We start from the raw sequence: 288358 nt of genomic DNA on the forward strand, positions 1-288358 counted from the left end.
ATTCCCTTAAATATATTTTTGTAAATTTTTAAATTTCTACAAGGAGTATATATTACATTTTTTAGAAAACAGATCCTTTTTAAGTTTTCCATAACTACCCTTTCTTCCTCATTTCCACTGTTTTGATCTGGCCTGAGCCCTCGTCTCTAAGGTGTTATTGTAGATGCCTGACTCCCCAGACTCAAGATTCTTTTTATCTAGCCCGATCTGCTTCTCTGGATGTTTCTTCCTTTTTTAAAAAGCAGAATTCTGTTTTTGTGTCATGCATGCAGTATGTTTCCTCCGTTTTTAGATTAAGGTTTATTCTGCTCCTGCACCGTCCGGTTTCCTCCAAGAATCTTCCTCCCTGTCTTGGAAATTTCCCGAACTCTAAGCAATCCTTGGCTGTCTAGTCACATGTAAGAGCAAGATCATTAAAAGCCTACCCTTTGTTGAATACACTTTATTCAGAGTTTTGTCACCACCTCTACACTGAAAACTGCTCTTGTCAAAGTCACCTATGACCTCCATGCTGCTAAATCTAATGGCCCATCCTCAGTTCTCACCTTACTTGACCTAGCGGCAGTTTTGACCAACTGATCATGCCCTAACCCTAACCCTGACCCTCCTCCAAGCCATTCTTTCTTCACTTGGCCACAGGCTGCCATTGTGTCTGGGTCCCTCCCTCTTTCTCCCCTCAACCCCCGTCCCTGCTCTCCCCATCACCTGTCCATCTCTTCTGCGGATTCCTTGTCATCTTCCTGATCTCTCAGGTCGAGTGACCACAGGGCTCAGTCATGTCCACCCTTCATGTCTCACCTGGTCTCATGCCTCTAACTACCATCTGTGTGATGTGATGATAATTCCCAAATCTACAGCTCTAGCTCTGCCCCGAATCCCAGACTGCATTTCCACTGCGCACCTGATATTGTCACTTAGATACCAACAGGCAAGAAAAACTCCCAAATCAAACATGTTTAAAATTCCTGATTCCTTCCCCCACCAATCCTGATCCTCCCCAATCTCTGCCTCTTAGTAAATGTTCTGTCTTTCTTCAATAGGCTCAGGACCTGACCGTGTTAAGGCACTTGGTGTTCTTTCAATATGCCAAGTGTGTTCCACTTCAGGGTTCTTTAACTGTGTCGCCCTATTCCGGGAACCCTTTGCCCAAATGTGCTCTTGATTCGCTCTATCGCTACCTTCAGTTCTCTGCTCAAAGTACACTTTATCCATAAACACTCAGCACAACACACCAGCCCCCACACGCCCTGTGCCTCTCACCCTGTTCATGTTTGTTCTTAGCACGTATCACCCTCTGACATACTGTGTACTGGATTTACTCATCCACCTGCTTGGTTTTGTGTCTGCCCTCTGGAACGTAAGCCTCATGGGAGCAGAGACTTCTTTTGTTCACTTATGTTCTACCCCTAGTGCCTGGACCATTACAGGTGCTCAGTAATTGTAAAACGAATGAATAAATGAGGGATTCGATGGGCAGGGCTTGGAGGGAGGCCTGCACAGGAAGCGATCAGGAAGGTATCTACTTATTTTGAGGGAGAAACCCCAAAAGTCAGTGGCCTTAAGCCTTTCTCTGAATGAGTTCCCACCCCTCATCCCTTGAATCCTCCAGTCTCCTGCCTAGGGAACCTAGCGGCCAGCATTTTAGAAGATCAGCCCACAAAGGCAGCCCAAAGTTTTCAGTGTTTAGTATGCAAATTTAATTTCTCTGTGTTTAGTAAGGTTCATTCATTCATTCATTCATTCGATAAATATTTACCAAGTGAGTATTAAATTCCAGGCACTGTTCTAGGTACTTGAGATACATCAATGATCACAATAACCTAAAAATCTCTCACTTTTGGAGGTTATATTCAGCATTTTCAGATGTTCTTGAACCCAGATATTCTCTGTCCAGAAAATAAACCTTCTGTTTTCCACTAGGTGTGGGGAGGGGCAGTTTCTTAGCTGAGCTGGTTGGGGAGGACCTTGGAGTTATAACTGTTCCTTATGTGCACTTTCAGCAGGGTTGCTAAGTCTGGCAACTCTTTCAACCAATTCTTACGTTGTCAGCCCCCTTCCTCTAACCCCACTGTACTCCCTCACTCTTCTCCGGAGGTACCTGGTGCTGGTGCCTTCAATTCTGGGTGCAGAAACGAAAACTTCCTTCTTTTCTCACTCGGTTCTGAGGTCAGTTAAGATTGATGTATTCCTATTTCACTTCTAAATGTGATTTTCTCCTTTCTCTTTGTCCTGGGAAGTGTATGTGTTCTTATACTCCTTTATTATGATTTTAGAAAGCAGCTATAGCTACCTACATTTAATCTGCCATGCTTAACCGGCCAATCTGAATATCATCTCCAGCATAATCTTCCTTCAACACCGCATCAGATTTTGAAGAATATATTCACTGAGCACGCACTCTGTGCAGGGCATGTCCTGAGCATCGAGACAGGGTTTGCATTTCCATACCTGGGGTACCTGGGGGGGAAATCAGTCCCTTGGCATCACCACCCTTCCTCATTGGGTTGCCATGAGAATCAAATGAGCTCAGGTGTGAAAAGGGCTTAGCATAAGCCCTGGGACATGGTCATTCTTGAAGTATAAATAAAAGTTCAGCTTTCCTGGCTCTTGAAATGGGTCCATGCAGTTCTCATCTCAAGCTTGAATCAGACCAGATGCTATTCTATTCTAACGAACTGATATCTTTGTGGTGTCTCCTAGAGGGGCTCAAAGCTCCTCCCATACAAGATTTGCTCCCTGCAACCCAGTTCAGATCTCCCAGAATGCCACATAGCAGAGTCACGTCATTTATGACACCTGGGGTCAGGAGGCTATTTCAACATGTCAAGTGAGAGCTCAGAGGACCCTAACCCCAGGCCAGCCCTGAGCGGCAGGTGTAATGAGTGCTGACTAAGTAATCCGTGTGCGCCCCACTAATCCCCAGCCACGTCTGAAGTCGGGCTGGGTCTGTATGGCTAGTGTGGGTGGATGGGGTAGGAGCAGAAATGACTGTGTCTTCCAACTGAGGCGGCGAAAACCCAGAGTGCCTCCCTTTCCCTCTCCCTTCAGGGTGACATCAAAGGTTATATGTTCCAAATGGTGAACCACAAGATGGCAAGTGGAGAAAAAATAAATCCTGGAGCCTTGAGTGACTGTCTGGAACAAGCCTCTGGTCCACCCAGTAACCCAAGAGAGAAATAAACACTGGTTTGGGGTTTTACTTACCACATTATCTCTAAAGAAACAAATCCGTTCAAGAGAACGTGTGAAGATAAAACTAAGGGACTTCAGTATTCACTAATGGCAGACTAGGTAATTCAGACCAACCCTCACCCTAAAATATATATATATCTATATTTTTTAAATGACTGCTTCAAAGCACTGGAGGGCCAGCATGGCAGTGAAAATTTACCTGGCCACCATCTGGCCGTCTGGGAGAAGATAAAAACCCAGAGCAGTGAGCTTGATCTTTGAGGCCACTTTTCTCCTGGGAGCATTTGTTAATGATAACTACGCCAGTGCTTGGTAGCTGAGCAGCGGATGGCCTGCTAGGGAGACAAAAGGTGGATGCTGGTAGAAACCCGCAGGGTAAGTTGGGAAAGCAAAGAGCTGTACTCTAGGAATGAGGGGAACTGAGCCTTCACACAGCCTCAAGTCATCTGGGTGGCCCAGGCTGTATCGGGCCTTGCAACTGGATGAGAGATCCGACTGCTAAGGCCGCCGGGCTCCTGGAAGAAGCAAACAAAACTGCTCCCTGGAGAGAAAAACAGAACATTATTTTAAGCCTACATTCATTTCAACAACAAAAATTTTAAATACAAATTCAGATATTAAAAAAAAAAGAAAAAAACCGGCATAGACTGAAATAAAACAATATGAACAAGAATCAACAAAACAAACAGAAAATAGAAACAGAATCACTTGGTCTCCAGATAGTGGCATTAATCAGACTTTAAAACAATTACTTTACTATGTTCCAGGAAAAAAATAAGATTAAAAATGTCAACAAACGGCCTGGTCAGTGTGGCTCAGTGGCCGAGCGTCAACCCATGCACTAAGAGGTCACCAGTTTGATCCCCAGTAGAGGTACATGCCCAGGTTGTGGACCCAATACCCAGTGAGGTGCATGCAGGAGGCGGCCAATCTATGTTCTCTCTCATCGATGTTTCTCTCTCTCTCTCCCTCTCCCTTTCTCTCTCTCTAAAATCAATAAAGAAAAAACATTTTTTTAAATAAATAAGAAAGTTGAAGACGACTTTAAGAATTCTAGCTCCAGCAAAAGGGTGATGCAACTTACTGAGATTTAAAACAACAACAACAAACAGAAAAAGAACAGGTTGGTTGGGATTGGGGTTAAATGGAAATAGCAGGTTTCAAGTTTTACCTGTTGAATTTAACATCCAGGCAGGAATAACAAACGTGCCATTATGTCCTGAGTAATTGTTCTTTTTCTTGTCATGTTCAGGAGTCTCCAAAGCTTTCTTTCTTTAAAAAGAAGCTGATAAACCTTTCTTGTCTCAAGAATCCAGCACCCTCAGAGGCCTCTCTCTCTCCTGCTGGAATCCATGGTTTGCCTCCCAGGGTCGATGTACAAATGGATATTTGCAGCAAAATGTACAGTGACTTGCAAACTGCATCTGCCTGGTATTCAATCATAATGATCTGGTCAAGGCAACCTTCACAATACCCATCACAACAAAATAATGTGTTTTCTAGTTTTTAATACCATCATCCAGGGCTCCATTATTTTTAATACTATAAGGGCAAGTTACAGGTACCCTAAATGCTTTGTTTGTTTGTTTGTTTTGTTTTTTTTATCCTCACCTGAGGACATTTTTTGATATTTTGTTCAGATAGAGTGGGAGGGAGAGAGAGAGAGAGAAACATCGACGTGAGAGTGACACATCGAGTGGTTGCCACCCACACGACCCAACCAGGGCTGGGGACAAACTGCAACCAAGGTACGTGCCCTTAGAGGGAACTGAACCCGGGTCTCTCTGGACCACAGGCCAACGCTCTAACCGCTGAGCCAAACCGGCCAGGGCCAGGGCTCCATTATTTTTAATACTATAAGGGCAAGTTACAGGTACCCTAAATGCTTTGACTTATCAAAGTATGAAATTTCTGCATATGACAACTGACTTTAAATGACGGAGCAAAGACAACTTGGTGTCAATCTACAATATTATCTTAAGGATTCTCATGAGTTTTTAAAATAGTTATTTGACTTTATTAACAGAAGAAAAAATAAAACACTGGCCACCATAAATTTCTCTTTCTCTTTTACTTAGCAAACAGCATGACTTTCACAATAAATTCTGTGGCTAATGGATGAAAATGACACAGCATGCTTTCTTTTCGATGAAAGTTCCCAAAAGATTAAAGATGATGACGACAGCTAATGTTTATTGAGCACTTTCTACATGCCGGAAACTGTTTTAGGGACTGACATGAATTCACTCATTAAAGAGATGTAAAGATAGATGATATAAATTATATACCAATGATATAAAGAATATTATTTAATGGAGAATCAGGCAATTCTTTTTTTTAACTCAAAAGTATTCTTTTATAGAATACACCACAACTCTGCTGATACAAGAGGGGATCTAATATATATATATATATATGGGAGAAATAGGGGAAAGGGGAAAAAACACTTTACAATAATAGACTACATGTAAATGTATAATTTTTTCCACAATATATTTTTGTTGTGAAATTAGAAATAAAATTTTCAAAATCAATGAACAGGAAAATAATTTTATTTTCAAACAACCCTTTACATGCCAACATTAAACTTTAAAATATCATTAACTTTTAAAATATAAAGAGCATCCATGTTATTGCCTTATGCAATCAAATATGAATTTTTCAACACTAGGTATAGTTGTTCCAGATGTTTCATTCTAGTTTTCCCTATATAACTACTACCATATTATTGTTTTTCCTGAATATCATCCCAAATACAGTCATTAAGAATACTTCATTCATGCCCTGACGGGTTTGGCTCAGCAATTAGAGCGTCGGCCCACAGACCAAAGAGTCTTGCATTCAGTTCGGGTCAAGGGCATGAACCTTGGTTGCAGTTCAATCCCCATCTCTGGTCGGGGTCCTGGGGTTGTGTGGGAGGCAACCAATCAATCTGTCTCTCTCACATCAATGTTTCTCTCTCTCTCCCTCTCTCCTCTCCTACTCTATCTGAAAATCAATAGAAAAATATCCTCGTCTGAGGATTAAAAAAAAAAAAATACTTCAATAATGTTGTATAACTTGATCAAACTTCCTAATATCACCAGCAGAAATGGCCCAAGACATATATATATATTTTTACAACAAAAGACCTTTTCAAGAGAATTTTACCTAATATAATGTTTTAGTTATTAAATATCTTAATGATTTATAAGTAATTTGAGACATTATTTAACAACATTCTTGATATTATGAAGGGTTGAAATTTAATTGCCAAGCCTGTTTACTTCTTTGGCCATTCTGACCAGAGATTCCTGGAAATGTATTATCTTGCATAGCTTTATCTTTTCCTTTCTTTTTTAAAACCTATGTGTAGCTCGCCTATAGACTGTGAACCTTATTATTTAAAAAGAACTATGAATTCACAGAATCATTTGACTTTTTAGATCCTATAGGAACCCAAGGGTCTTTGAATCCAGCCCCTCACACGACATTTGAATACTCTGCACATGAACCCAAATGTTTCCCATCCCCTGCACCAGCCAAAATACGGAGTGATGCCCAAAACAACCCACTGCATCTTCGTTTTCATTATTAGAACTGTCTTCCTCATGGTGAAACTTTCTTCCCCAGAACTGCTACCAAGGGCGGACCCACCAATCTCAGCCCTGGCCCCGGCAGAATGCCTTTGGGCCAGTCGATCTCACGCCGCTCTCGTTTCCTAGGCTGTAAACTGGGGATAAGAAGTGCACGTCATGATGGGTGTGAAGAGTAAATGAGCATGTTCATAAAGCACCTGGCACAGCACAGGGCCCCCTCTTCGGAACAGGGAACCCTCCCCTGCATGGCTGCTATCAGCAAAGTAGTGGCAGCTAAGGTTTTCTCTCCTCCAAGCCAAATATCCCCATTTCCTCAAAAAACAAACAAACATGGAATTGATATATATATATACCCATTTTGTCAACTTAGAGCACACTCCACACCCATAAGTGTCACTGCAATATCACATTTCTCCTTTCTCTATTGCTGATGGAATCTTCTCTCCCCTTCCCCCCACCACCAGTGTCCCCACATTTAACCCTCTGGCTAGCTGGGCTACAGGGGAAGGCAATAGGTATGGATGCTTTCTGGGTCTAAGGTGAGGGGACGCCAGAAGGGCCTCGCAGACATTAAGACGCATCTGAGAAGCTTCCCTCTTCATTCTGGTAAGATGTCGGCTCCTCCTCATCCAGGGTCACTCCTCTCTGTCCTCGCCATTCCTGCCTCTGGATTTCACAATTCTGGATGGTGGCTCCATAGGACATCTTCTTTTTGGGACTTGCAAAACTCTCATGGTTGAGTTCTGTCTCCTCGGCTAGTTCGTCTTGGTCGATGATCCCGCACTTCTCCTCGGAGAGGTTCTCGGGGTCGGCCCACTCCTGCTTCTCCCCGGAAGCGAAGACCCCGTAGAAGACCACACCGCTGTAGTGCACCAGGGCAGCTATGAGGAACACGTTCTGCCATTCCTCACGGGTCTAAACACGGAAACAGCACCAAGTAGCATTTTATCAACAAAAAAGACGTGAACAGTATTTTCTGGACAAAAGCAACCAACCACCCCGAAGGCAATGTGGTGCTTCTTGGGAAGACACGTCAGAAGCAGGCCTAAGATCCCAACAGAGTTTGAGTGCTCAAAAAATGAAAGTTAAGCCCTGGCCGTTGTGGCTCAGTGGTTAGAAATCTGGCCCAGCACTGGAGGGTCACCGGTTCCATTCCCTGTCAAGGGCATGTATCTGGGTTGCAGGTTTGATCCTGGGCCCTGGTCAGGGCACATGCAGAAGGCAACCAATTGATATGTCTCTCTCACACCAATCTCTCTCTCTCTCTCTCTCTCTCTCTCTGTGTCTCCCGACTCTCTCTAAAAATCAATGGAAAAAAAAATGTCCTTGAGGATTAACCAAAAAAGAAAAAGAAAAAGGAAAAGAAAGTTAATACTACAATGAATATGCCTTTTTTAATTTAGAAAAATACTTTATAAAATAAACATCACATAAAATACATGCAGTGCCATTTCCCAGCTCTTTAAATATACAAATGAGGTTCTGACTCACCTAGCATGCCTAGTGAAACTTGCTTTAGGAACCCACCATTTCATTTGATTTCTGTTATTTATTTATTTATTTGTTTGTTAATCCTCACCCAAGGATATTTTTTCATTGACTTTTTTCTTTTTAGATAGAGTGGAAAGGAGGGAGGGAGGGAGAGAGAGAGAAACACAGATGTGAGAAAGGCACATCAATTGGTTGCCTCCCGCACAACCCCAACTGGGGCTGGGATCTAACCCACGACTCTTTGGTCTGCGGGTCAATGCTCAACCGCTGAGCCAAACCAACCAGGGCAGAAACCACCATTTTAAATATCAGAGGTCTCCTTCTTGCTTACTGTTGGAGATGTAACAATTTGAGCCATGAAAATATTCAGTCTTCACTGTCAATAGCTTATGCATAATCATATTGTCTGTGTAAAATACAGTATCAAAAATAATGAATATTTGAGTTTAAAGTTACAAGAAGATAGTATCTGAGATTTAATAGCCATGTTATCAATATTATCATCTCATGAACAGAGAGGGAAAATGTGGATCCTCTCCCTATAAAATTCCCCAAATTCCACCTCTCTTTTCTATTCAAAAATAAGATAAATTGCCCCCACACTTTCTTCTCCAAGAAGTTAGGAGAATTTCTGAAGTCATATTTGTAATAGGCAATCTAACTTAAAAAGTAGTTGGATAAAAACCTCATAGTCTATTGTGATATGACAAAAGACTTAACTAATCTTGCTCTGTCTTCCACTATCCACACTGTATATAAGGGTCAATGTGACGCTGCTGGAGACAAGAATAAATGGAACTAGAATAGTGCATTGTATTTAGTCTGTATTGATCATGGATGCTCTCCTTAATAGCCATATGCAATAAAATAAAATACATTATTTATGAAATGAAAAAAAAAAAAAACTCATAGTATCAAAAAATTCTTATTTGTAGCCCTGGCCGGTTTGGCTCAGCGGTTAGAGCGTCGGCCTGCGGTCCGGAGAGACCCAGGTTCGGTTCCCGCTAAGGGCACGTACTTCGGTTGCAGTTTGTCCCCGGCCCTGGTTGGTCGTGTGGGTGGCAGCCACTCGATGTGTCCCTTCACGTCGATGTTTCTCTCTCTCTCTCTCTTCCTCTCTCTCCCTCCCACTCTATCTGTACAAAAAATGGAAAAATATCCTCGGGTGAGGATAAAAAAGAAAAAAAAAAATTCTTATTTGTTGAAAGCAGCATCCTGAAAACTTTTCAGTGACAAAGATTAAGAAACCATGTGACCTGTGGTTGAACTCTGGATGAATCTGGGGTCTTCCTCCACCACCCACCCTGGTCTAAACACAGAAAAGCTCAGTAATAACCCAGCGCCATACCCTTGTAGGTCCTTAGGATGGGTCATTAATGTCTTGTTCATTTTCTTCATAATAAGGAAGCATAACAGCACTATTTTTGTGCTGGAACATGTTAAGCAATAGATGGAAATGGCCTATAAAGTTTTATTACTTGGAATTATAAAACAATCTTGAGTAATTTATTCATCCTGAATTTATTGCCTCAGTTTCTTCCTGTCTCTAAACAGTCTTCATGGTGTTCATCCCCATCACACACACACACACCTTTTATTTTTCGGTTGAGGAAAGGAAACATAGAACCAAAATTAATCAGTCGTGTTGCCATCAGTAAACAATAGATTAAAGGAGAAGGAGGAGAAAGGAAGGACGAAGGGCGGGAGAAAGGGAGGGAGGAAGGAAGGAAGGGTAAGAGAGAAAGAAAAAAAGCAAATGCAAAAGAGGTTCAAATGACTCAGCCAAGGTCAAGGACATACACATTTACAGGCTGGGGTAGGGCTCTGAAATCTCCAGTTTGTGCAGTGTTTCAGTCCTAATACTCACAGACCAAAGGAGAGCATTACCTTGTGCTTGGTCATCGCACCAACAATGAGGGGACAGACCATTCCAGAGAGGGTCCCCACTCCATTTGAGATGCCCATGAGAATGCTGGCATAACGGGGGGCAATGTCCAGGTGGTTGACATTAAAACCTGTAGTGAAAAGCTCAAAATCAGAGTCAAGACGAGAACTCCAAATACACTTTAGAAAATACTTAGCTTCCCCCCAACTCTCATCAATCTGTGTGTTTTCTTCCAGCATGTGAATGGGGGGTACCTCTACAGAGAGGGCTGGTTTGCGGCTTGTCAGGCTGTGTCTGCACATAGCAGAGGAATGTGCTGTGGTTGATTAGCAATGTCTACCATGGACTCTGCATGGGGAAAAGTATGGCACCTGTGCCTTGTAGGTTCGGAACTCCAAAATGACAGCAATACTGAACAGCAGAAAGCCTGGACCACATTTATTCAGAGCAAACAATCACACAATCACATTCAGTGTGATTAGAGTTGAAGCCTGCCTCATAACATCATCCCTCCCAGACCTCCACTCACCCTCAAAAGGCCACCCTTAGCCAAATGGCATCATAGAAAGGGTACTTTTTAAATAATACAATTTGCCCTGGCCAGTGTGTTAAGTGGTTAGAGCATAGGCCTGTGTACCAAAGGGTCAAGGATTTGATTCTCAGTCAAGGACACATACCTGGGTTGCAGGTTTAATCCCTGGCCCCGGTCGAGGTCATGTGGAAAGCAACCAATCCATGTGTCTCTCTCATATAGATGTTTCTCTCTCTCTCCCTCCCTTCCACTCTATCTAAAAAAAAATCAATGGAAAAATATCCTTGGATGAGGATTAGCAAACTAACTAACTAACTAACTAACTAACTAAATAAATAAATAAATAAATAAAACAATTGCAGAGACATTGGCAAAATCCTCTGTAATTTACAAAACATTTACATGTATATACTTGATTTGGAGTCCGTAAATCTGGATTTTAATCGTATTTCTACCACTTGTCATTTTTAGGCCTTTGTTTCTTCATCTCTAATATGGGGTAATATTACTACTGAAGTCATATAGATGCTGTAATATGAGACCCAGGGGAAGTATGTGTGAGAGAGCCCATGGCAAATAGCTAAGCTCTACTAACTACCACAACCGCCACTACCACTACTACGACTAACTACCACTAACTACCACTGCCACTGCTCTGCCATTAACTACCACTGCCACTAACTGCTACTAACTATCTCTTCCACTGACTGCCACGACTACCACTAACTACCATTGCCAGTACTACTCCCACTGTGACACTGCTAAGCATGCCCCTCTCTTGGAGGTTTGCCATCGGAAGAGAACGGTGCAGGGAGTGTAAACGGGTACGTGGCCAGCATCTCACCATTCACTGCTTATCAGAAGAGGGTGGGTGGAGGGGAGGAGCGAGGCAGGGCAAGGGCCAGGCTGTGAAGGGGAGGCTTCAGGCGCTGAGAACACTTGTCCAGTACTGCCCAAGGGTGAATCTTAGTCAGAAAGCTGCCTCTGGACAAAGGATTTAAACTTTCTGAACCTCTACTTCTTCATCTATAAACTGGCATAACCATCCTTGTAAAATTGTTGTAAGAATTAAGTTAAGTATGCCCAGCCAGTGTGACTCAGTGGATTGAACGCCGTCCCATGGACTGAGAGGTCCTGGTTCAATTCCCAGTCGGGGCACATGCCCGGGTTGCGGGCTCCATCCCGGTGTGGGGGATGGGGTGTGCAGGAGGCAGCCGAGCTATGTTTCTCTCTCACATCGATGTTTCTATCTCTCTCTCTCTAAAAAATTAATGAAAACATATTTTTAAAAAAAGAATTAAGTAACATATATTCATTACATGGCACATAGAGGTGAAAACCAGCTCTATGTTTTTCTTGGTTGGTTATCCATCTGTCTTGTTTCCACTACCTCCCTGAACTGGCAAAGTGTCTGGCACACCGTAGACACTCAATAAATTATTGTTTAATTAATTACAAATTTAAGCTATAAAATTGCAGCAGGAGGTTGTCATTTCTATTTGTTCATATTTTTGTTGTGCTTTGTTTTACTTTTTAATTCTCTATTCTGTGCAAAAAACCTGAAAATAGAATTTTAAAAAATGTTTTCTAATCTGGCACATTGGCTGGTGGTATTTTCCTACCTCCATCCAGGAAAACTTTTGAGAAAATCTTTTCTTGTAATAAACATGCCATCTCTTTCAGATCAGAGTGGCAGACGATCCGAATATAAAACAGCTGCAAAATTAATTAATCTTGCTGTTGATTTCATTGTGATAAACATTTTATTACAAAAGAACCCCGAGATAAGAAGCAATTAATCGGATTGTCGAGCATTTTATTCCGATGCAAAGCTCAGGCATGTGTGTTCAGCTCAAGATAACGTGAGAAAAGTCATTTAGGTTTCTAGCTGCACAATCCTGCTGTAGGGAAATCTCTGAGAAACTGAGATATTGATAGATTTTTTGCAGCAGCAGCTGCAGATACCAAAAAAATTTTTTGTATACAAGCTGGGAGAGTCTGTCTTCTCCACCTAGGACATGTCTCAAAATAGGCACCACCCATCCCTTGTATCCTTCAATGTCATTAGTCTCGACTCTCTTGTCTATAATCAGTCCCTCGATTGTCCCAGTCTTCCTTGGCATCCCTACAAACTCCTTGTAAGTTGGCAGGTGGCCAGTCCTGAGGAACTACCGCCCCCATGGCCATAGTCCCTCCTATCATATCACTGTCGGTCAGACAAACCTGAATTCCAGTCCTGGCCACTTAACTTACCTGGGAAAGTTAAGTCACCTTTCCAAGACTCAGGGTCCTTGCTGGTTAAAGGGGCAGAGCAATACCCTTCTTGCAGGGTTGCTACAGGGATTAAATGAGACCAGGTCCAAACAACGGCTAGCTTGGAGTAAGTGCTAAAATCATGATGGCAGCGCTGCGCTTTGGGATGTTGGATTTTGCTCCTTCTGACGGTGGCCCAGTTGGCAATCTGGGAGCAATAGGAACTGAAACATTTCAGTATCTCTGGGCAGGACATGAATCTCCTTGGCATCACAGAGCTGTGGGGAAGGGATTCTTCAACATCCTCCGGGAAACAAGTCGGGATTGTTCTGTTCTTGCTACTCAAAGTGTGGACGGCTGAGCAGCAGCAGCAGCCTGGCTGAGGAGCTTCTTATAAATGCAGAATCTGAGGCCCACCCTGGACATGCTGCATCAGAGCCTGCGTTTGGCAAGATCCTGGGGTGATCTGTACCTTGAAGAGGGAGAAGGTCTGGGCCATAGTGAATAAGTATTAATAATAGTGACTACTTAATTTGGCTATGCCTCTCGCGCTGGGCTAAGGGCTTCCAATGCTTTGTTTCCACTAGAATGGAAACTTTATGAGGACACTCTTTGACTTTTTCCCAAGGCGACATCCCCTGTGCCAAGCACAGTGCCTGGCGCGCGGCGTGTGAGTGAATGCACGGATGAGTCCATTGACATCTCCCAAGAGCCCCGTGAGGTCACCATTGCATCTTCCCGATCGCTACTAGAAGAAATGGAGGCTTGAGAAGTCAATCACTTGGCAATTTTTTTTCTTTTATAAATAGTAAGTGGCAAAGAGAGGACTCAAAGTCTACATAGCTCCAAACCCAAGTTCTCAGCTGCAAGCTACTTTTAAAGCAGACTTTTTTCCTAATTTTACTCTTTGCCAGACCTATTTTGGGGTAGTTTACACCCGAGCTTCCATATCTGTCCATTCTGGGATGTTACCACTCCGACCTCTTAGGCAGATGAAAGGGAGATCGCAGGCCTGGAGCCAGGCAGGACTGCCCCTTGGCTCTTCCTTGGCCACCAATTGTCCCCTGTGTGGCCACGGGAAGGCACCCAGTCTTTCCGAATTTTAGGTACCTCGTGAGTAAAATAGTGATATGACTATTTGCTTCCCGATGTCATCAGGTAGAACCAATTTATGTGACGTGTTCTGTAAGTGGTGGTTTTCAGTAGTATGGCATGTTTTAAAGGTAGAAGAACAGGTGAATTTTACTTTTTCACCCAGTTTTGCACAGGAGCTTCTGAAGTCTGTGAGATGCAACACCGCGGTACTGGGACCTCTGCCGTGGTGGGCTGTGTTCTGCTCCTGTAGAACGGGGTGCCGACAGCCCCGGCAGCTGGGAGGACTCGGGGGCTGGCGCGCACGGGGCACGCACAGAGCGACCACCGTTAGATCGCACCGTCACCGGCACTGTTATCTCTGCCTGTCCCAGCCTGTTCCGAAAGTCGCTTCCCCTCTCTGCAAGGAAGGCCATGGAGTAGACAACACGTGGAGAAGCCTTCCCGTCTAAGCAACTCGGATTGCACGACGAAATGTCCACTGAACTCGTATCAGCAGGTCACTAGGAGGAGGCGAGGGGTGGACCGGTCGCAAAGCCTCAGGTAGGCAGCATGACCTGGTGCTAACGCAGGGAAGTGCCACTTCACCCGGCCACACGCGTGGCCTCTGCCAGGCCTCCGGGGCATTGCCAGCACTTTGTGTCTTTTTCCAAGACGGAGAAACGAGGGACAAGCCCATGGCCGGCCTGCTCCGGGAAGGTCAGCCAGCATATGTTCCCTGCTTTCTCCTAAGACTTGCTGGATCTATAGGAAAGATCTGGAAACCCGAAGGACACTTTACCTGAAATAGCAAAGCCACTAAATCCCACGGCAAGCACCAGAAAGGAGATAGCCACCCCTTTGGTGTGGGAAAAGCCGACCACCAGGAGTAAGGTTGCCTCCATGCCGAAACCTGCGAATGGGGACCGCAAGGGGAAAATGTCATTGGCAAGTCAGTCAGCCCAAGCTCATGAATTTATTTACTAAGACTCTACTAATATTTCCGTGGACTAGTTTTTAGTACACACCTTTTGGCACGGTGCTTACAATATTCCCCAGGTGTTTCTTGACTGCATGACTATGTTACTATTACCCAGCTGCTCCGTGAGCCTTCTGACTTTATCCTGGTGCACCTTGAACCCCAAATGGCCCAGCAGACTCCAAAGAAGCCCCTGGGGGAGGGATGTTGCTTCGTGGGTAGCTGCCCCTGCCATTTCTGAATACCAAACTCTCCTTTATACTGTGAGTGAGTTCCCTTCGTTTATATGTTATGGCCTCTCACAGAAAAATAAAACGACAACACTCTTAGTATTTATTGCCAAAGGTGAAGATCTATGGTGAACATCTGAAGCAAAAGGCATAAAGCAAAATTCTTCCCTTTCAGAAGCTCTCAGGCTTCCTTATTAAAGCCATGAGATGTTTGCACAGAAACACAGCCGAATAAAAGTACTTCCTGTGCCTGTCAGAATGAGTGACTCCAGCACAACCAAAAGGATGAGGAAATCCTAAAGATGCTCCTCTCACACAACACACACACACACGTTCAGCCAACAGCAGACAGGATGGTGATGTAAGTACCATTTCCAGGTATAAATGTGCCCTAAAAAATGGAAGACAGGATGCTTCATTCTGAAGACTGTCTGCTGATTTCAGATGTCTCCACATGACTGTCCTACAGGTGCCTCAAAGACAACATGCCCAGCCGGGCCAGTGTTGCTCAGTGGTTAGAGTACCAGCCTGTGCTCCGAAGGGTCGTTTCAATTCTCGGTCAAGGGCACATACCTGGGTTGCAGGTTTGATCCCCAGCCCCAGTCGGGATGCATGCAGGAGGCAACCAATCAACGTCTCTCTCACATTGATGTCTCTCTCTCTCTCTCTCTTTCTCTCTCTCCCCCACCCCCCACTCTCCCTCCCTTCCACTCTCTCTAAATTATCAATGGAAAAATATCCTAGAGTGAGGATTAACAACAACGAAATTCTAGCAGCAAATATCCCTTGCCCATGGAAAAAGAAGAAAGTGACAGTCTCCAAGAACTGTGTGATCTTTCTCAGCTGAGAAATGCCCTCTATATTTCTTTAGAAAATGTGAAACCAACTAAAATTCTCTAGTGCTTCATCATGTCCAAATCAACATGGCTTATTCAGGGAAGGCACAAAACTCTGTCTTCATGTTTTTATCTCTAGTCTAGCGTCTCTGTATTTAAGCAAAGAGGGACAGCCATGGTTTTTCCCTTAATTTTCTATGTGGAGCTCACTGTTTCTGATATATCAAAATGTAAAATGACACAAAAAGACATGTAGAGAGGTTTTTTGATTGTTGTTGTTTTTTTAGGATGGGATTGAGGCTGGTGAGTATCTGCATATGCATTCTAGTTTCTACAAAATAAAAGGAGAAGGGAGAAGAAGACTTACTCTCAAAAAACACAGGCACTTGGTAGCACTTACCTCTGAGTTCTCACCCACCAACAAACACCAATCTCCAACCATGGAGAAACCACGGCCAAGGTGATTGGAACAAAATTAAACAGGAACACGATATTCCTATAAACACAGTCTCCAAAGCACCTGTCTTTAGAAGAGGTTGTGCAAATCTAGTTTAATCCAGGATTTTCTCTCAAGTTCCAGGTTTAGAGGGTGCATATTTTGGCCATGGGAAATAGGACTGAATAGCAGATAGTTACGGAATGTCACCTTTGGAAAACTTCTGTATTGTCAGTGTCTTGAACACAGGAGAAGAAGAAGGCACTAACCTATGTTGGACCCACGCTAGGTGCATGTATATGGCATCTCGTTTAACCTTCATAACAATCATCTGAGGTAAATACTATTATTCCGATTTTAAATAAGAAGAAAGTCAGTCTTAGAGAACTTAGAAGTCCATCCACCTCTCTCCACCTTCAAGCCACCACCTTCTCTTGACAGAAAAACTGAAATAGTTTCTTAGCTGGTCTCCCTTCTTTGGTTCCTGTGTTCTATGTTCAACTATTCAGATTTGAAAACATGTATCTGATCGTGTCCCTTTTCCTGCTTCAAACCCTCCAAGAGCTTCCCAATTGCACTTCAACTAAAACCCAAGCCCGTGTGTATGTCTACAAGGGCTCCCAAGATCCGGCCCCAGCTGCGCATTCTGCTCCCACCTCCTGTCAGTCTCCACCTCACTCACTAAGCTCCAACCATTCTGACTTTCCTTCCTTCCTTCCGTTCTCCAGCATGCCACATCCATGCCTGCCTCGGGGCCATCGCACATGCTGTTCCCTCTGCCTAAAACACTCCTGCCCGAGCGGTGACAAGGTAGTAAGCACATGATGAGTTGCCAACCGAGTGTGTGGATAGGAAGGAGAGATCACTGGAGGCTGACGCAGCCTTCACAAGTCACAAGAGGAAGACGAGCCCATGTGGAAGGGTGTGTGGAGGGGCCTGGGGTGAGCGGTGAAGGTGAGCAGGACGCACAGTAAAGGGAAAGGCCATGAGCAAAGTCAGAGACAGGAAGGTGTTTCCAGGGCCTGGTGTGGAGGGCTAGTCAGCTGGAGCAGAGTTTGATCCTTACGGCAGTGGGTCTTCGGCTACTGTCCTAGTGTCCTGTGGCTACCGTAACGAACGGCCACAAAGGCGGTGGCTTCAGACAACACACATTTCATATTGCACAGGTCTGGAGGTCAGAAGTGCAAAACGGGTCCCACAGAGCTCAAACCAGCGTGTCCACGGAGCGAAGTTCCCTCTGAAGGCTCCAGGGGAAATTTCTTCTTGCCTTTTCCAGGATCTTAGGCACAGTCTGCCACATGAGCAAGTCACCTTACTACACCCCAGCGTCCTCACTGCAGTTGGGTTTAATGACAGCACTTGCTCCACAGGGTGGTTATGGGGAATAAATAAGGCAATGTGTGTAAAGAACTCAGCTTCATGTCTGACACAGACCGCACTCAATGAATACATGCTCATTTTAAAAACAAAACAAAAGAGATACTAAGGAAATGCAGAGTTTTGAAAGGTGAGCAGTCATAAACATTGCAGGGGTCCATGATTCCCTTTACTTATCTCTTTTGAAAAGTCACCCAGCTCTCACTTTGCAAAATCAAAACAAAACGCAGGAACTAAAGAAAGTGGGAAAGAAGATGACGTGTGTGTGTGTGTGTGTGTGTGTGTGTGTGTGTGTACACTCCATGCACAAGCATATGTTGAGAGGAAAGAAGACCACTCAGAGAAACTGCTTTTCTTATGTTTCTCCCTAAAACATGTGTATATGTAGAAAGGGAAGATGGAGATAAGGGAATAAACATCAGCAAAGGATTCTGCATGTGGAGGAGTGTATGGGAGAGATAAACAACAGACAGATGGGTAACAGGAAATCACGTTGCACCGGCTGAAGAGCAGGAGAAAAGAAGCATTTCTGCAGTTACAGGTGTGCACCGATTTATCAGCTAAGTTATCACCTCACAAGTCGCACAGGTACGGGCTGGGTGACCACTTGGCAGGGGGTGATGGACACTCAAGTATCTGCTGGGGGTGGACTTAGGGGCTTTTTTTCCCCAAAAAAATCCTCACTGGAGGATATTTTTCCATTCATCTTCAGATAGAGTAGGAGGGAGGGAGAGAGAAAACATCGATGTGAGAGAAACACATCAACTGGTTGTCTCCTGCATGACCCCAACCAGGGCTGGGGGCAAACTGTAACCGAGGTACGTGCCCTTGACCGGAATCAAATCCAAGACTCTTTGATCTGCAGGCCGACGCTCTAACCACTAAGCAACCGGCCAGAGCTTAGGGGTTTTTAATATCCTTTCCAGTGAGTAGGCATAACCTCCAAGATTTCATCTCTTTCTATAAAAGCTGCTTAAACCACCTATGAAATCCACGGTACCTCCACAGTTCATGATTTTTCTGACAGCAGTTGTGGTCAAAATATGTCTGCTTCTTAAATAATCAGCCAGTTGTCCTCCAACAGGCACAATGATGGTCATCACCATGTGTGGGAGTGCAGACAAGAGGCCCACCTGGGTGAAAAGAAACACCGAGCTGTTTTTAGCTGCTTCCTGGAGAGTACGAATCCCTGCTCCCACCAGCTACACTGCCCACTACCATCACCACCAAATGCAATCAGCTAATTAATTATATGGGACTCAGGTAGGCCTGAATTTTGTAATAAATAGACAATGAATGAATGAATGATTTCAAGGGTAGACCTAATTGTCTCCTCCACCAGATTGGAAGCTCCTTGAGGGCAGAGATGACTGTTATTCATCACAGAGGCCCCAGCACCCAGCATAGGCCTGGTGCACGGTAAGTGAACACTTGACACAGTGAATGTTCATTGATGGCACCTGCTATTCCCTGGCTATGTGAGCTCTGCCCTGGTCACTTTGGACAGTCCCTGCAGCGATGTGGACATCTACCCCTACTAGGCTGCTGTTCTTCCCTCATAGAAAGGAGGCTTAATTCTTTTATGATGATAGTTTAAGTCTCACCATTCACACCCTTCCTCCCCGAAACACAGGCAACCCAATGACAATGGCTGGGGAAGATTTCAAAAGGCTCTTCTACAGGACAATGGTCATCCTTGTCATAGCACAGGGATGGTCTGCAAAACAAGCCTTAAGGTTCTTACTGCTATTCACTGAGTGTTTATAGAAAAAGAAAACCTCTCACTGTTAATCTTTTTATTCTTGTCTAATATGCCATCCTTGAGTTAGAGTCATAAACACTTTGAGGTCATGTCGAACATGAATCTTGAAAAGCAGCTTACTGCAGCTCTGATCCTTGCTAAGAAGAAATTAAATAACCATGTATACTACGCACAGAATGTACGACTTGTCTGACCACCAGGGTATCAGGGGTCATATGACTGTTATAAATTATAATGAGCAATTTTATTATTCTATCATGCAAAAATTTTGTAAGTAGAAGCAAGAGATTTAAAGTGCGAGAACATTTGAAGCATCTAGGTGTTTACCTTACTTATTGCAAATCCAAAGACCTCTTCAAAATACGCAGGCTGACTTATTAACAGCAAATAAAAGGTCCAGCTTCTGCAGAAATTTGCCACAATGATCGCATAAACCGGCAATGACGTGAAAAATCTTTTCCATGGTGTATTAAATTTCTAGAGAGTAAAAATACCATGAGATTTTTTGGGAAATATATTTGACATGTCATTTTCCTTCTATTATTTGTCAATTATAGTTGATATTCAATATTATTTTACATTCATTCCAGGTGTACAGCACAGTAGTGAGACATTTATATAATTTACAAAGTGATTCCCCTGATTAAGTCTAGTACCCACCTGGCACCACATATAGTTATTACAATGTTATTGGCTATATTCTCTACAAGGGAATATACATCCCTGTACTTTACATCCCTGTGACTATTTTGTAACTTTCAACTTATACTTCTTAATACCTTCACCTTCTCCACCCAGCCCATTAACCCCTGTCCCATCTGGTAGCCATCAATTCACATGTTATTTTTCTTAAGAGGACAACACAGCCACTAAGAGAAATAACTCACGGAGAAGAGAGAGGCAAATCCTTCTATCCACCGATACTTACGCTTAGACTGACCACGTTGGCTCCTTCCCCTATACTTGTCTCTATGTAGGTCCTCTCCTCCTGGGATATTGTTGGGTGAGCTGCTGGGCACTCATAGGCCTGCAACAGCCAAAAGATGTACCAAATAATGCCAAACATACCTGCAGGTAAAAAACAAAAGGTTTTACTATATGGTCTCATTTCCTTCCATCTCTAAGTTTTTCAATTTTCAAAATATTCCCAAACAGTACTATGTTCAGCTAGTGGAAAGGGTTTTGTTGTTGTTAACTGGTATTTGAGCCCTGGCCGGTTTTGCTCAGTGGTTAGAGCTTTGGCCCACGGACCAGGGAGTCCTGCTAAGGGGTTCCCGCTAAGGGTATGTACCTGGGTTGCAGTTTGTCCCCGGCCCCAGTTGGGGTTGTGTGGGTGGCAACCAATCGATGTGTCTCTCTCACATCGATGTTTCTCTCTCCCTCTTCCTCACTTTCTCCTTCCCACTCTTTCTGTAGATAAGTGCAAAAATATCTTCAGGTGAGGATGGAAAAAAAATTTTAACTGGTATTTGAAGATAGAAACTCAGCTGTTAAATGAGTCATAGGTAGACAAGTATTCCTTGATATCGTAATCTCTTAGCCTATCCCATTAGACAATAAAATACCATCTCTATGAGTCACCCGTGGGAGCTCATGAAGGCAAATCACTCACCATAAATATAAAAGACGGAGGCCCAGCCAATGTACTGTACCAACACGCCCGCCAGGGGCATGGCAATCACTGCCCCCGCATAGGAGCCTAGAACAGAGAGAGTGCGGGACATTTACCAGTCATCCTGCGAACTTTCATCCCGTTCACAGATCACGGGGCTGGGGGGGGACGCATCAATGGAGCAGGAGTGAAAACACCTCCACGCAGAACAGGCAAACCTGCCTTAAGACAGGGCGTCCAGGACAGAAAGGTCACCAGGCTACCCTTGAACTTCATCCAGTACCATGGAGGGGTTAGCCAAGATTGTTCAGGCACAGCAATGTGAAATCAATAGCAAGGTGGAATAAGAAAATGAGAAAAATCCGAGAGAAATTTGAGAAAATTCAACCAGGCGCGTTATTGGGTGCTGAGGGCAGCACGTGGCGAAACCCGAATCTGCCCTTCAGAGCCCACAGGTCAGAGGGTTATCACCAGGTCTTCAAATAGGGGACTTCAAACGATTAAAGGATCATGTTCTTTTAGAGTCTTGATTTTTTAACATCAGAAAACAGTTAAATGCCTTTCAAAGAGTTCAGTGGAAGGATGCCAGCATGGCTGCTGTCCCCATCCACCTCCCGAATGGGTACCTTTTCACGTGTACCTCTTACTTCACCTGGCACGCACTTGCCTGTGCGTGGATGTTGGTCTTGTCTAGACAAGATAAGGAGGGCAGAGGCGGTGCCCTGGCCTCCACTGTCTCCTGCAGCTGCATAATATCTACGGGGAAACACGAGCCCTGCAAACTCCCAATAAATAGGAACTGAATTTATAAAATAAAATAAAATAGCTATCACCCTGGCCAGTTTAGCTCAGCGGTTAGAGTGTCGGCTTGCAGACCAAAGGGTAGCAGGTTCAATTCCCAGTCAAGGGCATGTACCTCGGTTTGGGGTTCGATTCCCAGCCCTGGTCAGGGTCGTGCAGGAGGCAACCAATCGAGTGTCTCTCTCACATCGATGTTTCTCTCTCTCTCTCCCTCCCTCCCACCCACTCTATCTAAAAAAAAAGAAAAGAAAAAGAAAAAATATCCTCAGGTGAGGATTAAATAAAAAATAGCTACCTGAAATTCCTTCTGGGCTGTGAATGAAAAAAAAAAACACCTTGCTTTAGTAACAGTAAACAGCACAGGGCAATTCTGTGTCCCAGAAAGCAATACTAAGGAAGACCTCCGGAAACGCGAATTTGGGGGTCCCAGAGAGGACAAAACCCTATCTTTCCAAGCAGGGCTGGCTGGCCCCGAACGGCCCACCGTGGAATCCCCAATCTGGACACCACGACAGGAGGCTCCCCGTCTCTAACCGCTGTCCTCAGAGGACGGGCTGAGACCTCTGCATCGTCTGCTGACTTGAGGAGCAAACACACCAAGTGTGTGAAGCTGTGCGGGGCTGTAGTTAGAGCCGCAGGCACCGGCTGTGACGGCTGGTGTCCTGTGCAGAACGACGGTGCACGTTTTCCTTGTTCACCTCAGACTTCCTCAGAGCAGGGAGGCTAGCGTTCCAGAGCATTCCGGAGAGAGCTGCACCCAACTCCGCTGTGTGTGGAGAAGGTGGTCTTCTTCCCAGGCCCCACACCCTGGGCTGGGGGTGGGAGGCTCCTCTTTAGGTGATGAGAAGAATGCCCAGGACAGGGAGGGTCGGGGGATCACCAGGCACTAAGACGCCCTGGGTGCCGTCCGTGCCCAGCACTGTGCTGAGTGTTCAGGACCCATGATGTCACCGAACCCTCTTTTCAACCTGATGACCTTGGTACCAAGGTCGCCCCCATTTTACAAGAAGGAAACCAAGGCTGGAGGGGGAGGGAAGGTGCCTGAGGTCGCACAGGTGTGAGTGACCGGGGCCCAGCCTGCTGGAATCCAAAGCCTTTCCCCTGAACTACATCGTAATTCAGGCCAGGCTCCCCCGCTCAGAAACGCTGTCATTCCTGAGTGAGGAGCATTTTTTCCACCGAGGAAATGTCATAACTTGAAACTGTCCTTCCCTGTCCATTGAACAAACTCGCCCCTTCCCTGTCCGTTGAGCACGGCGGCACGAATCTCCCATGACGTGGCCCACTCCACCCGCGCCGCCCGACGGCCTCCATCCCCTGAGCTCAGCACAGACGGCAGAGGAAGCCCTGGTGCTTGCTGAGTGGCGGGCAGAGTGGGCCATGGCAGCTCTGGGGGTGGGAGCGTCCCCGGTTCTGTCCTCACTAGTTCTGAGAAGTGACATTTGTTCCTCCCTCACCTTCATTTCTTCTCTAAAGCAGTGGCTGTAATGAGATGTCCTCTAAAGTCCCTCCCAACCCCAATGCTCTTTAAGTATAAAAACCAACTAGCACCCTGGCTGGTGTGGCTCAGCTGGTTGGAGCGTCATTCCGTACACCGAAAGGTCTCGGGTTCGATTCCCGGCCAGGGTATATACCTAGGTTGCAGGTTCTGCGCCCGGTTGTGGCATGTGCAGGAGGCAACAGATCGGTGTTTCTCTCTCTCTCTCTCCTTTCCTCTCTCTAAAATCAATAAACATATTCTCTGGCAAGAATTGAAAAAATAAATAGAAAAGAACCAATTAGCCCCAAGCCTATGTTTCCTTCTAATGGCATTTCCCTTGGCTGGTCTTTGAAACCGAGGCCACACCTCAGCTGGGAACTGTAATAAAGCCCGTGACTTGGATCAGGTATGTTCCCTTGAGAGTCAAACCGTTTCTTACATCAGCCCCCTTAGGGCTAGAAGGACACCGAGAATGGGAGCAGCACGAGTCACGCTTGCTTTGCTGGCGAATCGAAAGCAAAGGCCTTACAAGTGAACCACCCGAGGAGAAGCAGCTCAGGGTCTGACAGTTCACAAGACCAGCTGGGGCAGAATCTCATATTCTCCCAGAGTTGGTGTGAGGCCAGTATGGGGGTGGAGATGATCTTGAACAGCAAACAGGAGGACAGAAGTGGCTTCTGAAGACAAGAGAAGCTAAAGACGTGAGACATCTCAGCTGTGCACGCAGTTCCGGACTCGGCAGGAGCAGGCACGTTGCTGAGCACACCACACCCCATGTCAGGGATGAGGAGGGCGGGTTACGGAGATAAAGAGAAAGGAAAAGAATGAAGGGCCTGGCCTGTGTGGTTCAGTGGTTGAGCATCGACCATGCACCAAGAGGTCACCGGTTCAATTCCCAGTCAAGACACATGCCCAGGCTGTGGGCCTGATCCCCAGTGGGGAGCATGCAGGAGGCGGCCAATCGATGTTCTCGCTCATCGAAGTTTCTATCTCTCTCTCCCTCTCCCTTCCTCTCTCTCTAAAATTAATTTTAAAAAAAGAGAGAGAGAGAGAAAGAATGAGGGAGAAATAAAAACATTCATAGAAATAAAGAGGAAGCTTTACTTCCCCTTTAGCTAACAAGCACAGGTTAGCTTATCTTAGGAAAGGAACATTAGCTTGAAAATTAGACAGACTTAAAATCTGATGCTCATTCTGCCTGGGCCCCACTGCGACTTTTGCGACCGAAGGCACTTTTGTCTTCCTGGGCCCCTCACCCTCTAAAATAAATTGAAAATATATGTTGCACCTGTGTTGATGGGGGGCGCATGTGCTGTTCGTGTTCAGCTGTTGATTGGTACCTAGGGAGACCTTTCAGAACACCGACTACTCCCAAAGGCATGGCTCAGAGGGGGAGCAACCTTAGCAAGTGACGTTTGGAGACCCAGGACTTAAAGTCACATCACTACTGAAAAGCCACTCATTTAGTTTTGGGTAAGGGGGATGGTCTCCACTTCGTTTTAATCTGGAATGTAATCATGAAAACCAGTTAAAGGGCCCCTGTGACAATGTATACGTAGTAGTGAGCAGTGAGGAACATTCTGAATCCAGGATCAGATGCTCCAGCTCCATGACTTGGTAACTACGTGAACTTGGGCAAGTGATTGAACTTTAGTTTCAGTTCAATGGAACTAAACTTTAAACTTTAGTCTCAGTTTCTCCCTCTATGAAAATAGGAGTGGGGGGCTGAATGATTTTATCTCTTCAGCTTTTGACTTTGGCAAGTATTGTTGATGGCTAATCCAACAACCATTTCCAACTCCTTCCTTTTGACCTTCCTCTCCTAAAGATGCTGGGAAAGCTAGGCTCCGGCTTCCCTAGCCTACTCTGCAGTTAGTAAAGGACAGGACACAATGAGGACCAAGGAAATAGAAGTGGAAGCCTGCTAGGGGGGTTTTGGGAAAGTCTTTGCTTTTCCAATGAGTGGAACATAGGTGTCTAGGATGCCCGTTCCCCCTTCTTCCTGCCCTCAATGTGGACTCGATGCCTGGAGCTGTGGCAGCTATCTTGTGAACATGAGGAACAAGTCTGAGAGTAAAAAGCTATCACTCTGAGGACCATGGAGTAGAAAGTCAGCATGTGTAGGCCCTGGATGGATGAATCATTGAGCAGCAGAACCAACACCAGCAACCACTCACCTTTGGACTTCCATTATGTGAAAAAAATAGATTCTATTTAGTAGGGTCTTCTTTTGAAACCAAAAGCATCCCCAAATGAAACGCGTTACGGCTGTAGTACACTTACCACAGAAAGAGGTCGTGGCCAGGCGGCTTCTCTCCAAAGGCGGCGCCCACTTGCTCCACATCCCGTGGCAGGCTGGGTAGGTCACACCCTGGCCAAATGGTGGAAAATAGATTATTGGATTGGACTCTAGTTTCTGTTTATGTTTAAAATGTGGATCCTGATTCTTTAACACAGGCTACAATATAAAAGCCTAATTTCATAGATACTAAATAGCATGTGTCAGCCACTTTGACTGACAGCACAGATGCTCCCATTTGAATACCAGTTCAAAGGTAAGCATGGTGGGGAGTGGGGGAGAAGGTCTTTATAGTTCTATGTTATATAGAATATCACTATAGAAAGGGACTTCCAAGCCCTGGCCGGTAGCTCAGTTGGTTAGAGCGTCATCTAATACACCAAAGTTGCAGGTTCGATCTCTGGTCAGGGCACATACAAGAAGCAACCAAAGAATGCATAAATAAGAGGAACAACAATCAATGTTTCTCTCTCTCTTTCTCTCTCTCCCCTCTTTTCTCTAAAATCAATTTTTAAAACAGGCTTCTCAAAAAAAAAAAAAAGAAAGAAAGAATTACCTTTCTACGGCTTTACGTATTGTGTTTGATTGCTCTCAAAACTTTAAATAAATAAAAAAAAAAGAAAAAAAGAAAGGGACTTCCCCAATTCTCTCATTTCAAGATACAGAACCTGAGGCTCAGAGCCATTAAGTCACTAGACTCAAGTCTTCATGGCTGCAATATCATCTTCTTTCCACCATATCAGTATTTTCAAAAATGTGGTATATATCCCTCTAGTTGGACTAGAGTTGGATGTGAGGTGCTACAGCAACCTGGATTTTTTAAATATAATTACGATATATATATTCTAATATGCTTCAGGAAATATATAACCAGCACATCAAACCCATGATTTCAAAGACATTGCTGCTTGTGATGAGGTTCTTTGTGTTCATGGGTTTTCGGAACACAGCCACGCCCATTTGTTAACCAGTGGCCTCCAGCTACTTTTGCACCGACAATGGCTGGGCTGAGTATTTGGCCAAGTCCTCTGGCTATATTATGCTTCCTTCTTCATCAAGTAGAACTTTACAGATTTATTAATAAAGCCACTTACATTGTTTCAATGGGAAGAGCCCTTGTGATGTGAACTGTACGTTTGGAGCTTTGGTTTCATCATTTATTAAATGAAAAGGGTTAGATCAGGTTATCTCCAAGGTCAGTCCTTACTCATCTAAAATTCTGTACTCTATGAAACGGTCCTTTATTGTGTTTAAATTTGGAATCACACAAGGTTTGTATTCTGTTCATTTTTTTAAATATGTTTTTATTGATTTCAAAGAGAGAAGGGAGAGGGAGAAGAAACAGCCATCAGTTGCTTCTCAAACACACCCTAACCAGGAACAAAATTCCCAACCTGGGCATGTGCCCTGATGGGGAATCGAACCGGCCACCACCAAGTGAGCCACACTGGCCAGGCACACCACAAGTATTAAATGAAAGTATTCATAATGGTAACCATAACCAGAGAGTTGAGATAGCAAAACAAGGTAGAAGACAGGAAAACCCAGTAAAAGGAGTTTTCTTCAGGGGCTGAATTTTCTAAGGAACCATGTTGTCACCAGCGACATTGAAAACTGTTAAGGAAAGAACCTCCTACCTCCACCAGACCTTGCAAAATCCGGACACACATGACGCAGCCGTAATGCACTCTGGCTGCAGATGGGATGAACATGTTCAAGGTCGATGTTAAGAAGATGGCGGCTCCAAAGACCCTGAGGGACCAAGCACAGTGTTACTGGGCAGGCCTGCTCACGGATGTCACACGTAAGCTAAATACCAGAAACAAACCTAACAGTTCGTGGGAGATCACTATGGACATTAACAGAAAGAAAAATAGATGTGTTACAGTCTAGTGTGTCCCAAACTAGACTGTTGGGCTGCTTTGATTCCCAGGCTCCGGGCCCTGGACCAATCAATCATGGGCACGTTTTTGGCAATACAGGCATGTCCTGCCTGGATTGAGGTCCTGGCGGTGGAGGTGAGCTTGCTGGAGACCCCCTTCTGCTTGGTTCGGCCCAACGGACCCATCCTGACTATTACCTCCTGACCTGTGCACATTCGGGCTGTGTCTCCTGCTTCACATTCTGCTCTCACATTACCAGCGGGGACGCAGACTGTCTGGGAAGCACACTGTGTACTGGAACCAGCCAAGCACAAGACAGGCCGTGTACCTGTCTCAGCCCCCACTCTGCCCCTGCCTTCTCCTCCCCGCCTTCCCCAGCGAGCCCTGGGAATGAGCAGCTGCACGCTCAGCCTTTCTCACGTGTGTTAAAGGTGCTTCGGCCTGTTTTACATGCTGGGACATTATGTATGATTTCTTTTTAGGGTAGAAGTGTAAGCAGTAACCCCAGAGGCCACAGGAGACCGTATTTTCATCACATTTTAAAAGAATATTATCGATAAGTGAAAATAAAAAAGGACATAAATTAGATAAAAACAAAATACAGTCATGCTTATATATATATATTGAGATTCTATGGTAGTAACCGTCACATGTTTTTTACCTGGACTGATAAAACAAAATCTATTTTATATTGCAACCCAATACATACTCCTACACACAAACGTAACATGTTTCAACAACCAAAACTTAAATGTGCAGCGAGCTGAGGTATTTTTTATTCTTTTATTCTATTTACTTATCTTCTCTGCTATTTATTTTTCTTTTTTTTTTTTTAGAAAATGCTCATTGGTAAATTATTATATTGATTTTATTACCATCTAAAGAGTTGGTTTAGAATTCGAAAAGCACTGCTTTATAAAATGCATACTTTACAAAATCCGTACATGTGAAGTCACACAGGACACACAATTGGAAGGGACCTGGGGATATTTAGCACACTCCTTTTCTGGTGCATATCCACCCTCCGTCCCCTCCAAGTGGTCATCCTCTTCTGCTTGAATACCTCTAGTAACAGAACTCACTGCTTCCTGGGGCACCTCATTCTGTCTTGGCTACTTTGAATTGCTCAAACACCTACTATAGGATCTCAAGGGCATTAAAGACATCCTGCAATCTAGAGGCCAGTCCCTACCACTCACATGACGAAACCTGTATGGTACTGGAGGATATTTACATAGGATCACAGAATGTCATGGGTCAAAGGGAACTCAAACACAGCCTAAGCCATGCTCCATTTCACAGGTGTGGAAACTGATGCCCGGAAGGTGATTCAGTAGAGGTCACCAAGTGAGTTACTTAGGGTCCAGAAGCTGTTTCTCCTGACTCAGACTCAGCTGTTCTTTTTACTACATAATCACTTAAAGAACTGCAAGAGAAGTTAGATTAAATAAAAAGAGACTCTGAGAACAGGATCGTGTGGATTGATACCTATGAATCACATCTATCGGAATGGCTCCTATCTTCCATTCTGTATCCCAGACTGAGAGCCAGCTCCGCAGACTTGGTAGGAGTACAAAGCCATGTTATGATCTATGTAGCACTCGTGTTATATTGATGTATCTTACCTGTTAGCAGCGAACTTGTTTGAAATGAAACCACCTGGAATTTGGGTCACAATATAACCCCAGAAAAAAGATCCGTGGATAAAGCCCACCGTCTCTGGGTCCCAGTTAAACTGTGCTTTCTGAAAATGAGAAATCAGACCCAGTTGTTTGTAAGAAAACACTTGACCGCCATTTTTCATTCATGAGCCTACATAATAAACCCACAAGTTCTTTCTTTCCTTTGTTTATTCAATAATTATTTATGGAGGGCCTCTGGTGTGCTGGGGATGTAGCAGTGAACACAACAAACTACCTGCTCTCCTGGAGCTCACCTTGTAGTGAGAGATCGTGTACACATTTATACATATGTATATATGGTATACACACATACACACACACACACATATATAGCAAATGCATATATGCCATCATATATTATGGTACATATGGGTATGTATATATACCAAATATATTTATACCATATACCAAATTAAATATATATATATATATACACACACACACATACAATTAACCCTTGGTTTTCTAATGTCTCCCATCTCGAACAACTTGCTTCTCAACCCAACATGTTGGTACCTGTGTGATTAGTCACACGTCTCTCAGGCAACAAACAAAGGAGGGGATGATCGAGTATAAGCCAGTTTACTGCTATTCACACCTCAGGAAATTATGCTGCGAATATTTTCATGTGTTTTTGCTTTTGTTGCTGCTTACTGTTATTATTAAATTTTCACTTATTACTGTATATATCATTCCTTTTTGTTAAATTTTCACTTATATTTCCTGTGCCTTTTGTTTTTAAAGTGTTTATTTATAGCTCAGCCAGTGTGGCTCAATGGCTGAGCATTAGCCCATGCACCAAGAGGTCGCCGGTTCGATTCCCAGTCAGGGCACATGCCCAGGTTGTGGGCCTGATCCCCAGTGGTGGCATGCAGGAGGCAGCCAATTGATGTTCTCTCTCATCAATGTTTCTATCTCTCTCTCTAAAAAAATCATTACAGCAAAAAAAATTTTTAAAAAAGAAAAAAACAAAGTGTTTATTTATAGATTAAACAGTACATTCTATATGTCCTGTGTATAAGAAAAGTTAAAACGGAAAATCACTTTGGAAGGCTGGAATGGATTAATTTAATTTACACTATTTGTAATGGGCAGAAATGCTTGAGCTTTTAAATCCACTGTATATATACCAAATAATGGCCAGCGCCAAGAAGAAAATAAAACAGCTTGTGAAGAAAACAAAAAGTAAGTCCTAGGTTTGCTGAGTTATTTACTAGGTTATTCAGATGCCAATTTAGTGAGGACACAAAGGGAATGAGAGTCTTAAGTCTCTCATTTTTAAAAAGGATAATAAACCTATTTCACCCACCCAGCAGATGTATGGAGAGAAACAGCACAGATATTTCTAGTAGGTTATTCATCTGCTTAGAGATTTTGCATTTAACACATTTAACATTGGGACATCGTGTAGACTCGGTAAATGTCAGCAGTAATTGTGATGATGACGAGAGCATGACAACACCCTGCACAAGTCACACCAGTGAAAATGTGATTTCCAAGGCTGGAATCTATTTCCTCACATTCTTCCTCAAGCAAAGTAGCTCATTCTTTTCAGACTCCCTGCAAATGTCTTTTTTTTTGAGGAGGCTCGCCAATGCCCCTGAATGATATGGCCACTTCTTCCTGTGCTAGCTCCACAGACCTTGGTTCTTACTGCCCAGGTACCTACGCTAGCCATGCACACGTGTGTCCATTGCCCACATTGGGTGGCAAGCAACTCTAAGGTAGCACCCGTGTCCTTTGATTTTATAGCCTCAGAACCTAAAACAAATACCAGGAACATAGAAGATGCAAGTAAATAGTTACCAAATGAATAAATGAATGGCTTTGTAAACACTGGTATCAAAATGCATGGTGTTCCCCAATCAGAAAGAATATATGCACCCCTATGTTCAGAGCAACACTATTTACAATAGCTAAGATCTGGAAACAGCCTAAGTGTCCAATCAGTGATGAGGGGATGAAAAAGCTGTGGTACATGTACACAATGGAATACTATGCAGCCGTAAGAAAGAGAGATCGCTTATTCTTTGAGACAACCTGGAGAGCATTAAGCTAAGTGAAATAAGCCAATCAGAAAAAAAAAACAAATACCACATGAGCTCACTTATTTGTGGAATATAATGAACAAAATAGACCCAGAGACATAGAAAGGAGAATGGTTCAGAATGACAGACCTCAGAGGAGGGGGTGGAAAGGATGGATGAGATAAACCAAAGATCTTATACGCATGTATGCGTAACCAATGAACATAGACAAACAATGCTGGGGTGGGGTGGGATAGGGAGGAGGGTATCTGTGAGGAAAAAAGGAGAAACACCTATAACAAAAACAAATTAATAAAACTAAAAAAAAAAAAACACATGGTATTCCTTTTCTGCCTAGGGTGGCACAGTGGTTAAGGGCTTTGACCCTCACACCAAAGGGTCACAGGTTTGATGCCCATTGCAGGAGGCAACCAATTGATGTGTGTCTCTCACAACAATCTCCCTCTCCTTCCCTCCCTTACACTGTCCCCAAAAATATCAATGGGATGAAATATCCTTGGGTGAGGATTAACATCAACAACAAGAATACAAGGTGTTCCTATGATGGAGTAAAGGTTTTTAGTTATCAATATACTATGTCTTATAAACTTAAATCACAGTTTATTTTCCTGTCACAAATTGTTAAGTATATGTTTGCTCACTTATTCAACATTCACCTAGTGCCTCCTGGGCGCTGGGTCAGGTGCCAGACAATGTAAATACAAACTCAAGTAAGACTTGCCTTTGCCTCTAGGAGATCACAGTACACGTGACAATGGCCTGTACTCTACACTGTAGTTCTCATTTTGCAGATTGGGAAGTTAAAGCTCAAGAGTAACAATCATTCATTCAAATCAGCTCACCAATTTTTTTTATCTTTATTGTTGAATGTAATACAGATATTTCTCATTTTTCTCCCATTGACCCTCTCCTCCACACTCCCGCTCCCCTCCTGCCTTTTCCCACACTGTTGTCTGTGTCCATTGGTTATGCATATAAGTTCCTTGGTTTATTTCTTCCCACCTCCCAACCCCTTTCACTTTGAGGTTTGTCAGTCTAGCAACCAATTTGTACTTCTTAATCCCTTCACCTTTTTCATCCATTCCCCCAACCCTTTTCCCATCTGGCAACTAACAAAATGTTCTCTATATCTATGAGAATGTTTCTGTTCTGCCTGTTCATTTTGTTTGTAGATTCAATTGTCGATAGATATGTATTTGTTGCCATTTTGTTTGTTCATATATTTTATCTTTTTCTTCAAAAAGACCCTTCAACATTTCATATAATAATGGTTTGGTGGTGATGAACTCCTTTAGCTTTTCCTTGTCTGGGAAACTCTTTATATGGCCATCAATTCTAAATGACAGCTTTGCAGGATAGAGTAATCTTGGTTGTAGGTTCTTGCTTTTCATCACTCTGAATATTTGTTGCCACTCCCTTCTGGCCTGCAAAGTTTCTTTTGAGAAATCAGCTGACAGCCTTATGGGAACTCCCTTGTAGGTAACCAACTGCTTTTCTCTTGCTGCTTTTAAGATTCTCTCTTTGTCTTGAACCTTTTGCATTTTGATGATGATGTGTCTTGGTGTGGGCCTCTTGGGATTGATCTCGTTTGGGACTCTCTGTGCTTCCTGGACTTGTATGTCTGTTTCCTTCACCAAGTTAGGGAAGTTTTCTGCCATTATTGTTTCAAATAGGTTTTTGATTCCTTGTTCTCCCTCTTCTCCTTCTGGTACCCCCAAGATGTGAATGTTGGCATGCTTAAAATTGTCCCAGAGGCTCCTTACACTATCCTCATTGTTTTGGATTCTTTTTTCTTTTTGCTGTTCTGATTGGGTGTTTTTTGCTTCCTTATATTCCAAATTGATAGTTTGTTTCTTGGCTTTACCTACTCTACCATTGAATCTGTGTAAATTATTCTTTATTTCAGTTAGTGTCCCCTTCATTTATGACTGGTCCAATTTTATGCTCTTGAGGCCCTCACTAAGTTCGCTGAGATTCTCACTAAGTCCATTGAGCATCCTTATAAGCAGTGTTTTGAACTCAGCATCTGTTAGGTTGCTTATCTCCATTTTGCTTATTTCTTTCCTGGGGTTTTGTTCTGTTCTTTCATTTGGGACCTGTTTCTTTTGTCTCCTCATTTTGTCTGCCTCCCTGTGTTTGTTTCAGTGTATTACTTAACGAGAGGTATGTGGCTACCTGAGACCAGATGCTGCTTGTTTGAAAGAATTTAGGAAAAACCTGAAGCAGGATCCAAGACAGGCCAATCCTATGGTTAAGCAAGTGGCAACATCTTGGGTGAGCCTAAAAGTTGGGTGGGGCAGGGCCTCAGGGAGTCACCAGGGCAGGGCTACCAGTGTGAGCCAGGTTGCTGGAGTCCCAGATATGGCGACTGTCTGCCGCCCCAGGGAAGGGCTCACCAAAGGAACAAAGGCCTCTGACAGCACGTCTGTCCAGGAGAAAGCCCCCTCTCCAGCCCTCGCTCCAGTGCCAAACAGCTCAGTTCTTCCCTGTATGTCTCTGGTGCCCCTCGAGCTGCCTCCCCTCCAAACTTAGAGGGAGAGAGTCCGCTAAGTCCGTGCACGGGCCCTTTAGGGAGCTGCCTGGGGCCCCAGCCGCCTCAGCCTCCCTGAGCCTCAGTTCCTGCTGTTGTTTTGTTGTTGTTTTTTATCCTCACCCGAGGGCATTTTCCCATTTTTTGTTCAGACAGAGTTGGGGGAAAGAGAGAGGAAGAGAGAGAGAGAGAGAGAGAGAGAAACATCGATGTGAAAGGGACACATTGAGTGGCTGCCACCCACACGACCCAACCAGGGGGCCGGGGACAAACTGCAACCGAGGTACATGCCCTTAGTGGGAACCGAACCCAGGTCTCTCTGGACCGCAGGCTGATGCTCTAACTGCTGAACCAAACTGGCCAGGGCAGTTCCCACTGTTTTTTCCAGCCAGAAATTATGGGGACTTCTCTTCCTGGCACTGGAACCCTGAGCTGGGCACCTGGTGTGGGACGGGGACCCCTTAGTCCTCAGGTAGGACCTTCCCAGCTGAGGTTTCCTCCTGATTTTTATCCTCCACACGTGGGTGTGGGACCAGCCCACCTGCCTCCGCCCCTCCTACCAGTCTGGATGTAGCTGCTTTTTTTTTTTTTTTTAATTCCGTAGTTGTAGGACTTCCATTCAGCTCGATTTCAGGCGGTATGAATGATGGTTGTTCTGAAGTTTAGTTGTAACTTTGATGTGGTTGTGGGAGGATGTGATACCGCGTTTACCTACCCGCCATCTTGACCGGAAGTCTTCACCAATTTTTTATTTCATGCTACCATGTGCTACATGTTGTTACCGGGACTGGGGACATGTCAGTGAACATTGATGTCAATTGCTATCTTCATAGAGATGCCAGTAGAGATGGCAGATAGTAAACAAGTACTGTCATAGATGGTGATCAGTGATGAGAAGAAACAATAAAGTGGAGAAGGGGGAGAAAAGATTCGGTAGGAGTGAGGTTAGGTGCGATTTTGGATAGAGTGGCCAGGAAAGGCTTCACTGAGGAGGTGATGTTTGAGTAAAGCACTTAAAAGAAGGAAGGGAACAAGTCGCACATTCATTATCTGAGAGGAGAGCTTTTCAGACACAGAAACAGCAAGTGCAAAGGCCCTGAGGTAGAGATGTATCGTCTGTATTAGAGAATGGCAGGATGTCAGAAAGCTGGAAGGTAAAGAGTCAAGGAGAGGAGAGTAGGAGAGGTGCCAATAATGAAGGGCCCTTTAAGTTATTATAAGGACCTTGACTTTTGCTCAAAGAGAGATAGCAACCATTGGAAGCTTTGAGCAGAAAAGACACATGATTTTGTTAAGGAAGTTTCCATATATTTCCTTCTTTAATCCTTGTAACACCTAAAGGTAATTATTAGCTCCTTTTCGTGGTAGATGAGGAAATTGAGGCTTAGAGAGAGTAACTTACTTGCCCAGAGTTACACTAGTTGCAAGTTACTAGTTACAACAACTAGTTACAAGGAGAGTTGAGATTGAGACCTCTAACCTCCCTGACCCCAAACACTATTTCTTTCCACTGCTTGTGAAGACTTGACTATCTTGCTAAGAAGTCGAGACTAGGCTTCTTTGCCTTGAGTCACAGAATAACCGAAACAACCAAGGCTCCAAGGCAGAGGAATCCGCTGATCCAGTGGCTGTCAGCCACAGGGTCCCTTGCTCGTGCCTTTCTCTCTAAGAGGGCGGTGCTTCCGTCCAGACTCTGAAGGAAATGCCACATGAAGAAGAGCACCTGGGCCCAGCCAGTGTGGCTCAGTGGACTGAACATCATCCCATCGTCCCTGGTTCGATTCCAGTCAGGACACATGCCTGGGTTGCGGGCTCCATCCCCAGTTGGGCCATGCAGGAGGCAGCCTATCAATGTTTCTCTCACACTGATGTTTCTATCTCTCGCTCCCTTCCTCTCTCTCTAAAAAAAAATTATATAAACTTTTTTTTTTAAAGAAGAGCACTTGGGCCTGCTGAGGACTGACTTTCATCACTTGAGCTCTGTTAGAATCATTGTGGCTCCGCGTATGAGCCAATAGCGTGAGCCAGGCAGTGCCAGGCACCCTCTGGCTGTAAAAACAGCCCCCAGAGAGAGAACAGAATCCCTGGAACCTGTGAATGCTGCCTTAGTGCGGATGTGACAAAGCCGAGGTTCTTGAGATGGGTTATCTTGGATTACCCAGCTGGGCCCTAAATCCTGACAAGCATCCTTGTAAGAGAAAGGCATGGGGAGATTCGAGACCGGCAGGAAAGGCCACGTGAGGACAGAGGCACAGACTGGAGTGATGCAGCCACAAGCCAAGGATGCCTGCAGCCGCCAGGAGCTGGAAGAGGCCAAGAACGACCCTCCCCTGGGGCCTGCGGAGGGAGCCCGGCCCCGCGGACACCTTGATTTGGGACTTCTGGTCTCCACAACTGTAAGAGAATCCACTGCTCTTGTTTTAAGCCACCTTCTTTGTGGTAATTTGTTATGGCAATGTTATAAAACTAAAACCGGTACTTAATATACTAGTACCAAATTACCTCATTTGATCTACAAACCCGGTCTGTCATCCCTATTTCACAATAAGGGTCATGAAAGTTAGCCAAGACTTGCTAGAAATGCCGATTCCTCTCTCCTTGCTCACACTTCTTTTTTTTTTTCTTTTTTTTTTAACTTAAAAATTGTTTTAAATTATTTTTAATTACAGTTTGCATTCAATATTATTTTGTATTAGTTTCAGGGGTACAGTATAGTGGTTAGACAATCATATACTTTGCAAAGTGCCCCCCCCATATTTCCAGTACCCACCTAGTCCCATTCAGTTATAACAATATTATTGAATATATTCTCTACAACTACCAATTCCTTCTCAGAGGACCCCCCCCCAGAACCATGGGGGCCTCTTCCCTGCTGCCGAAGAGTCAGTGTCTCTCTCTCTCTCTCTCCCCCTCCTTCCCCCACTTTCCCTCCCCTCCTCCCTCTCCCCCTCCAGTCTGAACCCAGAGATTCTAGGTAAACGGTACTGAACTGAAAGAAGTCCCACTAGAGCCAGAGACAATTAAGTCACCTCCCTGGCAAGGCAGAGGCTCCCGGAACTTCAGCTCTGGCGAGCAGTAGAGCCGTGGAGAAGGACAGAAAGCAGTCCTGGAGAGCCCCGAGGTGGGGCGGACTCAGAGAGAAGCAGAGGAGAGACCGTGAGGAGTGAGCACGCTGGAGACCTTGGCCAAGGATTTCCTAGTCCCCATGGAGACGATGACATGAAGACTCCTTGTCCTCCTCACGGTGAACAGCCTGGATTCCAGTCCCACCTCAGGCTTGACCCCTGTCCAGGCACAGACCGTACACACCTACCAGCACATCAGCTCTCTGCCCTTCCCTTTCCTGAGATCCTCTAAGCCCTGCCGTAATTCCCTTTTTAACCTGAACTGATTTCACTGAGTTCCTAGTCTGTTGTAACCAGCAATCCCTTCCCAGGACACAAGGGCAACCTGCTCAAGGCCTCAGAGCCAATAAACAAGAGTCAAGTTTGAAACCAGGTCTGGCTGGTTCCAAAGTCCATGCTCTTAATGTACAGGTCTCACGATTCATGGAAAGGAGTGTAGATGTGTCCTGCAGGGAGTGAGAAATAATAGCAGTTTCTCTAACTTCAGTCATTTATCGCTAAGCTAGATTCACATGTTTTAAACTCACAACTATGAAACTACAAACGAGGAGTCACACATTGGCTGAAACTACCTTTACAGCAGTAGGAGAATACAGACCACACACTGTCCATCCATACTGCTTAATTCCTTCTCTCCTTCGAAAAGAGGATTAAAAATGATCTCCGTGCAAAATGTCTAGATTTCCCTTCATAAAATGAAAAAAATCAAACAAACAAAATTATCAGCCATTCGTAGTCTTTCTTAATACTATTAGTGAAATATCTTTGTCATCTGTTTGAACACTCAGCTGATGTCTAAGCTTTGTTCTGTTTGGCTAAAGGAGAAACAGCCTGCTATAAATTAGTTGTGTTAGAGCTTCTGAAATGTTCCTCAACATCTACTTCGAAAGCCAGTGAAAAGGACAAGAAGTATATTTTAGATCTTAATCAGTTTCACTAAGATGACAGAAGGCAAAACCACAGACACCAGCATTGTTCCTAAGGTTTATCAAAATGTCTTATCCACAAGCTTCAAAGCAGACTCAGCTGACTAGGCCTGTCATTTCAGGCCACAAGCCGATGCAAACCAGCATCTCACTGTGATGGGGCCTCAGCAGACAAGTTCTAACGAGTTGGCCTTGCTCACAGAAGGCTGGGGGAACGTACGCGATACACATCTGAGAGCTCGCTGATACACGTCCCTCTTTATGTAAAGAATGTATGACCCTAACCCTCACCCTAAACCCCTCTCCCCACTACCCCAGTGAAAATAAACAACCAGGATAGCCTTTAGAACAGAGTCATCTGTGGCGTCAAGATGAGACCCCTTAGAAGGATCTCCACGGAGCTCTTTCCTTCCAGCAGAATAATCTCTTAATGTAAAAATAAAATAAAATACAAAGCCTTTTGCGACAGCGTAGATGGACCTGGAGAGTATTATGTTCAGTGAAATAAGCCAGTCAGAGAAAGACAAATACCACACAATCTCACTTCTATGTGGAATCTAACAAAACAAACCAACGAACAAAATAGAAACAGACTGACAGCTGTTAGCAGGGGGTGGGGGTGGGGGTTCTGGGTGAAAAAGCTGAAGGCATTAAGCAAAATAACAATAATAATAAAAACTCAGAGACACAGACAACAGGACAGTGATTCCCAGATGGCAAGGGGGTGGTAGGAGAGGGTAAATGAGGGATAAACGGTGAGCATGGAAGGAGACTTCACAATACAGTATACCAATGGCATCCCAATAAAGTTTATTAAAATTCAAAAAAAGCCTGCGGGCCAACTAAAGACTTCTTTGCCGTGGACTGAAATAAAATTGTCCCAAATCAGCGCTCGGCAAGCACTGGTCCAGGTAACGCTACAGGTGCAGCGTGAAGGACAGCGTTCAGCAACCAAGTCCCAGAAACACGGGGTTGCCCAGCCCCTGGAGCTTCTCACAGGACGCAGCACCGGGACCCGCCCACTTCACTTGATACCTCTTCACAGCACAGCCTACAGGACAGTGACTGGCCTGACACTAGTTTGGGGAGATCTGGTCTAAATGTTTTTCCAACTGCGGGTGGGGACCAGGCCAGACAACTATTAGATGCCTCCCCACAAATGGATGGATCTCCACGAGTCATTCCAGTGCGTGTGTTCAATACAATAAAATGCGTATTTATTGGGTATCTCCTGGGCATATATTTTCATCTTGTTCAGTGATTCGCTAGGCCTACTATTTAAGAAACAAACCACGCCCTGGCCGGTTTGGCACAGCGGTTAGAGCATTGGCCTGTGGTCCAGAGAGACCCTGGTTCGGTTCCCACTAAGGGCGCGTACCTTGGTTGCAGTTTGTCCCTGGCCCTGGTTGGTCATGTGGGTGGCAGCCACTTGATGTGTCCCTTTCATGTCGATGTTTCTCTCTCTCTCTCTCCCTTCCACTCTATCTGAACAAAAAATGAAAAAATGTCCTCGGGTGAGGATTAAAAAAAAAAAGAAACAAACCAGAATTCTTATCTTTCCAGTGATGCGTAAAAACAATAGTATTTAAGTCAGATCAGAGTGTGCTCACTTAGGACTACAACAGCCCTTGAACCCTTGAACTGGGCCTCATGTTTCCACCCACATCTAACCCAACCCACTGGGAGATCACTGGCTAACTAGTGATCTCTCTGGAGCCCAGATCTGACAGTATCGCCCGCTCCTTAAAGCTCATCCGTGACTCCTTACACAGTTCACAGTCTTGACGTGACCTGACCCCCTTTACCTTGCTGCCTCCATCTCTTAATGCCCATCCCCACACTCTACTCTCCCACGGGGTTCTCAACCTGGAGCCTGGAAATGGAATCCTGCAGATCTGCTAACTCGGATGGAAAAAAATCAGCATCTTTATTTCTACTAACTGCTAACTGAAATTTAGCATTTTCTGCGATTAGGAATGTAGGCAACAAACCACAGTCGTATGATCAGTATCTGTGACTCTATTACTAGTGGAAATTATGAATATGTTCATATCTACATGGCAGTTGTAGCCACTATCTCAAACTGTTGTTTATAGTTCAAAACAACTGGGTTTTAGACCCTTTGCTAGACGTTGTCATCTGATGTGTTCATAAAGAAGCTCGTATGTCTCTATATCACAAATTTTATTTTCAAATATATTGATTTCTGCATTTTAATGTTGTTTCCTTTATAGTCCCATATATTTAATTTTAAGAATTTAAAACATTATTTTGACAAAGGGTTCATAAGTTCCGTAAGTCTTCACCCGGTTGCCAAACATGACACAGAAAATATGAACTCCTGCCTCAGTTCGCTCGCTCGCTCGCTCTTTCTCTCTCTCCCCTACAGTCCTGGACACATGCGGCTCCTTCTCCTTCAAAGACACTTCTTTCCACTCCACCAAAACCCTCTTTGTCAAATCCCTCCTCATGCTCCAGGTTTAGCCGTCACTTTCTCTGGGAATTCTGTCACAATATCAAATCCTGTATTAGGCCCCCTCCCCTGTATGACCCGGAGCATTGTGAACACTCCCTCGGAGCACCTAGAACCCCGAATTGCAATCACTTGCTTGCATGTCTCCGGGAGGACAGACCCAGCCTGCACCATCCAGCACCTACACCATCACCTTGCACAGTGCCCGGCACGTGGCTGCCATCTACCTTCTGTCACGTCAATGAATGAGATGCAGTGCTACTTTCCCATTGCACAGTATTTGCACAGCTGTGGCCAAAAGAGCTCCCACCGTAGACTGACACCCACCTGAATTTCCGGTTTTCCATCCACATAGATAGTGCTGTTGTTGACCATTTCCACAATGGCAACCCCAAGGTTGCACCGAATCCCAAAGGAAATGCAGAATCCCAGCCCGCTCATGATGGCAATGATGTAACGCTTGGGGACACCACAGCAGTGGCAGTCGCAGAGTGGGGGGCTCTGCCCCGGCGTCTGCACTGGCCTTCCTTCTTCATTCAGCTCGATGTTATTCTCTTCCTCCTGGGTCCCATCAATTTTTCTACAGTGGAAAATGAACAGGCAGAGAAGAATGGTCAGGACTAGAGAAAAACAAAATTCACTCTTCAAAAAGAAAAAGTGTACCAAGAAAGGAAAAGGGAAAACTAAGTAGGATGCAGCCTGCGTTTTTAAATGTTATTATTATTACTGAAGTAAATTATAAAGACTAAAATTATTGATATGCTGGATATTGTGTTGCCCTTTGATTGGCATTAAATCATTACAATCTCATAACAATCCCACAAGGTAGATAGTGTTACCTTGCCATTTTACAGATGAGAAAACTAAGTCATCTGAAGTGGGATGCCGGCCCAAGACCAGAGGCTGTGACTCCAACAATGGGCTTCACTGAATTTCCTCCTGAAGGGTATCAATAGACTTCATCCACATTGCATGACACAGCTAATTCTTAGGTTTGACCTTAATATTAATGTCATCAAATCTTGCTAAAAAGATGTATAAGGGAATATTAATATATTTGCAGATTCTTTTTTTCCCCTCTTTTTCTAAGTCTTAATACAATGCTAGGTAGAGGTAGGTAGGTTTTCTATGATAGCACACACCCAGTTGGTTGTGTTTCCTTTCTTCCTCAGGTGGTTCTTCTAAAGAGGTGACACTCTGGCATCTTTTAACGAGATGATGGGATTTTTCATTGACTTCTATAGATTCAGAGTATGGTATGTCCATTATAGTGAATTTACTCTTTCCTTAAAAATAAGTAATGGGGCAAACTGAACACTATCTGTCCATTAAAAAAGGACCCATTGGCATCCTCTCACATATTGTAACCCTTCTGGCTTATTTTAAAAAATATGAAAGTCTGGAACTGTCAGGCCCACATTCTTTCACAGCTACAATTAGCTCTCTTGTTTAGTCAAGTCCCCACCAGTCCCCACTGTCACTCCAGCACTGCACAATTACACTTGCACTGTTGTTTTTCTTTAGTTAAAATGAAGAGGAAAGGAAAATATTTTTCATACACATATCTCTATCAGAAGTAAATAAACAAAGACTAGACTAGGAGCAAACACACGCACTCAACCACCATGCATGGATGCCTAATATCTTCACTGCCCCTTGAAATTTGAGTTACCAGCAGAGAAAATTACTTTTGCTAGGCTCTCTTGCAGCTATGGTGTTGATGTGATGTGTATAAATCAGTAGCACGTGAGTGAGATTTAGATGGTGCAGGAAGCAAGAAGAGAATGCAGGGGAAGTGGCGATGCCAATGGTGGCAGGTGGAGGAGGCAACCGGTCCCTCTGTGACTGCTGTGGCAGAACTGCTGGCCAGATCATAATTAGTCCTTTGAGGAAAGCAATGGTGGTGTGATTTGACAACAGGTTCTCTCCTGCCTTCTTCCTGGAGGTGGAGCATCCAGACCCAAGAGTTTCCTAACATACTTTACTCATTTGTATTCCATGTGAGCTAGAGTGGGTTTGGTTGGTTCCAACTAAGAACTTTGAATGACAGCGCGTGTTTCTTCATGGAAGTGGAGACTGCCTCTGTGTTAACATGTAAAGTGTGACTTTGTTAAAAAATACCATAGGTCCTGTTGCACTCTGTAGGCATTGAGTCTATGGTCCTTGCACTAAGGTTTAAGAAGCACATAGATGGTTTAGTTAGTGTAAAGATATGTAGGGCCCTGGCCAGTGTGGCTCAGTTGGGTGGGTGTCAACCTATGCAACGAAAGGTGACCGGTTCGATTCCCAGTCAGGTCACATGCCCAGGTTGGTGGCTCGACCCCCAACAGGGGGTGTGCAGGAGGAAGTCGATTAATGTTTTGCTCTCATGTTGATGTTTCTCTTTCTCTCTCTCTCTCTTCCTTCCTCTCACTAAAAATCAATTTTAAAAATCTTTAAAAATATATATATATATATTTAGGGAACTTTGAAAAAACAGAGAAAATAAACCCTAGATAAGAAAATATACTGCTAGAGAAGATAGAGATGGTTAGAAGAAAGAAGGCTGAGTCTAAAAGCCAAGGGGCCCTGTGCCTTGCATTTCAGGCAGAACCCCTGAGGTGGGGAGCCCTTAAGAGATGGTTGTAGGAAGGGCCTCTAAGGATGAGATCTTGGAGTTTGACTTCTCACTAGCTGGCTGGCAACGAGGACCCCACCACTGGTAGTAGGTGGGGTGTTGACAGTCCCTGACATGGGGTACCAGTGCAAATGCTAAGACTTGCACCTGTGGGGAACTGGGATGGAATTCAGGTGGAGGGGAGTCACTGGTCCTTGCAACATCTCTGGTGATGGGGGAGGTGTGGGGAAAACAGCGATTTCTCCATGGAGTTCAGCGGCTAGTGTTCAGTGCCACTGATGCTTGGAAAAGAGAAAACAACAGGATTCAGACGGTCACTAATTTAAAGGAAAGTGCAAGAATCAGTTGCTCCCTTGTCACCATTTAAAGAGACCCTTCTCTCCTGCAATTGGAGGGCAAACAGAACTGGAAGTTCAGGCACAAGAACTTGTAAAAGTGGCAAATCGTCTCTGCGTGTGGGCTGGACGTAAGAGACTTGTTTCCACAGAATGGAGTATGGGAAGCAGAGAGGCCCGACAACCACTGCTGAACCAAGCAATCAAAGTTGGCGTCACTAGTAATAAGTCATGTCAATAGCATGTGCCCTTCGATAGGATGTGATGAGAAAGGCCTTTCGCCTCTGCAGCATTCTTCCTAAAAAATCACCACCATAGTCTAATCATAAGAAAAAGATCAGACAAGCCCAAACTGAGGGACTTTCTTCAAAACACCCAATCAGCACTCCTCAGCACTGTCCAAGTCATGAAAAACAAGAAAAGGCTGAGAGACGGTCACAGATGACAGGAGATTAAGGGGACACGACGCTTAAGTGCAATGTGTTATCTGGATTGGATCCTGAAACAGGAAAAATTACATCAGTGGAAAAAGTAATGAAATTTTAATAAAGTGTGGAGCTTAATTAGTAATTCATTAATGTTGGTGTCTTAGTTTTGACAAATGTACCGTAGTCACATAAGAGGTGAACATTAGTGGAAACCAAGGACTAGATAGGAAATCTCTGCACTATCTCTGAACTTTTCTGTTAGTCAAAAATTATTCCAAAACAAAAGCTTAGTTTTAAAAAAAACAGCAGAGCTCCAGAGAAGGAGGAATTCGAAGCTTAACTAGGTCTCTTACACCAAAGCTGAGATCCTGGTAAGAAATGGGATCCTGAGAACCTGGGATGAGAAGATCCTGAGACTTGGGTTAAGGGACAGCTGCACTTGAACATCTAACACCTTAAATTCCTCAGAACCCTCTGGACCTGCAGAAGTGTCCACTTCTCCTGGTTGTAAGGTGCATGTCCCTCCTCTTGCTTAAAAATTAGGCAAAGTCTTAAATGGGGCAGGCGACTTACAAGACAATACTAATGCTCTTAGAAATCTTCCCAGCCACTAGACCAATAATTAAAACTAGAGTCCGCATGGGCATGTACTGGGCCTGCCAGTGGAAGACGGGGTTATACACCAAAGCAGCAGGATCTGACTGGTACCAGCAGGAAGTGGGAACGTGGGCCTGGACTGGGTCCTGAATGTACTGGAGGGAGACGGAGGAGGCATAAAGTTGGGTAAGAGAAAGCTTGTCAACATGAGGGGTTGGTTGAGTTTTCCCCCCCCCAAAGGATATGTTCAAGTCCTCCCCTCTGATAACTGTGTACATGACCTTCTTTGGAAACAGGGCCTTTGCAGATGTAATCAAGTTAAAATGAGGTCATATTGGATTAGAGTAAACCCTACTCCAATGACTGGTGTCCCTATAAAAAGAGGGGAATTTGAACACATAGGCCAAGTGCCAACAGAGACAGGGACTGAAGCAGTGTGCCAACAGGCAGGCCAAGGGGTACCAGCAACCCCCAGAAGTGAGGAAGGGGCAAAGCGAACCCTCCTCCGAGCCTTCAGAGAGCAGAGCCTGGCCGACACTTCGATTTCAGACTTCTGGCCTCCGGGACGGGAAGAAAATCAGTCCATTTAAGCCACCCAGTGTGTGGCCCTTGGTTCCAGCAGCCCTAGGAAACTAACACAGGCGCATTCTCCCATGACACAGGGTTTGACAACCCGGCAAGGGCCAAGGCAGTGGCTCTCGGAAGGTTAGACAAAGGAGGGATGCCAAGAGGATCCTGATGACTCTTTTTAATAATAATTGCGTACTAGATTCTAGTCATTATTGTGTGGTCAGGAATTATGGCCGCTATGGCTCTTTACAAATAATTTGAGCGTTTCTTGTGGTTCAGTAATTGAGCAGAGCACACTTTTTCTTTTTTTTAATTTTTTTTCTTTATTGATTTGAGAGAGAGAGAAATATCAATGATAGAGAACATCGACTGGCCGCCTCCTGCATGCCCGCCACCGGGGATCAGGCCCACAACCTGGGCATGTGTCCTGACTGGGAATCGAACCAGCAACCTCTTGATGCATGGGTCAATGCTCAGCGACTGAGCCACACCGGGCAGGTGAGCAGACCACACCTTTGAAGTGGATTTGACCATCAGTGACGTCTGCCTTTCAATCTGCCCATGAGTGACTTTCCCTTCGAACAAGAACCTGAAGATGGGGGCCTGGTGAAGTCAGATCATGGTTTAACAAGTGGATCCGACAGCATTCCTCTTGCCGTTTATACTCATTTTGAAGAGAGACGACCCAAGGATGCTACAGGAGTATTCCTCCTTGGGACCACTTCCTCTCCTTTCCTTCATTGTTCAATAAACCTAAATTATAGGCTTCTTTCATTTTTTAAATGTATATTATAACTACTGAATTTAGGTGGACCACACAGATGAATCAGTGAGAACTAAACTGCCTCTCCTCTATTCCTGTAGCTAAAAGTCCGATGTCTATTACTTGGAACATAAAAATCCATGACATGTTCTCATGTTGATCATACTCTTCAATAAATTGGTTTCTCTCTGTTTTGTTTCTTTTAAAAAAAAAAAAAAAGCCATGTCAATGGGGGGAAAGGAGAAACATCTATAACAAAAATAAATTAATAAAAATAATTTTTAAAAAAGAAAAGAAAAAGCCAGATCTGTTGTGGCAGATGACAGAGAAAGGGGTGAAAAAGTCTCAAGGAAGTGGACATGCTAAAATAGATTTACTGTGTGAGACCAGAAGATCCACAAGCTAATGCTATTCCTCAGGAGGCCTGGCTGACGCTCCCTTTACCAAGGCCATGAGTGCAGCGGCGACAGCCACCCGCCACGGAGCAGCTCAGCAGGGCTGTGCTCTGCAGGTTGAGGACAGTAGGAGGCGCTGTACCAGAACCGGGCTCCCTAGCAGCAATCGGAGTGATAGAATCCTGGAGTAGCCAAGCCAGTGGAAGCACTTCAAAGATCAAAGACAAGGGCAGCAAAGTGACAAAAGCAATTGAGGGGTCTGACTCATGGGAATCGACAGACATATGGATGATCAGAGAGAGTGGACACGAAAGGTGAGATCTTTAGGTTGCACGGGGACACACACCAGAGAGTTTCCACTTGGAAGAGGCACTAAACAGCCAGTGAGACAGGCTGACTTGGCGGGTGGTTCTCCGGCTTGCTCTCAGCCTCCCAGTCCTGGAGCAGCGGACGCGTGGAGTGACCGCGCGGGCGGAGGTGGGGGGATTCTTGGACTCCCCCTCACCGGGACTGATCTAGCTGCCACTACATAGCGACAAACCAGTGCTGAGCCCTGAGGAGACAAACCAGCCTCCTGGCGGCAAACCGTTTATGGAAGACCCCTTTCATCCTGGAAAGGGTGGCAATTCGTACTGGTTGGGGTTGACATACATTCCACACAAGTTTGCCTGTTTAGCCTGCAAATCTCAGCCACTATCACTGTCTGAGGACTTACAGAATCCTGATCAGCAAACATGGGCTCCCACACACGACGTCACCTAAGACCAAGGCAGAACATTTATGGCAAAGGCGGAACAGCAGGGGCACATGACAATGGGACCCACCGCCCCACAAGGTGCGGTACCATCCAGAGGCTGGCTGCCCGCCCCAGCTGAGGAAGCTTCTTAAAGACGCAGCTAAGGCATCAGCTTAGGGGTGGATCCCTGAGAGGACAGGGTGCCATCCTTCAGGATCAGTATATTCCAGAAACCAATGGTTGTATATAGCACTATGTCCCCAGGAGATACAGTCTTAGAAACAAGAGGTGGAAGTACCATCAAGAAACCCACTTGAGGAATACATCATCTCCTCAACTTTAGGTTCTGTGGGTCTAGAAGTCCTGATTCCCAAGGAAAAATTCTTCCACTTTGGAATATAATGGAAATTCCACTCAATAAACAGTTATGACTACTGCCCAGTCACCTTGGGGTCCTCATGCTAAGACCGAAAGGCAAGTTAGGGGTCACCAGAGTGGCACGAGTAGTTGACCCTGATCTGCAGGAGGGGTGAGGGCTGCTGCTTCATCACGAGAGCAGGAAGACAGGTGTCTGGACCTCAGGTGAGTCTATAGGACATCTCCTGACACCACTTTGTCTAACTTAACTCAAATGCAGCAACCAGGACATGGCAAGGATATGTTAGCCAGGGGTTCAGACCCCTCAGGGAGGTGAACGGCAGTGAGGGGAACCGGGAATGGGTGGACAGGGGGTCCAGCGGGAGCAGGGGGAGCTGGAGTGCATCCCACCAACCCTTCTCTTGAAGGTCCTTCGGGAATTATCACCACAGACAACGGGACCCACTGGAGACAACGGAGAAGCTGCACCTGGATGGAGTGAACTTGACTTTGGGAAGCAAGTAGATCTGAGAGGTGCAATGAGTAGGCTGCCACACACACTGTCACACACTGCAGGTCCTCTCTCTCGGGCCAGCACACAGACGCTGTCACACACTGCAGGTCCTCTCTCTCGGGCCAGCACACACACACTGTCACACACTGCAGGTCCTCGCTCTCGGGCCAGCACACACACACTGTCACACACTGCAGGTCCTCTCTCTCAGGCCAGCACACACACACTGTCACACTGCAGGTCCTCTCTCTCGGGCCAGCACACACACACTGTCACACACTGCAGGTCCTCTCTCTCGGGCCAGCACACACACACTGTCACACACTGCAGGTCCTCGCTCTCGGGCCAGCACACACACACTGTCACACACTGCAGGTCCTCTCCCTCAGGCCAGCACACAGACGCTGTCACACACTGCAGGTCCTCTCTCTCAGGCCAGCACACACACTGTCACACACTGCAGGTCCTCTCTCTCGGGCCAGCACACACACACTGTCACACACTGCAGGTCCTCTCTCTCGGGCCAGCACACACACACTGTCACACACTGCAGGTCCTCTCTCTCGGGCCAGCACACACACACTGTCACACACTGCAGGTCCTCTCTCTCAGGCCAGCACACACACTGTCACACACTGCAGGTCCTCTCTCTCGGGCCAGCACACACACACTGTCACACACTGCAGGTCCTCGCTCTCGGGCCAGCACACACACACTGTCACACACTGCAGGTCCTCTCTCTCAGGCCAGCACACAGACACTGCACACACTGCAGGTCCTCTCTCTCGGGCCAGCACACAGACGCTGTCACACACTGCAGGTCCTCTCTCTCAGGCCAGCACACACACTGTCACACACTGCGGGTCCTCTCTCTCAGGCCAGCACACACACACTGTCACACACTGCGGGTCCTCTCTCTCCGGCCAGCACACACACACTGTCACACACTGTGGGTCCTCTCTCTCGGGCCAGCACACACATACTGTCACACACTGCGGGTCCTCTCTCTCGGGCCAGCACACAGACGCTGTCACACACTGCAGGTCCTCACTCTCAGGCCAGCACACAGACACTGTCACACACTGCAGGTCCTCTCTCTCGGGCCAGCACACACACACTGTCACACACTGCAGGTCCTCTCTCTCGGGCCAGCACACACACACTGTCACACACTGCGGGTCCTCTCTCTCAGGCCAGCACACAGACGCTGTCACACACTGCAGGTCCTCTCCCTCAGGCCAGCACACAGACTCTGCACACACTGCAGGTCCTCTCTCTCGGGCCAGCACACACACACTGTCACACACTGCAGGTTCTCTCTCGGGCCTGCACACACACACTGTCACACACTGCAGGTCCTCTCCCTCAGGCCAGCACACACACACTGTCACACACTGCAGGTCCTCGCTCTCGGGCCAGCACACAGACACTGTCACACACTGCAGGTCCTCTCCCTCAGGCCAGCACACAGACTCTGCACACACTGCAGGTCCTCTCTCTCGGGCCAGCACACACACACTGTCACACACTGCAGGTCCTCTCCCTCAGGCCAGCACACACACACTGTCACACACTGCAGGTCCTCTCTCTCGGGCCAGCACACACACACTGTCACACACTGCAGGTCCTCTCTCTCGGGCCAGCACACACACACTGTCACACACTGCAGGTCTTCGCTCTCGGGCCAGCACACACACACTGTCACACACTGCAGGTCCTCTCTCTCGGGCCAGCACACACACACTGTCACACTGCAGGTCCTCTCCCTCAGGCCAGCACACAGACACTGCACACACTGCAGGTCCTCTCTCTCGGGCCAGCACACACACACTGTTACACACTGCAGGTCCTCTCTCTCGGGCCAGCACACACACACTGTTACACACTGCAGGTCCTCTCTCTCGGGCCAGCACACACACACTGTTACACACTGCAGGTCCTCTCCCTCAGGCCAGCACACAGACACTGCACACACTGCAGGTCCTCTCTCTCGGGCCAGCACACACACACTGTCACACACTGCAGGTCCTCTCTCTCGGGCCAGCACACAGACGCTGTCACACACTGCAGGTCCTCTCTCTCAGGCCAGCACACACACACTGTCACACACTGCAGGTCCTCTCTCTCAGGCCAGCACACAGACGCTGTCACACACTGCAGGTTCTCTCTCTCAGCCCAGCACACAGACACTGCACACACTGCAGGTCCTCTCTCTCGGGCCAGCACACACACACTGTCACACACTGCAGGTCCTCTCTCTCGGGCCAGCACACAGACGCTGTCACACACTGCAGGTCCTCTCTCTCAGGCCAGCACACACACACTGTTACACACTGCAGGTCCTCTCTCTCAGCCCAGCACACAGACACTGCACACACTGCAGGTCCTCTCTCTCGGGCCAGCACACTCACACTGTTACACACTGCAGGTCCTCTCTCTCAGGCCAGCACACAGACGCTGTCACACACTGCAGGTCCTCTCTCTCAGCCCAGCACACAGACACTGCACACACTGCAGGTCCTCTCTCTCGGGCCAGCACACACACACTGTCACACACTGAAGGTCCTCTCTCTCGGGCCAGCACACACACACTGTTACACACTGCAGGTCCTCTCTCTCAGCCCAGCACACAGACACTGCACACACTGCAGGTCCTCTCTCTCGGGCCAGCACACACACACTGTCACACACTGCAGGTCCTCTCTCTCGGGCCAGCACACAGACGCTGTCACACACTGCAGGTCCTCTCTCTCGGGCCAGCACACAGACGCTGTCACACACTGCAGATCCTCTCTCTCGGGCCAGCACACACACTGTCACACACTGCAGGTCCTCTCCCTCAGGCCAGCACACACACTGCAGGCCCCTTTGCTCAGGCCAGCACACACACACTGTCACACACTGCAGGTCCTCTCCCTCAGGCCAGCACACACACACTGTCACACACTGCAGGTCCTCTCTCTCGGGCCAGCACACACACACTGTTACACACTGCAGGTCCTCTCTCTCAGGCCAGCACACACACACTGTCACACACTGCAGGTCCTCTCTCTCGGGCCAGCACACACACACTGTCACACACTGCAGGTCCTCTCTCTCGGGCCAGCACACACACACTGTCACACACTGCAGGTCCTCTCCCTCAGGCCAGCACACACACACTGTCACACACTGCAGGTCCTCTCCCTCGGGCCAGCACACACACACTGTCACACACTGAAGGTCCTCTCTCTCGGGCCAGCACACACACACTGTCACACACTGAAGGTCCCCTCTCAGGCCAGCACACAGACACTGCACACACTGCAGGTCCTCTCTCTCGGGCCAGCACACACACACTGTCACACACTGCAGGTCCTCTCTCTCGGGCCAGCACACACACACTGTCACACACTGCAGTTCCTCTCCCTCAGGCCAGCACACAGACACTGTCACACACTGCAGGTCCTCTCTCTCGGGCCAGCACACACACACTGTCACACACTGCAGGTCCTCTCTCTCGGGCCAGCACACACACACTGTCACACACTGCAGTTCCTCTCCCTCAGGCCAGCACACAGACACTGTCACACACTGCAGGTCCTCTCTCTCAGCCCAGCACACAGACACTGCACACACTGCAGGTCCTCTCTCTCGGGCCAGCACACTCACACTGTTACACACTGCAGGTCCTCTCTCTTAGGCCAGCACACAGACGCTGTCACACACTGCAGTTCCTCTCCCTCAGGCCAGCACACAGACACTGTCACACACTGCAGGTCCTCTCTCTCGGGCCAGCACACACACACTGTCACACACTGCAGGTCCTCTCTCTCGGGCCAGCACACACACACTGTCACACACTGCAGTTCCTCTCCCTCAGGCCAGCACACAGACACTGTCACACACTGCAGGTCCTCTCTCTCAGCCCAGCACACAGACACTGCACACACTGCAGGTCCTCTCTCTCGGGCCAGCACACTCACACTGTTACACACTGCAGGTCCTCTCTCTTAGGCCAGCACACAGACGCTGTCACACACTGCAGGTCCTCTCCCTCAGGCCAGCACACATACACTGTCACACACTGCAGGTCCTCTCTCTCGGGCCAGCACACAGACACTGCACACACTGCAGGTCCTCTCTCTCGGGCCAGCACACACACACTGTCACACACTGAAGGTCCTCTCTCTCGGGCCAGCACACACACACTCTCACACACTGAAGGTCCTCTCTCTCGGGCCAGCACACACACACTGTCACACACTGCAGGTCCTCTCTCTCGGGCCAGCACACACACACTGTCACACTGCAGGTCCTCTCTCTCGGGCCAGCACACACACACTGTCACACACTGCGGGTCCTCTCTCTCAGGCCAGCACACACACACTGTCACACACTGCAGGTCCTCTCTCTCGGGCCAGCACACACACACTGTCACACCCTGTAGGTCCTCTCTCTCAGGCCAGCACACAGACGCTGTCACACACTGCAGGTCCCTTTGCTCAGGCCAGCACACACACTGTCACACACTGCGGGTCCTCTCTCTCAGGCCAGCACACACACTGTCACACACTGCAGGTCCTCTCTCTCGGGCCAGCACACACACACTGTCATACACTGCAGGTCCTCTCTCTCAGGCCAGCACACACACTGTCACACACTGCAGGTCCTCTCTCTCAGGCCAGCACACACACTGTCACACACTGCAGGTCCTCTCTCTCGGGCCAGCACACACACACTGTCATACACTGCGGGTCCTCTCTCTCAGGCCAGCACACACACTGTCACACACTGCAGGTCCTCTCTCTCGGGCCAGCACACAGACGCTGTCACACACTGCGGGTCCTCTCTCTCGGGCCAGCACACAGACGCTGTCACACACTGCGGGTCCTCTCTCTCAGGCCAGCACACACACGCTGTCACACACTGCGGGTCCTCTCTCTCGGGCCAGCACACACACACTGTCACACACTGCGGGTCCTCTCTCTCGGGCCAGCACACACACACTGTCACACACTACGGGTCCTCTCTCTCGGGCCAGCACACAGACACTGCACACACTGCAGGTCCTCTCTCTCAGGCCAGCACACTTCCAAAGCTCTTGGCAGCTCTCTAGGGCTCCCTTTGCCAGCCCGCTGCTCAGGGACCTCCGTTGTAAACCCCCAGCCTTGCTGGGACCACCCACAGTCGAGGATTGACTGACACAGAGACAAACAAGGCGGGGCCCTTTGCTCAGGGCCAGAAATGCCCCAGAGCTTCCCACTGAGATCTGGCCCCTGTGCATTACCTGAGATCACATCCTTGCTTGGTTTTCTCCTTCCCTATTCTGCTTTACTCCTTCCCCGCCGATTTTTCCAGAAAGTTCCACCCCACCCCCTCCAGATAAATCCCATCCTGGGCTCATCCCAATCCCTGTCTCAGGCGCTGCTCTTAGAGGCCCTCCCTTAGACAGAGGTAGAGCGAAGAAAGCAGGGAAGAGGGAGGGGTTAGGTGGGGTCAGGAGAAAGGGGAGCTGTATCTGTCAGTAAGGATGGTCAGGAGGTCCTCCCTGGGGAGGTGACCTCTGAGAAGAGACTTGGCGGGAGTGAGGGAATGAGCCTGCAGGCTGTTTGGAAGAAAAGCTTTCAGGGTATAAAGGCGGGTGCAGGAGCAGGTCCGGGGAGTTCCAGTCGGAGTGTGGAGGGGGGCTGGAGGGGCGAGAGCAAGGAAAGAGCGTCAGAGATGATGTCAGGGAGACCTGTTACAGATCAGGTGTCATCTTGAAGGCCGTTGAAGACACTGGCTTTCACTCTCCGTTGGGGAAAGTTTTCAGTAGAACAATGGATTAGGAGGAAAAGCCCATACTTGCCTTAAGATCCGAAGGTGCTGGCTACATTGTAGCCCTAATAACTCCCTAAACCTAAAAGAGTAGTTAAATTTCAAGACAGCAAGTGGGAAGAGCAAAGACAGTTGATTAGAGAGGTAACATAATGTAATGACTGAGAAGGTGGGCAGTCTGGTCCGAAACCTGGCTCTGCCACTTAAAAGCTGTGTGTCTTTGGGCAACTTACTTAACCTCTCTGTGCCTCAGCTTCCTCATCTGTAAAACTGTAACAGACTCCACCAGAGGGCTGTTAAAATTAAGTAAGTTTACCGTACCTGGAACATAGTGTTTGTTATGATCATTTATTACACATAAATAGAGGACACCGATAGCATCATTTAAGCTGGGCAAATCTCTGTATCAATTTCTGGACGTTAGTTTTCCAAGTTAATGCCTTCTATGCCGTGTGTTCCCATACTGGACGACAAGTGAACACATCGTCTTTTTCCTGCACTTCTAAAATATCATTGTACCTTTAGCTGATGAAATTGTTCAGCTGCTTCTCATCATGAACTATTCTCAGGGGAGCCTCACAATGCCCGACTGTTGTCCTCAGGTGCCCCGACCCCGAGGAACGTGCCGTGATTACAGAGCGCCTCACGATGCCACCGAGACGATGGCCACGGACACACAGGACCGGACATCCGTGATCACCCTGCCGGCTAAGTCAGAACGTCGGCCTTTCTAACTTCCAAACGTCCCTTACCAAACAGAAAACGGTGCTTCGTCATTTTGTTTACATTGGATTCTGTCAACTGGCTTCATGTGGAAAATCACCCAGGGAGGGAAAGTCCTTTATTAGATGCCAGGCTCTGGGCCGGGCACTTCGGGTCTAGTTACCGGGCAGACGCACAGGTGCCACCGACGCCTGGCAGAGCTAGTCCGGCAGGGGCCTCAGGCTGGAGCTCTGCTCAGAGGCGCCCGGACCCGGAGCCGAGGCTCCACCTACAGGGCTGGTCAGTGGCCGCCCTTCCCCCTTCCCTGGCCAATAATGTCCCTGCCGGGATCACTGAGCGAACAGGTTCGAGTTTGGCTTTATGTCTGCTCAAGTCTTTCTCCCACCATGACATTGCCGACATCCGGCACGCACTCAGTGCGCTCTCTATCCCAAGCACAGTCACCCGTGTTCCTGTTGTTCCCAGTTCAAGTCCCAGAAAACTGTCCGGAGGCCGAAACACAGAGCTCACTTTGGGGCTGAGGTCGAACAACTCGGAAATGACTAATCTTGTTACATCCCTAAGTAAACCAACTGGTAACCAGGAGGACCCTCAAGTGGAGCATCTATTCAAATAGCAAAACCAGTTCTTAGGAGAATACTTATTGGAAGAAAAAAAAAAACAATTAAATTTCAAAATATCAATGAAACTTAAAGTTGGAAAAGAAAATTCCTAAGTACTCTTTGTCAAGTATTTTATAAATGAAGACAGTTTGGTGAGCACAATGGTGACGTGGTCCAGAGTCATTGTTTCTGACTTTGTCGGATTCCTTTGTTGTCACTCCAACATGTCAGTGAAGCCACCGTGCCTCCCGTCTGCATTTTTAATCCAATGAACACCACCACGGAAAGGCGTTCCCCGGGGAGAGCGCAGCAGAGGGATAAAACACTCTTACAAAAATAGGTTATTTTAGCCTGGCCGTTGTGGCTCAGTGGTTGAGCATCGACCCATGCACCAAGAGGTCACCAGTTCAATTCCCATGCCCAGGCTGCGGGCCAAATCCCCAGTGGGGGGCATGCAGGAGGCGGCCAATCGATGTTCTCTCTCGTTGATGTTTCTATCTCTCTCTCTCTCTCAAATCAATAAAGAAAAAGAATTTTTTTAAAGAACAGGTTATTTTAATCACAGCCTGTGTTTATCCTGCTTTCACTGAAGTAGGTTTTCATCTCTACATGATAGTGCAGGTCTGATTGAAACCTTTTCGTCTTCAATCACTAATAATGAAGTGCTCCACCCAGTTCTCTGCCTATGGATGCTCATCAAGAGTAACCCATAACAACTGTCACACAGGAGCCCCTGTGTCATAAGCACAAGAAGTGGAAGAATCTGTGTGTGCCTAGCAGCAGTTCTTTAAATGCTAACGTTTTTAAATTTCAGAGAAAACATTAAAAAGTTGAAAGAAGGCACCAGGTGACATTTTCACTCATCATGATTAGAAATACTCATTCAAACATAAAAATCCTACCAAGGATACTTTGCACATGTATTTATATTAGAGAGATTAAGGGAGTCATTTTACCTTGTACCTGAGGACCACTTATTAATTCACCAGTAAGACCTAGAAAAGCATTTACTATGTTTATTTTAAAAATCACAAATTAAAATGTCACATCAATTCATGCATTTAGGGCAAAGTCTTCTTTCAATGATTATGTATTTTCATCCTAAAAAATATTTATTTTTGTTTGGACAATCACATTCGATTCAATGGTAGTACTTAACATGTTCCCACTAAAATCATATAAGATTTTCTGCTTTGAAGAATGCTTATATATTAAGTTACCTCCTTCAAACTATTGGGTAACTACACTGCACTTTGAAAACTACACAATTAGGAACCACTATGTATAGTTTATATGACAAGCTAAACAATTTATAAATATCTTTTCATTTATAGTAAAAAAAAAATAAATTTTTAAAAAATATTTCAGCTCCAAGCATAACCGTATTTGTATTTCTTACAGAATTAGTATTATTTCGCCAAGTCTTTTCTAATTCAATGCCAAACAGGCAATATATAAATGACCTTGTCTAGTTAGTGCTAATCCTACTGTGTACGCAGAATGCACATCTTCGTATTTTCCTAATTCAACCCTGTACTTTGGATTCGTATTTTTCTCCCAGGCGTAGTCTGATGGAGTGGAAGGGGCTCCCCATCTGATCTGACCCATCTAATCCTTATTAAACTATGGCTTTAGAAACATTAAGCAAAACCCCTCAAGCATCAGCACTGTGAAGCTACTCAGAAATAAACCTGAAGTTTGCATTCAAACTTTACCTTTGTAAAATTCCCAACGAGTCTCCCACGACATTCTTCACTCCTTCCTTTCCAGGTTTCAGAATTTTTTCTTTGAAGGTATCCAATGCTTTAAAAGGCATTTTGACTGGGGGACACCTCCGAGCTCTTCACCAGTCGGTCTCAGAAACCATCATCCTTTCTCCTTTCCAGCGTGGGGACCACTCTGCTTTCCTTGGCGAACACTTTGAAGTCAGGTCTCATGGAGGTAACTACTTTAAATCAAAAAGGAGATGAAACCCAGCCCAGATCCTTCAAGTTGAGACAACACCCACACGCCCCCCCTCCCCCCCAACCCCCCCAAAGGAGGCTGAGGAAGGTCTGGCTGGGAATTGAGCCCCTTGAACAGCTCGGAGCTCAGCAGCAGCGTGGTGCTGTCTCAGGCTGCGTGCAGCCTGCCTCCCTCCCTGGGGCTGCGGCTGGAGAGGCTGAGTGGGCTCCAGCCCACAAGGTGTTCGGAGACCAGCGACAGCTTCTGTGGTGTGTCTCCAGCCCCTCCTGCTGCTCTGACCACATCCCCCTCCGGCCTCACTCGGCTTGGCTGTGATCACTGAGTGATCCTTTCCAAGGTGATGCTATAGTAACCGGCACAATACCTGCCCCTCAGCCGCTGGGGCTTATGAATGGGCTCTCAGCCAGAGCAGGCACCCGGGCAGAAGTGTATGAAACATGGACAAGTCCTCTGCTGCTCGGAGATCTGCCCTGCAGACAGGCTCTCGGCCACCACGCTATGCCTCTTAGGCCCCTCGTGGGAGCCGCGGGACAGTTTTCAGCCAGACACCAGTGTGGATGTGGTCCTTGGAGGAGCAGCAGTTCTTAAGGAGGTTAAACGCAAAACACTGGCCACGGACACCCAGGAGGGCATTTATCTGCTCCTCAGCAACAGAGCAGGGTCTCTCACGGTGTGATGCACAGGGGCCCCTGGGACCATCTAATGGAGATACCCAAGCTGGTCTTGGACCTGCTTAGAACACTTCACTGGTCCGCATTGTCTTCAAGATAAATCCAAGTTCCTTATCACAGCACGCAAAGCCCTCCATGGAGGACCCAGCCTTGACTCTTGTCACTCTGTCTCCTATCAGCATTTGACAGAATTCAGCAAGCTCCCTATGGACCCTGGGGTTTGCCCGAGCTGTCCCTTCTGCTGGGGAGCGCTCCTCGCCCTCCATCTGGGTACCATGACTTCCTCTAGAAACCCTCATAGACGAGGTTGGGCGTTTGCCCTCTGCACATAGGACCTGGCAGGTAGTGGTGTAGCATAAATCGTTGGACTGGGGCTGAGACGTCGTCACAGGTTGCTCCCACATTTGCGGGGGTAGGATGTGCCTCCATGAGTGATGCTGCCCCCCAGCCCCCAGCCTCCACATGCCGGACGAATCCCAAGCTTTAGGCTCTCAGACTCCCCGGGAGTTATTTCCACAGGCCCAGTCACTGCCCTCCGCACGCCACAGTCCAAATCCTTCTCCAAGATTTGAATTAAATTGCTCTAAATCCAAACTGGATGCTTGGGAGGTTAAATACTATTACCAATAACAACTATTATTATTATGGCAAATACTTATTGAGCTCTCGGGTCCAAACTCTGTGTTAAGCACTCTTTATGTATTATCATAACCTTCCCAACACTGATTTGTGGTTAGTAACTTATTTTCCCCAACTTGATTGACAGGAAACTAGAGCTAGGAGAGGTTGGACTTGCCAAGTTTCCGATCCAAAGAGCCTGGCTCCAGCCAGCCCGTTGTTTCTCTCATTCCGTATTCGCTTCTCCCCCCTCTCTCTCTTTCCTCCCTCCACCCCTCCCTCCCCAACAGCTTCCTCCGACTTCAATGAGGTATATTTTACATATCATATACTTCACCCATTTCAAGTGACAATCGATTCTTAGTCAACTTGCCAAGTTGTACACGCATCACCCCAAAGCAGAAAGCACAAGGGACACTTCTATCACCCTAATAAGATCGTCATCTTCATCGTTAATCCTGTCTCCCATCCCCCACACTGCCCCCGGCAACCATCCATCTATTTTCTGTCTCTGCAGAGTTGCCTTTTCTAGACATTTCATATAAACAGAATCACAATATGTGGCCGCTTGTGTCTGGCTTCTTTCACTTAACACGGGATTTTGACGATCTGTCCATGTAACAGCTTGTATCAGGAGTTTGTTCCTGCCTCCTCTTCTCCGTGGAATTTCCTCGTTCGGACAGACGACATCTGCTTATCCGCCGCCAGCTGTGCGCACTGAGGGTGCTTCCCATTTCTGGCTATTATGATAAAGCTGTTGAGAATACTCACGTGCAAGTCTTTGGGTAAACATATATTTGCATTTCTCTTGGGTAAATACCTGGAAGTGTAATTGCTGGATCCTATGGTAATTCTATGTTTAACTTTTTATTTATTTATTTTTTATCCTCACCCGAGGACATTTTTCCATTTCTTTTTGTTCACATAGAGTGGGAGTCAGAGAGGGGAAGAGAGAGAGAGAGAAACATCGATGTGAAAGGGACACATCGAGTGGCTGCCACCAGCACGACCAACCAGGGCCGGGGACAAACTGCAACCGAGGTACGTGCCCTTGGCGGGAACCGAACCCGGGTCTCTTGGGACCGCAGGCCAATGTTCTAACCGCTGAGCCAAACTGGCCAGGGCCTATGTTTAACTTTTTAAGAAACTGCCAAATTATTTTCCGAAGTGGCTGCACTATTTTGCCTCCCCACTAGCATGAATGCGGGCTCCCATTTCTGTACATCTGCACCAATATTTGTTGTCTTTTTCAGTGTAACCATTCCAATGGGTATGAAATGCTATCTCATCATGGCTTTAATTTGCAATGACTAATGACACTGACCATCTTCTCATGTGCTTACGAGTCATTTGTCTATCTTTTTGGATGAAATTACTATTCAAATATTTTGCCCATTTTAAATGGATTTTTTTGGTCTTATTGAAATATATGTGTATATATTCTCAATACAAATTCTTTATCAGATTTGCGAATATTTTCTCTCAGTCTACTGCTTATCTTTATTTTCTTCATGCCACATATATTTTTAAATTTATCTTTATTGTTGAAAGTATTACAGATGCCTGCCTTTTTTAAGTGCAAAAATTTTTTAATTTTGATGAGGTCCAACTTACCAGTTTGTTTTTCTTTTATAGAATATATATCTAAGACATCATAACCTGAGGTCTTAGAGATTGTATCCTATTTTTTTTCTTCTGAAAGTTTTGTTTTAGCTCTTACATTGAAGTCCATGGTCCATTTTGCATTCAGTTTTGTGTATGGTGTGAGGCAGACACCAGAGTTCACCTTTTGCTGTGTGGATATCCAAATGTTTCAGACCATTTGGTAGAAAGGCTATTTTTTCTCCAATGAAATGCTTTGGCACTTCTGTCAAAAACCACTTGAACATAAACACAGAGAGTCATTCCTGGACCCTCAATTCTGCCCTGTTGATCTTGACGTCCATCCTTATGGCAGTAACACAATATCCTGACTGTAGTTTTATAGTAAGGTTTTGAAATTCAAAAATAAAAGTCCTCCAATTTTGTTCTTTTATTAAAATTGTTTTGACTATTCTATTGTACAGCCATATAAATTTTAGGAGGAGCTTGTAAGTTTCTGCAAAAAATCCTGTCCAGCCTGTGCTTTTAAAAAGATAGTTTCTGGCCACCAACCTTACATTCCACAAACCCTCAAAGCTGAGAATGCTAAGATCCCCAGAAATCACACAACTATTCACTCCAGCGAGTCCTTACCTGTCTCCAAAAAGCTTGCTCATTCATTAAAGGTAAATATAATCAAAATACAATAAGCACACTCTCTTGCTACAAAAAGCATCCACTGTTGGAGCCTCTGTTTCCTCAATCCCCAGGTAGCCTTAGGTTACTAATCTTTTAAAGCACATGATGGAAGCCCTACTAGGCAAAGATCACAGGACTCTCTTGAGCGTCAGCGACGGCTAAGAGCACTAACCATCCCTGCAGAATGTATTGCTTGTGAAACACACCTGAGTCTGCAGACATTTTTGGTGGTCATTTTGATGGTTGATGTTAAGAACTACCATTTATGGAGCACTTTCTAGGTGCCAGACTTGAAGCACTTGACTCATTTAATCCCCACCATGACCCTCTGAAGTAGGTACTATCATTATACCATCTACAGAGAAGGAAACTGAGGCCCAGAGAGTTCGTGTAAACTTGCTCAAGTGCACACAGCTAGGAAACTAAGCTGGGATATGGGATATGGGCCAGGAATTCTAGCAACAGAGCCTGTACGCTTAACCTCTACGCTAGAGCTGTGGGTAGTAGAAGCAATATAAAGCCAGACTTCTCAGGACTGAGGCTCATGTAATTTCTTCATCCGTACCTTTTCTTGAGGGCCTACTATGTGGCAGGCCCTTTTAGGCACTGGTGATAAAGGCTGACTGTGATATTCTCCTTGAAGAAACAAACCAACCGGAAAATGAATGAATCCATCAGAGTGTTGGAAGGGCCACATGTGGGTTATGGGGTGCAGGCAAGGACTCAGAACTTAGCCTGCTGAGGGGAGTAGGAGAGGGCTTCCTACATGAGGGGATGGCAGTGTGAGCTTTCAGATTTAAAAAAAGTGAGGCAAATAGAAGAAAAAAATGTGAGAGCAAAGACCTGCGTGAGCGAGATGGTGCCTGAGAGATCCTTGCAGTTTCAGAGAGGTGGGTGAGTGTGCTCTGTGATGGAAACAGGTGGAGCGATGACCTGGAGCACTAAGTAATTCACTGGTTACAGGAGGGCATTAAAACGTGTGCTCCCATCTCAAAAGACAGAGATTATGTGTACAGCAGAACCCCTACGAGCTAGGAAACAAAAGCTTTGGCCTATGCTAGGAATACGCAGACTGAATCCACAAACAAACCCAGCCACTGACAGATATTAGATGACTTCCCATCATTCTACACAAAAACAGCCTCTTCCCTTGGAGAAAAATAATATTAACTAAGACATCGTTAGGGGTACTCGTCCAGATCATAGCAAGTCCTCATTCTCAGGGAACTTCCAGAGTCCCTCCTCCCCTTTTATGGTGACAGGCCCCCAAAGTCCTGTACACTAGACTATATAATGTTTCCCATTTCACTGATGGACCAGGATTGGGCACCTGCACCAAGCTAAACCAGACAGATGCTGGATTCTTCCAGTACTTCAAAGTCGGAATGGAAAGACTGCTACTTAATCTTGCAGGACCCTGGAACTTTGCGGGGTGGCTACCTTCACGTATGGACTGGAGATGCATAGAACGCTGGTCTGGCAGAGAGAGGAACGAAACTCCCAGGACAAGGGCGTCTGTGTTTCTAATAGCCTGCCAGTCCCTGTCTGTGGAGACCCTGCTGCCCAACCCGTGGGGTTCATGAAATACCCACATCCTTATAACAAACTGTCCTCTTTTAACTTATTCTACTTCTCAGAGATTAAAAAAAAATTTTTGAGTATTGCAATGATTTAAAACCCAAATCATGTAATACCAAGACTGTCTCTACCTGACACCGCAGGCAAGCTTGACCACTGGGTAACAGGCAGGACTCCAGTCTCCGACAGGGAAAAGCTCAGAGGCCGGTCGTGAGCCAAGGGATTCCGATCTGCTACTAGACTCCGCCCCCCTTCAAAAAAGCAAACAAACGAATCCCAAGCAACCAACCTGAAGATAATATTTATTCAAGAAAATAATTTCATATGTTTTTTGGCCATTTGTACGTCTTGTTTGGAGAGGTGTCTATTTAACTCTTCTGCTCATTTTTAAATTGGGTTCTTTGTCTTTCTTTTGTTGAGTTGTATGAGCACTCTATATATTTTGGAAATCAACCCCTTATCTGATGCATTGTTGGCAATTATGCTCTCCCATACAGTGGGTTGCCTTTCCATTTTGATGATTGTTTCTTTTGCTGTGCAGAACCTTTTTAGTTTGACGTAGTCCCATGTATTAATTTTTTCCTTTATTCTCTTGCCTTAGGCATAGTATCAGTCACAATTCTGCTGTGTGTGATGTCTGAAATTTTGTTGCCTACATTTTCTTCTAGGATATTCATGGATTCACGAGTCACATTTAAGTATTTTATCCATTTTGAGTTGATTCTTGTGTATGGTATAAGTTGATGGTCCAGTTTCATTTTTTTGCATGTAGCTGTCCAATTTTCCCAACACCATTTATTAAAGAGGCTGTCTTTACTCCATTGTGTGTTCTTGCCACCTTTGTCAAATATTAATTGAGCATAATGTCTTGGGTCAAATGTTTAACCTGATTTAGAGCTCATGACCAAATTAGTCACCTTTTATTGATAAGAAACTTCATAAGGAAACAAAGGTAACAAAGAAAACGAATCATGTTGAGGTTCCTTCTCTCCTGGATTCTGCGGCAGCTTTTCCAGCCAACCCTCTCTTCGTCCATCTCCAAACTCCTGCCTACCCCCCAGAACATGCTGAGATCCACACACCAGTTTCTGTCCATCCAGGACTTCTCTCAGTCCTTCCACATTTGAATACTGTTGATAACCACCATTAGTACTAATCGGAATGTATATAAAATTTGATTTTTTCATTGTACTTCTATATTTAACATTCAAACGTGTATGCAAAGCACTTTCAAATATTCCATTCAATTCTCACAACAACCCCGTGAAACACATAAGCAGACACTAAGACTCAATTGTGCCCAAGGTAACCTGGCCAGTAGAATGTGGAAATCTGGGACTAGATCCTTAAACCCATTTCCCGAGCTTGTATCACCAGGGCCCCCAGTACACTGTGATTCTCTAAGCCCACTGTGGGTACTAAAGGCTGCCTTCAACATCTCAGGAAAGATGTCCTCAGAATCCTTGCACCTTTAAAAATGTCATTGAGCATTTAACTATAGGTGAGCTTGTGCTAACTACTGTGGAAATTTTAGAAAAAAAAAAAAAAGGTACTGGTTTTTAAGATTACACACTAATCTGTTTGCTTTCACTAAAAATGTCTGCCAAAAAAGTAGGCAAACCAATAGTAAAATATGAACAGGGCCAGATGAGTACTTGAAATAGCGGGGGACCACTCTCCAAAGTACATGATTATCTAACCACTATGCTATACATCTGAAACTAATACAGACTACTATTGAATGTCAACTGTAATTGAAAAATAAAAGAGAGATTAACATAAAACACCAATGCGTTGGCCCCTGGGTTAAGATTGCCACCATCCACCCAAGTCTGATAAAACAGCCCTTCTACGGGGAAGTGAACAGGAACCCTCATCCCATTCTGTTGTAATTGTTTCCTTATCTGTCTTTCTGACGTGAATTTTCTACCTCATTTCATTCTCATAAAGTAGAGTGAAAAAATAGATGTGACAAAATAGAATGACCAAATAGATATTATCGCCATTTCGCATATCAGAAAACTGAGGTTCCAACTCAAGAACTTGTCCAAAGTTATATAATTTTGGTGCAGCCGGAATTTAAAACCATCTGAATACAAATGCTCACTTTAGCCTGGCTGGTGTGGTTCAGTGGTTGAGCGTCAATCCATGAACCAAGAAGTTGCTGGTTTGATTCCCGGTCAGGGCACATGCCCAGGTTGTGGGCCAAATCCCCAGTGGGGGGGCATACAGGAGGCAGCCAGTCGATGTTCTCTCTCATCAATGTTTCTATTGCTCTCTCCATCTCCCTTCCTCTCTCTCTAAAATCAGTAAAAAAATAAAAATAAAAATAAAAATAAAAATGCTCACTGCCCTGGCCGGTTTGGCTCAGCGGTTGGAGCGTCGGCCTGCGGTCCCGAGAGACCCAGGTTCGGTTCCCACTAAGGGCACATACCTCAGTTGCAGTTTGTCCCCGGCCCTGATTGGGTCATGTGGGTGGCAGCCATTAGATGTGTCCCTTTCATGCCAATGTTTCTCTCTCTTCCTCTTTCTCCCTCCCACTCTATCTGAACAAAAAAAAATGGAAAAATGTCCTCGGGTGAGGATTAAAAAAAAAAATGCTCACCTTACTCCTCCAGTCCACAATAAAGCATGGCTAGTCCCGTTATAGTTCAGCTCCCTGTGAGTCTGCATCAATGCAGCTCTATGTTCCTAAATTATAGGAACATAATCCTATACGTTTTTAATAAATAAAACATCTCTAATACCTTACAAACATATGGTTGCATACATGGACACTCTAGAAACATCGAGTTCTATTTCCAGTTCAGCATTGTAACTAAGAATGAAATGTCATTTTTTCCCACTAATAAAACATTTTTTTAATCCTTACCTGAGGATATGTATTTACTAATTTGAGAGAGCAAGGGAGCCCTGGCTGGTTTGCTCAGTGGTTAGAGCATCGGCCCACAGACCAGAGAGACCCAGGTTTGGTTCCCGCTAAGGGCATGTACCTCAGTTGCAGTTTGTCCCCGGCCCTGGTTGGGGTCGTGTGGGTGGCAACCACTCGATGTGTCTCTCTTACATCGATGCTTCTCTCTCTTCCCCCTTCTCTCCCTCCCGATCTATCTGAAGATAAATGCAAAAATGTCCTCGGGTGAGGATAAAAAAAAAGAGAGAGAGGTGAGAGAAACATCAATCAGCTGCCTCCCATACATACCCCAAGTAGGGATTGAACTCACAACCTCAGTTATGTCCCCTGACCAAGAATAGAACCCGCAACTTCTTAGTGTACGGGACGACGCTCCAACTGAGTCACCAAGTCAGGGCCCATTCATAAAAATTTAAAAGAAAGTCAAGTAATCAAAATACAAAAATATAGGATTCTTTACACAGCATAGAATAATTTCTAAGTATTTTACACTTCTCATAGAAGGATTTATGTAGAACATGAACTCCTTATATTTATTTATGAATCGCTTTTAACTTCCTTTTTCGTTGCTTCTCGGGGCAGACTCCTCCATTTTCACTGTCAAAGCCAGTGTCATGGAGTGACGGACGTACTCAGTTCTTCTGAGACACTGGGCAGAGCTAGACTGGAAATCATACCCTCCTCTGCTGGCTGTCACTGGCTGCCTTTAACAAATTATCATTTCATCTTGGAAAATATAATCCCCAGAGCCCCCAATATAAAATACTCAAATATCAATTTTTAGTCTGTCTTCTGTATATGAAAACAATAGAAATTCATTTTTCTTCAACATGTTTTACTGTGTGGACGGACACCGAGTATATATTGGTTCAGACTTGGTCTGAAGTCTCTCCCCTTGTAATTGGGAAAATACTGGTTCATTTCATCTGGTATTGTTATAGCGTGAAAACACTTTCCCATTTTGCTTCACACATATGAATGGTGACTTTAAAAAAAGATTCAAGGGTATCTTAGGTTGTGTCCAAGGCCAAAACATCATAGAAAATCTGGTAATTTAGTAAATACAATTGTATCCTAATAATGTAACCAAATATGTAGAAGTCAAGATGAGAGTATTCTGGAGAATTTCTCAGCACCTTCACTTTTCTTGACAGCGGGGGTGGAACTCGGTCCAGATCATTTCAATACATAAAGCAGTGGGAAGGCTCACGTTCAGGACATTAAGCGTTAAGATGGAACAAACCTACACACCTTCAGCAAGTATTTGTGTGAGGTCCTATCCTTGTCATAATTTAAGTTCTAGGAGCCGGATATTCTTATCATTTTGTCACAAAATTCAAAAAAAGGAACCTGAAAAGGAGCCAATAGATGGCCCATTACCTAGGAGACAGTGACATCTTCTGGTAGTTCGTAGACTAAATACATTTGTGCCAGTTACTCCCCCACCACCACCCTGTATAGATTGATCTATTCAGCATATGTTTATTGAGCCCGTAAGTACAGATTCTTAAATTTCTGAAATGTCCAGTGAAGCAAGAATTATTAGCTACAAAATAATACTATACTCACTTATTTTGCTCCTTGCCTCGCTGTCTTAACCTAACCGGGAACGTTTTAAGCGGCCTATATTAATTCCACTCTTCCTGATGATCAAAACTCATTTGACCAGACTTGCCGCCCTAATTCAAGCCCTTTTCATAGAATCTCGGAATTCAAAAGGGCCGTAGGAGTTCCCTGCTCTAATCCCCTCCCCAGTGTGTCCAATTTATTTGGGAAAACGTGATTCCTAACTAATCATTTGATAGCATCAAAAACAATTTTTAAAAGGCGCCATGCAAGGCCGGGCTCAGGCCCCACCTCCGCTGAAGAAGCCTTCCCAAGGCCACTAGTGTAGTTCGAGGTCCCTCCTCTGTAGGTGGTCACAGCAGGTATCACACTGTCCTGTGTGCTTACTCAGCTACCTCTATGCCCACAGTGCAAATTCCTGGAGGGTAAAGCCTTATTTCATTACTACTTACGTCCCAAGAATCTCATAGTGCCAAGCCTAAAACTCATTTTTTTCCTCTGGTTTGAAAAATAAATGTATTCAAATAATGCTAGGTGCGGTATCCGTTCTTCATTCAAGCAGGTATTGTGATAGAGGCCTATGTCCCCCGTACGGAAGGCAGGATATCTACTGAGCACGCACCACGTGCCAGGAGCCTTGCTGGTACCTCACGATCTTTGTTTCATTTACTCCTAAGAAGCCTGCAAGAAACGATCCTCATTTTATAGCTGGAAAAAGTTAATGTGGTCAATTAGCGAAAGAGAAGATTTAGTCATTCACTCCATATATTTATTTCTACTCTACCTTACTCCAAATTGAGAATTTCTAAGAACATCATACAACACTTAAAAAAAGAAAAGGAAATCAGAGTAAAGAAGACGTAAGAATTTAAATCAAATCAAGCCAGAGGGGAAGTACTGAGCAATGCATACTTTTAACGTCCTTGACATAAGCTACAGGCAGCTTGTCAACTTGTCTGAACCTCCCAACTGTCCAGATGGGATTCGTCACATTACGAGAAGCACATTAACTCCTGAACGGAAACCAGCAATGTCTCCTGTGAGTCCTCAGAGGAACTACTGTGGGCTCGAATGAACCAGGACCATTTCTGGTGTGAACATACATGTCACCATGCAGTCCAAAGCTAAGGGTGGTCAAGGAACTTGATGTGTGGCCCAAACTATGCAACCGGGCACAAAGGTCTCCATAGTGGCTTAGTATCATTCCAAATGTCAAGAGAAAAGGATGGGTTGTTCCATTTTTGGTTTCCTTCATAAACATTTCTCAAAAATGAGATTTTGAACATTGGGAAATAGTTAAAGGTTGTTTTCTGACAAGTATGTGGGGTGCAGGTATTATTGCTGATTAAGCACAGGTCCACATAACCCTTGGAGCTGGGGACAGAGATAGTATCTTCTGAAACTGAGCAGTCCCATGAGGACACCGCCTCCGTCAGAGGCCTTTCCACCTCTTCACAAAAGTGATCGTGAGAGTACCCATGCCCTGGCCGGTTTGGCCCAGCCGTTAAGAGCGTCGGCCCACAGACCAGAGTCCCAGGTTCGGTTCCTGCTAAGGGCATGTACCTTGGTTGCAGTTTGTCCCGGCCCCGGTTGGGGTTGTGTGGGTGACAACCAGTCAATGTGTTGCTCTCATATCCATGATTCTCTCTCTCTAGCTTCCTCCCTCTCTCCCTCCCGCTCTATCTGAAGATAAAAAAAATAAATAAAAATTTAAAAAATAAAGAGTACCCACTGTTAGAGATAAGATTTTCTTAAACACAATTCTGGATCTGTTTCAACACATGAACAATTGCTTAAAGCATCCCACCCCACCTTCACATTGTATAAATGCTATAATTTTCGCCTAAATTAAAAAACAACATATCCAAAACCCCCAATTTCATCTGGCTCCACAGTCTGGCATTCTGTATGCGCTGCTGTGCCCGTGGAATGCCCCTCTCTGATTTCGTTTGACCACTGCATTTAGAAAGACTGGCAGGCTTGGAAGGACAGACTTGAAAGAGACCTGCATAAATATGGGTTCCTATGTTCAAATTCGACATTGAAGTTTCAGTCCCATTTACTTCTTCTATATGAAAGTCAAACACGGGTTTTCCTAATAATCTCCACCGCCACACAAAGGAACATATCCAAAAAACAGAAACTGCATCAACTAGTTCTAATCAAAGCAGCTAACCCTTATTTCCACTACAGGTACATTTCAAAAGAACTCTTCAGATGGGAAAGTTTTTTTTGTACTGTTGAAAGTATTACAGATGTACCCCTTTTCGCCCACTGACCTTCTCCTTCCCGCTCCCACCCCCTCCTGTCTTCCCCAGCCTAATGTCTGTGTCCAGTGGTTGTGCATATGTGCATATTAAGTTCTTTGGTTTATCCCTTTCCAACCCTCCCACCCCCATCCCTCTGAGGTTAGTCTGTTCCCTACTTCCATGACTCTGGGTCTATTATTTTGGTCGACACCTTAGTTTGTTCATGATATTTATAGGCTCGGTACATATAATTCCACCTGTCTTTTGCTAGCAGCATACATGTATACCATTTAGCCCTAGTTTAAAATGGCTTAGTAGACCCAGGAGTATTTCAGAGGGTGAGGTCAGGAGACAGAACCCACACCAGATACTTAAACAAGGAAATTTTAATCAAAGAATTGTTAATGAGCCCTGGCCGGTTTGGCTGAGTGGTTAGAGTGTCCGGCCCTTGGACCAATGAGTCGTGGGTTCGATTCCAGTCAAGGGCACGTACCTTGGTTGCGATTTGTCCCTGGCCCCTGGTTGGGGTCATGCAGGAGGCAGCCACTTGATGTGTCCCTTTCACGATGATGTTTCTCTCTCTCTCTTCCTCTCTCTCCCTCCAACTCTATCTGAACAAAAATGTCCTCAGGTGAGGATGAAAAAAAAAAGAATTGTTAATGAATAGAAGGTGGATTCTTTAAAAGGATAAAAGAGGACTCTAAGGAGTCCAGAAGTAACCGTTGCAAACAAAGCAGCTATATCCCTAAGATGAGAGAAAGTTAAAAAATAAATAAATGAACTGAGGCTAGGAGAGGCCACAGCAGACCTCTCTGGGGGTGCGCCCCAGGAACACTCAGCCTGCCGGCGCTGCAGGAGCCTGTCAGAGGGAAAGGGCACGGAGTGGGAAGAGCGCCCCCCGAGGAAATGGCCCAGCTGCCACGGGAGCAGCCCACGGGAGCAGCCCACGGGAGCTGCTCCACAGTGGCAGCAGGGTGGGCAGTGGACCTGAGGCAGTTAGCTGGAGGCCCTCTGCTGGGGGCTGCTGAGCTCCTACGAATGGAAATAGAGGAACCCAGAGTGAAGTGTCAGGTCCCTCCATCTACAGAGCCTACCACTCTGCAAGCTGGTGAAGCTGACCATGCCCAGGGTCCCACTGCAGCATTACAAAGCAGGGTCCAGAGGGCGGGATCTGGAGCTGGGAGACAGGAAGTGGGCAACTGCCGCAGTTCACTCTTGGCCACTGGGCTTCCATATGCACCTACACGAATACAGGAGCTACTAGTCACATTGGCTACTGAGTACTTAAAATGTGACTAGCCCAAACTGAGATGTGCTAAGTGCAAAATATATACTAGATCTCAAAGGCCAGGTAGTCAATAAATAATGTAAAATCTCTCATTAAATTTTACATCAATTCTATGTTAAAGTGATATTTTGGCTCTACTCAGTTCAATAAAATCTACTATTAAAATTAAGTTTGTGGGAGTCATCTGTAACATTGTCAATAAAATAAAATACAATTTTAAATTAATTTGGCCTATTTTTTTTTTAATGTGGTTACTAGGAAATTTAAAGTTACATACATGGCTTGCACCCTAGTCCTCCCGGAGAAGCTGGAGCAACCTGGCTGCTCTGGGTCGTTCCCAGCACCCCACGAACGCCATTTGGTGAGATGGCTTTGGTCCCGCACGTCCTCCTCCCTCGAGGTTCCGCACCCCAGTCCTGCACACCACGGCCTCCGCACGCACAGCTCAGGAAGCAGCCCGGAGGCTGATTTTGCCTAAACATTTGTTCTGTCATCTCCTTCTCTCTCTTTAATGTCAATTTTTCCAATATAAATATATTTAATGGTACCCAATAAGTATTGAACACATACTTGCCACACAAAACTGTTTCAACAAAAGCGACTCCAGAATTCATACGGTAAAGGACATAAAGGATGCAACACAGTAGAGAGCACAGGACTGCAGCTTAGAAAACAGTCAGCTTCTCTTCCTGGCTCTGACCCACCTGGGAAACGCCGTGTAAGTCTCCGGCCCTCTGTTTCTACATCTGCTTAGAGAGAGGCAGGGCTGAGTTATTTCACTTTTATTCAAACTACAACATGAAATCCTTTTAGAGATTGCAATTAGCTTTTTCTTTTCTTTTCTTTTTTAATAAATAAAATATAATTAAAAATTCAAGACTTTTGTTTCAGGTCTGTATTTTATATAATGGTTTGCATTATAAGATATTATTTCTTAGTGAATTGTCACAATAGTTTGAAAGCCACTGGCACAATCTTTTAAATTCCTACATAGTAGTTTGCATTCTTATAGATCTGATTTGCTCTAAAATTATTTCAAAACCAGTAAATCACAAAGCATGAAATCACAATTTAATATGGAGTTTTATCAAAGCTAAATTTATTTGGTGCATACTCTGTGCTTGCTATCAGGTACTTTTACATATACCTTTTTCTTTAATATGTAAAAAGCAATCATGTGAGGTATTTTACAGGTTAAAAAAAAAAATAACAAAAACCTACTTCCTTAACTTATTCAGGTGAAAATAAGAGTTATAAACATTCCAAAATAAAAACAAAAACAAACAAATCTAACCCAACCAAATGCATGGTCTATTTCCACTTCCTCTCACACCTCCTCTACATATATCATATGCTTTAGCATTAGAAGAGTCAATTCAAATAAAATGGAATCTTTCTTGTCATTTTTGTCTACAGGTACTTTTTAACCTACCAATTTTCTACTCTAAGCACAAGAAACTTAAATGCTGTCACATCTAAAATGACTTTTAAGATAATCCAGCACTTAGAAAATTCTGTTCACATACAAATATAAGCCTAAAAATAAAACTTTTTCAGAGGCAATTTCTCAACAGAAAAAAGCAATGGTAACAGTTCAATTGATGAAAATGATTTAAATAAAATACCTTCAAAAAAATAAAAAAGAAGTGTAGGGAAAATTTTTTCTAAAGATGTAGCACCATTATCTCAATAAATGAGCAAATTTCAAGATATAAAAATTACCTAAGAATTACATATATTTTTTTCAAATAACCTATTTTTATACTTAGAAGTTCAAAGTATATGTTATTACATTAAACTTTCCTTCTAACTAAAAATTTAACACTGACATCAAGGTACTTTACAAAAAGAAAGAAAAAAGCAATTTCCTAATAAACAGTGACTACAGAACTGTTACAAAGAAAAACTCATTAACATTAAGCAATTTTATTCCACATGTAAACTTTTCTCAAGAGAAATATTATGTTACACACAAGACATAATCTGGTCAAGGCGTGACTGTATTTGACGAATAGCCTGCTCTTCCTAGCGCTTTTCATTTCTTGGCTGTTCCTTCAAACCAGGTACCAAGGTGCAGCTCATACAGAACCAGATGGAAAGCTGACTTTTATTTTTTTAAGTATGCTCTCACTGAGTGCTGCCAGCAATATTATCATCAAATTATACTTTATAGTCAAGTACTTTATGGTCAATGATATATTTAGTGTGTGTATACATATATATTTCAATGAATAAACTTAGCACACTAAACGACATATGATTTATTTTAAATTGCTGGTTTCAGATATTTTAAAAAACCACAAACTCTATGGCAGCAATTATAATACATATATTTCTCTGAAAGATCATTTTAACGTTATATAATGGTGGAATATAATTTAACAAAATACAAGTCAAATTTATAACATAAGGCTCCATCTGCAATTGGATGAGTAATCAGCAAATCAAAGAAAAATACCAGAGAAAGGCTTTGAAAACTAAAGCATGTTTGCTGTTAGAAGAATTTATTCTTTCCTTCCTAAAATATCTACTTATACACATATGAACAAAAGGTTTCTGAAATTCCTAAAAAAAAAAAAAGTAAATTTCAGTTGTAGTAATTGATGAGGTCACTTTATCCTGGTAAATTCAAAATTAACCTCTTCGTAGCCAGAAGATACAACTGCTCGTTTTTATAGAAGTAAAGTTTATTACATTTGAAACAGTACAGCAGAAATCTCAAAAGTTTACTCATTAAATATAGGTTCAATTCTTACAAATCTCCTTTTGAAAATGCAATTCGTATATACTGCAACCTCAGAATTTTGAATTCAAGTGAAATATGAAGGCAGTAGTCAGGGAAATCACATCAGAGGGCTTTGTCAAATATCTGTACAAATCAGCACATAGCTCTTCTGTCTGTGATACCATAGGAAAAAGGGATTCTAAATATATCCAAGGAAATGCAGAAAAATACATTACTATTTGAGGCAGATCATGCTAAAATATAATATACAATGATTAGTTTGCATTTAAGATGGTTAATGATGCCTTTAGTTTGAACCAATGAAATCAATGTTAAGTTAAATTTTGCAGTATTTGCTCAGTCCTTTGTATTAAACATTAGTTCATCTGAGAAGTAAAACTGGACAAAGAAAGTGACCTGATCCTTTTCATTATGCTTATTATTTTCTCACTCAGTTATACTAAATGCAAACAAATCAATATAGCATCAAGATTGTTCACATATTAAAATGAAGACTAATGACTTGTGAAGGCAGACTGTGTACCATGTAGTATTTAATAGATAAAACTTGCAATTACCATCAACTCAATTCTTTAAAATAACACCAAGATTTACAAGCAAAATAAACATTTGATTAAAAAATTCTGCTATTCAAGATATTCAGGTATTTTTTTTTTTTCTTGAGATTGATACAGGTTGGTCTTTTAAAAACCTGAAGAGAATATGATAAGAGGGAAAAATCCTCAATGCTTTAAAAAATCCAACTGTTAGAGGAGTCCATACAACTACCATGCTGGCATGGAAATAGGTATTTTCATTTTCTGTCTTAGAACAATTCATTTTCCCATAGAAGTAGTTCCTCCAAGCCAACTATATAAAGGTGTAAATCAGTTCACCCATGATTAAAATTGAAGTAATCCTTCAACATTAGGAGCAATACATCTCACCCAAATAGATCTTTCAAATCATTGCTAGCTGAACTGCTATTGGTCATAGTAGTTGGTGGCTGTGCAAAGTTCTGTGGGTTAAAGAAAGGATTAGCCTGCACACCAAAGGCAGATTGTCCTATCATGTTCATTTGTGTTCCCATTACTGAACTGCCCATACCTGGAGACCCTTGAGGAGGTGTAAACTGATTAAGCCACTGATTTGGTTTCTGTTGTGATAATTGGTTCATGCTAACTTTGGGTTTCTGAGGGCCAAAGAGATTATTAAGAGCAGACATGTCCGTGGGTCTCTGTTGAGTCTGCTTTGCTCCAGCAGAACGAACTCCCACAGCATTGAAGTTTGGCAAAGTGGAAGGTGTTCCCAGTGTCATCGTGGTCACGCCAGGTGTGCTTGGACTACCGAAGAAGTTCTGATTTGTATTAACCGGCAAGTTGAATCCTGAAGTCTGAAAGCCCATGTTAGCATTTAGGCCATTTGTCAAATTTCTCTTTGTATTATCAATTGGTGTAGAATATATCATGCCAAGGCCCATGGAAGGAACAGCAGTGAAGGTACTTGAAGTAGAACTTTTAGGGGTACTAACAGACAGGCTGGTCAAGGATGACATATTATCCATCAGTGTGTCTGTCAAGTCCTTAGTCTGAAAAATATGAGGAAATTACTTCATCTGCAAGAATTCCAAATTACTTTATAATTAGTAAACATTTGATAGATTATATTATAAAGGACAAGTTAAAATTAAGCTCAACAGTCTATACCAAGTTGGCAAACCATGGCCCATAGGTCAAATCCAACCTGCCAATACACGTTGTTGCATGTTTTTTCAGATAAACATCTAACATCAATTTGCAGAGAGGGAACACTAATTTTGAACTCAAATAACATGATGTCTCCCCCATCGTCGCAAATATAGAACTGCATTCTTCTCATTAGTAAATCTGTATTACAAAAAAGGATACTTTATTATTTTTATATGTTGAACTTTATCAAAATTTTGTAAAAAAAATTTTTTTTCTATTATGTAACTCAAAAATATTCTGGAATTTGCCTCTTGGCACAGAAAAATTTTTCTCAGAATTTCAGTGATTAAGAAATAAGAAAAAATAATTTTATTTATTTATTTTTTTATCCTCACCCAAGGACTCTTTTCCATTTTTTGTTCAGATAGAGCGGAAGGGAAAGAGAGAAAGAGAGAGAGTGAGACAGAAACATCGACGTGAAAGGGACACATCAAGTAGCTGCCACCCGCATGACCCAACCAGGGCTGGGGACAAACTGCAACAGAGGTACATGCCCTTAGCGGGAACTGAACCCAGGTCTCTCTGGACCGCAAGCCAACGCTCTAACCGCTGAGCCAAACTGGCCAGGGCAAAATAACAAAAAATAATTTAAAGAAATGTTTGAAGAGAGTTATTTCTGAAACCAGTAAAAACTTAAACTCTCTACAGGCAGGGACTTTAATCATTGTCATAGTACCAGCACCTGTAACACTGCCCTAGCACATAGTAGGAAATAATCACTGAGCAGGACATACAAAAAGTTACAAACCCAACTATAATTGAAAAGCCAAAATCTGAAAATTTATTTTTTGCTCAAAAATACATAAATGCGTGAATATTATATTCCTGATCATTTCAAAGTGAATAGTGTTGAATTAATACCATGAGACCTAATATTTAAAAACAAAAACCCTCCTGTTCATCTAGCTGCTTCATCATTGATAACAAGCACTATCATGAAACATTATGCACCAGGCAGGCTATTGAGTTGTTGGAAAATCCTTTATGCCCATACTTCTTAAAAACTGTATATTAAATTATTTGTTAAAATACATTTTTATACAAACCCAAATAAGCAGATTAAGAGTAGTACAGTATGCTTTATAAAAAAGAAATGATTTCTGACCTGTTTGACTGGAGCAACAGGTGTGTGCACTTGGGGTTTAAGAGGCTGCTGGCTTTTCAACTTCTGTGCCTGCTCCTGTTCTTTTGCTAATTTTTGTTTTTCTTCAAGTGTAAGTGATGCCTTGAAACAAAACAAAACAAAAAATTAACTGGCAACTTCATAATTCCATTTGTAAAACATTTCTTTTTTTGCAAAGCATGTTTTGATATGTTTGACAATACCAAATAGTTTGCAAACTACTCCTGTATTGGTGATTGCTACAGGTAAGTTATATTTCAAATTAACTTTAAGTTTAAACAAACCACAAAAAACAATTAACTAGGTAGAAACTCACAGAATCTGTGCTAAAATATTTCCAGTATGAAAACAATTATTTTTAAACCATTCTTTAGAATCATATTTTTTCTAGACATTGAGAATAGAATTAGGTGATTTCATTTTACAAAATCAGGACATTCTGCCGGGCTGGTGTGGCTCAGTGGCTGAGCATTGACCTATGCACCAAGAGGTCACCAGTTGATTCCCAGTCAGGGCACATGCCCAGGTTGTGGGCCTGATCCCCAGTGCGGGGCATGCAGGAGGCGGCCAACCGATGTTCCTCTCATTGGATGTTTTTATCTCTCTCTCCCTGTCCTTTCCTCTCTCTCTAAAATCAATAAAGAAAAATTATTTTAAAAATTGGGAGATTCTTCTTCAACTTAGTCTATTCTCATTCCAAAAATATTTTAGAGGAACTCTTCAAAAAGCGAAGGAAGAAGTAAACAGCTCCTTTCACAATGCCTGCATCAAATTCGACATTTATCTGTTTATCATCCTTGCTAAACTATAAACTCACAGTTCTCTTATAATTTTGTAAGCCACCATGTCCAACAGCTCCATGGCTTTACACACACAGGTACTCTTATTTATTGAATGAAACGAAGAAAACTGCCCTCAGGAGAAATTCAAAATTGACGTATTTTTTATATTGAATGCTAACCAATATTCCAATTGGAAAGTATAATTTTATAGTTTCTTATTCAAAATCAGAAGCACAGAAGAGACACCGAATTTACCAAGGAGTATGACTGGCAAAGTAAGCAGAGAAGACAAAGGAGTTAGGCAATCTAGAAATGTTACCATGTGAGAGAGGCTGAGTAATAAAGCAACTAAAAATCTGAAGCATGTTTATTCCCAACATGGGTCAGCTCATGTTGCACTGATAACTTATAAATTTCACAAAAATAATTAAAGAATCTTTCTTGTTAAGATGTTAAACAGTATTTCCCAACAAAAATCTGTGGTTTACAGGAAGTCCTATAATATATATATGAGTAATAAAAAGAAAGGTAGTCAAGAAACTTACCTTTTTATGCTTATTCTGTAATACATCCTCTTTATTTTCTGATTCACCACCAGTCAGAAGGTCTGCTCCAATGTTGTTAAAAACTTTTTCAATCTGATGAAATAGAAAAAAGTCAACTGTTTGAATGACATTTAAAAAAAAAACTGATTTTACTCCAAAAGCTCCCCAAATGAAGCACACTGTTCAAACACTTTTTACAAAAACTTAATATCTTCATACCTGAGACCCAACATTTGTAACTTTCATCTCCTCAGAAGCATTCATTTGATTTCCTATATCCAAAGACCTGCAGGAGAGTTGAGAATTATGACAAAGCAATAAAAGAATGCATATTTAAAAAATACTCATGTTAAAAATAGTTCATCCACATGGAATTTATTAGAACCTAAATAAACTGCAACTTTATTCTTTACGGAGAGTCATGAATCTTCTTCACTATTTTCTACTAGAAATGTCTGCTTGCCCCTCAAATTCACATGTGTATACAAGTCTTTTTTTAACTCAACATTTGAGATTTACTGGAAAATTTACTCAGGATGTCATAAAACAAGGCAAGCGTGGTTCTTTTGTTTGTTTGTTTTTACTTGTTCAAGGTCTTTTTTTTTTTAAGGCAAACGTGGTTCTTACCATCAGTTTATACACTGAGAAATAAGATATAATATGGGAAAAAGTTCAGAATATGTGACTCTTAACAATAAATACTGTAATCCCTGTGATGTGGACCAGATCTACACCTTGAAAAAAAGATAGGATTTAGATTAGAAGGAAAAAAGGACAGTTCATTTATACCTCAAGTATAAATACTGGATATTAAAAATGTATGTTATAAATTTTTTAAAATGATTTTTCAGGGTTTCTACGTCTATATAGCCAGTCCACCAAGCAGCATAAATATATACATCACAGAATACTTAGAGCACACAAAGGCTATTTCAAATCATTCTACAATATATCTTGTGTATTTACTTCCATAAGCCTTCATCTTACATTGGGGTAGAAGCTAAAAAGTTTCTATTTGGGAACCTTGCTCATGACTGATATCAATTTCACTGATACTCAATGTCTTTTGGCTTAGGGTCAGAGTTTAACAAGTATCCTAAAACCATGTGTTTTTTCTCCCTCCAGGGCAAAGAATCTAGTGAAGATTTTATTATAATAAACTGGCATTCTCCAGTGCATAATTTTTACCTTTCCCTTCTTCCTTTAAATATAAAATGAATGTTCTATCAATATTTTGGAGGTTAAAGAAAAAAGAAAGGGGGGAATTAAAACACCAAGGTTTCATAGATTTGAAAAATATTTATAAGTGGTGCTCGTGATGATCAGGGTAAAGCTGACAATAGTAATGCCAGGGCAATGCTGACAAGAGATTTTTCTATGTAGAGAAAATGCTAAGATAGCATATTATACTTCTGTACTCGGAAATGACATTACATTTTCAACAACGGTCTATCTTAACTCAGTTCAATTTAATATTCTGGAAATCTTTTTTAATGTTTTACATATAGTCAAGCTGAAATCCATCAATTTTTCTAGTCCATATTTCAGAAAATTAATCACGAGATAACTTTAATATCATTCCTAGACCATGCGAAATTCACTTACTTCTGCTGTTCTTGCATTACATGTAGTTGCTCCAGTTTAGTCTTATGTTCACACTCCAATCTATTAAGCATCTCTTTAATGACCGCAATGAAAGAATTGAACTGGTATAATAAGAAATTGATATAGTTATAATGTTTTAAGTTAGCAACAAATGTTATCTAATAAGATAATTAAGCAAGTGAAACAGTCTATTTTTACCAGAATATAACCTACTCATAGCATTGATGTCACAAAAAAAGTATATTTAAATTCAGTGTATCATAGCAAGCTTTTACAATATCTTAGGATGGTGGTGACATAGTTGATGAGACTTTTAAGTTCCAGAAAACATGTCTCAATTAATTTTATATCCTGACTGTCTAACAGTTATTATTCAGGGGTCTTATAAAAATGCATCCCCAGCAGTTATTACATAATGATTTTCCTAAAATATCCAAAACTGAACATCTAAATTTGTGCATATCTAGAAGCAATCTGCTTAATAAAACATAAAAAATTATTGTGTATTCATATTGTTGTAAAAATGTTTGGCCAAAGTAAACCTTGTTTTCTAAAAAGTTAGAAATACTAAATGTACATAATCTAACTTTCAAATAATTAAAGTTCATAAAGTAAACCAATCACTATGTCATAACATAGTGGTTAAACTTTGGTTAAGTAATTCTTATGGTTCTCTTCAGGATCATCACAAACAATTTACCATATATTACAGGAAAAATCTAGAAACTGCTTTCTTCCTTTCCCAAATTTCATAACTACATCTCTGTGCTGGGTGCTCATACAAACTATTTCACTAATCCTCACAACTCGTCAAAGTTGGTTTATTAATATTTGCATTTTATAAATGAGGAAACTTAGGCTCAGCAAGAGAGAAAGTAACTGCCCTGGCCAGGTGGCTCAGCTGGTTGGAGTGTCATCCCCCACACCGAAAGGTTGCAGGTTCAATTCCCAGTCAGGGCACATATCTAGGTTGTGGGTTAGATCCCAGGTCAGGGGCGTGTACAGGAGGCAACAGATCCATGTTTCTCTCTCACACTGATATCTGTGTATGTGTTATCTCTCTCTCTTCTCCTTCCCCTCTCTCTAAAATCAGTAAGTATGTCCTCAAGTGAGGATTAAAAAAAGAGAGAGAGCCCTGGCCAGTTTGGCTCAGCGGTTGGAGCGTCAGCCTGTGGACCAGAGAGTCCCAGGTTCGGTTCCCACTAGAGGCATGTATCAAAAAAAGAGAGAGAGAAAGTAACTCATTCAGAGATACTAAATAACTGACATGGCAGAAGTAGAATTCATAATGTCTGTCTCTAAGGTTTTGCTCCTTTCTGCTACATTACTTTGCCTGTCACCATGCTCTACCATCCATTTATCCTTTGACTTACCATGACGACTGACTGACTCTATGCTGATTAGTTCTTAAAACTTTTTAATGAAGGATAAAATAGTAACAGAAAAGTAGACACATAAGTGCACATCTCAACAAATTCACAAACCAGATTTAACCAAAAGCCATATGAAGAAACTGGCAGCACCCCAAAAGCTTCCTTCTGCTCTCTTCCATTTACAACCCCCTTTACCCCCATAAGTAAACACTAGTCTGATTTTTAGCATGTAGCTTTGATTGGTTTTTAAATCCTCTTCTGTGTCTGCCTTCATTTGCTCAATATTGTTTGTGAAATTCATCCACATTGTTGTATATAGTTGGTGTAAAAGAGTTAATATAGGCCTGAACAGCTATCCTTGAAAAGGCCTGCTTACAAGTTTGGCCCTTGGCTAGTGTCCAGGAACTCAGGGGATTCCCACCATTAACTGATGATAGTGGCTGACTATGCCTAAACTGTACAAAGAATACGTTTTATGCTGAACACCTGCTTTCCTTCTAGGAGTCTGGAATATGATAAGCAGAGGGTGCCACTTGATTAGCTCCCAATAAAAACTCCAGGCACTGACTCTAATGAGCTTCTCTGGTTGGCAACATTTCACACATAATGTCACAACTCATTATTGGGAAAATTAAGTGCATCCTATGTGACTCCTGCAGAAGATGACTTTGAAAGCTTGAGCCTACCACCCATCCCCCACTGTGCCCTATGAGCCTTCTCCCTTTGCTGATTTTGCTTTATATACTTTTACCATAAGAAATCACCCATGGCCCAGCCGGTGTGGCTCAGTGGTTGAGCGTCGACCCATGCACCAAGAGGTCGCCAGTTCGATTCCCGGTCAGGGCACATGCCCAGGTTGTGGACCCGATCCCCAGTTGGGGGTGTGGAGGAGGCGGCCAATTGATGTTCTTGATCATTAATGTTTCTATCTCTCTCTCCCTCTCCTTCCCTCTCTCTCTGAAAGCAATAAAAAAAATTTAATTTTTTTAAAAAAAGAAAGAAATCACTCATGAATACAACTATATGCTGAGGCCTGTGAATCCTCCCAGGGAATCACTGAATCTGAGGGTGATCTTAGAAATCTTTCCAGAACACAAGTGGTGACTGTTTTGATTACTGCATGGAATTTAATATTTTTAATCAAATGCTAAAAAAAGTTTTTGTAAGTTACCTCATCTTTTTCATATAATGCATAATATATATAACCTTAAATCAGAACTGACAGAAGAGGCCAGTCTCGAATTAGGAACCCCATAGATAAAATGAATAGAAAAGCAGACCACTCTAAAGGTTACAGCATGCTAACTTTTGTAAAATACCCAAAGATAAAATCAAAAGTATTTCTGTTGATGAAAATAGCCCCCCCCCCAAAGTCAACCATAAAGTTGAAGAAAACTAATAACACATTTCAAATGAAATTTTATATACTAAAATAAGCATTTGGGAATATTTTTAAACACCTTAAATCATAAATACAAGAACTAACAACAGAAATAACCCTAAGTTGAAGACTATCTCGGACATATGATCATCTTATTTTTCCCCAATATTTGCTGTGTCCCTTTTTTGCCATCCATGCCTTCAACCATGCCATCCAAGACTTCCGGTCAAGATGGCGGGGAGGTAAACGCAGTATCGCGTCCTCCCACAACCACATCAAAGTTACAACTAAACTACAGAACAACCGTCATTCAGAACCGCCTGAAATCACGCTGAATGGAAGTCCGACAACTACGGAATTAAAGCAGCAGCCACATCCAGACTGGTAGGAGGGGGAGAGGCAGAGGCGTGGACAGGCTGGCCCCACACCCACATGTGGCCGATAAAAATCAGGAGGATATCTCGGCTGGGAAGATCCTCACTAAGGAGTGAGGGGGTCCTTGTCCCACACCAGGTGCCCAGCTCAGGGTTCCAGTGCCAGGAAGAAAAGTCCCTATAACTTTTGGCTGTGAAATCCAGCTGGAACTGAGCCTGAGGAAGGCTGAGGCTGCTGGAGCCCCAGGCAGCTCCTCTTAAAGGGCCCGCAAATGGACTTACGCGAACCACTACCTTTGGGCTCCAGTGTGGGGGAGGCAGCTTTTTGAAAGGCACCAGAGACACACAGTGAAGAATTGAGTTGTTTGGCATCCGGACCAGAGTTGGATGGGCAGCCTTCTCCCAGAAAGACATGCTCCCAGAGGCCCTTGCTCCTTTGGTGAGCCCTTCCCCCGGGGCAGCCAAAGGCCACCATATCTGGGACTCCAGCAACCTGGCTCATACTGTCTGCCCTGCCCTGGTGATCCCTGAGGCCCACCCAATGGTTTTACCATAGGATTCACCTGCCCTGCATCCTGCTTCAGATTTTCCTAAAATCTCTCAAATAAGCAGCATCTGGTCTCAGGGAGCCCCATACCTCTCTCTTTAAGGGACCCCAGGCCTGGCACTAGAAGGACAAACCTTGGTTCGTTTAGCCTTTCCTGGGCACCTCCAAGCCCAACACAGGAAGCAGCCATTGGCAGATCACTTTGTAGCTTATGCCTGGTGGCCCTGGGTAGAACACAGGCAGTGGCTGACCTTGCTCCAGAGCCAGCACACCCAGTGGGCAGCTTCAAACCACATCAAAACACCACCACCCAACCACTTCCACAAGTGACACACTCAATAATTGGACTCAGTGGGTAACAGAACCTTGCTGAAGTTAAGTCTTGCTTTGTGTGGTGGGCCTCTACACAGCTGATCCTCCAAGGTAATCAGAGGCTAGTGGTCTGTGGGCACAGCTAGTCCTTGCGGCTGATCAGCCTGATTAAATCCTTCCCATTGATGTGCCAACAGCAATCAAGACTCAATTACACTGCCCTGGCCAATTTTGCTAAGTGGTCAGAGCATTGCCCCGAGGGCCAATGACTTGCGGGTTCAATTCCAGCCAAGGGTTCGTTCTGGCCCTGGGGTCATGCGGGAAGCAACCAGTCAATGTGTCCCTCTCACGTAGATGTTTCTGTCTCTCTCCCTCTCTCTCCCTCCCACTCTGTCTGAAGAGAAATAGAAAAATATCTTTGGGTGAGGATTAAAATAAATAAAATAATTTTTTTTTTTAAAAAGACTCAATTACAACAGAAGGGTGGACAGTTCACACTAAGGGTGCACATCGAGGACCCAGTTGGGTGATCAGGGAGGCTGGGCCACTGGATCCTACAGGACACCTACAAGAGGCCACCCTACAAAGACTAGGAGACATAGCAACTCTACCTAATACATAGAAACAATCACAGGGAAGCAGCCAAAATGAGGAGACAAAGAAACATGTCCCAAATGAAAGAAAGGAACAAAAATCTAGCAATCAATCAGATGCAGAGCTCAAAACACTGGTTATAACAGGGGAGGGAGGGCAGGATGAAATAAACCAAAGAAGTTCTATGCATAACCCATGGACACAGACAATAGTGTGGGGAAGGCAGGAGAGGGGTGGGAGTGGGAAGAGGGGGTCAGTGAGGAAAAAAGGGGGGGAGCATCAGTAATACATTCAACAATAAAGATAAGTTAAAAACAAAACAAACAAACAAAAACCATGCCATCCAAGAAATAAAGAATCAAGCCAAAAACTAACATCTAGGAACAAACTTTCAGAGGCTTATCCTACACCACATCGATGTAATTTGGGGTCTGATTCATGTCATACATGTCTCTAACTCCAAAATCCCATTCACTCAGCACTCTCCCCCTATGCCCAATGCTCTCTTGCTTACCTGCCAGCTTTGCTCTGATTCCTTTCAGCCCTTACTTCCAAACCTTGCCTGCCTATCCATTTCTGAACTCTCGGTTTAACAGTAACCCTTCCCAGTCTTTTCCATTATACTTCACTAAACACAAGTTCTGTGGTAAAGAAAAGGTGTCATTACTCTGTCCCACAAATGTTCTCTCAATAAATATTTTTGTTTCTGGCACTACATCAACTGCTGGAGATATAAAGAATGAGCTACAATAACCAGCCTTCCAGTCGAGTCAGGCACGTAAATACATAGCTGTGATAACTGCGGAGATAGAGGTATGCAGAGAGACAATTCCATAATACTCTTTGAACACATTACCCCTTCGCTCAAACATTACATTTTGAAAGTTAAAGTATCTAAATCATACAGGCATTTTAAAATCTACCTATTGTAGTCTCAATTTATCATTTTCCCACTATTCCCCTACTGTATTATAGTTATCTCATAGTCAAACTGGGCTATTCATTCCCGTGGCAAATAAGACTAGAATGGTTCCCAACTATCTCCTCATTCTCTGTGCATGGACAGGACCTGTGATATGCTTGTAACCAATAGTATATGGCCAAGATAATAAAACATAATTTCCTTGATTATAAGACTTTAACTTCCGTCTTTCTAGCAGCTTCTTTCTTTTTCTGTTTTTGATAAAAACAAGTTGCCGTGTTGGAGATACCCATGAAGCAAGGAATGACAGTGGCATCCAGCTGAAAGCTAGGTCCTCCTAAGGCTCTCAGTCCAATAGCCCAAAAGGAACTGAATCCTGCCAACAATCACATAATGAGCTTAGAAGGAGATCCTTACACCAGCTGAGCCTTCAGCTGAGAACCAGCCTTTGGTTGTAGAAGAGAAACTGAGCAGAGAATCCATGCTCTGGCTTGACTAACCCACAGAAACTTGTTTTAAACCATCAAATTTGTGATTTGCTATGTAGCAATAATGAATACACATCCCAGACACATTACATTAATATTTCTCTGTTCGTGACAACTTCCCAGCCCCAAATGTAAAGTAGCCCCAAATCCAACACATCTTTCAACATTCTGCTCATTTACTATCTCCCAAGGAAGCCTCTGATAATCCATCCTTCCACCTCACATATTCTTTACTTCGAACCCACAAGCTTTCACTTAAGTGTGTGACATAGTTTTTCTTGTTTTACCAATATTAATATGTAATATATTCAGTGCCAAGAAAGAGTAAGCTGAATAAATTGAATAAAGCACAAAACTACTCCTACCTGATTGAGATTAAGATTATTTTCAATACTCAGAGGAATCAGATGAGGCAATACTTTTCCAGCCAGCTGCTCTTTGGTGATGCCCAACTTCTTATGAGTGAAAGTGCATTTGTAAATGCCTCACAGAAAAGAATAAGAAAATTGTATAATTCAATACCACAAATTAATAAAAATGAGGAAAAGAGTTTATCAACATGAAATCTCTTGACAATCAGTAGAGTTATAAGTTTTTCCTTCTCAGTGTTTAGAATGAGGATGCTCTTACATATGGATCAGAATGATTTCAGCTTTATCATCAGTTTAGATTTAAACACCATGACATATTTATCCTGTATTCTTTGGTTTAAGAGCATATTTAATAATAGTGTAACATTAAAAGCTTATCAGAACTAGGTAGAGTACTTACAGTGCAGCAGTAAGGTTACAGAATGCCCTCTACCCTGAAAACATTTCAGACCTCTCACTCAAATGGAGACATCTATTTCAAAGTGTATTAGTATAGCTCCTACACATCTCTTCATATCTTTAACCACTGATGCTCAACGTGTTTGAACCTTAGTAATTTAGTGCAACTCCACACAATCCTCCTGTTGTCTCACCTATTTACTGGACTTCCAAAGACTCTGCTGGTTACACCTATTCCACAAAGCCTTCATTTGGTCAACTGAGCACATTTAACTCTTCATTCTCTAAATGTTTTTTTGTGTTCTAAGCATTTTGTATATAATCCAAAGTTTTAGAGCACACGATCTCCTATTATTCTGTTAATGTACACTTCACTTACATACTTAAATAATAAGTTTATTGAGAACCTACTAAATGCTTATTTGCTCAGCACTGTGCTAATTACTTTCTATTCGGTTGTCTCACTGAATTTTCACAAGACTCCATTTACAATGATGTTATTTTTATCCTCATTTGATAGATGAAGAAACAGATTAGGGCTAGAGCATCTTACCAATACGTTAAACTTCTTCTCAAGAAGACTAATTTCTGCCCTGGTCGGTTTGGCTCAGCATGAGCGTGGGTCCACGGACCAGAGATACCCAGGTTCAGTTCCCGCTAAGGGCACGTACTTTGGTTGCAGTTTGTCCCCGGCCCCCAGTGGGGTCGTGTGGGTGGCAACCACTCGATGTGTGTCTCTCACATCGATGCTTCTCTCTCTCTCTCTCTTTCTCCTTCCTGCTCTATCTGAAGATAAATGCAAAAATGTCCTCGGGTGAAGATAAAAAAAAAAAAAAGACGACTAATTTCTTTGAGCTCAAAAGTTTCATACCATATTGCAAAAGTTCTGCATCTCCAGAGGTCCACAATAAATTACTTGCTGACCATTCCTACAAGTATTTACTGAGAGCTTTCCATAGACCAGACACTATATAGTCAATGCTAAAAATACTTGGCTGAGTAATAGAGTTTTTCTTCAAAATTAACAAAGAACTTCAAATTCAGTAAAAAGTGAGCTTTTTACTGTTTTTGTGATTCTATAGTTATGTCTGTTTCTATTAGTATAGTTGACCTCCAGCATTTCCAGATTGGACTCTCATAGTTTTAACTGTTTATAAACAATTTCAGAGTTTCTTAACATAGTAATCTGTAGGTATGCTGATAGAACAGACTGTGCTATAAGGCTAATATGCTTCATCAGCACATCACTTAGCAGAGCAACATAATGCTTAAGATTTAAACATAAATTAAAAACCAGCTCTAACATTTATCAGTTGTGTAATCTTCAATAACTTACTTCAATTCTGAGCCTCAGTTTAACTATTGTAAAACAGAAATAATAATAGCTATATCTCATTAGATTTTGGAGAGGACAAAATAAGATAACACAGAGAAAATATTTAGCATAGTGCCTCTTTCAAATTGGGTACCAAATAAACATTAGGTTTAAAAAAAAAAAAAGAATTTACAGAAGCCCTGGCCAGTTTGGCTCAGCGGTTAGACCGTTACCCTGAGGTCCAGACAGACCTGGTTTCGGTTTCTGCTAAGGGCACGTACCTCGGTTGCAATTTGTCCCTGGCCCTGGTTGGGTTGTGCGGGTGGCAGCCCCTCGATGTGTTCCTTTCACGTCAATGTTTCTCTCTCTCTCTCTTCCTCTCTCCCCCTCCTGCTCTATCTGAACAAAAAATGGAAAAAATGTCCTCAGGTGAGGATAAAAAAAAAATTAGGTATTACTATTAAGACTAGTATCAGTATTTCAAGTAGCTTTGTTTGCCTCTCTTTTTTGGCACCATTTTAGAGGGAAAACTATATGCTATCATGGTATTTGTGAAGCTACAATTTCCAAATGTCTTATTCCTTTGTAAATGTCAAGCTTCTACTGTTTTTGCTAAAATTGACACAAAGAAAAGTTATATCATGGCATTTATCCCATCATTCTTTAATTACTGAATGCTATATACGTGAAAGGAGAGTACAATGGTTCTACAGGTTGAAAAATTTATTTGCATGACAGTAAAATTACGATAAAGTAGTATCAAATGACATTAAGTTTTCATCTACCTAAAATCCCCATGAGGACTGCAGGTTCCTTGGATGGAATTTGTTGTAAGAAGGGCAGGATATCATCAAGTACAAACCACTTATCCAAGTATTCCAAAATCTTCCCTAAGCACACTAATGAATTTACACGAACCTATTAAAAGAGGTAAATTGTATTAGTCATTTAAAATCTTTGCAATCTAGAACAAAATATTTAAGAATAAACCTCATCTTTATATACGTTAAAAATAATTCAAGAATAAAAGTAGGTTTAAAAGCTCTCATCCTTTATTAATATAGAAAATTCATATATTTATTAATTCCCTGACTTGTTTCAGAAAAGAATGGGGACATTTATTTCATCCAAGATAAGATAATGAGAACTATGTTACTTATGCTACCATATAGACTACCAAGTAACTTAGTAGTAAAATTCTGTATTCAAGGGAGGAAACTACCCTTATCCTAGATTTTTACTACAACTATTTCCCCCACTTGTACTCTTGTTAATGTATTGTCTTATTGTACCCTTTACTTTTTTTAAAGTAGGCAAGTGAGGACTAAAAAAATTTTGAGTGGATTACTAAAAATAAAGGCAGTTTATAAAAGGAAGTCATTCAAAAAGTGTTTAGGCTTATAGACCAAGTTAAACTCTCATGATTACTTTGAAACTACCCACCAAATAGTGAGTTAAAGCAGAAAATAATTAAGAAAATGAAATTACTCAAATTTTCTATTGAAGCACTCAAAATTAGGGGGTAGGGAATAAGATCAGGAATATACTACTGTAAAATTATATATCAGGGAAAACTATAGCTATTGTTCACTTTTATAGTGCTATATAGGTTACCTATAGCCAAGACAAAATATGTAAAAAAACTATAAAAGGGTTATTAAACAATAAAATCATTTAAACCAAAAATAAATAAAAGAAAAACAAAAATTAATATGCTATTACTTACAGCAAGAGAAGATGTTTGTAGACATGCATTTTTAATTCTTGGTATCAAAGCATTTTTCATGGATGGGTAGTCTATAAGATTTGCAAAGGTTGGAATGATGTTTAGACAGAGTTCCTATTAAGAAAATTAATTGGGTCAATCTTAGGGACTCACCTTTCCTCTCACATATTAAAGAATATTTTGCATTTGCATGGCTAATTTGTCATAGTTTGAAATAAACTTTTATGATGTTATATCATTTGGTCCTTTCAACAACTACTAGAAAGAATAGTTGTTTTCAGTTTTTAATTTTACAGATCAGGAAACAGGCTCAGAAGACCTTACTCAAAATCATACTAGGTCATAAAACTAGCTATGATACCAAAACTCCCTGGTCTCATTCCTAATTTCTTTCCCTGATAACACAATTCTTTATTTATTTTTAAAAATAGGAAACTTCAGCCTGGCCAGTGTGGCTCTGTGGATTGAGCATCGTCCCATGGACTGAGAAGTTCCGGTTCAATTCCCAGTCAGGGTACATGCTCAGGTTATGGGCTCGATCTCCTGTGTGGGGCATGCAGGTGGCAGCCAACTGATGATGTATCTCTCACACATCAATGTTTCTATCTCTCTTTCCCTTCCTCTCTTGCTAAAAAATCAATAAAAACATATTTTTTTTAAAAAAGAAACTTCAGAACACCTAAGTTTTGCTGTCTTTCACAAAGAGGGAAAATTAAAAACAAAGTCATGTATTCCTCTTAAATAAGGGGTTTCTTTGTGGTCATATATATCCATATGATGGAATATAATATAAACACATTAAAATATATTTTAAAAGCTTGTTTAATAATACTGAGAAAATGCTATAAGACACTATTATATAGTCCCATTTTTTAAAAAATATGTTTTCATTTATTTTTTACAGAGAGAGGAAAAGGAAAGAGAGAAACATCGATGTGAGAGAGACAAATTGATCAGCTGCCTTCTCACGCTCCCTACTGGGGATCAAGGCTGCAACCCGGGCATGTGCCCTGACCAGGAATCAAACCAGGACCTCTCAGTCTACTGAGCCACACTGGCCGGGCTAGTCCCAATTTTTAAAATATGCATATGTGCATGTGTCTGTCTACAGGCTTAGGAAAAAAGACTGGAAGGATATTCCTCAAAATGTTAACTATGGGCATCTCTGAGAGAGGATTTTAATTTTCTTAATATTTTTAAGTACTTCCAAATTGTGAAACTTAAGCAAGTATAACTCATAGAAACAGAAAAGCTATTTAAAACAGCTAATTGTTAACTAATGCCATGCCATAATGTGAATAACTGAAAATGGGAACTCTGAATGAGGATAATATGAAAAAGGAGGATGACTGAAGATAAGTGGATTAAATGAGATAAGAAAAATAACAAAAAATGGCTGAGAACTAGTGAACATTCCAGACACCTTTTAAGGGTCAGAATGAGCTTTGTAGCAAAGCACAGGGAAAGAGGTAAATAAAGAAAATAGAAGCAAAAATGTGTACCAGGGGAGTTATTGATAATATTTGGTGAACTTAAAAGACATTCATGTGCAGTTAGCAGACAGAAATGAGTTAACTACTAAGAATCTGTTATCAAAATACTGTGAAGCATTTTATTTACTTTAACTTATTCCCAGATTTTCAAAAGACTGATATGAGAGCTGTACGCTTATATCCACTCAGAACTATAGTAATTAAGTGGGTGGGATCACTGAGGATAAGAAATACAAACTACATTTAAGGAACCATTTTCCACAAATGGGAGAGAATGAACAGGGCTAGTAGTCAGTGAGATACTGTGCTCTTGTTACCAGAGGCAGCTCCTTAAGAAAAATCAGTCTTTCATAAGGGTGCGGGGGGAGGTGAATTATGATGTATAATCTAGCAGTAGGTTACAAAGAGGCAAGTCTTGAATTTTGAGGAAATCATTTAGCAAAAGGAGAGGAGAGCTCTTTCCCTAGGAGAAGACAGGATCCAGAACCCAAGAACATGAGATTGAAACAAGCAAAACTCAAGGAAGTCCAATTAGTACATTCTCAGGAACTTCTGCCTTATATTTTATATTTTTTCTGTAATTGGTGGTAGGGAGAGGAGAATGAACATAGCTTCTATGTTTAACTTTAAAGGTGAATAAAGTAAGAAAAACTGGCCCACAGATACATTTCTATTATTACCTCTAAAGACCCTAACTGTTGTAGACCATCTCCTACTTTTCAAAATGTTTTTCTAATCTCTCTCTAGCCTCTTAAATACATCGAACTTCTACTTTAGACCTACCACTCCAAAAATAAATTTCAGAAGTTACTTTCCAGCCGCGAGCCTGCGTGAAGCTTGAGGAAAAGATTTTTATTTCTTGCTCTTGCTCTAGGACTCTCCCAAAGCTTAGACAGGCTTTAACTTTATCAGACTCTTACCTAGCAAGGTTGACTAGTTAATATGACTGGGGCCTAAACACTTATATTGAATAATATCAAAAATGTTGACTTAACTATTTCAATAAAATATTGCCTGATATCTATTGGCAAAACTAACGCCCTTATTATGAAAAATGGTCTTTTTATGTCACTTAACCTTCCCTCTCCTTACTAATCTCACTAAATATACAACCAGGTGGGCTACACAGGGCCTGTGGGAATGTCTCAAGAAGCTATAACTGACAACTCCATTGGAAAGGGCTAAAAAGTAGAAGTACACCTTCTCCAATCACCCACGTAATTTGGACAAAGGCACCATACCCTTCCCTTTAAGATGGCATGACCACCCTGGCCAGTTTGGCTCAGCAGTTAGAGCATCGGCCTGTAAACCAAAGGGTAGAGGGTTCAATTCCTGGTCATGGGCATATACCTTGGGCTGCAGTTTCGATCCCTTGTGCAGGAGGCAACCAATTGATATGTCTCTCATGTCGATGTAAAAAAAGTTTTAACCTCAACTTCACAACTCTGAATAAACAAAAGAACTTAGTAGACAAAGATTGACATGAGTCAAAAAAATGACCTTATACATGTGGTATTAGGCTTACATTAAAAAAATCTTTGGCCCTGGCTGGTTTGACTCAGTGGTTAGAGCATCGGCCCAAGGACCAAAGAGTTGTGGATTCAAATACTGTCAAGGGCACAGTTTGTCCCTGGCCCTGGTCAGGGTCACGTGGGAGGCACCTGGACTTGTGTCCCTCTCCTGTTGATGTTTCTCTCTCTCTCTCTCTCTCTCTCTCTCTCTCTCTCTCTCTCTCTCTTCTCCTTCCCTCCCTCCCTCCCATTCTATCAGAAAACAGATAGAAAAATATCCTCGGGTGAGGAAAAAAAAAAGACAAACACCTTTGGTCAATAATGTTTTTTATTGTTGTTAGTCCTCACCCAAGGACATTTTTCCATTGATTTTTAGATAGAGTGGAAAGGAGAGAGGGAAGGAGGAAGAAAGAAAGAGAAGAAAGAGGGGGAGAGAGAGAGAGAGAGAGAAAGAGAAAGAGAGAGAGAGAAAGACACATCTATATGAGAGAGACTCATCGAGTGGTTGCCTCCCACATGAGCCCAACCAGGGCCAGGGATCAAACCTGCAACCCAGGTACATGCCCTTGACCGGAAATCGAACCCATGACCATTCAGTCCTCAGACCAACACTCTAACTGCTAAGCCAAACCGGCCAGGGCAGGTCAGTAACTTTTTAAAATTAAAATTCTATGTTTTTCTTTATAATAATCTGCACAGAATTTCTACAGTAGCAAAGAAACTATAAACTTTTAAATATGAAACCATTTTTACAGTGGAATGTTCTTAATATAAGTATTTTCCAAAGTTAAAAAAAAAAAACTAGCCCTCGCCGGTTTGGCTCAGGGGTTAAAGCATCAGCCTGCGGTGCAGAGAGACCGGGTTCGATTCCTGCTAAGGGCATGTACCTCAGTTGCAGTTTGTCCCAGGCCCTGCTTGGGTCGTGCGGGTAGCAGCCACTCGATGTGTCCCTTTCACGTTGATGTTTCTCCCTCTCTCTCTCCCTCCCACTCTATCTGAACAAAAAATGGAAAAATGTCCTCGGATGAAGATAAAAAAAAAAAAACAACAACAAAAAAAACCTAAACAAAATTACACTTTTAATAGTAATACAAAATTTTTCCCCAGACAGATTGACCTAGAATCAAAATTTTAATAGCAAAGCTACAAAACTAAGTTTGGCAAAGTCATGATGTTTTCGCATCACCTCTGTGTCACAAAAGCATGACTATAAATAAACTGGAACAATTACACTAAATTACTGTTTGCTTTTCTACCTACCTGCTGTACACACTAGCTTCAATGCAAAAGGAACAACATTTCTGAATAGAAAATTAAGTTACCAAGCATGAAAGAAAATTATGAGTATGGAAGAACCTACTTAATGTTTTCATAAGAAAAAGACACATATATATTTGACATTTTCATTCATATGTTAATTACTCATTTAGGAAGAAGGTATATAATAATCTAAACTACAATCAATCAAACCTTCCAGAATAGTACGTTTGTGATAGATAAAAGCAATGAATCATTTTACTTCACTAATACAGGCATTTGTCAAATGATTCTTTAAATTAGTTCAAACAGCCCGGCTGGTGTGGCTCAGTGGTTGAGCGATGGCCCATGCACAAAGAGGTGGTCCATTTGATTCCCAGTCAGGGCACATGCTAAGATTGTGGGCCAAATCGCTAGTGGGGGGTATGCAGGAGGTGGCCAATCAATGTTCTCTCTCATGGATGTTTCCATCTCTCTCCCCCTCTCCCTTCCTCTCTAAACAATAAAGAAAAAAAATGTTTAATAAATACATAAATTAGTTCAAAGATCCCTTCCATCATGTGAGAACACAGCAAGATGTCGGCAGCCTGCAATCCAGAAGAGGGCCTTCACTAAAACCTGGACATGTTGGTCCCCCATCTCCAAAACCGTAAGAAATAAATTTCTATTGCTTATAAGCCACCTGGTCTGTGATATTTTATTATAGCAGCCCAAACTAAAGCAACCATGTTTGCCCTTCTGGAAATAATCATGACCTGGGTCAGCAGATCTGGACTCATCTACTGACATGGCTCCTTCCCTCCAGGTCCTCAGTCTCCCCACCTCTACAGGAAGAAGAGAACCACATGGGTTCCAAAGGACCCTCTGGTTCTTCCGATACCCTCTGGATTCAGTGGCTCTCTTTTGTGACTGTAAAAAAAAGCTGCAATTTTGGCTGAAGCTGAAAGGTGGATGGATAGGAAAGGCCCCTCACACTCAGGAGATGCACTCTGTGAGCTGCACCTCTAAGGGGGCAGGCAGTGAGGGGGGTTAGTGATGGAGCTTGGGGCAATCAAGCAATGAAGATGCTATAGGCAGACTGAACACTGGCCAGAAATAGGAGATGGGACACCTGGTTGTGAGCAACCCCCCCCCCCACTTAAATACATGACCCAAGAGCTAGTCCCTTAATCTGAGTCTTCATTTCCCTCTTGGTTCATGGGCGAGCAAGCAATGTGTCTGATGAACTGGGTTTTGAATCCTGAGGAGCTGAACAAACAGGAAGCTGCACTCTGGGCTCTGAGAAGATGTCACCCTCATAATGGGAGGGGCCAGTGAGGGGCATTCCTCCCACCCACCTCCTACCCCTGCTTCTCCCAATGCAGCAGAGCAAAAGTTGCTGATACCTCTAAACCCAACTCCCTACCACCTTCTGCCATTAGACTAAAGCAAGAAATTCAGACTAAACAAGAGCCACTGTGTTAAAATTTTATGTGAAATTCTGTAAATGTATAGAGTGGCCTGAGGTCGCCTGCCCACAAGGCCTGGCCAGTCGGGGCCCTGCAGCTCAGCACTTAGTGTGTATGACTACACTGCCCTGCTCCTCAAACTCTTCCTTGCTGACCCAGAGCTGCTGGAAGGCCTGCAGGGATGCCAGGATGGAGCCACCGGTCCACACGGAGGTTTTCCTCTCGGGTGCAGCAGACACTATGGGGCTGTCCCGGGGGCAGAGGAGGCTCAGCTCCCTCTGGAAGCGCTCGGGGAAGCCATCCAGCATGGTGCAGCCACCACACAGCAGCACGTTGGCAGCCATCTCCTCCTTGAAGCCTGCCCCCTGGCAGTGGCCCAGGCAAGTGGCTGTGAGCGCAGCGAGGCCAGGCAGGTTGCTGCCCACTAGGACGGGCTTGAAGAGCATCTCGGCGCACTGGAAGCGCTCATGGCCAATGGTGATGAGCTTGCCATCGGGGAGCTCATAGTCCACACGCAGCTCCTCCAGGCTCAGGCCAAGCTCCTGCTCAGGCAGCAAAGCTGAGTAGCAGCACGTCTTCTTGATGTGCTCGATGATGTGCAGGTGGTCGTCAGTAAACTTATTGCCAGCCTCATTGAGCAGCTGCAGCAGGTAGTTGGTGAGGTCGCTCCCGGCATAGTCAGCTCTGCCTGTCAGGCCTGGCAGCACGTTACCCTCTGAGATGGGGACCACGTGTGAAACACCGTGCCCGCTCTCCACCACCAGCCCTGTGGTCTTGCCATAGGAGTAGAGGGACAGCAGCGACTGAGATGTCACGTGCATGGCGGGGATGCCGAAGGTCTCGAACAGGAGCTCTGCATACTTCTCCCGGTAGCTGGTGGGGCTTAGCGGAGAGTCGGAGACCAGCATGGCGTACTCCTCAGGGAGGATCCTCATGGCCGTGTGGAAGATGTACTCCCAGATGTTCTGGACACAGTCCCAGTCCACCACAACGCCGTACTTCAGAGGGTTGACCAGCTTCAGAGGTGCCTCCATGTTGAGCAGCTCGTGGCCCACGTAGGTCTCCTTGCGGGCATCCCCCACATCCGCCACCTCGGAGCAGCGCTTGCCCACCGTGGAGGAGATGAAGTAGGTGGGCCTGGGCTCCCCTGCATAGCCACACTTACAGTACTGCGAGCCCAGGTCGATGATGAGCGCCCTGATCTTGCTCACATTCTTGGGCTTCATTTTCAGCTGAGTGGCTGAACCTGTGTCCCAAATGCCAGCATCAGGAGCTGACAGAGTTCCTGTCTCTCCAGGGTCACACTGAGCCTTGTTCAGGCTGTTCCTTGTTGCCATCTGCTTTCCTTGCTCACAGCCACATCCTAGAGCTCCAAGGAAAGAAATGGGGGTCCACCTCCAGCAGTGCCTTGGCAACCACTCAGGATTGTGATGTCACTGGGGGCTGGTCCATTCCAGTGACATGGGGAGGGTGTGGCCTTGGCGGGCCCATCATAGACTGTCACCCTCCACCCCCATCGCCTAACTTGACTTTGCTCAAGATAGAGGAGGTGGCCAGGAGTTTTAGAAACCCAAGCTCACTGGGGTCTCAGAAGTTTCTGTTCCTGCCCCCTTACATCCCATTTCTAATTCCCCGCTCACTAACTGGACACCTTTTCCTCTGCTTCTTGGTTGCAAGAGTGATACATATTTGAGCCCTTATGGTAAGCCAGGCACCGTACCAGGCACCCCACATGTTACTTCACAGAATCCTTTGAAGCAGGCAGAGCTGAGGAAATTGAGGCTCAGAATTCCAGTGACTTGCCCACAAGCACACATAACTCTTGGGAGTGTTTGTAGTTTAACCCAAGTTCACCAACTCCAATGCAAAAGGTCTCCCTAAAGAGTGTGAGGGCCCCAACAGTACTTTCATTCCTTCAACATTTACTGGAGTTTGTGGTAGGTCCAGCCCAGTACAGCCTGCCAGTGATAGATAAAAAGCCAGCCACAACCCATGGCCAGACTAAGTGGGAAGAAGATGGAAGGGATGCAGAGGAGCACGCAGGTGAAAGTCCATTGGCAGAGCAGAGGTGCACAGAGGGAGCACTCACTGGAAGGAGGGAGTCAGAAAGTTCCCCAGAGAGGCGATGTTTAAGTCAAGTACTGAAAGATGTGTGGGCATCTGTCAGGTAGTTAGGAGGAGGGAAGGCATCCCCGGCAGAGAGCACAGCCTGCACAAAGGCTCAGGGGGGCATGCTGGGGAACTGCCTGTAGTTGAGGTGTTTGGAAAAGTGGATGAAGCTAGAGAGGTCATGGAGCCAACCAGGGAGGGCCTCAAATGCTAAGAGTAGGAGCTTGGATTGAACTGAGGACAGCTGGAAAACAGATAAAGACTTTACTAAGCAAAGAAGTGCTCAGATCTGACTTCTAGGAAAATTTTAGAAAGCTCTGTGTTTAGCTGTAATATAAAGGGACAAAACTCTGAGACCTGAAAAGAGAACTGAAGAAATTATTTTTTAAAATATTTTTAAATTGATTTTTAGAGCAAGACAGAGAGAGAAACATCGATGATCAGCCCCTACATGCATGCCCCACACTGGAGATTGTGCCCGCAACCTGGGTATGTGCCCTAACTGGGAATTGAACCAGTGACCTCTTGGTGCATGGGTGGAAAAAAATTCTTGTAAGACTCGAAGGTGGCCTAAACTAGGGCTGTGATAATATGGGAGAGAGGAAGGGACAGGTGCTAGGAAAGTTTAGAAGGTAGAATCGATCTAACTGATTGGTTCCCTGACTGTCCTCAGTTCAATCCAGGCTCTTGCTCTGGAGTGTGAGGCCTGTGCCATCTCTAGCCTCAGGTTTGCATTCACACTAGATGACTGGATTAGGTGTGGTGAGTGAGGGAGAAAAACGAACCTCTTACCTCTCTGCCCAAAGAAAGATGGCCTGTCATTCAGAATGGACAAATTCATTAAGTTCCCATAGGGCCCTCCACCCCAAACTGCCCCCCCACACACCAAAAGACAAACATATTAGGGCTTTGGTGATAAAGAAATAAGAGAAAAGTGGGAAGAGAAACAAGTGGAGCGGAGGAAGTTTTCAGAGAGAATTAGGAGCAGACGTAGCTGAGGTATTAGGTGACATGGATAGAAAAGAAAAGGGGGATTTTCAGATATAATTAATACTGCTATCAAGCATGTAAACATGCTAATGAAGAAAACATGGGAATTTTTGTTTGCTGAGCTGTTTCTGGAACATGGCACTATGAAACTGGATTATCCTAGTTCTGAGCATCACCAAGCTCCGCTGCTGCTGTCACAAATCACAGAGCCTGAGGATGGCACACTTGATCTGGAACAGCTGTGAGTCATGAACTCTTTCTCACATTGGACTAACATCTGTACCTCTCTGAAGAAGCCATTAATTGGTCTTGGGTCTACTTTTGAGGTTGTGCAGGGCAAGCTAATTCTTCCATGTGACAACCCTTATGCCATTCAAATGCAATGCTCACAGAAAAATAAAATAAATAAATAAGTTAAGAATGGGTACATTTTACTAACAGTGTATGATGCAATTCAATGGATTAATATATACTACTGAGTTTTATATAAAAAATTTTAGGACAAACCCAAAATGTACTTTACTTCTTTCTTTAGCTTTAAGAATTGAAATCATCATTGAAGGGAAAAAATAAAATATTATACCTGGATCTGAATGGAAGGAGCCTCTAGTGCTCTGTAAACCATTGGTAGGACACTGTTCTTTATCTCATCAGGAGGAGTTTTGGTTAGTAGCAAATCCATTTTTTGTAAAAAAATTAACAAAATCTGTGTAGAAAAAGGGAACAGTGTATTAAAGCCCAGAATCTTTACCTGATTTTACATCTGCCAAAATTTAAAGTGTCTTCTAAAGAAAAAGTTATATATTTTTACACTCACCATGTTGCTAGCCTGAGGGCATGGAAGACAAAAACATACAAATCAAGTCTCTTACATTTCGGAAAGCACAATATTTAACATCTGCTCTCAGTTTAGGCATTGAAATAAGACGGATTTCCTAACTCTCGCATATACTCAGTAACATATCATTCACCCACAAGTACCAACTATCGGGAAAGCAACTGAATAAAGAAATACAAGCCTGAGGGCAGCAAAATCACAGGGCCAAAGAAATAAATTCTATCACTGCTTCTGTGAAGCTCAAGAGAGAAGAAAAGGTACAGGAGTAAAAAGGGCTATCAGGAAAAATCCTAGAAAGAAATATTTCAATTTGTTTTCCGACCTAGCTGCTACCACATATCTAAATAATAAGGAACACACTACCCCTTCTGTTCATGAAGAACACCTAGCCTTGCCAAGGCTCAGTTAAACTCTTTCAAAGGAATTTTTAGTTGAACTACTAAGGGAAAAAAGAGTACCAGAGAATAGAGGCAAATAAGAATTCAGATGGTAGGTTCCTCTGATACTATCTTGACTGACGCATAACTTAGTGAACATGTGGCTCCACTACTTTTCTGCTAATGTCTTAACAGTGTTTGCACACTTCTGCTTCAACACAGTTCCCTCACCTGCCCTTCCCTACTACAGTAACTCCTGCCTTACCACCAGACTTCCTTCTGTTCCCCTCCTTTCAAGGAAAGAACTGCAAACAGCCTGCCACAAAACCATTTAATCAGGTAGCTTACAGTCTACTAATAAGCTATTGCCATGTAGTGGCAAATTTATTATGTGCCAGAAATTTTCATTTACTCCCAACAATCTCTTTCATTTTGGAAATGAGCAAAATGGAAGCTTTAAGAGAGTAATGACTTGTTCAAGTAAGGAGATAAAGAAGGACAGATTCCAACTCAGGTGTATGATCCTATTGCTCTTAAATCCAAGACTACACTTGAATCTGGCAAATACATACTGTAATAGAGTCTACATCAGAGACTAATTATGTTTTTCATTTACAATACACACACATATTACTTTTGGGTGCTGGAAGCATTTTCACTTTTCTATTAAACTATTCATTAACAATAAAATAAAGAGAAAATACTACCATAAACCATCTATAAATGAAAGACCCTAAATAACAAAACAAATAAAAATAATTATAAATGTAAGAGAAAAATATATACTCCTTTTTCCAAACCTATAACTTTCAATAAGGCAAATGGAAACGATATAACACAGGTAAAATCTCATTACCATTAATTTTCTGAGATGGTTACTTACAGAGAGCTGCAGACATTTACTTGGTGTGTTCAATTATAATTTCAGGAATGGTTCACTTCAAACATGCAAAATAGCTGACTAATGGAAAAGAAAAGTCTCATATACTTACCTCAACTTTTTAAAAGTCACATATCCATTCCTTTTGTTTTCAATGATAGTCAGTCATTGTTGACTAACATCACTGAATAAGAGCAGAAAAATAAAAAAATTATCTACATACGTACTTGTATTGGCTCCTGCTGTTTAAAGACAGGGCCAAGGTCAGGTAGAATTAATTTGATATATTCTTCTTTGGTGCATTCTTCAGCAATCAGTAGAACATTGGGCAAAACAAAAGGTACCATGTCAGGGTTTACAAATTCTGAAGTCAAACAAGGCAAAATTCTCTGCACAATGACACGCTGAAAGAAAAACATGTTTTCATAAAACTAAATTTTATTTCAGGTCTTTAGTATTAACATAGAAATTATAGTTTAAAATCTCCAATCCCTTTGGATAAAGTGCCCTTATAATTTATGGTTGAAACTGGGACACTTTTTATTCATCCTTACCCGAGGACATTTTTGCATTTGTCTTCAGATAGAGCAGGAGGGAGAGAGGGGGAGAGAGAGAGAGAGAGAGAGAGAGAGAGAGAGAGAGAGAAACATCGATGTGACAGAGACACATCGAGTGGTTGCCACCCACACGACCCCAAACGGGGCCGGGAACAAACTGCAACCGAGATACATGCCCTTAGAGGGAACCGAACCCAGTTCTCTCTAGTCTGTGGGCCGACGCTCTAACTGCTGAGCCAAACCGGCCACGGTGAAACTGGGACACTTAGAGTAAAATAGGGTACTATTACCAATTATGCCAGGACAAAAGGCATAACTAGGTAATGTCACAGATAAAAGGGGATACATAATCATCCTGCCTTTAGAAGACCTTCCCAAATTGGTTTTCATGAATATGTTTTCCCTCTTAATTCCTTCATTACATATGATTCATACCACATAATTTAAACACTGTCCTATATTGTTAATTGTTGCTTCATGCACATTAACCCTATTTACACTTACAGTAAGGGCTTTGAGAGCAAGAACACTTTTTGTTTCCTCTCTATTCTCCATAGCATCAGGCTAGACAAGGAGTACATAATCAATGAATATCTGATAGATTAAACACTGGAGATAATTTTGTAACCCAAAATTATTAGTTTTCCAACCAGTGGTTTCTTTTTTTTTCCAATCCTTACCTGATGATATTTTTCCATTTACCTTCAGACAGAGTGGGAGAGAGGAAGAGAGAGAGAGAAACAACGATGTGAGAGAAACACATCGACTGGCTGCTTCCCGCACGACCCCAACCAGGGCCGGGGATGAACCGCAACCGAGGTATGTGCCCTTGGCCAGAATGGAACCTGTGACTCTTTGGTCTGCGGGCCAACACTTCAACTGCTGAGCCAAACCAGCCAGGGCCAACCAGTAGTTTCTTTAGCATTCACTAACAGTGTTTATACTATATTACACTCATGATTTAATAAGCCAGAGAGGAAAAATTAAGGGAAGTGGAGAGGCTACCATCAGTACAAAAGTATCCCCTTAATTGCCGGTAAGACAATGATATCTAGAAGACAGATTATCGGCTTCTCTTCTGACATTTATCCTCCTAATTTTTTTATGTTACTTAATTATTTTTGAGCAATGCAAAAAAATGGTGCCCTAAACTTTTGGCTTCAGTTTGTAGTCTTTTATAGTCATAAAGTTATATTTATTTCTTTGGAAGAGTTAGTATAGCAAGTTAAAGTAAACTTTAAATTCTAAAATTCTGGCTATAATAAGAAACTGACCAACAACAAACCTTGGGCAGTTTTGGTAGAACCTTTGGCAGTCCTTTGAAAAACTGTGATTTCTGAAGATTATCTCTTTGGAATAAGGTATCAAAATATTGCAGTGTTACTGCACCAACATCATCAAAGAATGGAATCTAAGAACAGAAAAATAAAATTATTTTGATAAATATTAAAGTACTTCTCATATCTGAAACTAATACCATTATGATAGCCTGATTATTAAATAACAGGAAAGGAATAAAGGGAAGGCTAGATCACATAGGCATGCCATTTATTTATACAGCTTTGCCAGGAAGCTGCAGTTAGCACTCTCCAAGTCTGTTCCTTGCAGATCGATGGGGGAAGGGAATGGACAACAGACACATGCCCAGATAGGTCTGGGTGACATGGGAAGATGATTGCCTATCAATCACACCAGGAAACAAGTAACCAGCCAGAAAAGGCATGGCCATGCAAGGGCATGATATCTGAGATACATAAGCTCCTAAACAAAATGTCCTTCCTTGCTCTCTTGGCTCTTTTCCTAGTTTGCTTGTGCTCCTGGCTCTCCTGTTACAAGGGGAGCGCTCCCCTGCACTTGCTCACATGGCTCATGGCCATACAGAAACCCATACAATAGACTGATAGACTGAATCTAGCCTGATGCTCTGCCGGATGCAACTCCACCATGGAACAGAAACTCTGGACACTGGCTTTGCTTCTAGCTCTGCTGAATCCCCAACTATCCCTGTTTCAGGACTGGACTAAGGGAATTGGGACTTCACAAACCAAGAAATGTAACTTACACAAATAAAAATTACTCATTCTCCCGTTTGAGTCTTATAAAATTCCTTCTCAAAGTATCACAAAACCCCACTCCCACTAGTGACAGAGAAATTGGACCCACTCCAAGTTCTCTGGTAACAAAACTGACAGTTTGGTGCAAAAATAGTCAGAACATTTAGCAAAATTTAAAGATCCTTTCATAAAAATTCTAATGAAAATAATTAGAATAAGGAAGTAATGATTTATTTTTCTTTCCAAGTTCAAATTTTCAGAATTAGTACCTTCGAGTTGGCTAGAGTAACATTTTCTTTACATGATTAATAGAATATCGAAAGATTAAGTAAAATATCTTGAAGGTATAAATTAATATCATTTATCTATTAAAATCCAAACTTATATGAGTAAAAAAAGGGTTATAAATTCTTGGGGTGTCCAAAACTTCTACATACCTAACTATGACTGTTAGAATTCTTGTTTAGTTGAAATCTGAATTTTATCAGCACACTTATATAAATTTTTTAATGTTTAAGAGGAAAAGAAGCTGAATATTTAATACATTCAAGAATACAGTATTATCTGGGGACTATATTTGACTAAGTCTTTTCTAGAAGCAGTTACTCTACTTGAACTGATTTTCTGTCCTCCATCTAAGGCAGGAATTCATGTATACTCACCTTTGTCATTTGATCTGCGTCTGGTCTTACAGCTGGAGTTACATTTAACAGTAGTTTTACATGTTCACGGACTTCCTCAGGTATATTTGTAAGCGAACTAGATCCTAAACGACTCAACTGTTCAAAAGAGTGATAATATTAAATATGAATATAAAATATTCAGAGATAGGCATTTACATTGTCAAGCTCATTTAAGAAACTTAAAGTATACTCAAAAATGTATTTTTAAATTCAAATTGCTAATTCTACTACTGCAAGATAATTAAAACACTTATCTTTGTTACCTGAAATTGTTTCTATTCCTAAAACAAAGTATTTTAGGCCATATTTCAAAATTTAGTCTAGTAACTACGTCATGATTACACTTGCAATAACAAACTTTAATCCTCATTAACTACAGAATTATATTTAAGTTGATTTTATGCAAACTGTAAAACATTCATCTCAGAGAATTTTCTAAATACATTTTAGGAAAAAAAAAAGAAATCAATGAAGCACTTAGTATTTTTAATGCAAGCAAATATTTAAAGGCAAATACCTGATCCAACTGTCTACTGAAACTCTTGTAAATATCTTGCTTGTTAATTTCAAATACAGGTTTCCCTTTGTTAAATACAGCATAAATGACAGTTCCTAAAGAGTACATATCACTGGCTGTTTCACAGCTTACAGAAAGTATGTATTCAGGAGCCAAATATTCAGGATTTGGAAGACACAATGATGGTAAATTTGGGTCCCATTCTTTACAAGGAAACTTGGGCTATAATAAGACAGAAAAGAGATTTCACAGCTGACATATTTCAAATTAAAACAAACCTTTACCAAGCAGCAACAATCTAGTTTTAAATTCATACTTAGTCATGCAAGTAAAAAGTGTCATCCACACATTAAATCCTAAAATTCTAAAATTCCCAAATCTGAAAAGTACATGGAACAAACTAAGAGATAACAGAAAGAACTCTTATAACTTTGAGATTATTGGAGCTCTCGTAATTATCCCTATATGATACAGTATGAATATAGAAAGGTTTGGTCTATGTTTTATGATATACAGGCTTCAAGTTTTACGAGTACAAATAGATTATTGTTTGAAACCTTGTTCTTTCACTAACTAGCTATGTGACTTTGTTAATAGGTTCAAAAGGTAAGATTAAACAAATGTATGGAAAACAGACTTAACAGTGCTTCACCCACAGCACATAATCAATACAAATTCTTTCTGCATCTCTTAAAAATGTTTACTTAAATTACAAATCTATCTTAGGACAAATCAAGGTCCCTTTAACAATCACATATAGTAAAAATTTGAAATACTGCAGTGTTTTCCAAGTATAAATAGGCAGGTACCATAATCACTAAGTAACAGGTGCTTTGGGACCAGAAAGATTGGATTCATCTTAGTTCTACTATTCACCACCTGCCTAAATTTGAGCAGGTTATTTTATTCTACGAACCTAACTTCCTCGTCTGTATTTTTCCTATACCTCACTGAGTTGTTGTGAGGATTAAATAAATAAAGATATAAAAAGTGTTTGGAAAAGTGCTTCAATAAATGTTATTATTGCTATAGTTGTTATCATGCTCCATAAAGATTCTGTGGTCCAAAAGTTGGGGTAATACTGCTCAAGGTTCACACTATGTTTGTTAGTATATTTGACATTGTGAGTAAAAAAAAAACCTTAACCCAATAGTTCTCAAATTTGTTGAACTCTAGCATCTTTTTCTCAAGTAACATTAACTATTGTGGAATTAATGAACTGAGGGATACTCTTAGGTACAATGAACTCTAAAAATCTTCTACACATTTAAACATACCTTTGTATTATGCAGACTATTTCTATGCATTTATCAGGCTTATAAATTCTCTAGTCCATTCCAGATGCAATAACAAATTTCCATATCTTTAAAAAGTTAGAAGACTAACAACACCTTCATTACCTCTTGTTCAGAAGGATTGGTCGATGATACACAAAAATCAAAGCCCATTATTTTCCAGACTCCACTTTTATTCAAAATTATATTTTCAGGTGTAATATTTCCATGAACCATTTTCACACTGCTATGCAAAAATGACAATCCTTCAGAAACCTGTAAATGTAAAATAACCAGACATTTTTTACATTAAATAAAACCCCTTTCAATCACAGTAATAAAATGTCTCATAAATCATAATTGCTGCTTCTCCCAATAAAAGATTTTTTTACCTGTCAGGTAACAATTAAATTTCATCACAAATGCAAAAGTGTAGATATTCTCAGTTGCTAGGATAAATGAAGCAACAGCGAGGAAAATATAGTTATAAAACCAGAGTACAACTATTTATTAATTTCTCTTTTTAATTTTTATGTATTAATTTTAGAGAGAGAGAGAGAGATGAAAGCATTCTTTGGTTGATTCTTGCATGTGCCCTGACCAGGACTGACCTGCAACCATGACATACAATGCCCTAACCAACTGAGCTACCTGGCCAGGGCCATTGAATTCTTTTCTATATGCACATAAGCAAAAAAAGGTAATATAAAAGCACTTTGCTATTCAAATTTAATTCCTATTTTTGAAAACCGAGAGAATCTTTGGTTCCTGAGTTACAGATAATAAATATTAAGAGATACCTTTGTCAATTTAATTCTAATTCTTAATATTTTTATATACTTACACTTCATATTAAAATTCAGTTTTTCTGTATAGTATTGTGCTCAATTTTCAAATATTAACTTATGTTCTCTCATTTTCACAGTGGATTAGTATTTGTTAATTTTTATATTTGTGCCTACGATTACCATGGAATTTGTTAACCAAAATTTGAAGACAATTTTGTTTCCAAAAACATTTTGGCAAACTAATGCTCTCTGACTTCCAACTCCATTGGGGACTGCTTTTTGCTTTATTTTACTGGTTTCTCCTCATCACCCCAACCTCCTAGAATCAATGTTTCAACCTCTCAATTTTCCATCTACTCTTTCTCAGTGTTCTCTCATCTGTATTTACTGTCTCAGCTCATCTATTTACTTTCAAATTACTCTAAAGGCCAGACTTGATTATCTGACTGCCTTCTTGACTTCTCTCCCCTTGAATGTTTAAGCATCTCAATCTCAGAACAATCCAAAACTGAGCTTCCCTACAATTCAATTTCATCCTCCTGCAGTCTTTCCCATATCATTGTCCAGTTGCTTGGGACAAAAACCTTTGCATTATCTTACACTACACTTTTTCTTATATAGCAAATCCATCTGCAAATCCCAATAACTTCGTTATCAAATTACACTTAGAATGTGTCTCTTACCATCTTCCCTACCCTGTATCACCATCATCACCTCTGACCTGTACTACTGTAGCAGCCAATCTATCTCATCTCTTTGCTTCTGCTGTTATTACTCTACTGCAGCGATTTTCAACTGGTGTACTGCAAGAATTTTAAAAACATGAATTTAGTCAGGGACACCAACCTCTTTTCTCTTAGACAAATAAAAAATGAAAACAGCCAACATAACAATAGCCATCCAACGTGAATGAATCAAAATTATACCTGTTGTTGTATTTTTGCCATGGGATTTTATTTTATTTATTTATTTTTATTTATGTATTTATTTATTTATTATAATCTTTACCCGAGGACATTTTTGCATTCATCTTCAGATAGAGCAGGAGAGGGGGAGGGAGAGAGAGAGAGAAACATCGATGTGAGAGAGACACATGGACTGGTTGCCCCCCACACGACCCCAACTGGGGCCGGCGACAAACTGCAACCAAGGTACATGCCCTTAGCAGGAACCGAACTCGGGTCTCTCTGGTCCACAGGCCGACGCTCTAACCACTGAGCCAAACTGGCCAGGGCACCCCGGGATTTTAGTAACTAGTTTATGTGTGCCAGGAGATGAAAAAAGTTGAAAATTGCTGCTCTGCTACATAGTTTAATTTTCAATATAGCAGCTAGGGTAATTCTGTTAAAACATAACCCAGATCATGCCACTTTCCTTCTCAAACCTTCAAAAGACTTTCCTTTCCTTCAGTAAAATCCAAAGTAGTTCTCTGGCTTTCCGGGCCTAACAGGACCTAACCACGCATTAACTCTCTGACCTTATCTCCTACCGCTCCTTTTCTCATTTACTCCTCTGCACCACTCCAGGTTCACTGCTCCTTGAACGTGTCATGAACATTCTGTCTCAGGAACTTGCTGTGTCTAGGTCATTCTTTCCCCTGGTATCTATATGGTTTGCTTCTTTGTTTGTTTTCGGGTTTTTACCCAAATATCCCCTTTATAGTGACAGATTTCTTGACCATCCCATTCAAAAATGCAACTCCCCTTTCCTCCCCATCCAAACTATCCCTTCTTTCCCATTTGCTCTTTTTTCTCCACAAGCACTTATCATTATAATCAAATGTGCTACATTAGTGTCTTTCTTTCCCTGTGAGAATGTAAGTTCCAAAAGGCAAGAATTGTGTCTATTTTGTTCACTGCCATACCTTCAACATCTAAAACTGTGCCAGACATAAAGGTGACCAGTAAATTTTGTTTAATGAACATGAGAATATGAGAATGAAAACTCCCTTATAGCCCTGGCCTATTTGGTTCAGTGGTGGTGTGTTGGCTCTCAGACCAGAGTCGTGAGTTCAATTCTGGTCAAGGGCACGTACCTTGGTTGTGGTTTGTACTCGGTCCTGGTCGGGGTCGTGCCAGAGGCAACCAGTTGATGTGTCCCTCTCACATTAATGTTTCCCTGTCACTCTATCTGAGATAAATGAAAAAATACCTTTAGGTGAGGATTAAAAAAATGAATATGCAAGCACTATGCTAAGTACTTATAAATTTGCACATCTGATTTGCAAAAATAACCCTGTGTAGTAGGGATTATTTTTCATATGTCTTCCCTACCTCAAAATTCCACTCTTCTAGATGGTATCTCTGAAGTGTACATTAGACCAAGTAATTTGCTTCCTTAAAATCCTTTAGTGTTCCCTCTCACCAACAAAACCTTTTTCTATCTTTTCAGTTTCATTTTTCACCACTCCCTCAGATATAACTTTTTACTTCTAAATGCCTGAATATTTATCCTCAGTGACTAGTCCAATAAGCAGTTAGGAGCTTAATATTTTTCAAATGAATGTTCTCATTTCCATAATACATTTGTACCCAAGAATTTTATGTAATATTTAATTTTTTAAAATATGTATTCCTCAAATATAATTTATAAATCATGTAAAGGTTTCAATCCTACATAAGTTTTCCTAACTTCGTAAGATAGAGAAAAAAAGCTTATTGTATGCCTACTGCATATTTCAGGCACTTTGGTGGGTGCTTTTACATAATTATCTCAGTTCTCTTTGGAACCACTTTATAGTTGGGGGGGAAGTTCAGATGCTTACTATGAAGCTACACAGTGTGGTACTGGCATAAAGACAGATATATATATATCAATGGGACAGAACTGGAAACACAGAAACTAACTCTAGTATATATGATCAAATGATTTTCAACAAAGGTACCAAGACTCTGCAATAGGGAAACAACAGAAACTTCAAAAAAGAATACTGGGAAAATTAAATATCCACATGTAAAAGAATGAAGTTAGACCCTTACACCTTAAACTATATATGGTAGGCAAAAATAGGTTTACAGTTGTGAGTATGTGAAACACAGAGTTCTTATTACTTATTAATTATTGTATTATTTTCCATATAAACAACTATAAATCTACTTTTGCCCTATCCTGTATAGAAAAATTAACTCTAACCAGCCTGGCCAGTTTGGCTCAGTGGTTGGAGCACCGGCCTGTGGTCCAGAGAGACCCAGGTTTGGTTCCGCTAAGGGCACGTGCCTCGATTGCAGTTTGTCCCCGGCCCTGGTTGGGTCGTACAGGAGGCAGCCACTCGATGTGTCCCTTTCACGTCGATGTTTCTCCCTCTCTCTCTCTTCCTCTCTTTCCCTCCCACTCTATATGAACAAAAAATGAAAACTGTCCTCGGGTGAGGATAAAAAAAAAAAATTAATTCAAAACTGATCAAAGACCTAAACATAAGACCTAACACTATAAAACCCAGAAAACGGGAAAGTTTCATGACACTGGATTTGGCAATGAATTCTTCGATTTGACATCAAAAGCATGGGCAACAAAAAACAATTTAAATATACCAAAATAAAATACTTCTGTGTATCAAAAGGACAACATCAACAGAATGGGAGAAAATATTAGCAAATCATGTGTCTGACAACAGGTTAATATATATAGACCATAAAGGACTCTTACAACTCAACAACAAAAAACAAACCTGATTAAAAATGGGCAAAAGACTTGAATAGACATTTCTCCAAAGAGTTTATACAAATGGCCAATAAGCACATGTAAATATGTTCAAATTCACTAACCACTGAGGAAATTCAAATCAAAACCACAGCAAGATACCATCTCACTCCCATTAGGATGGCTATTATCAAAAACCAGAAAACGCCCTGGCCGATTTGGCTCAGCGGTTACAGCATCGGCCTGCAGTCTGGAGAGACCCGGGTTCAGTTCCCACTAAGGGCATGTACCTTGGTTGCAGTTTGTCCCCGGCCCTGGTTGGTTGTGCGGGTGGCGACCACTCGATGTGTCCCTTTCACATCGATGTTTCTCTCTCTCTCTCTGTTCCTCTCTCTCCCTCCCACTCTACCTGAACAAAAAATGGAAAAATGTCCTCGGGTAAGGATGATAAAAAAAAAACAAAAAAAACCAGAAAACAACAGATGGTGGTGAGAACGCGGAGAAATTAGAACTCTTGTGCATCACTGATAGAACAGTAAAATGGTGCAGCTTCTATGGACAACAGTATCCTGGTTCCTCAAAGAGATGAATGAACACTACAACATGATGAACACTGAGGACATTACACTAAGTAAAATAAACCTACTGCAAAAGGAAAAACACAGTACGAGTCCACTTATATGAGGTATCTCAAGTAGTCTGATTCATAGAGACAGAAAGTAGAATGGTGGTTGCCAGGAACTAGGGGCTGGAGAGGGGAATGTGGGAATTATTGTTTAATGGGTACAACTTCAGTTTTGCAATGTGAAAGGGTTCTGGAGATGGACGGTGGTGATGGCTGCCAACAATGTGAATGTACTTTATGTCACTGAAATGTACACTTAAAAATGATCAAGATACTGCCAGTGTTGCTCAGTGGTTGGGTATCAATCTATGCACCAAGAGGCCGCTAGTTCAATTCCTGGTCAGGGCACATGTCCAGGGTGTGGACCTGATCCCCAGTGGGGGGGGCAAGCAGAAGGTGGCCAATTGATGTTCTCGCTAATCAATGTTTCTATCTCTCTTTCCCTCTCCCTTCCTCTAACATCAATAAAGAAAAAAAACTTATTTTAATGGTTAAGATACTAAAATTTATGTCATGTGCATTTTACCACAACTCAAAAACATATACTGTTAAGAAAATATGATAAGCCACAGACTGGAGAAAATATCTGTGAATCATGTATCTAACAAAGGACTTGTGACTACAATATATAAAGAAAACTCAGAACTCAGTAATAGAAAACCCATTCAAAAAAATGGGTGAAAGATCTGAACAGACTTTCATCAGAAAAGATATAGAGATGCCAAAGAAGCATAAGAAAAGGTGCTCAACATCATTATTCATCAGGTAAATGCAAATTAAAACTCCAAGATACCACTGCACATCTATTAAAATGGCTAAAGTTAAAAGAACCAACCATATCACATTTTGGCAAAGATATAAAAAAAATGAACTCTCATATAATGCAATGGGCATATAAAATAGTACTACAGCCCTGGCTGGTTTGGCTCAGCGGTTAGAGCGTCAGCCTGCGGTCCAGAGAGACCCGGATTCGGTTCCTGCTAAGGGCACATACCTCAGTTTGTCCCCAGCCCTAGTTGGGGCATGCGGGTGGCAACTCGATGTGTCCCTTTCACATTGACGTTTCTCTCTCTCTCCCTTTCTCTATCTCCCTCCCACTCTATCTGAACAACAACAACAACAAAAAAAAACGAATAAATGTCCTCGGGTGGGAATAAAAATAAATATAAATAAAATAAAACAGTACTACAACTTTGGAAAAGTTTGTCAGTTTCTTTAAAAATGAAATACACAACACACACACACACACACACACACACACACCACTTGATCTAGCCATTCTAATCCTAGGTATCAAAAAACCAGAAAATAACAGAAATGAAAGCATTTGTCCATATAAAAGCTTGAACATGAATGTCCTTAGCAACTTTATTTGCAACAGTCAAAAACAGGAAACAACCCAAATAACCATCAACAGGTGAATGCATAAACAATGGTATATCCATACAATGGACTACCATGAAGCAATACAAAAGTACTGATAGTACAACAGTATGAATGAATCTCAAAACAATTAGGTTGATTGAAAGAATCCAGGCCAAAAAAGGGAGTACATATTGTGTAATGCCATTTATAAAATTCTAGAAAATACAAACCAATTCATAGTGACAGAAAGCACTTCAATGGTTTCCTAGAGCAAGAGACAGATAATAAGAAACAGCAGGGGAGAGGGATTATAATGGGTATGAGGAAACTTTGGCGGGGGCATGGATATATACATTATTTTTTTTAAATCTTCACATGAGGATATTTTTCCAGTTATCTTCAAAAGAGTAGGAGGAAGGGCAGGAAGGAGAGAGGGAGGAAGGGGGCGAGGAAAGATGGAGAGAGAGAAACATCAATGTGAGAGAGACACAGATTGGTTGCCTCCCACACAACCTTGACTGAGGATCGAATTGCAAATGAGGTATGTGGCCTTAACCAGAATCGAACCCATTACTCTTTGGTACGTGGGTCAACACTCTAACTGCTGAGCCAAACCGGCCAGGGCTGCATTATTTTGATTGTGATGGTGGTATATTTCAAATATGTGAAGTTTTTTGTATGCCAATTAATTGTACCTTAATAAAGCTGTTAAAAAAATAAACATAATTATCTCTGTCCTCAAGTAACTAAGAATGCAGCCCTGGCTGGTTTGGCTCAGGGGTTAGAGTGTCGGCCTGCGGACCAGAGTCCTGGGTTCGGTTCCCGCTAAGGGCACGTACCTCAGTTGCAGTTTGTCCCTGGCCGGGTTGGGGTCGTGTGGGTGACAACTACTCAATGTGTCCCTCTCACACATCGATGTTTCTCTCTCTCTCCCACCTGCTCTATCTGAAGATAATGCAAAAATGTCCTCAGGTGAGGATAAGAAAAAAAAAGAATCTACTACATAAATTTACAGAGCTGAAGATATTTTGCTAAGCAGGAAAGAAAAATCAGAAAATGTGAATATATATAAATGGCTAACTATATCTTTGATACCTATTAAATAATTTACTTAAATATATAATTTACTTTCATTAAGTATTTTATTATTTCAATTTAATATTTATGAAATGAATAGGTTTAAAACTCAAAAAAAAAATCAAAAGGGTACAGCCCCATCTACCAGTTAATAAGTGCCCTATCCAAAGGTTACCAAAGTTGTGTTTCAAACAGTTAAAATATAATTTAAATGTAGAAATAAACTACAGAAAATTCTAGAACAAAGAAATAATTTTTAAATTACTGGAAAAAATGCAAAGGTTTGCATAAAATAGTTTATATGGCTAATAAGTATGAAGTAGCCAAAAACAATTTTGAAGGAAAAAAGTCTTTTCACATGATGAATAAAAATACATACCTGAAGCAAACCATATTTGGTTTCTACATCATAAAGTTTATAATCCTTAATGTCTGGAGAGACAGAGGAAGGCAGATTTTCCCAGTTACCAAGAACATTGGCTAAACTGGCAAAAACTGGTTCTGTACAAAATGCCAAGCAATCCCTGTTTTAAAAAAGAAAAAGGGTTATTCACTATCATTTTTTTCTACATTATCAAAATCAAATATACATAAAATATTAGTGGTCCATTAAATGATCAACAAGAATGTAACTATTTTAGATTTATTTTCAGCATTAACATAGCAATTTAAACCAACAGAACAAAATCTAGAAGCTTTGCATATGAATTATACTGGATAAATAATTCAACAATCTTTTAAACTAAATGTTACAACAATTGTGATACATTTTTAAAACATAAGAAGTCAGAAATAAAACATTATTTTAACTATGCTTTTTGATGACTGAAATTCTTTATGAAAAAAAAATGAACTAATTTAAAACAGTGTTACATTATACCTATGATATTATCCTTATTTTTAAAGCTATAATTTTCAGAATATGTGCCAAGGAACCTACAGATTTCCCACAAAGGCCCTGAAGCAAGAGAAGTCAGAAAGAGGGACAGGGCATAGGTCCAGGTCCCTTATGACCAATTAAATCAAAGCAGCTATGCTTTTATCTATTTTCTTTTTTTTTTTTTTTAATCCTCACCCGAGGACATTTTTCCATTTTTTGTTCAGATAGAGCGGGAGGGAGAGAGAGGAAGAGAGAGAGAGAGAAACATCGATGTGAAAGGGACACATCAAGTGGCTGCCACCCGCACGACCAACCAGGGACGGGGACAAACTGCAACCGAGGTACGTGCCCTTAGCGGGAACCGAACCCGGGTCTCTCTATACCGCAGGCCGACGCTCCAACCGCTGAGCCAAACCGGCTAGGGCGCTTTTATCTATTTTCTACATCACTTTGAAAGGTGTCAGAATTTTAAAAGTTTTTAAATTACTGCTGTTTAATGTGTAAGAATAGGTATTAACATTCAATAGCTTTATAGACTAATGATCAAGAGCTCACTCAGACTTTGAAGACAAATACCCAACTTCAAGTCTCAGTAGCCCTATTCTTTCACATGACGACCCTGGACACCATGGCCCTGAGCCTCACTTTGCCCATCTGCAAAATGGTGATAAAAGACCACCAAAAAGCATTGCTGTGAAGACCAAATGAGATAATTCATGTAGAGAACATGGTGCAGTAAATTCAATAAATGCTTACTATTGCTGTTACAATTATCAAGCCTTTGAGACTCAAATCCTAACAATGTTATGGCTTGGGCTTAGGCTCTGGCAATGAAGAACTACAAGGCACTGTAGTAACAAAATTATACCAAATCTCTACATGTGGACAGTAACTGTTTAATGGCAAGTATGCCCTTGGCTGTTTCCTCTATCACTTTTCTTTGGCCTTCAACCCACTTTTCAAATGAAAGCATATGCAGAAGTTCAATATATATGAGAGTTAAAGACAGACTGCTTAGGTTGAGGGAAGGAGTTATTCAGTCCTGCCTGCCAGGTTATTATCAAGGATGCTATCTTTACTCCTATACTAAGGTCATCAACAGTGGACAGCTTTTGGTGAACTGTCCTAGAGGAAAACTGTGCAAATATTCTAAATCTTTTCTACAATTTCCTAAGATTCCCAGGACTCATTTATTTTAGCAACTTTTTTTTTCCCCCTATCTTGACCACCAAAATCACCTTTGGTCACATCAACATCCATACAATTTTTCTTCAAGCTCAGCTTGGAAGGCCTGTTTTCATGAATACGTATTTATTTTCATTATCATTACAGTCACATACCAGAAGGGCTCTACCCTCTCTCAAGGATCACCTCCCCCACCCATAGCTACTTACTAATCATTTGATCTCCTATTCTTTTACTACCTCTACTAAATCTAGCTTCCCAGTATATTTATTCAACAAATTCAAAGTCTTTCTTTTCCCCAACAAACTTGACAATATCACCCTTATTACCTTTTACTGAGCAAACCTTTATTAACCCTATAGCAATCATCACAGGTTTCTTTTTCTTTCTTGCTTATGTCTTAAGCTAAGGAAAAAAAAAAATAGAAAACCTGCCCTGGCCAGTTTGGCTCAGCAGTTAGAGCGTTGGCCCGTAGACCAGAGAGCCCCAGGTTTGGTTCCTGCTAAGGGCATGTACCTCGGTTGCAGTTTGTCCCCGCTCTCGGTTGGGGTCTTGTGGGTGGCAACCACTTAATGTGTCTCTCTCCCATCTTTCTCTCTCTCTCTTCCTCTCTTTCACCCTCCTGCTCTATCTGAGGATAAATGCAAAAATATCCTAGGATGAGGATAAAAATAAATAAACACAAGAAAACCCAAGTCTTTATAAACTCAGTTTAAAGTCACTTAGCAAACTGGAACCTTGCTTGTTTTATTTTTCAAGATTCAAAACCACTCCTTCATAGTCCTTTTATTTAACTCCTAATTCCATGGCCCCCTTTACCCGCTACTCACTTATTATCCATTTTCTATTTTTAAAAAAAGCAAGCCCTGGTCGGGAGTGGTTCAATGGTTAGGAGTGTCAAACTGCACACTGTAAGGTCTCGGGTTTGATTCCCGGCCAAAGGCATGTACCTATGTTGCAGGTTCAATCCCCAGCCAACTGGGATGCATGTGGGAGGCAACCAATTGATGTGTCTCTCTCACATGGATGTTTTTCTCTATCTTTCCCCCTCTCTTTCTCTGTCTGACCCTTCATCCCTCCCTTCCACTCTCTAAAAATCAATGGAAAAAATATCCTCTGGTGAGGATTAACAAAAAAGCTTAGTGCACTGTGGGATAGAAAGATTCACAACAGTAAGTGCTACATAAGAGATAACAACTACAGTCATCTGGATTCATTCATAAAAAGAAGGGCAATAAAATATTATTATAAGAGACATATGAGCATATTTCTGAGTAGGCACAGCAGGGTACAGCGGGGGAAAAACCCATGGGTTCAGAAACAGGGTGCCATAACTATGTGGCTTAAGTAATGTCTCTGTTCCTCAGTTCTTCTACATAACTGTGAGCATAAACAAATGAAAAGCATTCGGTACATTTTTTTCATGAAAAGCATTCGGTACATGGTAAATATTTGGTTTGTTTTTCTTTTATGTTTAAAGAAAGGATCTTCTATCTTGGGGGCAAGGGAGAAAATGACAATGGGTTACTGAATTATGCAGAAATTCTATATATAAAATAGACAAAAGCAAAACTGTCTGTTTAAAAACAGATAAGAGGTCTGAAACCTGCCAGCTCTGTTTTCCACTTGGCTGTTCCATCCCATCCTTAAGACCCCAGGGTCCACAAACACATTTGGAAAACCGTTTAGTTAAGACCTTCTGAATTAAGAGAGGGAATACAATCTGCTAAGTAAGAAGGAAGAACGGAATAGTTAGGGGTTATGAGTTTATATAGCTAAAGTATCTATGGAATATTAAAAGCACCACAGGCTTGAGGATCCAATTAACATGACCAATATAAATTTCATTTTCTTGTCATTCTCGGCAACAGTTCCCAAGCTCATCCTTGAGAAAAATAGATGGTAGAGTAACTGAGGGCTGTGGACTAACACACTGGGCATAGTAGAAGGTTAAATGTCTAGAACAGTACCTGAAACACACATAAAAATAGCCCCCAAAGAGTGAATCAATGAAGAGAGGACAAAAAATTCTAACAAGGACAGCTGCTTTCAGACAGGGACTGTAAGCAATACTTCTCTTGCATCTTCCACTTTGACTACTGTAGTGATGAACATGGAATAGGCCAACAGATGCATGGAAAATGTGAAGAAACCTTCAGTTAATATTTCAAAAACAGACATGTACAAATAAATTTTAAGAAAATTACTAATCCTTAAGAACTCAACACTGAGTTTATAAAAATTTTTTTCACTTAGTATACTATGTAGATAGATTTCATATATAAAGTTACTTTGAACTATTTGTTCAGGAAGTCTCTTACATAAGTGTTTATAAAAATTTACCTGGATTCTTCTAAAGGATGCTGGACAGTAAGAAGTCGAGGGTGCCGTAGTCGAGTTAACTGCTGGACTCCTCGCTTTAGAGAATCGATGATTTGATCCTTTTCAAATTTTTGATATTTGTCAATCAGCTTTTTATCAAAGACAAAAACAGCCACTTCCTAATAAAAAAAATTGTGTAACCAATTTTAATCAAGAGTACATAAAAGTAATAAAATTTTACTTAAGTGTCACAACAGTCTACAAATAACTACAAACTAATACCATGGAAATTTTAGCACCATTGTAAGTAATACTTTTCTGATATCAAAAAGTTGGGCCCTGGCCGGTTTGGCTCAGCGGTTAGAGCGTCGGCCTGCGGTCCGGACAGACCCGGGTTCGGTTCCCGCTAAGGGCACGTACTTCGGTTGCAGTTTGTCCCTGACCCTGGTTGGTCGTGCGGTGGCAGCCACTCGATGTGTCCCTTTCACATCGATGTTTCTCTCTCTCTATCTCTTCCTCTCTCTCTCCCTCCCACTCTATCTGTACAAAAAATGGAAAAATGTCCTCGGGTGAGGATAAAAAAAAAAAAAAAGTAAAAAAGTTGGTTTCTTCATGACTAGCAAATCTAAATATTTTTAAAGGTATGAGACCCAGAGCCTCATCTAAGAACAAAGGAAAATCTCCATATCTGAACTCTGGTATCAGAGGTACACATAAACTGTGTGTAATGTGTTGTCCCCTATTTAGTAATCTCTTCTATCCTCAGAATTCAAATAAAAGTTAAAATGTTTAAAAATTCAAAATGCTATTCATAATCATAACCCTGAAGTATAATACAAAACTTTGAAATGCTTTTTGAAAGAAATGTTGTACACCTCAGGAAGTTACTGTTTATACAAAAACAATTTATAAGCATCTTTTATATATGAATAACCTATCATTTCTCTCTCTGCTTCCAACCTATCCCCCACCTTGTTATGGGTAGTAATGGGAATGGTTACCAGTACAGGAATATGCTCCCCCATCGCCTCTCTTTGAAATCATTCACAGCTTATTTTGTACTACTAATATCACACATCTTCCATAACTGTCATCTTGCTTTCGTTCTCTCAGTTACCCAAGGAAAAATAGTTCCTATTCAGTTACCAGATCTTAACATATCAGTAAAAAAATAGCCACATTGATAGCTGATGTATTACCACTGCTAGATCTCCCACATAAACGCAAAGAAAACTGACAAAGCAGGAAGCAAAATTAGCAAGAATCAATGCTAGCCTTCCAAAATTCTTTGAAAGATTTTTTCCCCTTTTTATTGAATTTATTGAGTGACACTGGTTAACAAAATTATACAGGTTTCAGGTGCACAATTCTACAATACATCATCTGTATTGTGTGTTCACCTCCCCAAGTCTCGGTCCATCACCATTTATCCCCGCTAGACCCTCCTCCACTTCCCTCCTCATCCCCCGACCCGTGAAAGATTTTTTTAACAGCTCTTCCATAATATCTACAAAAGCCTTTCAAAAACTTCTAATTAAATCTAGTACTGCTAGATTATCAATATCCAAGACAGTATCTTTCCATGTTATTGCTGTTCTCTTCTAATTATTTTTGCCACATTGAGATTATTGTTTTCTCAAGTTAGCCTAGCAACCTAATCACATAACAGAGGTTCAGCGCAGAATTCCAAACCAATACATTTCTCAAATACAACTTGTTTTAAGTTGGAGGCTCCTTATATATGTACAAATGAGTTAAGAATATTAGAAATTTGAGTCTCTGAAAAGTGGTAACATAAAGGGACTATTTAGTTACTGAATTTTAACATCTTATTCCCTATGCATTTGTGTACTTCTTAGGAATTATTTCATTACTCATAGCAACCCTTTGAGACAAGTTATTATCCTCAATTCACAACTGGTAAGATGAAGAATCAAGATTCAAATCTATTTAGTCTAACTCTAGTACCCACATTCTTAGCCAATGCACCATTCTGTCTCCCCTAGAAATAACATATGGCCAATATATATAAAGCACCCTAGTAAAACACAACTTATGCCTTCAGATTTGAGTGAGAGCTTTAAATAACACTCATGCCCTGGCCGGATTGGCTCAGCGGATGGAGCATCCAGAGAGACCCCAGTTCGGTTCCCACTGAGGGCACGTACCTCAGTTGCAGTTTGTCCCTGGCCCCGGTTGGGATTGTGTGGGTGGCAACCAGTCGATTCTCACATCAATGTTTCTCTCTCTCTTCATCCCTCTCTCTCTCCCGCTCTATCTGAAGATAAATGCAAAAATGTCCTCGGGTGAAGATAAAAATAAATAACACTCATATATAAATATATTATCTTACCTCTTTTGATCATTATGAGACACAGGACAATCAGGAGCTAAGAGCATTATGTACTATTAATTTGAACTAAAAACAAATGACCTAGAAGCTCAAGTTCCTATCTCACTATTCATGTGCACAATCTTATTTTAGTAAGTGTTCTGCTATAACACATTTTATAAATGCTTCTAATTTAAATGTTTAGTTTTTCAAGATGTGTTAAGTCTTTAAAAAAGATCATGTGAAAGAGCTTGTGAGCTCTTGCAGTTTCACCACTCTTCAGAGAAACACAATTCATAAAGAAAAAGAAATAACACAAAATTCTCTCTCAAACATTCATTTGTTTTAGGTCAAAGAGGAAAGATTCCCAGTTTGGTTACCGCTGAGGGCATGGACCTCGGTTGCAGTTTGTGGGAAGGAGAGCGAGAGAAGAGAGAAACATCGATGTGAGAGAGCCACATCGACTAGCTGCCTCCCACACGACCCTGACCAGGGCCAGGGACGAACCACAACTGAGGTATTTGCCTTGGACTGGAATCGAACCCGTGACTCTTTGGTCCGCGGGCTGACGCTCTAACCACTAAGCCAAATCAGCCAGGGCTGTTACCATATTCTTATTAAGTAATGTAGCCCTGTTCGGTTTGGCTCAGAGGTTAGAGCGATGGCCCGTGGATCAGAGAGACCTGGGTTCGGTTTCCGCTAAGGGCACGTACCTCGGTTGCAGTTTGTCCCCGGCCCCGGTTGGGTCATGCGGGTGGCAGCCAGTTGATGTTTCTCTCTCTTTCTTCCTCCCTCTCTCCCTCCCGCTCTATCTCAAGATAAATAAAAACAAAAATAAGTAATGTAAAATTTAGTAAGTTTGATGCTTTTTCACTTTCCCTTTAGATAACTAATTGTAAAAGCAATGTGTGCTAGTGTTGGATTTTGGTCATTTACAAACTTCGTGACCTTTTTAAGTAGTCAATACTCAAGAAATCACTTACTTTGTGGATGAGCTTTTGATGAATTGAAACAGAAAACAATGTTCAAAAAATATCAAATAAATCAGTATTGAAGATACAGATCAACTTTGGACTTAAAGACTTACACTAAAAAACAATAAAAACAAGATTTACAGATCAGGTACGACGACATACCAGTACCAGGTGTTTATGAAGTACTGTGATAGTCACTGGAAAATGTGTGTATAAATCCCGTAAGTCTTACTAACCCAAATGTTTCACTTGTAGGGAAGTAAAAGTATTTTTGGAAATCGTGATTTTTCTTTTTAAAGAACACAGTTCTACAGAAGTCTTAACGTGACGATCTTTCGATTTTTTTTTTATGTTTACCATTTCATTATAAAGGATGCAGCGCAAGAACAGTCTAATTCAATTCTTTAACAATTCCAACAGAAAGCTGTTGGTAAAATTTAACAGTAATAATCCTCTGAGAACAATCTATTGGTCTCTTTAAGTCAAATTTTAAAAATAATACAACAACTCATTCAAACTACTCCTCACTAAAAGAACAGTTAGTTTTAAAATAATTTTGAAATCAGTATACATCAAGACACATTACTGATTATAGTCCATAAATGTATCCCCTCTGATAGTAAAAACTATCAGGTTAAACACAAAAGATTATAGAAATCTATTTTCTAAAGGTTATAGAATTAAAGAGGGAATAAGAATCCACTGAAAAAGAATACATTTAATGTTGAAAAATTTTAACTGGGTATTTTCCAATAACTTATAGAAAAATATGAAAAAGAACAGGACAATTTTTATTCTAAAAGATATACTTTGCCAAATATTAAAATCTAAACTACATACTTATTTGCTCAGCTGATATGTTTATTTTACTAAGTAACCAACATTAAACTGTAAGAGGAGATGACATATCAAACAATATATTTATAACCAGAAGATTCATGGAATGTTTAAAAGCATTTGTCTTTGTGTATCTTCATTAGGCAAAATGAGAACTAAAGAAACCATCATTAGTTGGTATTTAACATAAAAATGCATACATGGACATTATGATACTTATAGCATATGCGTTTTTTCCAAGTGGACTCAATTAAAACTTACCTGTTTTGCCCAGCTAGTGTAGCTCAGTGGTTGAGCGTTGACCCATGCACCAAGAGGCCACCAGTTTGATTCTCGGTCAGGGCACATGCCCAGGTTATGGGCCTGATTCCCCGTGGTTGGGCATACAGGAGACAACCAATCGATGTTCTCACTCATCACTGTTTCTAGCTCTCTCTCTCTACCTCTCTCTTCCTTTCACTCTAAAATCAATAAAGAAAAAATTTTAAACTTACCTGTTTTGTTGACTTTTTTGTGCCATTAAAAATCTTCCAAGCTAGCCCATTGCCACCACTGGCAATGTGTCGACCAACATCAAATTCTCTAGTGACAGGGTTTCCCATTACAGCACTAGTAACATCAGCTGTTACTTTTGTAACAGTACTCTTCAACTTATTAAGCATGGACTCCATGGCTACAATTTTAGGTAGATATAATTACCTAGAAACACAAAGGGATAGAGAAGCTCTGGTCATTTGTTTTCACTTGTTTAAGCACTTAACATTCATTATTTAGTCTGAAAAGTTTAACATACCCAAATAATAAGCCAAAGAATCCAACAGAGATAAAAGCTACATGTTGGTTTGGTCTTCTGAGAACTCAATATAACTTGTGTGCAAATTTAAGTCTAGGAACCAAACTGTTCTCTTCAACCTCAACTGTCACAAACCAGGAAGAAGACATATTTACACTTGACACTGATATTAATGTTGTTCAACTATGTAACCTGGATCCTTTAAGACATATAGTGGTATGGAAGGTCTGAATCTTTCTTCACACTAAAAACAACCATATAAAACCTGAAAGGAGCTAATATTATACTAAACAATAAATTTGTATTTTAAAAAGTTCTGTTCATTAAAATAATTGCTGTTGAACTGTGAAATCATTTAAGAATATTTTCTAAAAGAAAAGTATTGATTACAAAAGGACAATAAAACATGCACAAGCAATAAATCATAAAAAGATATTTAAAATTTTACACACTTCTGGCCATGACAGAGAAACAGACTGAATTCCACTCTTTCACCTTAAACAACTAGAAACTGGACAAAATATATGAAATAAACAATTTCAAACATTGAAAAGGCAGCACCAGAATATGATCCCAATGAGAAAGCAAACTAACCAGGTGAACCCTGGGACTGCCCCAGCTTTCTGCCTCGAGGCACAATGCAAACTAAAGAGCAGAGAGCAGAATTCCAAGAAGCAGTCTAGCTGAGTGAAAAAGTTGAGGAGGCAAACTGAAAGTCAAGGATGCTGAGGGGGATGGGAGTTCTGGGATAGAATTTCAAAGAGAAAGGGGAAATTATTTTTTTAAATAAAAGGAGAGAGAAACTACTATGCTGAAAAAGAGCTCCAAAAATTTGCATATGGGTCCCCTTGATGCTTTGTTAAATACTAAGATTCACATGCATAGTGTGAAACTCTACACGGTCAAACAAGGACCAACTAGACAGTTGTGAGCCAAATAGTTCCAGGGTTCACACAGAGCTGCAAATCATTTAATTTCTCACCAGCCAGAGTGGAGAGTCCTGTTGATCATTAAAGGCATTAAGTAGAAATCAAAGAAGGACCATGTCTTACTAGTAGGAAGGCTATTCTTAGAGTAAAAACTGCTCTAAATCTGCCCTCATAAACTAAAAGCAATTCTCAAATAATCAAATTACAAGTTACTTAACTACCTACCAGAACAAAAACCCATACTCATTAAAGGAAAAAAATTTTTGATACTAAATATAATATTCACAATGTTCAGCAGGCACTCAATAATTATCAGACATGTCAAGAAGCTAGAAAATATGATCATAATCAAGACCAAAATCAGTCAATAAAAACAAATTCCAAAATGACAGTTTATAGAATTAACAAAGACATTAAAAAGCTATCAGACGTTCAAATAGTTAATGGAAAGCATAAACATAATGAAAGGAAATTAAACATTTAAAAAAATACAAATAAAAATTCTTGAGCTGAAAAATAAAATAGCTCAAAAAAATTCAGAGGATGTAATTAACAGATTCGACAGTATAGGAAAAAATATATATCAGTGAAACCTGAAGACAGAGTAAAAGGTGAGAAAAAAAAATGAACAAAGTCTCAGTAACAATATCATGGCCTAACATATATAACTGAATCCCAAAATTGAGGGGGAGAAAGGAGAATTAATATTTGAAAAAATAATGGCCAAAACTTTTCCAAATTCAGTGAACCATAAGCAGGATATACATAAAGAACACCATACCTAGACATGTCATATCAAATAGCTGAAAATCAGTGGTTAAGAGAACAATTTTAAAAGCAGCCAGAGAAAAACAGGCAAATTATATACAGAGGAACAAAGATAAAAATTTTCCTCAGACTTCTCATCAGAAACTGTGCAAGCCATAAAACAACCGAACAAGTACCAAACGAAACTATCAACCTAGAGTTCTACAAGTCATAAGAAAAACACTTGCAAAAATAAATATGAAATAAAGACTTTTTCAGGAAAACAAAATCTAAGAGAATCTGCTGCCAAGTAGTATTCATTATAAGATATATTAAAGGAAGTTCTTTAACTTATATGCATATAAGCATAACCAATGAACATAGACAACAATACTGGGGGGGGGGGGGTCGAGAGGAGGGTGTTAATGGGGGGGAAAAGGAGAAACACCTGTAACAAAAATTAATTAATTAATAATAAATAAATAAAGAATGTCCTTTAAACAGAAGAAAAAGATAAACAGATGGAAATCTAAATATACAACAGAAATGAAGGACACTGGAAATAAAAAGTATATGGGTATATAAAAAAGTCTCATATTATCTTTAAAAAATAGCAGATCATTGAAAGCAAAAATAATAAGTGTATTGTACTTAAGCAAAAAATATGACAAAATAATCAAAGACAGAAGAAAGGAAACGGAAGTATATTTTTGAAAGATTCTTACATTATACGTAAGGTAGTACAACATCATTTGAAGGTAGATTATGGCAAGTTAAAGGCATATTATAAACTCCTGAGTAATAACTAAAATAATAAAGGTATAGTTAAAAAGCCAATAGTGGAAATAAAATGGAATCCTCAAGTAAACTGAGTTAATACAAAAGGAAGTATAAAAAGAGGAAGAAAGGAACAAAGAACAAATGTGACAAATAGAAAACATATATCAAAACAGTACATTTAAATCCAACCATATAAATAATTACATTAAGTGTAAATCATTTTAAATTCCAATTAAAAAGCACAGACTGTCAAACTAGATTTTAAAAAAGAAAGACCCAACTATTTGCTGTTTACAAGTAACTCACTTTAAAACCAGTTTACACGATTATTTAAAAGTAAAAGAATGTGAAAATATACCAAGCTAGAGTGGCTATATTAATAACAAACAGAATAGGCTTCAAGACAAAGAGGGGCCCAGCTGGTGTGGCTCAGTGGTTCAGCGTCGCACATGCACCAAGAGGTCACCAGTTCAATTCCCAGTCAGGGCACATGCCCAGGTTGTGAGCCCAATCCCCAGAACATCGATGTTCTCTCTCATTGATGTTTCTCTCTCTCTCTCCCTCTCCCATCCTCTCTCTCTAAAATCAATAAAGAAAAAATTTAAAAAAAAAAAAAGACAAAGAGGGACATTTCATAATGATAAAGTTGTTAATCATCAAGACAAACCAAACCTAGCCCTGGCCGGTTTGGCTCAGTGGTTGGAGCATCGGCCTGTGGACCAGAGAGTCCCTGGTTCGGTTCCCTCTAGGGGCACATACCAAAAAAACAAAAGAAAAAAATAATGTATGCCCTGGCCAGTTTGGCTCAGCGGTTAGAGCGTCGGCCTGCGGTCCGGAGAGAACCGGGTTCGGTTCCCGCTAAGGGCACGTACTTCGGATGCAGTTTGTCCCTGGCCCTGGTTGGTCGTGCGGGTGGCAGCCACTCGATGTGTCCCTTTCACATCGATGTTTCTCTCTCTCTCTCCCTTCCTCTCTCTCCCTCCCACTCTATCTGTACAAAAAGTGGAAAAATATCCTCGGGTGAGGATAACCAAAAAAAAAAAGACAAACCAAACCTAACAAACACACTCAATAAAAGAGCTTCAAAACAAATGCAGCAAAAAGTGATAGAACTGAAAAGCCAAATCCACAATTACAGTTGGACTTCAAGGGTCCTCTTTCAGTAACAAATAGACCAAGCAGACAGAAATCAGTAAGGATACAGAAGACCTGAACAACACTATCAAACAATGTGACCTAAAACACTCTACAACTGCAAAATACATTTTTTTTCATGTATATATGGAACATTCATTTTATATGCTGGGCCACAAAACATATCTCAACACTTAAAACTACTAAAATAATATATATTCTTTTATCACAACGAGCTTAAACTAGAAATCAGAAATAGTTATCTAGCCCTGGCTGGTTTGGCTCAGCGGTTGGAGCGTCGGCCTGCGGTACAGAAAGACAGAAATAGTTATCTAGAAAAAATAACCAATATCAGAAATAAAGGAACTCCTACAGATTCTAACTCTATCTCATAGATTTAAGATGAAGAAAGTATTATATAATGAAAGATCTTATGCCAATTAATTTAACAACATGGATGAAATGGAAAATTCCTTGATATTCAAAACTACCAAAATTGACTCAAGGAGGAACAGAAAGTCAGGACAGTACCATATAAAAGAAATTAAATTCGTAACTACAACCCTTACCACAAAGAAAACTCCAGGCTCATAGGTTTCACTGCTGAATTCTATCAAACATTTAAAGAAGAAATAATAGCAAGTCTATACAATCTCTTCCAGAAAATTTCATGTTATATAGTCTGTGCTGCCCTGATACCACCACCAAATAGTGTCATAATAAGTTAAATGAACATTAATATTCTCATCAACATGTAAAAATCCTTAACAAAATATTAGCACATCCAACAAATCCAACCCTCACCAACCAAGTGTTTTTATCTTAGGAATGCAGGTTGATTCAACACTCAAAATCGAATACATGTAATTCATTGTATTAACTGAATAATGGAGAAAAGAAAACAGCTCGGTAAAGGCAATAAAATTTTTTGACAGAATTCAATACCCATTCATGATAAAAACTCTCAGCAAACTAAAAACAGAAAGAAACTTCCTCAACCTGGTCAATAGTATCTTTTAATACGTAGAGCTAATATTATATTTAAAGATGAAAGACTTAAAAAAAAAAAATCCGCCCTGGCCGGTTTGGCTCAGCGGTTAGAGCGTTCACCTGTGGTCCGGAGAGACTCGGGTTCGGTTCCCACTAAGGGCATGTACCTTGGTTGCAGCTTGTCCCCGGCCCTGGTTGGTCGTGTGGGTGGCAGCCACTCGATGTGTCCCTTTCACATCAATGTTTCCCTCTCTCTCTTTTCCTCTCTCTCCCTCCCACTCTGTCTGTACAAAGGATGGAAAAATGTCCTCGGGTGAGGATAAAAACAATAAATAAATAAATAAAGATGAAAGACTGATGGCTTTCTCCCTAAGTTTGGGAACAAAGTAAGTATATCTACTTTTATCACTACTATTCAATAGTCTTATGGGAGATTCTAGTGAAAAGCAATAAATAGAACAAAATAAAAGGCATTCAGATTGGGAGGGAAGAAATAAAACTCTTTATTTCTAAATGATATGATCATATAACATAGAAGGTCAGAAGAAATCTACAAAAAAAACCCCAAAACTACTAGAATATGTGTATTTAACATGATAGAATACAAGAATAACACATTAAAAAGACTATTTTCTATATACTAGAAGCAGACAACTGAACATGAAATGTCAAATATACCATTTCAAGGACATGAAACATACACGGATGATTTTAATGAGATATACAAAATTTAGAAAATAAAAACAACAAAATTTGCTGAGAAAAACTGAAGACTAATATATGAAAAGATTGCGTTCATGAATTGAAAGCCTCACATTGTAAAGATGTCAATTTTCACCATCAATCTACTGGTTCAATGCAACTGAATCAGAATCACAGAAGCTTTTGTAGAAATTAACAAGCTGATCCTAAAATATTATGCTGAGAAGGGCTTCAGCTGATTCTCAAATGTCCATGGTACAAGAAGAAGTTTCAAACCCTATCATTCTTCAAATCCTCAACTTCCATGCATACTCTTTTCTAGAATTGAGTCCGCCTGAGAACAAGTCTGTGTCCTGCAAATTTTTCTTAACCAACTCTTTCTTTCTTCACAATTTTCTCCCACTTTGCCAAATAAAAGTATTCTTTTCAGCCATCCCAGTCTTATTATATGGCATTTACATATGGTATAAAAAACTTTGGAGGGTAAGAAGAAGGAATTCGAGAATGCATTAATCCTGAGAGAAAGTTCCTTATGAGTAAAGCAAAAAGAAGTTTGCTAAGAAATACTGAAGATTGCCCTGGCCGGTTTGGCTCAGCGGTTAAAGCGTCGGCCTGCGGTCCTGAGAGACCCGGGTTCGGTTCCCGCTAAGGGCATGTACCTCGGTTGCAGTTTGTCCCCGGCCCTGGTCGGTTGTGCGGGTGGCAACCACTCGATGTGTTCCTTTCACATCGATGTTTCTCTCTCTCTCTGTTCCTCTCTCTCCTCCCACTCTACCTAAACAAAAAAAAAAAGGAAAAATGTCCTCGGGTGAGGATAAAAAAAAAAAAAGAAATACTGAAGATAGAAAGACCCCATATCGTATCTTCACAGAATTACAATTAAGAAACAGGGTTTTCGCCTGGCCAATGTGGCTCAGTGGACTGAGCATCCTCCCATGGACTGAGAGGTTCCGGTTTGATTCCCAGTCAGGGCACATGCCCAGGGGTGCGGGCTCAATTCCCAGTAGGGGGCGTGCAGGAGGAGGTAGCCAATCGATGTTGCTCTCTAATTGATGCTGCTATCTCTCTCTCCCTTCCTCTCTCTCTGAAAGATCAATAAAAACATATTTAATAAATTAATTATTAATAAAAAGATATCACTTTAAAAAAAGAAACAAGGTTTTCATGAAAATAAAATTTAAAAAAGGGAAATTAGAGCCTTTGTAACTATCTTAATTCTTGGTGAAAAACTTCAGATGTCATCAACTTAAAAACATGCAAAGAAGAACATTGTTTTTCAAAATTAGAGAATACACAAGCAAAAATATTTGTAAGGCCACTGGACTAAGGTAGTGCTATTTTGTATCCGCCAATTTTTTTCTGTTAATTAAGTTATATTTATGCACATATTACCTACTTTCTTCTGTTAAACACTTGAACTGTGCATAAATAGAAATAGTGATTCACTTTCCCTTTTTAATTTAATGCTGCATTTCTGTAAGCAGTTGAAAATGTTGCTATTGGCATTATGAAAACATTGATTGCTATGCCAAATTGTTCTCTATGAACCTTTGCTGCTAATTTTGATACGAAGGTGAAGGGACACATAAATCCTATATAAAACCTACATACGAATTCCTCTAACTCTGCCTGAGCAGCCACATATTACATGGTATGCACTTGTTAGACACTGTAAATACAGATGTAAATGGAAACATATCTGCTCTTTGGGGACTTAGTCCAACAGCAGACTCAGACCTCCAAAGACTTACAGCAATTCAGTAGAGGTATAAATGTACCATGTTTTGGGAACACAAAAGTGGGCTTAAGCCCTGGCCAGTTTGGCTCAGAGGTTGGAGCATCAGCCCTTGGACCAAAAGGTTGAGGGTTTGATTCCCAGTGAAGGGCACATACCTGGGTTGCAAGTTTGATTCCTGGTCAGTGTCATGTGGGAGGCAACCAACCAATCAATGAGTCTCTCTCACATTGATGTTTCTCTCTCGCTCTCATCCCTTCCTTCCCTTATACTCTAACTAAAAATTTAAAAATATGCCTATCTATCACCTAAACAGAGTCAGTACTAGAGTACACACAGGGTAGAAACAGAAATGGAAATTCATATGGTGAATTAATATGCATTGAGTACCCACTATGTACCTGATACCATATAAGAAACTGGGAAGAAAAAAGTAAAGGAAAAATAAGTCATGAAAGATCTTACCATCAAAGGGCAAGAGACAGAGAAGTAAGCCAACCACAGCATTAGCCTACAGTAATAAAATGCTAAAGAAAATGCATGAACAGTGTTATAAGAGCAAAAATAAGAGGAACAGATGGAAGAAAGTTTCCCCCAAACAGTAATACTAGAGATGTCTTTAAAGGTAAACTAGACAGTGAATGATAGAAGTACTAGAGTAATAACAAAGTTCAGATAAAAGCTGGAGTATAAGAACTAAGTATGGAAAAGGAAACTTAGAAAAGCCAGATCACCAAGGGTATAAAGTAGTAAAAAATCAAGCTATAATAAGCCACAGAAGGATTTCAGGCATGAGGTAAGAGGATCAATCCATTAAACAGAGTGAATGATACGCTAAGGGAAAAAGCAAAGATTATGGCAGGACTCAAGAGAACATCAATATGTAGTTAGGGAAGATTGTGTGTGCATGTACACAAAGCAAGAAAAAAGGGAAAAGATAGTTGGAAATAGGGACAAAGAAGATAGGAAAGAGATGGCAAGTGGAGCAGGTATTTCAAAGATGCTAGTTAAATGGATGTTTATTTTATAATTATATAATAAATTTCATTATGAACTTTTATATTATATATCAAAATTTTAAAAGAGGGAGAGGTTGCTCAATTACGGAAATAGCAGTAAGGAAGGGGAAGAAAGGAAAAATTAAGAAACCAGTATGAGTTAGAACTAAGAGAACTTACTGACCAATTAGATAAAGGAACAAAACTAGGAATCCCAACCTCTCCATACCGCCCTCTCTAAAAAAAAAAAAAAATCAATCTAATTTCAGAGTCTAGGTGGAGAGTGAAATCATTTACCAAGGCAGGACTTAAAGGAGACAATTGTTTTGTTTTTTGTGGGAGGAAAAACTCAATTTTGACATGTTGAATTTGAGTTGCCTTAATGATTTTCATATTTTTAAATATGCTGGCCAAAAACTTAGAAAAATCTTCTTGACTGAAGATAAAAATTTGGGCACCATGAGCTTTTAAGCAGTACAATAGTTAAGGCTACGGGCTTGAAAACAGTGACCCAAAAAGAATATCATGAGAACAACAGAAGGCTAAGGACAGAAAGAACTGAATAAGTTTCTAAAACAAGATTTTTAAATTATTAGCAATAGCCTTTTGACATACAAGAAACCTAGAGTCCAAATATCTTTTCTTAAACTAAATGACAGATTTTCAAATTTTTACTTCATTAATGAGTAAAGAAATAAGCATCTTTTTCCAAAGACAAAATTATGAACAACAGAAATATTTATTTATATAAGCCATTTCCCCTTGTATACCACAAGAATTCACTTGAAATTCAATTACCTTCCCCTACTAAATCTCAGCCAAAATAAGATTTGAGACAGCTTCAGTACGATTCCAAAATTATACCTTTCTACCATCTGGCTCAGGCATCACTTGGCTTTTAGTAGAACCGGTAGGTGAATCTGTTTATTACTAGATTTTACATGCACCTGGCAGAAGGTGGGTTGAGTAAATTACAGCACCGAATGGCAGGGAGTTGAAAGAAATGGCAATTCTTTCAGTTCTGCCTACTCAAAAACTCTAGACATAGCAAGAATATAGTAGCTAGAATTATATTTATGCTAAAATACGTTCTGAATTTTTAAGTAACACAAGTGCAAAAAGAGTCCCTTAATTCACCAAGAAGAAAATACTGAAAAGTAGAAATAGCTTGCATTTTTATTGGAAATATTGTAATTCAAATAAAAAGGTTACTGTAATTACATCTAATAATAAAATTATGGTTAGTAGCTGTTAGTCTCATGGCACCTAGCAGAGACTAGACTTTCAATAAGCACAAAATATTGACTACAAAGAACAATAATATAAATAAACACAAATGAATTAAAAATAGTTTGTTTTATTCCTTAAAGAGGCACCAGGGTGTGAAATCTCTATGTGAATGCCTGAAAATAAAAGTATATCACATCCACAGTCATTTAAATAGTTAAGCATTCATAAAATGAAATTTTGTAATTTGAAATAAGAATTACATTAACATGACAAAAATACCTTTGGTAAAATGCTTTATAAAATCTGGGAAAACATTTTGTACCTATACTCCTGTATGCAGTGCTTATCTGTTTATACCTAAAGTATGATGATCCTGAGATGCATTCTTAAAATATGTGTTTTCTTTTTCCTGTGGGAGCACTCAGAGATTAGTATAAGTTTTTAAAAGATTTAGTTTTTTAAAAAAAACGGTTAGGCCAGGCCAGTGTGGCTCAGTGGATTGAGCATCATCCCATGGACTGAGAGGTCCCGGTTCAAATCCTGGTCACGGCACATGCCCGGGATGCCCGCTTAATCCCCAGTAGGGGTTGTGCCGGAGGCAGCCAACTGATGTTTCTCTCTCTCTCTCATCCTTCCTCTAAATAAAAAATCAATGAAAATATATTTTAGAAGATAAAACATTTTTTAAAATGGTTAATACCATTCCGTTTTTTTAGAGAGAGAAGAAGGGAAAAGGAGAGAAACATCAGTGAGAGAGAACTTCGATCAGCCACCTCCTGCACGTCCCCTCTGGGGATTTGGCCTACAACCTGGACATGTGCCCTAACCGGGAATTGAACCAGCAACCTCTTGGTGCATGGGTCGACATACAACCACTGAGCCATACTGGCCGGGCAGCCATTCTTTGGCCTATACGAAAGTCATGTTTAATCTTACTCAGAAAACAAAGATTATACCAGCTGAGTATAATCATTCTATTCCCAAACACAGAAAGTATCTAATTATTATTAGTTGAGCTAGAACAGATTACTTACAGAAGACAAACCTGATTTTAAAAAACAAACATAAATCACTACAACAAGATTTTAAAAAGTAATATGAACTTCCAGTCAAGATGGCGGCATAGGTAAACACAGTACTCGCCTCCTCCCATGACCACATCAAAATTACAACTACAAAACAAACATCCTTCAAAACCACCTGAAATCACGCTGAATGGAAGTCCTACAACTACAAAATTAAAGAAGCCACATCCAGACTGATCCAGACTGGTAGGAGGGGCAGAGGCACAGACGGCTGGTCCCACACCCACGTGTAGCAGATAAAACTCAGGAGGATACCTGGCTGGGAAGGTCCTCCCTGAGGACTGAGGGGTCCCCATCCCACACCAGGTGCCCAGCTCAGGGTTCCAGTGCCAGGAAGAGAATCCCCATAACTTCTGCCTGTAAAAACCAGCTGGAACTGAGGCTCAGGGAGACTGAAGCTGCTGGAGCCCCAGGCAGTTCCTCTTAAAGGTCCCATGAAGGGACTTACTCGGACCCACTCCCTCTGAACTCAAGCATGCAGGGGAGGCACCTTGAAAGGCACCAGAGACATACAGTGAAGAACTGAGCTGTTTGGCATCGGGGCAAGGACTGGAGAGGCAGCTTTCTCCTGGACAGAAGTGCTGGTAGAGGCCATTGATCCTTTGGTGAGCCCTTCCCCTACAGGGCAGGCAGACGGCCTCCATATCCAGCAACCTGGTTCAGACTGTTTGCCCAGCCCTGGTGATTCCCTGAGGCCCCTTCCCACCCAACTTGCAGGCCCACCCAAACTGTTTCCAATGGCTTTACCATAGGATTGGCCTGTTTTGGCTCCTGCTTCAGATTTTCCTAAATTCTCTCAAACAAGCAGCATCTGGCCACGGCAAGCCCCATACTTCTCACTAAGTGGCCCCAGGCCTGGCACTAGAAGGATCAGCCTTGGTTCATAGCTTTGCTTCGCTGGGCACCTCCAAGCCCAGCACAAGCAGCAGCCATCAGCAGATCACTTTGTAGTTTATGCCTGGTGGCCCCGGGAAGAACACAGGTAGTGGATGACCTTGCCTCAGAGCCAGGAAACACAGTGAACAGCTTCAGACCACATCGAAGCACCACCACCCAGCCACCTCCACAAGTGATATACTCAAGAAATGGACGCAGGGGGTATCAGAGCCCTGCTGAAGTAAGTCTTGCTCTGTGTGGTGGGCCCCTGCACAGCTAATCCTCCAAGGTAGTCAGAGGTTGGTGGCTAATGGGCACAGCCAGTCCTTGCAGCTGATCAGCCTGAGTAAATCCCTCCCACTGACATACCAACAGTACTCAAGACTCAATTACAACAGAAGGATGTCAAGTCCATATGAAGGGTGCACCTCCGAGGGCCCAGCTCTGTAAGCCACCCTAGGAAGCCTAGGATAGATAGCAATTCTACCTAGTACATAGAAACAAACATAGGCAGCAGCCAAAATGAGAAGACAAAGAAACATGTCCCAAATGAATGAAAAGAACAAAACTCCAGGAAAAGAACTAAATGAAATGGAGATAAGCAAACTAACAGATGCAGAGTTTAAAACACTGCTTATAAGGACGCTCACTGAACTTGTGAGGGCTTCAAGAGCATAATAAAGGACAAGTCAGAAATGACTGATGCACTAACTGAAATAAAGAATAATTTACAGGGAATCAATAGTAGAGTAGGTGAAGCCAAGAAGTAAACCATCAATTTGGAATATAAGGAAGCAAAAAACGCCAATCAGAACAGCAAAAAGAAAAAAGAATCCGCCCTGGCCATTTTGGCTCAGCGGTTGAGCATCGGTCGGCCTGCGGGCCAGAGAGTCCTGGATTCGGTTCTTGCTAGGGGCACATATCACAAAAAAAAAAAAAAGAAAAAAGAATCCAAAAATACGAGGATAGTATAAGGAGCCTGTGGGACAACTTTAAGGGTACCAACATTCACATTATAAGAGTGCCAGAGGGAGAAGAGAGAGGGCAAGTAATTGAAAACCTATTTGAAACAATAATGACAGAAAACTTCCCTAACTTGGCGAAGGAAATAGACATACAAGTCCAGGAAGCACGGAGAGTCCCAAACAAGATGAACTCAAAGAGATCCACACCAAGACACAAGATCATCAAAATGCCAAAGGTTAAATACAAAGAGAGAATCTTAAAAACAGCAAGAGAGAAGCAGTTAGTTACTTACAATGGAGCTCCCATAAGGCTGTTAGCTGATTTCTCAAAAGAAACTTTGCAGGCCAGTAGGGAGTGGCAAGAAATATTTAAAGTGATGAAAAGCAAGGACCTACAAGTAACATTACTCTATCCTGCAAAGCTATCATTTAGAATCAATGGCCATATAAAGAGTTTCCCAGACAAGAAAAAACTAAAGGAGTTCACCACCACCAAACGAGTATTATATGAAATGGTGACAGGTCTTCTTGAAGAAGAAAATAAAAAAAAATGAACAATAAAATGGCAATAAATACATATCTATCAACAATTGAATCTACAAACAAAATGAGCAAGCCGAACAGAAACAGACTCATAGATACAAAGAACTTTTTATTGGTTGCCAGATGGGAGGGGAGAAGGGTGGAAAAGATGAAGGGACTAGGAAGTACAAATTGGCTGTTAGACTGATGAACCTCAAAGTGAAGTGGGGAGGTGGAGCGGGAAGAGAGAAACCAAAGAACTTCTATGCATATATGCATAACCAACGGACACAGACAATAGTGTGGGGAAAGCAGGAGGAGGGTGGAAGTGAAGAGGAGGGAGTCAAGGGGGGAGAAAAAGAGGGGCATCTCTAATACATTAAACAATAAAGAAAAGTTTAAATTAAAAAAAAAAAAGAAAGCAACATGAGAAAAATCATGAGGAAACATATGCTTAAATATCAAATTAGTAATGTGAACAATAAGTAACATCTGAGGAGAGATTATATCCAACTCTTTTGAAGGCAGTTTCAGCCCATGTACCTGGTATAGTTTTTACTACAGGAAATCAGATTCTTTAAATTATTGTAATTAAAAAAGCACTGGGGTGGCAGAGTCTTACTGTATTCAGCCCCTTCAGCTGGGAAAGGGGGGAAAGGCACAACCAGGTAGGAAATTTGAGTAAATTACCATTAAGTTCACTTCCTTGGGTCTACAGTTCTTCCTTGATTTAAGAACATATAAAATTTGAAATACATTGTAGTACAGTATGTGAAAAGTGATACTAATAAAGTACTGAAGTGTTGTCTAAGAAAATGTTTTCAAACTCTTAGTGAACATCTAATAACATCTAATGACTGAATACCTTGTCAAACCATACAGATGCTTATGTACTATTTCAAACATTTGGAATCAGAATCTATAAATGTGAAGTCAGGATATTTGCATTTTGAGCAGCTCCCCCAGGTGATTCTGATGTAAAGAGTGAGAATTAAGTGTTATATGATTTAAGTACACAACCTTCAGTGGCAAGGAAGCCTGGGTTCAAATGCCAGTTCTAATACTTAATACTCAAACTGTGACCACCAACTAGCCTCACTAATACTATTTCTAACCTTTAACAAAGGGGGAAATGCCACCCATCCCTCAAGTGATTTCTATTAGGATTAAAGATGATGAGGCATGTAAAATGTTTAGTACAATTCCTGGAACATTTAGTAAGCATTCAATGAATTCATTCATTTAATAAACATATATTAAGCATTTACACAGTATCAAAAGAGTAGGAACATCTCAGTAAATTATTAAGTATTAATAAATATGGCAACTCTGTAATGGTGTTATGAGTACATATAATTAAAAGAATCTATCCTAATCAGGAAAGTCTTCCTGAAGTGAGCTGAATCAGTAGGCATTAATTGGATGAAAATGAAAGGAAATGCATTTCCAAGCAGAGGAAGCTTATAACCAAAAGCCATGTACCTGAAGCAGAACAGAATGACTAGGGAAGAAAGGAATGCCAGAAAGTACTGTGAAGATGAGGTTGGAAAGGCAAGCGGGGGATCCCAAAAGGCTGTTAAAGATTTTAGTTTCTATTAAAAACAAAGAAAGCCACTGAAGGGTTTTAAGCATGGAAATAAGATTAGATATGCTTTTTTTAATGAACTATAGAAATGATACCTGAAATTATAGTCTTAGGTATGCTTTTTTTAAAATGCCACGCAGACTGATGTGGAAACCTACAAAGGGGCACAGTAAATGCAAGTAGACCATAATTAGGAGGCTAGTGATACTTCAGATGAGAGATAATGGTGTCTGGAACCAGAGTACCAGTGGCAAAGACAAAGACAGACAAGAGATATTCAGGAGGCAAAATCAACAGGACTTAGTGAGAGACTGATAATGAATCATAAGACAGAGAAAGCAGTCACACTTCTACTCCTATAGAAAAAGACAGATGATGAAGCCAGTCACTTGCACAATAAGAGGACCTATTTTTCTCGGAGGGTAAGTCATAAATTTCAAACATGCGAGCATGGGTAGTTATTCCCAATTACAGGGTTGATTTGCACAGAAATATTTTGTTGCATGGAAGTACAATATGCCTGTATTTATTTTATTGGTTGTTCATGGATCTTAGAGACAAAAGAATAGGTTTCTGCAGGTGTGTAAAGTGGATCAGAACAAAGGTTCTTACCTCCCATTAAGTTCTCCTTTCTTTTACACAATCCCCCAAAAGCATCTTTTATGAGTACAGTTTAATACTAACAAAAATTCTACCTATACTCAGCTGATAATTTTTTAACTTTTAAAAAAATTAATATTTATACTAAAGAATAAGACAGGAAGACAAACAAAGAGAGCCTGCGAGTTCAAAAAGGATCTAGCTACAAGCACCTGACTTTTACATCATTACCACAGCAAGATGGGGTTTTACAGTGACAGGCTGTACTATGGTAATTTTCCAGAATGGAGAGGCATGTGAATGTCTTCGAGAAAACTTCTTATTTATAGAATCCAATTTGTAAAACAAATCATCATACAGATAATTCCTGAGTTTGATCCACAAAAATATAGCTTGCAACTAAAAAAAAAAAAAAAAAAAAAAGCTTGCAATTTACAACTGTAAGTCACTACTGACATAGCATAGTGCCTTTAGTCGCTAGAGTCTGGAGACTCAAGAAGACTGTTCTAGGAGCCCACCTGACAAAATTGGGCTCCCTAATTACTAATCATAGGTATGTATCCAGTCGGAACCCAGTAAGTTTTTGCAACCTTTTTTGGTCTAAACCTTCCTCCATCCTTTCTCTCCCGCTTAGAAAATCAATAGTGCAGAAGCCACCGACGGGGTTTTTAGCCTTAAGAAAACACCTGCCCCACCCACCTCAAACACAATAACCTTCCGTTCCAGAACCACAGCCACTGTCAGAAAAGGACGCAGGGAGGTAGGGCCCAGATTGGTAACCCGGGTTATCAGAGACGGACCTCCGAACTGAGCGGAGCTGTCTCACCCAGTCCCAGAGGAGTGTCCAATTTCCCAAAAGGGAACCAAGAGCCCCGCCACGGAAACCCGAGCTCCCGAGCCGGAGCGGGGTCTCTCCCTGCGACAGGCGGCTCCGGCCCCGGTCTCCCGGCACTTCAAGGCCCTGTCCGGGACTCGGGCCTCTCGGATCCGCTCCCTGAGCTCGGCTGCGCGCGGGCGCCCACCGCCCCGCCAGCCCGGCCCTCGGCCCGCTTGCCCGTCACCTAGCAACAGTCGCCAGCCCCGGGGGTCCTGGGCGGCCTAGCCCCGGCGCGGCTCCTTCCCCACTCCCTCCTCGCGGGCCTAGGGAGCCCCGGCGGAGCGCGGCCAGCGGGGACGGTCACTCACCTCTTCCCCTCTCCTCCCGGGAGGGGCGGTGCTGGGGCTCGTTTCCCCCGCCCTGCCAAACGCCTCCGGGTTGCTCCAGCTCCGCTTCAGCGTCCGGCCGAAGCTGCCAGTTTACTCCATAGCCTCCTCCACCCGCGCGGCCTCACAGGCTAGAGCCGGAGGAGGGAAAGGGGAGGGGTGGGGAGGGACTGGGGAGGAAGAGTAAGGGACTGGGAAGAAGACCGAAAGACCGGCCGGCCAGGGCATTACGTCACTTCCTGCTGGTCCGGAAGAGGCGGGACCAGGGCTACCTTGGCCTCCGCCCCCCGAGGATCAGGTGGGGGCGGGGTTACGGGCCGGAGGAGGGGCCGGCGTGCGAGTTGATGGCGGTTCTTTTGACTCCGCGGTTTCGCAGACTTGGCAGCCCGAGCGAGCATCCCGGCCCAGGACAGAGCGGATCGAGTTTCGTGAGCCGTGGAAGTGGCTTATGCAGGAAAAGGAGGACAGGTAGCCCTATAGATCCTAACTAAATGTGTGCTGAAGGGGAGGGCCGCTGAGGGTCGGGTAGTTCCGCCTGTGCGCCCCAGGCTTCTGGGGTCCGCCCCTTTCCTGGCCCCGCCTCGTCCCTGGCGCACCTGCCTTCCCCGGTCCTGGACTAAGCACCCTGACTTGGGCTTTAACGAACTACTCTCCCGGGGAAGTCCAGGAAAGTATTGCTTCTCAAACTTGAATATGGACACGAGTCATTTGGGGATTTTGTTAAAATGCAATTTATGGATTCAAGAGTAGTCTGATATTCTGCGTTTCTCCTAAGTGCCCAGACGATGCCAATGCTGTTGGTAGACAGGCTACACTTAGAACTAAAAGAGGTTGAAGTACTAGATGGCAAGTGCCTTGAGCACGAGGACTATGCCTTCTAGCCTACTTATTTAATAAAGGTTAAAGGCAAATGGTCCATGGAAAATACCCTTGTCTCCACCACTCAGATTTCTACCCCTCACCCCACCGCAATCCTGCGCCGTGCCTACCCCATCCATTACTCCCCGATTCTCTTACCTTTTACCACCTTTCCACTGCTCACCTTCCACAGGCCACTGCTTTCTCCGCACTGTCTGGAGCGTCTTGGGCTAGTATTTAAGGGATAGACAGATCAACACCGTCTGTTACTAAAGGCATTTGAAGGTAGTGGGTTTTTATTTCTGTCATTTTGTCGTAAACATCAGACTGTTATGTAAAACTGGGCATCTACTTTCAGTTATCAATAGTCAAAGGAGGAGAGAACTTAAATTATTGAATTTTAACAACAACAACAAAAATCTAGAAACAACATTCTGGATGTTTCAAGTTATTCCTTTATCATTCTTAGCATTTTTTATTTTAAAAAATTACTGGGGTAGAGGGAAATAAGGAGTGACTGCTAAATGCAGGGGTTTCTTTTTGACGTAATGAAATGGTCTGCAGTTATAATAGTGATGGTTGTACAATTTGTGACTGCACTAAAAAACATGGAATTGGCCCTGGCCTGTTTTGCTCAGTGGTTAGAGCATTAGCCAGCGGACCAGAGAGTCTTGGGTTCGGTTCCCGCTAAGGGAACATACCTCGGTGGCAGTTTGTCCCTGGCCCTGGTTGGGATCATGTGGGTGGCAACCACTCGATGTGTCTCTCTCACATCGATGTTTCTCTCTCTCTCTCTCTCTCCCTCTTCCTTCCTCTCTCTCTAAAATCAATATAGGAAAAAAAAATTTAAATTAAATAAATAAACATGGAATTGTACATTTTTAAAGGGTGAATTTTGTGCTATGTCATTTATATCTCAATAAAAATTTTACTGTCTCCAGTTGAAAAGTTTACACATGTACGTTATAAAAATTTGGAAATATATAGAATAAAAACCGAACATCTTTCATTACAATCCTACTTCCCAAAGGTTAGTAGTTTGAAGATTATCCTTCCAGGCCTCTCTTTCTATTTATTTGCATATATTTGTATGTATTTTGGGAATTTATTTTTACATAACTAGGATGATAGTATACAAATTGTTCTGCTCAACTCGTTGGGTTTTTGTTTTTGTTTTGTTTTTCCTATTTAATGATATCCTTGCATGCTATAAACCTCATTCTTCCTAATGGCTGCTTAATATTCCATAGTAAAGCTATGCCATAATTTATTTAACGAGTCCTCAGTTGATGGACATTTCTATTGTTTTCATTATTATTCACAAACTTTTTAAAAATATGTTTTTATTGATTTCAGAAAGAGGAAGAAAGAGAGAGAGAGAGAGAGACAGAAACACCTATGGGCTGCCTCCTCCATACCCCCTACTGGAGATGGAGCCCACAACCTGAGCATGTGCCCTGACCTGGAATCGAACCAGCGACCTCCTAGTACATGGAGCCACGCTCAACCAACTGAGCCACACCAGCCGGGCACAAACTTTTTTTTCAACAAGAATAGCTGGCAGGGCCAGTGTGGCTCCGTTGGTTGAATACCAACCCAGGCAACAGAAGGTTGCTGGTTTGATTCCCAGTCTAGGTTTGGGGCTCAGTCCCCAGTAGGGAGTATGCAGGAGGCAGCCAATAAATGTTTCTGTCTCTCTCTTCCCTCTCTCCTCCTCTCTGAAATTAATATTATATAAAAGCTGGCAGATAAGTAGATTAGATATATTGAGCTCCTTGCCCTAAATTTCTCTCATGAAGAGTTTGTGCCATAGGTCAAAAATAGAAAAAGAAGACAGAAAAATATAAAACCCTAGTAAAGCCACAGTTCTGTAATAAAACTCCAGTGTGTGCATTCCTTTTGAATGTGTCCTGAAATAATATTCTTCAAGATTAAGTACAGTACCTAGAAGTTAATAATGGAGCGTTAAGGGTATATAAATTCACATAATAATATATTTCATATCAGTAAAGTAAGTTCCTAGGTTTACTCTGTTTTTATTGGCAGACAAACAAAGTGCAATCTTAGTAACTATATTATGGTTTACATAAGATGGGAGAAGTAGAAACTTAATAAAGACAATGGCAGCAGATATGCCATTAAAAAAGCATAAGGTTGCCCTGGCTGGGTGGTTTGGTTGTTGGAGTATCCTCCTATACACCAAAAGGTTGTAGGTTTGATTCCTGGTCAGGGCACATAGCTAGGTTGTGGGTTCGATTCCCAGTCAGGGCGCATACGGAAGGCAACCAATGTTTCTCACATCGATGTTTCTCTCTCCCCCTTCCTCTCTCTCTAAAATCAATAAAATCATATCCTCAGGTGAAGATTCTTTTTAAAAAGCATAAGGTTGAAAAATGGAAAAACTTAAATATTTTTGTGTACTCTAAGTATATGTGGGTTTTTTGTTTTTTAGAATGTTCTGGTCCTTTTCAAGCTACTCAGCTATGGGATGGCATTATTCACTCCCTTCAGACTCAAGTGGAAATAAAAAGAAGGAGGCATCATTTACGAACATACAAAGACTGTTTTACTGGTTCTGATGCTGTTGATGTCGTATTAAGTCATCTTATGCAAAATATGTGCCTAAGTAGTAATGATATCTCTCGTCTTAAAGGAGTTCGTCTTTGCCAAGTTCTAATGAACCATAAGGTATTTCAACCGGTAGGGGTGAAGCTATTCAAAAATGAAAAGGAATTGGAATTTGAAGATTCAAACAATAGTCTCTACAGGTTTCTAGGCAATGAATCATCTTACGTGTTTTGCGAAAGAAAAATGGATACTGAGAATGGGTTAACAGATAAAATAAATGCGAAGGAATCTTTAAGGTTAGTGTTCATCGAGATATGTAATGTATTTAGATTCTGGCAGAACAGTTGTCATTGAGCTAAACTTGAATGTTACGCTTTCAGGTTTTTTTCAGAAGTCAATAAAAGAAATAGCCATGTAAAAATCAATTCATTTCATCATTTGCTCTAAACACAAATTTTTCAGAATGTATAGCAAGAAAAACTTTATATCCTATGATGAATTGTATGCTTCCTAATTTTGAAAAATTACTTACCCAGAGTGCAAAAAGGCAAAGTTTTCTGGAAACTCAGAGCAAAATTTTTCCATCATAGCAACAATGTTCATCTTATAGTTAGCATATATTCTTTCTCTTTATTTACATTCCTAATCTGTCCTCTTTTGGTGATATTCTCTTATCTAATAATTTTATTACTTGTGTGTTTTATTATAAGCTACCTGAGATCATTTTTGGAAATAGGGAATATATGAGTAAGTTTAATAAATTAAAATGTATTTTTGAAAATCTGATCCTGTATATAATAGAAAAATTTCTTAACAGACCAGAAGATGAAATGATTTCAAATCCTCTAGCACAAGAGATTGGTGAGGAAAGAATTAAGGAATTAATTCACACAATGAGTGGGAATCTGGCTTTTCCTCCAAATATCACAGTTGACAAACCTGTTCGCCCACTTTCAAAAGAAGGTAATCTGTTTTCATTATTTTTTTCAAAACCTTGTAAGAAAGAACTGACTTTAAAAAATAGACTTTAGCCCTGGCCGATTTGGCTCAGCAGATGGAGTGTCGGCCTTGCAAGTTCAATTCTGGCCAAGGGCATGTACCTCAGTTGCAGTTCCTCCTGGCCCTGGTCCGGGTCCTGTGGGAGGCAGGCAACCAACTGATGTGTCCTGTTCACAACGATGTTTCTCTCTCTCTCTCCCCCTCCCACTCTGTCTGAGGATAAATGGAAAAGTATCCTTGGGTGAGAATTGAAAAAAAAAAAAAAGACTTGCCCTGGCCAGTTTGGCTCAGCAGTTCGAACATCAGCCTGAAGACCAATGAGTCTCGGGTTCATTTCCAGTCAAGGGCATGTACTTTGGTTGCAGTTCGTCCCTGGCCCTGGTTGGGTCATGCGGGAGGCAACCAATCTATGTGGCTCTATCACATCTATGTTTTTCTCTGTTTCTCTCTCTCTCCCTCCCTCCCACTCTATCTGATGATAAATAGAAAAATATCCTCGGGTGAGGAATATTAAAAAAAAATAGACTTTATTTCTTAGAACAGTTTTAGGTTCACAGAAAAACTCAGCAGAATGTATAGAGAGTTCCTATACACCCCTGCCACATACGCACACAGCCTTCCTCGCTGTCAGTATCCTGCACCAGCATGGTATATTTGTTACAATCCATGAACCTATAGTGATACATCATTATCACTGGAAGCCCATAGTTTACATTAATGTTCACTCTTGGTGGTGTGAATTCTAGGGGTTTTGACAAATGTATAATGACATGTAGCTACCATTATAGTATCAAAAAGAATAGTTTCACTGCCCTAAAAATTCAAGTAGCTTCACCTATTCATTCCTCTCTTCCCCCTAACCCCTGGCAACCACAGATCTTTTTACTGCCTCCAAGAACTGACTTTTCAGATACAATAAAAGTAGTGTGTTTGGTATTGATTCACGATTCTCTTCCCTGTAAGAGTTTCCTTCTACATATCAATTGCATCAGACAAGACAGGTAAGGCAACTTAGATCCAATAAAATTTAGTTTATTTTTTGCAACAACCATGATCAGATTAACTCAAGGTGCTGTCGTCTGAACTACCAGAAGAAAATATGCAGACTCCTTAGCAGTCCTTATTATTTATAACCCAACACCATCTTCTAATGAAGGTATCCTCTGTCCACTGTATAAACCTCTCCCAAACATCTCCCACCCATTTCATATGTGGCTGTCTTTGCCTCCTTACTTAGGAGGTGGCTACTGAAGGCCCACTAATTTTTATGTATTTTTATAGCACCTGGTTCAGTGCTGTGCCCAAAGGTTGGTATTGACAAATGTGGATTGATTGGTCAGAGGCAGGCTATTTATGACCTCAAGTCTTTACTAAAAGATTTTTAATTGGATTTCTTTTTGGCCAATAGCTCACAGGTAGCAAACTCAGATTACTTTAGGAGCCAGGCAGACCAGAGAGCCAGTGAGTACTTAATTATCAGACATATAGGAAGAATAGTACTGTTGTTTTTGCTTGAAATATATGGCCTTCTCAGGCTATTTTTCCTTTTCCCATTTAACACAGAGATATAAGTACAGGGAAACTGATGTTTCCTGTAGCAAAACCAACAGGACAATACCATGAAAATGGTAGCTGACACTCAACTTCACTGGGATACAACGTGGGGGCTGAGGGGTTGGTAAACTGGAAATGTCATGCAGATGGAAATGGGGTGCCCATTGATTCATAGCAGTTGAGTTTGGTCAGGCATTAACTCAAGCCCAGTGAGATTTTATTTTTTTTTAAGAGAAACTTGGAACCAGAATTTTACATGAAACCTCCCATTTTTATACAAGTTAATTTTATTCAAAATGCTAACCAAAAAAATCATGGTTATCGTTCAGATTTAATACATACACTACTGGCTTGGGAGTTTTGCAAGAGATTTACTCTAGCTGTTGCTTTTATGATTTTGTCTTATTTAGAGGAAAAACAGAGCATTAATTATGATCTGATGATTATGATAATGAAAAATGTAACTCTTAACAGGAATGATCAGAAACCACTCTATCTGATGATAAATAGAAAAGTATCCTCAAGTGAGGAGTAAAAAACAAAACAAACTAAAGGTCAATTTTTTTTTTTTTTTTTTTTTAATCCTCACCCGAGGACATTTTTTTTCGATATTTTGTTCAGATAGAGTGGGAGGAAGAGAGAGAGAGAGAGAAACATCGATGTGAAAGCGACACATCGAGTGGTTGCCACCCACACGACCCAACCAGGGCCGGGGACAAACTGCAACCGAGGTACGTGCCCTTAGCAGGAACCGAACCCGGGTCTCTCCGGACCGCAGGTCGACGCTCTAACCGCTGAGCCAAACCGGCCAGGGCTAAAGGTCAATTTTGAGCATAAACATTGTAATTTAGAAAATTTCAATTATTCTAGCAATAAATCAACCCATTATATATATTAAAGTAGCTTTTATTTTGTGTTATTTAGAAATGGAAAATTTTATAATATTGGTTGAATATATCTTATTTCTCAATTTGATAGTTACATTATTTTTCTTTCTAAGCTATAGAAGATGTTTGGAAACAACAAACATTGTTACGTATTCTTCAATTGATTCACCTTCCGTTTTTGGAAAATATTTTGGAACCACCAGTTAAAACACAAAATCTTCACTTAAGTAAAGAGGAAGATCTTGTTATTTCAAATACTTGTCTAGACAGAGAGGTTATTCCAAGCTTCTGTGTACCTGAGTAAGTGACCATTTTTATTGTCAATTTATAACTTAAAAGATCTTTCACATATTTCACTTTTGGTATTTTAAGAGGTGAGAACATATCCATATGTATAAGCTAACTCTATCTGTTTTATAAATTAATCAGTGTGAATTCTCATTTGATCTAACAAAGAAAGTCACTGGTTATGACCTTCGAGAAGATCTGGAAATCGGAGTGGTTTCATTCATATGAATTCAGTCATGATTTGACAATCATCTTCTCCCTGCACCAGCCCTGAATATTTTCCAAAGTTCTATCATTTCCATTTTATGATCCTAACATAACATTAAGTATCAGTTTCTACCAGTTTATTTATTCCTGTCCTAAGAATCCACAGTCTACTAGGGGAGACATTCATGAAACAGAACAGTATAGTCCAAGAAGATAAGCTTTATCATAAAATCAACCTTATTTGTGGGGAAGAGGTCCAGGGAACCTTATAATCTGAATGATGCTCCATTCTCTTTTCTCTGAACTCTAAGATATTTGTCACTCCTTCTAGGAACTATTGATATAAGACTGTGGATATTAGTAGGGATTCCAACAGAGAAAACTGATGTGATACTTTCTCCCATGTGAGCCAAATAGGAAAAGAACAGCAGACACTAAGGCTGAGGACCACAAAGTGTCAGGTCCTGAGAAGTGCTTGGTGATAAGCGGCCTGTGGACCCACTTGGTCAACTGTGGTCTTGTTGTCCTAATTCACAATAGGCCAAGAAAGGCCCAAACAAAGAGCTGGGTCTTCCCCAGCCCTTGAGTCAGGTAGAGTATAGGGGCGCCAGCAAAGAAACAGGATTTCTCTGGATACCTCTGCAGGAAACAACAGCCAGTCTGCCTTTATAAGCTTCTAGGCAGAAAGGATAGGTTGTCAGCAAGAGAAAAGCAATCCAGTTGTCGTTAATCTTTTCATTTGCAACACTGGGATATAGAAGATAATGACTCACATATTAGGGAAGATATACCATTTACCATTGGGGTGGGGGGGAATGGAAGGATAAAGGGAGGAGGGATGAAGGAAAGATTCTTGAGGATTATCAAGAATTCATAGAGTATATCACTCAGGAACCTCATCCAAAGAGAATAGCCAGAACCCCAAGATGGAGAAGATGAAGGAGAGGAGAGGAAACATTGTTACGTAATAGATTTTGATCTGTGCTCTCTTACTGTCTTCTCTCATTTTGTACACATGCATACATACACACACATTAATTCCAAGTTGATATGTAAGACTGTGTGAGAATGTATAAATATAAGCAGTAAATAAGAAGTCAAAACAGAAGGGACATACTGTTAAGGGAAATTATAATAAATACTAACCTATCACAGCGAAACCTGGGGGTTGGGAAAGTGGCAGAAGAGCAGAAGGGAATTAAAGGCATCACTGTAGGAAGGGAGGAGTGAAAGGATCCTAAGTTTCTTAACTTTACAGTGGAAAGAGAAGAAAGGGAAGACAGTGTGTGGTAGCATAAACAGTGCACCTAATTATTGTAGGGGGGAAAGAGGGAAACTAATGAAATGGAGCAGTACAGATGGACTCCTCTGAACAAAATCTTACAAAAATAGAAGTAAATTTTTAAAAAGGCAGCCAAGCCCGGCTGGTGTGGCTCAGTGGTTGAACATCAACCAATGTACTAAGAGGTCACCAGTTTGGTTCCTGGTCAGGGCACATGCCCAGATTGTGGGCTGGATCCCCAGTACAGGGCATGCAGGAGACGGCCAATCGATGTTCTCTCTAATCATTGTTTCTATCTCTCTCTCCCTCTCCCTTCCTCTCTCTCTAAAGTCAATAAAGGGGGGGGGAAAGGCTGCCAAAAATATTTCAACTACTTGAAAATAAAGGTATAGAAAGGTGTGATGGTATTTGGTGAGGAAAAAAAGCTATTCCCTCTTAATCACGCCTTCATTTATTCTGCAGAATTTATTGAAATGATTTTCTGAAAAAGAGTTTCTTCCTTAGATTTGGTTAAATATAAGGTAAATTTGATTATGTTTTTACCAAATAGTGTTTTAACTAGTTCAGTGAAAATGTTAACCATTGATTTATTTTGTTTTGTATTTTTCCTCCAGGATAGATAACTGGCTTAATGCAGCAATGGAATGCTTGGAATATTTCCCTGACCAGTTCATAGTTTCAGTTAGTCAGCAGTTAGTGCAAAGCAGAAATGAAGAGACAAGACTGAGTATACAGAAGAAGATACTCTTTGATGTTATAGTAAAATATTATAATCAAGAGAGAGATTGCCTGTTAACTGATGACTATTTTGATATTCATTCAGGAATTATTGAACTTTTAGGTAAGAGGTGATATTTAAACTTTAATTTTTGCATAATAAACTATTTTTAAAGATACAACTTGAAGAAAATATTATATATTGTATGAGTATAACATTTTAATATTTTTCTTCTATGGTGTCAAGGTACTGCATGGAGTATTTTTTCACTTCACTAATGTTGCTTGCCATGTAAACTGTACTATCAAATAAAACGATTGTACTACAGAACATTAGATCTAAAATAATTATGTCACAGGGACATTCTAAGAAACTTATATATTTTATTTTATCCTCACCCGAGGACATTTTTGCATTTTTATATTCAGATAGAGCAGGAAGGAGAGAGGGAGGAAGAGAGAGAGAGAAACATCAATGTGAGAGAGAGACACATTGACTGGCTGCCATCCGTACGACCACAACCAGGGCTGGGGACAAATTGCAACCGAGGTATGTGCCCTTAACAGGAACTGAACCTGGGACTCTCTGGTCCACGGGCCGATGCTCTAACTGCTGAGCCAAACTGGCTAAGGCCTAAGAAACATATTTTGATATAGTACAGAATTACAGAACTGAGGTATTTGGTCACCTTTTAGCAAAATAAAAATTGATTGACATAATATCGTCACTTTTTTAGCTATGTAGGTGGCCATATAATTCCATGTTAAAAACAAAAATGCTGTCCAGCTGGTGTGGCTCAGTGGACTGAGTGTCATCCCATGGACTGAAAGGTCCCGGTTGGATTCCCAGTCAGGGCACATATTCAAGTTGCAGGCTTGATCCCCAGCGTGGGGGCGTGCAGGAGACAGCTGATCAATGTATCTCTCTCACATCGATGTTTCTCTCTCTCCCTTCCTTTCTCTCTAAAAAATCAATAAAAATGTATATTAAAAAATAAAGAAAACCAGCCCAGCCCATGCAGTTCAGTGGTTGAGCGTCCACCCATGCACTGAGAGGTCCCGGTTGGATTCCTGGTCAGAGCACATGCCCTGGTTGTGGGCACAATCCCCAGTGGGGGGTGTGCAGGAGGTGGCCAGTCAATGCTCTCTCATCAATGTTTCTCTCTCTCTCTCTCTCTCTCTCTCAAATCAATAAAGAAAAAAAAATTTATATACTATTTGATTATGCTGGATGTACTAATTACATGGGTATTTGCCATATTATATAGAATTATATAGATAATTTCTTGTGTGTTTGAAATATTTCATAAACTCTTTTACATGATAAAAAAAAGAATCCACAGCCCTGGCCGGTTTGGCTCAGCGGTTAGAGCGTCGACCTGCGGTCCTGAGAGACCCGGGTTCGGTTCCCGCTAAGGGCACGTACCTCGGTTGCAGTTTGTCCCCGGCCCTGGTCGGTCGTGCGGGTGGCAGCCACTCGATGTGATCCTTTCACATCGATGTTTCTCTCTCTCTCTGTTCCTCTCTCTCCCTCCCACTCTATCTGAACAAAAAATGGAAAAATGTCCTCGGGTGAGGATAAAAAAAAAATAAGGATGCTCAAGGAATTTAATGAGAACATCAACAACATGAAAAAGGACCAGTCAGAAATGAAGGCTTCATTAACAGAAATAAAGAATAATTTAAAAAAAAAAAAAAAAGAATCCACAAACCAAATACAGCATGAGAGCATTTTAACTTACTACTAAGTACTGTAATCTCCATTTCTGTCCTATGCTCTGTCTTCTTTGTAACCCACGTAACAGAAAACGAGAGAAGAGCAGAAGCACTGGAAGCAACACAGCTGTATCTGAGATTGCTGCTGCCCAACATTAGAGAAGAGTTACGGCGGCTCCTTACTTTTATGGCTATTGCATCAGAACCTAATGCCTACAAGTTACAAAAACAGGTAAAAAAAAATAAATTACAACAGTTTCACAATTTTCTGCTATTATTTTTTTTCTTTTCAAAACTGTTCACACAGACAACAGTGTGGTGATGGCAGGGAGGAGGGGTTTGGAGAGGAGGGTATGGGGGGATAAATGGTGATGGAAGGAGACGTGACTTGGAGTGGGGAACACACAGTACAGTGTACAGATGATGTGTTGTGGAACCGTGCACCTGAAACCTGTATAACTTTGTTAACCGGTGTCATCCCAATAAATTCAATAAAAAGGGGAAAAAAACTGTTCAAGCTAATGCAGTCTTTCTGTTTACAGTATGATAACAAAACGGTTGTCCTGAAAACTCTTGGCAAAGCAGTTTTGCAAACCAAATCATTATCAAAAGTACGGGCAGAACAACTCATGTGGTTTCTACTGGAATATCACTCTGAGCTCTTCAAGGTATCTCTGGCATTTTGCCTGGGCACATTTATTACTAAGCTATTTCTGTTAAGCAAAAGGCAAATAATTCACTTAATAAATAATTTATTGAGTACCTGTAGTGTGCAAAGTTTGAAGGAATGCTCTCTTCCCCTACCCACTAAAGTGAAGGAAGCAGACTTAATGTCAGTATTTGAAAATATATTAATTTTGCCTGGCTGTCCCAGTTTTACGACTTTTGAATGAAATATATTCTGAAAACTCATTTGTAAGTCAGTTGTTAGATATTCTATACAGTTTTTTATTAAAAAAACAACAAAAAAAAACATAATAAATGGAGGTTAGGGAGCCCAGGCTACACAAATGTTTAATTCTAGTCACTAAACCAAAACTCATGTATATAGTTGTAAAGTGGGCCCTAGATTTCACCTCGGAATTTAGAAAGAACATTTCCTCTCTCCTCTTCCTTACCACTTAGCCTCTCCACTTTCTTCTTTCTCAGCCTGCCTCCTGCTCTGGGTAAGTGACTTCGCCTCTTCCTGTGTATAGCCAAGATATCAGAAAAGAATTTTTAATTTCTTTTCCTCCTCTTCATGTCAGAGCTAGCCTTCATAAGGAAACATGCGGGCCACGAAGGGAGAAAAGTGCCGAGACGTGGGCTGGGGGAAGTGGGGAGTGTGGGTTCCAGGAAGCTGGAGAAGCACTCTCATGACTGGTTTCTGGAGATTAGGGCATGAGGTATTTCAGGGAGGCTGAGATGGGGGTATTTATGATAAAGGCTCTCAAACATGCCACGTGTTTTCCTGTTACAGGGCTTTTTCGGTGTTGTCTGCTGTTTTCTCTATGCTGTCTGGATGTGTTTCTCCCAAATCTTCTGGCTCACTCCTCCACACCTGTTCAGGCCTCTGCTTGCACGGTTCCTCTCTCTGACGGGAGCCCTTCCAGACTAGGATGGCTACCCATCCTCTTTGTTCTAGCCTATTGCCCTGCTTTATGCTTGCTTTTTTTTTTTTAATCCTCACTTGGGGATATTTCTCCATTAATTTTTAGATAGAGTGGGAGGGAAACAGAGAAACATTGATGTGAGAGAGACACATCGATTTGTTGCCTCCCCCACTACCCCAACCAGGGCCGGGAGTTGAACCTGCAACCAGAGTACGTGCCCTTGACTAGGATTCAAACCCGAGACACTTTGGTCCGAGGGCCAACGCTCTAACAGCTGAGCCAAACTGAATAGGGCTGCTTTAAAGCTTTCTTAATGGAACCATCACTATTTGAAATTATATTATGTATTTGCTGATTTTTTTTTTTAATCCTCACCCACGGATATTTTTCCACTTATCCTCAGATAGAGTTGGAGGGAGGGAGAGAGAGAGCATGAGAGAAACATCGATATGACAGAGACACATCGATTGGCTACCTCCCACATCACCTGGACCAGGGCCAGGACCGAACCACAAGTGAGACATGCCCTTGACCAGAATTGAACTCGCCACTCTTTGGTCCATGGGCTGTTGCTCCAATTGCTGAGCCAAACCAGCCAGGGCTTTGCTGATTTTTTTATATTGTCTTTCTCTTCTATGAGAATGTAATTTGCAAGAGTTCAGAAACTTGATCTGTTTATCACCTAGAACAGTGTCTAGAACATAGCAGTCACTCACTCAATTTTTATTGAATAACAATGAATTAATGGAGACAGCTTCATGACTTGAAATTAGCAACAGTATAGAAGCTAATGTAAAGGTAGCCTGGGGTCCAGGATGAAGGAGCTATGTAAACATGAAGTTCAGTGTTGGTAGATGTAGGGAGTGTCCTCTAACAAAATTAGCTGAGGCATCATTTCCCCTAGATATATGTTGTAATCTGGCACTACCTTTGTGTAACCAAAGCTGTGTAATCAAAGAAAATGAGCCCGGCTGGTGTAGCTCAGTGACTGAGCATCAATCCATGTACCAAGAGGTCGCCAGTTCGATTCCTGGTCAAGGAATATGCCCAGGTTGTGGGCCCAACCCCCAGTGCAGGGCATGCAGGAGGCAGCCAATCGATGTTCTCTCTCATCAGTGTTTCTATCTCTCTCTCCCTCTCCCTTCCTCTCTCTCTAAAAATCAATAAAAGAAAATGATGTTTTCATGTATTTTGGAGTACTATTTGCATAATGACCATGTAATTACAATGTAAGATTATTTAGATCAGTGCTATTACAGAACCACAAATAATTTTTTATAGGAGAACATTACATTAATGGCTGCTCAACTGAATTTCAGCTGTAGTTCACACATGAAAGTAGAAACCAGAACTGTAAGAATTCTAAAAAAAAATTCAAGAATTCATACCTTTTATAATTCAGAGGTCTTCTGCTACCCACCCCTTCTCTTCAGCTGGAATTATCTTCCCCTACTCATTGGTCAAAATTTTTTTTTTTTCTATGTTGGGTTTCAGGCTAGAAAAAAAATCATATATTTGAAAATACCTGTTTTTATATAGACACCAGTTACTTTACTGGACCTGGTTAGTAAGAAGCTGAAGAAGCTGCTACATGGAGAAGATCCAGATGCCGTATCAGGTATTAATCCAGACTTGTTCCTTTTTTATCGCTGACTGCTATAGCCAAGTAAGTTGGATGGGAGCCAAGGGTGAGGATGTAATAAATATATCAAGTCATACAAGGCAGTTACATTGAGGCTGTTTTTTAATATCTCCAGCGCAAGCTCTTTAGCTCTTTTCGGTAGCTGTTTGTTTGATCACCGTTCTTCTAAAAAGGTGAACACTTTCTTTCTCTCGTTGCTGCTCCCAGGTCTCACCTCCCTCAGTCATGCTTCTGTGCTCCTGCACCCTCTGCTGTCTCCTTTTCTGACGCTCTCGGAGTCTCCCTGTGTTTCTCATTCTCTCTCCCCTTCCCTTCTCCCTTTTAGGAGTGACCTAGTTTTACAGAGGAGGAGCCTGACCCACAATTAAATAGACTCCATGAATTTTTCCACTCAGTGCCTTGTGCCAATTGATCTGATTCCTTAATTTAGGAATCCTTTACACTATAAAATAGTTTCAATACAAACTTCCTAAGAGTGTCATGTGAGAGACAAAATAGCATAATTGACACAACTGTGGGGGCCAGGGCCAAATTGCCTGGGCAAGTCATTTAACCTCTTAATGCCTCCGCTTCCTCCCCTACAGACTGGGAATAATAGCAACTACTTCAAAGGGTAATTGTTAAATATTTAACATTAATATCAATAATACATTATAAATATTACAAATATTTAAGTTATATTATTTAAATATTAAATACTATTGTTTAATATTAGTTGACAATAATATTGAGCCCTATGTGTGAGACACAGTGCTGAGCACTAACCTGGATTTATGAAATTATTTATTCTATACAATAATCTATGTAGGTATTATTATCCCATTTTATATTAAGGTAACTGAAGCTTAGGGAGGTTAAGTAACTCGGCCAACTAGAAAAGTAGGTAACTTTTTTTTGTTGTTATAAAAGGTTTCTAAGCCATTACTAATTTGTAGAAAAACATTCATTAAGAGTAGGGCATACATTTATTTGCCTGCAATACTTGGAATTTCTCAACTAATATATGCTATTTTCTCTCATACCCTTCATTGAACACAGGGCATATGGCAACAGATATGTTACCACATGCATTCTGTTTGTTTGATGCAGTGAAACAATGATGCTAAGTATTCTGAGCCCAATATCAGGAATCTTTTTTTTTTTTAATCTTCAGTGGAGAATTTTATTTTATTTCTATTTATCATCAGATAGAGTGGGAGAGAGAGAGAAACACCAACGTGAGAGGGACACATCAACTGGTTGCCTCCTACACAGCCCTTACTAGGGCCGGGGATGAACCGCAACCGAGGTACGTGCCATTGGCCAGAATCAAACCCAAGACTCATTGGTCTGCAGGTCGACACTCTACCACTGAGCCAAACCGGCTTGGGCAATATCAGGAATCTTTTCAGATTAATTTGATATTGTCTGACTAACTTAAAAGAAAAACTTTATTTGGCTGCCATTACTATATTAGCTTTTCACCTTCAGTTCTTTATTACTTTTGGTTTTGAGGAAAATGGAAGGATTGTAGGCATTTTAATATTTATTTCCATTCAACATTCTTTCAACAATATGCTTTAAAGGGAGATAATAACATAAGCGTTTTGCATAGTGCTTATAGGACATGAAAAGTGAAGAATTATCTGATGTTTTTTCCTAACTAGCTTAACTATTTTGTCTCTTCTTGAAGTTTTTCCTTTATTCAGTAAAATTATCACACTATATCAATATACAACTTAATGAATTTTTTTTTAACCCTCACCCAAGGATATTTTTCTATTTATCTTAAGATAGAGTAGGAGGGAGAGAAAGGGAGAGAGAGAGAAACATCAGCGTGAGAGGGACACATCAACTGGTTGCCTCCCGCATGAATCCAACCAGGGCCAGGGACAAACCGCAACCAAGGTACATGCCCTTGGCCGGAATCGAACCTGTGACTCATTGGTCCACAGACCGACACTCTACTGTTGAGCCAAATCAGCCAGGGCCCTAATGAATTTTTTTTAAAAGCATCTGTATGCTTTGTGATGTATGCTCTTTTCCCCATACTTGAATTGTTATCAAATAATTGATTTCTTGAAATTCATCTGTTGATGTAAAATGCTCCTGATATCATATATTCATCAATTCAGTGATTCATCAAACATTTTTTGAATATGTAATATGTGTCAGACTTTGTATAAGCACTAAAAAAATACTAAGATGTGTAAGATAACACCTCTGTTTACAATTCGCTCATGTTCCATTGTTTGATGTGACTGGCACATAGATGTGTAACAGATATTTTTTCAATAAGTTCAGTCAGTGAAAGAATTGATGTAATAGAGAGATAACCATTATAAAGCAATCAGAATAAAATATAATAGGGATATGTTCAAGCCGGGGGAGGTGATGGAAGACTGGAGGAGAATTACCTGATCTCATTTGAGGGGATCAGGCTAGGCTTGTGGAAGCAAAAATGCCTAGTAGGCGTCTTAAAGAATTCATAAATGTTAGCTAAACCAAAAATGTAGTGAAGGGAAGGATATTCTGGACAGAAGGAACATTGTGAGCAAATATAAGTGCTAGAAACTGCAGCCCGGGGGGTGCCAGGAATTGAAACTAGAGAAACAGATCGATGTCAGATCATGAAGGGCCATATTTAGCATCCAAGGAATTCACTAGGCAGTTGGGAGACACTGAAAGTTACTTCTAAGAGAGTGATATGGCTAGATTTATATTTTAGATAGAGCATGCTTAGCCGCAGTTTGGAGAAAAGGTTGACCAGGGGGCTAGAAGCAGGGTTGTTAATTCAGACTACAGTGGTCCGAGTGAGAAATGACATAGGCCTGTACTGTGGCAGAGGCAAGAGGGATGAAGAAGAGGGAGCAGGCTTGAGAAATATTTAGGAAGCAAAATGAACAACACTTGATTATATCTGGGGATCAAGGGAGAAAGGTGACTCAAAGATGACTCTCAAGTTTCCAGGTAGGGTGACTGCCACCAATTTAGATAGAAAAATAGAAAAAGGAACAAGTTTAGAGAGATGATTGGATCTGTTTTGGTCTTTTGATGCGTATGGGACATCCTGGTCAAGATTTTCAGCAGGGACACTGGATGTGCAATTTTGAAGCTCATGGGGAGAAATATGAGCTAAAACTAGATATGTGGAAGCATGTGAAAATTGAGTAGTTTGGGTATGTTGAGTAAAATAAGAGGTCCAAGGATAAAACATTAAGGGACACTAATTGCGAAAGGGCAAGTTAACAGGAATCTATGAATGAGATGAAGATGAAATGTTAGGAGGGAAATTAGGTGAAGTTGTGCCCATTAAGCCAAGAAAAGGTATCATTTTACAAAGGAGGATTCCATGTGGTGGAAGATTAGGACTGCCACTTTCTGGAGCCAGTGAGACCTGACTTAGCTTGAGGCAAATGCCAGGTTGCAGTGGAATGAAAAGGAATGAATAGGTAAAGAAGTGTGGATAGCCCTGCTGGTGTGGTTTCAGACCGAGTGTCATTCCACGGACTGAGAGGTCCTGGTTCCATTCCCGGTCAGGATACATGCCCAGGTTGCAGGCCTGATCCCCAGTAGGGGGCATGCAGGAGGCAGCCAATCGATGTTTCCCTCTCACATCAGTGTTTCTATCTCTCTCTCTCACTTCCCCTCTCTCTCAAAAAAATCAATAAAAACGTATTTAAAAAATAAAAAGAAGAAGAGGAATATATGATAAGTAGGGGAAGAGAGAAAATGGGCAATTACTAGGGCACTACAAAGTCAGGCCAGAGATTTGAGCACACTGATCTGATGAGAGGAAGGCAACAGAAGAAAAGAATTACTGAAGGAAAAAAGGTGCCTGATGGAACCAGGCCTTGGAGTGGATTAGAGAGAATGTGTTCAAGTGCACAGGACCAGGAGTTTGCCTGGATAGGAGAGGTATTGGAGTAAAGATGACAAAGTATGTGGATATAAATAAATGTGTAGGTCCAAGGTAGAAAGGTGAGGGGGCGCATTAAGTGATGAAGCCATTTTTCTTGACAAAGTAGGACGAGGCCATATTGTCTGAGGAGTTGTAGGAGGACCACTAAACAGATGACATGAGAAGTGAATAGTTTGAAATAGACGGTTGGGCCCTGGCCAGTTTGGCTCAGCGGTTAAAGCGTCGGCCTGCGGTCCGGAGAGACCCAGGTTCGGTTCCCGCTAAGGGCACGTACCTCGGTTGCAGTTTGTCCCCGGCCCTGGTTGGTCGTGCGGGTGGCAGCCACTCGATGTGTCCCTTCACGTCGATGTTTCTCTCTCTCTCTCCTTTCCTCTCTCTCCCTCCCACTCTAGCTGTACAAAAAATGGAAAAATATCCTCGGGTGAGGATAAAAAAAAAAAAAAAAAAGAAATAGACGGTTGGGAAGTGGGAAAAGCAGTTGAGAAAGGACAAGTGAGGAGATTTGATGAGCACTCAGATGAAGGAGAGTATACATTACAATGGTGCCAATTTGGACAGTCTGATTTTTCTCAGCAATGCCTATTTACTTGGATGTTGGGTTGGAAAGTGGATTCAAGCATTGATTAAGAGCTGGGATTTTGCTTTGTCGAGTGTTGGAGAAAGACAGGAGTGCAAGAGCTTGGGGACATGCATTAGTGAGAAGGCGGTTCTAGAGTGCAGGTCTGTGTTTGACTCTGGGTGAGAAAGAAGAGATAAACAAAGAAAAGTGGCACATCAGGGTGTGAAGCTCTGAGATCGACGAGTGTTGTGACAGAAGTAAAGGCAGTATAGGTGGTGACAACCCAATCCCTGGAAGTGGACAGTCCTGGGTTCAGAACCTAGCTCAGCCACTTGCTGGCCACATACGGTCCAAGCTGTTGTTTCTTTATCAATAAGGTAGGGCTGATAATAATACCTACACACCTGTACCTTAGGATACTGCCGATTTAATGAGAAAATACAAGAAGTGTGGCAGATGTTAAGCCCTGATTTATAACGTATTATTATTACTTGAAGGATAATAGGTTCTGAATAGGGTGTTCGCTGCAAGAGCTTTTTCTAGAGGCTGTGCAATGCCAGGCATCATCAGAGGTATTTAAGTGAAGACAGGCAAAACCCTCAACAATAAAGATTAATTAAAGAAGATAATTAATGGGCTTTAGGATTTCAAAGGTTACTCTGATTGAGAGTTGCTTTGGTGTGTGTAGAGGCTAAGGTATCTCCATCCTATAGGTCAGCATAGGGAGAGGCGTGGTTGACTATACATGCTAAGAGCTCACAGTGCAGTAAAAAACACTGCTCAGGTTCATGATATTCTGTTAATGTTTTGAACACGCCTCTGATGGGGTTCAGAACACACTGCCCCAAAATGTGGCTCTTGGCATGTTGCAGTAGCAGGCAGGTCACTCTGACCTCCCCTTGCCCTTCTTGCCTGAAGCAGGCTGTAAAACCGATGTGTGGGAGGTGTCCTCTCTGTACTCAGAAGAAAGGAACATCCTTATTTCCCAAGGCAAAGGGACTCTGGGACTCTGAGAAGCATCCAAACAGGCCTTGCTAAGCTTCCTGCACTTTATTAAATTACCGCACACTCCTTAACCTGTCTTATTCCACCATGGCTGTGCACTCTCCATCCAACCCAGCATAAATACAGCGGTCTAACTGTTCCTCTGGGTCTTCCTTTCCTATGAAAGCTCCAGGTCACTTAAAACTTGGCTTTCTAAATAAATGTATATGCTTTCCTCCTGCTAATCTGTCTTTATCAGTTCACTTTTCAGGCCCAGCCAGGGACCCAGAGGGTCAAGGAAAACATCTTTCCTACTCTACACTTCCAGTTTATTAGCCATGTCACTTAAATTCCTTATATTATTTTTAAGCTACCACCTTAGGCTATTAGGCTCAAAACTGAGGGAGTAGTTCCTTGCTTCTCTTACAGTGCGTGGGTTATTTTGGAAATAAAATAAAATAATGTGTGTAAAGTAAGATTGTGTTTTGCTAAGTATAGAGAGCACTTGCAAAGAAACAGTATTATTACTCCAAAGCAAAGAAATTATAAGTATAATAAGGACAATTACGTACTATATTTTGGGAAAAAATAAGTCTAGCATAAGGCCAGTTTGGGTAAGTACATTTTGGGAGTTTTGTGGGGTTTTTTAACTTGTTTTTCCTATTGTACTCTTTTTAAGACTTCACATTTTGCCAACGCTTGACATACAAGGAATTTGAAAAACACAAGGAAAGGACAATTCAACATCTTCACCAGTTGGCTCTTGAGATTCATAGTCACCCCAGCATTTCTTGGCGACAAAGAAAGAAATTAATTAAGGAATTTCAAAAACACCATCCAGAAGCTTTGTATTAACATTTCTGTGGCAGAGAAAACTACAATTTGTAAATGTAAACAAATCTCTGGTGGCTTTTCTGAAACGACCACACTGACACTTCAGGGACAGGATAGCCTCCAAGCCTGAAGTGCCATCATGTTTGAGATGTTAAGGAAGGTGGTCAGAAGGCACAGACCTCCAGTTATAAAGTAAATCAGTGCTGGGCTGTAATGTACAGCATGGCAACTACAGTCAATACTATATTATACATTTCAGAGTTGCAAAGAGAAATCTTAAAAAAGGGGGGGAAGTTTTTAACTTTAAAAGGGAATATAAGTTAAGCTGATGTATGCTGATTTACTTAATTATTATGCTGCTAAAGTCATGTATTAAATGTATTATTAGGGACCTGGTACATTTAATATCTTTAGGTTTTTATTTTCCCCACAGAAAAGGAACATTTCATACATGAATTCTCTGAAGAAAACATGCACTTTCCTTAGCATATATTATTTTAATCTATCGCCTTAGGCTACTATTACTTATACACTGTGAGTCATCTAAATAGGGTAAGACTTAGAAAGAAGATTTTAAAAGCCACAAATTTAAAATTCATGAATATCTAAAACCATGATTTTACCTTCTCTAATTCTTTTTTAGTCCATAGAGTATATTTTATGGCTTTCTTCTTTCCTGCCTCCTTCCCTCTTTCCCTCCCTCCTTCTTCCTCTCTCTCTCTCTTACTAGGAAAATTTCTACTTTAATGATCTGCATAAGTCAGATGGGGAATTCCTCCCTAACACTATGAATGGCTGGCACTTTGAGAAGTGCATTAAGTATACCATGTCCTTAGATATGCATTAGAAGATTAGAAGATTATATATAACCTTAAGTAAGTATCTTCCCTCTGAGCCTCAGTTTTGTTTTTAATCTCCAGAATAAAAATATATATGCATATATAATACTGGACCAGAAACATCAAAGATAGGAGGGAGAATATGGCTATGGTGGACAATCACAGAATGGGCTCTGGAATCAGAAACCTGAATCTACTAGTGACCTACTTGGTTCAGAAGGGAAATTTTTAGCAAGTGAATGACCTAGATTAAGGAAAATCCAATTTAGAAATAGAATTACTAGAACTTAGAGTTGTTTAGCAGTGCTTGAAATGATTTCTTATTCTTTAAACTGAATGACATTTACTAAAGTCATCAACATGTATACCACTATTCGATGAATCTTGTTTACAAAGAAAACATGTCTTCTACTGAATGGTTTTTGAAGGTTGAGGCATTAATTCCTAAAGAGAAATTCCTAACTGAGAAGTGCCACTCCACCTAGTGACAGCTCCATAAACTACAAGTTACTATGCTTAAATATAATTCCCAAGGGTATTGTCATTCAATTTTAGGCTAACCCATTTGAGGGACTTATTATGTGCAAAGTCTCTTTTTTCTCTGTATAAATAAAATCCAGCTCCAATCACTGTAAAGTTTACCTCCTAATAGAATATTCAGTAAATTTCCATGAGAATTAACAGCCTGATTCATAGTGCTTAAGACTGCTTAAACTTCACATTCTCAGGTACTATCGAGGTAAATAAAAAATTTTCTAATTCAAAGAAATAAATGTTGAGACAAAACTCATCTCCCATATAATTTATATACATAATGTTCAAGATTGAAAGCCATTCGTGACACCTTTTTTCCTGGAAATCTTGCCTCCCTGTACTCTCTACAAGTGGATTTGGAGGTGCTTTTACTATGCAATTGCTTGTGTGCTAGACAGACTTTGAACATAAAAACCAGAAAGTTGGTGTTGTAGCTCAAACTCTGTCATCAGTGACACTATCAGGCAACTGTTTGCTACCTAACTGGTTCCCTCACAGGTCTGTAATTCAACATTTGGTCCAGGCAAGTACTCCACTTCTGCTAGTGCCAGCCATATCATGCAGAAGCACCTAACAACGAGCTTTGAATTCTTTCTCCTTGGTATCAGAGAACCTCCAAGAGGTCACAGATATGGGTTGAGGGGAAGGTAAACCATTACATAGATCTCCTATGCAATGACTTGTCCAACCTGAGTCCAAAGTTGTATGTACCAGTTCCGCTTGACCATGGCATGCTGCTGTGTATGCCTAACCTGCAGTGGGGAAGGGAAATGACCACAGGGAGCAGACTGAGAGCAGCATTTCTGGTTGTTCAAGTTTCAGAAAGATATGGCTAGGAATGACCACTAATGGCTTGATGGGAGGTTCAGAGACTTGAAAACTAAAGACAAGAAACCTGGGAACTAGAAGCTTCAGAAATGAAGCATGTGAATGGACATCTCAGAATAGCTCCAAGTGCAAGGATATTTGTGTCCTGCATGAAAGCTCATCCAAGTCCTCTTCTGTGGGGAAGGCTCTAGGTGGACAGGGTAGCCTATACTGGGTGTTAGCCTCCTTGCCCAATTGTACTACATTCTGGGAAAATTCCCTCAGTTTGTTTTTCAGTTTTTAGTAGTGTCCATTCTGCTAGTCAACCCATCAATTAAGCATTAGTAATCCCTACTTTTTTTTTTATCCTCACCTGAGGATATTTTTCCATTTATCTTCAGAGAGAGTAGAAGGGAGGGAAAGAGACACAGTAACTGGTGGCCTCCCGCACAACCCTGCCCAGGGCCGGGGGTGAACGGCAACCGAGGTATGTGCCCTTGACCAGAATTGAACCCGCAACTCACTGGTCCATGGGCCAACCCTCTAACTGCTAAGCCAAACCGGCCAGGGCTAGTAATCACTACTTTTAATTTCTAACATCTGTCTTTGTTATAGCAACCTGTTCTTATAATAGATGTAATTCCCTCTCTCAGAGAATATTACAGTTTCTTTTGCTTATTTTATTCCCTAGGGGTTCATGCTTGTTGAACTTGGTGGTGTCAAGCACCCCTCGAATGTTTAATGCTTGGGTGCCTGTTTTATCATTTATGAATTCATTTCCCTGTCCGTTAACCTAAGTTCTAATTAGGGTGCCTTTCCTCGGCAGGAGGAAGGCGTGTCGAGTTCTCTAGGGGCCTGCCTTGTCAGAACCCTTTCTAATGAGGGCTGAGCCCTTGTCTTAGTCCCAGATCAGTGCCACAGCAGCTGTCCCCGCCATGTCTTAAAAGTCTGGTGCTCTTAGTAGATATGACATTATTTCAGGTTCTATTCTGTTTCTCTCTCCAACTCTCACACTTCTACTCTCACTGCGGAGCCTCTGCCCCAAGAAAGGGAGTAGGGCTCAGCTGTTTCCAGCTTCTTCTTTTCATGGCTCGCCCATGATCTCCTCTCTGTATCCCAAATTAAAATCTCTGGAATTGTTCTTACAACTTTAGTAGTTTCTCCTATCCTGATCTGGGACATGGGTTTTTTTGTCCTTGTTTCTCTAACAATTTAATCCAATTATTTTCTGTCTTTTAAAATTCCTCTTCATTTGTTCATTAATAGCACCCTTTTTGTTTCTTAGAGTCACTTCAGGATTTACTCCTCCAATAAAACTGTCTCATGCACACAATAAAGTATAGATTCTAATATAATAAACCTATGTGCCTACCACCCAGCTTGAAAAAATAGATCACAAATGGCTCGGTGCTCTGTGTATTCCTCCCAGATCGCATCACCTCCCTCCTCCACTGGCAATGTTTCAAGGGATGTGGGACAGGCAGAGAAGTAGATGAATGTGATCAGTTTACTGTGTCAAGCCAATCACCACCGAATTAAAAAATTCAAAACCAAGATAGAAAAGTGAGAGGACCATTCTATCTTGATTACTTACTGCTGGAAATCCTAATCCCCACTGTGTGAAGGTGCAGGCTATGCGTGGCCAACACTGGAACATGTTATTTCCATGCATGCAAATTACAATAAAAACGATAAGCTCTAATGTGGCTAAGTTCTGTCTCCACTTATAGTAAACCTCAAACTCCTTTTTCTGCTGCTCTCGGTAAGTGTTCAAAAAAATATGTCATCAATATTTTTCCATAATAGAGATCTTTAACATATCACTTCAGACAATGTTATTGAGGGCTAATGTTAAATGTTCTCTTTGAAGGCAACTCATTGTATAGTATTAAATCATTATTTCTAGCAATAAAGTTTACAAAATTAGGCAGTTGTTGAAATACATGGAAGCACTTTGATAGTACAGATAAAAGATTAGGTTCTATGTTCATTAATTTAAGAAATAAGCCCTGTTCAGTGTAGCTCGGTTGGTTGGGCATCATTCAGTGCACAGAGAGGTTGCCCGTTGAATTCCTAGTCAGGGCACACACCCAGGTTTTAGGGTTGTGAGCTTGATCCCCACTAGTGGGCTTGCAGGAGGCAGCCAATTGATGTTTCCCTCTCCTTTCCCCTTTCTAAAAATCAATTAAAAATCTTAAAAAAAAAAAAAAAAGAAAGAAATGAGCCCTGGCCGGTTTGGCTCAGCAGTTAGAGCATCGGCCTGCGGACCAGAAAGTCCCAGGTTCGCTTCCCGCTAAGGGCATGTACCTTGGTTGCAGTTTGTCCCCAATCCGTTTGGGGTCATGTGGGTGGCAACCAGTTGATCTGTCTCTCTCACATCAATGTTTCTCTCTCTCTCTCTTCCCCCCTCTCTCCCTCCCACTCTATCTGAAGATAAATGCAAAAATGTCCTTGGGTGAGGATAAAAAAAATTTTTTTTGAATTAATTTTTATGGTCTCAAAAAATAAGCACTATGAGACCTGTAAAGTATACAGAAATTATAGTCTAATGTAGTAAGGATGTGAACACATATGCATCCTTCTCAGTAGAACATAACACAAGACTTCAGGTGAGGGCATGTTTTGGGAATGCAGCTTTGAGGAATGCCCAATTACAGCAAAAACGCCTGGTTGATAATGATAGTCTTCAGCCTGTCCAAGATGAGATCCTGACAAGTCAAGGAAAGCCCTTTAAAGGGGGTTTATCTTTTTACCTCCAACAATATCACCTTGAAATTCAAGCACTGTTACACTGTATGGCTGTAAACAAGTATGCCACCAGCATCTTTTTCCTACAATGTCCACAAATTGTATGTTAGTAACTGGGTGTCAGACAAACACACTCCATTTGCAACTCTGTAAAGATAACCAGCGGTGGTCTAGGAAGGACTGACCTGACCCTTACCAGTACAATCCAATATATAACCAGCACACAGCTCTTTCAACCCTGCCCAGCATCTGTCTCTTCACCTTAACTTTCCATGGGAAACTTCCTTCTTTCATTCTCTAGGCTGTCTCGACAGTAGGACTGTCAAAGTCCCCAAAGCCATGAGGTTAGGCACATGATCCTAACTTGAGAAAAGAGACTGGTAAGAATTTGATTCATGAGCAAAGGCCAGAGAGAGGAAATATAGAAGGTGAGATACTGATGGCAGGGTCTATAGGGATTGTCCCTTAGCTTCTATAACCTTGATGCCTAAGATTATTTGTTTTTTGTTTTTAATGTTTTTATTGATTTTTTAGAGAGCGAGAAACATTGATGTGAGAGAGAAACATTGATTGGCCGCCTCCTGCCTGCCCCCCACCAGGTATTGAGCCCGCAACCTGGGCATGTGCCCTGACGGGGAATCTAACCAGGACCTCTCTGTCCATGTGATGACATCCAATCTACTGAGTCACACCGGCTGGGCTGGTTTTTATTCTTAAGGCTGTTGGTTCCACTTTTTCTTCGATTTTATGCGCTGTCCTCTGTCCTGCTGATAAATTTTACCTTGCTTAAGACAGCGCTGAGTTTCTACTGTTTGCAATCAAAGAAGCCTACCTGACCCATTCATTCATGTCACTGTAAGCTGCTTCCTCCTATGGAAAGCTATAGCCTTTAACACCTTAAAGTTTTTGAACAACCCCAAGTTAACTTCAAATTTATTTTCATCCCAACAAATGGTGCAGTATTTTTATGAGTGAAAGAATACATTCCTACCAACACAGTAGTGACCAAAACACTTTAGTAAATTGGCTTTAGTCTCTACCCTTTCAGTCTTACTCTAAGTAAAAAAAAAACAACATTAAACACACATAAGATTGATCTTTCCAACTTTAGTATATATAAATAAAAATGACAACTTTAAAGTAAAATACTTGATTCTAAAAGAGAGAAATCATACCAGACTGGGAACACTTGGCCAATTCCTAGTCACAGTCACACAAAACTACCTTCCACAGAAAACTTACCAGTGAGACAGTTAAGTTTCTGCTTTCAGCTATGAAGAATTAAACTTAAAATGCATTCACTCTTTCATCTTCTAATGAAAAGGAAACCTACTCTCAGAAACAGCATAAGCATTGTTACAGTGGTCTAGCTCCTAAGTGAAAATATGGGCTGAGTTACAGTTTACTTAATAACCTAGCTGAGAACCCTTTGAAAATTAGCTGCATGGATCAAAGTATTTACATAAGTTCAAGTCTTTATCTTAAAAGGTAGCACAGGTCCTTAAACTTCTTTAAAAAGCACATTTAAATGAAAACTTTGTCACAACCAGTAAAAACCTTCATTGAGAAATGTTTCTTAAATATCAAATTTCTCTTCACAGACGCTATGTCCATTTTCTTCATAATCTTCTCTTGTTACCACCATATCTTCAAAATCGTCATTCTCTGATATCAGTTTTCCACCTTCCCAGGCATAAGTAATAGGGCTAAAAATAAAGGTAAAATAAATCAATGCAGATGATTGAAAACTAAAAAGCCAAAAACATGATTAGTAACTAAAATGTAGCAATCTCTACCCAACAGAAAATCATTTAAAGTTTGAACTTAAAATCATTTAAAGCATAAACTTCATAGGATTAAGCAAACTCAGAAAGAAAGGAACCCTGGTCAACACAACAAATAGTTGTTCTTTTAGTTCTTTCCCTGTGCCCAGAATTCTAGTAAAAAGAATACAAACAAAAGATCAAAAATACATAGTACAAAAAACACTGTCCTGAGTCTAACTTCTGTATGTGGCAAAGACGTCATCACACAGCAACCCATGACACAGCTATTATAACTCCCATTTGACAGATTTGGAAAATGAGGTTTAGAGAGATTAAGTCTGAAACTAGATTTAACCTGGAAGTGTTTTCACACAGTCTGTGCTTTTGCTGCTATACTTTGTTGCCTCTCATAAATGAGACATTTAGAAAACACAGTGCATGATACACAGTTTAATGGTAGGACATGGACAACAAGTAAAACTAGAGCATTAAACATTTAGTTTGGCTTTATTTACAAGCAAGCTTATATACTTTGTGTTATGAATTAATTCTATTTCTACTGTTCCTCTATGTATCCGCAATCCAGTTTCAAATCTAAAAAATGAGAAGAAAAAAAAATCTAAAAAATTAGAAAGAAAAAAGTTAATGTTTTCCTTATGGTATTTATTCCATTTCCAACCTTGGGGTGGGGACAGAGAGAGAGAGAGAGAGAGACCGCGCGCAGTAGTAGTACAATAAAGATTTGATGAACAAAAAACAAAACTATTTTTGTGCATCTCTTAGCCTGTAACATGTGCATAACTTACATTTAAAATGCAGGATAAAAAACCAATATGCTTCATGCTCTACACAGAGTATATGAACATTAATGCTGATAAAAATCATTTCAATATCTAATGGTTATTTTTTTTACCTGATAGCTACAAAACTAAGTAATCAGATGAGGGTCTTCTGTTCACTGCTATAGATTTTGGAAATTTTTATGTTAGCTTTAAAACAAAACTCTAAAATTAAGTCAGGTATGGGGAATCTTGTTTACAACTCAGGCACTTAAGATTTGGGAGGGAGCAGTTATTTAGACATGTATTTGGGATAAGCACCTGCTTAAAGGTAAAGAGAACTGGGTTTTGATCTGGTCACGGCTATCAACTCACTGTAAAGCTTTTGCCAACTCCTGAGCCCTTGTTTCCTTATTTACAAAATAAGAATGGTGAACAGGATGATGTGTAAGCCTTTCTTACAGCCCTAAAAATCTGCCTTAATTTTTTTCCCCACTAAAGTGGAAATGGTATCTGCTTTTTCTCATAAAACAGGACAGGAAGATACATATAAAACAGTTTTGAATTTAAGAAAAACTAATTAAATGTAAAAGTTAATTTAAAATATTTTAAATTTTAAAAGATCTTAAAACATTCCAAAACAGCTTATGAATTGACATCTTAATAGGGCAATTCTTAAATTTCTATTCTTGATAGCGACTCTCAGGAAATGATACGCCTCAGATAACTCAAACAGCTAATAATCTAATTGCTTTGCCTGTAAAAGTCTCTTAGGAACAAGGACTGACTTACTATAGGGAAGTGACCTCATATTAACCAAGTGCCCACTGTGTACCAGCCATTATGGTGGATATTTCACATACTTCATCCCACTGAATCCACTGAAATGGAAGGTTTATTACTTCAGTTTTTGAGAAAAAGAAAATGAAGATCCCAAAGGTGAACTAAACCTGCCAACGTGGCAGAACCAGGTTTTAAACTCCAGTCTGCCTATAGACAGACCCCTTTAGCTACAAAATGATTTCCATGTTGTTTCTTTATAAGCCAACACTTACTTTTCAGGCAGCACAACAGAAACATCATAATCTGTTGGAGTGAGACATCGAACTTCTGAGTAAACCCGATCCCTAAATCCTGGGAAAAGGGAATTCCCTCCTGTCAAAACAATGTTCTTAAAAAAATGTGGCTGCATTTCTTTAAAAGAACAAAAAGGAGAAAGGGAAGAAAAAAAGGCATTAGAAAATCTGTTTCCTTATCTTTCTGGAATGATAAGGATGAAGGCTTACGTAAAAGCAATTAGAGATTATAGTTACTGGTTGGGAAACCATATAATTTTTTTATAACCATATAAATTACAATTTCTAAAATTTTATGAGGTTATAGTTTACACCAATATACATACTAAACAGAAATATGACCTCATAGATATTGAAAACAAAGACTAAGGTGAAAAGGTTGAACTATAGGCTACTTACTATATTATACGGGTAACTTATACAAAAATTAGTAACATTCTAGTAGCAGACATTTGATAATTATCATTGTTCTTCCCTAAAATGGAAGGGGTCTTTGTGTAGGCTGAGACTGTTAGCTAGTGTAAGGATAAAAAGGAGGTCCTTCATGACATTTGTACTTGGGAATCCAAATTTCCATATTATCTCACTGAGAGAGATATTTGTGTAAGTACTATGCAATAGTTACATTTGATTGTGAAACATACTCATAATCTATAATAATATTTAAAGAAAGGACCTTATGTTTTACACTCATTAAAGTTACATGATGGCAAACATTAAGTGCCATATGGTTAGCCAGTGTTAAAGCCTACTAAGCACCCCTGGGAAACTTATCAGCAATTACAATAGTAAGCACTAGCCATCCACCTAACGCTGCTTCTGTTCCCAAAACAAGGAATGAGTTCCCATATATTGATATTGAGTCTCCAGGCATGACATTAAAGGAGTGCAGTATAAAATGCTGTATACTTACTTCATGACTGTAAATTTATATAAAATGTGAAAGTAATATAAAATATTAATATGAAAATAGTTGTGAAATAATTCTTCATTGGTTTTCTCCAATGCCTACAGTGTTCCTTAGGAACTAGGAAGGCATTTTCAAGATGTAAAAGTACTCTACAGCTACAGAATAATAGTTAAATCACGCTTTAGGAGAATCCAGACATCACTGGGAAACACCATACTTCGATCTCATTACAATTAACTTCCACTATATCAATCCAAACAGAACAGAAAGAATAAACTAGTCCCACCAAAAGCTGAAAACCATTAGATTGTTAAATTATAAAGTTCTATTCTGTGCAAATCTTGATTAAATTGAAACTTTTTCTAAAATGGATATGGCAACTTAACTCATAGAGAGATTAATTTCTTCAAGTTTAAGTGGACAGTAGTGACTTTTCCCAGATTTATAATCTAGGACCAATAAAAAAAATGATTCAACTACACTACTGGATCTGGAAATCTCTACAAATAAAACAGACTTGCCATTTGCTGAAATTATTTAGAACAGATGACTTCTCTAGGGTTCATAGAATTTATGATTTTGTAAAAATAGCATTACTACTCAATATTTTAACTATGTACCTTCAGGTAAATTCTGAATTGAATAGACAATCGCTTCTGGAATTCCCATTTCTTGAATGCCTATATCAGAAGGATTAAAGAGTATTTCTGGAACAGCAAATCTTTCATTGGCCAGACGAAGAATTTGTTCCCCAGATTTATATTTTCCACTTAACACCATCTCTTCTCTTGGCTTAAAAAAAAAAAAAAGATAAACCATTTAATCTACATTACCTAGCTCACAAACTAATAACACTTAGTAATATAGAATACTAATATATGGCCCTGGCCAGTTTGGCTCAGCGGTTAGAGCGTCGGCCTGCGGTCCAGAGAGACCCGGGTTCGGTTCCCGCTAAGGGCACGTACTTCGGTTGCAGTTTGTCCCCGGCCCTGGTTGGTCGTGCGGGTGGCAGCCACTCGATGTGTCCCTTCACGTCGATGTTTCTCACTCTCTCTCCCTTCCTCTCTCTCCCTCCCACTCTATCTGTACAAAAAATGGAAAAATATCCTCGGGTGAGGATAAAAAAAAAGAATACTAATATATGAACATGTTCTTGGAAATTTCAGGATTCTCAAGTTAGAAAAAAGTGGTCTTCTCTGCTGTTGCCTAAACTACACAAATAAATAATTACTGACTCTAATATAATTATTCCCCTAAAGCTAATCTGGCTTTATCCCACACACTGTACTTCTTTTTATTTTTTTAAATCCTCACCCAAGGATATTTTTCTGTTTATCTTTACAGACTAGAAGGGAGAGAGAGAGGGAGAGATAAACATCCATGTGAGAGGGACACATCGACTGGTATCTCCCACACACCAGGGCTGGGGAGAAATCGCAACCAAGGTTCATGGCCTTGACTGAAATCAAATCCGTGACTCATAAATAGTCTGTGGGCCGATACTCTAACCGCTGAGCCAAACCTACCGGACTACCCCACACATTTTTTTTTTTTTTATCCTCACTCGAGGACATTTTTCCATTTTTGCTCAGATAGAGTGGGAGGGAGGGAGAAAGAGAGAAACATCAACGTGAAAGGGACACATCAAGTGGCTGCCACCCTCACGACCAACCAGGGCCGGGGACAAACTGCAACCGAGGTACATGCCCTTAGCGGGAACCGAACCCGGGTCTGTACAGACCGCAGGCCGACGCTCCAACTGCTGAGCCAAACCGGCCAGGGCTATCCCACACATTTTAAAACAGAAAGAAAAGAACAGATGAGAGGGAACCTCATAAATTACCTATAATAGTAGACTAATTCCTGTTTCTAGAGAATAAGAACATACTCTTAATAGAAAACACTTATACATTCTTCGGTACATCTTTAAATTTATTCAATCTCTATTTAATAATCCAAATGATTTAAACAAATATATGGACATTATCACTGAAATTCTTATTATTTATTTTCTGCTAACCCACCCATCTGTGAGCTGTGTTCCTGAAGGGCCAGAAAAAATAATCTCCTTCTACAATATTATACATCATTAAAGTAATATTCCCTCTCAATTTTACTAAGAATCATCAGCTCTTCTAGATTCAGTTATAGACATCCACTTCATTTGACTCATATATGAAATTTTCTCCCATAACAATGTGTATTCTAATCCTTAATATATAGAAATACTTAAAATATACCAAAGAAAATACCAGTAATTTATTAAAGTATTATATATAAAGAATTTTATACTAACCACTATACTGTATACCTGAAACTAATATAATATTGAATGCAAACTGTAATTAAAGTAAAATTTTTAATATTATGGATTCCTAATAATCAGTCATCTCCTCTCTATTCAGATTTCAGCTTCCTCAAGAGAGGCTTTTCTGACTCCGAAATAAAAGGTCCCTCCATTATTCTCTACTATCACCCTTACATATTATCCTTCATAGACTATATTGTACATGTCCACTACCTAGCACAGCATAGCACTGATACACAATGAGTATTCAATTAATTCTTGAACAACGGGCATGTGACCCAGCAAAGGTCTGTTACCATTTGGAAATTCCATGCTCAAAACGATATCCTAAAAACTAAACAATGTTCACAATACTATAGGAAGAACAAGGAAAGCTACAAATCACTTTTAACCCAATTAAACTATAATTACACTAGCAAAGAGAATACTAGTTCTTCACAGATAAAGTATTCTTCTTTCTTAGGTAAAATGAAAACTATTTACTATAAGTTTACAAATTCATTTAGAAGTGATATTGGCTTGAGTCAAAAGGACATAACTCATTTGTCAACACTCAAAATAACCTGAGACGGATGCAGACTTGGAGAATTTCAGTTGACAAAACAGATTATGTAGTCCATGGCCTTGATTTTCCAGAAAAAGGTCATGGGACTTACCCTGGATCAAATATTTAACTAGAGGAAAGAGCCAGAACTAAATACCCTTGCTGAATGTAAGCTCTAAAGCCATTAGCTGTTAATATGTAATCCAGAACCACAAGTAGTTTCTGCTTTTAAGAATACAATTCCAAAACAAAGATTTTTCTTTTAGACAGACAAATGGAGGAGGTTATAGGGCTGCTGGGAGTTCCTATTTTAGTCAAGGTAGGCCACGGTTACTGCACAGCCCTCATAAATTTCATTCTGGTACCATGAAGGAAATGATCAGTTTAAATTACAATGGCTCTGGCCCTGGCCGGTTTGGCTCAGCGGTTAGAGCGTCGGCCTGTGGTCCAGAGAGACCGGGGTTAGGTTCCCGCTAAGGGCAGGTACCTCGGTTGCAGTTTGTCCCCGGCCCTGGTTGGGTTGTGCGGGTGGCAGCCACTCAATGTGTCCCTTTCATGTCGATGTTTCTGCTTCTCTTTCTCCCTCTTCCTCTTTCTCCCTCCCACTCTATCTGAACAAAGAACGAAAAAATGTCCTCAGGTGAGAATAAATAAAAAAATTATAATGGCTCTGCAGAAAGTGGTAATATTATGAAGGCTATCTTCTCAATTTAAGTCAGTCAAGTGCATTACACTTTAGTAGGCATCCTCCTTCTAATAAGAGATAAAACTGGAATTTCTATAAGTTGTAATCAGTAACAGTATTATAGACTTTATTATTGTTACTATCATCACTACAAGAAAATCAAGTTTGTAACTTTTCCCCAAGTATTTAAAAGTACTCTTTTTCCCCAAAAAATATGTTTTCATTGACTTTTTTTTAAAGAAAGGGAGAGAAACATGGATGTGAGAGAGAACTATCTATTGGCTGCCTCCTGCACACTCCCTTCTGGGGATCGAGCCCACAACCCGGGCATGTGTCCTGACCAGGAATCAAATCAGGACCTCTTAGTCCATGGGCCAACACGCAATCCACTGAGCCATATCAGCTGGGCTAAAAATATTCTTGAATAAACTATCAAGGTCCAAATTTTAACAATATCCTAAGTGTCAAGATTCTCACATTTTTCTCTATATGTAGTATTGTTTTTCTAATTTCATAAATATTTATCAGCTCTCATCAAAGTTGTTACATATCAGGCAACAATTAAAACAAAATAATTAAATATTAAATTAAAAATAATACATTTCGCCCTGGCAGGTTTGGCTCAACAGTTAGAGCGATGGCCCGCAGACCAAAGAGTCCCAGGTTCGATTCCAGCCAAAGGCACGTACCTCAGTTGTGATTCATCCCCAGCCCTGGTTGGGTCATGCAGGTGGCAACCAATCAATATGTCTCTTTCACATCGATGTTTCTCTCTCTCTCTCTTCTTCCCTCTCTCCCTCCCCCTCTATCTGGAAATAAATGTAGAAATATTCTCAGGTGAGGATAAAAAAAAGAGCATCCGCCCTCAGACCAAAGACTCATGAGTTCAGTTTCCGGTCAAGGGCACGCACTTTGGTTGCAGGTTCAATCCCCAGCCAAGGTCGGGTTGTGCAGAAAGCAACCAATCAATGTCTCTCTCACATAAATGCTTCTCTCTTTCTCTCTCCCTCTCCTTCCCTCTCTTCCTCCCACTCTATCTAAAATCCAATGGAAAACTATCCTTGGGTGAGGATAAAATGATAATAATAACAACAATAATAATACATTTCAGGAGTAATTCTAACATGCACAAATATAGCTTTCTAAATTTAAAAAATTATTAAGATATATGCATGACTCAACACGTACTGTGAATAAAGTATAAATTTTAACACTAATTAACAAAGTAAAGACTAAACCATTATTTTTGAAATAAAGATCCAATTGTAACTCTCCATCATCTGGCAAAAGTACAGTCCAACTAACTCCATTCAACTGATATTAAAGTACAAAACCAATAAGAAATCTATAGTTAATGAAGCACAATCTATAATAAGATTCTGATCAGGAGGCCAGGGTCAATAAAAGAGCTGCAAACAATGTAATGTGGCTTCCACCTTTTTCTCCAAAGATAATGAGTAAAACAATAGTCAACTATAATAACAACACCTCTACTAGCTCACTATGCAAGGTGCAGGTTTGAGAAAACAAGGCTTATGATTTGGCAAGGAGAAAGTGATACTGTTCCGTAGATAATGGCCAATAAACTGATAGATTGTCATTGGCAGGACAGAAAAGAACTACATTTTTTAAAAAAGAAAGTTTCCCAAACCAGTTGGCAGTCCAATCACCTGGAAAACACTTTTTCTTTTATTAAGATTATATGTGGAATCTAATGTACAAAACAAACTGACGAACAAAGTAGATCCAGAGACATGAAAGTATGGAACAGACTGACAATCTCAGAAGTGGGGGTTGGAGAGATTAATCAAAGAATTTATCTGCATATAAGACAGCAGACAACATGGACACAGACAACAGTGCAGTGAAAGCCTGGGGGCAGGGAGTGGGGTGGAGGTGGTCAATAGGGGAATAGAAGGGTGAGGGATATCTGTAATATCTTCAACAATAAAGACTGATTGATTGATTGATTAATTAATTTAAAAAGATTAAATCTAAGTTTTCAAACTCGGGCACTAAGCATTTCCAAGGACAGGAACTGAGAACATAGATACACATGGTTCTTCAAGTAGCCAGGTGACTCCTATGACCAGTCAGGTTTGGAGAAACTGGGACTCACTGAAACTTTACTCAGAGTCCACCCCTACAGAAATACGGATTGCTTTACATCGGCCATTAACTCTCCAGAGTGCTGCAAGTTCTCCATAAGGTGTTTTACATCACTGGACTGCTTTAATCAGCTATAATATATAAGGATGATCAAATGGGCCCAATGAGAAAACAGCTTGACAGCTATATGTTTAAAGCAGTCTATATAAAGATAAAAACACACCTTCCATATGCTAAGTAGGACTTGGGCCTCCAGTTTCTCTCCCTAGTTTATATCTTTCAGGTAACCTGATTCCATACCTGTCCCAATTCCCACTTCTGAAAGCCAGCTTAGGTCCTTCCACAAGGATCTGTGTCTCAGGACATTAAAGGATCATTACAATTTTAAAAGGCATCAGGTAGCATTCTCTGAATTCTGATTTGTATTTCACCTCAATAATCTGGCCAAAAAATTTTTTTTTACATTTCAGGCATGCAAAGGAATATAAATAATTATACAAAACCCATGTATCTATCAATCAGTTTAATGCAATTTTACAGATAAATTAACACTCGCCTTGTCAACTTGGTGCTATCATTCATATGCAGTTTTATACTTTCACTTCATATTTATATAGTCCTAAACAACAAATTATTATTCTGCATAGCCTGAAACTAGACAGAGCCTCCTAAAACTTACCTTTAGATATCATCTTTTAAGTGCTTTAGATAAAAACGTATTTCTGGGGCTTAGCCATGATGATCTTGTAGCTATACTTCATGTTTACTGCTGCTTATTTTATAATATGAATACACCAAAATTTATTTATTCCATTAGTGAATATTTTCTTAATGTTAACTTAGTTTTGTACTTTGGCAAATATGTTAACTTTTTTTTTAATTAAAAAGATTTTTTTGCCCTGGCCAGTTTGGCTCAGCGGTTAGAGCATCGGCCTGCGGTCCGGAGAGACCCGGGTTCGGTTCCCGCTAAGGGCATGTACTTCGGTTGCGGTTTGTCCCCGGCCCTGGTTGGTCGTGCGGGTGGCAGCCACTCGATGTGTCCCTTCGCGTCGATGTTTCTCTCTCTCTCTCCCTTCTTCTCTCTCCCTCCCAGTCTATCTGTACAAAAAATGGAAAAATATCCTCGGGTGAGGATAAAAAAAAAAAAAAAAAAAAAAAAAAAAAAAAGATTTTTTTTTTTTGCAGCCTGGCCAGTGTGGCTCAGTGATTGACCATTGACCCATGCACCAAGGTCACCAGTTCAATTCCCAGTCAGGGCACACACCCAGGTTGTGGGCCTGATTCTCCAGTGAGGGGCATGCTGATGTTCTCTCTCATCGATATTTCTCTCTCTAAAAATCAATAAAGAAAAAAATGTATATAAAAAAAATTTTTTTGCCCTGGCCGGTTTGGCTCAGCAGTTAGAGCGTCAACCTGCGGTCCAGAGAGACCCGGGTTCGGTTTCCGCTAAGAGCACGTACCTCGGTTGCAGTTTGTCCCCGGCCCTGGTCGGTCGTGCGGGTGGCAGCCACTCGATGTATTCCTTTCACGTCAATGTTTCTCTCTCTCTCTCTCTGTTCCTCTCTCTCCCTCCCACTCTACCTGAACAAGGAATGGGAAAGTGTCCTCGGTTGAGGATAAAAAAAAAAAAAAAAAATTTTTTTGCCCTGGCCAGTTTGGTTCAGTGGTTGGGGTGTCGGTCCTCAGACCACTGAGTCTCGGGTTCAATTCCAGTCAAGGGCACGTACCTCGGTTGCAGTTTCTCCCTGGACTTGGTCGGGTCATGTGGGAGGCAACAGTCAATGTGGCTCTGTCACATTGATGTTTCTCTCTGTCTCTCTCTCTCTCTCTCTCTCTCTCTCTCTCTCCCCCTCCCACTCTATCTGATAATAAGTAGAAAAATATCCTCAGGTAAGGAATAAAAATATTTTTTTCCAATTACAGTTTATATTCAATATTATTTTGTATTGGTTTCAGGTGTGTGGCATAGTGGTTAGACAATCATACACTTTACAGAGTGTTCCTCCTGATGGTTCTAGTACCCACCTGAATATTTAGGTTCTTCCCAAATTTTCACTCTTTGATATATAGCGCAATATTACTATAAATATCTCCTTGTGCAAATATGCTTGCATTTCTTTTTTTTATTTTTTATTTTTTTATCCTCACCCAAGGACATTTTTGCATTTATCTTGAGATAGAGCAGGAGGAAGAGAGAGAAACATCAATGTGAGAAAGACATCGACTGGTTCCCACCCACATGACCCCAACCAGGGCCAGGCGCAAACTGCAACTGAGATATGTGCCCTTAGCGGGAACTGAACCCTGGCCTCTCTGGTCTGCAGGCCGATGCTGTAACCGCTGAGCCAAACCAGCCAGGGCCAAATATGCTTGCATTTCTAACATAAGTTTTTAAACTTCCCTAACAGTCCTTATCAAGCCAGTCACAAGGGCAAACATCCCATTTACCCAAACAAAGAACTGATCATTTACCTGAGCTGATCAAAGACACTGAGAAACTACTTTGTTTTCACATCCAAGATAAACTACTTCTCAACACTTTGAAAGTACATTGGAATTTGCCCTTTTCAACTACAATCTGATCATGTCAGACCAAATATGAGTGAAATTCAGCCCTGGGTCAGCTGTATCAATAATATTTACAACAGGCAAATAACCAACTTCCAACTGAGTTTAATTTCTAAGTAAACAGAAAAGGGGTAATCATAATACAGATATATCATACTGTTTATCTCCAGATTTGTCACTTGGCTGACAGTTCATTTTCTAAATAACATTAGTGAGATATTTATTAATCATTTAGGCACTTGTGCCTGGAGAAATGCACCAGGAAGACAGCTGTCACTAATTCTGTTAGGACTGCACTGATCTCAGTTGGATGCTTTCAAATCTGACTGAGGTGATCACTCGAAGAAATATAATTGAGGATTTTTCAAATTACCTTACAAAAGCCCTTTTTAATTGTACTAAAGTCAGGCAAAACATAGTCTATCATGACTGTATTTTCTTCTCCTTTCAACCTAGAAAAAAAATAAAGATTGATGAAATATTTTAACTATGTATAACATTCCCAAGAATCAACTTCCCAATTCTTAGATTACCATTATACGTACTTGGCAATATCCATATCTCTATAAAAATCCTGAGACACATAGCATACATCTTCTTTCACTTGATTAATCACATGTGTTTCATCCATAACATGTAACTGCCTAGAAAGAAATAAAAATTGTAAAATTTAAAATGAAAAAGACCCCAGGCCGGTGTGGCTCAGTTGGTTGAGCACTGTCCCGTGCACTGAGAGATCACCAGTTTGATTTCAGGTCAAGGAACATGCCTGAGTTTCAGGCTCAATCTCCAGAGGGTGTCATGCAAAAGGCAGCCAATAGATGTTTCCCTCTCTCTCTCTCTCTCTCTCTCTCTCTCCCCCCCCCCACCCCTGTCTCCTTTCCTCTCTCTCTCAAATCAATAATAACATATATTAAAAAAATAAAATGGAAAAGATTTAAATATAACTTACAATGATCATTTAAAATATTTTTTCTAGAATTAAATTTTTCAGCAACTACTTTTTAAAAATAAATTTTTTAATGTGTAAAATATTTGTAACTTTATGAAATACTTATTTCCATTATCTTAATCAACATATTATCTCTCTGAAGGCAAGTATAAGTCTAGTTTACAGAAGGAAATTAAAAACAGGCATTGAACAACAACATCAAAATTACAACTAAACTACAGAACAACCATCCTTCAAAGCCACCTGAAATCAAGCTGCATGGAAGTCCTACAACTACGGAATTAAAGCAGCAGCCACATCGAGACTGGTAGGAGGGGCAGAGGTGAGACGGGTTGGTCCCACACACACGTGTGCCGGATAAAAATTGGGAGGATACCTCGGCTGGGAAGGTCCTCCTTGAAGACTGAGGGGTCCCCATCACACACCAGGAGCCCTGCTCAGGGTTCCAGTGCCAGGAAGAGAATCCCCAAAACTTCTGGCTGAAAAAAACAGCGGGAACTAAGGCTCAGGGAAGCTGAGGCAGCTGGAGCCTCAGGCAGCTCCTCTTAAAGGGCCCGCACACAGACTTATCAGACTCACTTCCTCTAAGCTTGGAGGGGAGGCAGCTCAAGGGGCGCCAGAGACATACAGGGAAGAACTGAGCTGTTTGGCATTGGAGCAAGGGCTGGAGAGGGGGCTTTCTCCGGGACAAACGTGCTGTCAGAGGCCTTTGTTCCTTTGGTGAACCCTTCCCTGGGGCGGCAGACAGCCACCATATCTGGGACTCCAGCAACCTGGCTCACACTGGTAACCCGCCCTGCGGATTCCCTGTGGCCCCGCCCCACCCAACTTTCAGGCCCACCCAAGCTGATGCCAGTTGGTTGGTTAACTAGAGGATTGGCCTGTCTTGGATCCTGCTTCAGGTTTTCCTAAATTCTTTCAAACAAGCAGCATCTGGTCTCAGCTAGCCCCATACCTCTCATTAAGCAATACACAGAAACAAACACAGGGAGGCAGCCAAAATGAAGAGACAAAGAAACAGGTCCCAAATGAAAGAACAGAACAAAACCCCAATAAAAGAACTAAGCGAAATGGAGATAAGCAACCTAACAGATGCTGAGTTCATTATACTGCTTATAAGGATGCTCGATGAACTTAGTGAGAACCTCAGTGAACTTAGTGAGGGCCTCAAGAGCATAAAAAAGGACCAGTCAGAAATGAAGGATGCACAGTCAGAAATGAAGAAGGCACTAACTGAAATAAAGAATAATTTACACAGATTCAATGGTAGAGTAGGTAAAGCCAAGAAGCAAACCATCGATTTGGAATATATGGAAGCAAAAAACACCCAATCAGAACAGCAAAAAAAAAAAAGGATCCAAAAAAATGAGGATAGTGTGTGTAAGGAACCTCTGGGACAACTTCAAGGGTGCCAACATTCGCATCTTGGGGGTGCCAGAAGGAGAAGAGACAGAACAAGAAATCAAAAACCTTTTGAAACAATAATGGCAGAAAACTTCCCTAACTTGGTGAAGGAAACAGACATACAAGTCCAACAAGCACAGAGAGTCCCAAACAAGATGAACCCCAACAGGCCCACACCAAGACACATCATCATCAAAATACAAAAGATTCAAGACAAAGAGAGAATCTTAAAAGCAGCAAGAGAAAAGCAATTAGTTACCTATAAGGGAGTTCCCATTAGGCTGTCAGCTGATTTCTCAAAAGAAACTTTGCAGGCCAGAAGGGAGTGGCAAGAAATATTCAGAGTGCTGAAAAGCAAGAACCTACAACCAAGATTACTCTACCCTGCAAAGTTGTCACTTAGAATCAATGGCCATATAAAGAGTTTCCCAGACAAGGAAAAGCTAAAGGAGTTCATCACCACCAAACCATTATTATATGAAATGTTGAAGCATCTTCTTGAAGAAAAAGATAAAAAATATGAAAAAACAAAATGGCAATGAATACATAGCTATCAACAATGGAATCTACAAACAAAATGAACAAGCAGAACAGAAACATTCTCACAGATATAGAGAACATTTTGTTGGTTGCCAGATGCGAGGGGGATTGGGGAATGGATGAAAAAGGTGAAGGGATTAAGAAGTACAAATTGGTTGCTAGACTGACAAACCTCAAAGGGAAGGGGACTGGGGGGGTGGGAAGAAATAAACCAAAGAACTTATATGCATATATGCATAACCAATGGACACAGACAACAGTGTGGGAAAAGGCAGGAGGGGGGCGGGAGTGGGGAGGAGGGGGTCAATGGGGTAAAAATGAGGAACATCTATAATACATTCAACAATAAAGATATAATTTTTAAAAAAACAAGCATTGAGGGGTAAGGTTTACCCAATTAAAGAGCAAACATTTTCCTCCAACCATTCTGAATAGAATCTTGCCCTGACTCTTTGCACTTTCTCTTCTGATTACAGAAGTATTGAGTCAGCACACAGTACCTGGCATGTAGTATATGATTAATAAATATTTGATGAGTGAATCAAAAAACACAGGCTTAATGTATAAATACTTTTTAAATACAAACAAAACTGTAAGTCTGGCCAGTGTGACTCAGCGGTGGAGTGATGACCCATGCACCAGGAAGTCACAGGTTCGATTCTGAGTCAGGACACATGCCCAGGTGTGGGCCCGATCCCCAGTGGGGGACATGAAGGAGGCGGCCAACAGATGTTCTCTCTCATCGATGTTTCTACCTCTCTCTCCTTCTCCTTTCCTCTCTCTCTAAAATCAATGAAGAAAAAAAGTTTCTTTTTAAATGTAAGGCTATTTCCTTTGAATATTCTCCTCTGTACATAGATTATATATATATGTGTGTGTCTACTTTTTATGTTTTAGACTAAACATTATCTCATGAACATTTTCTTATACTATTACATATTCTTTAAAAATGATTTTTTGACTTTCAGTCAAGATGGCGGCGTAGGTAAACACAATATCACCTCCTTGCACAACCACCTCAAAATTGCAATTGCAACTAAACTACAGAGAAACCATCATTTAGAACCACATGGAATCAAGCTGAATGGAAGTCCTACGACTACGAAATTAAAGTAGAAGCCACATCAAGACTGGTAAGAGGGGCAAAGGCAGACAGGCTGGTTCCACATCCACATGTGACAGATAAAAATCAGGAGGACAGCTGGATGTGAAGTTCCTCCCTGAGAAGTGAGGGGTCCCCGTCCCACACCAGGCACCCAGCTCAGGGTTCCAGTGCCAGGAAGAGGAGTCCCCATAACATCTGGATGTAAAACCAGCTGGAACTGAGGCTTAGGGAGGCTGAGGCGGCTGGAGCCCCAGGCAGCTCCTCTTAAAGGGCCCGCACATGGACTTACTCGGACTCGCTCCCTCTAGGCTCCAGGGTAGGGGAGGCATCTTGAAAGGCACCAGAGACATATGGGGAAGAACTAAGTTGTTTGGCATCGGGGCAAGAACTGGAGGGGCAGCTTTCTCCTGGACAGACATGCTGTCCGAAGCCTTTGTTCCTTTGGTGGGCCCTACCCCTACAGGGCAGGCAGACGGCCTCCATATCTGGGGCTCCAGCAACCTGGCTCACACTGTTTGCCCCGCCCTGGTGATTCCCTGAGGCCCCTTCCCACCCAACTTTTGGGGCCACCCAAGCTATTTCCAGTGGCTTTACCATTGGATTGGCCTCTCTTGGCTCCTGCTTCAGATTTTCCTAAAATGTCTCAAGCAGCATCTGGTCTCAGCAAGCCACATACCACTCGTTAAGTGGCCCTAGGCCTGGCACTAGAAGCAGCCAAACTTGGTTCACAGCTTGGCTTTTCCTGGGCATCTCCAAGCCCAGCACAAGAAGCAGCCATCGGCAGATCACTTTGTAGCTTACGCTGGGCGGCCCTGGGAAGAACACAGGCAGTGGCTGACCTTGCCCCAGAGCCAGCACACCCAGTGGATAGCTTCAGACCACATCAAAACACCACCACCCAAACAACCTCCACAAGTGACACACTCAATGAATGGACTCAGTGGGTAACAGAGCCCTGAGGAGGTAAGTCTTGCTCTGTGTGTTGGGCCCTACCCCACTGATCTTCCAAGGGAGTCAGAGGCCTGTCGTCATGGGCACAGCCAGTCCTTGCAGCTGATCAGCCTGAGTAAATCCCTCCCACTGATGTGCCAACACCAATCAAGACTCAATTACAACAGAAGGGTGGAGAGTCCACATTTGGGGTGCACCTCAAGAGCCCAGCTGGGGTGAACAGGGAGGTTGTGCCACTGGATCCTACAGGACACCTACAACAATAGGCTACCCTACAAAGCCTAGGAGACATAGCAACTCTACCTAATACATAGAAACAAACACAAGGAAACAGCCAAAATTAGGAGACAAAGAAACATGTCCCAAATGAAAGAACAGAACAAAACTCCAGGAAAAGAACTAAACAAAATGGAGATAAGCAATCAATCAGATGCAGAGCTCAAAACACATGGTTATAAGGATGCTCAAGGAACATAGTGAGAACTTCAAAGAACTTAAGGAAACCCCCAAGGAACTTAGTGAGAACATCAACAACATAAAAAAGGACCTAAATGAAAAAAAGAATAATTTACAGAGAATCAATAGTAGAGTAGGTGAAGCCAAGAAGTAAACCATGAATTTGGACTATAAGGAAGCAAAAAATACCCAATCAGAACAGCAGAAAGAAAAAAGAATCCAAAAATATGAGGATAGTGTAAGAAGTCTCTGGGACAATGAACATGCCAACATTTACATCTTGGGGGTCCCTGAATGAGAAAAGCGAGAGTAAGAGATTGAAAACCTATTTGAAAAAATAATGAATGAAAACTTCCCTAACTTGGTGAAGGAAACAGACATACAAGTCCAGGAAGCACAGAGTGTCCCAAACAAGATGAACCCAAAGAGGTCCACACCAAGACACATCATCATCAAACTGCCAAAGGTTAAAGACAAAGAGAGATTCTTGTTTTGTTTTTTTTATCCTCACCCGAGCCTGTGGACTAATGAGTCTGGGTTCGATTCCGGTCAAGGGCACGTACCTCAGTTATGGTTTGTCCCTGGCCCTGGTTGGGATCATGCAGGAGGCAGCCAGTCAATGTGTCTCTTCCACGTCGATGTTTCTCTCTCTGCCTCTTCCTCCCTCCCTCCCACTCTATCCGAGGATAACTGGAAAAATATCCTTGGGTGAGGATTAAAAAAATTTTAAAAGTAAATAAATGAAAAGTAATGGCACAACCCAGCTAGTGTGGCTCAGTGGACTGAGTGTCATCCCATGGACTTAGAGGTCCCAGTACAATTTCCCGACAGGGCACATGTCCAGGTTTTGGGCTAGATCCCTGGAAGGGGGCGTGCAGGAGGCAGCTGATCGATGTTTCTCTGTCATATCAATGTTACCTCTTTCTCCCTTCCTCTCTCTCTAAAAAAATCAATTAAAAATATTTTGAAAGTAATGGTACATCTATCTGACAGAAGAAAAATGGTAAAGGAGGAAAGAAAGGTAAAGAAAATGTAGATCCACTTACTTTCTTATGTAATATAGAGGGGCGCCAACAGACAGTGAGAGTATCATACTGGCCAAAGTTAATGTAGCAAGAAATTGAGACTTAAGAATTCTACTTATATTTTTAAACACAATAAAATAAAAAATAATAGCATAAATAAAATTTAGGAGGCAGAAAAATAATTGGGAGGTGGCTAAATATAGTAATTCCCATCTTTTAATAGTGAACAGTCAACTAATATTATTTAATCCAGAAACAGAAATATCAATATATTAGAGTTCATAGAAATTAAAAAATATAAATACAATTCACATATTACACTGGCATGAGAGATGGAAAGGAGAGGCAGAGATTTATTTTTCTTTTAGACCCTTATTTCTTTATTTTAAACTGGTTTTATAATGCACATGTACAACATTTATAATTTTAAAATACTATTAATATATTAAATTCTGTAGAATTTGGAAATGTCTTTTGATGGACACTACACCATTTTAAATGCTAGAAAGCTTTTTGACTTAAACATCATTAGTATTTATATATGTGATATAACTTTTTAAACAATAATAGTATGGATCTGCCTCCTGAAGTTACAGATAAAGGTAGAAAGTAATTTTAAATTGCATGAAAAACTTCACTGCCACACCCCATCCTCCCAAAGAATAAAAGCTAAGTGTTACCTATAAGATATGATCTCCTTTAGATGATTGGTTAGGAGTTTTCCTCCCACATTTATCCTAAAAAGGAAGAATGCAAATTTGGATCAGTTTATGACACATTTTTCAGTCTTATCCTAAGAAAAAACATAAAAATTAAATACAACTCACCGAATAATTGCTTCTTTTTTCTTTTTACTTCTACAGTACGGAACTATATGTGTAAAGGAGTATCCACTGTCTACAATAATACAGCATAATTCAGAAGGATTATCTCGGAAATATCTATGTGCACTGAGAGCTCCAGCTATTAAAGAAAAAGATAAAGAGACAATAAACATTAAAGTATATTTAATTTAAAACAATAAAGGTAGAAACTAAGTCAATCAAAGACAAAGTTAATTTATTATATTTTTAATTTTGACAAAACTTCTTTACAGTGTTTGAAATGTAAAATGGCTCAGCAGTTAGAGCGCTGAACCTCAGACAGAGGAGTCACGAGTTTCATTCCCAGTCAAGGGCATGTACCTGGGTTGCAGGTTCAGTCCTGTGAGGGAGGCAACCAATCGATGTGTCTCTCTCACATTGATGTCTCTCTCTCCCTCACCCCTGCTCCTTCCCTTCCACTCTCTCTAAAAAAAAAACAATCAATGGAGCCCTGGTCAGTTCGGCTCAGTAGTTAGAGCATTGGCTTGCAGACCGATGAGTCTCGGGTTCAATTCCAGTCGCGGGCACGTACTTCGGTTGCGGTTCATCCCTGGCCCTGATCAGGTTGTGCGGGAGGCAACTAGTTGATGTGTCTCCTTCACATCGATGTTTCTCTCTCTCACTTTCTTTCTCTCCTTCCCATTCTATCTGATGATAAACAGAAAAATATCCTAGGGCCCTGGCTGGTTTGGCTCAGCGGTTAGAGCATCAGCCTACAGTCCAGAGAGACCCGGGTTCGGTTCCCACTAAGGGCACGTACCTCGGTTGCAGTTTGTCCCCGGCCCTGGTTGGTCGTGCGGGTGGCGGCCACTCGATGTGTCCCTTTCACATCGATGTTTCTCTTTCTCTCTCTCTCTTCCTATCACTCTATCTGAACAAAAAAATGGAAAAATGTCCTCGGATGAGGATAAAAGAAAAATATCCTAGGATGAGGATTTAAAAAAATAATAAATAAATAAATAATAAAACATCACTTTTTTTGTGGAAAATATGTTACATTTGTGATCAATCTTAAAGGTAAATATTCATTTCATAGCTTATAATAATTATTTTAACAGCAGATGATTTTACTGAGCATTTATTATATGCTGGGCACTAAATTCCATGAGTATGTGTATTTCAATGTTTCAACAATCCCATTTTACAGAAACTGCAGCACAGAGAAGTTAAATAATGTGCCCAAAGTCACACAATTAGAAACTAACATAAAAAAAGAAAAAAAGAAAAAAGAAAATAAAAGAAACTAACAGAGCCAGGATTCAAACCTAAGCAGTGTGACTCTAGGGCAGAGCTTCTCAACCTGGAAATACTGACACTTTGGGCAAATAATTCCTTGCGGTTGGGGCTGTCCAGTGCATTGTAAGATGTTTAGCAGCATCTGTGTCCTCTGCTCACTAGATGCTAGCAGCACTCTCCCAGTTGTGACAACCAAAACCTCTCCAGACATTGCCAAAAGTCCCCTGAGGAGCACAATCACCTTTAGTTGAGAACACTGTTCTAGAGATTCTGCTCTTAACCATTATAGTATATTGTTGCTTTATACAGACTTTAATTCTGCAAGGTAAATATTTGAACACATTCATTGTATAGCCATGTAATGTAATTCTAACCTTTAATAAACTTACTTCTGGATTATATTTACAGATTTTTTTTTTCATGTTGGCAGTGTGAACTATTAACATTATTTCAATCAATAATAATAACAATAGCAAGCACATATGTTACACAAAAGATAACTACCTCAGAAACAATCATCTTTCAGAGATTAGAAATATGTGGCTAGTAACTTCATTAGGGAGAAATATATTAGTAAAAGGATAAAATGAGAGAAGTCTGACTAAATAATCTCTAAGGATTCATCTAATTTTTAAATTTCATGTCTTATTTCCTTCAAATCTAAAAGAATGTCACCCTATTTACATCCATATTCACATCACTCCATTTCAACCAAAACTTGAACTCACCATTTACTCTTAATACTGCTTGGAACTGATATTCTTCAAATAAGATTTCATTCATTGATTCTTGAATTGAAGTGAAGTTAAAATATGGTTCTGTGATAATAATATTAGTATCTATAAAATCAACCTATGAGAGAAAAACAATCCCCAAAATTTTATTATTTTGTGGTTATAAGCACATTTTACATATGTAAACAAACTTATTTTAAACTCACAATAATCCTAAAAGACAGGTCTTATCACATCTGTTTAATAGGTGGGCAAACTAAGGCACACAAGAGTTGATTGAATAAGTTACCAAGGTTCATATAACTCGTTAGTGATATAGCTAGGATTTGAACACAGGAAGTCTGGTTACAGAATTCATGCACTTTAACTATTATTCAATATTTGCTGTCTTAATGGTAGCATTAATAAAATAGTACGTACTATTAAATTGTTTAAAGATAATTATGCAAAAGCAATAAATAACTACAAGCTCTGGGGCTGTTGCTATTTTTCTTTTAAAAGTTAAAAGGGGAAAAGCTTAAAGATATATAATGTTTACATAATTCTCTCCCACCCATTCTTAAGCAGTATTAAAATTTGAATATTCTCTCTGCATAATTAAAGTAATACTACAGACATTAAAAGCACAAATTTCTCATACTGTAATATTCACACATTCAAATATGTCGGCAAAAATATTTTATTATGAAAATAAAAATAAGATGCTGAATTGGTCTAATAATAATAGAAATCTAAAGTAAAAATTTAATCTTGAGATTCATATAAACTATCTCTTCTCAAACTCAAATTCTACTTCAATACAGATATTATATTCACTTGCACTTATTTAATATTTAGAAAATCAAAGCCAGGCACAGTATATTAAGTAACTTAAGTATATATTTGCAGCATATTAAAAAGTTTATAAATCTTAAAATTCAAATAAATTTGAATACATACTCCAATTTGTTACCTGATACATTTCTTTTCCAAAAAGGTAATCCCAAACTTGTCTTTGAACATCCCAATTCACCAAGTAACCCTAAAATATTTTTTTAAATAAATTTAATTATCAAAAATATTTGAACAATTAAAAATGACATATTAATATATTCTAAGTTATCTCTTTATGTATACCTTCACCAGTCTAATGCTATTTGAATCTCAAACTTATCATGTTTTTCTCCTTTTAGAAGTTCAAAAAATTACAAATTAACAATAACCAAAATGTCAAGGGTTCAAAAGACATACCAATATGTAGAGATATGTTTCTCTATACTTGTTTTCTTTAATGTGTTCCTCATTTAAGTACATAAACAAGTAAAATTAAAATTTAGTATCCATACCCACAATCAGTAACTAAATCATGGTTATCATGGTTGGTTTTTTTGTTGTTTTTTTTTTTAACCTCACCCGAGGACATTTTTCCATTTTTTGTTCAGATAGAGAGGGAAAAAGAGAGAGGAAGAGAGAGAGAGAGAGAAACATCGACGTGAAAGGGATACATAGAGTGGCTGTTTCCCGCACGACCCATCCAGGGCCGGAGACAAACTGCAACCGAGGTATGTGCCCTTAGCGGGAACTGAACCCAGATCTCTCTGGACCGCAGGCCAATGCTCTAACTGCTGAGCCAAACTGGCCAGGGCATGATTGGTTATTTTTTTTTTTTTTTTTTTTTTTTTTGATTGATTGATTGATTTGGAGGATGGAGAGAAAGAGAGAGAGAGGATAAACATCGATTTGTTGTTCCATTTATTTATGCATTCATTAGCTGACTCTTTATGTGCCCTGACTAAGGATCAAACCCACAATCTTGGCATATCAGAACAACACTCTAACCAACTGAGCTACCCGGCCAGGGCACGGTCATTTACTTTGAACAAGACAATTTAATTTCAAGTTTTGGTTTTAATAACATCTTTTTTTTTTTTTACTTTTTTTGAAGAGAGAGAGAGAGAAACACCGATGTGAGAGAGAAACATCAATTGGCTGCCTCCTGCATGCCCCCTACTGGGGATCGAGCCTGCAACCTGGGCATGTGCCCTGACTAGGAACTGAATAGGGACCTCTCAGTCCATGGGAAGATCTCAATCCACTGAGCCACACCTGCTGGGCTTAATAACATCTTATTTAAAATTTAGCCCCAGCTTGGTTGGGTGTTGTCTGGTGTACTGAAAGGTTGTCACTGCAATTCCCAGTCGGAGTACATACCCCGGTTGCAGGCTTAATTCCTGGTGAGGTAGACGATAGATGCTTTACTCTCACAAAGATGTTTCTCCCTCCCCCTCTTCCTTCCTCACTATCTAAAAATCCATAAAAATAATTTTTTAAAAATAGCCCCGGCCCGTTTGGCTCAGCAGTTACAGAATCAGCCCGAAGACAGAAAGGTCTTGGGTTCAATTCCCAGTTAATGCCACATACCTGGGTTATAGGTTCGTCCCTGGGTCCAGGCTGTGCAGGAAGCAACCAATTAATGTCTGTCTCTCACATCAGTGTTTCTCTCTCTCTCCCTCACTCTCTCTCCCTCCCTCCTCCCTCCCTTCCACTCTATCTAAACAAAAATCAATGGAAAAATACCCTCAGGTGAGGATTAACAAAAAAATTAATAAATAAAAACAAAAATTTAAATGACTTGTTTTAGAGATCTAAAATATTTTCATACATACAAAATCTTATATATACATTTAAAAATATCTTTAAATTTAGGTCTATAATGCTAGAAATGATATACAATAATTGATATTATGATATGAAAATTACCTTTTGAAAAGGAAGGATGTAAAAGAGTCCAGAAGGGTCCTTTATTTCATCTATCTGGTTAGCAGTAAAAGTTTTAAGACGTGCTGTTTTTGACCTGAACTGACAGTTAGGAATAACCCTATAAACAAAAAATCAAATAATATAATTATTCCCTAAATATTTAGTTGCTATAAATACATTTACTTAACCATTACCCATTTCTGGATGCCAGAAAATATCCAAAACCAGTGTTTCTAATTGTCTTCAAATAATAAAAAATGTCTTTTTTTTTTCTTTCTTTCTTTTTTTAGGGCTCTAGTATATACCAGGTTATATATATATACCGGACCCTTTTTCTTTCTCAAATAATCCTCAAGAAATCCTCACAGGTGGGTACTGGTTCTGCACCACACAGATGAAAAGGGGACCTAGGTAAAATTCTTGGTCTTTCTGGCTTTAATTCATAAATTCTTAATAACATTCAGGTAAAATGGCCATAAAAATAAATTTCCATGAAGTCAAAGATTTTCAATCAGCAAGACGCTTTGAGTATGGAAGTACAAAGTGGTTTTAAATGTGGTTGCTGTCTACTGTGGGCTAACAATCTGTTTAGGAAGATAAACTAGAGCCATTATCAATCATACACACATGTACGTTTTTCTCTGTGTTTAAACACATGATTTTTTTTTAAGCTGCATTGTAGTCAATCTTATAGTTGTTGTACAATTTTAATAAATGTGGTATTCTTGATTATTTAGCATGCTTTTTTTTCTTTTGCTACCATTCACAATGTCTATAAATAATTCAGAGCATCCTGTATTGACTCTTATCAAGCATTCTCTAATTTATTCGTTAGGTAACTGATAACAGAATTGCTGCGTTAAAGGATATAAACAATGATATACATTGTTAAATGTTTTCCTTAAGACTGTAACAATTTACGTTCCTAAGGAGTTCTACTGTTCTCTTTAAAAAGAAAACGGAAAGGAGGAAGGAAAAAAAGAAAAAGAAATCATCTCTGAATAATAGAAGAAAAGCAAGTCTTTACATGTGTTTATTCTTTATGCAAACACATTTTATGACTTCTATAATAGTATTTGTTTAATTGACTAATCAACCAGGTCAACCAATGAGCACTTCGAAAAGCTTAGACACAGCTTTCCAATTCTCCAGCCACTAAGACAGTGGTTTTTTACATTTTGGGGGATCGTGGAACCCTCTGAGGATCTGAAGAAAGTTATAATCGCGTATCCAAGAAAAACGCATATACACACAAAACGTTGCCCACGCCTTCTGAAGATGAAAGAACTTTGAGTATACGGACCCCCCCCCCCTTTCCCGCTCCCCCAATGAGGAGGCGCTTCTCCAGAAGGCTATTTTACCGAGCCATTTCCGTTTACAAAACAAAACACACGTCCCACTTCCCGGCCGCACGGCCCAAAATTAACCTCAGCATTCCAGTTCAAAACCCCGAAGCACCTAGCTCGACCAGAGCATCCCCGGGCGCAGGTGAGGGCTGCGCGGGGCCGTTGGCCGTTCACTGACGCCCAGGGGTGAAGCGTGGCCGGTGAGACCACTGGGCGTACAGGCCCCGCTTCTCAGAAAAAACGAACACTTACGAGACATTTGCATGGCTGTAGCCGATTTTGGCGTTGTAGGCTCCGTTATCCAACACTAATGTCGTCATTTTTAGCACGAAACAACGCCGTTTCCTCCTCTTTCGGACACTTCTCACATTTTCTTCCGGCACTCTATGGTTTGCATGGGTGGAGCTTAAGGGCGCGCTTCCGGTATCCCTTAGCAACGGAGGACGCCGGAAGTCGGAGACCGCCCAGCCGCCGCTCAGCGGCGGGAGTCGACTGTGCGTTCCAGCCTAACCCGTTTACCGCGTGGCGAGCTCTGAGAGTGGAAGCTGCTACGTGCTTTTTCGCCCATTGCGAATGTGTCCTTTACTTCACAGTTTGACTCGCTGCTCCAACCATCTTCTAATCCCTGTAGCAAATTAGCTGTGTGTATGTGTATCGGGAGCGGGGAGGAGAATTTTACGACAGTATTGTTCAGACAGTGATGGTCTGTAAAATCAAGTACAAAATCATGCTCAGCATGGTATTAGAATTGAGGTCTCTTCAGTCTCATTCCCCGCCATTGCCCATCCTACTGTAGGATCCAGCTACCTTGAATTACAAATACGCTGTTTCGTCAACCACCTTTATTTTTTACTCACACTCCCATACTTCCTCTGTCTACTTGTTCTTTGGGACAGAGTTCTGTATCTTTCTTATGTAAAAAATCTCCCCAACATTTGACATACTTCCTCTCCTTTCCTCTTCCTAAAATTAGATGCTCCTCCTATGTGTTCCTGTAATGTTCTCTGCTAAGTCCTGTATATCATAATGGTTAAGATAATAAATTTTGGAAAGGAATCCGGGCTCTGTCACAAAATGGTTGTGTGACTTTGGGCAATGAAGATGATAATGATTAACACACGTTTAACGTGTGGGGGTTAACTGTTCTAAGAGCTTTACACGTGTTAACTAATTTAATCTTTACAATTTTTGAATTAGGTATTATTGAAATCAAAGAGATCTTAAGGGTGCAGTCTCTGACTTCTAACTCCTAATGAAAAGGGGCGGGAGAGAATAATAGAATAGAGAACTAATCATAGTGGTGTCCTAGCCATAGTTATAAGAAATCTTGGTCATCCTTTGCAATGCTAATTGTGGTTGCTTTGTTCTGATTAAAGAAAAGCCCACTCTGACCTGGCTGGGAAGTGTGTGCCTCAGGAGTTTACCTCAGGAATGCTGTCCATTCTCCTAATCTGAGGAAAAGGGGGACTACCCGACATAGTGAAAAGATGAACAACCTGATTATCTATCAGAATGCTGAACACTGGACCCATGACTGACTCACTGGCAACCAGCCCCTGCAGCCCCCCAGCCCACCTTGCAAGTAACCATTTTACCCTAATGGCCCTTTCTCACGTTGTCATTGTTTCTTTACCCTTAAAAGCAGCTGGCAAGTGAGGGGGCGGGGCAGAGCAGATTTTATGGGATAACCCACAGCTCTCCCATACGGCTGACATTTTGGAATCAACACTCATATACCATTCAAACTTGTCTCTGCTCACTTGGCTCAAGCAGTGACAGGTGGCCCCATTTGTTGTCTGGTTTCACTAGCTCCAATTCTGGCTCTGCCACTAGATGGCTGGGACAGGTTAGTTAACCTCTGTACACCTTAGTTTCTTCATCTGTGTAAAGAAATAATAACACCCCCCATGCAGAATTGTTTATGAAGGGCAAATTACAAAAGTCAAGTTCCTGGTATTAGTTATCACAATCATCATCATTATCATCATCATCATCCTTTCAACATATGATCGATCATTCTCTAACTTGCATAAATGGCAAAATCCTTGAAGTCAGGCACTCTATTCCATTGGTATCTATATCCTTTTGTTTCCAAAAGGTCATTAAATGTCCAAAATTAATTATGTCCAGTTTTAGTCGTTCTATTTTCTCTAATATCAAATTGATAAGAAACCTTACTACAAACATGTAAATAATATTTTATAAATCTTACGTCATTGAGCAGCCATCATTCCTATTTTCTCTTATCTTTTAAAATACATTCTTTCAATGCTGTCTCGCCTAATAATCAACCCTTTCACACATTTAAGCTTTTCTTTTTGCTTCCCTTTACATGCTCCTTAATCAGGATCTTTTTTGTTCTTTTTGTTTGTTTGTTTGTTTTTATCCTCACTGGAGGACATTTTTCCATTTTTTATTCAGATAGAGTGGGAGGGAGAGAGAGGAAGAAAAAGAGAAACATGGACGTGAAAGGGACACATCGAGTGGCCGCCACCCGCACCACCCAACCAGGGCCAGGGACAAACTGCAGCCAAGGTACATGGCCTTAGTGGGAACTGTACCGGGTCTCTGTGGACCACAGGCCGACTCTAACCGCTGAGCCAAACCAGCCAGGGATCTGTTTTGTTCTTAACTTCAGCTATCATTAAACACTGATAAATCCTATCGTAGAGTTTCACTCCCAACTGTAACCTGAATATTTCTACCCAGATATCCTAAAATAATCTTAAAGGCAAGGAAACTAAAACTGAATCTTATCTCCAAAATTCTTGTTCCATCTACATTACTAATCTCAATTAGTGATGTGCCCCAAGATCTACACAATGCCCTAAGCTCAAAACCTCAACTACCTTCAGCTCCAATCCTTGATTTAATCTCTGAAATCTGTCCTTGACCTTCTTTCATTTCTACTGATACTGCCTTTTCTCTCGCCTGAAATAATGCCACTGCATCCTCAATGCCCTTCCTGCCTCCATTCTCTTCTCAGCATGATCTATATTCTGTGCTGCCAGCATATTTATCAGCAAATATTTTCTAAAGCAGAAATTCGACCATCGTCTCCAAATTCACTCTCCATAGAAGCCTTCCATAGCTTGACATTGCCTATGAAATAATGTGCATGCATTTGCAATCTCATCCCCCTTCAACCCATCTTGCAGTGTAATGCTAGCAAATGTTTAACAACCAGCTCTCCAGGAAATAAAGCCCTGATTTGTAGTGTTTACCACTATTGGTGGAACAAATACTGTTACAGTTGATGATTACTAGCTATCTTGAATTAAGGAAGCACTGAACATATAGTCAGGAAGAGATGCACACAGTTGGTTCTCATGAATTGGTATAAGCCAGCTTCAGCACAGACTGTTCTGATGCTCTTTACCTTCACACTATACACTCTCTCCCCCCAAGTTTTAGCACAAATAATCTCAAGCACATAAGTACTCCTTTTCAAATATATACTTTGGCAATGTACAATTTTAAAACAGTTAAAAACATGACTCTCCTATAATGAACATGTGCAACATATTTATTTAGGTCATATTAATGAGTAAATAGCTTTAAAAATTCTTTTTTAATTTATTGATTTGAGAGAGATATCAATTTGTTGTTCCACTTATTTATGCATTCATTGGTCAATTCTTGTATGTGCCCTGAACGATGATCGAACCCACAACCTCGGTGTATCAGGATAATGCTCTAACCAACTGAGCTATCCAGCCATGGCTGAGTGAATAGCTTTATATCCTATCTTGTTGGTTCTTACATTAATCTGAGTTAATACATTTTTATGCATGTTCATTATATATTCGTATGACAGTCATTGTAACATTTTGAAAATTGATCATTAAATAGCAATTAACAAAATTGTAAATTAGTTTAAAATGCTGAATTTATGGTGGTTTTGTGACATTCTGTTCTCTCAATCCAGAGAAAGAAAAATTAAAATTATTACCAAGTATTTTCTCAATTAAAAGATACTACAACTACAATTATTTGCCTGTGGAGTTCATTGATACTAGTTACTTTGAAAAAAAACCTATATGTCCTGGCCAGTTTGGCTCCATGGTTAGAGCGCCTGCCTGCAGACTGAAGGGTCTCAAGTTCAATGCCCAGTTAAAGTCCCGAACCAGGGTTGCAGGTTCAACCAATTGATGTGTCTCTCTCATGTTGATGTTACTCTCTCTTTCTCCCTCCCTTCCACTCTATCTGAAAAACAATGGAAACAATAACAACAACAAAAATCTAGCCAAAACATTAGGCCACTTCCTATGTAGAAGCCATAAACTTTGACACCTCTCTTTAAATATATATATTTTTAAATTTATTTTCCTTTATTGATTTTGAGAAAGAGAGGAAGTGACAGGGAGAGAGAGAGATAGAAACATCGGTGAGCGAGAACATCAATTGTCTGCCTCCTGCATGCCCCTCACTGGAGATCAGGCCCACAACCTGGCATGTGTCCTGACCAGGAATGGAACTGACGACCTCTTGGTGCATGGGCTGATGCTCAACCACTGAGCCATAGCAGCCAGACTAAATATTTTTCTTTGTTGATTTTAGAGAGAGAGGGAGAGAGAAATAGAGAACAAAGATGAGAGAGAACTTTGATCAGCTGCCTCCTACACACCCCCATCCGGGGATTGGCCGGAAACCTGGGTATGTGCCCTGACTGGGAATCTAACCAGGACCTCTCAGTCCATGGGATGACACTCAATCCACTGAGCCACAATGGCTGGCCAACACCTCTCTTTTTTCATGATTGTGTTTCACTTGTTTGAAACATCCTTTCCTGCCTGGTGAATTAATTCTATTGTATCTGGGATTCTCTAAGGACTTTACCTTCATTAACTTGATTAATCCTCACAAAAACCTCATGAAGATAAATAGCAACACAAGGTTCAGAGGTTCTTTTCCTATGATCACATAGGGGAAAATATCACATTCTTTCCTATGATCACATATCTTTCCTATAATCACATATTTTCCTATGGTCACATACCTAAAAATCTACAGGGCTAGGTTTCAAATGCAAGTGTTTGACTTTAGAGCCAGTTCTTTTAACACATGAACCTGATATTCTCATCTCTGAAATAATATCTCCATTGTAATCTGTCTTTGACTAAAATCACTCCCTCCTATGTATTCTCATAGTACTTTGTTTCTGTTTTCAATTATGCGAGAGATAATAGCATTTAGATTATAGCATATGCTAGGCACTCACTTTATTTTTTTCCCAAGGGGTTTATTCGGGCACACAAGGGGACAGGGTGGCCCTGCATCTAAAAGATGTTGGGCCTCTTGGTGGTAAAGCATGGTTTGTGCTGGCGACGAAGAACCCTATAGGGCAGAGGGAACTTGATCTTGGAGTGCTGGCACTGCTTGACTGCCCCTGGGCGGCATTTGCTGGCCACAATCTCCTTTTCCTCCTTCATGATCTGGATTGAGTAGGTACAGCAAGGTGCCTGCCCCCCTGTCTAGGTCTGCAGGGAACAGGATGGAACAGAGTGAACATGCACTAGGGTCTCTGAGTAGGCACTCACTTTACATGTATAACCTCATTTAATCCTCACAAAATTTTGAGTCAGATACCATTACTCCAATAGTCATATGTGGTAACTGAGGTTGAGAGATATAAATAACCTGCCCAAGTTTACACAGCTACAAAGTGACTGAACCAGCATTTGAACCAGTCTAATGACAGAGCTCAAGGTCTTAGCACTAGTAATTTACCTTCCACACAAGGCTGTTAACTCTTTGGTGGCAGGCACATTTGTTTGTTTCTATTTAGGCATCCCTAGTTATTTGAATAATGCTCATTTTATAGTGCATGATAAATGTTAAGTGAGTAGTCAACCCATATATATCTCCTTTCCCTTCTTAGGAAAGGAACAGGTGCTGGACTATGTGAAAACTCCACCCTCTCCCCCACCCGTACCCACATATCTCCCCAAAACATCCCTCAGAGGTAGTGTAATATCTCTTCCTCTTTTAGACATCACTGGGTGGTCATTTTCACCTCTGAAAAAATGTTGGTTTGGGGTTGGGTGAAGCTGCAGAGCTGTAAGAGTTCTCCCTGTTATTTCCACAATTTCCTTCCTTTTTACAGAGATTTTCAAGTGAAATTTTACATCTTTATTTCTTTAGATACAATACACTAGTGAGGTGGGTAAGGCTGGTACTATTAACTCACTTTATAGTTGATTAAACTGAGAGTAAAAATAAGAAAGTTATTTTCTATAGGTTAACACAGCTAGAAAATACTAGTCAAGACTTGAATTTAGGCTTTTTTTTTTTTTTTATCCTCACCCGAGGATATTTTTTCTTTTTTGTACAGATAGAGTGGGAGGGAGAGAGAGGAAGGGAGAGAGAGAGAAACATCGACGTGAAGGGACACATCGAGTGGCTGCCACCCGCACGACCAACCAGGGCCGGGGACAAACTGCAACCGAAGTACGTGCCCTTAGCGGGAACTGAACCCGGGTCTCTCCGGACCGCAGGCCGACGCTCTAACCGCTGAGCCAAACTGGCCAGGGCGAATTTAGGCTTTTTAATTCCCAGGTTCTGCACTCTATTAGGGCACGATGTCAACTTATACTTCCCTTAGGACTGGAAATCACCAGAAGAAACATTACAGCATTTAGCCAGGAAAGCAAAATATCTTAGAAAAGGAAAAGAAATTGAGGCAAGACTATGAAGGCAGCAGAGTAGGCGAACAGAGCAAAGCAAGCAGAGAAGTTTGTGGAGCAAATTCTGAGGAAATGAAAAAGAGAAGTAGGATGTGGTAGGAGACTTAGTGATGGAACAGGAAGAATAACAGGTAGAGAAAAGAACTAAAGCCCAAGGCTTCTGGTTGGAAGTCAAAGCACCCAGAACGTCTGGTGATGGGGCAACGAACCTTCCGCGCCTGCCCGTAACCTGAGTTGCTCCGCCCACAACACCCTCGCCCCGCCCCCTCGCCCCGTCCCCGCCCCGCTCGCCCCGCCCCTCCTGGAGCCCATATCGCCCCCGCCCTCCCCCAGGTCGCTTAGGTGATGCTGCAGCCAAGATGGCGCAGGCGGCGTCTGCGGCGGCCTGATCGAGATGCTCCCGGTCCTCGGAGGCAGCGGCACCGGCGGCGGCTGTGGCCTCGGCCGGGGCCTCGGGTCTCTCCCGGGCGTGAGCGCTCAGGCACCTCTCCTTCGGCCGGATTAACCCGGGCAAAGAGGAAACGGCCACGAAGAGAGGAGGCAGTGAGGAGCCGAGAGAACGCGCGGCGCCTCCCGCCCCGGCACCATGGCTGGGCTCATCAAAAAGCAGATCCTGAAGCACCTCTCCAGGTCAGTGAGAGCCTCGGCGTGGGAGCCAGTCCGCCTCCGCCCTGGCGGGCAGCCCGCGGCCTCGGGCACGGCGGGGACGGCGGGGACGGGCCGCCGTGCGGGGGGCGACCCGTGGACTGCCGGCTCCAGTCGGGGCTCCGTATCTCCCGCCCCTGCGGCGCCTGGGGTTGGCCTCGCGAGCGAGCCCCCGGACGGGTTCTCCCCTGGACCGGTTCTCCCACGGCCGGGTCTGGAGAAGCGGGAAGGGCGGCCGGGGGAGGCGGCGGGCTGGGGTCGCCCTCGATACAGCGTCTGGGGGAGTCCCGGGAACACCTTGGGCGGACCGGCGGGGACTGGAGGTGGCCTGGGGTCACCCAGGTGCCTGCGTGATGTGGCAGGATGAACCCCGCTCGGTGCTCGCGTGCCCTCGGAGCAGAGGGTTCCGTTAGCCCAGGGCGTCTGGCGCGCCGGACTCTGCGGGCCGAGGCTTGTGTTCTGGGCGAAATGTTAACCTTGTTATTGTTCCGAAGTCACCGCACCTCGCTGTTTCCGCTCCGTTGATTCGGAGGGTGTGCCCGTTTGCACAGCTAGGATTTGTTTTACATAAATAGCCAGAGGTCCCGGCTTTGGCGAGTTCTTTCTGGAGTTGTTTTAGCCCCCACGACGTTCTTACAAAACATTTTGTTGTTGTTGCCTTTTTAAAAAAATCCCAGACCTATAAATTCACGGAGTCAACATCTGTGGTGATAAACCCAAGACTTGTTCTTTCCATTTCATCAGCGGTTTTAGTCAGAAACATGACTCAGTGTAGCTGGCAGTTTGTTTGTTGCTCCGGGCTTCTCCATATTTGTCTCAAGACACAGGCTAAATGTAGGATCCAAGTTGTTAACCGCCAATCCAAAGTGCTTGGTTGTGATCCTTTTCTCTGTTATTTGTCAGTGAATGGTTACTTTTAACTGATTGTAGGAAAAGACTTGTGTACAATGATATACTTGTATAGTAATGCAATTCTTGCTTCTACAGGTTGTTGTATACCACAGGTTATATATTGGGGAACAAAATCAATATTTCTGTGATTCAGCAAATACTTTCCTCATAACATTGAATAAGAGATAATGTGTGTTTTTTTTTATAACAAATTAAAGCAGCATTTATCAATATACATTTCTTAATATTGCCATTAATTAAAAAGTTTCTTTTAGAATTGTACATAGGTCCATATGAATAACTTAGTTTGGAACAACGTTCTTAAAAATTTTTTTTTCTTCATTGATTTTAACGAGAGAGGAAGGGAGAGGGAGAGAGAAACATCAATCAGAGAGAACATCTATCAGCCACCTCCTGCACACCCCTCTACTGGGGATTTGGCCCACAACCTGGACATGTGCCCTGACCTGGAATCCAACTGGCAACCTCTTGGTGCATGGGCCGATGCTCAGTTGCTGAACCACACTGACCGGGCTTGGAACAAGGTTTTATCTTTATTTTTACTATATTATTTAGGTAATGTCTGACTTAATCAGATGTCCTTCAGTCTTTCTTATACTTAGATCCACAAGAATATTCAGACTTAGAGACAATGATTTGAATGTTTATTTTCTCACTCTCCCAAGGATGATAGTGCATAGTTCCATTCTAAATGCAAGTGAGGAAAGTTCATTCAATCAGTGAGTGCCTTAGAGCATTAGAGTTTAATTCTCTTGTAGAAAAGTTGAGAAGAACTCTTTAAAAATTAATAGCCAAGGTAGTGGTTTACTCCACAAAACAGACAACACCCACATATTCAGAATTTGTATAATTTCTATCTGTGTTGTAAACAGTAATGAGGATTTTTTTTTTTCAGAGATGAGTTTTTGAAACACTTGAGTTTTTAGTTATTTCATATTTCAAAACAACTCAGGTGACTGAAGAGTATCAAATTCATATTCTTGGTTAATCTTACAACTATTGCTGTCATCTTTATGATGTTTATAAATCTAAAGGATGACATTGGATGAAATAAGGTGGTAAATAATAGTTATTCAAGTAGGGATAAACTTTTGAAATTACCTAGGTCAAGCTTAATTTTACAGATTATCTAGTAATGAAGTTGTCACTATATTGATGTGATGATCTAGAAACAGTTTAATATAGTTTAACAGGAAACACTTAAAACACGTTACCTCCTGCTGGGCCGATGTGGCTCCGTGGTTGAGCTTTGACCCATGCATCAAGAGGTGGTCAGTTTGATTCCCAGTAAGGGCACATGCCTAGGTTGTGGGCTCAATCCCCAGTGTGGGGCATGCAGGAGGCAGCCAATGGATGTTCTCTCTCATCAATGTTTCTATCTCTCTCTCCCTCTCCTTTCCTCTCTCTCTAAAATCAATAAAGTAAAAAAATTAAAAAAAGAAAGTATTTATTAAAAAATAAAACACATTACCTCCCAATAATAGACATTTCATATGGCCAGAGGATGTAACCATTGCACCTTCTCCAAGCAGTCCTTACCTGACTGACCACTTTTCTCTATAGCATTCATCCTTATATGTCATATTATATATTTGCTGTTTGTCTTCTCCACTTGAATGTAAACTCCATGATGACAGGGATTTTTGTTTTGAGTCTAGCGTAATGTACACTCAACAACTACCTTTTAAAGAAATCTTCAGCCCGGCCCGAGCGGCTCAGTGGTTGAGCCTCGACCCAAGCACCAAAAGGTCACTGGTTTGATTCCCGTTCAGTGCACATACCCAGGTTGTGGGCCCAGTCCCCAATGGGGGACATGCAGGAGGTGGCCAATCCATGTTCTCTCTAATCAATATATCTATCTCTCTCTCTCCCTCTCTCTCTAAAATCAATAAAGAAAAAAAAGAAAAGGAATCTTCATCCGAGGATATGCTTTTCATTGATTTTAGAGAGAAGAAAGGAGAGAGAGAGAGAAAGGAAAGAAAGGAGGAAAGGAAGAATGAAAGAGAAGAGGAAAAAGAAAAGAAAGATCAGTTGCCTCTCTTACTAGAAACCTGGTATGTTCCATGATCAGGAATTGAAGCTGCCATGTTTAGGTGCGTGGGACGAAGCTCCAACCAACTGAGCCACACTGGCCAGGACAACAATTATTTTTTTGAATGAATGGATGGATGAGTGGCACCAATCAACTGACTCTCCTCATATTGCCTTTTTTTTTTTAACTGAAGAAAGACTCTATGCCACCAATATTATCATAATTTACCTGTGGTGTTTAGGAAGCAATGGGTAATTGAATCATTAAATAAATGTGGTGTTTATGGTGTTCTGGAAAGGAAGGACTAGGAAAATTACCCTTTCAAGGCTGGGGAACCTTTTTTCTGCCTAGGGCCATTTGGATATGTATAACATAATTCAAGGACTATACAAAATTATCAACTTAAAAATTAGCCTGCTAACACTGGCCGGTTTGGCTCAGCAGTTAGAGCATCGGCCTGTGGTCCAGAGAGACCCGAGTTTGGTTCCCACTAAGGGCACATACCTGGGTTGCAGTTTGTCTCCGGCCCTGGTTGGATTGTGCAGGTGGCAACCACTCGATGTGCCCCTTTCATGTCGATGTTTCTCTCTCTCCCTCCCACTCTAGCTGAACAAAAAATGGAAAAATGTCCTCGGGTGAGGATAAAAAATAAATAAATAAATAAAATAAAGTGAAGGTGCTTTAAAAAAGAAAAATTAGCCTGCTATATTTGGTTAGGCTAATTTGGTGAGGCATGTGATGTTAGCTGGATTGATTTTGAGAGCCACCAGACATTCCCCACCCCTGCTATGAGATCTTTCAGTAAGGAAGAAGGCTATCTGGGAACCAACAGAATAAAGAGAACGCTTACTCTGAGCCTTGAGATTGAAGTATGGTGAAATTATAAGATTAAAACGAAAACCAGTGTTACCTGGATATAGATGCATGAGAAACTGGCTTTGAGTAAATGCTGAACTATTTCAGATGTTTAAATCTATATACTTGTTCCTTGCCTAACTGTTTAGTTTCTATCCTAAGCATTTCTTGTATTGTTAATAAAATCAGTTGTATACTTGGAGCTGATCTGAAACTTATAGGTATAGGGGTAGGGAGAAGAAGGGAGGGAGAGAGGAGGCCATTTGTGTGTGGTGTGTGGTGGAGGTTGGATTTGTTACATTTAAGAGTAATGGAACAGGAAGTCTTTGAAGGAGAAATTACCCTGATCTTTCATACTGTACTTGGCACAAAATATGCTTTGGAAGGTTTCCTAGAAGTGTCCTTTTTCACAGGGGGATGGAAAGTTCTAAAGAAAAGTTATAACAAGTATCAGGAAGGAAATAAGAGCAGAAGCTACCTTTCAGCTCAAGACCTCATTATCTTTTACTGTGTGTGTGTAGTGCATGCATGCTGGCACAAAGGCGAAGGATTGGGGCGAGGAATAGTAGCTGGAAGATAGGGTGTATTTAAGTCAGGACCTGAAAAGGGGGTAGGGAAGATTCAGCTATAAATGCTTCCTCTTCCCCTCTGGCTCCGTGCATACTGTAATGGGCACAATGTTTACTGGTGGGTGGGAGTTGGCAGGACAGACATACACCACACCTGAGTGGAGCCTTTGTATAGTTTAAAGTAGTGGTTCTCAACCAGAGGTGATTTTGTTTCTCTGGGGAAAGTTGGCAGTGTCTGGAGACATTTCTAATTGTCTTAACTGGGGTGGTGGAGGTGGGGGTTAAGGATACTGAGTCTAGTGGTTAGAGGCCAGGAATACTGCTAAACATCTTACAATGTATAGCACATTCCCCCACAGTAAAAGTATTTGGTCCAAATGTCAGTAGTTTTGAGGCTGAGAAACTGGTTTAAAGGGTACACATGTGGCCCAGCCGGTGTGACTCAGTGAATTGAGTGTCGTCGTCCCATGGACTGAGAGGTCCCGGTTTGATTCCTGGTCAGGGTACATGCAGGAGACAGCTGATCGATGTTTCTCTCTCACATTGATGTTTCTCTGTCTCTCTTTCTTCCCCTCTAAAAAATCAGTAAAAACATATTTAATAAATAAAGTGTATGCATGTGGGGGTCAGATGATTGAACTAGGGTTGCTGTGCTAGTGAAGGTTATTTTGTCTGTAAACAACAAAACCCTGCTCTAACTTGGGTAAAAAAGGTAAATGTAACCAAAAGCTATTGGAGTGGGTCACAGAATAAGAGGAAGGGCAAGAACTAGGCAGCTCCTGGAACCTCATGGTTCAGTTAGCAATGGCAAAGGATTATAAGTACAACAAAGATATGGTTATGGGGAGAACTAGTAGTTTAAGTCAGGCTTGCTTGTCTTTAATAGGCACTGAACTAAATTAGATGTCAGAGGGCCTTGTTTCCTATGTTGAGGAACTTTAACTTCATCCCAGGAGGTGACTGCTAATAAAGAATTCCAACTCTGGCTGGTTTGGCTTAGCAGTTGGAGCTTTGGCCTGCGGGACCAATGAGTCTTGGGTTCAATTCTGGTTAAGGGGACATGTCTCGGTTTGTCCCTGGCCCTGGTCAGGGTCCTGATGTTTCTCCCCACCGCCATTCCTCCACCCCTCCCACTCTATCTGAAGATAAATAGGAAAATATCTTCAGGTGAGGATTTTAAAAAAATAAGGAATTCCAAACAAAAGACCATGATCACCAAAGATGTCTGGTTATCAGTTTGGTTTTTAAAGTCAGAGTTCAGGAGCAGTTGTCTGGGGTGGAAATACTAAGTCTGCAGAGGGACTCTGGTTAACTTAAATACAAAAGTAATGTATTGGAATGATGTCAGTATCCCACAGAATTGATGGATAAGTTAGAGAACCAGTCTTGGAAAGGGACTGGATACAGGCTAACTCCAAGGAGCTAAGTAGGAGCAACTACCTGACATCTCAGCAAGACATGTTCCCTAAACTAAGGGGTAGGAACAAATAGAAAGGGAAGGTGGCCTGAGAAGATCGCTGAATATTTGGAATAGTTGTTAAGGAGATTAGGAAGGGTTGAGCACTTGGCAGAATCTTGTGACTGAATGGCAAAGTAATGACAGAGTTTAGATTGCCTCACCAGTGTATTGCTAGGATGGCTTAGATCGTGTAAGGAAGGAAGGAGGAGGGCAGCAGCTGATAGCCCAAGAGAAAAGGAAAGACCATCCAGGGGTTGGGAATTTTATCTAGGTGGAAGAGAAGTTGAGAAAAACAAATGAGAGAATTGGAAGGTTTGGAGGTTTTGTCTGAAAGTGCTGTATTCAAGTTTAAAATTTTAGAGGTGCAGTAGGCCTAGTTTAGTACATGGCGTCAGATAAGGCTGTGCAAGTGAATTGCTGAATTACTGGATATTCTTAAAAGGAAATACAACATAGAGTATTTAGACTGTCAATTTATTTTCTTAAATGATAATTTTATATAGTTATTGATAGGCTAATTATTTACATCTTCCACTTTTATGATAAAGCCCTGTAAGTAATTTTTGAAAGTTTGTGTATACTAGATCCTGAACACTTGGTATTAGAGATACAAAGATGGGTAAGATGTGGTCTCACCTCTTGGGAAACTTCAGTAATTCCCATTTTGGCATAATAAGCATGAGTAGGATCTCTAAATGTTTACATTTGGATGCTGATAGTAAATAAAATAAATAAAGTTCACTGTATCAGTTTGTGGTAAGTGCTACTGGAAAAAAAAAAATGGAAGGGGGATAGGAAGTGCATGGAGATGAGGGTGGGGTTTTTCCCTTTTAAATCTGTTGATTCCAGAAGCCTTAATTGAGAAGGTGATATCTGAGAAGAGATCTCAAAGAGGTGGTAGAAGCAAATACAAAGATCCAGAAGTAGAAGCTTGCTTGTTGTTTTTTATATATATCTAGGCCCCCAATACAGGTGACATGGAGTGAGGAGTGAAGTGAGTAGAGGAAGATGAGGTCAAAGACCAGATTTTGTGGGGCCTTGTAATGACTTGCTTTTTACCGGAGTGAGATTGGAATCCACTAGAAGGTTTGGAGCTAAGGATCGCTCTGCAGCCATGTGGGAAATAATAGGAGAGCTAGGGCAGAAACAGGAGCTCAATTAAAAGTGTTAACTATCCAGATGAGAAATATACTGGCTTGGACCTAGGTGGAAGTGTGGAGTTGTTGAGATAATTGTCAGGTTTTAAATGTATTTTGAGGATGGAATCACAGGACTTTGCTGATAGAAAATGTGATTGAGAAAGAAAGAGCAGTCGTCGTCGATAACTCCAGAGTTTTTGACATAAGCAGCTGACAGGGTGGAGTTGTTGTTCACTAAGTGGAAGACTGCAGGAGGAGCAGACCTATGGAAGATCAGGAGTGTGGTTTTGGATACATTGATCTGAATACTTTTCAGATATCTGTGAACATCCCTTTTATTTGTGAACTAATTCGCACTACAGTTTTAGTCTGGCAACAATGTCAGTGTTTTTTGTGTGGTTATCCTTTGGTTTATGCAATACAGAATTTTAAGGGGTGGATTTGGGGAGGTGCTATTAAGTGCACTATATAGAAGTATCTGAAAGCAAGCAGGTGCCTGTTTCTTTCACATTGATTTTCATATAAAACCAGATATTGATTTTTGCAAAAGTTACTTTCAGGAGATTGGTTTGAAGACTTCAGGTGAAAAGAGGTGGTTACTTGGTCCACTGGATGTACTATCACCATTATAGAATCAGAAGAGATTTGCCCATGTCTGTGAGAAAGTAATTATTAAAATGTTGATGTGTGTCACTTGCCTAAGGTTAAAGTTTGACAGGTGGTGTCGAGTGGTTAAATCACTGATCCACCACCCTTTTAATTTGATTTTTCTATGCTACCGGCTCAGGCTGCTGTTTGCACCTAATGGCTTGATTTTCTTTTATTTAGTTTTCAACATTTCCCTTAGTACTCTTATGGTGTTTCACCATAGTGCTGCACTATCCCTTAGAAGATTCTTTTATAACTTGGAGATCCTTTGACTCAGCAGTTCTTTGAAATTGTGGAAGCAAAATTTCTCCACCCATTTCTTTTTACCTGCACAATTTTTTTTTTGCAGTATTACTCATTGCAGTATTGCACTTTGCCTTAATACTGCAGCTTCCATTGTAAACATTTTTAAATAAGTTGATCTCTTATCTCTCTTATCAGATATACATGTTTTAAATTCTGCGTATTATATTATTTAGGATGAGTAATTTAATATTTCTATTTAATATTTGGGTATTTAATCAGTTGATAATAGTAACTGGAGCTCAGATTGAATATGTTACAAGTAGAAGACTTAATGACTATTTCCATGAGTGAAATATTAACAGTTATCATATCAAGACCAAGTTATTAAAACAAAATTGAGAGCTGAAGCAAATATGATTCAGGATATAGTAATTTTTTGTTAGTTTGATTTTTCAGACATTAGACTTACTGCTCATCTATCTGATAATTTACTGGCTTATTATTTTGAGACTTCTCCAGACAAAATGAATGTAGTGTAGAAATTTTGAATTCCATATTAGTCTATCCTTTAAGATTTAACTTTATTTATATACGTTCTTTTTTTTTTTTACCCAAAAATACCATTAAGAGAGGGATATCTGTCTTCTTTTGTCACTGCTAGCACAGCATCAATTGTTGTTTTTATCTACTATTGTCTATTTGTAAACGTTTTGTAATTTTATTGTTAGGAATTAATATTTAAGAATGAATGTAGAAATATCAGAAAATTCAGATATTAAAAGTATATTTTTAGATAATAAATTGAGTTTCTGCTCCAAAATTTTTTTTTGCTGTGATGCTCTCTATATAAATTAAGTAAGAAGGGGCATCTATAATATGTAAGGTTTATCTTATCTTTAAGAAATATTGTAAATATCCTAATAAGTCATTCATTTATATTTTCGACCAGTACTTAAGGAAGGTTCTATAAAATATATAAATAAAATTAAAAGCTAGGAATGTCTTCTGGCAACAATAGGGTAGATGAGTGACTAAATAGAATTTAAGATAGAATATAAGTTTTTTGAGAGAGGCACAGAGTACTAGCTGCAACTTTTTTTTTCTTTATTGATTTTAGAGAGGAAGGGAGAGAAGGAGAGAGAGAGAAACATCCATGAGAGAGAACATTGATTGGCTGCCTCCTCCGTGCCCCCCACTGGGGATTTGGCCCACAACCTGGGCATGTGCCCTGACCGGGAATCGAACTGGCGACCTCTTGGTGCATGGGTCAACGCTCAACAACTGAGCCATACCAGCCAGGCACTATCTGCAATTTTAAAGGAAGTAGAGACAATGACATGGAGGTGGTCTAAGTCTCAGAGAAAATTGTAAAGCAGTAATGAAATAAAAGCACATAAGTGACAGCTTAGTGATGTAAAATGGATAGTTATTAAATCTGTTTTCTTTGACTGTAATGTGCATACCAAAGGAGTATTTAAGGCAACTATTTAGAGACATTAAGGGTGACTTAGGTCGTCCAAATTTGGCTGCAATTTTATTTTTCAGTGTTTTCCAATACTATACTCCTTCCCCCACCCTGCTTTTTTACCCTCCTTTTGTACTATTTCCTGCAGCCAAATTGTCCCTGTCCCTTCAGGATAGGGCATCCTCTCTACCTTCATTTTACTTGTACAACTTCCATAGGCAACTTGAACTAGGCTAGTCTTCACAGGCATCTTCATTTTGATTTTTTTTTTTTTGCTTTAAAATATATTGTTCGTTTTATTAAAAGAAAAGCTTCATATTTATTAATTCTGCAGATTGTTATCTCTTCAAGGGCATAATCATTCTGATAGGCTCTGAATCCTGAGAACAGTGGCTATGCTTGTCTTGTTCGCCATTGTATCTTTAACATCTACCACAGTACTGTGGTATGCAGTGGTTGTTCAGAAACATATTTAGTTGACTGGAGAAATAAATTTATAATACATTGGTCTTCATAGAATACATAGGGAATCAATTGGTTGTCCTGAATCCATTTTTGGCTGGTTTAAAAAGTTGATTCATATCCAGAAAATTTAGATTCAAAACTGTTTTCCAGAGAAATACTATACTCCAATGTACTTTTGAGTATATAAATGTAGTTTATTGCTGGATCTTTCTTTGGTTTGGGGGTTACTTTTCATAGGTAACTTTACTCTAGTATTCTCTATGAAATGAAGTGAGGATTATAGTTTTTTTTTTGTTGTTGTTGTTTTTATCCTCATCCGAGGACGTTTTCCATTTTTGTTTGTTTGTTCAGGTAGAGTGGGAGGGAGGGGGAGAGAGAGAGAGAGAGAGAGAGAGAGAGAGAGAGACAGAGATCAATATGAAAGGGACACATCGAGTGGCCGCCACCCACACGACCAGCCAGGGCGGGGGACAAACTGCAACCGAGGTTCATGCCCTTAGCGGAAACTGAACCCAGGTCTCTCTGGACCACAGGCTGATGCTCTAACCGCTGAGCCAAACTGGCCAGGGCGAGGATTATAGTTTTAAATGGGCCTTTTGACAGTTAACTTGACAATTTGTATCTGTAGATTGTGTCTTTTAGAGTGCTTGTCCTAATTGGTTTTATTTAATGTTGAATTATACAGTTCAGTCTTTGTATAACTTCTGTACAATATAGATATCTCATTTTTGTTAGCATTTTAACATAAAATTTAAAAAAATACGTATTAATTTAATAGAGTAGTAGTAATTCCAGTGGTAAGGAGAATGAGCAAATCATAAATGGTTCATTTATCTTTGAATTTAGCAGTGTTTACCTTTAGTTAGTTCAGTGTGAAATACAACTATATTTTTTAAAAGTGAATCACAGCTAAATATTTTTATCATATCATTCCTTTCCTCTTCCTTCCCTTAAACTTGCTCCCTTCTGTGTCCCCTGTGTACCTATTCCTTGCAGCAATACCTGCTGGCTGTGGTGGAGATTGGTGTGTTGTGAATTTCATAATCACCCAAATGAGTACCAGAGGAGTCTAAGAAACCCTGGCAACTGACTACTTGCTTTCACCAGGAATTAGGGGCCTTTTGTCTGAAATTCCCTGCCCTCAGGTAATAATTATTTTCCCCGTGATTTTGTTTTCTTTTTATAAATGCGAGCACTTATTATGCCCCTCTTAAAGATAGAGAATAATTTCTAATTCTTATTGTTTTAGTCAGATGCCAATTGTGTTTGGTTTTTGTAAACTATGTAGCTACAGGCCTGTGCAATTCTCTCTTAGAGTGTCTTTTCTAATATGTAAGGTTTGGCAACGCACTTATAAATAGCTCTTTCTGATGTTGCCAAGAGAAGAGTTTTATAATGTAGAGTCAGATACTTGGAAATAGTAATTAGCATTTGATCTATTTTTTAATGGGTAAGGCTTCATAGTGTAATGTAATTAATGAGGTATGAAGGCTCTTTTGATGAAGAGTTTTGATCAGTTCCCTCACTGAAGGACTTAAGAATTAATTTTGTGTACTTAATGTTGATTATAATCTTTATTAAGGTTGATTACAATCTTTATTAAGGAAATTGAAATAACTCTCATGAACAGCAGTGAAAACAGGATTTATTTTTGAACAATGTAAGAGCTCCCCATCCCAGTCTTACTTTCTCTTCTCCCCTGTCTCTTTTTAAAATCCATTATCAGGGAAAACAATTATATTATAAAACCAGATTCATTTGGAAATGGCATTGAATTTCTTTTAATTTAGGACTCAATGAAAAACCTAGAAGCTCAATATCATTGAACACTTCTAATGCTTGGAAAATATATTCACATAAATATTTTGAACCTATTCTAAAACTCTAGTAAGAAACTGGTAATTAGCCCGGCTGGTGTGGCTCAGTGGTTGAGCATCAACCCATGCACCAAGGGATAGCCAGTTCAATTCCGGGTTAGGGCACATGCCCAGGTTGTGGGCCAAATCCCTAGTGGGGGGCATGCAGGAGGCAGCCAATCAATGTTCTCCCTCATCGATGTTTCTCTCTCTCTCTCTCCCTTCTTCTATCTCTAAAATCAATAAAGAAAAAAAAGAAGTTGGTAATTAAAGAATCACCATGAATGGAATTGTGCGACTCATTACATACTGATTCTACGAGTAATGGGACAATTGATAAACTTGTAGGCCATATGTTAGCAAGCAATTTTATAGGTATGATGACATATTATTTTTCAGTATTCTTGTCTGCCTTGATTCCATGCTATCATTTGAATATCTGGATCTCTACGCTTTAACTTTAGGTAGACCGTTAGTGAAACCTTTGAAATTCTCTCTAGGATATTGATAATTAAGGACTTGCTGTTTATAATGGCATTCAAAGATGGTTCTAATTTTGTATATATCTCTAGCAAATCCTCTGGGACTTTGCTCCTGAAACTATAGTCGTAACTGTAATTCTTTGCTTTTCTAGATTGCACTTCCTTACATATCTTTTTTGGCTTAGTTTGTACTTAGCCTGTTGAAGATGAGGTATGATTTTTTTCTAAGTTTAAACCACAGCTATTCATAAGTTTATTCAAGTCACCTACCAAACTTAATTCCTTGGTAATTTCTTTTTTTTTTTTTTTTCCAATCCTCACCCGAGGACACTTTTCCATTTTTTTTGTTCAGATAGAGTAGGGGGTGGTGGTGGGGAAACATCGATGTGAAAGGGACACATCGAGTGGCTGCCACCCACACGACCCCAACCAGGGCTGGGGACAAACTGCCACCAAGGTACGTGCCCTTAGCAGGAACCAAACCCGGATCTCTCAGGACCGCTGAGCCAAACCAGCCAGGGCCTTGGTAATTTCTTTACCTTCTCATTTTAATCGATTGATTCCTTTTTATTTAAATAACTCTTGAATTTATGTTCTTTCTCCTGAACCTAGCACAAAGTTGATATCAATAATGTTTGAATATCTCTGTTGTCACAACCCAGATTTAACTCATAATTTCTTGCATCCGTTGTTGCAACTAATTATTCTTGTTTCCTTCTGGTCTCATACTTCTGCTTTTCATTCTTGGCACTGTTACCAGAAAGATCTTTCCAAAATGCTAATCTTATCATTTAATTTTTTGCTAAAAATCTTTTAATGGTTCCTGTTTAAGCTTTTAAAAAAGTTTGTTTATAACAGTAGATTTTTTCGTCCAAAAAATGTTAGAATAGAACTTGACTGCATAAAATAGACAAAAGTAGAGCTCCTTTATTTGAGTCAGTAATTAGAGAGGTCAGCTGTCATATAGCTTTTCCCTTTTTATTTCTTCTCCCACCTGGTTTGAATCATGAGCAGTCTTCTTACTGGCACTTTGGGAACAATATTACGGTATAGGATGAAACCCACATTTCTTGACATGGGATAACAAGAGTCCTTCATGATCTGGCTCCAGTCCATTTTTCAAGGCTTATCATTTCTTTTTAAACTACCTGATACCTTGTATTTCATCCTTGTTTACTGTATGTGAACTTTGTAACCTTGAACATGCGGCTGCTTTGCTAGAAATGTCCTCCTCTGCCCTGTTCACCTTACTCTTATTCTTAAAAACTCTAACTCTTAAAAACGTCCAAGTGCTGCCCCCTTCTTAAAGCCTTCCCAAAGCAGTATTCTTTTTAACATAATTGGTCACCTTTTTTTCTTGTGCCTTCATCTTACCCTATTTCATTTTTATTGTAGTATCTGTCCCACAGTGCCTGGCACATAGTAAGAACTTAATGTACTGTGATGATTTGTTTATGTGCTTGTCTGTAATGACAAATTCTGAGGTCTTCGAAAGCAGTAATTATGTCTTACTTATCTAAGTTGCCAAGCCTAATTAGTGCTCAATTTTTGCTATGAAGGATGTGTGTGTCAGATCTTCCAATGTTTCAAAAATTCTGAAACCCAGATTTCAGTATAAGGTCCACCCTTAGAAAGAGAGGAAAAGAGAAAGAGAAAATTATCAATCTGGGAAAGAAGTACTGATCCCTTGCCTCTCGCACACACCTGCTCCTGGGATCAAACCCGCATCCTGGGTATGTGCCCTAACAGGGAATTAAACCTTTCAACACTGGCAACACTGGCAACACTGGCAGGGCAAAGGGCCACCCAGTTTAAATATTAGCCACAAATTCAGGTTTTTAGAAACGCTATGCAGGCCAGACAAAACATATCTGTGGGTGAAACAGCTCACGGGCTACCGGTTTCAGTCTCTTCCATTCTTTAAACATTTTTGTGGAAAAACTGATTAGACAAGATAGGTTGATTTTCTTTACATGCATATTACAAAATAACCAAGCCAAAAAACTCTGTAAATTGAGAATGCTCAAAACCTTCCTTGATTCTTATTCCATTAACACTGTAGTCTTCATTAAAAAATAATAATACTTATGCCCGGCCAGTGTGGCTGAGTGGATTGAACGTTGTCCCATGGACTGAGAGGTACCAGTTCAATTTCCGGTCAGGGCACATGCCTGGGTTGTGGGCTCAATCCCCAGTGGGAGGCATGCAGGAAATAGCCAATCCCTCTTGCCCTCCCTCTCTCTAAGTAGTCAATAAAAACATATTAAAAAATAATAATACTTATGCCTTACATATTTAATAAGCCTCACAAATTGACATTGAGGGTGAGAATTGCCATATACTTCTATAATGTCTGGTAAATGTTCAGTTGCATTGAAATGTGGTCAGTATGATAATGGAATGGTAATTGATCCTAAATACTTTTTAAGTTAAAATTGTACAAATTTAATTCTAGTTTTGGCCCTACCTTGATGTAACTTTGAGCAGTTAGCTCAGCTTCTCTGGGCTTCCCATTCTCTACTATAAACTTAGGACTTTGGATTAGAAGAACTATTTAGGTGCTCAAATTCTAAAATTATTTGATATTTTTTGCTAATATGAAGACTACCTATGGCTCTACTCAGTTTTGTTTTTTGTTTTTTATCCTCACCCGAGGATATTTTTCCATTTTTTGTTCAGATAGAGTGGGAGGGAGGGAGAGAGAGAGAGAAACATCAACATGAAAGGGTGGCTGCCACATGCGCAACCCAACCAGGGCTGGGGACAAACTGCAACCAAGGTATATGCCCTTAGTGGGAACCGAACCCGGGTTTCTCTGGACTGCAGGCCAACGCTCTAACCGCTGAGCCAAACCGTCCAGGGCCTCAGTTTTGTTTCTAACTGGCTTAAAGTTGTTTGTAATCTTTTTTTTTCTTTTTCACATCTTTATTGTTGGATGTGAAATGTATTACAGATGTTCCACATTTTTCCCCCATTGACCCCCTCCTCCCCTCTCCCGCCCCCCTCCCAACTTTTCCCAAACTATTGTCCGTGTCCATTGGTTATGCATATAAGTTCTTTGGTTTATCTCTTCCCACCCCTCAACCCCTTTCCCTTTGAGGTTTGTCAGTCTAGCAATGAATTTGTGCTTCTTAATCCCTTCACCTTTTTCACCCATTCCCCCAACCCCCTTCATAACTGGCAACCAACAAAATGTTCTCTGTATCTATGAGAATGTTTCTGTTCTTCCTGTTCATTTTGTTTGTAGATTCCATTGTTGATAGATATGTATTCATTGCCATTTTGTTTGTTCATACATTTTATCTTTTTCTTCAAAAAGACCCGTCATCATTTCATATAATAACGGTTTGGTAGTGATGAACTCCTTTAACTTTTTCTTGTCTGGGAAAGTTTTTATATGTCCATCGATTCTAAATGACAGCTTTGCAGGATAGAGTAATCTTGGTTGTAGGTTCTTGGTTTTCATCACTCTGAATATTTCTTGCCACTCCTTTCTGGCCTGCAAAGTTTCTTTTGAGAAATCAGCTGACAGCCTAATGGGAACTCCCTTGTAGGTAACTATCTGCCTTTCTCTTGCTGCTTTTAAGATTCTCTCTTTGTCTTGAACCTTTTGCATTTTGATGATGATGTGTCTTGGTGTGGGTCTCTTGGGGTTCATCTTGTTTGGAACTCTCTGTGCTTCCTGGACTTGTATGTCTGTTTCCTTCACCAAGTTAGGAAAGTTTTCTGCCATTATTGTTTCAAACAGGTTTTCAATTTCTTGTTCTCTCTCTTCTCCTTCTGGCACCCCCAAGATGCGAATGTTGGCACGCTTGAGGTTGTCCCAGAGGCTACTTACACTATCCTCATTTTTTTGGATTCTTTTTTCTTTTTGCTGTTCTGATTGGGCGTTTTTTGCTTCCTTATATTCCAAATCGACGGTTTGCTCCTTGGATTTACGTACTCTATTATTGAAGCTATATAAATTACTCTTTATTTCAGTTAAAGCCTCCTTCGTTTCTAACTGTGCATCGATCATTTCTGACTGGTCCTTTTTTATGCTCTTGAGGCCCTCACTGAGTTCATTGAGCATCCTTATAAGCAGTATTTTGAACTCAGCATCTGTTAGGTTGCTTATCTCCATTTCGCTTAGTTCTTTTCTTGGGGTTTTGTTCTGTTCTTTCATTTGGGACCTGTTTCTTTGTCTCCTCATTTTGGCTGCCTCCCTGTGTTTGTTTCTGTGTATTACTTAATGAGAGGGTATGGGGCTCGCTGAGACCAGATGCTGCTCGTTTGAAAGAATTTAGGAAAAACCTGAAGCAGGATCCAAGACCAGCCAATTCTATGGTTAAGCAAGTGGCAACAGCTTGGGTGGGCTTGAAAGTTGTGTGGGGCGGGGCGGGGCCTCAGGGAGTCAGCAGGGCGGGGCTCCCAGTGTGAGCCAGGTTGCTGGAGTCCCAGATATGGCTTCTGTCTGCGGCTCCCGGGAAGGGCTCACCAAAGGAACAAAGGCCTCTTACGGCACATTTGTTCCCGAGGAAGCCCCCTCTCCAGCCCTCGCTCCAGTGCTAAACAGCTCAGTTCTTCCTTGTATGTCTCTGGCGCCCCTCGAGCTGCCTCCCCTCCAAGCTTAGAGGGAGAGAGTCCGATAAATCCGTGCGCGGGCCCTTTAGGGAGCTGCCTGGGGCTCCAGCTGCATCAGCCTCCCTGAGCCTCAGTTTCCGCTGGGTTTTCCAGCCAGAAGTTATGGGGACTTCTCTTCCTGGCACTGGAACCCTGAGCGGGGCACCTGGTGTGGGACGGGGACCCCTCAGTCCTCAGGAAGGACCTTCCCAGCCGCGGGAGCCTCCTGATTTTTATCCGCCACACTTGGGTGTGGGACCAGCCCGTGGTGTCGCCGCCCCTCCTACCAGTCTGGATGTAGCTGCTTTTTTTTTTTTTTTAATTCCGTAGTTGTAGGACTTTCATTCAGCTTGATTTCAGGCGGTTTTGGATGATGGTTGTTCTGTAGTTTAGTTGTAACTTTGATGTGGTTGTGGGAGGATGCGATACCGCTTTTACCTACGCCGCCATCTTGACCGGAAGTCCCTGTTTGTAATCTTTTTAGATGACAAATGCAATGGTGTAGTTTTCAAAAAACTATGATTCATTTATCTTAAAAATTCTTATTTTTTTGTATTGAGTTAACTAGTGCATTCTCTTATATGTATATACATACATACATATATATACACAAATGAATATATATATCAAGATGTGCTCATGATAAATTACCCTTTCTTGGGAGCATTCCCAGTACCCAATGTACAGAGTTTATTTGGCTTAATTATATTTGTAATATGTAAAAACGGGAAATTTGTAATACATTCAGCAATAAAGATAAGTTTTTAAAAAATACTTTTTTCAAATTAAGAAACATGATTATAAAGTATTAAAAGTCTTCCACACTTTTTTCTCTTATATATAATCTGGAGATTCCTAACCCAAGCAAGTGCTTGAGTATTACTAATTGCAATAGCACATTCCTTCCTTTGTGCTAAAAAAATAAATAAAAAAGAAAATCAACCAATCTTGTATAACCAATATATGTATTATTTAAACAGATTAATTGAAACATAATTGATTAAAACTTTTTTTCTTTATTGGTTTTTAGAGACAGAGGAAGGGAGAGAGAGAGAGAAATATCAATGAGAGAGAGAACATTGATAATTGGTTGCCTCCTGCGTGCCCCCCACTGGGGATTTGGCCCACAATCTTGGCACGTGCCCTGGCCAGGAATCCGAACCGGCAACCTCTTGGTGCATGGATCGACACTCAACCACTGAGCCACACCAGCGGGGGAAACATAATTGATTTATACACATTCAACTGCACCCATATAAGATGTACAATTTGATGAAATTTTGACATATGCCCTCAAGTTTTTTCATGCCCTTTTGTAATCTCTCCTTCCTGTCTTTTATTGTTATGTCATCTATTTTATTTTGCTTAGATTAGTTTACATTTTCCATAAATGAATCATATGGTGTAATTTTTTTCCTTACCTCTTCACCTCAGCATAATTATTTTATAGCTAATCTATTTTGGTTTTATGCATTCTGTGTTATTGCTGTGTATGTTCCATTGTGGATATGCCACAGCTTGTTGACCCTTTCACCTGTTGATGGTCATTTGGGTTATTTTCAGATTTTAGGTATTACAATAAAGCTTCTATGAATGTTTGTGTATAAGTCTTAGACAGGACATATGCTTTTTCTTTCTCTTGGGTAAATACCTAGTAGAATGGTGGGATTATATGTGAGTACATATATAACTTTTTAAGAAACTACTGAACAGCTTTGCCAGACTGGCTTCAAAGTACACATTTTATATTCTATTTTTCTTACATTTGGAGGTATGTTTTAATTGTATTGAGTTTTTTTTAACTTATCTTTATTGTTGAGTGTATTACAGATGTTCCTTGTTTTTCCCCCATTGAACCCCTCCTCCCCGTTCCTGCCCCCCTCCTGCCTTTCACCACACTGTTGTCTGTGTCCATTGGTTATGCATATATACATGTAAGTTTTTTGGTTTATTTCTTCCCACCCCTCGACCACCCTTCCCTTTGTTTTTGTCAGTCTAACAACCAATTTGAACTTCTTGTTGTTGTTTTTTATCCTCACCTGAGGACATTTTTTCATTTTTTGTTCAGATAGAGTGGGAGGGAGAGAGAGGAAGAGAGAGAGAGAAACATAGACGTGAAAGGGACACATCAAGTTCTTGCCACCTGCATGACCGAGCCAGGGCCGGGGACAAACTGCAACCAAGGTATATGCCCTTAGCGGGAACCGAACCCTGGTCTTTCTGGACCGCAGATGACACTCTACCCGCTGAGCCAAACCGTCCAGGGCCAATTTGTACTTCTTAATCCCTTCATCTTTTTCACCCATTCCCCCTACCCCCCTCCCATCTGGCAACCAACAAAATGTTCTCTGTATCTATGAGAATGTTTCTGTTCTGCTTGTTCATTTTGTTTGTAGATTCAATTGTCAATAGGTATGTATTCATTTTGTTTGTTCATATTTTTTATCTTTTTCTTCAAGAAGATCCTTCAACATTTCATATAATAATGGTTTGGTGGTGATGAACTCCTTTAGCTTTTCCTTGTCTGGGAAACTTTTTATATGACCATTGTTTCTAAATGACAGCTTTGCAGGATAGAGTAATCTTGGTTGTAGGCACGTTTTATATTCTCACTAGCAAGTATATGAGAATTCTACTTGCTTAGTATGTTTAACAATACTGTGTGTGGTTGGTCAGTCCCCCCCCCCCCAATCAAACCCACAACCTAGGTATGTGACCTGACTGGGAATCAAACTCGCAATCTTTTTGGTATACAGGATGGCTCTAACCCACAGAGCCACCTGGCTAGGGCTATATAGTTAGTCTTTTTAATTTTACCCATTGTGCCCTCGCCGGTTTGGCTCAGCAGTTAGAGCATTGGCCCAAAGACCAAAGAGTCTTGGGTTCGATTCTGGTCTAGAGCATGTACCTTGGTTGCAGTTCATACCTCTGTCTCTGTCTCTGTCTCTGTCTCTGTCTCTGTCTCTCTCTCCTCCCCCCTTCCTCCCACTCTATCTGAAAATTAATGGAAAGATATCCTCAGGTGAGGATTTTTTAAAAAAGTAAAACAGTGTTCTTTCTCTTATGCATACATTTCCCACATGAACTATTCTTTTATAAATAAAAATAATAATAATAATTTTACTCGTTGTAGTGGATAAGTTAGTGATATCTTATTGTGGTTTTTAATTCGCAGTTCCCTGTTGACTTGTAATGTTGTACATCTTTACGTGTGCATGTCTGACATCCATATGTCTTTTGGTAAATCTTTTGCCTATTTTACTGATGGATTGTCTTATTTTTTAGTTGTAAGACTTCTTTTTATATTGTAGATTCAAGTCCTTTTTCAAACAGGTTTTGTAAATATTTTCTCCTACTCCGTGGCTTGTTCTTTAATAACAAAGTCTTTGGTGGGCACAGTTTTTAATTTTGTTGATTTTTTTTCCCCTTTTATTAGTTGTTTTTTTGTGTGCATGTTAAAGAAATTTTGGCCAAGCTCAAGATTTTCTCTCTCTGTCTCTCTCTCTTTCCCCCCTCTCTCTCTATATATATCTGAAATATGTGCCCTTGACCGGAATCGAACCTGAGATTCATTGGTCCGTGGCTGACACTCTTAACTGCTGAGCCAAACCGGCCAGGACACTAAATGAGTTTTTAAAAATTTAGAATACTTTTAGATTTACAGAAGAGTTGTAAAGATAGTACAGAGAGTTTTCATGTACCATGCATCCCATCTCCCCTATTAGCATTTTTGGTATGGTACATTTGTCACAACTGTGAACCAGCATTTATAAATTATTATTAACTACAGCCCATCCTTTATTCAGATTCCCATAGACTTTTACTCCATGTCCTTTTTCTGTTCCAAGATTCCATTTTGAATACCACATTATATTTAGTCATTATGTCTTTTCAGGTTCCTACCTGCTGTCACAGTTTCTCAGACTTGCCTTGCTTTTTATGACCTTGAGAGTTTTGCATAGTATTTTTTTTTATTTTTTTTTTTTTATCCTCACCTGAGGACATTTTTCTATTTTTTGTTCAGGTAGAGTGGGAGGGGGAGAGAGGAAGAGAGAGAGAAACATCGATGTGAAAGGGACACATCGAGTGGCTGCCACCCGCACGACCAACCAGGGCCGGGGACAAACTGCAACCGAGGTACATGCCCTTAGCGGGAACTGAACCCGGGTCTCTCGGGACCACAGGCCGACGCTCTAACCGCTGAGCCAAACCGGCCAGGGCGAGTTTTGCATAGTATTGATCAGCTATTTTGTTCAGTATTTCTCAGTCAGGATTTGTCTAATTTTTTTTTCATGATTGGAATGGGATCATGGATTATGAATTTTTGACAAGAAGACCACAGAGTTTAAGTGCATTTTTATTATGTCAATGGCACATGGTATCAATGTGTCTTCCTGTTGTTGATGTTGACCTTGATTACCTGGCTGATACAGTTTTTGTCAGGTTCTCCATTGTAAAGTTATTTTTTTTTAAATATGTTTTTATTGATATTTTAGAGAGAGAGAGGGAGAAACATCGATGAAAGAGAGCATTGATTGGCCGCCTCCTGCATGTTCCCCACTGGGAACTGGGCCCACAACCTGGGCGTGTGCTCTGACTGGGAATTGAACCGGTGACCTCTTGGTGCATGGCTTGATGTCAGTCACTGAACCACACTGGCCAGGCACATTAATTGATTTTTTTTTTCCTTATTGCTTTTCGAGAGAGAGGAAGGGAGAGGAAGAGAGATAGAAACATCGATGAGAGAGAACATTGACTGGCTGCCTCCTGCATGCCCTCAGTGGGAATTGGACCCACAACCTGGGCATGTGTCCTGACCAGGAATCAAACTGGTGATGTCTTGGTGCGTGGGTCAACGCTCAACTACTGAGCAACACTGACCGGGCCATTAGTTGATTTTTTTAATGTTAAAGCAACCTTCATTCCTAGAATAAATACTTGGTCATGATGTATTATATTTCTTATTGGTCATGATGTATTGTATTTCTTATATATTGTTTGTTAAACTGTGAGTCATAGCTTGCCTTGTGAAATTATTGTAGTAGGTTGTGATCACCATTTCATTTTATTTTTAAAATATTTCTTTATTGATTTTAGAGAGGGAAAGAGAGATAGAAACATCGATGAGAGAGAACATTGATTGGCTGCCTCCTGCATGGCCCCCACTAGGGACTGGGCTTACAACGTGGGCATGTGCCTTGACTGAGAATCGAACTGGCAACCTCCTGGTACATGGGTCAGTGCTCAACCAGTGAGCCACACCAGCCAGGCTGTGATCACCATTTTAAAAGAATGAAAGAGAATAGAAAATGTCAGACTGTATTAAACTATTGCTTTGTGAAATTTTTGTTTCAATTATATGTGTGTATTAGATTGTAACTTAGCTTGACCTAGCTTATATAAAATTTTTTGAAAATAACTAATTAACTTTTGAGCCTGAAGATAATGAGGCATAGAGTAGGGCAAGAAAGCAGCTAGCCCCAAGAGGAGGGTGCCAGATTAAAGGAGATACAACTTGGGTGAAAAATTGGTGTTGGGTAAGGGAGAAAATGAGACACATGGGTTTCTTCAGGAAAACTTTATCTGTTTCTTAGTTTCGATTAGAGGGATTTTTATGGCTTCATGATGAAGCCCATGGACTGTGAAAGGATGCAGTTAGTTACAGATTAATAACTTGATATTCCCAGCCAAAGGACTTGGCAGTCTGTCAGACTTTGGGAAGTCTCTCCAAGAACATCCTCTCTTGTATGACTTTGACATGTGGTTGTAAGGTACTTTTCTCTTCTAGAAATATTGTTTTGAATAAATCCAAGCGGAAGCTGTTAAATTTCCTTACACAAAGATATTGCTTCTTGTAATATGTCTTCATATGCAATGAGGATTTAATTATTGTAGGGACATACAGTTTAGAGATATAAGCTGGTGCTTTCACTTACTTGTTCAAAGGGTGTTTGAATTCAGCCCAGTTGGGGAGAATGGAACATGATGGGGGAAGAATCTTTCTGGTACCTTTAAGTTCTAAAACATTGGATCTGTGTTTCTCTCTCAATGTACTCTTTTATAATTTGTCATCTCATTCTTAAAGTAGTGCTTTAGTTTCAAATTTTGAAGGAAAGAAAGAAACAGCCTAGAAGCCTTGTCAACTTCCAGATCTATTAGCTGTAACCAAGGAAGTATGTTAAAATGTCTTAGATTTGTACCTGTCCCTATGCCTGTAGCCTTTCTCTGGGAAGACAGAATCACTGGTAGCTGGGTAGCCACCCTAAGAGGTGTTTGTTTATTAATAACAAGTTAACTTAATTTAATAATTATATTAAAAGTCAAATCACCGTATTGAAATAATTTATTTTCTGAATAGTTAAAATTAATTATTTTTCTTTAAGGCAATGATTCTTGGCCTTTTGAGTACCTACACCCTTTTGAAAATATAATAAAATGCCCTGAACATTTTTTTTAAACTTATATTTATTGTTGAATGTTTTACAGATGTTCCTCATTTTTCCCCCATTGACCCCTTCCCTCCTGCCTTTCCCCACAATGTCTGTGTCCGTTGGTTATGCATAGATGCATATAAGTTCTTTGGTTTATTTCTTCCTACCCCCCACCCCCCTTCCCTTTGACTTTTGTCAGTCTAACAACCAATTTGTACTTCTTAATCCCTTCACCTTTTTCAACCATTCCCCCATTCCCCCTCCTATCTGGCAACCAACAAAATGTTCTCTGTATCTATGAAAATGTTTCTGTTCTGCTTGTTCATTTTATTTGTAGATTCCATTGTCAATAGATACGTATTTATTGCCATTTTGTTTGTTCATATTTTTTATCTTTTTATTCAAAAAGACCCTTCAACATTACATATAATAATGGTTTGGTGGTGATGAACTCCTTTAGCTTTTCCTTGTCTGGGAAACTCTTTATATGGCCATTGATTCTAAATGACAGCTTTGCAGGATAGAGTAATCTTGGTTGTAGGTTCTTGCTTTTCATCACTCTGAACATTGCTTGCCACTCCCTTCTAGCCTGCAAAGTTTCTTTTGAGAAATCAGCTGACAGCCTAATGGGAACTCCCTTGCAGGTAACTAACTGCTTTTCTCTCCCTGCTTTTAAGATTCTCTCTTTGTCTTGAACCTTTTGCATTTTTGATGATGATGTGTCTTGGTGTGGGCCTCTTGGGGTTCATCTTGTTTGGAACTCTGTGCTTCCTGGACTTGTATGTCTGTTTCCTTCACCAAGTTAGGAAAGTTTTCTGCCATCATTGTTTCAAATAGGTTTTCGATTTCTTGTTCTGTCTCTTCTCCTTCTGGCACCCCCAAGATGTGAATGTTGACACGCTTGAAGTTGTCCCAGAGGCTCCTTACACCATCCTCATTTTTTCGGATTTTTTTTTTTTTTTTGCTGTTCTGATTGGGTGTTTTTTGCTTTCTTATAGTCCAAATAGATGGCTTCTTGGCTTTACCTACTCTATTATTGAATCTGTGTAAATTATTCTTTTTTTTTTTTTTTTTTTATCCTCACTCGAGGATATTTTTTTCCAGTTTTTGTTCAGATAGAGTGGGAGGAAGAGAGAGAGAGAAACATTGATGTGAAAGGGACACATCGAGTGGCCGCCACCCGCACGACCAACCAGGGCCAGGGACAAACTGCAACCGGGGCACACACCCCTAGCGGGTACCGAACCCAGGTCTCTCTGGACCGCAGACCGACGCTCTAACCGCTGAGCCAAACCGGCCAGGGAAAATCTGTGTAAATTATTCTTTATTTCAGTTAGTGCCTCCTTCATTTCTGACTGGTCCTTTTTTATGCTCTTGAGGCCCTCACTGAGTTCACTGAGGTTCTCACTAAGTCCATTGAGCATCCTTATAAGCAGTGTTTTGAACTCAGCATCTGTTAGGTTGCTTATCTCCATTTTGCTTAGTTCTTTTCCTGGAGTTTTGTTTTGTTCTTTCATTTGGGACCTGTTTCTTTGTCTCCTCATTTTGGCTGCCTCCCTGTGTTTGTTTCTGTGTATTACTTAATGAGAGGTATGGGGCTCACTGAGACCAGATGCTGCTTGCTTGAAAGAATTTAGGAAAACCTGAAGCAGGATCCAAGACAGGCCAATCCTATGGTAAAGCAACTGACAACAGTTCCTGTGGGCCTGAAAGTTGGGTGGGGTGGGGCCTCAGAGAATCACCAGGGCAGAGCTACCTGTGTGAGCCAAGTTGCTGGAGTCCCAGATATGGTGGCTGTCTGCAGCCCCAGGGAAGGGCTCACCAGAGGAACAAAGGCCTCTGACAGCATGTCTGTCCAGGACAAAGCTGCCCCTCCTGCTCTTGCCCTGATGCCAAACAACTCAGTTCTTCCCCATATGTCCCTGGTGCCTTTCAAGATTCCTCCCCTTCGCTGGAGTCTGAAGGGAGTGGGTCTGAGTAAGTTCGTGCGTGGGCCAGTTAAGAGGAGCTGCCTGGGGCTCCAGCCGCCTCAGCCTCCCTGAGCCTCAGTTCCTGCTAGTTTTACAGCCAGAAGTTTCGGGGACTTCTCTTCCTGGCACTGGAACCCTGAGCTGGGTGCCTGGTGTGGGACTGGGACCCCTCAGTCCTCAGGGATGTCCTTCACAGCCAGGTATCCTCCTGATTTTTATCCGCCACCCATGGGTGAGGGACCAGCCTGTCTGTGCCTTCGCCCCTCTTACCAGTCTCGATGTGGCTGCTGCTTTAATTTCATAATCGTAGGACTTCCATTCAGCTTGATTCCAGGTGGTTCTGAATGATGGCTGCTCTGTAGTTTAGTTATAACTATTATTTGAGAAAATATTATCAAGTAGCAGAACCAATTCTTAAGTTTAGAAAAATAGTAGATATTAGTGTGACTCTCTGACAACATATTTAATAACAGGAACCACACACAATTTCAGGACAAAGTAGATCAAGAAATTTATTATATGAATGCAAAGAGGTAAGTGGGGAAGAAGGCCAGAAAAGGGTTTTTTATAAGCTATGTTCCAAGATTATATTTAGCTCAAAGATTCTTTGATTTTACCCTCAAATATTATATTTAACCGGGAGATGGTTCATTTCACAAATCTGTTTCAGGTTTCTTTAGCAAATAAAACAACTGTATGATCATTATTTATTTTAAAATTCAAGTTTAAAAAAAATTTTTTTTTTTATTGATATTATAGAGAGGGGAAGGGAAAGGGAGAGAGAGATAGAAACATCTATGACAGAGAACATCGCTTGGCCAACTCCTGCATGCCCCCCACTGAGGATCTGGCCCACAACCTGGGCATGTGCCCTGACCAGCAATCGAACCGGCAACCTCTTGGTGCGTGGGTCGACGCTCAACCACTGAGCCACACCAGCCAGGCTGTATGATTATTATTTTTATGATGTAGCTATGAAATGAATCTGAAGAAAGCTCAACTAAATCATAACTGAAATAGTAACATCAGATATAAAATTTATACTTTTGGTTTATGGTTTACTGCATACTTAGTGTTTTATGGAGTCAAACTTTTTTTTTATTGTAGATCACTGGTTATATAATATCTGTATTGTTCATATTCCTATTTGTCACTTGCTTAGTTTTCCTGTGCATTAGGGACTGTTCCTAGCATTTAAGTGTTCTAACTCAGTTAGTGCTCAAAACAGCCCCATGAGGCAGGTACTATTATTACCTCCATTTTACAGATGAGGAAACTGAGGTATTGAGAGGTTATATAGTTAGTAGTAGTCTTCTTGCAGAGCTGGAATTCTTGACTTTTCATGCATTTATGCTGTGTTCCCTTAAGCAAATTATAAACCTTGATTATATGGACTTATTACACTCTTTGTTTTGTACTAAATGTTTATTTAGCATAGTGCTTTGCAAATAATTTAACTGTAATAAGTATGTACTGATTGTAAATTGTATAATATAAATCAAACACATTTTTTTCATTTGCCTGGAAATTTTAGTTAGCTAATTTTGTCATTAATACTGAGAAAAAACCAGCAAATTCATTTTTGTTTATTCTGTGTAGCTAAAGAAAATTTTGTATAAAATGAAAGCCTATTTTCACTTTTTTTTTTTTTTTTAACCTCACCCGAGGACATTTTTTGTTCGGATAGAGTGGGAGGGAGAGCGGGGGCGGGGGGGGGGGAGAAAGAAACATCGATGTGAAGGGAACACATCGAGTGGTTGCCACCCGCACGACCCAACCTGGGCCGGGGACAAACTGCAACCGAGGTACATGCCCTTAGCGGGAACTGAACCCAGGTCTCTCTGGACCACAGGTTGAGGCTCTAACCTCTGAGCCAAACCAGCCAGGGCGTTACTCTTTCATTTTGATCCAAGGCAGCATCTTCTCTTGCCTGGATTGTTGCAGTAGCCTCTTGTTTGGGCTCCTTGCTTCTGCCTACATCTCCTTGTTATATATTCTCAAAAGAGTGATCCTTTAAAAATGAAAGTCTCTTGTTCTAGTCAAAACCATCTGTAGTCAGTCTCATTTTTACTTAGAGTCCTTAGAGTGGCTTAAAAGATCCTGCATGATCTGTGCCCTGTTACTTCTTTAACCTCATCTCCTTTTATTCTTGCCTTTGTTCATTTCCTCCCATCATATTGGCCTTCTTGCTGTTTCTGAGACATGCCAAACATGTTTCCATCTCAAATTTTTGTCCTTACTTTCCCCTCCCTCTCCCTTCCTCTCTCTCTAAAATCAATAGAGAAAAAATATTAGCCCTGGCTGGTTTGGCTCAGCGGTTAGAATGTCGACCTGTGGTCCAGAGAGACCCGGGTTTGGTTCCTGCTAAGGGCACATACCTCGGTTGCAGTTTATCCCCAGCCCTGGTTGGGTCATGTAGGAGACAGCCACATGATGTATCCCTTTCACGTTGATGTTTCTCCCTCTCTCTTCCTCTCTCTCCCTCTCTCTTCCTCCCACTCTATCTGAACAAAAAATGGAAAAATGTCCTTAGGTGGGGATAAAAAAAAAGAAAAAACATTAAACAATAAAATAAGAGTTCATTGATTTTTAGAAAGAGAGGAAGGGAGAATGCAAGAGACAGAGAAACATCGATGTGAGATGATTTGAGAGCACAACATCAATCAGTTGCCTTCTGTAGGCCCCCCTGCCAGGGATTGAGCCCACAACCCAGGCTTGTGCCCTTGACCAGGAATCGAACCGGCAACCTCTGGGTACTTGGGACTATGCCCAACCAACTGAGCCACACTGCTCAGGGTGTAGGCAGACGTTTTTATCTATCTTGTTCATCGTCAAATTTTCAGTGCCTAATATAGGAACAATAGGACCTCACTTAATGGTGTCCATAGGTCTTTGGAACTGTGGCAAAAGAATGTATAATGAAACCAGTTTTTCCATAGGCTAACTGATATAAACAAGACTGTAGTGTATCATCACTGCTCTATCAAAATGACATTGTTTGAGGACTTGCTGTATCAGTTAAAATTTATTTAATGAATGAATTAGTGAACAAAATGGCCAGGGCCTTGGATAATTGGTCCCATCTTTGTCCTTCCAGATTTATTTTTTATTCTCCTGGCCCTCTTGCTACATTCCATATGCTGATCTTTTTTTATTTCTGTTCTGTACCATGTTCCTTCCTGCCTCAGAACCTTTATATGCTGTATTCCCTCTGCTTGGAATACTCTTTCTTTCCCTACCATCTTCATTTCCTTCTGTAATTAATGTCTACTACTCATCCTTCAGATATCAGCTCAAAAGACCTTGTTTCAAAGAAGCTCTGGGTTAAGACTGCCTACTGTGTGCTCTCTCAGTCATGCCGTTTGATCCTCTGTCTTACCAACTAAACTGAAAACTGCACAAAAGTAGGGATCTTGAGTGTACTGCTTGCTGCTGTGTGTGTCTGACTAGTGAATCCTCAATAAGTACTTATTGAATGCTCCCTTCTAGCTCTAGTGCTTTGCCCTGAGGAAGTGGCAGGTCATTCCTGTGTAATTAAGAATGGTGGGGGACTTCCGGTCAAGACGGCGGGTAGGTAAACGCGGTATCGCGTCCTCCCACAACCACATCAAAGTTACAACTAAACTACAGAACAACCATCATTCAAAACCGCCTGAAATCCAACTGAATGGAAGTCCTACGACTACGGAATTAAAGCAGCAGCCACATCCAGACTGGTAGGAGGGCCGGAAGCGGGCGGGCTGGTCCCACACGTGGCGGATAAAAATCAGGAGGACACCTCGGCTGGGAAGGTCCTCCCTGAGGACTGAGGGGTCCCTGTCCCACACCAGGTGCCCCGCTCAGGGTTCCAGTGCCAGGAAGAGAATCCCCATAACTTCTGGCTGGAAAAACCAGCGGGAACTGAGGCTCAGGGAAGCTGACGTGGCTGGAGCCCCAAGCAGCTCCTTAAAGGGCCCGCACACGGACTTATCGGACTCTCTCCCTCTAAGCTTGGAGGGGAGGCAGCTCGAGGGGCACCAGAGACATAAGGGAAGAACTGAGCTGTTTGGCACTGGAGAGGGGACTTTCTCGGGGACAAACGAGCTGTCAGAGGCCTTTGTTCCTTTGGTGAGCCCTTCCCTGGGGCGGCAGACAGAAGCCATATCTCGGACTCCAGCAACCTGGCTCACACTGGGAGCCCCGCCCTGCTGACTCCCTGAGGCCCCGCCCCCACCCCACCCAACTTTCACGCCCACCCAAGCTGTTGCCACTTGCTTAACCATAGGATTGACCTGTCTTGGATCCTGCTTCAGGTTTTTCCTAAATTCTTTCAAACGAGCAGCATCTGGTCTCAGCGAGCCCCATACCTCTCAGTAAGTAATACACAGAAACAAACACAGGGAGGCAGCCAAAATGAGGAGACAAAGAAACAGGTCCCAAATGAAAGAACAGAACAAAACCCCAATAAAATAACTAAGCGAAATGGAGATAAGCAACCTAACAGATGCTGAGTTAGAAATACTGCTTATAATGATGCTCAATAAACTTAGTGAGAACCTCAGTGAACTTAGGGAGGGCCTCAAGAGCATAAAAAACGACCAGTTAGAAATCATGTATGCACAGTTAGAATTGAAGGAAGCATTAACTGAAATAAAGAATAATTTACACAGCTTCAATAATAGAGTATGTAAATCCAAGGAGCAAACCATCGATTTGGAGTATAAAGAAGCAAAAAAATGCCCAATCAGAATAGCAAAAAGAAAAAATCCAAAAAAATGAGGATAGTGTAAAGGAGCCTCTAGGACAACTTCAAGCGTACCAACATTCGCATCTTGGGGGTGCCAGAAGGAGAAGAGACAGAACAAGAAATCGAAAACCTGTTTGAAACAATAATGGCAGAAAACTTTCCTAATTTGGTGAAGGAAACAGACATACAAGTCCAAGAAGCACAGAGTCCCAAACAAGATGAACCCCAAGAGGCCCACACCAAGACACATCATCATCAAAATGCAAAAGACTTAAGACAAAGAGAGAATCTTAAAAGCAGCAAGAGAAAGGCAGCTAGTTACCTACAAGGGAGTTCCCATTAGGCTGTCAGCTGATTTCTCAAAAGAAACTTTGCAGGCCAGAAAGGAGTGGCAAGAAATATTCAGAGTGATGAAAAGCAAGAACCTATAACCAAGATTACTCTATCCTGCAAAACTGTCATTTAGAATCGATGGCCATAGAAAGAGGTTCCCAGACAAGAAAAAGTTAAAGGAGTTCATCACCACCAAACCGTTATTATATGAAATGATGAAGGGTCTTTTTGAAGAAAAAGATAAAATATATGAACAAACAAAATGGCAATGAATATATATCTATCAACAATGGAATCTACAAACAAAATGAACAGGTAGAACAGAAACATTCTCATAGATACAGAGAACATTTTGTTGGTTGCCAGTTGGGAGGGGGTTTGGGGAAATGGGTAAAAAAGGTGAAGAGATTAAGAAGTACAAATTCATTGCTAGACTGACAAACCTCAAAGGGAAAGGGGTTGGGGGGCGGGAAGAAATAAACCAAAGAACTTGTATGCATAACCAATGGACACAGACAATGCTGTGAGAAAAGGCCATAGGGGAGGGGGGAGTGGGGAGGAGGGGGTCAGTGGGGGAAATATGTGGAACATCTGTAATACATTTTACATCAAATAATAAAGATTTTAAAAAAAAATGGTGGGCTATCAGGAAACTTCATAGTATTAAACTAAATGTGATTGGTACTTAAGTTTAATACAACCCAGCATTATTGGTCAAGTATGGGTTAAATATGAACTTGGTATTTCTCAGTTGACATTCTGTGAGAAGATATGAATATAGATAAAACATGGTTCAAGAAATTCAGGTTTAGCGTTAATAGAGAAGCATGTGTAAATTGATTGATATTTTTGTTGATGTGTAGGGCATGTGTAGTACATTTTGCTACTTTAATATTTAATTTCAGAAAAAAGTAAAAGACTTGCTAATACCTCTTGTTAGCCAGTAAATTTTGTTATTAGTTTCCCTTGAAAAGGAATTGTGGTGTGAAGTTAGCCATTTTACATCTTTTATGGTTGTTTTATTTTTTCCTTTGTTGATTTTAGAGAGAAAGGAAGGGAGAGGGAGAGAGAGATAGAAGCATTGATGAGAGAGAACCTTGATAATTGGCCACATCCTGCATGTCCCCTACTGGGGATTGGGCCCTCAACCTGGGCATGTGCCCTGACTAGGAATTGAACGGCGCTCCCTTGGTGCATGGGTCGATGCTCAACCACTGAGTCACACTGGCCGGGCTTTAGGGTTGTTATAAGGATTAAATAAAGTACTGTATATGAAAGTTCTCTAAAGTATGTTTAATTTATTATTGTTATTACTACTATTATCATTATTAGCTGTGATACTAGGGATATAAGTTACTCATTATATTTACTCATGTAAAAAGTGGGGATAAAAATAGTATTGACCCTAATGGGTTACTTTGGGAATTAGATGAGGTAGTAATGCATGCAAAGAGCCTGGGATACAGTGAACCCTTGGAAAATGTTCAGTACTATTTTAACTATTATTGTTTCAAATTTTAAGTTTATGAACGTTCATTTTTAAGTCATTATTAGAAGATCTAAGTTCTTTAGTTGGAATCCAGCATCCACTTTTGGCACTTTCATTACATACTTTACTTTATATTCAGTTATCTTAACTCGTAAAACAGATAAATGATATTTGTACAGCTAATTCAGGGTTGTAAATAGCTGGTATTTTTAAGAGTCTCACTTCGAGAACACCCAACATCGTTTGCTAAATAGAGTTGCATAACCCCCTACCTCAGAGACCTTTTAGAAAAAATATGTGTAGTATAATTTATTCCTAGAATGATCTAGGTCAGTTTCTAAAACTGGGAATTCCTGGGTACTTCTAAAGGATTGCTGGCCCTGGCCGGGTAGCTCAGTTAGTTAGATCATGGGCCTGGTACACCAAGATTGCATGTTTGATCCTTGGTCAGGGCACATAAGAATTAAACACTGAATGCGTAAATTAGTAACAATCAGTGTTTCTCTCTCTTTTTCTTTCTCTTTCTCTCTGTCTCAACTTTCTCTTAAGTCAGTATCAAAAGGAATTAAAGGAGTGCTAATGTGGATTTACTCCTACTCACTTGCTCTGAGCTCCAGCTCTGGGGCAGCAGTTCCAATGGCAGCAGAGACATTGTCCAGTGAGGACTGGAAGGGCAGCTTTTCCCCGACAGAAGTGCTGGCAGAGGCCATTGTTTCTTTGCCGAGCCCTCAGATATGTGTCATATCTGAGTCTCCATCAACCTGGCTAAGACTGTTTGCTCCACCCCACCCAACTTGCGGCCCCACACAAGCCATTTCCAGTGGATTTTCCATACAAACAGCATGTCTTGGCTTGTGCTTTGGACTTTTCTAAAATCTTTCAAAGGCTCACAAACCCCAAACAAGCAGCATCTGGCCTCTGCATGCTTCGTACCTCGCTAAGTGGCCACAGGCCCAGCACTAGTGGGAGACGGCTTCAGTTCACAGCCTGGCTTCTCCCAGACACATCCAAACCCAGCAAAGTAGCAGCCATCTGCAGATTGATTTGTAGTTCATGCTGGGTGGCCCGGCAGGACATAGGCAGCCTCTGACTTTGGGTTGTACCTCCTATTAGGTCTCAGAGCTATCAACCCAGTGGACAGCTTCAGACCATGCCACAGTATTATTGAACCAGCTCCACAAGCTATACAATCAAGGGGCAGACTTGCCAGGCACCCACCAGAACCCTGCTGAAGTGAGTCCTGCTTCCTGAGGTTGGCACAACACATCCTCTATTGTGGTCACAGTCAGTCCTTGCAACCAACTGTCCTGTGGGTAAATTCCTCCCATTGATGTGCCAACAGCTATCAAGGCTCAACTACAATAGGAGGGTACACACAGGCCACGGGGTGAGGGGGGTGCACCTGGAGCACCTAGTTTGGGTCACCAGCAAGGCTGCACCACTGGGCCCTACAGGACACCTACTCCATAAGGCTACTATGTCAAAACCAGGAGACATAGCAGCTCTATCTAATACATAGAAACAAACACAGGGAGGCAGCCAAAATGAGGAGACAAAGAAACATGTCCCAAATGAAAGAACAGAGCAAAACTTCATAAAAATAACTAAACAAGCCCAGTCTGTGTGGCTTAGTGGATTGTCATTCCATGGACTGAGAGGTCCTGGTTTAATTCCTCGTCAGGGCACGCACCCAGGGTTGCAGACTCCATCCCCGGTAGGGGTGCGTGCAGGAGGCAGCCAATTGATGTATCTCTCTCACATCAGTGTTTCTGTCCCTTTCTCCTTTCCTCTCTCTAAAAAAATCAATAAAAATATATTTTAAAAAATAACTAAACAAAATGGAGACAAGTAGTTTACCAGATACAGAATTCAAAACACTGGTATTAAAGATGCTCAGTGAACTTAGGAGAAGAATAGAGGAACTTAGTGTGAGAATTTCAACAAAGAGATAGGAAACATAAAAATGGAGATAGAAAACACAAAGAACCAGTCATAATGAACAATTTATTAACTGAATAAAGAATATTACAGGGAATCAGCAGAGTAGATGAAGCAGAGGATTAAATCAGTGATTTGGAAGATAATCAGAAAACACCTAGTGAGAAGAGCAAAAAGAAAAAGAACTCAAAAACAGAATAGTTTAAGGAGCCTTTGAGACAACTTCAAGCATACCAACATTCACATTATGGGGGTGCCAGAAGGAGTAGAGAGAGAGCTAGCAATTAAAAACCTATTTGAAAAAATAATGACAGAAAACTTCCCTAACTTGGTGAAGGAAATAGACATGTTAGTTTAGGAAGTGTGTAGAGTTGCAAACAAAATGAACTGAAAGAGGCCCACACCAAGACACATCATTATTAAAATGCCAAAGGTTAAAGACAAAGAAAGAAGCTTAAAAGTAGCAAGAGAAAAGCAGTTAGTTACCCATAAGACTGTCAGCTGATTTCTCAACAGAAACTTTGCAGGCAAGAAGGGATTGGCAGGACCTATTCAAAGTGATGAAAAGCAAGGACTTGCAACCAAGATTACTCTACCTACAAAGCTATCATTTAGAATCAAAAGACAAATAGCTTCCCAGACAGTAAAAACCTGAAGGAGTACATCACCAGCAAACTAGTATTATGTGAAATGTTAAAGGTTCTTCTTTAAGAAGAAGAAAAAGTAAGATAAAAAATATGACCAATAAAATGACAATAAATACATATCTATTAACAGTTGTGAATGCAAATGGAAAAAATGCTCCAATTAAAAGACATACAGGGGCTAAGAATGGATATGAAAACAAGACCCTTACATATGCTTCACTTCAGATTGAAAGACACATACAAACTGAAAGTAAAGAAATGGAAAAAGATGTTTTCTTTTTTTTTTTTCCCTATTTTTCTTTTATTTTTATCCTCACCCGAGGATGTTTATTTGCTTTTTTTTCTATTTATCATCAGATAGAGTGGGAGGAAGAGAGAGAAACATCAATTGATTGCCTCCCGCACAACCCGGTCAGGGCCAGGACAAACAGCAACTGAGGTATGTGCCCTTGACCGGAATCGAACCCGGGACTCACTGGTCCAAGGGCCAGTGTTCTAACCACTGAAACAAACTGGCCAGGGCAAAAAAGATATTTCTTGAAAATGGAAACAAAACAAAAAAGCTGGGATAGCAATACTTATACCAGACAAAGTAGACTTTAAAACAAAGGCTATGTGTGACAAGAAACAAAGAAGGACTCAGCAATTCCACTTCTGAGTATTTATCCAAAGAAACCCAAAACACTAAATTGAAAGATGTATATATTCATATGTTCATTGTCATAGAAAATGACTCAGTCACATAAAAGGAATGAAATCTTGCCCTGGCCGGTTTGGCTCAGCGGTTAGATCGTCGACCTGCGGTCCTGAGAGACCCGGGTTCGGTTCCCGCTAAGGGCATGTACCTCGGTTGCAGTTTGTCCCCGGCCCTGGTTGGTCGTGCGGGTGGCAGCCACTCGATGTGTCCCTTTCACATCGATGTTTCTCTCTCTCTCTCTCTCTGTTCCTCTCTCTCCCTCCCACTCTACCCGAACAAAAAAATGGAAAAATGTCCTCGGGTGAGGATAAAAAAAAGGAATGAAATCTTGCCATCTGCAAAAACAAGGATAGACCTAGAGGATTGTGCTGAGTGAATAAATCAGACAGAAAAAGACAAATGCCATATGATTTCACTTATACATGGATACTAAAGAACAAAATAAATGAACAAGCAGAACAGAAGCAGACTCATAGATACAGAGAACATTTTGACAGTTATCAGAGGAGATGGGGGATGGGGGATGGGTGTAAAAGGTGAAGGTATTAAGTGTAATTGGTAGTTACAAAATAGATATGCTGCCCTGGCCAGTTTGGCCCAGCGGTTGAGCATTGGCCTGCGGACCAGAGTCCCAGGTTTGGTTCCTGCTAGGGGCATGTACCACATAAATGAATGAGTGAATGAATGAATGAATGAATGAATGAATGAATGAATGAATAAATAAATAAAAGTTGAACATGTTTTATTTTTTTGTTTATCCTCACCCAAGGACATTTTTCCATTTTTTGTTCAGTTAGAGTGGGAGGGGGGGGGGAGAGAGAGAGAGAGAGAGAGAGAGAGAGAGAGAGAGAGAGACATCGACGTGAAAGGGACACATCGAGTGGTTGCCATCCGCACGACCCAACCAGGGCCAGGGACAAACTGCAACCAAGGTACATGCCCTTAGCGGGAACCAAACTCGGGTCTCTCTGGACCGCAGGCCAACGCTCTACCACTGAGCCAAACTAGCCAGGGCTAAAAGTTGAACATGTTTAAAAAAAAAATAGACATGCTGTATAGGGAATAAAAATGTGAATAATAAAATTGTAATAAATACATATCTATTAACAGTTATTTATTTTACATATATATAGATATATATATATAAACACACACACACACACACATATATAGATTTTTTTATCCTCACCTGAGGACATTTTTGCATTTATCTTTTAGATAGAGTGGGAGGAAGAGAGAGAGAAACATCAACATGAGAGAGACACATCAAGTGGTTGCCTCCCACATGACCCCAACCGGGCTGGCAACAAACTGCAACCAAGGTACATGCCCTTAGCGGGATTCTCTGGTCCTCAGGCTGATAATCTGACTTCTGAGCCAAACTGGCCAGAGCTATTAGCAGTTATTTTAAATTCAAATAGATTAAATGCTCCAATTAAAAGACATACAGGGGCTAAAAGTACATAGGAAAACATAACCCTTATATATGCTTCACTTCAGTAATTTTTTAACTACGTATGTTGTCCCGCCAGTGTGGCTCAGTGGTTGAGTGTCGACACATGTGCCAAGAGGTCACCAGTTTGATCCCCAGTCAGGACACATGCCCAGTGGGGGGGCATGCAGAAGGCAGCCAATCAATGTTCTCTCTTATCAATGTTTCCATCTCTCTCTCCCCCTTCCTCTCTCTCTAAAATCAATAAAGGCAAAAAATAATTAAAATAACTACGTATGTTGTCAGATGGGTACTAGATTTATCAGGGTGATCACTTTGTGAGTTATATTAATGTCTTATCACTGGGTTGTAAACCTGACATGAATATAATATTGTACATCAACTGTAATTGAAAATAAACATTATTTTAAAAATAAAAAGTAAATTTAAAAATATAAAAGGAGTGCTACTGTCTATTGATCACCATTCTTGGGATGATGAATGGTGGTGACTACTGTGCTGCTGCTGAATCTAAAGGGTCCCTTTTTTCCTTACTTTCCTTGTAGGTTCGTTAGTAGAATAGGAATATCTCCTCCTATGATGTAGTCTGCAGCAAAGTAAACAAAATGTGATATGCACTGCCTTTCATAGTGCCTGGAAAATAGTGGATACTCACTAAATATTCATAAATTTGCAAGGCAGTGAGAACCAGAGCTCGATTACATGTGGGAATATGATTTAAATGTATGACAAAAACACTGTAAGCTTTCTGTAAGAGAGCTACAGACAAGAGAGTTCAAAACAACAAGTAATAAAACCATGTTGAAAAACCTGGATTAAGCCTGGCCGGTGTGGCTCAGTGGACTGAGTGTCCTCCTGTGGACTGAGAGGTAGGTCCTGATTTGATTCCCAGTCAGGGCACATGCCCGGATTGTGGGCTCAATCCCCAGTAGGGGGAATGCAGGGGGCTGCCGATGGATGTATCTCTCTCTCTTCCTCTCTCTCTAAAAAATCAATAAAAACACTAAGAAAGAAAAATATGGATTAAAGTAGAGCCTGTCACTGTAGTTTTGGGTTTCTTAGTCCTGCTATTACGTTTTTAGTACTCTGTATATTTGCACAAATGATTCTACCGTCACTGACACTAAAAATAAATGTCCATTTATATTCTCTTTCAGATTTACCAAAAATTTATCTCCTGACAAGATAAATCTAAGTACTCTTAAAGGAGAAGGTGAACTGAAGAATTTGGAGTTGGATGAAGAGGTGCTCCAGAATATGTTGGACTTGCCAACATGGCTTGCTATCAACAAAGTTTTTTGTAATAAAGCATCTATTAGGGTGAGATTTTGATATCTGTGAAAAGCATTTTCTGTTTTTATTTTTTAATTTCATTCATGTCTTTTAAAATAAACATTTTATTGTGAATAAGTTTAAAAGGACAAATATCTTTGTCTAAATAATTGCATGAACGTGTGCCTTAATGAATTTAGTTGTATACTAATACATTAATTATTAATTTATAGATTTTAATTTTTATTTAGAATTTAATGTTATTACCATTTAAATAAAATTATTGATAGTTTATTAATAACACAAAGTTTTTAATAAGATTTGTTGTCAAATGTGACAATTTAAATTTGTGATAAGTAAATAAATACCTTATTTTACTTTAGTTTTTATTTATTTTTATCCTTACCCGAGGAAATTTTTCCATTTTTTGTTCGATAGAGTGGGAGGAAGAGAGAGAGAGAAACGTTGATGTGAAAGGGACACATTGAGTGGTTGCCACCCACACGACCCAATCAGGGCCAGGGACAAACTGCAACCAAAGTACGTGCCCTTAGCGGGAATTGAACCCGGGTTTCTCTGGACCGCAGGCCGATGCTCTAACCACCGAGCCAAAGCGGCCAGGGCAAATACCTTATTTTAAATGAAGATATGAAGACTAATAACTTCTCTTAATCTGTATATTATACTTTTATTTAAAGTTTTATCCTTTTTTTCTCATTTGTCACTTTGAGGATTTTAAAGTTTTCTTTTATTATCGTTATTACTACTTATTAAAACTTATTTCTACTTGCCTTGACACTAAGGTCATATCACTCCTTGCTCTTAAAAGACTAGGTTTAGTTTGAAAGTATGCTTAGTAGAAATAGTGAATGCTCATTTGTTTCATAAAATTAAAATTGAGCCCTGGCCAGTTTGGCTCAGCGGTTAGAGCATCGGCCCATGGTTCAGAGAGACCTGGGTTCGGTTCCCACTAAGGGCACGTACCTCGGTTGCTGTTTGTCCCCTGCCCTGGTTAGGGTCGTGTGGGTAGCGGCCAGTTGATGTGTCTTTCTTGCATCGATGTTTCTCTCTCTCTCTTCCTCCCTTTTTTCCCCTCACTCTATCTGAAGATGAATACAAAAATGCCCTCAGGTAAGGACAAAAAAAAAAAATTAAAATTGAGTGCGAGCCGTGACTGGTTTGGCTCAGTGGTTAGAGTGTCGGCCTGTAGACCAAAGGTCTTGTGTTTGATTCCAGTCAAGGGACGTGCCTTGGTTGCAGTTCAATCCCTGACCCTGGTTAGGGTTGTGCGGGAGGCGACCAATCGATGTGTCTCTCTCACATTAATGTCTCTCTCTCTCTCTCTTTCTCTCTCTATCCCACCTCCCCACTCTATCTGAAAAATCAATGGAAAAATATCCTCAGGTGAGGTTTTAAATAATAAATAAATAAAATAAAATAAAATTGAGTGCCAAAGAGAAGATTGTAGAAAAAAAAGATTCTTTCCTTTAATTTTATTTTTCTATTTTCCATAAACCTAAATATCTCCAAAGACATGCCATTTTAATGCAGGTTATGTTTGAATACTATTTATTTATTTATTTTTATTTTATTATTTTTTTAATCTTTATTGTTGAATGTATTACAGATGTTCCTCGTTTTTCCCCCATTGACCCCCTCCTCCCCACTCCCACCCCCCTCCTGCCTTTTCCCACACTGTTGTCTGTGTCCATTGGTTATGCATATATGCATATAAATAAGTTCTTTGGTTTATTTCTTCTCACCCCCCAACCCCCTTCTCTTTGAGGTTTGCCAGTCTAGCAACCAATTTGTACTTCTTAATCCCTTCACCTTTTTCACCCATTCCCCCAACCCCCTTCCCATCTGGCAACCAACAAAATGTTCTCTGTATCTATGAGAATGTTTCTGTTCTGCCTGTTCATTTTGTTTGTAGATTCCATTGTCAATAGATATGTATTCATTGCCATTTTGTTTGTTCATATATTTTACCTTTTTCTTCAAGAAGACCCTTTAACATTTCATATAATAACGGTTTGGTGGTGATGAACTCCTTTAACTTTTTCTTGTCTGGGAAACTCTTTCTATGGCCATCGTTTCTAAATGACAGCTTTGCAGGATAGAGTAATCTTGGTTGTAGGTTTTTGCTTTTCATCACTCTGAATATTTCTTGCCACTCCCTTCTGGCCTGCAAAGTTTCTTTTGAGAGATCAGCTGACAGCCTAATGGGAACTCCCTTGTAGGTAACTAGCTGCCTTTCTTTTGCTGCTTTTAAGATTCTGTCTTGAACCTTTTGCATTTTGATGATGATGTGTCTTGGTGTGGGCCTCTTGGGGTTCATCTTGTTTGGGACTCTCTGTGCTTCCTGGACTTGTATGTCTATTTCCTTCATCAAGTTAGGGAAGTCTTCTGTCATTATTGTTTCAAACAGGTTTTCGATTTCTTGTTCTGTCTCTTCTTCTGGACACTCCCAAGACGTGAATGTTGGCACACTTGAAGTTGTCCCAGAGGCTCCTTACACTATCCTCATTTTTTTGGATTCTTTTTTTTTTTTTTTTTCTTTTTGCTGTTCTGATTGGGCGTTTTTTGCTTCCTTATTTTAAAAATCGATGTTTTGCAAAAATATGGAACGTTTCACGAATTTGCGTGTCATCCTTGTGCAGGGGCCATGCTAATCTCTGTATTGTTCCAATTTTAGTATATGTGCTGTTGAAGCGAGCACTGAATACTATTTATTTGGTATTGCCTACATTTTATAGCAATGGCCTCACTTTTGTATTTGTCTTGACTATCTATGAAAAGATAGGTCAGAATTCTAGAATATAAAAAATTGTTACATGAACAGAACACTGGTTATGTTTTGCTGGGAAGTCTTAGGTAAATTATGAAATTAAAATGTGTTTTAAGGGCTGGGAAAAGATATTTAAGGCAACCTGAAAATTTTATTTAAAAAGATTAGTACGAAAATATGACTAGTCTTTTTTTAAATTTTGTTCCCTTTATTGATTTTTTTAGAGAAAGAAGAAGTGAGAGGGAGAGAGAGAGATAGAAACATCGATGAGAGAGAACATCAGTTGGCCGCCTTCTGCATGTCCCCCACTGGGGATTGAGCCTACAACCTGGGCATGTGTCCTGACCGGGAATCGAATCGGTGACCTCTTACTTCATGGGTCAACGCTCAGCCACTGAGCCACACCGGCCAGACGACCAGTCTTTTATTTAATATAGACACATCTAGTTTTAAGATTATGAATGGTTCATTTTATTATTTTGCAATATAAAAAAAAAGTCATCTGTTTTTACATCTTTTAATGATTATTTTAAAGAAAAAAAACTTTTACTTTTTCAGATCCCATGGACAAAACTGAAGACACATCCTATCTGTTTGGTGAGTTCTGAATTGTGTCAGAAATAAACATTTATATAAGCCTATGATCTAACTACTCTTTTAATGCTCGTGTATTTTGGGATTAGAAATTGCACTTCTATAAAATCTGATGATCTTTGCAGTATATGGCTCTTCTTATGGTTTTTCTCTCATACTTCTATAAAACTCAACTTTTCCACTAGATAGTAAGTTCCTTGAGAAAGGACTGAGTGCATTTTCTGCTTTGATATTTGTCCTTTTAGTTTTAAATATTTTTATAATATACATAAAATAAAGTATCTAATCACTTACATTTTTAATGTGTTTTTATAAGTCCCTAGATAAAGTAATAATGGAAATGAGTACATGTGAAGAACCACGAAATCCTAATGGTTAAATATTTTTATAATATACATAAAATAAAGTATCTAATCACTTACATTTTTAATGTGTTTTTATAAGTCCCTAGATAAAGTAATAATGGAAATGAGTACATGTGAAGAACCACGAAATCCTAATGGCCCATCACCAATTGCAACTGCTTCAGGACAAAGGTAAGTTATCTCCAGTATTAATCTGTATGACTAGCAAAAGGAATTATTTTTCATAGTCATCTCTATTTTTTTTCTCATTGATTTGTTGTTTCAGTTATTTATGGATTCATTAGTTGATTCTTTATTTTTTTCTTTTAACTTTATTTTTACCTATAGTCATCTGTATTATCTGTAGTAATGGAACATAAGATAAAATCCACTGACCTCAAACAGGCTCTATTTCAGTCACCTCGCCCATCAAACATTGTAGTTTTAGTATATACTTACGAAAGTAGCAGAATTGATTGTAGCCATTTTATTCATCTTGCTTTTCTTGATATTTAAATAAGGATCAGCCAAAGGCAGAGCAGTAGCAGAAAATGAAAGCAGAAGAGTGTAGGCATTCTGTAAATCAGATGCATATCATTTATTTTATGCATCATTGTACTTTTATGACTCTAAAGAGTTAAACTGATGCCTAAAAAAATTATAGACCTTTTGGATTACTCTAAAATTTATTAAAGAATGTTCTCAAATCGAATTTCGATAGATAAAATCAGATGCTAATAAAGTAGAAACATGAGGCCCATTTCACAAAGCCTTTTTGAAAAATTAGAATAGTTCTTGAAAAATAGATCTTTTCAAAAATGCCTATTTGTTTTTGCAATCATTGTTGTTGAATCTTGTACTATACATCATTTCCTCACGGCAGGATTTCAGCACTATTTTGGATTGTGCAGCTATTCGTGTAAAATGTTCACATAGATTTTAATGTGCTTGGTGCCTCCTCAAGTTGTACAACTTGGCAGCCATGAACATTTATAGTCTTCTAGGTGCAAAGTAAAACCAGTGATAAAACTCTTCTTGAGAATGAACATGCACACACTTACACTGTCCTCTTTCATCAACATTGAACCACCTTTACAGTAGTGCGGTCTATCAGATGTATGATTTATATTTACACTACAGGTAATAGTGACTGGGAAAAGAGCTTTCACATTAACTTCTTTGTAATTTGTGTATTGTCCAGCAATTTGAAATTTTAAAGTATAAAATGTGTTTTCAGTTTAGTAGAGTAGATTGGAGCAGTTGATCTTTAAAATGGCTAGAGTTGCCCTGGCCGGTTTGGCTCAGCGGTTAGAGCGTCCGCCTGTGGTCCGGAGAGACCCGGGTTCGGTTCCTGCTAAGGGCATGTACCTCGGTTGCAGTTTGTCCCCGGCCCTGGTTGGTTGTGCGGGTGGCAGCCACTCGATGTGTCCCTTTCACATCGATGTTTCCCTCTCTCTCTCTTCCTCTCTCTCCCTCCCACTCTGTCTGTACAAAAGATGGAAAAATGTCCTCGAATGAGGATAAAAAATAAATAAAATAAATAAATAAATAAAATGGCTAGAGTTGATCTGGCCAGTTTGGCTAATCAGTTAGAGCATCAGCCTGTACACCAAACAGTTGAGAGTTCAGTTTGATTCCTTGGTTTCAGGTTTGATCCCTGGCCCCAGTTGCGGTCGTGTGGGAGGCAACCAATTGATATGTCTCTTTCACACAGATGTTTCTCTCTCTCTTCTCTCCTTCCCCCCTCTCCTACTCTATCTGAAAAAATATCAATGGAAAAATATTCTCGTGTGAGGATTACAAATAAAACATAAATAAATTGGCTAGAGTCAGAAATATCAGAAAGTAACGATGTTTATAAGATTATTGAAAGAGGAAAAGATCAGGAAAATTGCATTAATGAAAGATTTGTTTTAATTAGGTGTGGCAGAAATTAGGTATTTTGTCAGTGTGCTAAGTGTCGTTGATAGTGTTCTTCCTAATTCACGTTTTTATTTTTATTTTAATTTTTTTTTCTTGCATGGCCGGTGTGGCTCAGTGGTTGAGCAACAACCCATGCACCAAGTGGTCACTGGTTGATTCCTGGTTAGGGCACATGCCCGGGTTGTGGGCCCAACTCCAGTGGGGAACATGCAGGAGGCAGCCAAACAATGTTTCTATCTCTCTCTCCCTCTCCCTTCCTCTCTCTTTCAAAATCAATAAAGAAAAAAATTGTTTTTTTTTAATTGAATTTTTAAAGAGAGAGGAAGGGGAGGGAGAGAGGCATACAAACATTGATGAGAGAGAACATCGATTGACCGCCTCCTGTATTCCACCCACTGAGGATTGGACCTACAATCTGGGCATGTGCCCTGATTGGGAATCCATCTGGCGACCTCTTGATGTATGGGTCGATGCTCTCAACCACTGAGCCACACCGGCCGGGCCTAGTTCACATTTTTATGGTATCAATATGCTTTATAAGTTGGCTTTGTAATCGTATGATGACAATCCTTATATTTTGATGTGTGGCATTATGGTTCATCTATTTTCACATTTTCCAGACTCCTGATTGTAACAATCACTTGGCGTGTTTACTAAGCCTACAGTCTTTTAGGCTCCTTCTTTTGAAATTATGACTCATTAGATCTATAATGGTTGTTAAGAATTGGAATATATATACATATATATCTATATATATATTTTTAATCCTCACCCAGTGATATTTTTCTATTTATGTTCAGATAGAGTGGGAAGGAGAGAGAGGGAGAGAAAGGGGAAGAGAGAGAAACATCGACGTGAGAGACACACATTGACTGATTGCTTCCCACACGACCCGGACTAGGGTTGGCGACGAACCGAGGTACATGTTGTTGGCTGGAATCGAACCTGAGACTCATTGGTCCAGGGGCCCATGCTCTACTGCTGAGCCAAACCGGCCAGGGCTAGGAATACGTATTTCTAACAATTCTTTATAGTCATGCAACTTAGCAAACCTCTGATCTATTTGATTTTGTTTCTAGCTAAGAGATTAAAATAGAGGGAAACTAGTAATTAATAGGCTTAGAAGAAATTTACTTGTAAACTGGAATTTTACCTTTCAAATTTATAATGGATGACTTAATCATAAACATGTAGACTTAGTCATTGATACAGGCATCACCCTTCTGATTTTATTTTATTAATTTTTATTTTATTAATTTTTATTTTATTATTATTTTTTATCCTCACCCGAGGACATTTTTTTCCCCATTTTTTGTTCAGATAGAGTGGGAGGTAGAGAGAGGAAGACAGAGAGAGAGAGAGAGAAACATCGACGTGAAAGGGATACATCGAGTGGCTGCCACCCGCATGACCCAAGCAGGGCTGGGGACAAACTGCAACCGAGGTACGTGCCCTTAGCGGGAATTGAACCTGGGTCTTTTTGGACCTCAGGCTGATGCTCCAACCGCTGAGCCAAACCGGCCAGGGCTACCATTCTGATTTTAAATCCTCCAATATAATCAACACTTTTTTTTTTTTTTTTAAATCCTCACCCCAGGATATTTTCTCCATTGAATTTCAGAAAGTGTGAAAGGGAGGGAGAGAGACAGAGAGATTGAGAGAGAGATGTGAGAGACACACATTCGTTGGTTGCCTCCCCATGCACCCTGACCAGGGTGGGAGATCAAACCTGCAACCCAGGTATATGCCCTTGATCAGGAATCGAACCTGGGACCCTTTGGTCTGCAGGCTGACTCTCTGTGCTGGCCAGGCCACAATCATAACACTTTAAAAAAAATCTTTAGCCCTGGCCGGTTTGGCTCAGTGATTAGAGCATCGGCCTGCGGACCAGAGAGACCTGAGTACGATTCCCACTAAGGGCACGTACCTCAGTTGCACTTTGTCCCCAGCCCCGGTTGGGGTCGTGTAGGTGGCAACCACTTGATGTGTCTCTCACATTGATGTTTCTCTCTCTCTCTGTCTTCCTCCCTCTCTCCCTCCCAGTCTATCTGAAGATGAATGCCAAAAAAAAAAAAAAAAAAGTCCTTGGGTGAGGATACAAAAAAAAGAAAAAAATCTTTAATTAATGATTTTAGAGAGAGTGAGGATAGGGTGAGAAAAAGAGAAAGATAGAGAGAAACACTGATTTGTTGTACCTCTTATTTATGCATTCTTTGGTTGATTCTTGTATGTGCCCTGGTCTGGAATAGAACCTGCAACATTGGTGTATTGGGACAGTGCTCTAACCAGCTGAGCTACCTGGCCAGGGTAACTCACTTTTTAATGTGTATATGTAAGAACAGATGGGGTTGGATATTCTAAACAGTATTCCCAGGTAATCATTATAGAAATATTCTTTCCAACTCCGGGAATATTTTTACCTAAGTGACCGATATTTGTTCTTAGGATCAAAGCAGCTCCTCCCTAGGATGCTGACGAGTTCTTACTCTTTGGTTCTCCATTTTCTAAATCTAAGGTAGATTACCAACCCTTTATGTCACAAAATTACCTCAGGCAAGCCAAAGGCTATATAAATTGCTGCATATAGTCTGTTTCACTTGTGGAACCACAGGAACCTTTTGAAATAGGTATTATTTTCATTTTGCAAATGAGGAAACTGAGCCTCAGAGACTTTCAGTAGTATTAATAATAATTTACCACTATAATAGTTATGTTTTATGAAGTATTAGTCGAGAGATGGACAATTTGGTTCATATGCATTTTTTTATACAACCCACAGAAAACCCACAAAGTATTACCTGATTTATTTTTTGTTTGTTTGTTTTTTATCCTCACCCGAGGATATTTTTCCATTTTTTTGTACAGATAGAGAGGGAGGGAGAGAGAGGAAGGGAGAGAGAGAGAGAGAAACATCGACGTGAAGGGACACATCGAGTGGCTGCCACCCGCACGACCAACCAGGGCCGGGGACAAACTGCAACCGAAGTACGTGCCCTTAGCGGGAACCGAACCCGGGTCTCTCCGGACCGCAGGCCGATGCTCTAACCGCTGAGCCAAACCGGCCAGGGCAAGTATTACCTGATTTAAAAGATAAGTCACATAAGGCTTAGAAAGGTTAAGTTGATTTACATATTCATTGAGGTTGTAAATAAAAAGCATAGCAGCAGGTATAGTGGAGGCACATAAATGATACATAAAGATGGCGGGTTCACTTTTATACATGTTGGCTTTGAAATATCTGAGAGCAAGCCCAGTGGAGCTATGTGGTGGACATTTGAATTTTATACTCTGACATTTCAGTGAGAAATTTGGATGGAGACATAGATTTAGGAATAATGGTCATATTGGTGATAATTGAAGTAATGTGCCAGTTGGGTAAACTTTTACCATCTCTCCTGCCAAAATATATTGATACTGTATATTCTAATTATACTATACTACTCATTCTCAGAACATAACCTCAGCTGTCCTGCTTATCTGTGCCTTTACTCATGCTTTTTCCTATTCCAAGGTTTCCCTTCCTTCTCTTCTCCCCGTGGAAAAGTCATCTATTTTCCCTGGATATATTTCTCCCTAGCTATAAACAGTTTTTTCCTCAACCAAGTGTATTGATTATTCCTTTTTAAAAACATGTAATTATAGATTACGTCTTGTTTTATTTACTAGGGTGTTTTTTTCTTCCCTGAGTAATTTGCGAGCCCTATAATGCCATAAATATTTTGGTTTCTCTTAATGTCCCACGTTGTTCACAATGTAGCTGTTCAATAAATATTTGCTGAATTGAATTAGAAAATGTGAACTTTTTCTAAACTTATTCCTAAATTATGAGATTATGTTCCACTGGACTCTGTATCCTTCTTTGTGTCAAGAATTTAGCTCTCTTATTTATGTTGTAGATGCCAGTGTCTGGACTGATGCTTTTTGAGATACTGATTTTAATTTAATTTAGGGAATAATCTCCAGTTTTAAAAATCTTTTATCATTTTGAGAAGAGCATTTTTATAACTTACATGTAACCAGGTTAGACTTGTTTTAACAAAAATTAGTTTTTTTAAACCAAAATAAAGAATATTATGGTAGTTTGTGTACTTGTTTGAGAATATTAACAGATAACTTTTTTTCTTTTAATGATTGTTTTGGCTTTAGCACATTTATATTTTGTTTTGCTTTACTTTTTCAGTGAATACAGCTTTGCTGAAAAAGTAGTTGAGGGAATTACTGTTTCTGTAAATTCCATTGTCATCCGCATTGGAGCAAAAGCCTTCAATGCATCCTTTGAACTTTCCCAGCTACGGATCTATAGCGTGAATGCAAACTGGGAGCATGGAGATTTAAGATTTACTCGTATTCAGGATCCACAGAGAGGAGAGGTAAAACTTTTTTTCTTCGTTTACAAATTATTTAATCACTGATAAATAAAAGAGTATGTTTAAAATAATACTTCTTATGGTTACATAGATTCACATACTACTAGATTTGCCTTTTAAACATACTTTTCTGTTTTTATCTTAATCACTATTAAGTGTACATGTTTCAATATTTTTATTATAATAAATCTTTCAACTCAGAGTTAATCCTATTTTAACTTTACAGATACTTAGAATTGAATTTAACATTTACAAAATTAAAATATGTCGTTTAAATTTTTGGTCACATGAGTCCTGGCCGGTTTGGCTCAGCAGTTGAAGCGTCGGCCTGCAGACCAGAGAGTCCTAGGTTCGGTTTCCTCTAGAGGCATGTACCAAAAAAAATAAATAAATTCTTGGTCACATGATTCAAAGCTCTTTGTACTTTATACTAAAATTAAATTACTTAGAATACAAGTATTAACAGCTTTACAGATGATGAATATAATTATGAGGATGTGTTACTGAATTTGCTGGAAGTATACAATTTCAAAAAATATAAGCATAGTGACTATAGCTATAATGTCATATGAAAATTGGCGAAGAGGTACATTTCTATTTCTTTTTATTTTTAAATTTACATTTTCCACATTCTGTGTTGCATGAGTAAGTGAAGTCAATCTCTGTGTTCTCTTTAGGTTTTGACATTTAAAGAAATAAACTGGCAGATGATTCGAATAGAGGCAGATGCTACCCAAAGTTCACATCTTGAAATTATGTGTGCTCCTGTTCGATTAATAACCAACCAATCAAAAATCAGAGTCACACTTAAAAGAAGAGTAAGTTAACAGGGTTTTCTTTGTGATTCATGTGATAACTATTGGAATTGACAGGAAATTTAAAATAATTTTTAGGCATATTAAAACAGTACATAATAAAAGAAAATTTAGTGTCTAAAGCAATACTTGAAGAAACCTACTATAATAACATTTTTCAGTCCTCTAGATTTAATACTTAGATTTTTATTTTTTATGATTGAATAGATTTCTCAGTTGCCAGATAACTATTGAACATTAACAATTTTATCATTTTATTTCTCCTGTTGAATCACTCAGGAGTGACTAAACAGTAACCAAAACTACTTGCTTTAGAAAGTTACTAAGATATGACTGGTAATAAAGATAAATAAGGAAAAGGTACTTAAGGATGTCAGAAGTTGAGAGTCCACTATAGATTATGATGAGATTTAATGACAGGTTAATGACTTATTTAACCATGGCTTAAAGTCTCAGCAACATGTCTTTTTTTTTTTTTTTCTTTATTGATTTTTAGAGAGAGGAAGGGAGAGGAAGAGAGAGAGAGAAACATTGATGAGAGAGAACATCGATTGGCTGACTCCTGCATGCCTCCCACTCGGGATCAGGCCCACAACCTGGGCATGTGCCCTGACCGGGAATTGAACCAGCGACCTCTTGATGCATGGGTCGACGCTCAGCCACTGAGCCACACCCGCCGGGCACAACAACATGTTTTGTATCACTAGATAAAAATGACTAAAATTAAATTGAAAAAAAATTTTTTTAGAATATGTGGTTAAAACAGCATTTTAGTTTTTAATTAATTTTAATGCCCTTTTTTCTACTAGAATTAGTTGAATTAACATTGGTAATTATTTATTAGCTATAAATGCAAAATTAAATTATATAAGTATTTATGCCTATATAATTTTACCTCTTTAGGTACAGGAATTTGTCAGTCTTTTTTACCACTGTATTGCCAATACTAAGAAATATTGTTTCCATACTTTTGGAACTCATTAAATATTTGGTGAATGAAGGATTCATGTTTAATTCCATTCAGAAATTTAAAATAAAAATACATTATAAGTTTTATTTCTTGGATTAATTTTATAAATCAAATTTTTTACAGTTAAAGGACTGCAATGTCATTGCAACAAAATTAGTTCTAATATTGGATGACTTATTATGGGTTTTAACGGATTCTCAGTTGAAGGCTATGGTACAATATGCAAAATCTCTTAGTGAAGCAATAGAGAAATCAACAGAACAAATGAAGAGTATGGCTTCTGAACCTACACAGGTATGCTATTAAGTTAACAGGAAAAGAAAATCTTACTTTACATGTAAATGGTTTAAAAATCATAATGGTTAGTTTTTTTCTTTATGTGAAATAGATTGTAATACTGAGTCCAAGAATCTTCTTATATATCTTACTATATAATTTATATACTTGATATCTATATGAAAACAAATTGTATTTTTATATAGTGCTTATTGTGTTTGGAGGCCTGTGTTAATGATCACATTTTATATATATATTATATATATTTATATATATATATATATAAATTTTTTTTTTTTTTTTTTTTATCCTCACCCGAAGACATTTTTGCATTTATCTTCAGATAGAGCAGGAGGGAGAGAAGGGGGAAGAGAGAGAGAGAAACATCGATGTGAGAGAGACACATCGACTGGTTGCCACCCACACAACCCCAACTGGGGCCGGGGACAAACTGCAACTGAGGTATATGCCCTTAGCGGGAACTGAACCCGGAACACTCTGGTCCGCAGACCAACGCTCTAACTGCTGAGCCAAACCGGCCAGGCATCACATAAAAATATTTTTATTTTAGAGAGAGAGGAAGGGAGCAAGAGAGAGAGAGACATCAATCGGTTGCCTCCCATGCATACCTCGGCTGGAGATCGAATCCACAACCTTTTGGTGTATGGGATATGGCTCCAACCAACTGGCAAGTTTTTGATATTTTTTAATGAAAATTTGGTCTTTATTTCATTTCGCGTACAGTTCTAAGGCTAATACCGTATCATATCATCAGAATTATTTTAGGCTATACACATACGTCCATACACTGGTAATATTCTTTGCTTTTTCTCTTTGGGGAGAAAGGAATTTGTACTTAGAGTCTTTTTTATGTCTCTTCTGGTTTCTAGCTTCTTTAGATATCCAGGTTCAAAGGACATAACACACCTTATAAGAGGCACAAGAGCACTTACAGTATTATATAATATCACAAGTGTGTTTACAAAGTAATTAATTTCTACAGGATATATAATAGTGTGTCTTTATTTCATTTCACGTACAGTTCTAAGGCTAATACCATATCATATCATCAGAATTATTTTAGGCTATACACATGCGTCCATACACTGGTAATATTCTTTGCTTTTTCTCTTTGGGGAGAAAGGAATTTGTACTTAGAGTCTTTTTTATGTCTCTTCTGCTTTCTAGCTTCTTTAGATATCCAGGTTCAAAGGACATAACACACCTTATAAGAGGCACAAGAGCACTTACAGTATTATATAATATCACAAGTGTGTTTACAAAGTAATTAATTTCTACAGGATATATAATAGTGTATACAGCTGATGTATACAGGGCTCACATTTGTTTTCTCTTTGATATATAGAACTAATAATATTCCAGTAAACTGCCTTTAATAGTTAACAAGTATGTTTTCTAAGATAAGAAGGGCTATAAATATGTAAATATAACTATTCAAATATTTACCAAAACATATTAAGTTCATATTCAGATTGTGTATACTTTTCCAGTTTTTGAATTTTAGTTTTATTCCTATAAAATTCAGAAAATATTTTAGGGAAACTTGAGTTATTGATACAAAAGGAAATGCATTAGGTCATTTTCCATTACTTTATTCCTAAGAATATGTAAGTTTTCTTGTTTTGGGAATTTCAACTGTTTAACCTGCGTGCTAAGGCAGCTCTGAAACTTTTAGAGCTCTACAGTAGCCCCATCTACGCAGCCAGTGAGGACACCACAGACTTCAAGTGCTCCTGATCTACACGGTGCAATTGTGAAACTATTCAATGACTTTGATGTCAAAGAAACCTCCCATCATTTAGTGATTTCTCATCTAGATCTACACATATGTGATGATATTCATGCTAAAGAAAAAGGTAATTAAAGCTGCTTATTTTAAACTATTTTGGTTTTTCTAGAATTCACTATAAAACTGGATTGTTTATCAAGTGTAATATATAGTTTAAACTATAAGGTAACTGGTCATAATTTTATCATTCATAAGAGCTACATGCATGAGAGCTATAATGTTAAACATAGATTGCAGTACATTGAGTTCTATAGAGATAGCACCGGGGCAAGTGCGAGCCAGATGGGCACTTAGCAGCTCTGTGCTTGCTGAGGAAAAGTAATTAAATATGGGCAAAGAGATCCCAAGAAGCTGAGAGGCAAAAAAAAAAAAAAATGTCATCATTTGTTTGTGCAAACTTGCTAGGAGGAGCACAAGAAGAATCACCCAGAAGCCTCATTCAACTTCTCAGAATTTTCTAAGAAGTCTTCAGGGAGGTAGAAGACATTGTCTGCTAAAGAGAAAGGAAAATTTGAAGACATGACAAAGGTGGATAAGGCCCGTTAATGAAAGAGAAATGAAAACTTATATTTCTCCTAAAGGGGAAACAAAAAGAAGTTTAAGGATCCCAGTGCACCCAAGCGGCCTCCTTTGGCCTTCTTCTTGTTTTGTTCTCAGTATCGCCCTAAAATCAAAGAAGGTGTGCATCCCAGCCTATTGATTGGTGATGTTGCAAAGAAGCAGGGAGATGTGTAGAATAACACTGCTGCAGATGACAAGCAGCCTTACGATGATGATGAATAAGTTGGGGCAGTGTAGGTTTCTTTCTTGTCTGTGAAGTCTTTATAGTATTTAACCCCCCTGTGCACAACTCACTCCTTTTAAAGAAAAAAAAATTGAAATGTAAGACTGATTTGTTTTTAAACTGTATGTTGTCATTTTTGGTATAGTTAACACATTACCGAATGTGTCTTTAGGAATCCCTGTCCTGGTGGACTTTCAGCAGCCACTAACCTTGCCTGGTATAGTATGGGTGTGGTAGATTGGCATGGACTTTTAAAGCAGGTTCTTGTTGGTGCACAGCTCATTAGTTATATATGGGAATGGTTTTTTTTTTTTTTATTCCTCACCCGAGGATACTTTTCTGTTTATCATCAGCTAGAGTGGGAGGAAGGGAGAGAGAGAGAGAAAGACAGAGAGAAACATTGATGTGATAGAGCCACATTGACTGGTTGCCTCCTGCATGACCAGACCAGGGCCAGGGATGAAACTGCAACCAAGGCACATGCCCTTGACCGGAACTAAACTCGCGACTCATTGTTCTGCGGACTGACATTCTAACCACTGAGCCAAATCATCCAGGACGGGGATGGTATTATTTTCATCTTCAGTTGTCTCTGATGCAACTTATACAAAATAATTGTTGTTCTGTTAACTGAATGACACTCTGTAATTGCAAAAAAAACAAAGTTGCAGCTGTTTTGTTGACATTCTGAATGCTTCTAAGTAAATACAATTTTTAAAAAATGAATAAACATATATTGGTATGAAATTTTATTTTGCTTTAGTAGTTAGTACTTCAGCACAGTTCCTTGTTAGCTATCAGTGCTAATAAAATTAGGTTTAAATAAAATCAAAGGCCTAGCTGGTGTGGCTCAGTGGTTGAGTGCCGACCCATGCACTAAGAGGTCACCGGTTCGATTCCTGGTTAGGGTACATGCACAGGTTGTGGGCGAAATCCCCAGTGGGGTCATGCAGGAGGTGGCCAGTTGATGTTCTCTCTCATCGATGTTTCTGTCTCTGTTCCCCCTCCCTTCCTCTCTCTCTAAAAATCAATAAAGTAAAAAATATATAAATAAATAAGTAAATAAAATCAAAGACTGAGTAGATGACATCCTCGAAGGATGATGAAATAGTAGACCTGCCTTAGAATGAACATTTTTATAATTTTGAAACTGTCCATAAATTAAATTATTGTCCATAATCAATGTATACTTTTCACCTGTGTTGTCAGCATGGTGGTTTATATTTTTCTGACCCCATGTGCATGTAAACACAATTGTGTGGCTGTATTTTGTGTTTTTTTGTTTTTTTTTTTTCAGATAGAGCAGGAGGGAGAGAGGGAGGAAGAGAGAGTGAGAAACAGCAATGTGAGAGAGACACATTGAGTGATTGTCACCCACACGACCCTAACCAGGGCCTAGAACAAACTGCAACCGAGGTACGTGCCCTTAGTGGGAACCAAACCTGGGATTCTCCAGTCCATGGGCCAACACTCTAACTGCTGAGCCAAACCGGCCAGGGCATGTAGCTGTTTAACAATTTTTGTGTCTCCTTCTCCCTACTCCAAAACTTGGTTAAGAAGCTAAATTTCACTTAAGAAGTTTTGTTTTTTCCCCTTTCCTTTCAGCTTTTGTTTCTTTTTTATTTTATTTTATTTTTTTCTTATTTAGTAGACAAAAGTAATGGGGTAGCAGGAAGCTAGTAGTCACTTTGAAATTTGTGGTTCCCTAATCTAGATTCTGGGGCATTTTTCTTTCAGAGAGTATCCCTGGCCCATAAGGGTTCAGCAGGTAGGCCTATCTCTAGGACAATGGTTCTCAAACTTTGGTGAGCATGAGAATCAAGCTGAGGATTTTTTGCAAATGGAGATTGTCTGACCTGTGTTCCTCAGACCTGAATCAGAATGATAGCTATGATCATTGCTGCTCTGGATTTTTAAAGCTGAGAGAGTGAATATTGAGACTGATCCTGGATACTTAGCATTAGAAATCATCTTGCCTTCATCATATATGATCAAAAGGTAGAGCATAGAAGTGAGGAAGATTTGGAATTTGGAGGTTTGTTCTTTGTCCACCTTTGTGTCATTTGGCATAGTTGGTATCTTCTGCTTTAGTTCTTTGGAAGGAAAATCCAAAAAGTTAAAACTAAAATAACAAAAAGAGGAATCAAGGTTAAATAATAAGCAAGAGAACAGAGAAAAGTGTTTTCTAAACTCTTTTGCATTTCTTATTTTATATATTTCCCAGAGAATAAGCTGAATGATGTTATTTAAGGGAAAACTCCTCCAACAAAATATCTCCATCATTGTATAGATCTGTACTTAGTTCTCTGCTATTCTAAAATGCAGAAAGTTTTGAAATGCTTCTTCTTAGGTTTGTGAAAAAACTCTTGTAAAAACTTGACCTAAATGAACACATTGCTTTTTTTTTTTTGGTATGTGCCCCTAGCAGGAACCAAACCCAGGACTCTCTGGTCCACAGGCTGACGCTCCGACCGCTGAGTCAAACCGGCCAGGGCAACACATTGCTATTTATCATCTTTATTTTATCCACTTAGTGTATATATTTGAGTTTTGCTGCAGAATTACTATTTTTTTATTACTTAGTGCTGCCTCAGAATCTGCTGAGCGTGCTATATGATATGCCTTGTGTGTATATACCGTATTACTTTCATAAAATATAAAAAAATCCTGAATTCTGAAACATTTGACAGTTTTAAATTAGTGATTGTAGATCTGTACTAGAAATTCTGTTAGTTGAGATAAATTGGAGTTCTTAAATGAATATAGAGAGTGTGTACATAACTTTGTCTTAATTTGTGTTGACTTGTCCAATTTTTTTTTTAATTAAAAATTTTTTAAACTTTATTGTTGAATGTATTACACATGTTTTCCATTTCTCACCCTTGGCCCCCTCCTCCTCAATCCTGCCCCCCTTCTGCTTTTCCCACACTATTGTCTGTCTGTTGCTTATGTATATATGCATATACGTTCTTTAGTTTCTCTCTTCCCACCCCACCTCCCCCCTTTGCTTTGAGGTTCATCAGACTAACAACCAATATGTACTTCCTAATCCCTTCATCTTTTTCACCCACCTTCCTCCCATTTGGCAACCAACAAGAAGTTCTCTGTATCTATGAGTCTGTTTCTGTTCTGTTTGCTCATTTTGTTTGTAGATTCAATTGTTTAATACATATAGATATGTATTTATTGCCATTTTGTTTGTTCATATTTTTATTTTTGTCTTCAAGAAGACCCTTCAACATATCATATAATACTGGTTTGGTGTTGATGAACTCTTTTAGCTTTTTCTTGTCTGGGAAACTATATGGCCATCGATTCTAAATGACAGCTTTGCAGGATAGAGTAATCTTGGTTGTAGGTTCTTGGTTTTCATCACTCTGAATATTTCTTGCCACTCCCTTCTGGCCTGCAAAGTTTCTTTTCAGAAATCAGCTGACAGTCTTATGGGAACTCCCTTGTAGGTAACTAACTGCATTTCTCTTGCTGCTTTTAAGGTTCTCTCTTTGTCTTGAACCTTTGACAGTTTGATGATGATGTGTCTTAGTGTGGGCCTCTTGGGGTTCATCTTGTTTGGGACTCTCTGTGCTTCCTGGACTTGTATGTCTATTTCCTTCACCAAGTTAGAGACGTTTTCTGTCATTATTGCTTTGAATAGGTTTTCAAATTCTTTCCCTCTCCTTCTCCCTCTGGCACTCCCACAATGCAAATATTGGTATTCTTGAAGTTGTCCCACAAACTCCTTATACTATCTTCATTATTTTGGATTTGTTTTTCTTTTTGCTATTCTGATTGGGTGTTTTTTGCTTCCTTATATTCTAAATCGATGGTGTGCTTCTAGGCTTCACCTACTCTACTATTGATTCCCTATAAATTATTTTTTATTTCAGTTAGTGCATCCTTCATTTTTGACTGGTCCTATATTATGCTCTTGAGGCCCTCACTGAGCATCTTTATAAGTGGTGTTTTGAATTCTGCATCTGATAGATTGCTTATCTTCATTCCATTTAGTTCTTTTCCAGGAATTTTGTTTTGTTCTTTCATTTGGGATATATTTTTTTGTCTCCTCATTTTGGCTGCCTGCCTGTTTGTTTCTCTGTATTAGGTAGTGTTGCTATGTCTCCTAAGCTTCTTACGGTGCCTGTTGGAGGTGTCCCATAGGGTCCAGTGACACAGCCTTTCTGATCACCGAGCTGGGCCCTCGAGTTGCACCCCTTGTGTGGACTGTACACCCTTCTGTTGTAATTAAGTCATGATTGTTGTTGGGACGTCAACGGGAGGGTTTTACTCAGGCTGATCAGCTGCAAGGACTGGCTGTGCCCACTATCCACCGACCTCTGCCTACCTTGGAGGATCAGCTATGCAGGGGCCCACCACACAGAGCAAGGCTTACTTCAGCAGGGCTTTGATACCCCCTGAGTCCATTCCTTGGATGTGTCACTTGTGGAGGTGGATTGGTGGTGGTGCTTCGACTTGATCTGAAGCTGTCCACTGGGTGTGCTGGCTCTGGGGCAAAGTTAGCCACTGCCTGTGTTCTGCCCGGGGTCACCTGGCATAAGCTACCAAGTGATCTTCAGATGGCTGCTTGTGCTGGGTTTGGAGGTGCCCAGAAAAAGCTGCCAAGTTGTGAACCAAGGTTGGCTACTTCTAGTGCCGGGCCTGGGGCCACTTAGTGAGAGGTATGAGGCTCATTGTGGCCAGGTGCTGCTTGTTTGAGAGAATTTAGGAAAATCTGAAGCAGGAGCCAATCCTATGGTAAAGCCACTGGAAACAGCTTGGGTGGGCCTGAAAGTTGGCTGGGGCAGGCCTCCGGGAATCACCAGGGCAGGGCAGACAGTATGAGCCAGTTTGCTGGCGTCCCAGATATGGTGGCCATCTGCCTGCCATTGGGGAAGGACCCACCAAAGGAACAACGGCCTAGGTCAGTCTGTCCAGGAAAAAGAAGCGTCTCCAGTCCTCTTCCCCTGATGCCAAACAACTCAGTTCTTCCCTATATGTCTTTGGTGCCTTTCTAGCTCCCTCCCCACGGTGCTGGAGCTCAGAGGGAGCGGATCTGAGTAAGTTCATTCCCGGGCCCTTTATTGATTGATTGATTGGTTGATTGGTTGATTGATTAATTGATACGTGCCCCTAGCGGGAACCGAACCCAGGATTCTCTGGTCTGCAGGCCGACGCTCCAACCGCTAAGACAAACCGACCAGGGCTGTTCTCAGGCCCTTTAAAAGGAGCTGCCTGGGGATCCAGCAGCTTCAGCCTCCCTCAGCCTCAGTTCCCACTGGTTTTATAGCCAGAAGTTGTGGGGACTTCTCTTCCTGGCACTGGCTCTCTGAGCTGGGCACCTGGTGTGGGACAGGGACCCCTCGCTCCTCCTGCAAGGAGGACCTTCCCAGCCAGGTGTCTTCCTGATTTTATCCACCACGTGTGAGTGTGGAACCAGCCCATCTGCCCCTCTGCCCCTTTTACCAGTCTCGATGTGGCTGCTTCTTTAATTTTGTAGTTGTAGGACTTCCATTCAGCTCAGTTTCAGGCAATTCTGAATGATGGTTGTTCTGTAGTTTAGTTGTAATTTTGATGTTGTGGGAGGAGGCAAGTACTGTGTTTACCTACGCCACCATCTTGACCAGAAGTCTGTCCATACTGTTTTAAAACTTGAAAATAGCTTGCCCTGGCTGGTGTGTATCAGTAGTTAGAGCATTGGCCCATGAAACAAAGGGTCGCAGGTTTGATTCCTGGTCAAGGGCATGTAACGGGGTTGCAGGTTTGATCCATGGTCCTGGTTGGGCAACTGCAGGAGGCGACCAATGGATGTGTCTCTCTCACATTGATGTTTCTCTCTCTCTTCCCCTTCCGCTCTCTGTAAAAATCAGTGGAAAAAATATCTCTGGGCGAGGATTAAAATAATAATAATAAAAAACAACAATAGCCCTGGCCAGTTTGGCTCAGCAGCTAGAGTGTCGGCCCATGGACCAAAGAGTCGTGGGTTCGATTCCTGTCAAAGGGCATGTACCTGAGTTGCAATTCGTTTCCGGCCCTGGTTAGGGTCATGCGGGAGGCAACTAGTTGATGTGTCCCTCTCACATCAATGTTTTTCTCCCTCTCCCTTTCTCCCACTCTATCTGAAGATAAATAGAAAAATATCCTTGAGTGAGGATTAAACCACCACAAGAATTCTTGACATGTGGTTAGAGCTATAAATATAAAAGTTTATTGCATCTTCATTTTTAAGCCTAGTACCTTGCAAATGATACTAGATTGAATTGCATTTTCTAAAATCCTTAATATACTATTCACGATAACAGACAGTTATTACAGCTTGGACTGTAGATATGGTAAATTAAGTGTTTCTGATACAGTATTTGCTTAATATTCTTTTCTCTTTCTCTCAAATCCATCTCTTTCTTTTCCCAGAGTCAAATAGACGTATTACTGGAGGGGCTATGCAACTATCTTTCACAAAACTAACTATAGATTATTATCCTTATCACAAAGCAGGTATGTATAACAATTTCTTAAAAAGACATAAATCGTGCTTTAAATTATATAGCCTATTTACTTTGTTTTTTTAATTTTATTTCATTTTAATTTAATTTCTAAAGCAAAAGGAGATCAAGGCATTTATAATTTTTCCCCTGTAGTATCTTACCAAGAAAATATAATTGCCTTAGAAAATATTCATGTATTTTATATTGAGGTTTATGTAGACTACTAGAATGTGTAATTATTAGAAATGGCAGTATTCTATTTTTTTTGTTTCTTTGTTTTTTTATCCTCACCCGAGGACATTTTTCATCTTTTGTTCAGATAGAGTGGGACAAACTGCAACCGGCCAGGGCTGTTTTGTGATTTTTTAAAAAAGTTTTAAATTAGTTATTTTGAATACTGCCAATTGCCGTGGCCAGTTTGGCTCAGCGGTTAGAGCATCGGCCTGCGGTCCAGAGAGACCCGGGTTTGGTTTCCGCTAAGGGCACGTACCTCGGTTGCAGTTTGTCCCCGGCCCTGGTTGGTCGTGCGGGTGGCAACCACTCGATGTGTCCCTTTCACATCGATGTTTCTCTCTCTCTCTCTTCCTCTCTCTCCCTCCCACTCTATCTGAACAAAAGATGGAAAATGTCCTCAGGTGAGGGTAATAAAAACACAACAAAAAAAAATCAGAATACAGAGGACACATATTTGTTCTATTTTGTTCATGTGACAGAAACAAATTTATTAATTAGTATGTTTGAATTTTTAAATGATATATTTAGATATTTAAAAAATAAAAAAAGAATTTAAAGCCAAAGGGTAACAGATTATAGTTGAGTCATAGAAGTTCAGGAACTTAAAAAAAAACTTTTCTGTTTTCTAAATTTTATTAGTAAATAAGATTTAATAGGCTCCTTAATAATCAAATATTGATAGGTTCTTCACCTCAAATGATAAAAACAATAAGAATGTATGCTTATGGCCAAATGAAGTAATTTACCCTTATACCCATTTCTGCATTTTGGTGGTATGTAGCTTTTTGTTTTTAATTCACACAGATAACTATAATGAGTTTTCTGGGATTTTACAAAGGGATAACATTTTTCTCTTCACCACTTTTTGTCACCCAGTGTTTGTCCTTTCTATATCAGTACCTGACGGCTTTTAAAGGTTGAACTATTTGTTTTGTTTTTGTTTGAGGACCTTTTTCTTATATTCTATTTCTCCGGATTCATAAGTTACTTATATATACCTAAAATACTTTTAACTATAGAAATCATTCGTATTGTGAAGTAAAACTTTCAGTTATAAAGTCGATTTTATTTTCTTAACCCTTTTATATACATACAACCTTCCTTAGTTACTACAGAGAAACCTAATAATCCTGATATTTAATTTTCCCTCCAAAAAACTTACATATATAGATACATCTGTATGACTGATGTCCAACTTGATAATTTTTATTAGTTTCTTCATTTTTTTTAATAATCCTTATCCAGTTTTTGATAGTCATGTTGCAACAACTCTTTGAGAAGAAGACTGTTTTCTTTGATGGCGTTTTCTGGGGTTCTGTCTGGTGGCACTCAGCCAGGTGGGTGAGCGTTCAGTGAAGGGTCACCAGCAGTGCCGCTCTGGATGGAAACTTCAAGTGGTGTTTTCCCAAGGGTTGGTTCTATGCAGAAACCCTCCCAGATTACTTCCTTCTGACTTTCTATTCTAAATGTTTTCTCATATTTTCTAGGAAGATTAAAATCTAGGTGAAGGCTCTACATTTTTTGGAAAATTGAAGAATCCCTTGAAAATATAAATAAATCTCATTCGAAGCATAATAGAATAAATGGAAATTGTGCACTTTTCAGTAAAATTTTTTGTTTTCCATTTTACAGGAGATAGTTGTAATCATTGGATGTATTTTAGTGATGCAACCAAGACAAAAAATGGTTGGGCCAGTGAGTTGTTACATGAATTTGAGTGCAACGTTGAAATGCTTAAACAAGCTGTGAAGGATCATAATGTAGGTTCACCTCCTAAATCCCCAACACATGCCTCTCCCCAGCACACACAAACAGGTATTTTACCTATAACAACATTATGGTGTTCCCCTAATATTAAGTGTGAGTGTGTGTGTATGTGTGTGTATGTGTGTGTGTGTGTGTTTTCATAATATGGTATTTTCTGTAAATAAGTATTATGTTTAATTAATGTATAAACATCGTGCATCTCATTTAGACCATAAGTGTATGGAACAAAGCACTTTTTAAAAAATAAGACTAAGACCTAGGTAGACTATTTCAGACTCTTAAATTACTAGACTTCTCTTTTAAATAAATATTTCAGCCAAAAATTATCATGAGAGTATCTTCAATGTGATATAAGTATGATTCCTGTTTAAAAGATGATCATGAAAAAATTATCACAATAATTTACATTTCTATATCAATTTATATATAAAGTATTTCCACACATATTATCTCATTTGAAAAAATCAGAGTTTATATTTCTAGTAGCTATCATAATAGTAAAAGAATGACTGTTAGGGAAAAAAATTGCAATAAATTGAAATAATTTTTTGTTCCCCACAGAGAAAGATTCAGCTCTCAAAGGGACTTCCAGAACACCTTCAGTATTATCTCAACAATCCAAAGCTAAATTAATGTCTAGTTCTGTTGTGGTTAGACTTGCAGATTTCAATATATACCAGGTATGTTTTACTTTTTTAAAAAAATTTATTTAATTTATTTATTTTAAATCTATTTATTTAAACATCTGTATTACAGATGTTCCTCATTTTTTACCCCATTGACCCCCTCCTCTCCACTCCCGTCCCCCTCCCTCCTTTTCCCACACTGTTGTCTGTGTCCATTGGTTATGCATATAAGTTCTTTGGTTTATTTCTTCCCACCCCCAAACTCTTTCCCTTTGAGGTTTGTCAGTCTAGAAACGAATTTGTACTTCTTAATCTCTTCACCTTTTTCACCCATTTCCCCAACCCCCCTCCCATCTGACAACCAACAAAATGTTCTCTGTATCTATGAGAAAGTTTCTGTTCTGCCTATTCATTTTGTTTGTAGATTCCATTGTTGATAGATATGTATTCATTGCCATTTTGTTTGTTCATATATTTTATCTTTTTCTTCAAAAAGACCCTTCATCATTTCATATAATAACGGTTTGGTGGTGATGAACTCCTTTAACGTTTTCTTGTCTGGGAAACTTTTTATATGGCTATCGATTCTAAATGACAGCTTTGCAGGATAGAGTAATCTTGGTTGTAGGTTCTTGCTTTTCAGCACTCTGAATATTTCTTGCCACTCCCTTCTGGCCTGCAAAGTTTCTTTTGAGAAATCAGCTGACAGCCTAATGGGAACTCCCCTGCAAGTAACAAACTGCTTTTCTCTTGCTGCTTTTAAGGTTCTCTCTTTGTCTTGAACCTTTCGTATTTTGATGATGATGTGTGTGTCTTGGTGTGGGCCTCTTGGGGTTCATCTTGTTTGGGACTCTCTGTGCTTCCTGGACTTGTATGTCTGTTTCCTTCACCAAGTTAGGGACATTTTTTGTCATTATTGTTTCAAATAGGTTTTCGATTTCTTGTTCTGTCTCTTCTCCTTCTGGCACCCCCAAGATGCGAATGTTGGCATGCTTGAAGTTGTCCCAGAGGCTCCTTACACTATCCTTATTTCTTTGGATTCTTTTTTCTTTTTGCTGTTCTGATTGGGCATTTTTTGCTTCTTTATATTCCAAATTGATGGTTTGCTTCTTGGCTTTACCTACTCTACCATTGAATCTGTGTAAATTATTCTTTATTTCAGTTAGTGCCCCCTTCATTTCTGACTGGTCCAATTTTATGCTCTTGAGGCCCTTACTAAGTTCTCTGAGATTCTCACTAAGTCCATTGAGCATCCTTATAAGCAGTATTTTGAACTCAGCATCTGTTAGGTTGCTTATCTCCATTTTGCTTAGTTCTTTCCTGGGGTTTTGTTCTGTTCTTTAATTTGGGACCTGTTTCTTTGTCTCCTCATTTTGGCTGCCTCCCTGTGTTTGTTTCAGTGTATGACTTAATGAGAGGTATGGGGCTCGCTGAGACCAGATGCTGCTCGTTTGAAAGAATGTAGGAAAAACCTGAAGCAGGATCCAAGACAGGCCAATCCTATGGTAAAGCAACTGGCAACAGCTTGGGTGGGCATGAAAGTTGGGTGGGGCGGGGCCTCAGGGAGTCACCAGGGTGGGACTACCAGTGTGAGCCAGGTTGCTGGAGTCCCAGATATGGCTTCTGTCTGCAGCGCCAGGGAAGGGCTCACCAAAGGAACAAAGGCCTCTGACAGCACGTTTGTCCCGGAGAAAGCCCCCTCTCCAGCCCTTGCCCCAGTGCCAAACAGCTCAGTTCTTCCCTGTATGTCTCTGGCGCCCCTCGAGCTGCCTCCCCTCCAAGCTTAGAGGGAGAGAGTCCGCTAAGTCAGTGCGCCGGCCCTTTAAGGAGCTGCCTGGGGCTCCAGCCGCTTTAGCCTCCCTGAGCCTCAGTTCCTGCTGGTTTTTCCAGCCAGAAGTTATGGGGACTTCTCTTCCTGGCTCTGGAACCCTGAGCTGGGCACCTAGTGTGAAATGGGGACCCCTCAGTCCTCAGGGAGGACCTTCCCAGTCGAGGTGTCCTCCTGATTTTTATCCGCCACACGTGGGTGTGGGACCAGCCCGTCCACCTCCGCCCTCCTACCAGTCTGGATGTGGCTGCTGCTTTAATTCCGTAGTCGTAGGACTTCCTTTCAGCTTGATTTCAGGCGGTTTTGAATGATGGTTGTTCTGTAGTTTAGTTGTAACTTTGATATGGTTGTGGGAGGACGCGATACCTAGTTTACCTACCCGCCGTCTTGACCGGAAGTCTGTTTTACTTTTATATCTTCTGATAAATACGTTTAGTATCTCCTGAAAGCAACTTTTATAAACTAATGCCACCATTGTATTTAAGAATATCTTGACCAGTTTTGTGAAATGGTTAAATTAGACAGGATGGAAAATATCGGTTCATTTATTTTTGTATATATAGTTTTCCAGAATTAGGCACACTGTGAGGTTAAGATCATATCCTTTCAACTGCCAAGTCTGCACAAGACTTCTGATAGCAATTGCAAGTTCAGGGATTTCTGTAAACTGCCCACTGATTTACGAATTCACTTAAAAAATTCACAGAACTCGCTGAAATCAGTTTTACTCAGAGTCACATTTATTACAGGGGAAATAATACAAATTAGAACCAGCCATAGGAAGAGAGCATAGAATGGAGTCTGGGAGGATTCTAAATTCAGAATTTCCTTTTCCTTAGGACACATTAACCTCCTGGCATGAACGTGTAACAATATATATGAAATATTGCCCACATAGTCGAATTCAGTCTCTAGGTTGACTAATACCAGGTGACCCAAGGTGGCCACCCTCTAGACAGTCCAAGTGTGGCCAGCCCTACTCTGAGACATCTTGTGAGCATAAACTATCACATTGTGGTTCCAGGGGTCCACAATGAATAGCAAATTCCAGTAGTTTAGAATTATCTCTCAGGGGCAGGGACAAAGGCCAGAACTCTCTTTGTTATTTTTTTTTTTTTTAATCCTCACCCGAGGACAGTTTTGCATTTATCTTCAGATAGAGCTAGAGGGAGAGAGGGAGGAAGAGAGAGAGAGAAAGTGAGAGAGAGAAACATTGATGTGAGAGAGACACACCGACAGGTTGCCAGCTACACAACCCTAACCTGGCCTGGGAACGAACCGCTACTGAGGTATGTGCCCTTAGCGGAAACCGAACCCGGGACTCTCGTCCATGGGCCGACACAGAACTCTCTTTGTAGCCCAGATTCCTTACTGCACAATTGTCTTAGAGGAAGAAACTAAAATAACTTTTTGCTTAACGAACAACCAAGTATTGGCTGTACTGTGAACATAATTTAATAGCTAAGAATCTCTATCCCATTTACACTAAAAATCTTATTCAAACTGTAATCTCACAACATGGTCTAACCTCACAGTCCTTGAGACCAACACAGTAGAATATGTGACCTATTTTTTACAAGGAAAAGAAAGGATTTCATATGTGTGTTAGCATTTATGAAATGTTCTCATTTATTTTGATAAGCCTATGACTTTGAGACTTAGTTTTATCTGAAAAGTTTATATTTACTCGCTGGTTTTCAATTGAGGTGAGTTTTGCTCTCTATGGGGCGCTTGGCGTTGTCTGAGGACAGTTTTGATTGTCACAGTTAGAGGAGGTTGCTACTAACATTAGTGGGTATAGACCAGTGATTCTGCTAAACATTCTATGATGTGCTGGACAGGCCCTACAGCCCCCACAGCAAAGAAGTATCCAGAATGTTAATAGTGCCAATTTTGGGAAACCCTGGTTTAACAGTTGCTTTTTAAATTTTTTTTTATCCTCACCCGAGGACATTTTTCCATTTTTTGTTCAGGTAGAGTGGGAGGGAGAGAGAGGAACAGAGAGAGAGAGAGAAACATCGATGTGAAAGGAACACATCGAGTGGCTGCCACCCGCACGACCGACCAGGGCTGGGGACAAACTGCAACCGAGGTACGCACCCTTAGCGGGAACCGAACCCGGGTCTCTCAGGACCGCAGACCGACGCTCTAACCGCTGAGCCAAACCGGCCAGGGCAACAGTTGCTTTTTTATTGTGCAATTGCTTCTTTCTTTATTTTTATTTATTTTTACTTTTTATCCTCACTTGAGGACATTTTTTGTTTTTTCCAGTTTTTGTTTAGATAGAGTGGGAGGGAGAAAGAGGAAGAGAGAGAGAGAGAAACATCGATGTGAAAGGGACACATTGAGTGACTGCCACCCACATGACCCAACTAGGGCTGGGGACAAACTGCAACCAAGGTACATGCCCTTAGTGCAAACCGAACCCGGGTCTCTCTGGACCGCAGACTGACGCTCCAACCGCTGAGCCAAACCGGCCAGGGCTCTTTCTTTACATTCTGTATATAATACATTTCATTTGAAACAGACTTTAAATTATGAGCTTTAATAAATCCAAATGATAATGAATTACCCATAATCTCAAATGGTTGAAGGTGGAATACAGTAAAGAAATCCCACATATACAAATACATGAAAACCAAACAAAAATAATGGAAGAAAATAAAATAGTATATTTATTTCATTTGGAGAATCTTTTTAACTATTAAAGGAAAAGGAGAATAAGCTGTTGTCTATTAAAATTACTTGACACTTTGAGTTGAAAAGAATTTATTTCCATATATGCAGAGAAAAGCTTCTTAATTAGATAATGTAAGGAACTAAATTTATACATGAAAAATAAAAGGTTTGATTAGCAGTTTACACAAGAGAAAACCTAAGTTTACCATCGAAAAAACATTTCACTTTTAGAAATATATTTTTTTTGAATGAATGAAGGAAGGAAGAAAAAAAATAACCTTGAGATATATCCCTGGGTCTACTGAGTAAACATAAATAAATGAAATTGACAAAACTCTATTGGCTGAACTTTGGGGAAATTAGTATATATATTTTTAATACAATTATAAATGATCAGTTTTGGGGTGAAGATAATGAGACTCTTAAAACTAATAGTGGGTTCTTTTGAAAAAAAAAGTATTTCAGAAGCATTTATAATTGTATTATTTTTATTGTATAATATACATAATCTAAAATTGACCATTTTAATCATCTTTAGGTGTATAAGTCATTGGCATTAAGTATATTCACATTGTTGTGCAACTATCACCACTGTTTGTCTTCATAACTTTTTTTTATGATCTCAAACTGAAACTCTGTATATAACTATATTATTTTTCTTAATAAAGAAATTTGGGTAGTTAATTATTATAAAGTACATGGTGGAGAAGCATTCTAGTCTTGAGAACTTAGAACTTTGTCCAGACTATTTTACTTATTTGTATTATTTTATAGAAATATTATGACTCAAAATAATACATTTGCAAGGAATGTTTTACAGAGTTGATTTTGTAATTGATAAGAATCCAAAGAGTGTAGTTTTCCAAATAGTTGATTTAAAAATAATTTAATGTGAAATTAAATATATAACAGTTTTCTTTGGAAATACAAATTATTGGAAGCAGTTTTAAGAGTTTGAAGTGATGTCTATGCTGCATAAATTCATTGGAAAGGGCTTTGATATTCATTGTTACTTTAGGAAACTTATTATTTTTTTTTAGGTCTCTACAGCAGAACAGTATCGTTCTTCCCCTAAAAGTATGATTTCTTGCAATAAAAAATCTCTGTATCTTCCACAAGAAATGTCAGCTGTCTATATAGAATTCACAGAATATTACTATCCAGATGGAAAGGATTTTCCAAGTAAGAAGGTTTCCTATTTTGTTATTATTTGTCCATTATTTAGGAAGTGGTTGTTTTCTTGCTAAGTTTTTGAGTTTTGTAAATGTGAAAAAAGAAACAAAGATCCATTGTTCTTTACTCTTGTTATCATTGTGTGTAGTATATAACTCTAGTAAAGAATTTTATATATCATTATTTGTTCATATGTTCTTTTCCCTCACTAGCTTGTAGCATACTTGATAGCAGGAACTTTGTAATATTCATGCTTCATTTATCCCTGAGTTTTAGAGGAAATACAAAAATTTAACTCATTTTTATGCTTAGTAGGTGTTTGTGTAATGACAGGCTATTTGTAGAATAAGATCATTTTTTTTCTTTTAGGGAAACTCCATTTGTATTTCTGCTATATAAACATAAGACTATAGTTCATTGAAAAAAAAAGAATAATGAAGTTATTTTCCTTTTAGCTACAGAGAATTTTTTGGGCTGATTTTTAATGCCCACATATATACCTCGGACAACTTTTGCTACTTGTCTGTCTTTAACCATTGAATTACATGCATTTTTTTTGATAAGCTATTTTGGCTGGCTAAAGTTAAAATGATTATACATTTGTGTTCTTTGAATGTTAAAAATTCTTCGCAATTTTCTTGGTTCATCTAGGAGTCCTTCAATTGAAAATTTCCTCTATTTATGTGGTACCTTTTTCATTATTGCAGTCGAAAATTATAGTTGAGAAAAAGTGTTTAAGTGAAGTAGGTTATGTTATTGGGGAATTTTTTTATTTCCTCTCTTTAAAAGTGGAACTACAAATAGTTTGTTATACTTTTTGCATTTGTTTAATATTGACTTAATATAGGTTCTTAGTTTCAAAGGGCAGTTCTGATGCTCATGCCTTTGTCATTACATAAAAAGAAGGTAGCCTGGAAATTACTTTGGAGACACATTTTATCACTTTGGTGGAACTATTTTATTGCTTTAATGTTAACAGATTTGGGGATCTAATCCTCACGGTTTTATGCTTTTCAACAGACTCATTTGTTTGTTTCTTTTACCTTAAAAGGATGAGAAAATTAAGATAGATTATTAAGACATTTGCTCAGCACCTTATGAATAGTAAAATGGCACAGCTGAAACTCCAGCATAGGTCTTCTCATTGAAATTCATTTTTCTCTCACTGTTTCCCCAGGACATTCACAGTCATTGTCTGTCATTGGGTAATCCTGTCGTTTCCAGCCCTCTCACACCTCCCCAAAATTGTTTCCTTAAATAATGTGTCATTGAACTAGTAATTTTTCTTCAGACTGAAGACTAGTTTCCAGGATTTCTAACTTCTAATTTAGGTTTACTGTATTTCTATCAGTTTTGTCAATGTGTGCCAAAGGAATTATAATCTCATTCTATAATCTATATATTTTTTTAATAAAAATATAAAGTCTTTTCCCCAGAAATTTAAATCCTAGTCCCCTAGATACCTAGGAATGGAATTGCTAAGTTATGTTTTAACTGTTTTTTCTTTAACTTTTTATTACGGAGAATTTTCAAACACATACAAATGTAGTATATTGAATCCCCATGTATAGGGATACATTAAAAAAAAATTTTTTTTCTTTATTGATTTTATTTTTTTTTTATCCTCTCCAGAGGACATTTTCCATTTTTGTTCAGATAGAGTGGGAGGGAGAGAGAGGAAGAGAGAGAGAGCTAGCGAGAGAGAGAAACATTGACGTGAAAGGGACACATCAAGTGGTTGCCTTCCATACGATCCCAACCAGGGCCCGGGACAAATCGCAACTGAGGTACGTGCCCTTGACTGGAATCAAACCCGTGACTCATTGGTCTGTGGGCTGACGCTCTAACCACTGAACAGACTGGTCAGGGCTTCTTTATTGATTTTAAAGAGAGAGGAAAGGAGAGAGAGACAGAAACATTGATGAGAGAGAACATCGATCAGCTGCCTCCTGCACACCCCACACTGGAGATCAAGCCCACAAACCAGGCATGTGCCCTGACCGGGAATTGAACTGGTGACCTCTTGGTCCATGGGTTGATGCTCAACCACTGAGCGACACTGGCTGGGCTAGGGAACCAGTTTTAATCCTCACGTTTCATCTCTCTCTCAAGTGATTTAACTTGAAAAACATATAACTTTTAAAATTATTATAAATATATTTATTATACTGAAGGGAAAAAAAAAGAAATTGCCAAAAAAAAAAATAGCGCATAAGCCTACAATTTTGAGACAGTTTCCCCTAAAACCCAATTGTGTTTGTTAGTGCTGCCATAACAAAGAACCACACACTGAGTGATTTAAACAACAGATTTATTTCTTCCCAGTTCGGAAGGCTAGATGTTCCAAATCAAAGGGTCAGCAGTCGTCTCCTTGGTTTATAAATGGCCATCTTCTCACATAGTCTTTCCTTTTTGTGTATGTTTCTTGATCTCTTCTTCTGACACCCATCATTATGGACCAGGGCCCACCCATATGAACTCATTTTTATCATAATTGCATCTTTAAAAGCCCTATCTCCATGTACAGTCACATTCTCAGGTACTGGAGATTAGAACTTCAGCATATCAATTTTTTTTTTCATCCTCACCCAAGCATTTTTTTTTTTTTTTTTGCGTTTATCTTCAGATAGGGAGGAAGAGAGAGAGAAACATCGAAGTGAGAGAGACACATTGATTGGTTGCCACCTGCAACCGGGGCTGGGGACGAACTGCAACCAAGCTATGTGCCATTAGCGGGAATTGAACCTGTGACTCCCCGGTCCGCAGGCCAACGCTCTAGCCGCTGGCCAGGGCTCAGCATATTAATTTTGAGGGGACAAATTTCAGACCATAACAATAAGTAGAGTGTTGTTAGTTCTGTTTTTAAGGTATGTTTCTTTTACGCATTTGATTTACATCCTGTTCTATTCCCTCAATGATAGGAGCATATTCCAGGTTTCTACAAGTTCATTTTAAATCTTTTTTTTTGTTTTTTTAATCTTCACTTGAGGATATTTTTTTATCTTCAGGTAGCGTGGGAGGGGGGAAGAGAGAGAGAGAGAGAGAGAGAATCATCTGTTGGTTGCCTCCTGCACGACCCCAACTGGGGCTGGGGATGAACCGCAGCCGAGGTACATGCCCTTGGCTAGGATCGAACCCGGGACTCTTTGATCCGCAGGCCAACACTCTAACCACTGAGCCAAACCGGCCAGGACCATTTTAAATATTTTAATAGCTAAATAATAATCTGCTTTGTAAGTAGACCCCAATTAGAAACTGTATATAGATTTTTCTGCTGCTTAGTGCACCGGGTTTCTTCCTCTGTCCCAGATCTGTAGTCAGTGTTTTTTCCTTTTGTACTCTAGCCTTGGGGGCCACATTTGTTGTCTAATCTTCTCTGTGGATGCCATCATCACTTAATCTATACTTGAGTTTCCTTCTTGTTTCTTTGCTCCCAGAATGCAAAGTGACCTCATCAGCACCCCACTGTTGGACTTAATTTACAATTTTTCTACTTTCATGTTTGTCTTGTGTAATAATCTATGAACTTGTTAAGAAAGGGACCATGCCCTAGTTTTTAAATTAATTTTTTGTGCTTAATACAATACACAAAACATGGTTGACATTCAGTGAATCTTTGCTGAAAGAAAAGTAAATGAGAGAGAAAGTGAAGGGGTGGAGGGAGGGAGGGATAGAGGGAGGAAGGGGTTGAGGAAGGGAGGGGTAGAGGGAGGGACAAAGGAAGGAAGGAGGGAAGGAAGGAGAAGGGAGGGAGGGAGGGAGGAAGGAAGGAAGGAAGGAAGGAAGGAAGGAAGGAAGGAAGGAAGGAAGGAAGGAAGGAAGGCAAAAAAGGAAGGAAGGCAAAAAAGGAAGGAAGACAAAGAAATCCTATTCAGGACATTGTTATAATGCTATCTTTACTGCATATAATCCCAGCCTTGGGGCTTATTTTTTAAAAAATTAATACAGTTTAAAAGTTCTAGATATGCATACTGTTTGTTTTGGTAGAATTAAATAGGTCTGAATTTTTAGAATAAAATATTCTCATTAAGATGATCTGAAAATAATATTGGCTTTTATGATACAAATATATATGGATTTCAAAAAGTGATATATACTCTAATTATAATATTAGTTTAACATATATTAGTATTAAAACATTTATCTAATTCCTAGGCATTCTAATATTTGGGGGAAGCTATGAAAAAGAGTTTATTCATTTGATTTTCTAAGAGATACTTGAGTTTTTACTTGGCACCAAGCACTGTTCTAGGTCTAGGATTAAGGGGAGAATAAAACTGCACATGGTCCCTTCCTCTCAAGGAGATTTGCCTGGTTTACCACTTTCATAAGAAATTAATCATTAAGACTTGGTTCTTTCACTGTGGAGGATTCAGATTAACATTCAGGTAGTAAAAGCCTTTATAGAAATAGGGATTAAGGATCACAACTTGGATGTAATAATTTATTTAAAAGGTAAGGTTTTTTTTTTTGAAGTTTGCTTTTTGGTGACTATAACATTAGAAAAAAAAAAATCTAAAGGGTATTTCCTATTTATACAGTCAGTTTTAGGTTAAATTGTATATTTTTCAGTTTGTGAAACAGAAAAATGTTTTTTTGTCTAAACATGTTTGCTATCATCTACATCTGTCACTTTAGTTTTGTAAGTAATATCTGGAAAACTTTTTACCTAAATTATAAAAGAATAAAACTTGTTAAAAAATGTCTTTTTTATTGAAAACCTTTTTAAAATTTTTTTCTCCACAGTTCCATCTCCCAACCTTTATAGCCAGCTGAATGCACTACAGTTTACTGTGGATGAAAGAAGTATTCTGTGGTTAAATCAGTTTCTGTTGGATTTAAAACAGAGCCTTAGTCAATTTATGGCTATATACAAGTTGAATGAAAACTCAAAATCTGATGAGCATGTTGATATTCGAGTTGATGGCTTAATGCTAAAGGTACCATATAAACAAGTGGCTACAAGAACAACACCATTTTTACAGAAGAAAAGTTAACACCATTATAATTTCCAGAATTTAAGAGGGGTGCTCAAATATAAATCAGTTTCATTGCAATCTTAACTTTGATTTTGAAATTTAAGTTTTGATTTTCAATTATAGAAGCTTTAATAGACTTCTTTTCCTGCTTCTTTCTCTGTCTTTGTTTTATTCTTTTCATTCCTCATCCTTTTGGAGGTAAGCAGTAGAAGTATAATTTTATTTTATTTTATTCTTTATTGATTTTTAGAGAGAGAAAGGGAAAGGGAGAGAGAGACAGAAACATCGATGAGAGAGAACATCGATTGGCTGCCTCCTGCATGCCCCCCACTGGGGACTGGGCCCACAACCTGGGCATGTGCCCTGACCTGGAATCAAACTTGCGACATCTTGGTGCATGGGTTGACGCTCAACCACTGAGCCACACTGGCTGGGCTAGAAGTAAAATTTTTTTTTTAATATATATTTTTTTTCTTTCATGATTTTAGAGAGAGGGGTAGGAAGAGGTAGAGAGAGATAGAAACATCAATGAGAAAATATATTGTTGGCTGCCTCCTACATGCCCTATACTGGGGATTTGGTCTACAACCTGGGCATGTACCCTGACCAAGAATTGAACCGACAACCTCTTGGTGCATGGGTGAACGTTTAATCACTGAGTCACACTGGCTGGGCTAGAAGTAAAATTTTAATCATTCTTTTTTTTTCTACTTCTTACCAGAGATGATAACATTTTTCTGTTAAGGAGAGTAAATAAAACAGTTAAGCTTTAAAGTTATATCTGGGTTTTATTTATTCACATTTATTCTATTTTTTTGTTGTTGTTAATCTTGCCTTGGGTGTTTTTCCACTGATTTTTTAAATTTTATTTAAGATAGAGTGGAAGGGAGGGAGGGAAAAAGAGAAACCTTAACGTGATTGAGACATAACGATTGGTTGCCTTTATGTGACCCCAACAGGGTCAGGGATGGAACCTATAACCCAGATATGTGCCCTTGACTGAGAATTGAACCCATGACTCTTTGGTCCATGGGTGGATACTCTAACCACTGAGAAAAACCGGCCAGGGCTATTCTATTATTAATATACAAAGATAATATTACAGCTACATGATTGGTAATCTGAATTCCCTGGATATTTAAACTGTAAAGGAAGGAAATGAAAAAAATAACTATATAGTGTAGTAAATAGAGAGAATAAGACTTGGGCATGGATGAAAATGTCAGTGTTGCTGGTAGACTAAATTTATGTACCTTTAATTTTTTTCATAACATTTATAATTAAATATCTTTATTGATTTTAGAGAGAGAAGAAGGGAGAGGGAGAACGAGAGCTAGAAACATCAGTGAGGGAGAAACATTGATCAGCTGCCTCCCTCATGCCCCCCATGGGAGATTGAGCCCAAAACTCCGGGCACGTGCCCTGACCAATAGTCAAACCTGCGACCTTTTGGTGCACGAGTTGATGCTCAACCACTGAGCCACACCGGCTGGGCTGTAATTATAATTTTTGATACAATTATATAATGACCTTTACATTTTCTGAATATGGACAGTTTTAAAACCAGTCACTTTGAACACTTTGATGTAAATCTTTTAAGCACCGGGGTCAGTTATCTCTGGAAAACTATTTTAGTAAATAGTTGGACCTAAGTTTATTTTCTTAATAGGTTTTTCCTAGAAAAATGGTTCTAATGAAATCTATTGAATTATTCCATTTATTCATGTATTCATCCTCTAAATTGCTTGAATCTTAAATACCCTTGCAAAAAATTCCCTTTTTGAAACTTGGCACTTTCTTTATATTCAGGGCATAGTAAGCATTTAGTAGTACTGATGTAATTTTTTTAAAAATTTGTGTATGTTATATGCAAATATATTTGTATGTTATATACATTATTCATTATTTGTATTTGTGTTTTAAGCTTAGTGGTAGATCATTTAAGTCCTTTTTATTCAGTTTAATAAAAGATTTTGGCCCTGGCCGGTTTGGCTCAGCGGTTAGAGCATTGGCCTGCGGTCCGGAGAGACCCGGGTTCGGTTCCCGCTAAGGGCATGTACCTCGGTTGCAGTTTGTCCCTGGCCCTGGTTGGTCGTGCGGGTGGCAGCCACTCGATGTGTTCCTTTCACGTCGATGTTTCTCTCTCTCTCTCTCTCTTCCTCTCCCTCCCACTCTATCTGTACAGAAAATGGAAAAGTGTCCTCGGGTGAGGATAAAAAAATAAAAATAAAAAAAATAAAAAGATTTTGGAGGGAGAAATGTTAGTATTTTAGATAAGAAACTAGTATTTTGTAGGGGAATGTCGAATTCCTGAGCTGAGTCATGTTCTTGATTATTTTATCTTCAAGAGATATGGATTTGTAATATTTTTTATATTTTAAATATTGTTTCTTTTCTAGTTTGTTATTCCTTCTGAAATGAAATCTGAATGTCATCAAGATCAACCACATGCAATTTCTATTCAGAGTTCTGAAATGACTGCCACAAATACAAGGCACTGTGCAAACTGTCGACATTCTGATCTAGAAGCCTTGTTTCAAGACTTTAAAGATTGTGACTTTTTCAGTAAAACATATACCAGCTTCCCCAAGTCAAGTGACAATTTTAATCTTCTGCATCCAATCTTCCAGAGACATGCTCATGAACAAGATACCAAAATGCATGAAGTTTATAAAGGGAATATTACTCCCAAGTTGAATAAACACACTCTTAAAACTTCTGCTGCCACAGATGTTTGGGCTGTGTACTTTTCTCAATTTTGGATAGATTATGAAGGGATGAAAAGTGGAAAGGGACGACCAATAAGTTTCATAGACTCTTTCCCTCTTTCCATCTGGATTTGTCAACCAACTAGGTATGCATTGTCTCAAAAGGAGCTGCAGACTTGTAATCAGGTATCTCTAAATACATCACAAAGTGAATCCAGTGATCTGACTGGTCGTTTGAAGCGGAAAAAACTCTTGAAGGAGTATTACAGTACAGAGTCTGAGCCCTTGACAAGTGATAGTCAGAAATCTTCAAATACATTTTTAAGATTTTCCTCTTCATCATCAGATGCAGATATTCACATCCTGGTTCATGTTCATAAACACGTCAGCATGCAGATCAATCACTACCAGTATCTGTTCCTGCTTTTCCTCCATGAGTCACTTGTTCTGCTTTCAGAGAACTTAAGGAATGATGTAGAAGCTGTAACTGGCAGTCCGGCTAGTCAGACATCCATTTGCATTGGAATTTTACTTAGAAGTGCAGAAGTGGCTCTTTTATTACATCCAGTGGATCAAGCAAATACTCCTGTTTCTGAAAGTGTGAACCCAATGGTTTCTGATTATTTGTCTACAGAAAGTAGAGAATTCTCATCTTCAAAACGGAAACAAGTTAGTAATGGTATAAATCAAATTAGAAGTGCAACTGGTAATCATATGTCAGACAACAGATCTATGAGTGTTGACCTTAGCCATGTCTCTTTGAAGGATCCTTTGCTTTTTAAATCAGCTAGTGATACAAATCTGCAAAAAGGTATTTCTTTTCTAGATTATTTGTCAGATAAAAATTTAGAGAAAATAAGTGAAGATGAAAGTAGTGGAATTCTTTGCAAAAGTGGCTCAAGGGAAATTGGATTAGAAACAATGGACAAAAAGGATGTATCTTGTACAGATTCAGACAGTGTCTTAAACTACAGAGAACATTCAGGTATGCTGTCATTTGATCATGATGGTAATCAAAACATGCTTTCAAATAGTTTAACTAGTAAAGAAAATGAAACCATAGAGTTGATCTTTAAAGGTGAAGATTTGCTTCCAGAAACAGCTTCACTCTCTGAGAACCTGGAAATCAGTAAAGAAGAAGCACCCACAGTTAGAACACTTAAATCACAGTCATCTTTAAGGTAACAATGTGCTGTTGGAATTGGGGTCGGGGACAGGTGTGTGTGTGTGTGTGTGTGTGAGAGAGAGAGAGAGAGAGAGAGAGAGAGCGCGTGCGCGCGCGCCCATGAGCGCATGTTTTGGACCAAAACCTCATGGCAAAATATAGCATTGTTAGAGTTAACATATTAAAGTACTTTGAGCTTATACTTATAAAATATAATTTATAAATTTTTGGATACTGTATACATATTTCTATTTTGCTAGAAGTATTTTTTTAGAAAGAGTGTTTTACCTTAGACGGGATGATTTTCTAATAACTGTGTTTGGTAACAGTGGGAAGCCTAAAGAACGGTGCCCATCGAACCTGGCTCCGCTCTGTACTTCTTATAAGAGCATGAAAAGAAGCTCCTCACAAACCTCATTGGATACCATTTCACTTGACAGCATGATTTTGGAAGAACAGTTGTTAGAAAGTGATGGAAGTGATAGTTTTCTGGAAAAAGGTAAAGCAACACAGTAAAGCATTTATATTATTTATATGTATATTAGAAATTGTTTTTTGTTTTTAGAAATTATGTGTAAGTATTTTTAGTTATATTTAAAAATTAATTACATCCCAAAACAGACATTTTATTTATATACACATACACCCATGGTACAAAGAGCATTGTACTTAATTTTTTAATTTTTTATTTTTTTATCCTCATTCGAGGACATTTTTTTGATATTTTGTTCAGATAGAGTGGGAGGCAGAGAGAGAGAGAGAGAAACATCGACATGAAAGGGACACATTGAGTGGTTGCCACCCATATGACCCAACCAGGGCCTGGGACAAACTATAACTGAGGCACACACCCTTAGCAGGAACCGAACCTGGGTCTCTCCGGATCGCAGGCTGACTCTAACCGCAGAGCCAAACCAGCCAGAGCCATTGTACTTAATTTTCTAGTAGTTGTTCTAGTGCTTCTTTTAACCAGATACTTCTTTTTTGTGTGTGGCTGACATCTAGCATTTATTTGTATGTTGATCATAAAGCAGACAGCATTAAGGCTACTAGTTCTCTTACAGAGACTTCTATATATGGAATGTTGATTAGGTGATCTTAATTAGCATGATGGATTCTTAAGTATGTGGTCCTAGGACTGGAGTCCAGACTGGATCTACTTATTCCCATAGCAGGATTCTCTCACGTACATGATTATATCTGATGGAACCGCATGATTACTTCTTTTTTATTTTATTTTATTTTTTTTATCTTCACCCAAGGACATTTTTGCATTTATCTTTAGATAGAGCTAGAGGGAAAGAGGGAGGGAGAGAGAGAGGGAAACATCAGTGTGAAAGAGACACATTGACTGGTTGCCACCTGCACGACCCCAACCGTGGCCGGGGACAAACTGCAACCAAAGTACATAGCGGAAACCAAACCCAGGTCTTTCTGGTCTGCAGGCCGACACTCTAACCGCTGAGCCAAACCGGCCAGGGCTGATTACTTCTTTTTATTCAGAGGTCCCTAATGCCCCTGTAAAGACTACTGGGAATGACTTAGAAATAATTACCTGCATTCCCACCACTAAGGCATTGAGGACTTTGTGAACAGGAATAAAAACATGGGCCATCGCCAGGGAGTAGTTGTCCCAGACACTAAAGCATAAAAGACCAGAGATACCTACAAACTACTTTGTGTATAGAGTAATAAGCCTATGGATGTAGTTGAAGACAGCTTAGGTAAGGAAAGACTTATAGCCTCAGAAATGGAAGCTTAGAGAAATTAGGATACAGTCAGGAAGCAATCGAGGCAGGTTTGGAACTCAACTAGTCTGACTCAAGAAGCTACTCTTATTTTTGTTTTGTTTTTAATTTTTCTTTATTGATGTTAGAGATGAAGGGAGAGGGGGAGAGAGAGAAAAATTGATGAGAGCGAACATTGATTGGCTGCCTCCTGCATGCCCCCACTGGGGATCAGGCCCACAACTTGAGCATGTGCCCTGACCGGGAATCAAACCGGCAACCTCTTGGTGCATGAGTCCATAAGAGCCTATGCTTTTGACCAACCAGTATGTTATAATAGCTCTCTAGACAAGGGGAATGGTTACTATACCAAAAAGCCCTCATCTACCCCTGTTAGAGGCCATTCATAGCCTGTACCAGTTAAATGGAGAAGAGGTACTTAATATAGGTCATAAAAATTAAGTCTAGATTCACAGAGCTGTTGCTAGTTCCTCTGCCCCTTTTATGGTTTTAAATCCTACCTTAGCAGAGCATTTCTGTTCTGTGATCAAAATATACTTCAAAAACAGTGTTCCTATTGGAAATATCTCTACTTATTCTCAAAAAGGGTAAGTGACTTTCTTATTATTTCTAAATATTAAATAATTAATAAAAATGACTACCACTTAATTTTGGAAAATATAAACTACTGCAGTTTGGAAAATAACTCCAAAATTCCATGATCTAGTGATATCAACTATCATTTTTCTATAAATTTGTATATGAATTTACATATATATGTATTTGATGTCATATTACATATATGATTTTTTAACCTACTTTTTATCACACGTAAGCATTTCTAATATTATTTAAACTCCTTTGAAAATATTAAGTTGTCATAAGAATGTAATGACCTTTTAATCATTTCCCTGGTATGGGATGTTTAGATTGTTTATAGTTTTTCACAGTTTAAAAAATGGTATAATTAATATCATTCACAAAGTTTTGTCTGCATTTCTAGTTACTATCTTAGAATAGATTCCAGCACTAGACTATTTTTAGGATCTTAAAAAAAATCAGGGGATTGAGTCTGTTTGTAACATTTAAATATGTGCTATATAGTCCTACTTCTCCTGAACTATAATAATTTTTTTTTTTTGTGGTATGTGCCCCTAGCGGAAACCGAACCTGGGACTCTCTGGCCTGCAGGCTGACACTCAACCGCTGAGCCAAACTGGCCAGGGCTATAATGATTTTCTTTATGTTAAAGAAATTTATTTTCATTAGGAACACTCTTGTTTTTTGTTTGTTTGTTTTAATTTTACAAGAAATATATGACTATTTTCTCATTGTAAAAAAAAAAAAAATCAGGTGTTATGAAAATTATCTACAATAAAAAATGAAGGTATCACTTTAAACCACCCTTGCTCTTCCCCTTGATACCATTCCCCACCCCAGAAATAACACCCATCTCAAGTTTTAGTGTATACTGTATACTTCCAGATCTTTTTCTGTGTATTTTCAATACATATGTATATGTTTATACCTAATACATTGACATATATGTATACAAAGAGATATACATGTGTATGTATATGTGTATACATATTTTGGCATATATATACATATTTATATACAGATAAACAGACATATAGCTGGACTACTGCCCCACCACAGTCTCCTAACTAGTCTCTCCACTTCTATTCTTGTCAATTTTCTTTTTTTTATATTTAAATTTTTTTCTTTATTGATTTTAGAGAGAGAGAAAGGGTGAGAGAGAGAGAGAGAAACATTGATGAGAGAGAACATTGATTGGCTGCCTCCTGCATGCCCCCCACTGGGGATTGAGCCCACAACCTGGGCATGTGCCTTGAGTGGGAATCGAACTGGCGACCTCTTGGTGCATGGCTTGATGTCAGCCAGCCCGGCTATTGTCAATTTTCAATTCATTCTTCACTCAATAGGAAGAATACTCTTTTTAAAAATGTAAATGCTATCATGTTTATTTTCATTTTAATCCTGGTAACTTCTCATTACTATAAGGCTAATAAGTTTAAAAACCTTAACCTTACTGAGAGTACTCTGTGTGATATGGCCCAACTTATCATTTCTGCTATTTTCCCATGTGCTTACTACATTTCACATTTACTTTAGTATCGTTCAGTCTTTTCCTCAGTTTCTTCATGGTGAAAAGTTTTTTCCACCTCAGAGTCTTTGTACCTGTGCATAGAATGTTATTTTTCTTTCTTTTTACTTAACTTAAATATTGCTTTATCAGGGAAGCCTTCTTAACCTCTAACTATGTTACGAACTCCTGTAAAGTGAAGCTTTGTTATCTATTCATGACACAATTGTATTAATATACATCTTCCCTGGCACTCAAAAAGTCTTATTCATTCTTTCAATAAGTAATTTATTAAACACCTACTGTGTTGCCAGGCACTGGGTTAGAAGATGATTATGTAGTAGTAAATATAATAATAAAAACATTGAGGCCATGTTTATGTGTCTTTGGCTTTTTTGATCTAAATTTTCTAGTAATTTATTTTTACAGTGTTTTTTAAAAGTATTGATCTGTGATGGACACTTTTTAAAATGTTGTCTTTTACCACAGAGAATTTGAGAAATACGGAAATACAGCACATTGAGAAATTAAAGTAGGTAGAGAATGATTACATATTGATGATTGTGGTGTTAACTTCATGTAGAAGATAATTAGAAGCTACTGAATAGAAAAACTAAGTGGTCAGACTGAAACTATTCAATGTATACAGGACAGAGTAAAGCAGGCCCCACTGGCTGACCACGAGCCTGCTAGTTACACAAAGCACCGTGCTGCAAGGAGAACACAAGCTATGGTCAGCTGTGGTAGATTTCTTTTCAGACTGTCTAAGTTTATGCCTTACGTATCTCTAAATTTTTTGTGAGAAGTTATTTCTTATTATTTGCTAACTAACCATAATTTCATTTTTCTTTGCTTATTGTCTGTTAAACAGGGCTACGCTTAGGAAAGAGTTAAAGGGATAGCCCATTTTGGTTAGATAAACGCAACATTTTTGGATCATTTGTAAAACTGATTTTAATTTATTGTATTATTTTAGGTATTAAAAGGAATTCCAGTACAAATTATCAGAGCTCAGCAGATAGTGCAAATGCCAGTACAAACCTACAGAATGATGGTGAAGCCTCTCCAGATGCTGTCAGTACGAATTCAGAGGGTACTCAAGAAAACCATAGTGACCTGGTAATCATTGCAGAGATTCTACGAGGAGAAATGCCACCAACTTTATCTCACGTTTAATATGTTCACATGTTAAGACATTGATATATAAAATGAGTTGACTTAGATTGTGGGTGATTCACTTTTTCTCACTTGAAAATTCACTTTCTACTTTTAAATTCTTCCCTCTTACTGAATTGTTTTTCTCTGAATTTCACTTAAAAAAATTTTTTTTTGTATTGAGAAGAGGGAGTTCTTTTTCCATTTTTTATTTTTTGACCTTTATTTCAGTTTCCATTTAAATGTACTTTGGCCTGGCTGGTGTGGCTCAGTGAATTGAGCGTCATCCCATGGACTAAGAAGTCCTGGTTCGATTCCCAGTCAGGGCACATGCCCAGATTGCCGGCTCAATCCCCAGTAGGGAGCGTGCAGGAGGCAGCCAATGTTTATCTCTCACATCAATATTTCTATTTCTCCCTTCCTCTCCCTCTAAAAAAAAAATCAATAAAAACATATTTAAAAATATATATATATGTTTTAAAAATGTATGTATATATTTATATACTTTGAAAAAGTTTGATGGTAAGCATGGTAGTCATTTCCTATGAGGGGCTTTCTACAAAAGAAATATATTGCTTGTTTATTTAAGCTATCTTCAGCAAAATATTCTGAAGATAACTTAGAAAAAATGCTCAACTTTTAATGAAAATAACTTCACACAGAAATGTCATGTAATTAGTTTTTGTGGTAAAAAAAAATTCTTGATTGAATAAGAAGAAAGGGGGCTTAAATTTATTACTCTAATAAATCACTTTTTTTTTCCCCATTGATTTTTAGAGAGAGTGGAAGGGTGGGAGGGAGGAGAGGGGAGAGAGAGAGAGCGAAAGAGAGAGAGAGAAACATTGATGAGAGAGACACATTGATTGGTTGCCTCCCGCATGTGCCCTGACCAGGGCCAGGGATTGAACCTGCAACCAAGATACATGGCCTTGACTGGGAATCAAACCCATGACCCTTTGGTCCCTGGACCTATGCTCTAACTGCTGAGCCGTACTGGCCAGGGCTAAACCACATTCTTTTGATCACAAGTATATATTTGGTTTATTAGGCCACAGTTGTATTTTTAGAGGCTATAGTAATTTCCTGTGTTATTTTTTTAATTTTTGTTTTAACTAATTGGTATACTAATATTATTTATGTAATCATTGTTAGATGTCAGTCGTGATGTTTAAAATTACTGGTGTTAATGGGGAAATTGACATCCGAGGGGAAGATACAGAAATCTGTCTTCAAGTGGACCAAGTGACACCGCATCAGTTAGGCAATGTCAGTCTTCGGCATTACCTTTGCAACCGTTCTGTAGGTGAGACTTTAATATGACTTAAACTTTTGCTTTTTTATACCTATGACTCATCAACATGTAAATGAATTCAAGGAAAATTACATTTCAATCAGAGATTTGTTTTTTTTTAAATCACCTTATTTCCATGTTGATTACATTATTAGAAATATAATCTGTTGAAGATGTATTCTCTAATATGTTTTCTGTTTCTGCTATTGATAAAGTTCTGTCTTACTTTTTTCAATCTTCCCATTCTTTGAGATAATGGGTCTTGAGAAAACAGTTCTTTCTATATGAAAATAGTGATATAGTAATCCCAGAAGGTCAAACTTAGTCCCATACCAGAATAAATGTCAATTTCTATATTCCATTGTTTTGCTTATAAGCAAACATTTCCAATTACTTAGTATTGGAAAAATTGTCTATCCTGTTCTTGTGTTCTTCATTCTAAGATCAACCCTTTCCCTTGGACATAGAGGGATAGATATAAGCAACAAAACATGCAGGGTATGAAGAGAAAACCACATTTCAATCCCCTTTTCAAAGTTTAAATAAAGTTATCATTCGTAGTTTTTAGTCATTTGAATAAAGGAATTTATTAGAATAGTTATACTAAGAATGTAAAATGACAACCTTTAATTTTTAAAATCCTTTAAGAAGTCATTGTGCTATAATATTTTTCTTTGCTATATATACACAGAATGCTGTATCTGATATGTAACATGTTGAAATGTACAGTCCTATATGATATCAAATAAGTATGCTATCACTTCACATCATGGGAATTGCAGGTAAATGTGCCATTTTCCTATAAGCCAGCATCACTGGAAAAAAATTGGCTCAGACTTTTTTTTCTGGGTAAGCCTTGCAGTTTACAATGTATCTGCTAAAAAATTTCAAGAATTTTATATTAGCAAGTATAAATCCTAATAGCATGTTAAAAAGGAAGAAACTAAGTATGTAGTTGGAAAGGTTTTATAGTGGACAAAAACAAAAAAAGATTGAACATAAAATTTCAAAATCTAGATAGTGATCTATACCAATCCAACCACTTTTCAAATTGTACACTCTTAGATTATTTCCAGTTGCACAATTATTTTTTTTTACTCTTCTTTATAGCTCACTTAGTCCCATACCTTTAAAAACATTTTTAAAATTATTTTAAACTTATCTTTATTGTTGAATGTATTACAGATGTCTCCCCCTTTTTTCCCCATTGACCCCTTCTTCCCTACTCCCAGCCCCCTCCTGCTTTTCCCACACTATTGTCTGTGTCCATTGGTTATACATATGTGCATATAAGTTCTTTGGTTTATTTCTTCCCACCACCCACCCCCACACGCTTCCCTTTGAAATTCATCAGTCTAACAACTTGTACTTCTTAATCCCTTCACCGTTTTTGCCCATCCCTCCAACCCCCTACCATCTGGCAACCATCAAAAAGTTCTCTGTATCTATGAGTCTCTTTCTGTTTTGCTTGTTCATTTTGTTTGTAGATTCAACTGTTGATAGATAACGTATTTTATTGCCATTTTATTGTTCATATTTTTTATCTTTTTCTTCAAGAAAACCTTTCAACAGTTCATAGAATACTGCTTTGGTGGTGATGAACTCCTTTAGCTTTTTCTTGTCTGGGAAACTCTTTATATGGCCATCGATTCTAAATGACAGCTTTGCAGGATAGAGTAATCTTGGTTGTAGGTTCTTGTTTTTCATCACTTTGAATATCTCTTGCCACTCCCTTCTGGCCTGCAAAGTTTCTTTTGAGAAATCTGCTAACAGTCTTATGGGAACTCCCTTGTAGGTAGGTAACTGACTGCTTTTCTCTTGCTGCTTTTAAGATTCTCTCATTATCTTTAACCTTTTGCATTTTGATGATGATGTGTCTTGGTGTGGGCTTCTTTGGGTTCATCTTGTTTGGAACTCTCTGTGCGTCTTGGATTTATGTGTCTGTTTCCTTAAACAAGTTAGGGAAGTTTTCTGTCATTATTTTTTCAAATAGGTTTTTATTTTTTTGCCCTCTTTCTTCTCCTTCTGGCACCCCCATGATGCAAATATTGGTATACTTGAAGTTGTCCTAAAGGCTCCTTACACTATCCTCATTTTTTGGATTCTTTTTTTCTATTTGCTGTTCTGATCGGGTGTTTTTTGCTTTCTTATATTCCATATCAGTGGTTTGCTTCTCGGCTTCACCTACTCTACTATTGATTCCCTGTAAAGTATTCTTTATTTTAGTTAGTACATCCTTTATTGCTGACTGGTCCTTTTTTATGCCCTTGAGGTCCTCACTAAGTTCCTTGAACATCCCTATAACCATGTGTTTTGAACTCTGAATCTGATTGATTGCTTATCTCCGTTTTCTTTAGTTTTTTTTTTTCTGGAGTTTTGTTCTGTTCTTTCATTTGGGATGTGTTTCTTTGTCTCCTCGTTTTGGCTGCCTCCCTGTGTTTGTTTCTATGTGTTAGGAAGAGCTGCTATGTCTCCTAGGCTTGGTAGGTTGGCCATTGTAGTAGGTATACTGTAGGGTCCAGTGGTACAGCCTCCCTGATCACCCCAGCTGGGCCCTCGAGATGCACACCCTTCTGTTGTAATTGAGTCTTGATTGCTGTTGACACATCAATGGGAGGGATTTACTTAGGCTGATCAGCTGCAAGGATTGGCTGTGCCCACTGACCACTGATCTCTGACTACCTTGCAAGACCAGCTATGCAGAGGCCCACCACACAGAGCAAGAATTACTTTAGCAGGGCTCTGGTACCCACTGAGCCCACTCCTTGAGTGTGTCACTTGTTGAGATGGTTGGGTAGTGGTGCTTTGATTTGGTCTGAAACTGTCCACTGGGTGTGCTGGTTCTGGGGCAAGGTCAGCCACTGCCTGTGTTCTACCCAGGGCCCCCTGGCATAAGCTACAAAGTGATCTGCCTCTGGCTGCTTCTTCTGCTGGGCTTGGAGGTGCCCAGGCAAAGCCAAGCTGTGAACCAAGGCTGGATGCATCTGGTGCCAGGCCTGGAGCCTCTTAGCGAGAGGTATGCGGCTTGCTGAGGCCAGATGCTGCTTGTTTGAGAGATTTTTAGGAATATCTGAAGCAGGAGCCAAGACAGGCAAATCCTTTGGTAAAGCCACTGGAAACAGCCAGGTTGCTGGAGTCCCAGATATGGTGCCTGTTTGCAAGCTCTGTGGGGGAAGGGCTCACCAAAGGAACAATGGCCTCTGCCAGCACATCTGTCCAGGAGAAAGCTGCCCCTCCATAGCTCTCACCCAGTTCCAAACAACTCAATTCTTGTTGGTATGTCTCTGGTGCCTTTCAGGCTGCTCCCCCCCCACCCCCCCATGCTGGAGCTAGTCTTCATGTGGCTTCTTTAATTTCGTAGTTGTAGGACTTCAATTCAGCTCAATTTCAGGTGGTCCTGAGTGATGGTGTTCTGTAGTTTAGTTGTAATTTTTTAAATTGATTGTTTAGAGAGAGAGAAGGAGGGAGAGAGAGATAGAAACATCAGTCGACTGCCCCCTGAATGCCCCCTTCTGGGGATTGCAGCAGAAACCTGGGCATATGCCCTGGAAATCGAACTGGGACCTCTCAATCCATGGGAGGAGGCTCAATTGGCTAAGCCACACACCCGCTGGACTAGTTGTAATTTTGATATGGTTTGAGAGGAGGAGAGTACTGCATTTACTTACACCACCATCTTGACCAGAAGTCAGTACCACACCTTATTACTTTTTTTCATGTTGTTCCTAACTGAAGAAGTAATTTTGAAATTCCTTGTATATATGGGTTAGTCAGTGCTATCTGATACCTTATTTTTCCAAATGTCTCACTCATTTGGTAGAGGATTAAAAAAAAGAAACCTAACCAACCAAACCAAACCAGAAAGGAGAGAAGGGAGAGGAAAAGGATGGGGAAAATGGAAAAAGAGAAGAAAAATAGCTTTAACATTTCAAACGTTAATAAACATATGAACAAAGATTTTATTTGATTGCTTGTGTTTGCTTTTTTTGTTGTTTTCTATACTGTGTGGAGTTTGGATTCCTTTAATAGGAAGACCTTAATATAATAGTTTCATGGCATAAGAGGTAGTAGGGAGGAGTGGTTTTTGACTAATGAAGATCTTTTAAAATCTCTTCTCCAAGTAAATATTCTTGTTGTTTAAAATTATTTCTGGCTCTCAGCTCCCTGGAGTATGTATCTGGTGTGTGTATGTAGATCTATAGATCAGTAAAAGACATTATAAAATCACATATACCAAGTTGTTTATTTCTAATTGCTTTTACTTTTAAATAGACAAGTTAATTAACTCTTCTTTTTCTTGGTATAGGAAAAAAACACTAACATATCTAAGTACATATGCACATTCTTACTAAGGGAAAATAAACATTTTCCAGCATAAATTTAATTAGCGGGGTCTTCTTAGGAGAACCCACAGGACAGATAACTGATTCCTCAGTAATTGAAACTGCTTTGCCTTTCCAGAACAGTTACCTTGTTTTTAACTCGTGAGGTTATTTTGAATTCTGAAATGGACCGTATTTTTATCTTTGCTTCTGGAAAACTCATATTTTGGTTCATCTGCGGTACAGAAATATAAGGAATGTATTTCGAGTTATTAACCTTCTTACCTATTTTTTTCTTTTCCCTTCTATCCATTGCTTACTTATTTTTTTTATCTGATACGCCAGGTACATGTTGCCTTCTATTCTTTTGGAGCTGGGTAAAGTGAAATAAATAAAACAGTTACCATAAGGATCAATGCACTTCAGTGGTTTCACTAGAAACTTTTTTTTTTAAATTGGATATTCTGTGGATGCTTTATTGAAATTTTAAAATTTGTTTTTTTAAAAATTATTTTTATTTGTTTTTGTTACAGATGTTTCTCCTTTCACCTCCATTGATACCCTCCTCCCCATCTACCCCACCCCCTCCCCAGCTTTGTTGTCTATGTCCATTGGTTATGCATACATGCATATAAGTTCTGTGGTTTATCTCTTCTCCCCCCTCCAGTACCCCCTCTTCTGAGGTTTGTCAGTCTGTACCCTGCCTTTATGTCTCTGGGTCAGTTTTGTTCATAAGTTTGTTTAGTTCCTTATATTCCACAAATAAGTGAAATCATGTGATATTTGTCTTTCTCTGCTTGGCTTGTTTCGCTTAGCATAACACTCTCCAGGTCCCTCATGTCGTCTCAAAGGATGAGATCTTTCTTTCTTACAGTTGCATAGTACTCCATTGTGTACATGTACTACAGCTTTTTTATCCACTCATCTACTGATGGACACTTGGGCTGTTTCCAGATCTTAGCTATTGTAAATAGTGCTGCTATGAACATGGGGGCACATATATTCTTTCTGATTGGTGTTTCAGGCTTCTTAGGGTATATTCCTAGAAGTGGGATCACTGGGTCAAATGGCAATTCAATTTTTAACTTTTTGAGGTAACACCATAGTATTTTCCATAGTGGCTGCACCAGTCTGCATTCCCACCAGCAGTGTATTAGAGTCTCCTTTTCTCCACATCCTCACCAGCACTTGTTTAATGATTTGTTGATGGCAGCCATTCTGACAGGTGTGAAGTGATACATAGATCAGTTGGATTTCATTGATATTTACAGAACATTTCACCCCAAAGCTGCAGAATATATATTCTTCTCAAGTGCACATGGGACATTCTTAAAGACAAAATAAGTCTCTACAAATTCAAGAATATTGAAATCATATGAAGCATTTTCTCAGATCACAGTGGCATGAAACTAGAACTCAATTACAATAAAAATACACAAAAACATTCAAACACTTGGAAGCTAAATAGCATGTTAATCAACAATGAGTGGGTTACTAACGAGATTAAGGAAGAAATGAAAAACTTCCTGGAAACTAATGAAAACAAACACACAACAACACGAAATCTATGGGACACAGCAAAAGCAGTCCTGAGAGGGAAGTTTATTACACTACAGGCCTACCTCAAGCATCAAGAATAATTCCTAATTGACTTTCTAACCTACAACTTAAAGAACTAGAAAGTAAACAAAAAGAAAAACCCAGAGCTAGTAGGAGGAATGAAATAGTAAAGGTCAGAGCAGAAATCAATGACATAGAGACTAAAAAAAAACAATTCAAAAGAGATCAATGAAATAAAATTTGTTTTTGAACTTATATATTTACATCTCTGTAAGCTACCTGAAATTTTTATTTGGAATAAGGCAAAAGCATAAATACATGTAAATATTTAATACCCAGTTTTAATAAGGAAGGTGCAAAGCTTCAGGCTTTTGTTATTTCTTGGGAAATGGCTTAGGAGTCACTTTAAATGCCATGACTGTTTCTTCATGACAGTTGTCCCTTATATTACAAATTTATAGATTGGTACATACCCAGACACACTCTTAAGTATCATGTCTTATCCGACATGATACCAAATTTATGTCATGGCATGTTGTTTCATGTTACCATAAAGTAGAAAGTAGAGATAAGTCAACAGATTGCAGTAGAAGTTTGTCTATAAAATGTAAAATTAGTGTTGTATGGTATGTTATATATATACTGTAACTATCACTTAAGGGTAATTATTAAAACTTCATTAATGCTTTCCCATTGTACAAAATGACTATAACTTCTATTGGCAAATAACTGAGAGTGACATTTTCAAGTAGTACCACAAGTTACAATTTTTACTTGTTCTTTTTCCATAGGTTCTGATCATAAAGCTGTTATTCATTCAAAATCCTCTCCTGAGATTACTCTGAGGTTTGAAAGTGGGCCTGCTGCTGTGATACACTCTTTGCTTGCAGAAAAAAATGGATTTCTACAATGCCATATAGAAAACTTTAGCACTGAGTTTCTTACATCTTCTCTTACAAATATTCAGCATTTTTTGGAAGATGATACTGTTGCAACAGTGATGCCAATGAAGATCAAAGTTTCTAATACAAAAATAAATTTAAAAGTATGTTAATAAATATTTTCACATTTTCCTGTTCTAAATGTTCACTTTGCCTACCTAAACTTTGGATTCATGTCTAAGAATATGTCTTCTCTATAATATATACTATACTAGCATTTATTGAAATGAATGTGTTGGTGTTGGTGTTTGTGGTGAATGGTAATTTCTTTGAAATTAGAATATATCAGAATAGAATGGTCAGTTTTCTCTGTAAATTACAGCATGTACAGATACATTTCTCACTCATTAGAAATACTGACTTAAGTATGCCCTGGCCAGTTTGGCTCAGCTGTTAGAACGTCGGCCCATGGACCAAAGAGTCAAAGGTTCGATTCCAGTTATGGACACGTACCTCAGTTACAGTTCGTCCCTGACCCTGGCTGGGGTTGTGCAGGAGGCAATCAGTCATTGTGTCTCTCTCATGTTCATGTTTTCTCTCTTTCTCCCTCCCTCCCTTCCACTCTATCTGAAAATAAATAGAAAAATATCCTCGGGTGAGAATTAAAAAAAAAAGAAAGAAAGAAAGAAATATCAATGATTATATTAATTTTACACTTACTTTAATAACAACATGCTGATATTATTTCTCTTTCCTATAGGATGACAGTCCTCGTAGTAGTACAGTGTCCCTTGAACCAGCTCCTGTAACCATTCATATTGATCATCTTGTGGTAGAGAGAAGTGATGATGGCTCGTTTCATATCAGAGGTATATATGAAGAACATTATTAAGTGAATATTTACTGAAATTTTAAATTAAATTATTTACATGATGATTGTTTCTTTTCAGTCATACTATTATGTATGTATGTAGATGATTGAGGGACACTTTCAGTACATTGTAATAAAATATTACCTATGTATGGTTCTCTGCCTTGGAAATAACTCATGTGTAGTTGATTTAGTACCCATTCTGCGAATGTCGTTTGTTTTTTTTTAATGTTGATTTTTTGAGAGAGAGAGGAAAGGAGAGAGACATAGAAACATCGATGTGAGAGCAAAACATCGATCAGCTGCCTCCTGCACGCCCTTCACTGGGGATGAGTCCGCAACCTGGGCATGTACCCTGACCGGGAATCAAACCAGGACCTCTCAGTCCATGGGATGATGCTCAGTCCACTGAGTAACACTGGCTGGGCTATAAATGTGTTTTGAATGAAAGTGAGAGGTTCTGTGGTCTTACCTGTCTCTTGATCTTAATTGGGTCTCTTACTTGATCTCTTAGCTTTATTTCCCACTATTCTTTTATATTTACTCAACCAACATGTTATACACCCTGACTGGAATTTGTCTTCCACTTTCCCATCTCTATAATCGTACTTGCTTGTTATTGCTCAGTAAACTGTACACTACTTTTCAAGATTATCTGTAGCTTCTCCTTTTCAATGAACTCAGTTACTTATAGTATATTGTTATGTATTTAGTTCTGCTTTAATGTTGATATTCATTCTGACAAGATTTTTAAGGTTTCTAATGTGAGGACTCCATCTTATAAGGTAGTATGGAGTAGTGGAAAGAGCTTGAGTCCATAGACTTAGGTGTTCTATTTCTCAGTTTGTTGGTAGCTATTTGAGGGTGAAATATGAGAGACTGATATATGCATGTATTCATCTCCTATCAAAATCTCATCAAATGACACAAAATATGTTAAAAGAAGAATAAAGTTATAACAGTACTACAAAAGAAAAATACCATTAGTGGACCAGAAATTCTTAAGAGATCAAGCCAGAGCGAGGAAAAGTGACAAATATTTGTAGCCGTAAACCCACAAAAGACAGGACTATTGCTGGAGTAGGAGCATTTTATAGGGAACTTTAACTGAAGAGTAACCCCTCGGAGTTTGGGGCCAACAGGGAAGTTAGGCCAACAAAGATCAAAATGTCAGCTTCTTTACCAATAAAAGCTCAGGTGGAGAACGGCATACTTTAAGCATAAATAAGTATGCTTTGTTTTATATAGAGTGCCCCATGTTTTATTTATTATATTAAAAACAGTGTCATGAAACAATTTATGTTATGTTATTTTTCTTAAGTGTAAATTAATTGCATTAAGGTCTTCAGTGTATCAACTGTATAATGTTACATATAGCCTAATGTACCATATAAGCTTATATGATAATGTATCAGTTGTGATAAATAAGTATTTAACAATTTTATTTGCTTTTGAGAATTTAGAAGAGCTTTTGGTGAATGCTTTGAATGGCCCCATATTTCTCAAGTAGCTTGTTAAGAAATTTCAAGATATGCTGGGGTTTTTTTTTTCATCCTTTGAAGCAAATTTATTTAGCAAGCAGGAACATTCAAAATAATCTCATTAAGCTATTTCAAAAATTAATTGTAGGTGTTTGTTGCTGTGATAATGGCAATCCGCTTAACATTTTTCTTCCCTCTTTCTTATTTTCTTTAGTGTATTTTAAGGTATACTTGCAGCTCTTCTGGATGTGATTAAAGTCCATCATGAAAGAATAGGTGTTTTATACTTTTTTTGCTTTTCATACTATTTCACACTTCTTGGGAAAGTCTTAAAAACAATTACCAAATTTTCAGTAAAGACTAAAGAGAAACTTCAAATAATTTTTCAGAAAATTAGAAAGCTACACTACAATTTTTTTCTTGTTCCAGTGAAATATGGCTAATTAGGTAACTACCATTAAGAGAAAAAGACAGAAAAAATTGTAGTGTGTGTCTATATATGGTATGTGTGTCTGTCCCATGCCATCTATCATTAATTACTTTTTATAGTAGTATACTGATTCTCAACAGTTTTTCCACTCCACACACCAAACGGTCTCGGGTTACTGCACATTTCATATAAGTGGAATTACACAGTATATGGTCTTTTGTGATTGGTATCTTTCACTTAGCATATTTTCAAGATTTATTTGTTATTACATGTATCAGTACTTCATTTCTTTGTATGGCCAAATAATATTTTATTTTATGGACATACTACATTTTG

The 288358-nt window shown here is 40.3% G+C and overlaps 6 protein-coding genes and 1 non-coding gene across 22 annotated transcripts in view; 2 read left to right on the top strand and 5 right to left on the bottom strand.

Annotated features, from left to right (window-relative positions):
- Positions 1-7250: 7250 nt before the first annotated feature.
- SLC17A8 (solute carrier family 17 member 8) lies at positions 7251-56842 on the bottom strand. 3 transcript variants are annotated; one of them, XM_036252275.1, is made up of 12 exons: positions 56633-56842; positions 40805-41061; positions 29323-29437; positions 27452-27566; positions 25799-25886; positions 21235-21321; positions 20551-20690; positions 19950-20099; positions 18861-18993; positions 14805-14915; positions 10149-10276; positions 7341-7685 (listed from the first exon to the last, which is right to left on the bottom strand). In XM_036252275.1, the coding sequence occupies exons 1-12, from the start codon at positions 56731-56733 to the stop codon at positions 7341-7343; spliced, it is 1770 nt and encodes a 589-aa protein (XP_036108168.1). In that variant the 5' UTR covers positions 56734-56842. The 3 variants fall into 3 exon arrangements, with proteins under 3 accessions (XP_036108169.1, XP_036108168.1, XP_036108170.1); XM_036252276.1 differs by lacking the exon at positions 19950-20099 and having other exon boundaries at positions 7251-7685; positions 29323-29441; positions 40809-41061; XM_036252277.1 differs by lacking the exon at positions 19950-20099.
- A 15877-nt stretch (positions 56843-72719) lies between these two features.
- Positions 72720-151407, bottom strand: SCYL2 (SCY1 like pseudokinase 2). 3 transcript variants are annotated; one of them, XM_036250671.1, is made up of 19 exons: positions 151316-151407; positions 138277-138347; positions 120880-121084; positions 116264-116421; positions 112235-112379; positions 104488-104637; positions 103088-103309; positions 102550-102666; positions 101119-101244; positions 99504-99680; positions 97765-97887; positions 88374-88487; positions 87433-87565; positions 84928-85046; positions 78572-78672; positions 77186-77252; positions 76967-77059; positions 75622-75741; positions 72720-74356 (listed from the first exon to the last, which is right to left on the bottom strand). In XM_036250671.1, the coding sequence occupies exons 3-19, from the start codon at positions 121054-121056 to the stop codon at positions 73712-73714; spliced, it is 2787 nt and encodes a 928-aa protein (XP_036106564.1). In that variant the 5' UTR covers positions 121057-121084; positions 138277-138347; positions 151316-151407; the 3' UTR covers positions 72720-73711. The 3 variants fall into 3 exon arrangements, with proteins under 3 accessions (XP_036106564.1, XP_036106563.1, XP_036106565.1); XM_036250670.1 differs by lacking the exons at positions 138277-138347; positions 151316-151407 and adding an exon at positions 137242-137429; XM_036250672.1 differs by lacking the exons at positions 112235-112379; positions 116264-116421; positions 120880-121084; positions 138277-138347; positions 151316-151407 and adding an exon at positions 105833-105952.
- Positions 94181-95753, bottom strand: LOC118623180 (actin-like protein 7B). Its single transcript, XM_036250678.1, has one exon. It carries the CDS (start codon positions 95417-95419, stop codon positions 94181-94183), a length of 1239 nt encoding a protein of 412 aa, XP_036106571.1. The 5' UTR covers positions 95420-95753.
- DEPDC4 (DEP domain containing 4) lies at positions 137582-182909 on the top strand. 6 transcript variants are annotated; one of them, XR_004958258.1, is made up of 10 exons: positions 137582-137727; positions 140570-140981; positions 141503-141648; positions 144239-144425; positions 146517-146743; positions 148425-148567; positions 148878-149003; positions 151467-151545; positions 179385-179549; positions 182817-182909. XR_004958258.1 is itself a non-coding variant. In XM_036250675.1 (10 exons), the coding sequence occupies exons 1-10, from the start codon at positions 137604-137606 to the stop codon at positions 176659-176661; spliced, it is 1557 nt and encodes a 518-aa protein (XP_036106568.1). In that variant the 5' UTR covers positions 137582-137603; the 3' UTR covers positions 176662-176734. The 6 variants fall into 6 exon arrangements, 5 of the variants coding, with proteins under 5 accessions (XP_036106568.1, XP_036106569.1, XP_036106566.1 ...); XM_036250675.1 differs by lacking the exons at positions 179385-179549; positions 182817-182909 and adding exons at positions 171459-171524; positions 176615-176734; XM_036250676.1 differs by lacking the exons at positions 179385-179549; positions 182817-182909 and adding an exon at positions 176615-176734.
- On the bottom strand, positions 163876-189276 carry ACTR6 (actin related protein 6). 2 transcript variants are annotated; one of them, XM_036250680.1, is made up of 11 exons: positions 189124-189276; positions 187526-187643; positions 185739-185807; positions 184781-184904; positions 182781-182916; positions 182634-182690; positions 176066-176164; positions 175894-175972; positions 167927-168098; positions 166376-166454; positions 163876-164481 (listed from the first exon to the last, which is right to left on the bottom strand). In XM_036250680.1, the coding sequence occupies exons 1-11, from the start codon at positions 189189-189191 to the stop codon at positions 164352-164354; spliced, it is 1131 nt and encodes a 376-aa protein (XP_036106573.1). In that variant the 5' UTR covers positions 189192-189276; the 3' UTR covers positions 163876-164351. The 2 variants fall into 2 exon arrangements, with proteins under 2 accessions (XP_036106573.1, XP_036106572.1); XM_036250679.1 differs by having other exon boundaries at positions 166376-166514; positions 189124-189274.
- A 6614-nt stretch (positions 189277-195890) lies between these two features.
- The window catches only part of UHRF1BP1L (UHRF1 binding protein 1 like), a 97664-nt gene continuing 5196 nt past the window's right edge, over positions 195891-288358 (top strand). The window contains exons 1-22 of one of the 6 annotated variants that reach the window (XM_036250730.1): positions 195990-196187; positions 206989-207137; positions 228995-229114; positions 233774-233936; positions 237235-237273; positions 237715-237806; positions 243718-243907; positions 244582-244722; positions 245813-245983; positions 247662-247842; positions 248732-248776; positions 254965-255048; positions 256905-257087; positions 257601-257719; positions 263213-263354; positions 268092-268285; positions 270724-272213; positions 272527-272696; positions 277008-277150; positions 278339-278489; positions 285151-285404; positions 286001-286109. In XM_036250730.1, the coding sequence (XP_036106623.1) occupies positions 233874-233936; positions 237235-237273; positions 237715-237806; positions 243718-243907; positions 244582-244722; positions 245813-245983; positions 247662-247842; positions 248732-248776; positions 254965-255048; positions 256905-257087; positions 257601-257719; positions 263213-263354; positions 268092-268285; positions 270724-272213; positions 272527-272696; positions 277008-277150; positions 278339-278489; positions 285151-285404; positions 286001-286109 (3961 nt within the window). In that variant the 5' untranslated portion in view covers positions 195990-196187; positions 206989-207137; positions 228995-229114; positions 233774-233873. Of the gene's footprint in view, positions 196188-206988; positions 207138-228994; positions 229115-233161; positions 233486-233773; positions 233937-237234; positions 237274-237714; positions 237807-243717; positions 243908-244581; positions 244723-245812; positions 245984-247661; positions 247843-248731; positions 248777-254964; positions 255049-256904; positions 257088-257600; positions 257720-263212; positions 263355-268091; positions 268286-270723; positions 272214-272526; positions 272697-277007; positions 277151-278338; positions 278490-285150; positions 285405-286000; positions 286110-288358 lie in introns of those variants that run through there. The other 5 variants (XM_036250729.1, XM_036250728.1, XM_036250726.1 and 2 more) reach the window with 5 other exon arrangements.
- On the bottom strand, positions 236504-236607 carry LOC118624766. Its single transcript, XR_004958437.1, has one exon. It is a non-coding gene; the product is annotated as a U6 spliceosomal RNA (small nuclear RNA).

The sequence above is a fragment of the Molossus molossus genome, unplaced genomic scaffold, assembly GCF_014108415.1.
Source record: "Molossus molossus isolate mMolMol1 unplaced genomic scaffold, mMolMol1.p scaffold_m16_p_10, whole genome shotgun sequence".
Classification (NCBI taxonomy): Eukaryota; Metazoa; Chordata; class Mammalia; order Chiroptera; family Molossidae; genus Molossus; species Molossus molossus.

What these genes read in the sequence shown, in the direction of transcription:
- SLC17A8 (XM_036252275.1), bottom strand. Translation starts at nt 56,733, where the DNA reads ATGCCTTTTAAAGCATTGGATACCTTCAAAGAAAAAATTCTGAAACCT. An exon ending in AAAACCGGAAATTCAGGTGG is followed by an intron (nt 29,438 to 40,804) that starts GTGTCAGTCTAC and finishes ATTTTCAGAAAG; the next exon opens with CACAGTTTAACTGGGACCCA. An exon ending in TTTTGCAAGGTCTGGTGGAG is followed by an intron (nt 25,887 to 27,451) that starts GTAGGAGGTTCT and finishes CCATTTGGCCAG; the next exon opens with GGTGTGACCTACCCAGCCTG.
- LOC118623180 (XM_036250678.1), bottom strand. Translation starts at nt 95,419, where the DNA reads ATGGCAACAAGGAACAGCCTGAACAAGGCTCAGTGTGACCCTGGAGAG.
- SCYL2 (XM_036250671.1), bottom strand. Translation starts at nt 121,056, where the DNA reads ATGGAGTCCATGCTTAATAAGTTGAAGAGTACTGTTACAAAAGTAACA. An exon ending in CATCCTTTAGAAGAATCCAG is followed by an intron (nt 112,380 to 116,263) that starts GTAAATTTTTAT and finishes TTTTTAAAACAG; the next exon opens with GGATTGCTTGGCATTTTGTA. An exon ending in TTCTACCAAAACTGCCCAAG is followed by an intron (nt 99,681 to 101,118) that starts GTTTGTTGTTGG and finishes TTTTTCTTTCAG; the next exon opens with CGTGTCATTGTGCAGAGAAT.
- DEPDC4 (XM_036250673.1), top strand. Translation starts at nt 137,604, where the DNA reads ATGGCGGTTCTTTTGACTCCGCGGTTTCGCAGACTTGGCAGCCCGAGC. An exon ending in TCGCCCACTTTCAAAAGAAG is followed by an intron (nt 141,649 to 144,238) that starts GTAATCTGTTTT and finishes TTTCTTTCTAAG; the next exon opens with CTATAGAAGATGTTTGGAAA. An exon ending in AGATCCAGATGCCGTATCAG is followed by an intron (nt 151,546 to 157,692) that starts GTATTAATCCAG and finishes ACTCTTTTTAAG; the next exon opens with ACTTCACATTTTGCCAACGC.
- ACTR6 (XM_036250679.1), bottom strand. Translation starts at nt 189,191, where the DNA reads ATGACGACATTAGTGTTGGATAACGGAGCCTACAACGCCAAAATCGGC. An exon ending in TTGGAAAAGAAATGTATCAG is followed by an intron (nt 184,905 to 185,738) that starts GTAACAAATTGG and finishes TTTCTCTCATAG; the next exon opens with GTTGATTTTATAGATACTAA. An exon ending in AAGGAGATCATATCTTATAG is followed by an intron (nt 176,165 to 182,633) that starts GTAACACTTAGC and finishes ATTTCTTTCTAG; the next exon opens with GCAGTTACATGTTATGGATG.